Here is a 280,468-nt window from a genome sequence, read left to right as displayed (position 1 = left end):
TAAATTGCCCCCAGGTGTGATTGTGAGTGCGGCTGTTTGTCTCGATGTGCCTTGCGATTGGCTGGCAACCAGTTCAAAGTGTACCCCCCCTCCTGTCCATTGACAGCTGGGATGGACTCCAGCACTCCGTGTGACCCTTGTAAGGAGAAGCAGCTAAGAAAATGGATGGATGTTTCTTTCAGCTCTTGATGGTTTATTGTCATTGTCACATGTGATTGTCACCGATAGAGAAACACAGTGGTATCTCGAGTTATGTCTTGTTTCCAGTTTTAAGTTTACTCAAGTGGTTTTTTTTTTGTCTCTTTGCCTTGCCTTCAACGCCTTCAAAAACCTCAACCTGAGAGCAAGCGCAAATCCACCACATGGTGTAACTTTGCAAAGGCTGACTTAAACCGCATTGTCATAAACTCACAAATGCACGCAGCAAGCGAATTTCACAAAAGGTGCTGTCTGCCCCAGTGGACGTGAACACAGCCGACTTTCTTTCCCTCCAATCAAAGCGGCTTTTTTCTTTCCTTCCCTTTAATTGTGGTGCGATGGAAGCCTCACGTGCACGGAGAAAGCGATTCACATGTGACTCCATTGTCATTTGGCTATAGGACAACACGGTGATTAGATACAGCAAGACTAGATGACAACCACAGGCGACATCAGTATGCTTGCGGATTTCATGAACCTATCAACACTCATGCACTACCATTGGTGCACATTTGTTTTCAAAATCTACAGCGTCATGACTTTGAGAAGCCAGCTTTCCCTGCACACATGAAGGTTTGGATGTGAATACTAAACGTGTTCATTATTTAAGATTCTTGGCCATGGCTTGCTTCAGATCCTAAAATCGGGACAAATCCTCTCTTAAGAAACCTCATGCCGCAGGATATGCTTACAAGATAAGATTTTCTGACATTTTACATCTATGTTTGGCAAGGGGCAAAATTCAGGACGAAAACGGTCCGATTGTCTTTATCTACCAGGTGTCAGCAGGTATTAAGTTGAGACCGACTCTCTGGCACCAAATTGTCCCTGCACTCAAAGGGGACACCTTTGCTGCTGCAAAACACCCAACTTGTCACGGGCTGGTCCACCAAATTCGCAAACGTGTAGTAGCCTTGTGCTTGTTTGAAAGTCAAGATACATCAGTTTTTGCGTTCTGCTGCAGATGCGCCATCAATGAAATTAGGAGCTGGTATCTTTACTTTATCCAAAACCAGCACAAGTGTGAAGGAAAGAGCTTTTGGTTTGTTAACAGCATTATAAAAACACTTTACAGTGGATGAAAAAGGCAAGAACATTTCCTAGAGGCGTCTTCCTATTGTTCTATTTTAAGTCAACATGGTAACACGTACGTATTGAAGTATCTATTACAATCACTATCACTTCCATGTGGAAACTTTGACGCCAAAATATTTGTCTCGAAATGATGTTTTGAAAGTTGAGATGATTCACTCATAATGTGTGACGAATGAGAGGGCAGAGCTCAGACACACTTTGAAGGTGTAGAGCGTGCTGTCATAAAAAATCTCTCACATAGAGAAATGTAAAAAAATACACCAAGATACTAATTCATACCCACATGAAAGTGGTGGTGTTCTAATTTGAAATCCAACCATTAAATATTCATTGTTAGTAATACATCCATACAGAAACTGTCATTGTTTACAGCAATCCATATTTTCTCTTTTTCTGACGCCTGACTTTTTTTGAATCGCCCGACTGGTTTTCTGTTTGATCCACTTCCCAGGGTTAGGCTCCAAGTTGAGGAAACAAACCCGATGAGCTCTTGTTTTTTTTCCCGAGCTGTGCTGAAAGTGAAGCGAACAGATGGCCGACAGTAATCGGTAGCGCTTCAGCTGAGGGTCGCAGGTGCTGACACTTTCCATGTGAAGTGCTTTGTTTCCCCTCCTTCAAGGAGGGGGTGATAATGATACTTTATGGCCAATGTCAGTTACCAAATTTGGAGGGGTGACGGTCTGGTATCAACGTGGAGAAGACATGACTCGGTATGGATGTTCCAGTTTTTGTCTTTAGTGCTTATTGTGACCATGAGTAGCTTCACAATGAGATCGTCCACCGTGCAACTTCAGTCCTTCGGAAGACGAAACATTTAGCACAAGACAGTTCTCCAATACACTAATGAATACACTACGAAATACAGATAGAAATACGACTGGATTAAGTTTTCATCCATTTATTATTTTAGACAGTAAGAGTCCTTTTGGCAACCTTCTGATCAGCTAATGCAGTAAATTGCGACATTCAGCTTCCATCAACATCTGTTGTTACTTCTCACTGTGCCTGGCTGTGTTCTAAGAAATAACCCCAGGGTACAAATTCAATGAGAGGCGAATAATTTCAGGTCATTTTCCATGACTAAGGAAACCGGTGTGGAGTAAATTGGAGTTGAAGTACAGTGTCATGGTTTTCCAAAATGTGTTGAAAGCAAACGGTGACGCAAACCTTGGTAGCATTCCTGGAATAAAGTCAGTGAGTCAAACTGTCTAGCAAGCAGAACAGTGTCTTTGAAACGCAGGTAATTGTTGTGTCTTATTGCATAATCCCTGCCACTGAATTATCTTTCTCAAGACGTGTATCACTCGACAAGACTGTGTAGTAAATCTGCAGGATGAGGTGAATCACCGTGAAACAGACGGGAGGGAAGGTTTGCGGATGCCAGAATTACACAGGGAAAGATCATGTTGTACTATCTTTGGTCGGCATGAATGTGGGACTTTGGATTTTGGGAAGCAATGGAAATGAAAATATTCTTTTGGGCTTTCTATGATTCCAACAAAGGTGTTTGGATCAATGTCCATTATCCAATGATCCAAGGTCAGTCACCGATAAGCTCACATGCGAAGAAGGATTTCCGCTCCATTTTTTGGAAGGGCCAACTTCATATTTACTTCTACAGTATTTTCCTTTCCTGGAAATGAAAGAGTCGAGCCCCCCAATCACATTACCCATTTCTAGCAGTTTTTATTCCCTGACGGGGAAACACATTTTCTCACGTCACGCTTGAAGGCAGGTTACACATATTGCAAACCCTGTTTTCGTTGTTACATGAAAGTTAATGCATTTTCTTTCCAAAATTCATTGTTTTGAATTCTATAAAAGCATTGTGCTGTGCCACATGAACCCCAGATCATGTATACTGTAACTTACTTGTAGTAGAACTGTAACATGGTGACGGTGCGTTTGGCTTATTTTGCTCATGGCGGTCAAAATATTACAAACGGCATTGCTGTTTCACATCCTTTTATATACATAGGCCATTATAAACACATTCCTAAATCAACAGTAACAATTAAAAATGAGGTATGGTGTTGTAATGGTTGTCAGTTGGTGCATGTGTCCCTAATGAAATGGTCATTAAATATATTTCATTTTCATCTACTAAATGTGACGTTCCCCAAACCCATCTAATAAATCATTTTTTTCAGTAATTGTGTTTCTCTCTTTTTTAAAAAAATATTAAATACAATACAGTGGCGACCTGAGGTACAAGCTTTTTCTCATGCTCCTATATCGGTGGACAAAGACAAATATGGCGCTACACATGTACTGTAGTACAGTGTTGTTCACAGTTCAACTATAGTGGATACTTTGTCAATATTGAAGATAACGCATCTCAAAAAATCAGCGTAATATATTTTCATAATTGACAGCTGTCAAAAATACCTGTTTAACTTGTGAGAGCAACTGTAGAGTGAAGTAAATCATGCATTGTGGTGTGGAGGACAACCGGTTAGCACATCTGATTAACAGTTCTGATGGCCCGGGTTCAAATCCGCCCTCACCTGTATGAGTTTGCATGTTCTTCTTGTGCCTTCGTGGGTTTTCTGCGGGTACTCTGGTTCCTCACACATTCTAAAAACATGCACGGTAGGTTCATTGAAGACTATAAATAACCCGTAGGAGTGCATGGGAATGTGAACGATTGTTTATTTATATGTGCCCTGTGATTGCCTGGCGACCAGTTCAGGATGTACCCCGCCTCTTTTCCAGAGTCAATTGGGATAGGCGTCAGCACGCTAGTGAGGATAAGTGGTTCAGAAAAGGGATGGATGGATAAAACATGCAAAGGATTCGATTCCGTAGCAAGCACACCAACGTCTTTATCACAACTCGAAATGCCTTTTTTTTTCGCTTTTACATTTGGTTTCATTTAAAAATCACTGGCTGATATACATTGTGTGCATTCATGAAAGTTGTGCAGCTTGTGCTCACATTCACAAGTTCATCCCTTCAAATTAGAGCACCACAATGAACTCTGTGACGGATGGATGCGTGGGTGATGAACTCTTCCAGGAATTGGAGTCAAATCTTGATATCCACTCGAGCTCAACAGTTATCTGATGCAACAGTCTCTTAATAGTTACCTCAAAGAGATCATTTATGGCTCTCGCACAGCCGTTGCACATTCTCCCCTCCCTTGCAGGATCTTTTCGTGAGAAGACACATGCAATGCAGCTATGCGGCACAGCAGCCCCATGCAACCGCCGTGATGTAGCAATAGTTTGCCAACAGCTCATCTTGCCGCCTAACAATTACCTGCGTCATCGACTGCAGCCGAGGTTGAGTCCTGCTATTTATAAATCATACACACAATCCAAAAACATTTGCAAAACAGAAGGTTTCTCAAAATTGTAACCAAACAAACAAACAAAAAAAAGCAGGTGGGTTTGCGTGCAAAGACTGAAATTGTTCAAGCATTTCGTGCATCTTCTCCTGCAACCTGGTCATTCCAGTTTGGTGTCTTTGAGCGCAATCCATTACCTGCTTACTGCAATGTAAACTACAAAGAACGTAGCTCATGCACAAAAGACAGTCAAGCATGCTAAGAAGAACAACCGAGAATTTTATGAATGGAAATGTTTTGCTTCATTCATAAATCCGCCTCAATGTAAAGATTTTGGAAGGTGAACAAAAACATACAGTAAATGGAACCCTTCTTTTTTTACCCCCTTTTTCTATGCACACAGAAAGCCTATTTGTAATAAACATTGGCCACACAATCTGTCTAAATGTGTGATAGTGAGCATTTCTCCATTGCCGAGATAATGCATCTACTAAACAGGTGTGGTGTATAGAAATGCTGAACAGACTGCATGATTATTCCACAGGTGTGTCTTTGGGCTGCCCACAATAAAATACGTACTTTTCTTATACTGGCGTTGTTGGAAACCACCATTTGGCTTGTGCACTGCAACACATTCCTCGTCCTTTGTAAAGAGTTGATCAGGTTTTTGTTTTGAATGTTGTCCACTCCTCTTCAATGGCTCGATGTTGTCAGGAACTGGAAACTGCTGTGGCATATACAGATGTAAAAAAAAAATAATCCCAAACAAGCTCAACGGGTCACATGTTCTGCAAGTATGCTGGTCACGGAAGAAGCAAATGTATCCACTTTCCAGGAATTGTGTACAGATCCTTCTGACGTCGATTGAGCGTCCTGCCAAATCCTCTGAAATAACTTTTGGAAGAGAAATGAGCAATCATTCGACAGGCAACATCTTTGGTGAACATCGCTCCAGTCAGCACGCCGACTGCACCCTTCCTCAAAAATCAAAACATCTGTTGCATTGCACTTTGTGACAAAACTGCCCATTTTTTGATTAGCCTTTTATTGTGGGCACCCAAAGGCACACCTGTGCAATAATCATGCCATCAGCTAATTAGCTTATTGGCATGTTGATATGCCACACCTGTACAGTGGCTGTACTGTCGGCAAAGGAGAAACGTTCACTAAGACTTTGACAGATTTGCAAATAATATTTGAAAGAAATAGTTGTGTCAGTAGAAAAAGGTTTATGTACATATTTAGGGTTTACCTCATCAGAAATGGGAGCAAAAACAAGTGTTCCAATTAAGTTTTTGTTGGGTATGCAGTATGTGGAACAACAAATTTGATGTGCCTGCACTAAGAATGCACATCATAAAAGTAAGCTGCGGAGTGGAGTGAGAAAAACAAAACAAAACAAAACAAAACATAAGAAGCGTTTGTCGACAAATCTCGGACCAAAAACAGAGCACATGCTGACAATCGACTGATGTCAAAAGTAATAAAATGCACTGGCCCAATTCTAATCAAAGGCAGAAAAAGGAAATGTACAATATGTTCCTCCGTTTTGTAAAAGCTATATGGGTTGTCAGCACTTATCAAAGCCCTGCTGAGACAAAAGTAATCCGGATTGACAGGTCAGATCTCACTTCTCAAGATGCGTACTGGAGACATGACTTTCTTTTTTTTCTTTTTTTGTACCTCAAACTTCAATCATTGAAACAAAACAACACAAAAGCCCAGCGCACACAGCCAACACAAAGACATAAGGCAAAGACTGTCGCTGAGTTTTTGGTGCATGTACCGTGTTATACCATCAGACAACTCGAACAGGCTCTCATTGTAGAAACAGCCGGCACTTCGAGGTCATGCTGTCAATCCTGCGACGAGGGAGCGACACTAGGGTGTAATTAGAACTCACTCTGGGTTATTAGAGCATGTCTGCCTTTGTGCCTTCAAACGCACGCAAACACAGAGAACCAGAGTGGGAACCTCCATGCATTTCAGCTCAATTAGACTGGTCAACGTTGGTATGGAAGGCTAAACTTAAACAAACTGACGGACGGAGTCGGCAGTATTGGCCAGACTTGCGAGAAAAATGCTTCAATGCGGTCAACATTGCACCTGAACTCGCACACGGGCGTGATGAGGGGATGCTTTATCCACTTGGAAGAAGGCACGTTTGAAGTCATGGAATGTGATAAATGTTTCAAATGATTTACGTGTGGAATAAATACAGAAAAATGAAAAATAAATGTAAGAACAGAATTTTTCTCTGATCATGTTAATTATTAAATATAAGAAAGGTACCTTGATAATATTTTTCACATCTTTCAATGTATTTTTATTGACACTATCACCTTTAATCGATTCATCAGGACAAATTAGAAATGAGAAATTTGTCAAAACGGTTAACGCCTTTTAATCACATTTTGCATTCAAAACAATGCGGAACCTTTTTTTTAGTGGACGATTTCCTCGTGTGGGCGGCATGTTGGATCAGCTGATAAAGCATTGACCTCACAGTTCAGAGTTCAGAGTTCGATCCCAGTCCCGCCTGTGTGGAGTTTGCATGTTCTCCCCGTGCCTGCGTGGGTTCTCTCCGGGCACTCCGGTTTCCTCCCACATCCCAAAAACACTCTAAATTGCCCCTAGGTGTGATTGTGAGTGCGGCTGTTTGTCTCCATGTGCCCTGCGATTGGCTGGCAACCAGTTCAGAGTGTACCCTGCCTCCTGCCCATTGACAGCTGGGATAGGCTCCAGCACTCCTCGTGACCCTCGTGAGGATAAGTGGAAAAGAAAATGGATGGATGTACGGATGGATGGGCGGATTTCCTCGTGCATCGACTTCAATAACACACATGACAGAACTCATGGAAGCCTCGATAAACGTGTAGTTTTGTGCTAATTGTGTAAATATGAATTTGCAGCATTCTCTTGAGCTGCAGTAATTTAAGCCATTTTATGTTAAGATACCTTTCGAAGGGAAAGAAGGAGCCCCCCAAAATAGAAAGCGGAAAAGTAATCCACCTATCAGGTAACAGACTTTGACTTGTATTTTAGACATACATCACAATTAAGATTTACTTTCCCATTCGGCCAGTATATGCATGATGATATAGAAATCAGCAACGTACATATATTGTATGGGGGTTGGCTTCAAAAGTGATCTTTGTTGAACAACAACGTCCATCTGCTGGTGTCCTGCTCACTCTCCCATGTCGCTGGGGTGATTTTGCTGCTTTGCCATTGATGGTCTACCGGTGCCATGACGAACCCCCCCCCCGCGGTGTCACCATTATCTGCTATAAGCATGTTGAAGAGCGCTGACAATCACACAATGTTGTGGCAACACAATTTCAATGTCAGTCTCGCAGTCCGTTAGCAGCCTCGAACCCCTCAGATCACACCTGCCGGATCGAGATGCCACAGGCCAACCTCAATTACTTCCTTTCCACATCCCAGGACGTTGCAAGAAGAAAAAACAAAAAAAACAACTTGACTTCCCCGACAGTTTTGGGACTGACACTCAGGCCGGCAGGTGGAAATATTTCACAACTCTGTTATCAACATTTTTTTAATCGTCTTTTAAAAATGTCATAAATGTGCTCTGTTATCGCATCTAAAAAAATATTTAACAGCAGATCATAATCTCTCATGAGTCATTTTCATTTTGTGCAAGTTTAAATATTCAACCACACATAGACGACGTTTACTGTGTAACTTTACATTACAGTAAAGGAAAATAGCTTTTTTTTTCCAGGCTTGAAAATAACACTTGAATACAAATAAAGTATGGATACAAAAGATTTTTTTTTTTTTTTAATTTTCATCTAGTAGTGGCCAAGATGGATGATATACAATGTATTATTAAGAGTGATGTCTACATTTGTACATTACATGAAAATCGGATGATCACTATTTGATGTTGTCAGTAAACAATTTTAAGAATCAAACAAAAGGTTCACTGAGTGTCTTTTATTTTATACGCGATTATCTTTACACAGTGTTACATCTTTTTGGGCGTCATGCAATAACTGAACATACATGGCAAAGTCAATAGGGGACATGTCACCCTTTAATCCCGAGTAACAGTGGACTCTTATGTACTACGAATTATCGTCCTTTGCATGAATCTGTTGTGTATCTTAGGTTTTGCTTAAAAAAAAAAAATCTGTACAAGTTCATTTGACCTGAAACACCACAAAATACATACATAATAATAAATCATCATCATCATTATAATAATCTAATGAGTACCACAAGAAGCAAATATTGTAGGATTTAGCATGTAGCAATCTAGATACAACATCGTCAGTTAGTGACCAACATTATTGCCAAATAATGACTGCTTAATAGCTAGCTAGCTAGTTGGCACTTGCTATGCAAATGCTCAGGTAGAAAAGAACATAAACATGTCATTTGACCAAAATATTAATTTGAGGCATATGATATAAATATAATCAGGAATGTGAATGACCCACATATAGCAAATTAGATGAATGTTTGATCACAGACAAACATTTATGGCAAGTTCAATTTGTGTAATTGTATTCATTATCACAACTTTCCTCTGGCATAACTGAAGCCCCTTTAGGGCCACATGACAGAAAAAAAGAGAAAAAACACACACACGCAAATCCAAATAAAAAATTGAAAAAAAAAATTCTGTAAGGCAATTCTTGCATGATGATGGTTGAACTTTTCACACATATTTATAAGTTCCAGTAGAAATCAGAAAGGAATGCCAGAGAGCTGAAGGACTGTGATGATGACAATTGAGCACAAGTAAGTGGCTTGGGTCATGCTGTCCCCCAAAGACGACCTAAATTTATACATGGACGTACCAATCATGGACAAGTTCTGATGACAAAAAGGTGAACAGTATACACTAAAAAATTAAACACAAATTGGAAAAACATGTACCAAATGTTTCTCCATTGGCCATTCCCACTCAAAGGTTTGCAGCATCCATCTAAGGTTGAACACAGTGACTTCCAGCCCCCCCCCCCCCCAAAAAAAAAGACAAATCCGGCACAAACGTGTCATCCGACATCATTGTAAAAAACAAAAACAAATGTTTAATCATATCAATGTGATCCAGGATCAAATCAAAAGTCAAGCAGAGGATCCTCAGCGGGCGGTAAAAAATACGTCGTGAGGAAGTAACATTCATCCCACGTGCAGCTCTTAAGTCATCGTTTAGACTCAAAAAATGTGGATTCTGCTGGAGACCGAGGTCAGGGAACCAATTGACAGAAAAGACACTAACGCCGCTTAAAGAGGAATTCAGTCAGTCATGAAGTTGAAAACAATCTTGTCCAATCCTACGATTATTCTCCTCGTGATACCTGTTATATAACAACGCCACTGCACATATAAGACTAAACCAATGGAGACTCACAATGTCGGTGCGCTGTGCCCGTCAAGATTCAATTCCTTGTGCAGCCAAATCAGCTGATGCCACTGTTGTGGCTGAGCATTTTATACACCCTCTTTGTTTTCACTTGACTGGCAAAATAAGTCACAGTTGAGAGGATAAATGCTGCATTTGTTTGGGTTACTCCAGCCATGAAGACACAAGCTGGACAACAGACTGTAAAGTGATACGAATGGCTGACATCATTTGAGTTATTTATAGTTTGGGACCAGAGTTCACATTTGAATTCATGAGTGACATAAGAAATTATTATAAATCACAATTGCTTACACTTATCAAGGAATCGTAGGATGCGTAACAATAACCCACAGGGATAATTAAAATGTTAATTATATTATGAGCACCATGTTGGCCAACATAAAGTAATGCAGTAAACTTCTCAGTATCATGCAGAGAATAATCTGGATGGTTTTTGCTAGTGGTGGAAGTCAACAACTGTTTAGCTGCTAATGCCAACTGCTCAACAGAAGGTACAGGAAGTGGACGGTTAAAAATAAATAGTACAACTAAAGATGAAGAATAAACATATTTTGTATACTGTATAATGGCTAATGGGAAAGTAGGAATATGATATTTATATGGGTTGTGAAACAGTGACATCCACCATTCTTCGCAATTTGAGCACCATTTCTGAAACATCTCTATCTTTTTGGGTCGTCGCTGAGAGATCTGCTGCTAAAAAAAAAAAAAAAAAAAAAAAAAAAAGCAAGAGAAGCAGTTATGTTATAGTACTACAAAATGAACCCTTTCAAAAAGGGTACTGGTGAGAAGACATTGTGACTTGTACTGGAAGTGCAGCAGTACTGTATTAAATAACCTAAGAAATTTGGATACAAACATTATAATAGTGTAGTGAGCATATTGCCAACACTCTATGAGGTGCACAAATGTAATGAATTATCTGACATCGGGGCTCAAAAGGACTTTTGCCTTGCGTGATGCGGTCAAATCCAGAGATAAGTCCCATCATTTTAGTCTGCCTTTTGCGAGTGTTCCAACTTTATGAAAGTGCAAACCTAAATCACGCAAATGCCTTTTAAGTTAAATGACGTAATGGATTGCAATTTATTATTAACCATTAGGCTTTTGAAATGCTTGGCTTAATCCTAATAAAACAGGCTCCCTTGATGTTTTAACCCATTGTTTCAACTTTACTCGGTTTCTTTGTCTCCATTACAACAGATCCATGCTGTGCCTCGGACAAGAAACGGCACCTCGCGTGACTTGCACCTCTGCGGGCTGCCGCCCATTTAGCTTGACTATCTATCGTCATGACATTCCAGTAAAACCCCTAAAGACAGTGAACGGGAGCGTGTTTCTGAAAGGAAAGTGGTTTCCTTTGGAGGGCTGTCTCACCTCTGACCTTTCACAGAGGGAAGGAGGTAAACAATTGGGAGAAGATCGTCACTGAGCTTCAGTGACTTTTAATGGCAGACCTGGTTTGGGTTAGAATAACAACATCGTCACCATGCAGGGATGAGATCAGATTAGACTTCAATCAGACTCGGGAAGGAGCAGTGGCAGTTTTTTCTGCTGCGTATCTTCAACCACAGCCATAGAGAAGATTTGGTGCATGGGGCTCATTGAACATTACCGTAACCAGTGGCAGCCCGTTAGGCTCGGTAAGGCCGTCAGAAGCACTTTACTACGAAAATCCTAATATTTACATACAGATTCTAGTCTTTTTGTGTTGCGATGTCAACCAAATCTGCCCGGGGCCATCAGATTCAGTAGTGTTGGCACATGTAATTTAAACTACTTAAAGGGCCACTGACACCTAGAACATAAAGTTTAGTATGTTTTTAACCAAAAATAATCATCCGGAATGGACCCATCTGCTTTTTCACAGCAAGTCAGAATGTTGCCGTATATTGTTTTTTTTCATCTCCCGCCAGAGAAAGTCTCTGTACAATTTTGTGTTGAGGAAAAACCAGGAAGTGACGTTTTTTGCAGTAGTGGGGTCTGTCATGAACGGGGCACGAGGACGGACCCAAATGCACGACTCCAGAGACACGCAGACGTTGCAGAGGAAACCTTTATTCAGTCCAAGGTCAGTGTTCAGGTAGGCAGTCGAAACCAGGCAGAAGTAATAGTACGGCAGGCTTACGAGGGTGGTCAGTGGACAGGCGTGGGTTGGTACACGGAGAGCAGAAGTCAGGAAAACAGGAGTGCGGGAATGAGGTATCAAGGACGACGATCTAGCGAAGGACAAGTCGTCCCCCAAGTCCTATATATACTGGGAGGCATCAGCTGGAACAAGGTGCAGGTGTGCTCTGACTAATCGGCTGGGCACGCCCAGCCTGGGCAAGAAGCCAGGAGCATGACAGGGTCGAGTGTTTATATTGGTTTATACCTATTGTGCTGGCAAGAAATTGATTTTTTTTTTTTTATTTGATTTTTTTCAGCATCTTAGCCAAAATGCCAGCTCATTGTCTTGCTGGATTTTTTTTGCTTGAACATTCGGGAGGATGTATTCACTCTTCACACTTTTCCAAAACACCCAGTTCGTCGTGAAAAATGGATTGCACAGGTGCAAAGGACGAGAGCTTTGTGGGTTCTAAATGACTGGTAGGTGTGTATAGAGCTATTAAAAATATAGTTGGGGGAGGACTATTGTGTCTCATAGTTTATGGCATATGTTACGTGATACTTTTGAATAAATCCCCTTGGTCAAACCGGCAACAAAGCACTTGTATTAGGTTTAAGACAATTTAATCACACACAATACAATACAAAACAAAACAATAAAATAGAAGTACAAAGATAGTTTAGTAGCGTGTAACACAGGCTAACTAGCAAACCATGTATTGTCACCAAACTCGAACAACTTGTCTGAAAGCAGCAATAATCAAAAGCGCCGTCTGCGTCCGACAATGCAAACCTTCTCTCAGAACGTAACAAAGAACAGCATACTAATAACTTCATAAAGTATGTAAGTCAGGGGTACTAAATGTGTGCCCAGCGTTGTTGTCGCTCACTGGTGCCCTGGCGCTGGTGTCGCTCTCCAGCTGCCTGCGTTAGCCTCGACACAAAGGTGGATCGGGTGGGAAAGTGGTTTGGCCACGTGCGGGGAGGAGAAAGGAGCTCTCCCCACACACCGGCCACCAGTGTCTGGGCACCCCTGAAGTAATTACTTCGCCCGGTATGGGTCCTCCTGAGTGCGCTACATACAGAAGACTTGTAAAAGAGATAGGAAATTGAACAATTATAGGCCTGTCATTTTGAATATTTCATCGACCTTGTCTGTCTGTCGGGGAGTCTGTTGTCAGTTAGAAGTGATCCGCATATCGTCTAATATGGGTCAAAACGATAAGGTAAAACGGCCCCGGTCACTTCATTTGCTTCTGAGATGCTCTCTTCTTCAAAAAAAAAAAAAAAGCATCAATCTTAGAAGGGGCATCAGAAAAATCTGAAAATCTCTCTTTTCATCTGCCATAAAAGGTGGCACAGCGAGTTTTCTCTGGTGACTGTCCCTGTGTGACATCTGCAAATGACATTTCACGTAATATGGCAGCCACTGGGATGTTGAGTGAGACTTCAGCAACTTTGCACAATAATGACACGCTCTCCACTCCTTTTTTTTTCGTATAGACATTGAAGTGAATAATATTATATGCAGTTTTCATAACAGTATCTATTTTAAAATGTATATTTGGCTATCAATAGCACTTTAAGCAAAGGCAGTATGCAATGTGACCAAACACATTTCATCCTCACAGGGCCATAGTGCTGCATTTTGTTTTTGTTGAGAATTCATGGTTTCTTTTTTTTTTTTTTTTTTTTTTTTGCAACAGGATAGTGATGGTATCAAAAGGATAAATTTGGACTAAGTGGAGTAAGTCCCCACTAAAGGCCCAGGCACCAAACACACCACCAGCCACTAACATTTTGCAAACACTACACTAGTGTATTTGAGGTGTTTCTCACTGCTGTGGCCCCTCAGAAAAGCCAACATGTACAGCACAGTTGTAAACCTAATAAACCTCAATCTAAAACTGCACGTTTCCTCATCCAACCAATGCCCTGATTAAGCAATCAACTTTCATTGGAACATAAATTCCTGTGGCACCGTAACCTATGACAGCAAAACACCTCGGCGGTCATTAAACTTCCGTCACACACTGGTTATTTTCCATGTAGCCCCTTCAATTAGGCCAATAAAAAACAATGATGGATGACAGCAGTTGTCTGACAGCAGCAGAGAAGATGCAAGCAAAGCCTTTTTAGCCGGCATAGATTCGAAATGCGCAGTCATGCGACTAAACTCGTATTAAGCCCCCCATTCTTTGCAAAGAAGTAGCAAGAGTTCAACTGGATTGAAAAGGTTTTCTTCCAGTATGGCCCAAAAAAAAAAGCTGGCCTGCACTTCCATTCGGAATTCAAGGGGGAAAATGCCCTTTTAGTGTGAGAATGGAGGGGAGATGCCTTCACGGGCTGGTGGTTACGCTTTGGCAAGGGCCTCAGTAGCACTTGGCCCAGACAAAAACAAAACCAAAAAAAAAAAAAAAAAAACCCTAAAGAGCCATCTCAATGAATACTTAGTTCATCTGAAAGGTCATCCAGATTCTCATTAGTACCCATCTGAAGAACCTGGAGAGGCAGCCATATTTTCTGCAAAGAATTTTAAAATAAATGTGCAGTGTTGTGGGAGTGAGTGTGTATTGATCCTTCCCTCTTTGTCATTCAGACGTCACGAGGTGCCTGCAATCGGACCAAAAGTGAAAATGAAGCTTTAGCCGCAAGCGCAACCTCTTGAGTGCTCGCCAACGCTTTGCTTGTGCTGGTAGTGACAAGCGTCCACACCACAGCGTGTTAATTCATCTTCTTTTATAGCGTGCCATTAACGAGATGGCACGGTGCACAAAAACAGAGAACAACAATCTTTGACCATTATGTGAAAGTTCTTTTCTGTATTTTGTCATTCTTGAAGTTATATAATTAAGTTTGGTGCAGTGACAAAATGTTGCAATTATTCACAAACTGTGTGGATTTCTTCATATTTATTTTTTATTATAGCAAAATAACATATACAATACATTTTGGGAGTTAATTGCAGGAATATTGTTGAAATTATCACTTTTTATTTTTTACTTCCAATAAGCTCTACACGTTTGGATTTTGAAATAAAGAATGCACGCACATACGGAGCTGGAAACAATTATGATGGCTTAGGAAGATGGATTATCGATCCAGAAGGAAATTTGAGTTTGCAGCAACAGCCATAACAGAAACAAAAAGAATTCACAATGATATGACATATTATGGAAAGTAGACAAATGTGTATTGTGCACAGGTAAACTACTACTACAACTATGCGATCATAATCAAAACAGGAAAAAAGCAAAATAAACAGCATTTGTTAAAGATGTAAAAGCTTTAATGCGTTAAGAACAATTTCGTTGAGTGACCTAAACATGAAAAAAAAATTATGTTTTTTTTGTGCCTTTCTGCAGTTGATGCAGTACAAATAATTGTCATCAGCAGAATTTGCAGTTTGAATTCTAATAAACGTCCAGGGTATATTCCTGTCTGCTATTCATTTTTCTTTTTCACCAGTGTATTTTTGGTTTTGTGTTGAATAAAGACATTTCATTGAAAGCTATGTGATTATTATTCAAAATGTGACCAACTTGTGAGAAAGCATCCAATAAATGAAGAGCCCTCGAATTAGATTCTTGCATCCAATCATTTACCACATCTTACAAACATTAATTTTATCTTGTTACCAAAAAAAAGTGATTGGATGACATGTTCAACAAAAGAATACAGATTGAAAAACACAGTGAATGGCACACTAAATTCATCCATCCATCCATCCATCCATCCATCTATTGTCTTCTGCTTATCCATGGTTCGGTCACGGGAACAGCAGCAACTTTCCAGGGACACCCAGACTTCCCTCTCCTCAGCCACTTCATCCAGCACTTTCGGAGAGTTCCCGATGCGTTCCCGGGCCAGTCAAGAGATGTCATCTCTCCAGCATGCCCTATGACGTCCCCGCAATCTTCTTCCGGTAGAACACGCCCAGAACATCTCACCAGGGAGGTGTCCGGGAGAGACCCAGATCAGATGCCCCAGCCACCTCATCTGGCTCCTCTCATTGCTCTAGTCTGAGCCCATCCCAGATGACTGAGCTTCTCAACCTATCTCTAATAGAGAGCCCAGACAACCTGCAGAGGAAACTTATTTTGGCCTCTTGTATCTGGGATCTTGTTCTTTCAGTCACAACCGTGACCACAGGTAAGTGTAGGAACGTAGATCAAACAGGAAAACAGCGAGCTTCGCGTTTCAGCTTAGCTCCTTCTTCACTACAACAGACTGATACAATCTCAGTGATCTCTAACCCCAGAGACCCCAGACTCTGCTTCCTCATGGGAAGGCATGTCAGTAGAACTCATGTGGTAAGTATTCTCCCCACAAGTTCACAAAGTCCCAGGTCCACCAGATTTCCCACAAAGTCGTCCGGAAGTCTTTCTCCATAACCTCACAAAACTCGTCCCATACATGAGCTTATGCTTCAGTGCCCACCAAAGCTAGATTCCGCTTGGCCAACCGGTACCCATTGGCTGCCTCAGGAGTCCCACAGGGAGGGACGTTGGCGTTGGCTGCCACTCAACCACGCCCTTTCAGGTCATGAGCATTGAAGTCTCCCAGCACAACGATGGCGTCCCCAGCGGGGCCCCAGATGACTTAGCTCTTAAGATCATTGTTGACAAACGAACCCCTGCACCACAATAAAGTGACGGCTCAAAGAGGGCCCCGAAATTCACTGCTATATAAAGACGGCTTGTATGTTTGGCTTGTTTTGGGGGGTGAAAGCAAAATCTTATTTTACAAAGCATATGCCGCCATTCGTCCAAAATAGAGCTTTGTCATCAAAACCTGTTCATGGGTTGTCCCCAGAGGTGTAGCCCTGTTTGGTGAAGTCGTCACTGTTGGCACATAGATGATGAAGTACCTGTGCGTGACAACTTCACGTTTCCCAAATCCTTCCAATAGGAGGCCCCTCTACTTCCCTACAGGCTCACAGCATAGATGTGGGGGCGTGAGATAAGATGAGTACGTTTGCTGAGGTCATGTGGGCTGTATCCTTCCACTCAAAGGCTGACATACCCACAAATCATGCTAATTGATGGATTCATTCACAATACTTCCGGTGAAAACTCCCTTTATTCAGCTCCCCCGTGTGAAAAAGCGCTAAAAGCAAGGAGAAAGACGCAACCTGGTCAGGCCGGAAACACGTTTCAGTGTAACTGTACCTTTGCTGCAGGTGCAAATCATCACCTGTACACACCTTCCTGCAAACCCCTCCCTGACCTCCATTCTCACTCACACGCGATCAGCAATTGAACTGTCAGTCACACAAGAAGACAAACTGCTGCTCACACTGATCTTTTTAGCACTGAGGTGTTTTCTTTTGTGGCCAAGTGGCAGAGGCTACTCTACAATGCTGCCAGCACCTACTGTAGCAATAGATTAACCAAAAAAAAAAAAAAACATTTCAGCATCCAAACACAAAGAAATGTGAGGTTGAAGGGCTCACAAACAGAAGGGTTGCTTTAAAGGAAATAAAAACCCTTTATAATGTACATTATTTTTAATTAAAGCTCCAAGGGAGATATAATATGTTTATTATCTCACTGCACTTGCTGAATTCCATCAAAATGAAAAAAAAAAAAAAAAAAAAAAAAAAAACAAGTCACACCAAGACAGACAAGCAGAGTAGAGCAGACTTGAATTATGGCAGTTGTGCACAATGGTAACATAGATAGACTAGAATTCAAAAAAGGTGCTTGGGGAGTCAAAACTAAATCTAAAGTGGAAAATAAGGTTATTGTTATGGATTAAACAGGCTTTAGCGTGTGTGGTATTTTAAACTAAAGCAGTTCTAAAAAAAACAAAAGTTAGTCACATGATCGTGGGATGTTCTGGATCACGAGTTCCCTTCTCAACAACACACGTAAATACGTGCACACGTTTTATCGTATGTCCTTCTGTGTTGAACAAATATCAAACTTAATGCTAACTATGTCTGTCTTTCTTAACGTCGGACGTAGTCTTACTTTTAAATGTGGATGCAGATAAAAACTTCCAAGTAGACAACTGGATTGAACAAATAAGCAAGCAGAATGAAGGAAGAGCAACACAAGCTGGCATGTGTGTGCTGTTTTGCACTGAGCCAGTGATATAAATTGACATGAGCAAGATGCTCAGGAAGGCTGTTGACGAGGAGGCCCGACCCGGTAGGCGGGATTGATGAGACAGACAAAAGTGACAGGAAGCAGGTGAAACTGACAGTGTAAACACAGAGTACTGTTCAAACAGAACAGAAAATAACAGGTGCGACAAGATGTGGGGAAAAAAAGGAATCGGAAGCTGAGGTCAAGTAATGGGGAGGGTTTTTGGGTCAAGTTGGGCTTCTGATCTGGGCTGCCTGGTTCAGAAAGGATACTTTCCTCACTGAACTCTGAGATTCCTTGAATCTTATTTCACACTTACAATATTTACAGTTTAGAGAATACATTTAGGTTAAACTGTGAATTAAAGACAAAAGGGGAATCAATGAATTACTAACAAATTAATAAAGAATGACTGAAAAAATACGAATCGGTACATACGTACCAGAGTCATTTCTGAGCTTGTTTAGTTGAACACAAATGATTTGAATAATCCTCCACCTTTTCCTAGTGATTCCTCAGATAGCTACAGTATTTAACCATCCTTTTTCGCATCGGCTTATCCTCACGAGTGTCGCGGGGAGTGCTGGAGCCTATCCCAGCTGTCAACGGGCAGGAAGCGGGGTACACCCTGGTTGCCAGCCACTCGCAGGGCACATTGAGACAAACAGCCGCACTCACAATCACACCTGGGGGCAATTTCGAGTGTCCGATTAATAATGCATGTCTTTGGGATGTGTGAGGAAACCGGAGTGCCCGGAGAAAACCCACGCAGGCACGGGGAGAACATGTAACTCTACACAGGCGGGTCCGGGATTGAACCCGGGACCTCAGAACTGTGAGGCCAACACTTTCCAGCTGAACCACTGTACCACCCTCCAGTATTTATTTACACTTCATTCCACTTAATTCAGCAGGCGACATGTCATTGCTGCCAAATCTTGTGACAATCACGGAGAAAGAAAGAGAGGGCAGGGATCAAGTGAAATGATGTGTAATTCAGGTTTCCAACTAACCAAACAGAAGGGGAAGAGGCAGCATCATTTTGTTCACAAATATCACGAGAAACTCAAAGGCAATGCTGACATTCTGTGGTTTGGTTCAGGAACAAGGTTCTGCAAGTAAAAGAGGCTGGATTCAGGCCACACGTCGCCTTGTCTCCACCCTCTTGGACCCGTTTCCGACTACAAATGCACCACCACACCAACATCTCGACTTGTGTGACATTCATCAAGGGAAGAAAACTGGACACTCTGTAAGTTCACTTTGCCTTTACCTCGAAATGTTCAACAAGGGCTACTTTTGCAGATGCATGCAGTATTTTAGGGATATTAAAAAAGGTCAACGCTATCCAAAAAATGCTTTACTTTGATTAATAAAAAATGTAAACATGCATAAAAGAATCATTGGATTAGTGTTGTTATTATTATTACGTTTTAATTTCTGTTCAGTGTTTTCATAAACTATTAACAACAAACTAAAAGGAACATCATCCTGGAGAGTTGCTCGGATTTAATATCAGATGCAACATAGATTCCTAGAAGTGGATGAAGTGAAATTCATCACTGTAGATAAATATGCTTTGTATACATTCATTAACACTGTTACTATACACTTTTCATGGAGGATGCAATATAATAAAAGAAGAAAAATGTAATGTTAAATGTAAAAGAGGAATGTATTGAGGAAAAAGATCATCACACAATATTCATTTCAACATAATTAGTCCACTACTGCTAAGAATCATACTATTGTAATTGTGCAGCAATAATAATAATAATAATAATAATTAAGGGGCAGATCTGCCTGTCACTTGTGAGGTCGAAATCTTGGCTGGGGCCTTCTTGTATGGAGTTTGCATGTTTTCCCTGTGCTTGCTGGTGTTTTCTCCACGACGTCCCGCCTTACATGCACTTTAGCCACTGAAGACGCTAAATCACTGGTGTCAAACTCAAGACTCGGGGAACCAAACCTGGCCTGCCACATAATTTTATGTGTCCCGCAAAAACAAATTGAGAGTCCACTTACTTGCTAAAATTGGTACCAAAAGTTCAAGTTGTCATCCGATATAATTACATTGAGATATTGCACACATTTTTTTTTTGGTTCAAAACCCCCCTTTTTAAAGTAACTTGAAAAAAGTTGTACAATTATCCTTGACTTTTTATTTCAAAACTAGTTATTCATCAATCTTTTTGGGTCAATGTAAATATGATGAGATGGTAAAACGACTTCACAGCCATAACAACCCTCTAAGGGAAACCTTAATTACAATGTGGCCTGTGAAAAAAATGAGTTCAACATCCCCGTGCCCTGCAATTGGCTGGCGACCATACCACAATGGCCTCGGCGGCACTAGGCTCCAGTTCACCCGTGACCTCAATCAGGACGAGCGCTGTAGAAAATGGAAGGATGGATAATGGGGTTCATTGGCTGCATCAGTGTAATGTAAGCTGCTGTCCGCGGTGCTGAAGCGGGTCCCCAAATCCCACTGGGCAAAAAGACGAGACCAGGAGGCCAGTAGTGGAGAAGCGACAGTGCAGATCCAGAGAGACACACGTGATCGGCAACAAATGTACAATCACATTATCGTATAGTGGATTGTGTACTTATTGCTAATTAGCTTTTTATGCTTAACAGCGTGGCGATCGCCTCCTTCTGGTGGCTTGATTGGAAAGCACACCCAAAATTCCATAGAATTGCACCTTGTCATCCAAATGTACAGAGTTGAATATTGAATTGCTCCTACATGCACCATGTCGCCGTCGTGTGAAACAATATTTGGCAACCCACATTGCAGTGGAGCCACCCGGCTTTGGGTTCCTGTGGCCTCTATCTGAGTGTCCGGTTTTTAGGGGTGTCCAGTTTCTTCCGTCCACTGGGCCACTCTCTGGTGGCCTCCTGGTTTTAACGCCGCCTTTGGCTGGTTGGCGTGAGGTCCTGAGGTGCAGCAGTTGCAGGTCACTTCTTAACGTTATTGTGAATGCAAGATGGTGTCAATTCACTTGCACGTGTCCACAGACACTCACTTCTGGAACTTATTCGCTTGCTGTGGTGCCATTAACTCATTGGGATAAATAACTCATAACTATGCAAAGTTAATAATCATGAAGAACAGCACAATCAACATACTAAGGAAAACAAAAAAAATGCATGTAAGATATAAGATGAGGGGATTCTTAGAAAGCAATGCCTTTGCGATCGTAATTTCATTTGATAAAATGGAATGTACTACTACTATTACTTTAGTGGGAACAAAAATATAGTTGCACATGACTCAAATGTAATAAACTGACATTATCTTCGCCTCTTTCCCTGGAAAATAATCTTTCACAACCAAATGGCTTGTGTTTTAAGTGCCGTGCGCCAGTGACACCTTACCTGCGTATCCAGCAGGGAGGGAGGGGATGCTGCTCAGAGGAGGGGATGTTTGCAGGCTGGAGTGACACCCTCTTTCACAACACCTAAAAAGAAAAAGTAACAATAAATAAAGCAACCTGCCCACCCTCTCAGACGCAGACGGGCTGCGATGTCGGGACGGAAATTTGGGCTACAAGTGCGAGAAATGTGGAAAATGCTCAAATGCGCGCGCAAAGAGCAGACAGGCTGCAGCGCAACTGGCTCCGCACTCTGAGATTTGAGCGAACAGAGAGAAAGTTTTTTTGTTTGTTTTCTTTTTTTATATTGTCAAGATAATATTGACTTGGAATTGAAAGCTACATTGGCGTGAGTCACAGCGCGACTTTAAGACGGATGCCGTTGCCGCTTGCAGGATCGTCAAGATGGCTTTGAGGCGGGATGCGAGCGGCGGAGAGACCCCGACGAGCCTGTTGCTGACTTGTGCCACCCTTCTGCTCTCCTTCCAAGTGTGCCGCTGGCTCCTGCGACGCTCAGCTGGGTGCCCGCCGGGCCCGTTCGCATGGCCAGTCATCGGCAACGCGGCGCAACTCGGCAAAGCGCCGCACCTGTATTTCATGCGCATGGCGGAAAAATACGGCAACATTTTCCAGATTAAATTGGGCTGGCGGAGGGTGGTGGTGCTGAACGGGGACGCCATCAAGCAGGCGCTGATCAAACAGGGCCCGGAGTTTGCCGGCAGACCCGATTTCACTTCGTTCCAGCTCATCTCCAACGGCGACGGGCTTGCCTTCGCCACCGTGTCGGACTGGTGGAAGGTGCACCGCAGGGTGGCCCATTCCACGGTAAGGATGTTCTCCACGGGGAACCGCATGACCAAGAAGACATTTGAGCGGCACATCATTTGCGAATTCAAAGAGCTCCTGCAGCTTTTCGTGGCCAAGACTGCCCAGCAGCAGTTCTTTGTGCCCCTGGAGGACCTGGTGGTGTCCACGGCCAACACCATGAGCGCGGTGTGCTTTGGTAAGAGGTACACGTACGAGGACGAGGAGTTCCGTCAGGTGGTGGGTCGGAACTACCAGTTCACGGAGACTGTGGGCGCAGGGAGCATAGTGGATGTCATGCCCTGGCTCCAATACTTCCCCAACTCCATCAAAACCATGTTTGACAACTTCAAGGCGCTCAACCGGGAATTTAACACCTTTATTCTGGACAAGGTGACCTCGCATAGGAAAACTTTTCAGTCGAGCGCCATCAGAGACATGACCGACGCTTTGATTGCGGCCTTGGACAAAATCGGTCAGAAAGCTGGCTACCCGTTGGTGAAGGACTACGTGCCCGCCACGGTTTCAGATATCTTTGGAGCAAGTCAAGACACCTTGTCGACAATGCTGCAGTGGCTCATTCTCATCCTAGTCAAGTAAGTCTGTTGACTCGGGACCAGCTAGCTAAAATCGGTGCAGAATTGTTAGCAATGAAAAAAAAAAAATGTTGAAAAAGCGGGGATAACCTTCCAATTGTACTTTTATGGGTTGATGGCTCCTAAACAGGATATATGATGCTAATGTTTCACCAAGTCGACTCAATCCACACCTTGCTGGTGTTTTTGTCCAATTTGAAGCTTTAATTTAATGGACAGCATCCACTTTGTCTTCCTTAGGGTTAATTCTAGCCAAACACTGACACAAAATAGACTCACCGGTCGGTAATCACATGAACTGATAGTGGGCGGATGTTATGAATTATTAAGAATTATTATTCTTCCAAAACCTTTTTTTTGTTTTGTTTGTGAGCTTCTCTTACTAGAATAGCGAGGAGGGGGGGGGGGGTAATCTCCTCCTGAAGGCACCAAACAAATTTGATATTCTTAATTGTTGGGTGGAAAAGTGGAGCACGCCAAAATAAAGTATGATTTTTTTTTAAAGAGTGATGGTTTAAAATTATTATTAAACAATACCAAAGAAACAAAAATAATTGATTAAGAATAGTAAAAGAAGAAAAAATATTTTTCAAAAAGCTAACACAAACTATTGCTTAATCTGATTATCTAATGAATAGAATATCTCTCTATATCCAATGAAAAATATTCAATCATCTCAATTAAGTGTTTCTACGACATGAGGCTGGGGTGGACAAAAGGGACACATGGTCTGGTATTTGCCCATTTCTGTTTACAATCTCTGATGAAGTTCGCCCCAAAAGTTTCGGGTCATGGCCAGTCAGGTTCTTCCCGACGAAATTCCTCCAATCGCGGCTTCCCAATGCACTTTCCCCAAACATGTAAAGACTTGTTCGAGGAGTCTTGGATTCAAATTGGAACTTGATTGTGATTTGAATCAGTTTTGAAGTAAGTCACCTAGAGTAGGAAGGCAAGCAAACACTTTAGAAAAATTGTACTTGTCAGAGTAGTTTTAATGAACTGTAGCTTTGACATTTACTCAAGTATTTATGTTAAGAAGAAGCATTACTCTGTTACAGTGATCTACATGGTACTTGCCACTTACATTTATCAATAATAGTGTTGACGATCGATTTTTACACTTTGGTTTTCGACTTCTACATCGGGCACTGTTGCTCCAATCCTGCGCGATTTATGGCTAAAGTTCACCAAGTGAACGACAAAATAAAGTCGTGTGTGTGAATTCAGCCCTATGGGGGCACAAACCAGTGCAATCTGTAGGCCAGTCCCAAGCCCGGATAAATCCAGAGGGTTGTGTCAGGAAGGGCATCCGGCTTAAAAACTGTGCCAAACAAATATGAACGTTCATCTAATGAATCCCATATCGGATCGGTCGTGGCCCAGGTTAACAACACCAACCCCCCCCCCCCCCCCGGCACTGCTAACCTGCAGGGCGTCGGTGGAAATTCCGTTACTGTGGGTCGAAGACAAAGAAGAGGAGGAAACCGGATCCATCGTCAGAAGAAAAAGAGGAATGCACAGAGCCTACAACTGAGTGTAGGGACTTTGAATGTTGGGACTATGACATGAAAACCTCAGGAGTTGATTGACATGATGATTAGGAGAAAGGTTGATATTCTGTGCATCCAAGAGGGACGGTGGAAAGGTAGTAAGGCTAAAAGTTTAGGAGCAGGGTTTAAATTATTCTACCACGGAGTAGATGGGAAGAGGAATGGAGTATGGGTTATTTGAAAGGAAGAGCTAGCTAAGAATGTCTTGGAGGTGAAAAGAGTATCAGATCGAGTGATGAGACCCACAGGTAGGATGTGACCTAGAGTTGAAAGAGAAATTCTGGAAGGAACTAGATGAAGTAGTTCTGTGCATCCAAGACAGCGAGAGAGTTGTGATTGGTGCAGATTGTAATGGACATATTGGTAAAGGAAACAGGGGCGATGAAGAAGTGATGGGTAAATATGGCATCCAGGAAAGGAACTTTGAGGGACAGATGGTGGTGGACTTTGCAAAAAGGATGGAGATGGCTGTAGTGAACACTTATTTCCAGAAGAGGGAGGAACATGTAGTGACCTACAAGAGTGGAGGTAGAAGCACGCAGGGGGATAATATTTTGTGCAGACGATGTCATTTGAAGGAGATTACTGACTGTAAAGTAGTGGTAGGGGAGAGTGTAGCTCGACAGCATAGGATGGTGGTACATAGGATGACTCTGGTGGTGGGTAGGAAGATTAAGAAGACAAAGGTAGAGCAGAGAACCATGTGGTGGAAGCTGAGAAAGGAAGAATGTTGTGCTGGCTTTCAGAAAGAGGTGAGACAGGCTCTTGATGGACAGAAGCTCCTGGAAGACTGGACTACGACAGCCAAGGTAATCAGAGAGACAGGCAGGAGAGTACTTGGTGTGTCTTTTGGTAGGAAAGGGGAGAAGGAGACTTGGCGGTGGAACCCCAAAATACAGGGACTCATACAAGGAAAGAGATTAGCGAAGAAGAAGTGGGACTGAGGAGAAGCGAAAGGAGTACATTGAGATGCGACGTAGGGCAAAGGTAGAGGTGGCAAAGGCTAAAGAAGAGGCATAAGAAGACATCTACACCAGGTTGGACATGAAAGAAGGAGAAAAGGATCTCCACAGTTTGGCCAGACAGAGGGATAGAGATGGAAGGATGTCCAGCAGGTAAGGGTAATCAAGGATAGAGATGGAAATGTGTTGATTTGTGCCAGTAATGTGCTAAATAGATGGAAAAAATACTTGGAGAAGTTGATGAATGAAGAAAATGAGAAAGAAGGAAGAGTTGAAGAGACAAGTGTGAAGGACCAGGAAGTGGAAATGATTACTAAGGGGGAAGTCAGAAAGGCACTACAAAGGATGAAAAATGGAAAGGCAGTTGGTCCTGATGACATACCGGTGAAGGTATGGAAGCAATTTGAAGAGATGGCTGTGGAGTTTTTGACCAACTTATTCAACAGAATACTAACGGGCGAAAAGATGCCTGAAGAATGGAGGAAAATTGTTCTAGTTCCAATTTTTAAGAACAAAGGGGATGTTCAGAGCTGTGGGAATTATAGAGGAATAAAGTTGATGAGCCACACAATGCAGTTATGGAAAGAGTAATGGAGGCTAGACTCAGGACAGAAGTAAGTATCTGCGAGCAACAGTATGGTTTCATGCCTAGAAGGAGTACCACAGATGCATTATTTGCCTTGAGGATGCTAGTGGAAAAGTACAGAGAAGGTCAGAAGGAGCTACATTGTGTCTTTGTGGATCTAGAGAAAGCCTATGACAGAGTACCAAGAGAGGAACTGTGGTACTGCATGTGTAAGTCTGGTGTGGCAGAGAAGTATGTTAAAATGAGGTTAAACTGGAATCCCCTTGGACCATGATGTTCGCAGATGATATTGTGAGATCCAGCGAAAGCAGGGAGCATGCAGAGGAACAATTAGAAAGATGGAGACATGCACTGGAAAGGAGAGGAATGAAGATTAGCCGAAGTAAAACAGAATATATGTGCGTGAATGAGAGGGGTGGAGGAGGAAGTGTGAAGCTCCAGGGAGAAGAGGTAGCGAGGGTGGAGGACTTCAAATATTTAGGGTCAACAATCCAGAGCAATGGTGAGTGTGGTAAGGAAGTGAAGAAACTGGTCCAAGCAGGTTGGAACAGCTGGCGAAAGGTGTCTGGTGCGTTATGTGACAGAAGAGTGTCTGCTAGGATGAAGGGCAAAGTTTACAAAACAGTGGTGAGGCCGGCCATGATGTACGGATTAGAGACGGTGGCACTGAAGAAACAACAGGAAGCAGAACTGGAGGTAGCAAAAATGAAGATGTTGAGGTTCTCGCTCGGAGTGAGCAAGTTGGATAGGATTAGAAATGAGCTCATTAGAGGGACAGCCAAAGTTGGAATGTTTTGGAGACAAGATTCGAGAGAGCAGACTTCGATGTTTTGGACATGTTCAGAGGCGAGAGAGTCAGTACATCGGTGGAAGGGTGCTCAGGATGGAGCTGCCAGGCAAAAGAGCGAGAGGAAGACCAAAGAGAAGGTTTAAGGATGTGGTGAGGGAAGACATGGGGGCAGTTAGAGAGGAAGATGCAGAAGATCGGCTAAGATGGCAAAAGATGACACACTGTGGTGACCCCTAACGGGACAAGCCGAAAGGAAAAGAAGAAGTGTGTGTGAGACGGCCTCCACGGGCAAATTAAAGTAAGTCATGACAGCTGTGCGCGACTCATGTTTGCATCACAGACAATGACAAGCAAAACCTTCAACATGGTGTGCCGGTTTGTCTCTGCCCAATCTGGAATAGTTCAACCCACTTGTAACCTGAAAACACCTTTTGGGAAGCTGCAGATGTTTTTTGGCTGTGCAGATGGCAACATTAGCTTTCTTTCTCTTGCTCTCCAACACACACACACACACACACACACACACACACACACACACACACACACACACACACGCACGCACGCACGCACGCACGCACGCACACACACACACACACACACACACACACACACTTGATTAATAAGCTTCTTCATTTCGTCATTTTAGTGGCAAAAGCAGATTTTGTTTTTGTTTCTCATTCACTCTCAAAGATGTAAAAAGAAATTAGTTGAGTTGTACAGATTCTAGGTCATATTAATGGTGGAATAAAAGTTTTAAAATGATGTGCTTTTCAAAAAAAAAACTTTTGCGAGACAAAAACCTGGCATTGGAACAGGGGTGTGTACTTTTTATATCCACTGCAGCCTTGTGCCAGGTTTTGTAAGCTTTACCTGGTGAGGCTATTTTGCTGTTTAAAAAGTAAAACCAATAGAGTGTAGTACAATTTCTTGGATCTGAATTTGTTACTTTATGAAGATTTTATTGAATAAACACATTTATGTTTTTGCATTATTCTTCAGCAGTCTGAATTGACACATTCATATATTTTGGAGTTTTTTTTCCGATTTTGTTTGATGCTCATGTTCTCTAAACAAAAACAAATCAGTTACTCACTTGTTTTTAGTATTTTGTTGACTGAGTACTTACTCTCCCTCAAGTAATTATTTGGAGGACTATTTTTTACTTTGAGTTGAGTCATATTATTGTAAAGTAACAGTACTCTTACTTGAGTACAATATCTGGTTACTGTACTCAGGTCTGAAGTCCTCTAACATGCTGGTCTCACTCTGTGAACGAAGGTACCCGGACATGCAGACGCGCCTCCAAGAAGAAGTGGACAAAGCGGTGGGCCGCAGTCGCCTCCCGAGCGTGGAGGACGTGCCCGTCCTGCCTTACGTCACGGCCTTCATCTACGAGGTCATGCGCTTCACCAGCTTCGTGCCACTCACCATCCCTCACTACACTACTGTAGACACCTCCATCGGTGGTTACGCCATCCCAAAAGACACGGTCGTTTTTGTAAACCAGTGGTCGTCCAATTACGACCCCGCACTTTGGACGCAGCCTGAGAAATTTGACCCACAGCGTTTCCTGCACCCCGGTGGTGAGCTGAACAAGGACCTGTGCAGTTCTGTGCTCATCTTCTCTCTGGGTAAGCGGCGCTGCATTGGAGAGGAGCTGGCCAAGATTCAGATTTTCCTCTTCACGTGTCTTCTGGCTCACCAGTGCCACATAAGCACAGACCCCGCCAGGCCGCCCGACTTCGGCTACACCTACGGTCTGACTCTCAAACCAAACACTTTCTCGATAGCCGTGTCTCTGCGGGACAACATGAGCCTGCTCGAAGAGGTGACCAGTCAGGTTTTACCTGAGGACATCCAAGCAGAGCCCTCAGACTCTGAATGAAAAACAAATGAAGTAAGACCAAAAAAAAAAAAAAAAAAGCGACACAAGGGAACTGAACGTATTTATGAGATGAAATGTCAAGTTCAGCAAAACAGGTCGGCCGTGTGTTCACTTTTAGGCTTCGAGTTGTTTTATAATGACGTGGCAAAGCTATCATGAATGTATGCGTTGTAGTGCCAGTTAGAGACAGAAGACGGCACGCATGAAAAGCCCCGTTCGTCATTCATCTCAGCATCTTTAATCCTAAACAGATTTCAGATTGCGCTACATTGAGGCTGAAGTAACGAAGTGTGGACATCACGGTGGAGTCTTGCTGTCAGGATTCAAACAATGACTTGGTGCACAACCGGGCAGGTAAGCTCATGGAGCAGTTCAACCCGTAAAGGACATGCCAGTGTACAACTTTTGACTTTCAACATAGTTATTCAGGAGTAAGGCAGATGGAATACCATCCATTCATCAATCCATCCATTTTCTTAGCAGCTTATCCTCAGAAGGGTCGAGGGCGTGCTGGAGCCTACCTCAGCTATCATTGGGCAGGAGGCGGGGTGCACCCTGAACTGATTTCCAGTCAATCGCAGGGCACATCGAGACAAACAGTCGCACTCACAATCACACCTATGGGCAATTTAGAGTGTCCAATTAATGGTGCATATTTTTGGGATGTGGGAGTAAACCGGAGTGCACGGAGAAAACCCACGGAGGCATGGGCAGAACATGCAAACTCCAGACAGGGATGGCTGGGACTGAACCCGGGTCCTCAGAACTGTGAGTCCACCGTGGAATACCAGATAATGCAAACAATACATAGTGAGAATAAGTGGAATGGGAGAAGAATGAATACGTAGAGAACGCTAAAGTACATGTAGGAGCTACTTATGAGCTGTTGTATCCATGCACCAACAAATAGACCTACATTAGGTCATGACAGCTTTTGTTGAATTCTTTACTAAAGTATAACAATATGGCAAATGTGGGTGTTTTTTTAAATTTGCTCCAGTGTTCCAACTACAATTATGGTGTGGGATTTAAAGCCAGACTGATAGTAGTAACATGCAAAGATTTACACGCTGAACATTGTCTACACAAATAATGTCTTGCAAAATTTATGGCACCCGCTGTAGAATATACAGTGGGTATGGAAAATTTTCAGACCCCTTTGCACTGTATGCTACTTTTATTTCTTTTTTTTTTTGGCCACCTTCATTTTTTTTACCCATTTTAAATGTTTTATTTCTTTGTATTCAAATGTTTTTAAATCACAGAAAGCACACTGAGACCCTTTGTGTATGAAATGTGCGATACAAAATAAATTTGCTTTGCTGAAATATTGCAGCCATTTGTTAAAATTATTTTTTTCCTCATTATGTACACACAGCAACACATATTGACAGTAAACAATGGCGCTGCTAACATAAAATAAAAATAAATACTGAAATATCACACAGCTACAGTATAATTTTTAGACCCTTTGCTGTGACACTCATATGTAAATGAGGAGCTGTCTATTTTCTTCTGGAAGAAAAGAAGAGCCTTGGTGAGAGAATTAAAAACCCCAAGATAACTGGCCGAGCTCAAGATAGCAGCCAGGAGATGGGAGAAAAAAGTTCTAGAAATTCAACTATCACTGCAACCTTCCACCAAACGGGGCTCGATGGCAAGAGTGGCCTGACGGAAGCCTCTAATCAGTGCAAGTCACATTGAAGCCCGCATGAAGTTTGCTGAAAATAAATAAACAAACAAACAAACAAATAAATGGGAGGCACAGTGATTTAGCTGGAAAGCCATGGCCTCTAAGTTCTGAGGTCCCGGGTTCAATCCCGGATCATCCTGTGTGGAGTTTGCATGTTCTCTCCGTGCCTGCGTGAGTTTCCTCTGGGCACTCCAGTTTCCTCCCACATCCCCCAAAACATGCAACATTACTCTAAATTGCCCCTACAGTGCTTTGTGAAAGTATCTTCCCCCCCCCCACCCCTCCTGAACATTTCAACCTTTCGCTACATTTCAGGTTTCAGACATAGAGATATACAATTACATTTTTTTGTCAAGAATCAACAATAAGTGGGACACAATCGTGAAGTGGAACGAAGTTTATTGGATATTTTAAACTTTTTTAACAAATAAAAACTTGAAAAGTGGGGCGTGCAATATTTTTCGGCCCCCTTGTATTAATACTTTGTAGCGCCACCTTTTGCTTCAATTACAGCTGCAAGTTTTACACATCGAGAGACTGAAATTCTTGCCCATTGTTCCTTGCAAAACGGCTCGAGCTCAGTGAGGTTGGATGGAGAACGTTTGTGAACAACAGTCTTCAACTCTGCCCACAGATTCTCGATTGTATTCAGATCTGGACTTTGACTTGGCCATTCTAAGACCTGGATATGTTTATTTGTGAACCATTCCATTGTACAATTGGCTTTATGTTTTGTATCATTGTCCTGTTGGAAGATAAATCTCCATCCCAGTCTCAGGTCTTTTGCAGACTCCAACAGGTTTTCTTCCCGAATGGTCCTGTATTTGGCTGCATTCATCTTCCCATCAATTTTAACCATTTTCCCTGTCCCTGCTGAAGAAAAAGAGGCCCAAACCACGAGGCTGCCACCACCATCTTTTACAGAGGGGATGGTGTGTTCAGGGTGATGAGCTGTGTTGCTTTTACGCCAAACTTGTCGTTTTGCATTGTGGCCAAAAAGTCCAATTTTGGTTTCATCTGACCAGAGCACCTTCTTCCACATATTTGGTGTGTCTCCCGGGTGCCTTGTGGCAAACTTTAATGAGACTTTTTATGGATATCTTTGGAAAATGGCTTTCTTCTAGCCACTCTTCCATAAAGGACGGATTTGTGCCGGGTACGACTGATTGTTGTCCTATGGACAGACTCTCCCACCTCAGCTGTAGATCTCTGCAGTCCATCCAGAGTGATCACGGGCCTCTTGGCTGCATCTCTGATCAGTCTTCTCCTTGTTCGAGGTGAATGTCTAGAGGGTCGGCCGGGTCTCGGTAGATTTGCAGTGGTCTGATACTCCTTCCATTTCAATACGATTGGTTCCACATTGCTCCTTGAGACGTTCAAATCTTGGGATATCGTTTTGTATCCAAATCCAGCTTTAAACCTCTCCACAACAGTATCTCGAGTCTGCCTGCTGTATTCCTTGGTCTTCATGATGCTGTCTGCACTTTCAACAGAACCGTGAGATTATCACAGAGCAGGTGAGTTTATACGGAGATTTGATTACACACAGGTGGATTCTATTTATCATCATCAGGCAACATTGGATCATTCAGAGATCCTCACTGAACTTCTGGAGTGAGTTTGCTGCACTGAAAGTAAAGTGGCCAAATAATATTGCACACCCCACTTTTCAGATTTTCATTTGTTAAAAAAGTATAAAATATTGTGTCCCACTTGTTGCTGATTCTTGACAAAAAAAATATTTTATATCTTTATGTTTGAAGCCTGAAATGTGGCAAAAGATTGAAAAGTTCAAGTGCTTGCGCTTGTGTAACTTTAACGTGTGCTTCAGGACACAGATCCTAATAACTTTTTTAGGTGTATAGCATTAGTAGCACTGCAGTAGTAGTAGCAGTACAAGTTGCAGGAATTTGGACCGAAGGAGCAAAACGTTCACTAACACGTGCATCCATCATTTGATATCTTTTGATATCAGAACGGTCCTTGACAAAACCACTGAAAATGTTGAAGCAAAACCTGCCATTGAATTCATATTTGAAGGTCAAACTGTCATCGTGCATCTTCCTCTTGTCAACATCAAATGGGTGCTCACGCAAGTGGGTCTTCTAAATGGAGTCAACCAATTCAGAGGAAAGGGGGCGGTCTTCGCTGAGTAGTGACAATGGAGGTCAAAAAGAAGTATTCATTATATTCTGTTTTCATTTGTGTTTAACACAAAGCCCCGACTTCATTGGAATTGGGGTTGTAGTATCCGTTTACATGTCATTTTATAGCATTTAGGAGGTAAATGCTGTTCAAACATGAACAGAAATGCTGAAACATTAACAGACCAACGGATTCTTTGCTCAAATCAGACGTGGAAAAATGGCCTTTTCCTGCCACAAAAAGTATATGCCATGTAAAGTTAGTTGATGACAAAATGAAAAGTCAAATAAATCACACAAAAGCATGAAGTACTGAGATCTGTTTTGCAGATTTAATATTGATTTTAGTACCATCCATGAGTCCATGCACACAAGTCAAAGAGTGGGTACAGTATATCTTCCATACAACTATCACAATTGCTTCAAGAGTTCAGCAGAGCAAAATCACGTACATGCCAGATCACCTTGCCAGTAAACAGTCCCCTCCAAAACTATTGGAACAGCAAGATCTATTCATTTCCGTTCATAACTCATAACTCCAACTTTTATTTCATTGTATTTACATGTTCAGGTGTAAAACAACTCAGGACCGGACAACTTTTGTTTGAAGTCGCCCACTTTCGGAATGAGCAAATGTATTGGAACAGTCATCGTTAAATCGACTTAAAGAGAATAACGTTTAATATTTAGTGGCTTGCAATAACTGCATTAAAAGCCTGCAACCCATGAACTTAACCAGACTATTGAATTCTTTTTTTTTAGCTTTTCCAGGCCGTTACTGGAGCCTCTTTCAGATTCTTGTTTCTGGGGGGGTTATCCCTTCAGCATCCTATTCAGGAGATAAAATGCATGTTCCATTGGGTTAAGGTCCAGTGATTGATTTGGCCTGTCTAAGACCTTTCACTTTTTCCCCCCCGAAGAAGTCCTTTGTTGTGTTGGCAGGATGTTTTGGGTCATTGTCTTGTTGCACGATGAAGCTTCTCCTGGTTAGTTTGGATGCGTTTTTGTAAAATGCCCGATGAAATGGTTTTGTTGACTTCAGAATTTATTCTGCTGGTAGCATCATGAGTTACATCATAAATTAGACTGGTGAGCACGTTCCAGAAGCAGCCATGGAAGCTGAAGCCATGAAATTACCTCCACCATGGTTTTGGATCATAAGCAGATCATTTCTTTTTTCATACTTTGGGTTTTCCTTTACTTTGGTAGACGTTAGTCTCCGTTTCATCAGTCGATAAAACTTTGGTGGCAAATCTCCGTACTTTGCAAAATCCAGTCAAGTTTTCCAATTATTTTTGCTGCTGAGTGGTTTGCATGGTGTATGGCATGCATTTCTTCCCTCCAAGTCTTCTTCCAATAGTGGACTGTGGGTGACTTCAAACAAAAGTTTAACAAAACTAGATATGAAGAGGCTAAGACAAAAAAGCTGGAATTCTGAACTTTTGTCTCATCTTCATCTTTTGATTAAGAAAAACCCAAATGTCTTCATTATACAAGAAAAACAGGAATTGACCTTGCCATTCTCTTCTTTTTGGAGGGGACTGTACTTGTGGAAAATAGAATATATATATTTTACATAAAATCACATGTAAAATGATTCAAAAGACGTAAAAAGAATGAAAAATACTTGCCAAACCTACATCGGGTCTACATCTCGCATGGTCTTTAAAGCAAAGGAGAATGTATACAACAGTGGTAAAATCAAATCCCCAACCATTATATATTAATGTTCTTCATCCAAAATTACATTCAGTATTTTATGAGTCACATATTCAAAGTTTCTGCTACATGCACAAAATATTACAAAACCTGCTCTTAAATGGCTCTATTTAACAGCACACCCAATAAAAATACACTATGAAACCACTTTCTGAATGAATGTTTAGGTCTGCATTAAATAAATACATGAAAAAAAAGAGCTTTTAATTGAGGCACTGTTGTGGTTTATTGAGTGCTTGAGTTTTTTTTCTTGTCACTATTATTTGTTGATGTATTTGTTGAAAATTTAACCAATTCCAAATTAAAAATATAAATTAAAAATGTGAAGTCTTAATCCATGTCTGTGATTAAATATACAGTGGATGTTAAAAAAAATCTACACACCACTGTTGTAGCGTTGAGAGATTTAAGATTTTTCATACTCAACTATAATGTGATGAAAATAGAATCAAAGTTTAGTAATTGATGGCATCATTGATATTTTTCGGCACAGTAAAGCAGTTTGGTGGACAGCTTGGCATAGAAATAAATAAAAAACAAATAAATACAAATAGAGCTCACCATGAATGTACAATACTGTGAAAAATTATATTTTTCCATTAGACACCCACGTGGCCTCATGGTTGAGGACCGGGATTCAAATGCTGTCACCGCGTGTGTGGAGTTTGCTTGCTTTTACCTGTGTCTGTGTGGGTTTTTGCCTGCTTTTCCGGTTTGCTCCCACATCCCAAAAACATCCATGGCAGATTAAGTGAAGACTATAAAATTGTCCATAGGTGTGAATGTGAGTGCAAATCGTTTCTTTACATGTGCCCTGCTGTCAATGAGTTCAGGGTCTATCCTGCCTCTCGCCTGAAGGTGGCTGGGTTAGGCTCCAGCACTCCCGCGGCCCTTGTGAGGATAAGCGGCTCTTGAAATGGATGAATGGATGAGTTTCCCCAATTTGTTAAAGATCATCAAACAAACGTAAATAAATATAATCCAAGTAATCTTAAAATGCAGTATTTCAAGGATTTCATTGATTGATATTAATGAAAAACAACAAAAGAAAAAGCTATCCAGTTACCTGTTCATGTGTAAAAGAGTACAGTAATTACTTAACCCTCCCCCCCGTTGTATCATGACTTAATTGTTGGCAACCAGTTCACCCCGCCTCCTCCCCGATGACTGCTGGGATATGCTCCAGGAATCCAGCGACCCTGTGAGGATAAGGGGCTCAGAAAATGGATGGATGTGTTAAATTTGATATTTACATTTGTTTGATGATTTTTAACATTAACTGGAGAAACAATGCAAATATATATATGAATTTGAAAAGGGGGGCCAATACCTTTTTCGTGGCACTGCAGTTGTAATTAGTGGGAGCCCCTTTTCTCTTCAACCACCTTATCTTTTATTTATTTCCAGTGCCTGATGCTGTCACCACGCTTGACTGTAGGTATGCTGTTCTTAAAAAAGGTGAGGAAATCTAAACATTTGAAATTTAATTGAGGTTGATTGGGGGCAATTGAAATGGTGTAAGGTTTGTTCTGATCCCCATTTTACATTGAGTTTGAATGTGAATGAAAACAGCCACTTTTTCGGTTATAAGAGGGCGTGTAAACTTGTGCAACCACATTTGTCTCACTATATTTTTACTTCCTTTTTCCAAAAAGATATATCCATCCATCAATTTTATAAAATGGTGCTGTACAGGTTATTGGAAAAAGTTTTGAAACATATTTTTCATTGTCTCATTTTTTTAACCACAACCAGACCAACCCTGATTTGAGGGCGTTCTGTGTCAAATCTGGCCCTTCGCACATTCTACTGAGGACTTAAGCACATTTCTTCTTACACACTTGAGATTGTTGGAGGTCTAGTGGCCCGTGAATGTGCAAAATCAATTTGCACATTTTTGATTCAATGAAGTACGGTGACTACCACCATACTGAGTTGTGACTTGTGCTGACGGTATAAGACACATCTGGCCTATATACACTCACCGAGTGCCCTGTGGCTGTTACGTGTCCCTACCAGGTTAGGCAGATGACTTAAGGTCGACATACTACATAAGTTGGTGTAAGATTTTGCCACCATGCGTGGAACTTTCATCACCAGCAAGGAACTTTTCAGTTTCTACTGCTGCGGCTTGGAGTTGGAGAAGTGCCGCTCACATCAACTACAGTTACTGTAATGGGACGATAATGAGTTACATTTTGAAACTATTCGGTCATAAAATTCGCTTCAGTGATGGTCTGTGGCACAACCTGGTTGCAGGGCACTGCTGATAAACAACAGCTGACTCACCCAAGTTCCTATATTGGACCTCCAATGTCCAGTTAGAAAACAGCTTCAACTTTTGGGAAGCCTTTCAAAAAGGTTTGGGAATGAGTTGATGGGAATTTTTGCCCATTTTACCAGGAATATATTCATGAGGACACGCACTGATGTTGGACAAGAAGGCCTGGCTCATTGTCTGTTCAAAATCAACCCAAAGGTGTTTAATCAGTTTGAGGGGAGGACTCAGTGCATGCTAGTCAAATTCATTAATTAAAAAAAAAAATAAAAAATAAACTTTCTTTTGGCTTGTCCCGTTCAGGGTCACCACAGCACATCATCTCAGATGAACACTCATAATTGTTTGGCACAGTTTTTACACCAGATGCCCTTGCAAACCCTGATGGGGAGTGGGGGCCCCAGTGAGAAATGAACTCACAACCCCTGGTTTACCAAACCAATGCTCTTACCACTGAGCTATGGGACTCCTAACGCTAGTCACATTCATCCAAACCAAATATTCTCATCCATGCCTTTATGGCCCTTGCTTTGTTCACTGGTGTGCAGACAATTTTTTTCCCATTTAAAATGCAACCACTGCTACACATGAAAAGTGCATTTGCAGCAACACCCAGAACTTAATTGGCCAGCCAACGGGAGGGCGAACGTATGGTCAATGCTTTATAGAGCGGCAACACCGCACTCCAGGATCAACTTCAGAATAAAAGCCGAAAATGACATTGATGTCAAATGTTGTAATATATGACACATTTATTTTGAAGTTGCCCTTTTGAGTATGTTGGCAGAGAGGCAATGGAAGAAAAGAATAATGCGTGGCGAAAGTAAGTAGAAAGGGGAATCACAACTGACACAACTGTCCTTGAAAACTCAGTCTATTGACGACAGGGTTTTTCAATTTGAGATTGCACTTTGTAACAGCACATTTATCACCTCTTGGTAAAGTAGGACATTTAGTGGTGCATTTTTTTACATCATTTACTCTTATTTACAGATTAATATTGCATTGAAAAATGTTACATATTCTTTGTTGAAAAGTAGTGTAATAAAAATAACTTTCCCTAACAATCATGATTAATAATTGTGACGACAATGTGGATCAAAATTATCATGACTATTGTTTTGGCGATAATCGCGCAGCCCTAATGATTACGTTTGCCAACACTCTCAAGACAATATGATATATAATATATATGATCTTTTCCAAATGTCTCCTCGCTCCAGGATTTACAGCTGGGCTCTGACTTAAATGAGTCACACCTCTTTAGTGGTTGTGTACACACGTGCCACTTACTCACGGTGGGTGGGCCAGAAGTCATTACAGTAGAATGTGTGTACCTGGAAAGTGTGGAACTCAGGTGCTAAAATAATATTAGTAATCATAAAAAGACAGATGATGAGGAGAATATGTCCCTTAGTCAGATACGCCCAAAATGATGGGAGCCTTATCAAAAAGGACAGGAGAACAAGTAGTCACTGACTGTTTTGGTTATGTAATTGAGCCTTTTGTTGTTGATGTTGTTCACAAACAGGACGGAACAGTTAATAGCAACAAGTTCCACAACAAGGCTCACTTTCCTACGGAAAGTGAATAATTCACACATACTGTGAAGGAGTGAATTATTATTTGAAATATAGGGGTGACTCCACGTATGCAGCAAGGGCCCAGCCACATCAACCATAACAATAAAGCAATATTCCTCTCGATCATCATGTTCCTCTTCACATGAACCAGTAGTGACTCTGTCACTCAATTTGCTCCCAGTGATGTTGCAATTCCACAAACTTGCCTCTCACTGAGAGAACTCTTGTGGTCTCAGTGCACTCATTGCACACACATGTTGCCTGTAGCAGTTGAAGCTACAGATCCAATTGATCTTCAGGTTCTAACACACCAAGTTCTGGGCAAAGAAGGTCCAGCTCCTTCTGTGCTTCTTCATCCTATTAAGAGACCCTTTATATTAGTGCACTGCAGTTTAATACAGTAATGATTAATGAGTGGAACATACAGTAGGGCAAAAAAAGTATTTAGTTAGCCACCAATTGTGCAAGTTTTCCACTTAAAAATATGAGAGAAGCCTGTAATTTTCATCATCAGTATAGCTCACCTAGGAGAGCCAAAATGAGAAAACGAAATCTGAGAAATCAGATCTGATTTTTAAAGTATTTATTAGCAAATTATAATGATAAGTATGTAAACATTAATAAAAATTCATTTCAAGATTTTATTTACCCTTTGTTGGCATTAACTGAGGTCATACGTTTTCTGTAAGTCTTCACAAGGTTTTCATTTCACAAACTGTTGCTGGTATTTTGTCCCATTCCTCCTTGCAGATCTCTTCTAGAGCAAAGATGTTTTGGGGCTGTCGCTGGGGAACACAGACTTTCAATTCCTATCGAGTTGAGACCCGGAGACAAGCTGGGCCACTCCAGGATCTTGAAATTGTTCTTACGAAACCACTTCTATGTTGCCCTGGCGGTGTGTTTGGTATCAATGTCGTGGCGAGAGCCCCATTTCATCTTCATCCCTTGGTGATGTGAAGGTTTTCACAATACATGACCCCATTCATTCTTTACACACACCAGTCATCTTGGTCCCTTTGCAGAGCTCCTACGCATGATACTCCCCCGTGTCCCCATGCTTTGTGGTAGCTATGGTGTTCTTTGGATGCAACTCAGCATTACTTCGCCTCCAAACACGACAAGATGATGTTTTTACCAAACCATTCACTTTTGGTTTCATCTGACCATATGACAACCTCCCAATCCAAAAGTGCTCTATCAAACTTCAGATGGGCCTGGACATATACTGTATTAAGCTGGGAGACACAGTGCAAGATTTAAGTCCCTGTGGCGGCGTGGTGTGTTACTTTGGTCCCAGCTCTCTGCAGGTCATTCAGTAGGTCCCCCCCTGCGTGGTTCTAGGATTTTTGCTCACCGTTCATGTGATCATTTTTACTCCAATATGCGAGTTCTGCGTGGAGCCCCACCTCGAGGGAGATTATCAGTGATCTCGTATATATTAAATTTTCCAATAATTGCTCCCACAGTTGATTTCTTCACACCGAGCTACTTCCCTTTTTTAGATTCAGTCCTCCCGGTGCATGGCTACAATTTTGTTTCTGGTGTCCTTTGACAGCTCTTTGGTCTTGGCCATGGCGAAGTTTGGAGTGCGACTGTTTGAAGTTGTGGTCACTTGTCTTTCATACTAGTAATATTAATTATCAGTATTAATACAATACTTTAAATACAAGTAATGGAGAGGAAAGAGGAGGAAAAAAAAGTTACAGGCCTATGGTAGCCAGAAATCATGCTTGTTTTATAGGTGACGAAATACCAATTTTCCACCATAATTTGGTAATATTTTTGACAAAAAAAGGAAACAGATTTTCTGTATTTTTTCCCCTCATTTTGTCTCTCAAAAGAGCAGTACAGCCATGCTGAAAATTACAGGCATCTCCCATCTTTGTAAGTGCGAGAACTTGCTCAATTGTTGACTGACTAAATACTTTTGGCCCCACTGTAACTTGCTTTAAACATAAAGAAAGCAAAACATGCCAAACGCCCTTTCACAAAGCTAAAGCACAACAAAAACTAAGACTAATATCAGCAGATGTATTTATTTTTGTAACATAAAATGCAAATACTTTAGTATACACTTGTGAAAATTTGGCCTGGTACATTTAGCTTCCTGGACTTGAGCAAGTCACAGAAATATTATTTCATAGCACAAAATACCAGTTAGTAAAGTATGTACCTTTGCAAAGTGTTAAGAGCACAAGAGGTACGATGCATGGGCAAAGAGTCAAATAAGTAGAATTTTTTGATTTATTTTTTTTCTATGTGACAATTCCTACCTCTTTTGAAACCGACTGGATTGACGCTGCCATTTCACACATCTCCCTCGCCTTCTTCCTGTACCCTACGTCTCTGTAACACTGGCACAAAGAAGAAGAATGTCCTTATGGAGATACAAAAAATACATTCTGGAAATACGAACATGATTTAAAACAGCACTCTAATAAGATCAGTACTTGTATTCAAAATGCTGTCTTTACAGAAATAATAATGCTCAGTTATGATTGAGACTGTTAAAGATATCAATTTACGTTTGTTAAAGTGTCTATAGTTTGCAGTAGTGCATACAGAGAGATCTTTCTAATTTTTTGTCCTTTTCAAGTAGCTAAATAAGGTAACCAACATTTTTGCACCTCTCAGAAGAGCATAATTTTTTGTGAAGATTGAGCAATTTCACTTGGCAGTTTCAGTCCCAATTGTGTAAGTGCAACAATTTTTTCATTAATCTGGAACTTATATTGGCATCAACTAAGAAGTACCCAGTTCAACTAACAACCAAACAAATAAGCAAATCAAAGTTCAGCAGCTGTACAGTGTTGGCCTCACAGTTCTGAGGACCGGAGTTCAAATCCCGGCCTTTGCATGTTCTCTCCGTGCCTACGTGGTTTTTTTTTTTTAGGCACTCAGGTTCCCTCACACGTTCCAAAAACATACAACATCAATTGGACACTAAATTTCCCCTAGGTGTGATTGTAAGTGCAGCTGTTTGTATCTATGTGCCCTGTGATTGACTGGCAACTAGTTCAGGGTGTACCCTGCCTCCTCCCCATTGACAGCTGGGATAGGCTCCAGCACTCCCGTGACCCTCGTGAAGATAGGTGGCTAAGAAAATGGATGGATGTAATGGTTTGAATCGGTCAAGAAATTAAGTCTGAGGGAATAATGTACTATCCGCTTTCATGTGGAAAAAATGATTTGGGCATTTTAATGTCGTATAATGTGAAATGTGGGTGGGAAAAAAAGTGGAATTTGGATCATGTGACAATGTCGGAATGTGAAAAATACATTGTAGTTGGAAGGGTTTGAATAAGTAAATAAATGCTTAAAGAGGAGGGAATAATGTAGAACGTGTCTTAATGTGGGTTAATGTGAAATGTGACTGAAAACTGGAATTTGTGGCATGGAAAGATTTGGGGAATGTGAAATTTTTTTGTACTTAGAATTGTATGATTCAGTCAAGAAATGTTGGAGGAAGGAAAAATGTCAAACGTGTGAAGATGGGAAAAATGTGGAATTTGGATAAGGTGGAAAATATTTTGAAGTTTGAATCGGTCAAGAGACATAGAGGCAGGAGATAGAGTAAAATAGAGTGGAACGTGAGAAAATGTGAAACGTGGCCGAAAAGTTCCGAGTGAGCTGAATGTTTTGAATGAATTATGTTGAAATATTTTGTTTAATATCTCAAAGGAAATGCCTGGGAACCTCTTAGGTGTAAAATGTGGAATTGTGGGAAATGTGTGTAATTTTTGAATGAGGAAAATCGTTCCCTTGAATTTTTGGAATATGTTGGAGCTGGAATAGAATCAGATGAAACATGTCGAAGGAGCAAAAAATGACAAATAATAGTGAATTTAGGGGCAGCACAGTGGCAGACTGGTTAGCACATCGGTCTCATAGTTCTGAGGACTGGAGTTCAAATTACTGCCTTGCCTGTGTAGAATTTGCACATTTTCCCCCATGCTTGTGTGGGTTTTCTCTGGACAGTCCGTTTTACTCCTACATCCCAAAAATATGCATGGTAGGTTGAATGAAGACTCAAAATTGCCTTTATTGTGGATGTGGGTGTGAATCCTTGGTTGTTTGTATGTATGTGCCCTGTGGTTGGCTACAGAAATGTTCAGGGTGCCAAGCTTGAGCATACCCGCAACGAAGGAAGGATAAGAGGTAGAGAAAATAGACGGATCGCTGATTTTTGGTGTGGAATATCATCCCTGCCATTTTGCAGTGTCATTTTAAGAAAAATCATTTCAATATTCAAAACGAGTGTAAGGTTACAGACCTTAGCAAGAAAAACATAATTGAGTTTGGAATATCCTGGATGGATGTCTTCAACCTGAAAGAGAGAAATGTTAAGGTCAACTTTTAGAGAAAAATGTGTTGATTTCTGGAGGCCTGATATTATCTCTGCCCTCACAGTATGAATTTGAAAAAGTACAAATGCGTGTTCTGGCAGCTTTGCTTCCATGTTGTGGGCTGCAAGTTATAACAAGGATCATAAATGGATGGGTAAAGATACACAAGACGCGAGGAAGAGGCACGCACAGGAATATTAGCCGGGAGCAAAATTTGTGTCTCTATATAAACAATCAAAATGTGAGAACACACATTAAGCCTCTCTAAACACCAAGGGTTTGGCCTCTGAGAACTTGGCAAAGGAGAAATTTGGGAGGAACATGAAATAGAGCGTTTATCAAATGGGACAGAGGAACGTCTTCATTTATTCGGCTAAGCATTGAGTCAGCTGTTTCATTTTTTTTTCATGAGGCCTGCAGCTATTCAGTTGAGGTCAGCTATTGCAGCCGGCTCGAAATTGGGGTTGGTAAGTCAAGGGTTTGCATCCCTTGGGATCGGAGGGTGAGGTACACATAGAAGATGTGGTGTGCAGTCTGGTTGGCAGGGCCACACGTGCAGTCTGATGATGAGCGCAGCTCCCAAAAGTATATGTTGTGTTTAAGCTGGGTGACTTCCTGTACTCAATCAGTTCAGGGTGACCCATGTTTGTGGGGTAGCTTTCCACCTGGTGGGACTTTCATGTTCGAGGGTGAAGGCAATCTCCTGCCAGCAGGCTCGCCATGTGTCGAAGATGATGAAATAAGATCCACGAAGGGTTAGCTGCAATGCAGGAGAAAGGGCCACTAGAAAGGAAGCATTGGTGACACAGTTGGGAATTCTGGTAGGGTTGGGTGATTATGAATTAAGACAAAAAACTGTTGGGTGTTCTGGTAAGGCTGGGCGATTATGAAAAAAAATATCACAATAATTTTGATGATTGAAATCATTTTGATAAACAATTATTGACTTCAAAACTGTATTTATTTAACTCCCCAAATTAAAGGAAGACTTTTTCGAAAGTAATAGGAACGCAGCGCACATTAAAAGTTAGTAGATGAGGGTTCAGTGTTTCTTTTAATGCCAGAGTTATCCACAGATTTCACCAAGAAACATTTCTAAATTGGAAAAGTATTATCAAAATTCCTCTCTCGCTCAGACATTCCAATGAGCCCGGCTGAAAAACTGACAGCCAATCAGCGTTTGCCACGCCAGCAGTGCTTCCTGTTCTGAGCCCCCATTGCTCATGGATACGTTTCACCTTTAGTGGCATTTTGTGGCCGATTTTTGTGAAAAAAAAAAAAAAAAAAAAAGTAGCATGAGGTACAATGTTGAAGCCTGGGCGCTTGAGCCAGAATACACACAGCCGGAAGCTGACTTGTTGGAGAGGGGGCGTGGCACTAACGACGAACAGTAACAGTCTTATTATATGGACCGTGGAGATTTGATGCTTTTCTGAGAAGTTTGTTTCGATGTAGAGATTATACAGAAAGCGTGGCCAGAGTTTTGTTTGCCCCAAATTGTACTTTTTAGCAGTCAGCCCCTTGCGAACGACCGGCAGCGGGGGAGGCTTGCACGTGCGGGTCGCCGTAAATAATAACCGTGAAGTGTTGTGTGCTCAGAGCCAACAAAGCGATTATAACAACGACTCGATACTCTGTGCTATTACTACTCCTGCCATTGAGCAAATTAAAAAAAAAAAAAAATAACAATGTGCAATGTTCAAGCGTTTGAGCCAGAATACACACAGGTGGAAGTCGACGTGTTGGCTGGGACGTGGTGCTGACGACGAACAATAACAGTCCCATGAAATGGACCGCGGAGATTTGATGCTTTTCTGAGCAGTTGGTCTCGATGTAGAGAATATACAACAGGCGTGGCCAGACTTCTTTTTTTCTTCCCAAGTTGTACTTTTCAAGCACCCAGCTTCTCACGTTCGACCGCGGCGGGAATGGCGTGGGGGGGGGGGGGGTGTTTGCTTGTGTGCATCGCTGTAAGTAATAACCGGGAAGTGTTGTGTGCTTACACGTATATATCCATCCGTTCATTTACTTAGCTGCACGATAGTCGAATGGAATGCTAGAGGCTATCCCAGCTGTCAACGGGCAGGAGGCACGTTTATACACACGAAGACATGGGGAGAACATGCAAACTCCACACACGGAAGTCCGGGATTGAACAGTTGCGCCACTGTGTCGCCTCATAAAATATGTTGTTGCTTATACAGTATTAGCACGAGAGGCTATAACTAAGCAGCTAATAACCAGTAATGATTAGATGCGTGCAAATTTCCCCTGCTGGTGAATGAGCCTCAAGTGTGACAGCCACAGCTTTATACTGTCAGGTTAACTCCATGGGAGGTTAAGAAGGAGACATTTGGGTGCGTTTTCTCAGTTTTGTTGCACAACACGTCAGCATCTTGGCTTCGCTAGAACCAATAGTCTGTAATGCTAAGCACCGGGGACATCAGGGGCAGAGTCAAGGATGTTTCTTCCGCGTTTGGCTGTGAAAGCTGGCACCGATTTTGCTTGGATTTAAAAAAATGTATTTTAAATGATTTTTTTCAATTAATGTCCAAAACATATGTAATAATAATATTACTTCACATTGGATGGTTTAGTGTACATATGAATTTTGGGGAGTCTTCCTTTAAATTTTGAGTCTAACTATCTACTGTCTATTATACTGTATAGTAGTTTACGACCCGTGGCTCTTGAGTTGCATGAGGCTATTTACCTCCTTTCGTGCGGCTCTCGTGAAGGCACGAAAGCATATCTGTTATGATTATGTGCGTACACAAACGCGTGTGCTTTACTGAAGTTCATTATGGTAGTTGCCAGCGAGCGGTCCTTGCGTTTGTGATGGGATTTCCATGCACACTTTTCTTGAGTTTATTACAGTATTTATGGGTAATGTGACAAGCTCAGTATGTGTGCGTTGTGTGTCGCCGTGTGAGTGAGATGAGACTGCACTCAGGGAGGGTGAAAAGGGAAAAAAAAAGTGATGGCGACCAGATAAGAGTGGCGTGACTGTTCCCGCCACCCAGCTCAGCTGTGTAAAGAGAGAAGGAAGAGTTAACCTCGCAGGACGACCTCGGTGACATGATTGCAGCGGGAAATGTGAATATGGTATTTTCACAAAACTATCTTTCGCAATGAATAAAAATTGCTCAAAGTTTCCCAGTCAGATGGTGAAATAATTTGATTTCGCTCTCAAAATGCCTGGGAAAAATGCAGTTAAACAAAAATATGTGGATGAACACAGGATGTTTATACCGGAGCAGGAGAACTCGTTTTATTTATTTATTTTGGGGGGGAGTGCAACAGCAAATTTGGCCCTGCCTGTGTGGCGTTTGGATGTTCTCCCCATGCTTGTGTGGGTTTCTCCAGGCACTCCGGTTTCCTCCGACATCCCAAAATCATGCATTCATCGGGGACTCGAAATTGTTTCTAGGTGTTATTGTGAGTGAGACTGTTGTCTGTCTCCACGTGTCTTGCGATTGGCTGGCGACCAGTTCGGGGTATACCCCGCCTCCTGCCCAATAACAGCTGAGACAGGCTCCACACTTGTGAGGATAATAGGCTCAGAAAATGGATGAATGGATGGATTAAAAAACAAAATTTGTGCTGATAGTGTGTTTTGTGCTGTTTAATATTTAAATTTGTTTGAAGATGGGAAACATCTAACGGTGACAAACATGCAAAAATGGGGACAAACACTTTTCAACAACACTATTTTTGTCTAAAAAAAAAAACCTTTTCTCAATATCCTGACATTTGGCGAATACAAATAATGTTGGTAATCCTAATAGACCTAAAACAGGAAAACTTTTGTCACATTTTATGTCAGACAGTCAGGGGAAAAAGCATTTGTGTCTTTCTGTACAAAGACATGACCGTATCAGCTGTTCCTGCTGTACGCACCTCGGCCTCGTATGGGCAGTGTGGTGTAATGCATGGATGGAGGTGCATATTTACAACTAGATAAAAAAAAAAAGAGTAGACAAAAAAACATCACAATAAAACTGTATTAAACTCATTTTTGAAAAATTAGGAAGAAAACAGTATTCTGTACAGGACTGTAATATTGTCTGTCTGTTACGACGGCATTTGTGTGTGAATACTCATTATTATAAGGTAAATTCCTCTTGTGATCTAATACTAATGTTAGATAGCCCATCAATAAGGTTTTTCATTGACTGTTAGCATAAGATGGCAATTTCTAAAACAATGTCTCTTATTTGAATATACAATGTGTGTAATTATTTTTGTTGTGTGTATAGTTTTAGAGTGAACCTCAACTGGGATGTCAATAAAAAGCTTAAAAGACACTCAGGGAGTGCAGAAAAAAATTCCATCATACAATTGCTGCAAGCAACACAGTGCGTTCAGAGTGCATTTGCCCGATATAGCATTTTTACATTTTTCATAGATTTACATAGATTTTTCTTAGATTATAGTATCTTTATGTCTGTGAGAAGCCAAAATCAAAACCTTGATTAAATTTCGATTAATCGCCACACCCTACGTTCTGGACGAGTGTCTGTTGTCAAAAGAATACTGTCAGATAGTCAATGTTTTTATTCGGGTTGTTGTTCAGTTTTTGACGAGAGTTCCCTTGAAATAATACTGATTGATCCTGGTTGACTGACAAACTCGGCAAGTTCTGAGAGGCCAGTGTACTTAGAAGAGGTTTTTGTTTTGTTCTTTTTTTATCTTTTCGTCAAATGTGAAAATAAATACATAAATAAATACCATTTTTAACAACATTAAATAATAAAATTAAACAACTGAAACATTAAAAATAGTGGCAGAGCCCTTAGTGGAAAGGTGGATGAACATTTTCTTTGTGTCACTGTTTTACCAAATGGATATGACCTAGTAATTAGTTTGAAAGGGGGACAAAACAGCACCTTGAGAAAATTCTTTAGTGCATCTTCAACCGTGGCAGTGGGGGGTTCTCCAAACAATGCAGTAGCAACTTTCCTCTCAAGCCAAGACAACTGGGCCACCTGCAAAAAGGGACACCAGATAGTAGTACAATCTCATGCATTAAGAAAAAGAAATCTGCTAAGCTAAAAGCTAGATGACTGATCAGTTTTCAATGCACAGCACCAAGTCTGCTCGGAGTCCTCTTTTTATGCAGTTTCAGCCTCAAACTCTATAAACAACGTCCATAAAGACGCACTTTTATAGCCCAAATATGTATGTGATGTTTTTTTAGTTTATATATTGTAGGTAATGGAAGGATGAATATAAACTTACTTTCAACTGTGATCGATCACTGCCGCAACTGACCAAATGTTTAGAAATAGAAAAGAACTTGCTCATTGTACGACACGTAAGGAGCTAGCGAACACTTGCTCTTTCCACTTGAACACTGCATAACTAACAACAGCCGATGGGATTTGAATTTAGATGTTTCTTAAGTATCTTGAGCAAATCTCTCAAGGAAACCATGAGTAAAATCAAAGACATAAAAAGCTAAGGGTAAAACAGGCATCAAGAGTATTTTGGATTTTCATGAATATTTGTGGTCATGCACTGGTACCTAGGCACCAGCATTTCTTTGCATTTATTTCATTCATTGTTTGTTAGACAAAATGTCTGCTCCACACCATTTGTCTGTGGACTGCCTAATTACAGGTGCAGTATTGCAATAGCATCACAGCGGAAGCGTTCAAACGTCTAGTCCAAAGAATAGATCATTGTGCGACATGCAAACACAACAGATAGCCTATAAAATTTACACTATGAACAGATCAGGTGTGAGCAAACCGCTCCTGACTCCTAAAATTATTATTAAATTTGCACGTTGTTGACTTCAATGACAGTAATCTCCCAAAAACTCATTGCCTTTATGACAGCTAGTCTGACATTTTGACTGCACCAACTCTGAAAAAATAACTAGTAAAATAAATGAGTCATCTAAATGCTCCAAATAAACTGCTAGTAGTAGAATGACAGGTTGACCCGACATTGTGAAAACAATCTGCCGCAGCATCAACATAAAGAACAGAAGCTGAGTGAAAATATGTTCGCGCTTGCAATGTGATTTAATGGTCACACACTGTATTCCACCAAACTAATTTTTTTTTTTTTTACTATGAGAGATACAATAATGTTTCCGTGATGCCTCAGTAAGCATGAAATATAAATGAAAATCGTCCAGGAATTCACGAGTTCCACACGTAATTCTGCCGAGGGGCCTGAAATTAGGTCATTCGAATTTCGCCAACTTATCTATGTCACTAACAAAGATCTTCCCTTTCAGCTCTTGAGCAAACACTGCCAAAATAACAAACACAAGTGGGTCTTCTATACGGAGGTAGCCAATGAAAGGAAAGGGGGGGCTCTTGGTCAAGTATCGACAAAGCAGATACACCCATCCATTTTCTTTGCCGCTTATACTCACGAGGATTGTGGGGTGTGCTGGAGCCTATCCCAGCTGTCAACGGGCAGGAGGCGGAGTACACCCTGAACTGGTTGCCAGCCAATCACAGGGCACCTAGAGACAAACAGTCGCACTCACAATCACACCTAGGGGCACACACAGGCGGGTCTGGGATTGAACCCGAGTCCTCAGAACTGTGAGGCCAATGCTTTACCAGCTGATCCACCGTGCCGCCAAAGCAGAAATAAGACTACGTTAAAAAAAATAAGTAGTTGTCCAGGGGGCCTTTCCTGGACACTCATACATCAAAACCAAAGTGTTTTTTTAAAAATGAAATTGACACATTTATACTCAGCCCATGTTAGAAAGTCACTAAGGAGGTCTAAATAGCCAAAACACAAGGCCTTTAAATCTAATAAGGGCTGCTATCCTGTATCCCTTTCCAGGAATAACAAACCTCGAGGAAACCCAAAACACAGGCAGTGATTATGGGAAAACAGGGTGGGTGTTTCAAAGGGAGATGAGAGGTCAGGACAGCTTTCAGTGCCTATGGATGAGTGAGAGATGTGAGAGATAGCGGTATCACACACAGCATAGCACCAGCGTCCAAGCAGGTAGTAGGACAGGGGGTCTTGAGGCTTCAGTTCGATGGCCTTATCCAGATGATCCTGAAGCAGGAGGACACCAGACACACAAGGGGAAATTTTTCATTTTCATATTCATGACACAGGTGCTATTTTCATCACATTCTGTTTTGACCTGATCTGTCCTGCTTCACTAACCCACAGATATTTCACAAACATGTCACACACACGCAATCGCAAGCAGACACACACTTGAGTAAGACAGACACCCCTCCTGCTTTTCCATTCGCCCTCTGTGCCATTTTTTACACTCGCCAATTTTGCTCCTTTTGCTCACCGGTCAAATACCTTTTCAGGTAAATTGTGTTTTGGGGAGGACGCCAACAGATGATAAAAGCCTATACGCCATTATTAAATATACACACATGCTTATGTGACAAAGCATAAAGGATGTGGGAGTGGTTCATTGACTTAAGTGAGTAGTTCCTATTATTACGCTACTATATATAAATACATATATATATATATGTATATACTATATACTTACTAACTACAGCATGCTTGGTGGCCGTAAATAGCATTTAAAGTGCATGTTTTGTGTCAATTATTTTTTGAGTCCTTCTTTTTTGTTTTATTATTTGCTAGTTATGCTATTCTGTTTGCTGGGGTGTGATCATTTTAGTTTCGATGTGACATCGTGAGTGCGTACAACATCGTCAGTAACAACCTGCTTACACAGGCACTGTGTGGGGCACTGTACGTTTTTGCTTACAGATGTGGAATGCAATTCTTCCTCTCTGCCTCGTTAGCACTATCATATGGTAGCTTATGTATACACCAAAACATGCGCTAGCATGCATGCTAACAGTGTAACCAGTGTGTTTTAGTGTACTTTATTGGACAAGTCACACAACAACATTTGCAAATGTTGGAACTCAGCATTGTAAGGCGCCATGTCTAACATGGTGACTTGTCTATTTTGAGGAGAATTTAAGACCTCTCTGATTGTGAAAATACAGAACATTAAAAAAATAACTAAATATGAGGGGCCACGTTCGGTGAACAGCGAACGGGCAAGGGGTCATTATACTATTCCAAAGACGAGACTTCATACCATACACACACACACAAAAACTAAAATGTATACGCTTAACATACAAACATTTGACTGTATTTAGCAACATGGTAACGACGACAACTTACCTTAAAGATGTAGCCATTCTTGATTTTGTTCTGCACTGTGTCATATTCGGCCATAATTCCACACATGATGGCATACCTGCAAAACCATTCTGAAAGTTATTCTAACTAGCTAATTACATTTTATTCCTTAAGCACTGTTCAGTTGTGGCCATAGGGTGTGCTAATAACAACATTTTGGTGTTTCATCAATGTCAGAAAAATGGAAATGCAACCTTGAGCATTTTCTAAACAAGGAAATCCTTTTTCCGAGACTTTATTCAATGGTATTAGCAAAGATAAGCTGATCACTTTTTTCCCTCATTCCTGCTAATGAACACACTGACTTTGACAGCAGGACAGGTGGGGGCGTCAAACAAAGAAGTGTTTGGATTTTGGGATTTTATGCCAGAATGAAACTGAGGGTCTCAGGGATGAGAATGACCAATTTGGAAAAACACTGAAAATGTCTGTCGATGAGGTCTGAAAAAGTCGGAAATCCGCCGATCGGCGGAAAATTCTCATCCCTGGGGTCTGAAGAAGAGTGGAGGGAGCTGATAAAGGTATTTTCACTGCGAGGCTGATTTCACGATGCTGTTACTAGGCCAAACACTACAGAGCAATATAAGCACCTTTTGCTGATTTAACAGTGGATGTTTTGGCAGTGTATGTTTCTACCCTGTGGGTATTCCGAAAGAACCAAATTGTGGATGTAACCAGCCGAAATAAGTTTCGCCCACAAGGTGTCTGTCCGGGTTCTCCCTTAGAGATAGGGTAAGAAGCTCGGTCATCAGGGAGAGGCTAAGAGTCGAGGTACTACTACTCCCTATTGTGAGGAGCCGGATGAGGTGGTTAGACCATCTGGTTAGGATGCCCCCCAGAAACCTGTCTGTGTTCCAGGCACATCCCACCAGGAGGAGGCTACAGGCAAAAGCCACTTCTGCCATGGTGACAATAGTGAGGCAACAGACAGATACTTGAAATAAAACTTCACAGAGATCAAAGCCATCCTCTCAGTGTCCGTTTCTGATTGCCCACAGGAGCCCCTGCTAATCCAATCACTTTTATACCATAATAGAGGCTTCAAAAGCATATCTATCGATCCTTTTTTCGTGCCACTTTATCCTCACTAGGTGTGCGGGAGCCTATCCCAGCTAATTGGGCAAGAGGCACGGCTAATTTGAATGGTAAGATCAATAACTTACCCTGACAAGATGGCTTAAGAATGGAAATGCATCTCCATCTCCCAGTGGAGTGAGAACAGAATGTGTACATTTTATTCCTGACTTGGCCCCTTGAAACCACAATGGATATTGGTTTTTGTCTTCTATTTTCATTATTTGAATACTATATGGCCCCGGTTTAAGTCCTGTGCACAATTCTTTTGAGGTCGCAGATTGAATGACAATGTAAAGAAAGTGGGCGCATTTCCTTTCCAGAAAAAAAAATGTTGCCAAAATACCTCTTGTTAGTCTTACTTTAATTATGATCTCTTGCCACGGCGAAGGTCTGTTTAAAAAGTGTCTGTGCCAAAAAATTCCTACACTACGTTGCCTGGCAACATCCTGCAACGAAGCATTACTGTGTGCTCAACTGTCATTTTATAGATTGTTAGGGTTGTAAATCAAGCATTACCTGGTCATTAGCATAAACACAGCTGAAAATTTGTGTCACATGTTGTGACCATAGATATGAGGACTACAAGGAGGTGCACTGTAGCAGCCCGGTTAACCCAAGTGCCTATTTTCTCAACTTATTTTCAGAAGGTGATTTTTTTGTCAATGCCAAAGCTTTGTGCAATAACCACAGAACATTTTTTTCTAAAAACATAAAAATTTAATTTAAAAAAAAGTTTTTTTACAATTGTTTTGAGGACAGTAGGCTAAGATACATCTTGGGTGGCATTAAACCCACCCAAAATAGAGCTGGCCTGACCACTGCCGCCCACACGTTAGACAACTAACAATGGAGAACTGTTGGTTCTTTAATCAAGCTATTACCATTTTATTAAGATTTTCCCTAGATACATATTGTGTACCCTTTTGTACTGTATATTTAAACTTATTCATGTCCCTCAAGGGAGAATGCAACTCCCACTCAGATGTATACTTAATTTTCCATGCGACAGAAAAATAAATCACACACATGTAGGAAGCGATTGAGAATGAAGGGGCACACAAAGAGCGCAGCACTACTTGAGCTGCGGTGGTGGATCTTAATCAGTAGCCAGCAAACAGACTAGTAACTTTCCAACAAGAGTTGTCTTTTTGTTTTTGTCCAAACTGAGGCTTCTTGAACCAGTCTCTTTCAGCTCCAAAGTACACACACTTACGGACAGAACTCCACATTGTTACAAGACTGAATGTTTTGCTAGAGTATCATCTTGTAATTCTAAGTAATTGACTTTCAAATGCTGTGCTATTACTTAAATTGAGAGCAGCCCAGTGATCAAAATTTGGGTGTATAAAGGTTAATTCAAGTAAGACTGAAAAACGTCTTGTATATGGCTGTCAATCATTAAAAAAAAGTGTTACATTGCAATGGTTGGTGCTATATTAAGAGTCATAGTTCTTGCAAACGATTAGATGACTGTCATTTATAACAAACACAGCTATTGTTTTGATGTAATAGGTGTAATAAAATACAAAGGTGCATCTCAATGCATGCAGATGTTGAAATTCTATTTGAAATCAGGTCCAAGAATGAGCCCCACAACATGGTGCTACAGGCCAATATCTCAACCCATGCGCCAAAATAAGCGAATAAATAAAGTCATTTTAGTGAATGGGTAATTTTTTGAATGGAAAAATTTAGCTGGAGATATTTACAGATCACAGACAGTAATTGGACACATAAAAAAAGAGAGGTGTACAACTGGTTTGACTTAACAGGATTGGTGTTGTAACCCAACTGGATTTACTGAATGACATTTCAAACTCAACATTTGGATGATATCCAGGTGAAGAAGAATTGCTTTGTAATGTACCTTGGACATGAAGGAAGTAAGCCTTTGTTTTTTGTTTTGATTGAAGCTAACAAAACTTATTTGAGGAAGTAGTGTGTTGACAAGTTTGAAATTAGGCGGGAAAACTAGAAGTGTCATGGCCTCCCCCCTCCCTACCCTGTTATAAAGACAACAACATTTAGAGATCTATTTGGTTTGGCAAGGGGATAGGTTCCTCCATTCAGCAGAGGAAAGAATGTTTTGTAGTAATTTCAGTGGCAAAGCAGAAACTGAAAGGCAACACTTCTAAACAACATCTGCCAAATCGTGACAGGCTGGGCGGCACACAAGAAAACGAGTGCTGAGTTTTCTCACGGAATCAGTACACTTTGTAAACAATTACCTCAGACATAAACTTGCACTGCCAGGTACATTTCCCAGTCCCTGTCATACTTTACAATGTACTTTGCAATTATTTGTCTTAGATGTTTTGGAAAGTGTTGTAGCTAATGAGTGACCTAATGCTAATTATAGACAAATCGAAAAACTAACTGGGGGAACATAATGAAAACCACACACTTCATATACTGTGGGCACTATTAGTAAAAAACTATTGCAAATAGAATGGGAACATGTATGATTTCTTGAAGTTGTATGTCCAGTGTAATATTTCTTTTTGATCGTCTCGATTACTGTAGATTCCGTCTATGATCAGCAGTCAAGTTTTAACATGAGCATCCTTTCAGATGAGGAATGCACCAATGTGGCCTGCCCAAATACCAACACAATTTCTGATGCCATCAGGCCCATTCTGCCACACATATTAAAAACAAGAGGATTTCACAAGCAACCAGTTAGGCATTCCAAGAAAAAAATTGTCTCTTCTTTTTGTCAGTATCCAAGTTAACAGTGAGTGCCATGTATGTCAAGTGTACTAAATTAAATAATATCCCATCTGTTCAAATAATGAATAAAATATAATAACGAGCGGATTTGAAATCAATGTAACGGCTCCATATGCGGATTTGTCATACTTACAATGGGTTCTAGCAACAAATATACATAGAGTTGAATATGTAAGGTTTAAATAAAGTAGGCCCAAACGCAGACGTGCAGGAGCAAGAAAAGACAGCGGTTTATCACTTCATTAAGATAGTTGCATAAATGTCAGTTTATTTGAGCAAATTCAAGATGTGTTTGAATTTGTCAAATCAAATGTACTCTCAAATCTGTGATTGGGTAATCTGCAAGTTAATGGATGGTAAAAAAAAAATTGCTTGCATTCCTTAAATGTAGCCACTTTTTAATGTTTTGAGCATTTGTTTGGTTATTTTCATTTTTTGGACCGTGGGTCAGTGCTTCTTCCTGACGTGCACTCAAAAAGCAATCCCACTCTGACAATGCTGTCAAAGGAAAAATACCTGTGCTGTTATCATTCATGTTTTCTTAGAAAACCCTACCTTGTTTTGTTTAACACATGCTATCAAACTGTCTCATGTGTGATTTTAAGTTTTTAAATCGTTTGTTGTGTTGTCGGTCTATGTTTTATGGAGAAGGTTTAACACCTTTGAGAACAGATAATGGAACAACATGAATAAACAGACAATTTATCTTACCACTGGTGACTTTCAGCACATGTAGGATTCAGTGCCACTGCATCCTCACCAACCTTTTTTCCTAAGAGAGAAATGTTTAACAAAAATGATTTAAAAAATTCATATAATGTATCCATCCATCCTCTCTTCCACTTTGGTGTGGTGGAGGCTAGGCCAACTGGTTGGGGAAAGAGTTCGGACAAGTGTCTTTCTTTCTTTTTTCACTTTACATATGTTGAAATGCCTCCAAAAACTGGAGCTTCAGTTAATCTTGTTGAAGATATTGCAAACATGATGGAAATTTGTTGAACATACCCAAAAGTGAATTTCAAATTTCAGTTTCAATTTGTGTTTTGTTTGTTTACAAGATTCCGTGAGTAGTTCATTTTGCTGGCTGTATTTAATCATTAATGTAACTACTATTTAGGTTAAATGAGGGGTGTCTGCGTAATAAGATGGCTTTATTTCTATTTGGAAGACTGCATTTGGATTTGCTACCAGGGAAAGATTGCCAGGGCAGAGAGAGCATATGAGAATTTTCTGAATGAGTTGTAAATGTTTTAATTGGATGCGTTATAATTTGAAAATAATTATTTTCAATGCCAAATACATCAGTATGCTGATAGAATGTTAAGAAGGTGTCATGTCATATCATCATCCAAGCCGCTTATCCTCACTAGGGTTGCGGGAAGGCTGGAGCCTATCCCAGCTAGCTTCGGCGAAAGGCGGACTCCAACCTGAACTGGTCGCCAGTCAGTCGCAGGGGTGAAGACGGTGTAGAGTAGGATTTTCTTTCCATTTAGTGGCAATTAGAGGAATTGTAGTCAAATCAGGATTGGGCCATTTGAATGTTTTTCTCTCAACAGTGTTAAAGCAATGACCATCGAAGTATTTGTGTCACTAAGGATGAATACTTGAGTATTTTACACATAACAGCCAAACGTAGCAACACATTACCCCAAAACAGATTGTTCTGTAAATACTTCAATGCCAAATATCCAGCGAGAAGAACACAATACAGAAGAAAGGATGGTACATAAAGTATACAATGAAACAATATAAGACTACCAGTTTCTGCATGATTCTTCTTTTCTTCAAGCGTGGTGCTGATGTCATGAACGTCACAATAAGCTCTGATTAGACGCCAAAGAAATGTTGAGTTCTGCCCAAACTAGAAACATGAATATTAACTACTGGTAAGTGAAAATATCCAAAAATGGACCTGAAGGTAATTTGGGTGATTTAACAAACCTCCTCTCGTAGTGCTGTTAAGATGTGTAGACTTTCTCTTTTGTCAGAGTCTGTGCCCTGATGCAAAGAGTCTATCCTCTCAAGTAAGCAAGGTAACTTGTCTCTTGTCTTCTGCCTTTCATCCCACTGTTCATCATCGCTTTGCTCCTCTTCATCTGAGTCAGTCAGTGCAGTTATATACCTGTAATAACAAATGTAGAAAACAAATAGCTACAATTTGCTGCCACTGACTGCAAATACTGTGTGTAACTAGGACGAGCACTGTACCAAATACAGAATATGACGAGCATTTTGTTCTTGGAAAAAGAAAGTACATTATATACAGCAGTCATTCCTTTCCATTCAATGGGTTGCGGGAGTACTGGAGCCTATCCTAGTATACCTCCGTTGAAGCAATACACTACCTTCTAAATGTAAAGAAACAATTTCTTTACGTTCATTGTTGAACCAAAACATTTGAGTGTGACATCAAAACACAAATACAGGTATGAGACAATACAGCATATCATCTTTTATTTCCTGACATTTACCTCAGGATCAGATGCATAAGTGTAAGAAACATTTTTTGTAATGAAACATTTTTGTGGCGAGTTAAAGAGTCGGAAAAGATCCATGTTAATATAGATGAAAGTTAATGAGACACTTTTGCATGTTACTCCCTTCAGTGTCCTATGAACTCCATTTTTAATAGGGTTTAACTCTGGAAATACATAGAGATACAATATTTTACTTCTTGTCCCGGATGAACTCCTTAGTTGTTTTGGGAGTGTATTTTTGGTCATGATGACTGATTTCCCTATTAATTTGGTGATATTTCTTTCAATTGGCATTACTGTAGATTTCTGAGTTTTTCTTCGCCTCTGTCGCCTTATAGATGTTAATCAATTTAGATTAGTGAGCCCATCCCTAAGAATCTATGGTATTGACAAAGAGTAGATAATTCCTCTCTTAAAACTTCAGCCCTTTCATCATTTTGGTAATGGACAACCTTTTCTCATCAGGACATAAAACGTTACGACGCTCGTCATCTGTACTTTTTGGAAAATTCCAGTCTGGCCTTCTTGCCAATGAGTGGTTTACAGCTTCTATTTTAAGCATCCTTGGGTCCCATTCCTGCATGGGTTTTCTCCCACATTTCTAAAAGATGCATGGTGGGTAATCAAGACTTTCAATTGCACGTAGGTGTAAATGTGAGTGCGAGTTCAGTGTGTACCTCGCCTTTCGCCTACAGTTAGCTAGGATAGGCTACAGGAAGCCCGTGGCTCTAGTGAAGATAAGGGGTACAGAAAATGGGTGGATTCCTTGAACGGTGGTAAACAAATCTTTCTTATAGTGGTAGTAATAGTGGGGTCACGTCTGTGTTTATGAACTTCATTCCTGCCCTCTGTACGTTGTTGCTGATATTGCCAAGAGTTATATGGGTTATATTATTTATTTTATAATCTCAATAGCTGTTGCTTTTCTTCATCTTAAGTATTTTGTTGGTCAATTCCTCAGAGAATGGAAAGAAGAATGTCCCATTTGTTTTGTATATTATTTTTTTGGTGGATAAGACATTCGTGATGTTTTACATTTACACCTGAGCGCTTTTGTATAAACACAGAGCGGCGTGTTTGTCAGGGTGAGGCACGCAACTCTCACATTAGATATTTTATAGAAGCCTTTCAACTTGTGTGAGTATGTACTAACATGTTAAGATGAGACCTAGAAAGCAGTAGTAAAGTGTAATTCTATATCAATAGCAGATCTAGACATGAAAGACAGACAAGTTGAGAAAAAAAAGCAAAGCTCTAATAAGCTCCATGTGCGTCAGTGGTGGTTAAGGGAATATTTTGGGCTGTAGGCCACGGTTGTAGAGCAGCATGTTGCTGCAGACACAAGTATCAGTGACCCAACAGATGCCTCGAGCTGCAGGCTCCATCATGACTCCACCCCAACTCCACCCACAAACACCTTCCACCCAGTGTGCTATGATTACAGGCGTTATATGAAGACATTTGAGTAAGAAAGATGTGCACCATAATTAAATAAGTCAACATCAATGGAGGCACAATGGTATGCTGACAACAGCACATTTAGATGCTAAATATATGAAAATATAGGTATAAACTCATGAATGACAGAAAAATGTACTTTTTAAGACTCTGAAGTTACTAGTTAAAACTAAGGTATTATCAACTAGCATAGAAAAGAAACTTCTGAACTAGCTGCCACAACATGATTACATGTTTGTCTATTGTTGTTGCATATTAAGTAAAAGTCAAGGTGGAAATGTTAGTAGCAGAGTGGAAAAGTTTAGGCAATAATTTTATTTGATTACATGAAATGAGTGCGGTGGTGTAGCGTTACATGGGAACCGGTGCAGGTAAGGCAAAATGCAGGTCCCTATCTCATTCCTCCAGCAGCTCGTAGCCATGCCGGGCCCACCAAGGAGCCCCTTGTGTCAGCTAACCAAGCACGACGAACTGCTTTCTTCTTGGTTGTTTTTGTTGAGTGCGCTGCGGGCACTTCTTTGGGCAGACACGCAAGGCGGTGGGAGTGGTGACATGAAATGAAGATAGGTTAAAATCATTCTAGCATTAAAAGTCTTTAAGTTAAGACTCATTTGAAAACCAACTCACCACTGTCAATGACATTTTACGTTGAGGGAGAATGTCTCTATTTGGACTTTATTATGTTTATTCCATTATATAAAACACAGCCCCTGATGACTGCCTGTTGAGCAGATTTCACATACACACAGTTCTAATGACCTGGGTCCAAATCCGACCTCGCCTGTATGGAATTTGAATAATCTCCGTGTCCAGGTTTTCTGCGGCTCTTCAGTTTCCTCCCACAGCCTAAAAACATGAATGGTAAGTCTATTGAAGACTAAATTGTCCGTGGGTGCCTGCATAAGTGTGTGTGTGTGTGTGTGTGTGTGTGTGTGTGTGTGTGTGTGCGTGTGCGTGCGCATTTGTGTGGCTATGTGTGTCATGCAATTCATTGACATCCAGTTCATGGTGTACCCCACCTCTAGCCTGGTATAGATTTCAGCATACCTGTGACCCTGGTGAGGATAAGCGGTGTGGAAAATAGATGGATGGATGGACAATTGTGGCAATTCTATTGATATTCCACATGTTATTGTAGCTAGAAACACAGTGTACAGCGCTGAATAAACGTCAAACTTAGCTTACGTCAATGCTGTCCAAACTTAGTGAGAGCTTCGACATTTGTTTATCCACAGGATATGTGCTCATTAGAAAAGGTACAGCGGCACAGAGAACCCAAATGTCATGGAGAGCTGTCAATTGAGCTAAACAAATCTCCTTGGTTACTTCTTACAAAAACAAACCTGAGTTGCCATGCCAACATCAGCGGGCCTTTGAGCATGCAGACTAGCTTATTCAGCATGCAGCCACTGACAGGGGCAAAAAGAACCTTCCATCGGTAACAGTCGTTGGCAGGTTCGACAGGATCTACTTTCAGACAGATCAGCTGCTGTGTTACATAGTTCATAACGTCATTGGGATTTTTGTGAACCTCCACATGAGGAAACATTGTTGAGCGGAAAAAAAACATCACGTCACGGTGTAGAATGACAGTAATTGGGCATGATGCGCGTTTGCACAATCAATATACTGTAACTTAATTTGCACTTGCATGTGTGTAGTCGTTGTAATCCTTTGTTCCTAAAACAAGAGGAGGCAAGAGCTCATTTTGATAGTCACCCATACTTGCTAAAAAGAAAAAGGGCAGAATTAAATATTTTTAAACAGTGACTGTGTCAAGGGGAATTGGAATTAGCCACATTTGGAGATCTGTCTATTTCATGTGCTGCATGCACACAATTTAATACTCAAAACAGCTTCACTCATGATTTTCATGGTTATACAAAGCCATTTTTTTAACTTCAGTACACTGAGCAATAAAGCAGGCCAAGGAAGAGGCAGTGGTTCATTTGCATTTGAGACTGAACTCTTCTCCCAAAACCAATTGATTTCAACAAGGCTGTAAAAAGGGAACTTGGAAACTGTTCTTTCTCCATTCTGTTCATTCTTTATTCTAGGGCACTTTTAACTCAAGTGTCACATATTGCTATGAATAAGACAAGTGGAAATAATTTATGAAAATATACAGTCCTCAACCATCAACACAGTGTAGTGCCCCCCTCTGGACTTTAGGGCAAATAGAAGGTTGAAAAAATGAACACCCTGAGACTACACACCAGTTTAGAGATCAGTAAGCAAGACACCTATGCACTCTTACATAAGTCAATCCATTATTTCATATATTTGAATATCAAAAAAAATCAAACATTAACATGAGTGAAGTTCGACAAAATACACAACTAATTCAATTTGCTCTATCTAAAAAAACTACCCATCAGACATACCCATCACAAAAAATCATTTTATGCTTGAATCAAAGTGTTTTCCAATGACATGTATGCACTGAAAAAAGTGAAGAAAAAAAGAGCTGTAATGACCTTAAGCTACAGCAGTCTGATGGATACTGTTCTGAAAGTTTCCACATAAGTTTAAATGAAGCCTTTGACAGCTTGGAACATTGACAGGTGGACTGATATTTTACTTTTATTTATCAAGAGAGGGAGCTAACACTCAAGAAGCTGTTGTCAGACACACTCACACGCAAAACCCCTAACTAAAAAAGTAGCTTTAAAAAAAACCTACTCAAACTGGCCTTGAGAATTATGGTATAACTTTACAACGATTACAATCATGCTCTGACTTTTGTAAAAATGTTAGTTCTGTGAAAGCCATTCCCACTCATCCCCATACACTTGTATTACAAGGAAAAATAAAAACAAAAATCCGGCTGGACAAACTCTTTAATTCAAGGTGGTACAAGGTGATGAAAAAGTATTGGCATTCTTCTAATTCTTTCATTTTTGCATATTTTTCCAATGACATGAATTTTTCAGTATAAGGACTTCTATTACAGATAGAAGATTACTTACTTTTTTTTTTAACATTGCCACACAGTTTTCCCATCTGTGCACAAACTTCCATATTCCCTCATCTTAAAAATCTTTGGATTGATGTCCCAGCCAGTCGCACACAAGACTTTTGACTTTGTCACTTTTGAAATTTGTGCTTCTTGTGAACGCTTTCAAGGGACCAAACAGGTGAAAGACTGAAGAGGCAATGTCTGGGCTGTAAGGGGGATGAGGAAGCAATTGCCAGCCCAGCTTGTTGATGGGGTGCACCGTTTGGGCTGCTGTGTGAGGCTTTGCGTTTTCATGATGCAAGATGACTCCTTTTGACTGATGACTCCTGTGTTTGTTTTTCATGTCTTTCTTGACCTGCTTCAGCAGTTCACAGTAGTTGGCACTGTTCACAGTGCTTCCTTTCTCAAGTAATGAAATGATGATTTGGCTTTGCATATGCCAAACAACAGTGAGCATCACCTTCCTTGTGGACCGCTGGGACTTGAACCTCTTCACGGGAGAGCCTGTGTGCTTCCACTCCTTGGACTGCCGTTTGGCCTCAGCCTCATAGTGCCAAACACCCATGTCTCGTCACATGTGACAACTTTCTTCAGAAACTAATCACCATCTTTCTCATCTCGAGAGAGACACTGCTGGGACAACTCGACCCTCTGCTGTTTGCGCTGTGGAGTAAGCATCTTTGGCACCGACCGGCAGTTGACCTTCGAGTAACCAAGGTCATCATTGACAATCTTGTGTGCTGTCCCAACAGATAAACTCTAAGTCCTTGCAATGTCATCCACTGCCACCCTTCTGTCAGATTGATTGAGGTCATTGACTGATTCAATCTGATTTTATTATATATCATATAAATATATATTACATAAATAAAATAACCTATAGAAACAACAAAAGTCCATATATCCCGTTTTCACATTTGAACTCTTCATATCCACATGATAAAAACAATAAATTGATTAAAATATATACCAAGTGAACATAAAATGCTGTTTTTAAATGCTGTCATTTATTAGGGAAAAAAAATATTCAAATTGGCCATGTGCAAAAGTAGTTTCTCCCCTTATTAAATCATGAAGTAATTGTGGCTGATCCCAATTTTTTATTCATTTTCATTGATCACACCCAAGCTCCAGACCTCTTCAATCAAGAAATCCCTAGAACAGAATCTGTCCCAACAAAATCAGGTCAGGCAAAACAAGATCTACAAAAAAGCTGCAAGGAAACAACACGATCCAAAGAAATTCCAGAACTGTCAAGAAATAAGGTAATTGACACCTATCATCTCCAGAAGAACTCCAATGACGAATCCAAGAGGCCACAAACGCCTCTATTGCCTCAGTTAAGTTCATTGATTGAACAACAATTCCACCATTTAACACATAATCCTGAAGGAGAATGTTCAGCCATTTATGACATCAAGCTCAAGCGTGCTTGGGTTCTGTAGCAGAATAGTGATCCAAAACTGACTAGCAAGTCAACATTTGAATGATGTAAAAAAAATTACCAAATTAAGATTTTGGAGTGGCCTCAGGTGGCATGGTGGATCAGCTGGAAAGCATTGGCCTCGAGTTCTGAGGTGCCAGGTTCGATCCCGGACCCGCCTGTCTGGAATTTGTATGTTCTCCCCATGTCTGCATGGGTTTCCTCCCACATCCCACAAACATGCAACATTAATTGGATACTAAATTGCCCCAATGTGTGATTGTGAGTGCGGCTGTTTGTCTCGATGTGCCCAGCGATTGGCTGGCAACCAGTTCAGGGTGTAACTCGCATCCTGCCCGTTGACAGCTGGGATAGGTTCCAGCATGCCCCACGACGCTTGTAAGGATAAGCAGGAAAGAAAATGGATGGATTGGCCTTGTCAAAGTCCAACCCAATTGAAATGCAGTAGCATGACCTTAAAAAGGCCATTCATGTTAAAAAAAAAATGAAAAAAACAATTTTTTTCTGAATTCAAGCAATTCTGCAAGGAGGAGTGGACCAAAATAAGTCCATGGAGATGTGAAAGACTCATTTCCAGTTTACAGAAAAGGCTTTATTTCCGTTGTTGAACGACCTCACAACCACTTAATAGTAGTCACTTATTAGTGATCGAAACGGCATTATCTTGATGGGAAAGTGACCTAACATTCACTGATATCAAATCAATCAGAAAAACTGCCTTCTACCATAACATATCAAGACCGAAGGCTTGTATGTGTCAAGCAGACCAGGAAAAGCTGATCGAAGCTTTTATCTCAAGTAGACTTGACTAATGTAATGGTCTTCTGACTGGGCTCCCCCAAAAGAGCATTAAACAGCTGCAGCTCATTGAGAATGCTGGAGCTCAGGTTCTGACCAGAACAAAGCAGTCAGAACAAATAGCTCCAATTTTAAAGTCCTTGCACTGACTTCCAGTCAGCTTTAGAATAGATTTTAAAGTTCTGCTACTGGTCTATAAATCAGTTTAGGTCCTGAATACATGAAAGAAATGCTTACTGAATACAAACCCAGTAAGATTCTGAGATCGAATGACTCAGGTCAAATAGTGGAGCACAGCATCCAAAGGAAACATGGTGAAGCATAATTTAGCTCTTATGCTGCACACAAATGGAATAAGTTGCCAACAGAGGGGACGTCAGCCCCAAGTGTGAATGTTTTTAAGTCCAGGTTGAAAACTCTTCTTTTTTTGTCATGCTTTTTAGAGTATTTCTAATTTTAATGCTATTTCTTCCACTGTATGCTGTTTTAATTGTACTTTTATTTTACTTCTTCTTTTATTTTAAGATTTATATTTTATTTTATTATTTTTCCCCATTTTAAATGTTTTATCTCTTTGTATTCAAATACTTTTAATCACATAAAGCACATTGAGTTACCTTGTGTATGAAATGCACTATACAAATAAATTTGCCCTGCCTTCGCCTTGCCTAAACAAGCTTTTCAATTTCTTTGTGTTGTCTTAGTACAAAAGTACTGCAAAATGACAAACAAATCATACTCTGAGCCTGAGGACAGTAACAAGTGGGCAGGAGCAATACAACTGTGTTTTAAGATTCAGCGACACCTACAGCTATGTTCTGATGTCATGGGACTGCTTTATGGTAAGGAACACCCACACCCCCCACCATCACCCCAAAAATAAATAAAGTCTTCCAGGCTGCAAAAGACTAAACCATGACTAAATAACAACCATTTAAATGGTGAGGTGTGTTTTCAAAAGAATATATTCAAATGGTGGTCTGTTACAGACGCCAGGATAAGTTCAAGGTATTTGGCTATTGATAAAGGTCAACTGGGCATGTTGTCCTTCATTAGGCTGCTGTTTACACAAGAATCTGAAACAAATACAGATGACTATGTTAGAACACCCAATCCAGAAGTGGGCAAACTAGATCTTTTTTTTCTACATATTTATTAACAGAAAACACGCTGTTGGCCATTGAGGACAGTGATAGTATTCTGATACTGGTTAAGAAATGGTTGTTGTCAGAGAGTTGAAATTAAGCTACTTAGGAGACAGAGTCTAGTTTACCGATGGATTTGTTATTAGCCATTAGTCCAGAGTTCTCAGCCTTGGCTCGCTAGATCCAACTTTGCAAAAAAAAAATAAGTGGGTAGGATTGTGTGTGTTTGGGTGAGATTGAGGAATGCACTATATCTACCATGAGTCCTGTGAAACTTGAATAATGTAATACAACTTCTGAAATTGGACAAAATCTGCTATCAAATGTTGGACAGCCTCCGATTTGATATTATCCATCTTTTAGAATGAATTGTTCATTTTAGATTATTGTTACAATAAATCACAGCTAAATTATGAATGCAAAAAAGGGGGGGTTGTGGGGGGGACATTGCCCAAGATACACTCTCTTGCTCAGACAGAAAATACAAGTAAACTAAAGCGCAATATTTATTACTGCCTTATTAAGAAAAAAGAAAAATAGCTTCTGAAGCCAAAAGAAAATGAATTTTAATATGAGAAAATTTTTTTTACTCTGATTTAGAACCTTGATTTAACTTGTTAGGGCCTTTTTAAATTTCTTCGAGCAACATAATTTCAGATCACTACTGAGGCTATTGCATAATTTACCTTAATTTTTGGTGTATAATACATACCTACCAAAAAAAATCTTCAAATGTCAATCGTGTATATTCTACAGAGTATCCTAAAGTTAGAAATGCATTCAAAGTGAATTGTTTATATATATTTATACTCTGATGCATCCTAGTGTTCAGTTTAAAAACTGCAGCTTTCTGGAGGTATTTTCGAACACCCCAAGTACTAGTAATGAAAACTTGAGTGTCGTGTGCCTGAATATCGAATTCATTCCTGGTGCAAGATAAAAAAAAAATAATAATGGTTAACACACAACAAAACCTGCAGATGGGGGTTCAACACAGATATGCTCTATTAGTATTCACATTATAAAAACACTTTATGGTATGAGGGAACTGAGAACTCTACAATGGCACAAGGTACACAGGGACATCCTCTGATAGCGAGCCATGGTGGCAACTCACTATCAAAGGATTGTTAAAAAGCTGTTTGAAGTTGGTTAGTCCCCTACTTACAGAAGTATCCATCCATTTTCTGAGCCGCTCATTGTCACGAGGGTCACGGGAATGCTGGAGCCTATCCCAGCTATGATTGCACAGGAGGCGGGGTACACCTTGAACTGGTTGCCAGCCAATCACAGGGCATATAGAGACAGACAACCCCATTCACAACCTAGGCACAATTTTGAGTCTCTAATTAGTGGAAGTTTTTGGGTGTGAAGAAACCGGACCAGAACCTCCGGCAGAAAAGCCACGCAAGTACAGGGAGAACATGCAAACTCCACTTAGGCGGGGCCGGAATTCAAACCCCGATCCTCAGAACTGTGAGACAAACCCTCTAACCAGTTACGTCACCATGCTGCCACTTCCAGAAATAGTTGTAATAATATGTTAATCGATCTTATGTGTTGATTATCACTGTGAAGCTTTTGTTGTGTCTGCGCTTTTTAAAATTATGAATTATAATTATTTTACTTACACCAGGTTTCAACATGTTATCTGGTCACATGACCTCTCTAGCTTTCATTCAGTATGTAGTGCAAACTGGCTGAAGTGGCAATACATGCATAAGAAAGGTTTTCTTGATTTTGGGAGAGAATTTTAGAAACAAATATATGCTATGTTTGTTGTCACTTTGCATGGTACTGTAAATTTGTCTTGTACTGTATATATTTCTCCAAGTCCCAACATACTATTACATACAGTTGAAGCCAGTTCATGTATACTGTGCAAAAACACATTTATTTTTTGTCTCACTGTCTGAACTCAATTCAGACTAAACTTTTCCTGTTTCAGGTCAGTCAGGAAAACGCATTTTTTTCCATTAAATGCGACAATAATGAGAGAGAAAACTTCTGATAGAATTCTATATTATTTTCCTCAATGTCAAAAGTTTACACACAAAAAACACAGGGAAACCCAGATGATGAGGTTATGGCTTTGGAAGCTCCTTTTGGGTTAACTGACATGTGAATTGACAGCACACCTGTGGATGCATTTAAAGCCACACATCAAATGATCTGTGTCCTTGTTTTAGAGATGAAAGTGGACTTTGGTGAAAATTCCTGACAATACAAATACGAGCACTTGGGGTGTTCGGGCGCTAAGCACGGGACTGCCGTAAATAGGAGCCGGGCTTGCTAGAACGCGCCTTTATGTGCATGCACTCGATTTATTGGTCACACCTGAATCAAGCGACGAGGTGGATGATAGTCTGTTTTTTTTTTTTTTTTTTACGCCATCACACTGCCTCGCGATGGACACAATGAGCACCCGTGGTGTAACTGAATTTCCTTTGAAATGGCTCATGATGTTGATGACTTTTGACGTAAATGCGCTAGCATTACGTGAAGCAGTTCTGAACATGCGCTTTCGTACATGCTCTGTACATGCTCAGTTTGGTTAACTTCCATTTCCTGTTTCCGGGTGAATACAGGTTGTTTTGGACTAGGCTTGTTTAGTTAACAAGGTTTATGAAAGAAAAACGCAATTTAATGTCAAGACCACACAAAGTAAGCGACGTCTTGAGAGAATGCGAGGGAAGGGGCGTTACTGTTACTAGTGTTAGTGCCTCAATATGGCTACGCTCGTGAAAGCAAAACAACATACTCAAACGCATGTTCGTTCAATGTTGTCAACTTATATCCGAATTAATTTTAGGCAATTTTTCCGGAGCAATTTTCATGAAAATTTAAAAATGCGGAATGCTGGGAAAATCCGCAGGAAAATCAATAAAAATCAGCCAGGAAATCAGAGAACGAATCATGGAGATCCACAAGTCTGACTCATCATTAGGTCCAATTTCCAGATGCTTGAAGGTGCCACGTTTATCTGTTAAAACAATTCTACACAAGTATAAACATGGGTATGTATGTCAGAAAGGAGTCTGTGTCCCAGATAAATGACCATCTGGAGGAAAAAGGGGGAAGCTTGTAGATCTGAGCAACTGTTAAGCATGGAGGTGGCAGCATCAAATTGTAGGCCTGTTTTACTACAGCAGGAACTAGAGCTGTTCATACAATATACGGCATCATGAAGAAAGAATATTAGGTGGCGATATTAAGGCAACATCTCGAGACATCAGGCAGAAAGTGCAAATGGTTCTTCTAAATGGACAATGACCCTGAGCATACTGCCAAAATGGTCCAAAAGTGGCTTGAGGATAACAAAGTCAATGTCTTGGAGTGGCCATCACAAAGCCCTGACCTGAATCCCATCGAAAATTTGTGGGCAAATCTGAAAAGGTTTGTCCAAGCAATGCAACCAACAAACCTGACTCAGTTACACCAGTTCTGTCAGGAGGAATGGACCAAGATTCCAGCAGAATACTGTCAGAAGCTTGTGGAAGGTTATCCAAAACGTTTAACTCAAATCATGCAGTCCAAAGGAAATGCTACTCGGTACCAAGGAAATGCATGTAAACTTTTGACCTAGAAGAAATTAGTGTAGAATTCTCTAAGAAATTTTCTCCATCATTATTGTGGCATTTTCAAAATTATAACGTGTTGGTGCTCCTGACTGACATGAAACAGGAGAGGTTTACACCGATTTTAACTTCAGTGAAACAAAAAATGTAAGTATTTAATCAGCCACCGATTGTACAAGTTTGCCCACTTAAAAAGATGAGAGAGGCCTCTAATTGTCATCATAGATAAAAGCCAGAAAAGAAATAAAAAGAGAAAAAAATGAGAAAAAAATTGAATAAATATACAATTAAAACAGCGTACAGTGCAAGAAATTTCAATATATAGCTGCAAGACACATAAGCATCAAAACCAAAAACCAAAATTGAATGCTCGTGACCTTCGATCCCTCAGGCGCCACTGCATCAAAAACCAACATCAATGTGTAAAGGATATCAACATATGGGCTGAGGAACACTTCAAAAAACTTCTGTCAGTGAATACAGTTTGGCGATACGTCTGTGAGTGTAACTTAAAACTCTTCTATAAAAAGCAAAAGCCATTTATCAACAATACCCAGAAACACTGCCATCCAGGCAACAACTTTTTCATGGAGGCTCCTGCTTACTTCAGCCGGACAATGCCAAAGCAGATTCTACACATTACAACAGCATGGCTTTATACTAAAAGAGTGTGGGTACTAGACTGCCTGCCTGCACACCAGACACCAGTCTGCCATTTCGACAGCACCACCAGTAGTCTGCCTCACAGTTCTGAGGACTGGGGCTCAAATCCCGACCCCACCTGTGTGGAGTTTGCATGCTCTTCCTGTGCCTGTGTGGGTTTCATCCAGGTGCTACCGTTTCCTCCCACATCCCAAAAACATGCATGATAGGTTAAAGGGCTACTGTCGTGAAATGGAGGATTTTTAGTATGTTATTGAAGAACCCAGCCAAGAATGCCTCACTAAGCAGCGTGCGGGCAGTAAAGGGCCCCGGCTCGACGGTGTGCATCACGTCCTGCGGCAGCTATGAACAACTCTCTAAAAGCAGCACGGCTCAGCTCTATTATATGCCACCACAGCGGCGAAAATCAGCCACACCGGCTGAGGCGCCGCGTTTGGCGGTCACTGCTTCTGCGAAGGCTGCGCGTTGGGCTTTGCGGACGGGGGCGGCTCTGAAAAACCCAGCCGAGAATGCCTCACTCAGCCGCGTGCACGCAGTAAAGCGCCCCGGCTCGACTGTGTTGTTCATCGCATACTGCAGCGGCCAATAACAACCCCCTAAAGCAGCACGGCTCGGCTCCGTCATAAGCCACACCGGCCGGCTGCGATGAGCCGTGATGGTTCATCTCCGCCACGGAAGTGGATCGGACGGGCATGCGGTTTGGCCGTGATCGTATATCATCTGAATATGGCTCGAAACAATAGTGTAGTATTGCCACGAGGGCTCGAAACAATCGTGTAATACTGCCCCGGTAACTTCACTCGGTTGTGTGGTCTCCTTTTCGAAAAGAGCTTCCGTGTCAGAAGGGACGTGTTCGTCTCCCATTGTTAGGCTGCACCGCATGTTTTCATTGGCGAATGTCCGGGTAACGTCATGGACAGAGTATGCAGCCAATATGGCGACCACTTGGATATTGTAGAATGACACTTGTGCAATTTTGCACATGGATGACGCGCTCAACCCTCACATTTATTTTTTCGTATAGACATTGAAGTGAATAATGTTATATGTATTTTTCATTACAATATCTATTTTAGAATGTTTACAGGGATGACACTTGGGCTTTAATTGAAGCCTCTAATTTGCCCATAGGTCTGAATATGAGTGTTTGTTTGTTTGTATGTGCCCTGATTAACTGGCAACAAGTTCGGGGTGTACCCCGCCTCATGCCCAAAGTTAGCTGGGATAGGCTCCAGCTCTCCCGTGACCCTTGCGGGTATAAGCAGCTCAGAAAATGGATGGATGCAAAATAGCTCACAATGCTCACAGAAAATGAATCAAAAATATTAATCTATGCCCTTTCACCCAAAGGAAAAACAGTTCAATTTACTTTTTACTTACATTAATCTGCCAACGCATAAAGATGAGAAGGAATTGCATTTGTATTAAACATGTTACCATACCAACAAATTAACTTGCATGTTTTCTTTTATACTGTATTAATAATCTACGATTGGCTGGCAACCAGTTCAAAGTGTTTGTTTGTTTGTATGTGCCCTGATTAACTGGCAACAAGTTCGGGGTGTACCCTGCCTCCTGCCCGATGACAGCCGGGATAGGCTCCAGCACTCCCGTGACCCTTGTGAGGATAAGCGGCTCAGAAAATGTATGGATGGGTGGATGTATTAATAATAACAATACATTACACTTACATAGCACTCTTCTAGGCACTCATAGAGCCTTTACAATTGTACACATTATTCATTCACGCCACACTCACACCTGCTGATGTGCTACTTGTGTAGCAACAGCTGCCCTAGTGCAGTTTCCGAGCACCAGAAAACATCCCACCACATCCGTTCATGGGTAATGGTTGTTATGTGCCTTTTCTAGGGAACACAACGACGACATCCAATTGGATTTGACTATAAACTGGCTACCCTCCTGTTCCAGATAGTGTCAAAGTGATGTACTGTATAAAACCCTCTGTCATCGTAGACAAGAAGCAGCAATAACTGCCTCGCACCATTTCCCTCAAGAAAATTGCATCCAAACACAATTGCTCCTCGAAACGACGGGAAGGAAGATGCAAGTAACTTCTCTAGTTCGCGGTCATCATTTTCATCATCATTCAACAGTGTGTACCGGCAATTCGTCATCATTGATCACAATTGAATTTTAAACTTCCCCATCCAGTACTATAATACATTTGACAGGATTGTAACCAAGTACATATGCTTTATTGGACACATTTAGCTTCAAGACATTTATATTTAAGAGTTCAGCAATTTGATGGGGTGTTTGCAAATTTTGAAATGAAAAAGTGTTTTGGTATTGTAGTTTGTTGTATATTTATGGTCTAAACTCTTCATAGGGCTAAATCCCTATATCCATTCATGGGTTATTACAGTGTGTCCTTGCCCATCCGCGGCCCTGCATATTTGCGGATTTTGCTTTCCAAGTTTTTTTTTTTTTAATGTACCGTACTTTCACGATCATAGAGGTCTTCAATTCTCTTCTAAATAGATGAGGTGGCACATTAGACAGGGCGCCCTACAATGTAGTGAATCTTATGTCCACAATGAGTTCCAACATTTGCAAACGTTGTTGAGTGACTTGTCCAACAAAGTACAGTACACGTAAACACACTGATTTTACTATTATCATGCATCCTGGCACGCGTTTTAGCATGTATGTGACCTACCATATGATGGTGCTCACAAGGCAGTGAGGAAGAACTGCATTTCGCATGTGTAAAGCAAAGCACATTTATTCGTATAGCGCATTTCGCACGTGAGGTAACTCAATGTGGTTTACATGATTAAAAGGATTTGAATATAAAGAGATAAAACATTTACAACAGGATTTAAGAAAAGTACAGTGGAAGTAATATGATTAAAAAGTGGAAATACTCAAAAAAGCACGAGAAAAAAGAAGCGTTTTCAACCTGGATTTAAAAAGATTCCCTCCTGGGGCTGACCTTACCTCTGTTGGCAATGTATTCCATTTGTGTGCCAAAAAATATTGGTCTCAGTTTCAGTTTTGTTGTGGTTTAGATGAAGAAAGAAAAAGTCAAATAAGATGATATTGCCCCACACGCTGCCTGTGTAGGCAGGTCATTAATGACGACGATGTACACATTCACATGTTCTGCGCTCCCAGCAGGCTTTGCGGGACAAAGGATCTCCTTAATGTAAAGAGCATTTAAAGTCCATGTTTTGTGTCAATTATTTTTGGAGTCATTCTTTTGTTTTATTATTTAGTTATGCTCTTCTGTTTGCCGTGGTGTGATAGGGTTAGGTTATTTTAGTTTTGAAAAGACACCTTGAGTGTGTACAACATCATTAGTAATGACCTGCCTGCACCGGTACTGTGTGGGGCAATTTACGCTTCTTCTGCTTACAGATGTAAAAACCAATTATTCCTCTCTGCCTTGTGAGCACTATCATCATATAATAACAGTGTATCTTTCATGCACACTAAAACATGTGCGAGCATACATGTTATCGATGTAACCATTCAAGTGTTCTTCATTGGACATGTTGCACAACAATTGTACACTTAAGGTATGCTTTCCATTTTGGGGAAAATTTAAGATGCTTAAGTGCATCTTGTTGCAAAAATATGGTACATATCATACATGGGTACATTAATACAGGATCCATTATTCGCATATTATCGTTATTCGTGGTGGTGTTAGGAACGTAACCTCCGCAAATAATGGGGGAACACTGTACTGTAATTCTCTTGTTACTGCTAAAACCTCAAGTTGTATGGACAAAAGTGTAAGGACACACCAACAACACGGCTTTTTTGGACAATTTGATGCTTTAAGACTTACACAAAATGAACATGGGGTAATGATCAGGTCCCGATTCATTAATACTCACCCTCCCTCACTCTCTGCTTCTTCAGAGCTTCGCCCCCCCGCTATGGCCCCAGCGACGCTTACTCCAGCCCTTTTCCTTCGTGTTGGTGTGGTCCTATGAAGAGAAGCAGGTCGATGCGCCTCCGTCCTATCACATCCGTCAAGCTCTTCGCCAACTTGACCATGCCGCATCGGCAAGGCATTCTTCAATGCCTTCATCTCATCCTTCAACTCTGATACACACTGAAGTAGGGCCTCAAGGCGGTCCAACACCTCTATCTGATCCCCAGGTAGACCGGGACTCATTAACATCATTCTCGGACTAAGTTCATTATTAGTGCATAGGTAGCGCGCTGGCAATGAGGCTCGCCGTCTCATCCTATAGCCCTGGTAACATGCCACAGCCAAACCAATGCCAGCCACTCCAGCCAAGGCGCCCAGAATCAGGACTTTGCTGTCTGTTTGGGTCATCCTTGAAGGCCTGCACAGACAGGATATTTACAGGTTATTTGGGTGTAGGATGTAGTCAAGTGACATCAAAAACAATGAGTGGCAAGTACAATTTTTGTAATGTGGATCTAAATCTCTGTAGAAATCATCTTAGTTAGCCCCACATCTGTTACAAACATACACTGCAATACAACTGCAGCATTCAAAATCTATAACAGTGGCCAAATACAGTTGACATTGAAAGCGAAATGCCATGCCGAAATACCAGGTTTTTCAGATCCATCATAAATTCTTATCCCATCCACCCCCTTTTTTTTTCATTATATAAGCATCTATAACAGCTCTGACAGAAAAAAATACAGTGCGTTAGAAGGAAAAGAACAATAATGAGCATGCATCCGTTTAATATTTTGTTGAAAAACCTGGAACGTACCAATAAGTCAACATTTTTATAAAAACAGAAAGCAAGTGTGGTTACCATATCAGTACAAGTTAGGATGCCAAAAGCAAAACCTAAACTGTGGACATAGTAAGGTTTCAGGAAGAGATGAATGTTGAACGTCTAACATCGCTTGGCAGACTCATCTAAGTATTGTAGCTATAATAGTGAAACATCACAAATGAAGTAAATTCAAATATGTCAACTAGTGATTGACAAAGGGGGAGACGTACTACACACACTTCTTGCATAATATCAGCGTTACTCATGAAAATCTGAATGCAAACACTGGACACTCTAGGAAGCCTGTTTGCTAGCAGACAGCACCTTAGCGAAGCCTGAACAACCCGCCGGTCTGTCTGTCAGCGACGTTATTATTGCTTTGTAGTCATAATAACAATAATAATCATAAACAGAATTTACCTACAGTTGCAATCAGTCGTTTTGGTGTCAGCTTGTTCCCAGTGAACGACCTAAACAAAGTTGCTGTTACACAATAATACCGTGCCACTGTGTTGAACACTTAGCATGATTAAAACTCTATTTCAATGCATAGCGGCTGAAGATAAAGCCTCAACTGCCCACGTTATTGTGGACCTTATTTTTGATGAAGATTAAAGACACGCACAGCTGGAGGTGGTTCTAACAGCTCTCTCGTGTATCGAACAAAACAGTCCGTGCGGTTTCGACCGCAGTAATGCAAAGTTCCTCCTTCCGAACAGAGTGAAATATTTGATTATTATTATTATTATTATTGTTGTTGTTAGTTTAGTTTTTGGGGGAGGGGTTTTGGAGGAGGTTGTCGTTAGTGTGTTTGAGAGGATGTGTTTGTGTGTGAGTGTTTGAGTGAGTGAGTGAGTGAGTGTTTGAGGGGGGGTGTTGAAGTCACATTTCATAAATAAATAAATGTATAAATTCATTCATGAAAGTATCTATTTGACACCGGTTGATCTAAATCCCTCGAGTAGTCTCTCTGAGTTTGTTGTTGTTGTGTGGAAGAATCAGAATAATATGTCTCGAGTTCGCAACTACGGTGGCTGTAACGTGCAACTTCGTTTTTGTGTTTGCACGTTACAGCCACCGTACACAACCCTTTTGTACAAACTTATCGATCTATATTTCAGAACAACAACAGTTTGCACATGAAATCATCACGTAATTACGTTTGGAAAAAAATAATTAGAAATGTTTTCTTTTAAGTTACAGTTTTATACCTCTAGCTACATGTCATTTTAACCTAAAATTTTGACTCTATAAAGCATTAAACACTGGAACTTACCTCTGGAATTTGATCCTCGCACCTTCTCTTCAGACACTGTTCTGACTAAAAACTCATCACATCAACCTTGGACCTGTGGTCAATGCTATCCTCAATGAGGTTTATTTAAGAGTTATAAATAGCCTCCACTTCACAGACAGGTTGGCTAAAAATTAATTTTCCTGTTTAGGAGCTTTTCCATGATTAAAAAAACACACACAAGATGTCTAACTTAACTTGGTAAAGGTTTATGCACTATACTGTATATTTTACATGCCGAAAGCATTTAATGATTTAAATAGAAATATTTGGGATGGCAATACTGATTGCAAAGAAGCACAAAGTTCCTTGATGTCATAATGATGTACAGTACTGTGTGAGTCATTTCTCCCAAGCATTTTGAACACTATCTTCTTCGTTTGCCCACAACTTGCATTTGCCAGGAGGAAACAGTGGGCCTACACTTTTTTTAACATAAGTCTTTCCCAGTCAATAGATATAGAATCAAGAAATATATCAATCAAGATATTGATCGAGAAATATTTAAAGATGCAAATAATGTAAAGTGCATGAGAAAAAATAAGTTTTTAAACTGCATTCACACTTGGGGCTGACGTCACTTTTATTGCCAACTTATTCGATTTGTGTGCAGCATAATATCTAAATGCTGCTTCACCACATTTACTTTGGAGTCTACGGTCAACCATTTGACCTGAGTCAGTTGATCTCGGACCCCTACTGGGTTTATTATATTCCATTACAATTTCTTTCATGTATTCATTTTCTGAGCCTGTTATCCTCACACGGGTAATATATACATATATGTATTGTGTATGTATATATGTATACCGTGAGGGTGAAACAGTGATGCAGCTGAAAAAGCGTTGGCCTCACAGTTTGGAGGACCCGGGTTCAATCCCAGCCCTCCCTGTGTGGGGTTTGCATGTTCTCCCGTCCCTGCATGCGTTTTCTCCGGGCATTCCAGTTTCCTCCCACATACCAAAAAAGCATGCATTAATTAGACACTCTAAATTGCCCCTAGGTGTGATTGAAAGTGCAGCTGTTGACAGATGGATGTGGATGTTTGTCTCGATGTCCCCTGCGATTGGCTGGCCACCAGTTCAGGGTGTACCCTGCCTCATGCTTGTTGACAGCTTGGATAGGCTACAGCACTATCATGCGACACCTGTGAGGATAAGCGGCTAAGAAAATTGATGGATTGATGCATGGATGGATGGATGGATGGATGGATGGATGGATATGTATATGTATTAGAATCAGTCTTCATTAAGATCGTGACTGATGGTGCCAAACACCCGCCACATGGTAACTTGACCAACAGAGGGCACCCAAATTATACATTTTAAATTCTTCCTGCTTTTCACCATGTTCACAAAAAAGTCATTTTGATCCTGATTTTAAAATTGAATTCTTAGTGTTTTAGTGGTTAGTTGAATAATTCAAATTGAAAATAATTTTGAAAACTATACATGATTTTTGTGTGTTGTCTCTGCAATCATTGTAAATTTCAAGGCATCACCAAACTAAGAACAAATCAATAAATCTGAAATAATTCATGCACACTATGAACAGCAGGTCTGAGCCCCAAGATGTTTGCTGATTTTTAAAAAGTATAACTCATAATCCGAGGAATATTAGAACAAGAATTTGTTACTCACCATCCATCCATTTTCTTTGCCACTTTTTCCTCACGAGGGTCGCGAGGAGGCGGGGCACACCCTGAACTGGTTGCTAGCCAATGGCAGGCCAAATTGAGACAAACAGGTGCCCTCACAACCACACCTTGAAGCAATTTAGAGTCTCCAATTAATGTGACATATTTTGGGGATGTGGGAGGAAACCACAGTCTTCTTCTTCTTTTCCTTTCGGCTTGTCCCGTTAGGGGTCGCCACAGCGTGTCATCTTTTGCCATCTTAGCCTATCTCCTGCATCTTCCTCTCTAACCCCAACTGCCCTCATGTCTTCCCTCACCACATCCATAAACCTTCTCTTTGGTCTTCCTCTCGCTCTTTTGCCTGGGAGCTCCATCCTCAGCATCCTTCTACCAATATACTCACTCTCTCGCCTCTGAACATGTCCAAACCATCGAAGTCTGCTCTCTCGAATCTTGTCTCCAAAACATCCAGCTTTGGCTGTCCCTCGAATGAGCTCATTTCTAATCCTATCCAACCTGCTCACTCCGAGCGAGAACCTCAACATCTTCATTCTGCCACCTCCAGTTCAGCTTCCTGTTGTTTCTTCAGTGCCACCGTCTCTAATCCGTACATCATGGCCGGCCTCACCACTGTTTTGTAAACTTTGCCCTTCATCCTAGCAGACACTCTTCTGTCACATAACACACCAGACACCTTTCGCCAGCTGTTCCAACCTGCTTGGACCCGTTTCTTCACTACCTGACCACACTCTCCATTGCTCTGTATTGTTGACCCCAAGTATTTGAAGTCCTCCACCCTCGCTACCTCTTCTCCCTGGAGCTTCACACTTCCTCCTCCACCCCTCTCATTCACGCACATATATTCTGTTTTACTTCGGCTAATCTTCATCCCTCTCCTTTCCAGTGCATGTCTCCATCTTTCTAATTGTTCCTCTGCATGCTCCCTGCTTTCACTGCATATCACAATATCATCTGCGAACATCATGGTCCAAGGGGATTCCAGTCTAACCTCATCTGTCAGCCTATCCATTACCACTGCAAACAGGAAGGGGCTCAGAGCCGATCCCTGATGCAGTCCCACCTCTACCTTAAATTCCTCTGTCACACCTAAGGCACACCTCACCATTGTTCTGCTGCCATCATACATGTCCTGTACTATTTTAACATACTTCTCTGCCACACCAGACTTACGCATGCAGTACCACAGTTCCTCTCTTGGTACTCTGTCATAGGCTTTCTCTAGATCCACAAAGACACAATGTAGCTCCTTCTGACCTTCTCTGTACTTTTCCACGAGCATCCTCAAGGCAAATAATGCATCTGTGGTACTCTTTCTAGGCATGAAACCATACTGTTGCTCGCAGATACTTACTTCTGTCCTGAGTCTAGCCTCCACGACTCTTTCCCATAACTTCATTGTGTGGCTCATCAACTTTATTCCTCTGGAGTTCCCACAGCTCTGAACATCCCCTTTGTTCTTAAAAATGGGAACTAGAACACTTTTCCTCCATTCTTCAGGCATCTTTTCGCCCGCTAGTATTCTGTTGAATAAGTTGGTCAAAAACTCCACAGCCATCTCTCCAAATTGCTTCCATACCTCTACCGGTATGTCATCAGGACCAACTGCCTTTCCAGTTTTCATCCTTTGTAGTGCCTTTCTGACTTCCCCCTTAGTAATCATTTCCACTTCCTGGTCCTTCACTCTTGCCTCTTCAACTCTTCCTTCTCTCTCATTTTCTTCATTCATCAACTTCTCAAAGTATTCTTTCCATCTATTTAGTACACTACCGGCACCAGTCAACACATTTCCATCTCTATCCTTAATCACCCTGACCTGCTGCACATCCTTCCCATCTCTATCCCTCTGTCTGGCCAACCTGTAGAGATCCTTTTCTCCTTCTTTCGTGTCCAACCTGGTGTACATGTCTTCATATGCCTCTTGTTTAGCCTTTGCCACCTCTACCTTTGCCCTACGTCGCATCTCGATGTACTCCTTTCGCCTCTCCTCAGTCCTCTCAGTATCCCACTTCTTCTTCGCTAATCTCTTTCCTTGTATGACTCCCTGTATTATGGGGTTCCACCACCAAGTCTCCTTCTCCCCTTTCCTACCAGATGACACACCAAGTACTCTCCTGCCTGTCTCTCTGATCACCTTGGCTGTCGTCGTCCAGTCTTCCGGGAGCTTCGGTTGTCCATCGAGAGCCTGTCTCACCTCTTTCCGGAAGGCCGCACAACATTCTTCCTTTCTCAGCTTCCACCACATGGTTCTCTGCTCTACCTTTGTCTTCTTAATCTTCCTACCCCCACCAGAATCATCCTACATACTACCATCCTATGCTGTCGAGCTACACTCTCCCCTACCACTACTTTACAGTCAGTAACCTCCTTCAGATTACATCGTCTGCACAAAATATAATCTACCTGCGTGGTTCTACCTCCGCTCTTGTAGGTCACTATATGTTCCTCCCTCTTCTGGAAATAAGTGTTCACTACAGCCATCTCCATCCTTTTTACAAAGTCCACCACCATCTGCCCTTCAAAGTTCCTTTCCTGGATGCCGTACTTACCCATCACTTCTTCATCGCCCCTGTTTCCTTTACCAATATGTCCATTACAATCTGCACCAATCACAACTCTCTCGCTGTCTGGGATGCTCAGAACTACTTCATCTAGTTCCTTCCAGAATTTCTCTTTCAACTCTAGGTCACATCCTACCTGTGGTGCATAGCCGCTAACCACATTATACATAACACCCTCAATTTCAAATTTTAGTCTCATCACTCGATCTGATACTCTTTTCACCTCCAAGACATTCTTAGCCAGCTCTTCCTTTAAAATAACCCCTACTCCATTTCTCTTCCCATCTACTCCGTGGTAGAATAATTTAAACCCTGCTCCCAAACTTCTAGCCTTACTACCTTTCCACCTGCTCTCTTGGATGCACAGAATATCAACCTTTCTCCTAATCATCATGTCACCCAACTCCTGAGCTTTTCCTGTCATAGTCCCAACATTCAAAGTCCCTACACTCAGTTGTAGGCTCTGTGCATTCCTCTTTTTCTTCTGACGCTGGATCCGGTTTCCTCCTCTTCTTTGTCTTCGACCCACAGTATCTGAATTTCCACCGATGCCCTGCAGGTTAGCAGTCCCGGGGGCGGGCGTTGTTAACCCGGGCCACGACCGATCCGGTATGGGGTATGGGAGGAAACCACAGTGCCCGGAGAAAACCCACGCAGGCATGCAGACTCCACACAGACGGGGCCGGGATTGAACCCCGGGTCCTCAGAACTGTGAGGCCAACGCTTTACCAGCTGATCCACTGTGCCACCTGCTGTAATACCTATAAATAAATACATTGTATTTGACGGCATAACTAACAACTGCTTAGCATATCTGCCTCACAGTTCTGAGAACCTGCATTCAAATAGGCCCTTGCCTGTGTGGAGTTTGCGTGGTATCCCCGTGCTGGCGTAGGTTTTCTCTGGGTACTCCATTTTCTTCTCACATCCCAAAAACAGTAGGTGGTAGGTGGACCGAAAACTAATTGCCTATAAGCATGAAAGTGAGTGTGACTGGTTGTTTGTCTGTTTAGTATGTGTCCTGCGATGTGCTGGTGACCAGTTCAGTGCAAAGATAGCTGGGAGAGGCTCTGGTACACCCGCAACCCTAATGCGGATAAGCGGTTTCGAAAATGACTGGATGAAAATAAATTATATTCTCACTTGGACAATTGGACAAGACTAAGATTATATCTGTAATTAATATTTATTTAAGAAAGAAAAAAAAGTTAAAAGTGGGTCATAATTGTGGAAATATTTCAGCCAGTGCAAAAACAACAACAGTGTAGAACCAAACATAACATGAGTGGTCAGTATTGGTGGCTCATACGTTAGTTAAATTACAGTGATGAAACAGTTAGGCCACATATTTTCCCCAAACAACTTTTTGCAGGTATTTGTTAGGTTTTATTGGCTGTATGGTGTCACAGTAAATGTGAAATATGAATTAAAATTATCCAAGCATTTCTGAGTCAGAGCTGAGTTTTCTGCAAAGAGACTGAAATCAGGTCATTCGAATTTCTTATGCTTATCTATGTCACTAGTGAAGCTCACCACCTACCTGTTCGCCACGAGCCAGCACTGTCTACACAACACGCCTGTTCTCACAAGTAGTAAGGGTTGGCTTCTAAACGGAGGCAACCAATCAGAGGAAATGGGGCGGTCTTAGCCAAACATGGACAATGTAGATACAAAACTAGGTCAAGCAGAAGTATCTGTGAGAGGGGAATTTTGTAGACACTAGTATAACAAAACCATCCATCCATTTTCTATGCCGCTTATCCCCACTAGGGTTGCGGACATGCTGTAGCTAATCCTATCTGGCTCTTGGCCTTGTACATGGTGAAAAGGAAAGAAGGTACAGGTAGAACATGCAAACTCCACACAGGCAAGGCATGAATTGAACCCAGGATCTCAGAACTTTATAACACCTATCTGCACGCTCGTTGAGGAGTTAAATTCATGGCTTGGTGATTAAGTCTGACCAGTATGTCTCAATATCCCAATTACAGTGCAGGACAGAATAATGATGTGACACTTTCAGAGCAGTATCAACTTTTTTTCAAATATTGTAGATGTACTCCAATTTCCTCCCACATCCCCAAAACATGCATTGATTGGAGACTCTAAATTGCCCCCAGGGTGTGATTGTGAGTGCGACTGTCTCTATGTGCCCTGCGATTGACTGGAAACCAGTCCAGGTTGTACCCCTCCTCCTGCCTGATGATAGCTGGGCTAGGCTCCAGCACTCCCATGACTCTCGTAAGGATAAGCAACTAAGAAAATGGATGTAGGGAAGTCATAATTGCAATACTGTCACCTGTATGCATTGTTTTGCATTATTTTGTCAAGTCAGTCTGATATAGTGGATGAAAGCTTTAAACGCATACTCCACACAGTTCTGAATATTGTTTTATCAGACATTTATTTTTTTTCCAGGATGGGCTCTGTTCCTTGGTAGAAGCTTTTCTTAGAGAAATGTCAGCTTGCTCGAGCACAACCAAAATACAACAGCGAAAAACCTTTGATCGGCACCTTTATCTGAATCTGGATATAATTTTAGTGTACAGTATTGTAATCCTCATGTGCTACCCTTCTTCAAAATACAGTGAATTGTATGTAGTTTTGACATAATTCTATATAATACACTCATCACCAAAATGTGATGAAAACACAAAAATCTAAATTTCAAAAAGTCATCCGAGAAAAACAACACCCAACAATGCAGCTCTCCCCTCGTCTGCAAAAGCTGCAATTTCTCCTGTTGCTCCATCACAGGCCCTTTGCATGTGGCTGCTAGCTGAAAGCCAGTACAGAGCCGAGAATAGCTGAGGGTGGGGAGGGCTAGTAGACGTGCATTTGGCCTGCTGATCGTGGCGTTGAGGAGTGTCTTTCAACCGTCCGTTGGTCTGTGGAGTGCAGGCTGCTTCCTTATATGCATGCCGGTGGTCAGCGCCATGCCTACACACCCTCAACTATTTCTGTCTTCTTTCATTTTCTCTCACTCCCTTTGTTTAACACACAAACAGCCATCTATAGGGATTATAAAATATTTATTAAAAGGATCCACACCTATGGAAGAAAGTTTTATTGTGTTCCTTTCATCACTGAAAAATTGAATAATTTTAGGCAAGATGGTGGAGTGTCAATTAATTGTCATCAAAGTAAAAGATGAGTAATGCTGTAGCTATTCTTGTACAAAATTTAAATTGCACACGAAGCATCAGTCATCAGAGAGAAATGGACTTTTAAGGATAACACTGACATTCCTGTGGTTTTGCTCTTGCTTATCATGAGATTATGTGGACCTGATTAAGAATAAAGCCATAATGAGTGTTTTTTTGCACAAATATATAAATCATTGGTCAAGTTTAACATCTAAATGTTTCAGACACCCCCTCGACCCTAGGGGTAAATACAAATTCAAAATAATTTAATAATAATCATGGGCATTCCTCAGCAACATAAACTGAAATCGCTTAGCACAAGCCCAATTTAACCTTTCTTCAGTTTTTCTGCATTGAATAGATCTGCAGCGTTCATCAAAGAGGTCTATAAAAGTATGGCCATATTGTGGCTTTTTCACCCAGATATTTTACAACCATAAAAAACACTTGGTGGCAAAGAATATATCAGTTTGAACCTAAACGCTTTCCTTATCTCTGACTCGCATGCCTTCACCCCGTTTACCTCCCTCTTTCTCTTTCACAGCCACTAGACACAAAGACAACCGTGCAAACTACAAGGCTCACTTCCTATAATGAAGTGAGAAACACATGAGGTTTCATTCCAAAATGTAAAAATTGCAGTTACATTCATCATGGTCCCGGGTGTCTTCTCCTTCCGTGACACTTGATCCAGTATTGGTAACTGACGGCTCTGATTGACAGTCGTGGCTCCCAAAAAAGAAAGATCAGGAGCCGGCTGCGTCGGGCCACAAGATTAACCCTTGATGTGGAACAAGGGATCAAATCCCCCCAAGTTCTTTACACATCATGTAGACTCACATATATATGCACCACATGAGAGAGTAAATCTTTTTTATCTACCTCCTGAGTCAATCAGAATACCCAGAGCAATGTTTTGTGTGTACTGGACTTTTCACTCACTGAGTTGGTGTATATTAACTTATAAAGTTGACACAAATACCTGCCAGGGAGACGTAGGGATTTTCCTAAAAGGCTTTCAAAAGGGTTAAGAGAAAGTAAATAAAATGCAGGACTGTATGTAGAGTACCAGACAAGTCAGTTAGTCCATATTTAGCGCTCTGGCCAGATTTAACCCTTGTGTTTTTTATTTTTTATTTTTTGCTCCCTGAGAAAAAAAGAAAATTGGGATCAGTCTGTGGTTTCAAACTGCTGTGAAACAAATTCCAGGATAAGCAGTAGAAAATGGATGGATGGTAGACGATTTGTTGATGAAATTAATCCCACAGCTGACCACTGGCTGAACTCCTACTCACTACCATTTTATTAATGTTTCTTTTTCTCCTCATAGGTATTTTAAAAATAAATATTTGACCTCACTCAAGTCAAAACAAAGCTTTGTGCTTCGCAATGTGGATAAAAACACATGAAATTACATTACAAGTCAATGTTAGACAATCAGAAAGATAGAGAAAGTCATTTCTGGGAAAGGAACAACAATCATGATGATAAAGAATTTAGAAAATTCTTAAAGCACTCTAAATATTAAGTACTGGTACAACAAAACCTGACCACATGTTGACATCAGGCAAAGCAAGCAACCTAAAACATGTGTTAGCAAGGCTCAGAATCTGGCATAAACAAATAAAAATGGATCCCACTTTTCTTCGCTGTGTAGATTTTCAACCCAATACTTCCTGTTTTGGCAACCAATAGCTTCAGACCAAAAATTTAAATGGGAATAAAATAAAACGATACCTCCTGTACAATTTTTATTCAAACAAATTGCAACTTAATCAAACGTTATTGTTGCATTGTCAGGCATGTGTGCCACTACACCATCAGTGACTCTTACATTACAAGGTCTCACATGGAAATCAAATATCACATGATTCTATTAAAGGCTTAATGCCTTTAATAGAATCATGTGTGCTTTTTAATAAAGCTGCCAACTTGGACTAACTCTGATTTGCAAGCCCAAACTTGACATGCGATTGCTCTATGGCGGCAAGCGGCTCCAGTCACGGTTTGAGTGATCCATCCATTCATGCATTTTCTTTTCTCCTTTTCCTTACAAGGGTTGCAGGAATGCTGAAGCCAATCCCAGCTGTCAATGGGCAGGAGGCATGGTACACCCTAACTGGTTGCCAGCCAATTGCGGGGCGCATGGAGGCAGACAACAGACGCACTCACAATCACACCAAGGGGCAATTTAAAGTGTCCAGTTAATGTTGCATGTCTTTGGAATGTGGAGGAAACCAGAGTGCCCGGGGAAAACAGACACAGAGAGAACATGCAAACTACACACAGTGAGGGCCGGGACTGAACCCTGGGCCGCCAGAACTGTGAGACCAACGCTTTGTAGCTGCTCCACTGTGCCACCCAGTTTCAGTGATACAATTTGGAAATATTCTTCAAAAAAAGAGGCTTCAAGCTATTAATTATCACAGTCGGTTAGCATTTACCGTTTAAGTAAGTTTCTTTCGGCTTGTCCCGTTTGGGGTCGCCACAGCGTGACACCTCAGATGAACGCACATATTTGTTTGGCACAGTTTTTACGCTGGATGCCCTTCCTGACTCAATCCCTCTCAGGGAGTGGAGGCCCCAGTGGGATACCAACTCCCAACCCCTGGTTTACCAAACCAAAGATCTAACCACCGAGCTATGGGGCCTCACCGCGTTTACCGTTAAACTAACCATTAAAAAAGATAATTCCGCATTTTTTATTAAAAAAAAAACACACATAGTCTCCATCAAACATTTAATACAAAACACGGGGGATTGCTTGATTGCTACAGAGTGCTTCTCTTGGCTGGTGAGAAGGTGTGTAATGTGCATTGCTAGGAATTCTCCTCTCTCATCTTAAAGGTCTAATCCAGAGGACCTGTATTTTATTTGTCTATCATACAAATGTAGCTAAAATTTTAAAAACAAATATTTTAAACATTTTCAACACAACAGAAATGAAATAAATTAGTGTCAAAGTCAGTCTCAAGATTTTGTTCGAAATGTCACTTAGATTCGGTAAGTTTCGTATCGCCCCAGAATGTGACGTCACGTCACGACAAAATTTAGCCAGAGTGAAAAAGCTAGCAAAGATGGCGAGGAAGTGTGTTGTATACGGCCGTTCTGCGTCAAACGCTGATGGAGTCATCTTACATGAATGGGCAGGACAGATGGGCGGGTTATGGACCAGGTTTGTGAAGACAATGCGGCTGCATTGGACTAACAAATCAAAGTGGACAGTAATATATTCCAAGCATTTCACAGAGGACTGCTTTGAAACCTGGTACAGCATTCACTTGGCTTCGGTAGCAAGTAAGTACATGCGTGTTCAAGTGTTTAGTATTGACAAGTATCTACCTCGATTTAAATGTAAGTACAATAGCAATACAGATATATCTGTCAGCTAATATCCATATCCATGTGATGTTTAGGTGGTGACAAAATTTGGACACTGTATAAAGTTAGTGTACTGTTGACGCTGAGGTCTTGCTGAAATTCGACTAGGACAGTGTGCGCTCTCAAGTGTTAGGTGCATTATTTAAAATACAGGCTAAATGTATGTAAATAACGCAAAGAATGGGCTATAAACATGTGATCTTTAAACGCAGAATGATACCGAAGGTTTTAATTTTTGTTTTACACCGACTCAGTCTCAAGTACAACAACAAACAACTCACTGTTGTGTGCAAAAAGCATCAGACGTTTAAATGTGTTTGAATCAGATTATTTGGTCAACAAGGTGGACATGGATTTCTTGAGGCACCTACCAGTCTGTGTTTTAGGTGCAAAGTTCCATATTAACTTCGTCAGGTCTCGCCGAATCCTGTCCTTGTGATGCATTCGACAACTCAGAACATAAATTGTTGAATTACACCTGCATGGGGTGTTTTTTGAACCTGGGAAAAATAAGAAAATGCCTCCTCTTCAGTTGCTATCTCTTCCCCAGAGAATTCCATAAAAAGTTCTTCATCAATCTCCTCGAGATCCCACTCCCAGCGTGTATGATTTATCCATTGTGTTTACTGGGGTTGTCTAGATGTGACGTCACAAGTCAGCACCTTCTACAGAGCCTTGGGTTGAAACAGCCATTCAGATTACAGAAAAAATGTGGACTTTGGCGCTAATTTATTTCTTAGCTGTTGTCTTGAGAATTTTTTAAATATTTTTTTATGAAACAGAAACTATGTTTGTGTGATACAAAAATAAAATATAGGTCCTTTGGATTAGACCTTTAGAGGGCTAATGACACATAAAGCATGATTTTTAGTATGTTTTAAATTAAAAAAAAAGGCAGCTGGAATGGACCCATCCATTTTTTCATGATGTTGTTGTATATGGATTTTTGTATCTCCTGCCATGAAAATCCTCTTGAGGCATTTGTGTTGGAGAAGAAGCAGGAAGTGATGTTTTTTTCAAGAAGTGCACACTGGCGATTTCGTGTGTTTGTACCTATGTTACCGGCGCGAAAGAAGCTGTTTTTTCCTACGTGTTAGCCAAAATGCCACCTCGTTGTATTGCTGGATATTGCTCGAACACTCGGGAGGATGGATTCACTCTTCACACTTTTCGGTTCATCATGAAAAATGGTTCGAAGCACGAGAGCTTTGTGGCTTCCAAATGACAGGTAGATGTATATAGAGTTATTAAAAAATAATAGTTGGGGTGGGGGGGGACGTAATCCTTCTTTCAGCGAGCGATCGGTGGCCAGCCGAGAGCATTGTCATCGCTCACGGCTGAGTATGCTACATACTGTCATACAAACTGTTGGGGATTTTGTTGTTAGTTAGAAGTGATCCGCATATCATTTAAATATGGCTCGAAACAATAGGGTAATATTGCCCTGGGGGCACAAACCAGTGCATAAATGATAAATGCACAGGGTTGCATCAGAAAGGGCATCCGGTATAAAAATTGTGCCAAACAAATATGAGCGTTCATCTAAAGAATCCCATACCGGATCGGTCGTGGCCCAGGTTAACAACGCCCACCCCCGGCACTGCTAACCTGCAGGGCGTCGGTGGAAATTCGGCTACTGTGGGCCGAAGACAAAGAAGAGGGGGAAACCGGATCCGTCGTCGGAAGAAAAAGAGGAATGCACAGAGCCTACAACTGAGTGTAGGGACTTGGAATGTTGGGACTATGACAGGGAACGCTTAGGAGTTGGGTGACATGATGATTAGGAGAAAGGTTGATATACTGTGCATCCAAGAGAGCGGGTGGAAAGGTAGTAAGGCTAGAAGTTTAGGAGCAGGGTTTAAATTATTCTACCATGGAGTAGATGGGAAGAGAAATTGAGTAGGGGTTATTTTAAAGGAAGAGCTGGTTAAGAATGTTTTGGAGGTGAAAACAGTATCAGATCGAATGATGAGACTAAAATTTGAAATTGCGGGTTTTATGTATAATGTGATTAGGGGCTATGCCCCACAGGTAGGATGTGACCTAGAATTGAAAGAGAAATTCTGGAAGGAACTAGATGAAGTAGTTCTGTGCATCCCAGACAGCGAGAGAGTTGTGATTGGTGCCGATTGTAATGGACATATTGGTAAAGGAAACAGGGGGATGAAGAAGTGATGGGTAAATATGGCATCCAGGAAAGGAACTTTGAGGGACATATGGTGGTGGACTTTGCAAAAAGGATGGAGATGGCTGTAGTGAACACTTATTTCCAGAAGAGGGAGGAACATGTAGTGACCTACAAGAGTGGAGGTAGAAGCACGCAGGTGGATAATATTATGTGCAGACGATGTCATCTGAAGGAGATTACTGACTGTAAAGTAGTGGTAGGGGAGAGTGTAGCTCGACAGCATAGGATGGTAGTATGTAGGATGATTCTGGTGGTGGGTAGGAAGATTAAGAAGACAAAGGTAGAGCAGAGAACCATGTGGTGGAAGCTGAGAAAGGAAGAATGTTGTGCGGCCTTCCGGAAAGAGGTGAGACAGGCTCTCGATGGACAACCGAAGCTCCCAGAAGACTGGACGACGACAGCCAAGGTCATCAGAGAGACAGGCAGGAGAGTACTTGGTGTGTCATCTGGTAGGAAAGGGGAGAAGGAGACTTGGTGGTGGAACCCCAAAATACAGGGACTCATACAAGGAAAGAGATTAGCGAAGAAGAAGTGGGACACTGAGAGGACTGAGGAGAAGCGAAAGGAGTACATCGAGATGCGACGTAGGGCAAAGGTAGAGGTGGCAAAAGCTAAACAAGAGGCATATGAACACCAGGTTGGACATGAAAGAAGGAGAAAAGGATCTCCACAGTTTGGCCAGACAGAGGGATAGAGATGGGAAGGATGTCCAGCAGGTAAGGGTAATTAAGTATAGAGATGGAAATGTGTTGACTGGTGCCAGTAATGTGCTAAATAGATGGAAAGAATACTTTGAAAAGTTGATGAATGAAGAAAATGAGAGAGAACAAAGAGTTGAAGAGGTATGTGTGAAGGACCAGGAAGTGGTAATGATTAGTAAGGGGGAAGTCAGAAAGGCACTACAAAGGATGAAAAATGGAGATGGCTATGGAGTTTTTGACCAACTTATTCAACAGAATACTAGCGGGCGAAAAGATGCCTGAAGAATGGAGGAATAGTATTCTAGTTCCCATTTTTAAGAACAAAGGCAAGGTTCAGAGCTGTGGGAATTATAGAGGAATAAAGTTGATGGGCCACACAATGCAGTTATGGAAAGAGTAATGGAGGCTAGACTCAGGACAGAAGTAAGTATCTGCGAGCAACAGCATGGTTTCATGCCTAGAAAGAGTACCACAGATGCATTATTTGCCTTGAGGATGCTAGTTGAAAAGTACAGAGAAGGTCAGAAGGAGCTACATTGTGTCTTTGTGGATCTAGAGAAAGCCTATGACAGAGTACCAAGAGAGGAACTGTGGTACTGCTTGCGTAAGTCTGGTGTGGCAGAGAAGTATGTTAAAATACAGGACATGTTTGATGGCAGCAGAACAATGGTGAGGTGTGCCTTAGGTATGACAGAAGAATTTAAGGTGGAGGTGGGACTGCATCAGGGATCAGCTCTGAGCTCCTTCTTGTTTGCAGTGGTAATGGATAGGCTGACAAGTGAGGTTAGACTGGAATCCCCTTGGACCATGATGTTCGCAGATGATATTGTGATCTGCAGTGAAAGCAGGGAGCATGCAGATGAACAATTAGAACGATGGAGACATGCACTGGAAAGGAGAGAAATAAAGATTAGCCGAAGTAAAACAAAATATGTGTGATGAGAAAGGTGGAGGGGGAAGAGTGAGGCTTCAGGCAGAAGAGATAGTGAAGGTGGAGAACTTCACATATTTCGGGTCAACAATCCAGAGCAATGGTGAGTGTGGTAAGGAAGTGAAGAAACAGGTCCAAGCAGGTTGGAACACCTGGCGGATGGTGTCTGATGTGTTATGTGACAGAAGAGTCTCTGCTAGGATGAAGGGCATAGTTTACAAAACAGTGGTGAGGCCGGCCATGATGTACGGATGAGAGACGGTGGCACTGAAGAAACAACAGGAAGCAGAACTGAAGGTAGCAGAAATGAAGATGTTGAGATTCTCGCTCAGAGTGAGCAGATTGGATAGGATTAGAAATGAGCTCATTAGAGGGATAGTTAAAGTTGGATGTTTTGGAGACAAGATTCGAGAGAGCAGACTTCGATGGTTTGGACATGTTCAGAGGTGAGAGAGTGAGTACATTGGTGGAAGGGTGCTCAGGATGGAGCTGCCAGGCAAAAGAGCGAGAGGAAGACCATGAGGACAGTGGCTGTTAGAGAGGAAGATACAAGATAGGCTCGGATGGAAAAAGATGACACGCTGTGGCGACGCCTAACGGGACAAGCCGAAAGGAAAAGAAGAAGATTTTTCAGTCTACTGTATTTACAGTGGCGGCACGGTGGATCAGCTGGAAAGCGATGGCCCAACAGTTCTGGGGTCCCGGGTTCAATCTCAGACGCGTCTGTGCAGAGTTTGTGCAACTGCAACTGCAAATGCTTGTCTCTATGTGCCCTGGGATTGGCTTGCAACCAGTTCAGGGTGTACTGCCTATTGAAAGCTGGACAGCACTCCCGCGAGCCTTGTAAGGATAAATGGCTAAGAAAATGGATGGATGGATGTACTTCAGCTCAAACCTTAAATACAGGGTGGATTGTATTGTATGTATTTGTTTCCCGCCATCCCCACAAGGGCTTTGTATTCATGTTTCTCAATGAGTTACAGAAATGTTTTTACTTGTTTTGTTTTGTTTTTTTTTTTTAACAGCGTTTGTTACAAAAGGTTGTGCAATAAAATCTTTTACCAAAAGTCAGCATTACACTATTTTTTCCAGGCTGGCTACATTGTTTTGTTTTGGGGTTGTTTTTTTGCTTTTTTTTTTTTTTTTTAAAAGACATTTCCGCCAGACAACTATTTAAACATAATGCTTGATTTTTTTTCATTTTTTTTAGCACATTAGATGTATTATTGCTTCATTCCTTTTCAAGTTAATCTATTATCATTGTTGCCTTTTCTGTCCTTTACATCAATTTTGTCCACCTTTGACTGTAGCAACAAGTAAAGTAAAACTGTAGTCATGCACTCACATAAAGGATCTCCATCCAGAACCTCTTCCACCACAGCAAAGCAGGTATATTGAAGTAAGGAGAAGACTGCTGAGAGAGCAAAGAGGAGGCCGTACAACTTGCCAAAGTGACATGGTAGGAAACTACACATGTACACAAACAAAGAAAGGTGAGTAAATACACAAAAATAATTTGCTCTTGTTATTTCTTCTATATTGTGGTGCCTTCAGATATGAGTTTCATTCATACGTCTGCATGTTCGTCATTTAAAATGTATTGGAACCACCCTGCCCAATTGAAATGAATGGAAATTTCATTCATCTGTTTCATTGCCGGCGCAGCAGTAAAGTGTTGCCATCAAAGTTCTGAGGACCAGGGTTCAAATCCTGCCTGTGTGGAGTTTGCATGTTCTCCCCGTGCCTCCTTGGGTTTTTCCCAGGCACTTCAGTTTCCTCCCACATTCCAAAAACATACCAAAGAGAAGGTTTATGGATGTGGTGAGGGAAGACATGACGGCAGTTGGGGTTAGAGAGGAAGATGCAGGAGATGGGCTAAGATGGAAAAAGATGACACGCTGTGGCAACCCCTAACGGGACAAGCCGAAAGGAAAAAAAGAAGAAGGGTTTTACAGAGCTTTCAGCAACACCCCCCAGAGTCTGAAAGTTGAAAGAACATCTCAAAGTCTTAAAGCCATTGAATTCGTCTTCAATTTTGAAGTCTCATTTGACTTTGTGTGTTTTTTTTTTTTTTTATTAATTCAAATATGTCTGGTTTGTTAACAATACTCTTCTCTATAGTCTGTCACGTTTATGTAGAGGGTTCAGAAACCGGCTCTGGTTAAAAGTTTGTTATAAACACACACACCCTGTTGTTTTAAGATGAGAACTACTTTCTGACAATGACTGATACGTACTTCTCATTGAGATTTTACTTATTTGGCCAAGTAGTCAGTAGATGGCACTCTTGCGCAGACCCCTGTGAATTGAAGTATGAGGAAAGAAGAGCCTCTGTCCACGCATGCGCAGTTAATAAAACGCTACCGCCAGGGAAAGATGTACCGGCTAATTTTTCTGTTCGTCATTATCACAGGTATGAATAACTTATTGCTTTAAACATTTCTATAAAATGTGAACATAATTGTTGATTAAACAGTTAGTTACATGTTTTAGTTATTTTGTGTGATCGCGATGTGATTTAGATAAGTAGTTTTGTTTTGGTCAGTTGAGTAATAGCGGACACGAAAGTTGAGTAATGGCTGACACGAACTAATCGCTCTAAACATTTCTATGAAATGTTAAAATGATTGTTGATTGAACTGTTAGTTACATGTTTGACATTTTGTGTGATCGCGATGTTTTTTAGATCGTTGTTTTGCTCAGTTGAGTAACGGCGGATACTAACTAATAGCTCTAAACGTTTTTATAAAATGTTGAAAAAAATATTGAGATTATTGTTGATTTAACTGTTAGTTACATGTTTGAGATTTCGTGTGATCGCGATGTGATTCTGATAAGTCGTTTTGTTGTTTTGGGGAGTTGCGTAATGGCGGACACTAACTAATAAGGCTAAACATTTCTATAAAACATTACAACGATTGTTGATTGAACTGTTGGTTACATGTTTGACATTTTGCGTGATCGCGATGTGAGTTTAGATAGGTATTTTGTTGTTTCTTTTGCGTCACAGTAAAGAGCACACGTGACAATGTGAGCACGTTGGCGTGCATTTGCGAATTATAGCGTAGTTTCATTCATTGTGTCGGAGCTGATGACGAATGATACAAATGTACTCTGGTTTAGATTCGGCAAATGTGTTAATGTTTTTTGAAGAAAGACACATACTTTGTATTAAGTATTAATATTGTACACTCGCACAGACATCTACACAAGGGTTATTTGGCACTTTATTGTCATGTCATTATCCAAGGCGTTTATCCTTACAAGAGTTGTGGGAAAGCTGGAGCCTATCCCAGCTAGCTTCGGGCGAAGGCGACCTTCACCCTGAGCTGGTCGGCAGTCAGTCGCAGGGCAGATATCGACACCATCACTGGGCGGGAATCGATTCCACGCTGCCCGCACTAAAGACAGGCTTGTGTACTACTACACCATCAGTGACTCCCATACTTTATTGTATTTTCGTTTTACTAAGTATTTTTGGATGATTTTGAGTTAAATAATGTATGTATTTTTGAGCCATCTAAACCAAATGTCTATTGGGCTGTGTAATGTTGTTTTGTTGATATGTTGGATATGTGAATATTTTTAATAAAAGACACACGAGCTGTTCCTCATTGTTAACAGATCCACAATTCCTAGCGCTTGTGTATCGCTTGTGCCGACAGATTCCTCTAGGTCTTTGGCCGATAACGTTTACGTTTTTATGTCACTTTTGTGGGGCTTTAACCAGTTTTGTAAGGTTTTTTTTTTTTAAGTTTTTACCAAGGTTTGTGGCAGAGGGGCTTTAATCTCATCCCTCCTGAGTTGAAATTTTTTGAGTAAAACATCAATTGACCCATTTGTTTTCATACCGCTTATTCTCACCAGGGTCACGGGTGTGATGGAACATATCCCAGCTATCTTTGGCTGAGAGTGATAGGTGAGTAAAAATTGCATGATATCATTAGCTGAAGATGGGGAGCTTCTGAAAATAATGTGACATAAGCAGATCCAGTTAGCATGGCAAATGTATCAAACATGTATTGAGGAGTTATTCACATTAAGTATTCTGGAGAAATAATTATTTTAGCTGAAATGCTAGCTACAAACCATCACCCCCAAGCCTAAACTAAGTTAGTTAAGCTCTTCACTCTTGTACTCCACTTCTAGCATTCATAGTTTCTCCTTCATTCCTTTTAAAACTGAAAGTTTTGTGAGACTTGCATTTTTTTTAAAATTATATCCAAACATTGACACCTAAGCTCTCTCCCACATCAAAAGTGCATTATTTAATTTATATTGTAAACATTACCCAAATTCCATCATGGTAGATTACGGTCCAGGCAGTGGCTCAGCTGGAAAGCATTGGCCTTACAGTTCTGAGGACTTGCCTGTGTGGAGTTTGCATGTTCTCCCCATACCTACGTGGGTTTTCTCTGAGCACTCCGGTTTCCTCCTACATTCCCAAAACATGCAACATTAATTGGAGAATCTAAATTGCCCCTAGGTGTGATTGGGATTGTGGATGTTCCCTTCGATTGGCTGGAAACCAGTTCAAGGTGTACCCCGCCTCTTGCCCGTGGACAGGTTGGATAGGTTCCAACATTCCCCGCAACCCTTCTGAGGATAAGCGGCTAAGAAAATGGATGGATGGATGGATGGATTACAGTCCAAGAGACTGGGATACTACAGTAAGGAATAACAAGAGATGTAAAAATAATGATAAAATGCTGAAAGTTAACATGGAAAAATTCAGTTGTGTGCCTCCAGGTGGTCAGGGCAAGCCTAGATGGCTTTCAACTGTGGTCAGCCCTTCTGTGATATTGGCGAGCAAGGCGGTCTGCTAATTCTTATGGACATAGTAACACTTTGGTTGGGGATTGGGCAGGATGTAGGCTGTTGAAAATGCCCACAACCACATGTTGATTGCTGTGCAGATGCCTGAAGCACATGGACCATAATTCTAGTGGGAAAACTACCAGGTTACGTGATACTTGACTCTCATTTCTCTTTTTAAGGATGCTTGACAGGCATTGATGGCCCAAATGTGGTTGGGTATCTTAATTTGAGACAAGTGAGGGATTTTTTTTTCCCGAGCAGATTTTTTTTTTTTTCGGGGTGGGTGTTGTCTTACACTATCATCAAACTGTGATGTGTCATGCCTGCAAGTATTCATCTATTGAATTTGTGTTGTTGCATAATGTCCAACAACCAACTCTCATTACATAATGAAGACTGAATGAATACATATATTTACTAATTGAGGGGGGAACAAATAGTGCTTGTATTTTGTCATTTGATAAAGCCCAAGTGTCATCGCTCTAAATATTCTAAAATAGATATTGAAAAATACATATAACATTATTCACTTCAACGTCTATACAAACAAAAAGGGAGCGGAGAGCGCGTCATCCATGTGCAAAGTTGCAAAAGTCTCATTCTACAATATCCAAGTGGTCGCCATATTGGCTGCATCCTCCGTCTGTGATGTCACCCGGACATTCGCCAATGAAAACACGCGGTGCACTCTAACTATGGGAGACAAACAAACCCCTTTTGACACGGAAGCTCTTTTCGAAAAGAGAACACCACACAACCGAGCGAAGTTACAGGGTAAATATTACACTATTGTTTTTAGCCCTCGGGGCAATATTACACTATTGTTTTGAGCCATATTCAGATGATATGCGATCACGGCCAAACCTCATCCCCGTCCGATCCACTTTCGTGGCAGAGAAGAGCCGTCGCGGCTCATCGCAGCCTGCCGGTGTGGCTTATGACAGCCGAGCGGTGCTGCTTTTGGGGGTTGTTCATAAACGCCGGAGTAGCGATGAACAACACAATCAAGCCGAGGCACTTTACTGCGTGCACGCGGCTGAGTGAGTCATTCTCGCAAAGCCCGACGCGCGTGACCTCCGAATGCTGCGCCTCGGCCGGTGTGGCTGATTTTCGGTGCCGTGGTGGCATATAATGGAGCCGAGCCGTCCTGCTTTAGGGGGGTGTTCATAGACGCCGCAGTACGCGCAGCAGCTCCACGCCGCCCGACACGCACATCGACATTTCGTACACGGATCTTTTGTTAATGTTATGAGAGACCGATTACGTGGTCCACCCCAAACTATTATTTTTTTTTTTTAGTAGCCGTATACACACCTACCTGTCATTCGGAACCCACGAAGTTCTCATCCTCTGCACCCATGCAATCCATTTTTCACAAAGAACCGGGTCTCTTGTAAACTTATGAAGGGTATTTCCATTCTCCCAAGTGTTCAAGCAATGTCCAGCAATGCAATGAGCCGGCATTTTGGCTAACACAAAGGAACAACGAGCTACCTTCCCGGAGGTAAAACTAATGGAAAAAACCAAGTCCACTTGGGGGCGCCGCTGTCCTTCACGTCACTTCCTGCTTCTTCTCGAAAACAAATCCCTCGAGAAGATTTTCATGCTGGGAGTTACAAAAAGGTGTATACGTCAAAATCATGTTTTGTGGTGAAAAAACACATGGGCACATATTGGGTAATGTTTTTTCATTTATAACATACTAAAAATAATAAATTTCATGACAGTAGCCCTTTAAATTGTCAGTTGTCTTCTTGGACAAGCTCCTGGAAAAAAACAGATGTCCACACATGGGTGATCTACCAAAGCATACCCATGCTACCCTACAGCAGAAATAAACATTACAATGGGCAATAGAGAAAGATGTAATGAAATAGCTCTGCAATAAAATAAATTGGAATGGGATTTTTATGTACAGGAATGTACATAAAACCAAGATTAATAGAACATTTCACAAAATTTGATTGCGTTTCTGTGGGCCTGAATAAAATATGCACTATTAAAAATAGTTGGATGGATTTGTTGAATTTGTCAAAAGTGTGTCATGCTGATAAATGTCTGTACTTCAACAACAACAAAAAAGAAAAGTTACAACCAACCATCTAGCTTAGCAATTTTGCCTGGAAAATAATTACTACGAATGAAATTGTTCTTCCCATTGAACTCCACCTTTTCACCTTTGACCAATTTCCTAGTTTCTAAAATAGACTCTCAAATAGAAGCATTAACTTTGGTGCGTGTGGTCTACTGTAATGACTCCCATGAACACACACACCACACATATATACATATTTAGGATATAGCCTCAGAGAAATTCAGTGTTTAGACATTCCACAGTGCTATCCCCTTCACACTTTAACTCATCTACTGAGGCTCTGTCCAATGCTCTCCGAATCACAATTCTCCCAGCGTGCTGACGTAAATGAGAAACGGGGAATGTCTTGAGAACATAAATGGAGCAATTATAGACAGGAGCAATTACAGACAAAACTGCCGGCGTGTGACGTCAAGTTGTACAATAGCATACAGTATGTATGTTGACCTTCCCATTCATGAAGCAGTATGGCTTTTAAAGTAACTCCTTTTGGAAAATAACCCTTAAACATTATAATTTATGAGATATTATGGTATCCAGATTTGGCCTAGAAAATAGCTCCATCCAAAGCACCAAAACTGGCTAAGATCTAACTTTCCTTCTGTCAGTAATTCATGTAATTAATGACTTAGCCTAACTAACAAAAGACCGGGCATACGTCGGCAACAACAGCCTTGTTTCCCACTTCCAATATGTGAAAATTCCACACCTCACCCATATGGCCTCCCTCACACAGGAAGCGAAACTGATGATGCCTGCTCCGTAATGGGCGTGATCAAATATGGGAGTAACTGGAGGCGGAAGGGTGTAGTCAGCAGATGTGTCATTTGAGTCAGGCATTACCATAATTCAAATTAAATCTATTACCGTGTCATCAAGCAATTTTTTTTGCCATACCTTTTCAGCTCATCTTAATTACTGAAAAAAATTATTTTACTTACTTCAATAGACAGACCAAAGTCAGTTTGTCGTTTGGAGAAATGATGTCAGTGGAACAATTTACACAAAGCCTCACAGAGACCTTCATTGTTCAATTCTCTTGAATTAGAGGGAGATGTGAGTCAGATGCTTTCCAAAAACACATAATTATGTTTCTTTAGCATGGTTGCTTAGCATGCTAGTTGCTAGTAGCCAACGCAACATAACGTGTATGTACTTGCTGATGTGGTACTCAATGGAGTCTGAACTGACTTACTGATTAGTAATCATCCATTAATAGTATGATTTGTATATATTTGTGATATAGGTTTTGCTTTTAATGCACCTGCAGTGGACACTTACAGTATTTGTCACAACAAATTTAGCTAAACACTAAGAGAGGAAGATGAACCCCATTGATCTTTTCCATCCATCCATTTTCCGTACCGCTTATCCTCAGTAAGGTGTTGGTGCCTTATTTCAGCTAACTCTTGGTGAGAGGCAAGGGACGCCCTAAACTATGTAACTATCGTCGGGAATGTACAGACAAATGAACCTACATCTACACCTACAAGCAAATTGAAGTCTAAAATTAACCTACCATGCAGGTTTTTTGGGATGTGGGAGGAAACCGCAGTAGCTGGAGAAAACCTGCGCAGGTATGCAAACTCCACACAGGTGAGGCCAGATTCTAACCAGTTTTCCAATCAGCTTTCTACTATGAACTCAATTTTGAACTGTCTTGCTGTTAGACCTGAGAAACAAAAATAAACATTTGAAAAGAGAGTGATAGAGAACTAACAGTTTTGAGAGTCCCGTAAAATGGTTTGAATGAGAAGACAGTGTTGAGTGTTCCACCTACAGATCATGTGCTCGCCATTGGTACTACGATGACATCATTTGTATGGGAGGAATAGCAAGTTTGCAGTAAAGAGCTTCATTCACAACTCTTGTCTGTCAAAGGGCCTGCAAAAGTTACAGTGGGTGTCTCACTGTCATTCATATTAGACTTTGCAAAGTGTAATATCGAAGATAGAGTGGGGAGGAAAAGGGAGCAAATCTTTCACGGGGAGGTTGGGGGAGTGTGTTTTTGTAATGTGGAAGACAATGAAGCATTATTCTTCAAGTGCATGCAAGTACTGGCATGTACATGTATACAACCACTTCTCAGATACATTTGCATCACTGGGCAAATAATGAGGTAAACTTGCACAGGCCAGTGAAAAAAAATCATAGAAAATTGTGCCTTTGCCGTGTAATAAATAAATACAGCTCAGTTTTAACTAACAGTCAGACTTGAATAGTTTTTTTTAAGCTTATGGTTGTGTACAGACTCAGTAGATCTCCCTTGATACTTATTGTCAAATTTTAACTGCTGCACACGACTTTAAAAAGCAAAGAAAAAAAAAAGACCCATTAGGGTACTCAGCATTAAAGGTTGTGACGTCTGTTAGTTACGCTGGTTACCAAGGTGATTTTATGGTTTAGGGTTAAATTTAGACACAGATTCATGTTATTTATTTCAACTTAAATGCATGTTGCAGGAAAGCAGCAGGGGTATCTTATTTAGCTGAAGTACTGTCCTATGACCTAAATGCCCTCTACAGATACTGCATTGCTGCAGTATTCTGCAGCAATTAGTCCACTCGCAGTGTCGCATCAACTCTCAAGCAGAAGGGTTCTGTGCAAGGCATGTATATAGTATATTCAGCCAAATACTTTATTCTAACTGAAAATGGGAGGTGGTGTTTGTGGAAAGAATGCATGCAGCAGACAGATAAGGATAAAGACGCTAAGATATGTCCGGTCCAGTCAAATGTCTGCAGGCTGCCCGCTAAATTTGCAGAATAGCTCTTATCAGATGTGAGCGGTCTGACAGACAAAATGAGGTAGTCAGACATCCACATACTGTTGGTTGCAAAACTAAAGCTTGTGATTACTGCAGCTCCAATGTGTCACAAGGAAGCAATAAGATAAAACTAAGGATTGGACAGGAGAGAGACGACAGACATGCACAGGTGGGAGAGAGAGAGGGAGAGAGAGAGAGAGAGAGAGAGAGAGACAAAGGGAGGGTGATGAGACAAGTGAGAGAGGAAGAGGAGGGAGGATGGGCTGAGGGAGGTATAGGAGGAGACTTGACTTAGTTCAGAGAGGAATAGGAGCCGGAGAGCAATTCAAAAACAGCTGTCCGGCAAACGTCCCAGTAGAAATAAGTGCAGCCCCGAGGCAGAGACTGGAGGCAAGTCAGTATCAAAAAGACATAAGAAAAGCCACTCAATACGAACACAAACAGAAGAGCCATTAGAGCGCTCTACCAGGGGAGGATCAAGCTTTACTTAGAAGGTGAGTGAGCACAATGGTATTTGCTTTTAATCTCTGATTTGAATTGCTGAACGGCCTAATGTAGTTGCAGTGTGCCGAATATATGCTTATGTAGGTGCCCAGCTTGTTTTTTTTTCTCTATCCTTTCAACAAATCTCTCAACCAGATTGCTGACTTGACAGGTTTGAATGCATGCAAGTAAGCAGTGAAAAGCAGGTTCTTGAAGTCAGACACTTGACTGCCAAGAGCAACATGATATGCTCCCTCAAGAGTAGTCCAGCTACATATACATGTACGTTTCCAATAAAAGTGCTGGGTTTTGGGTTCGGTGCTATTCAACAGGCAAATGGAGACGGAAAAAATATACTTTTAACCAGTGCATGTGGAAATTCTTTTCACGTTTTGTGTGTGCTTTGATTTGGGTTTCCTGCTCATCACACGGCAAGGGTATTGCTGACAAGATGCAGGTGCTAAAAGGGGAGAAATCCAAAACAGAAAAAAATACTCCACCCTGCTATTTACATTGCCACCAGGGACCTCAGAAGTAAAGCTTTTGCCTATAATTGAGCCTTTTTATGAAACAAACACTTCAGACTACGGTACTTCAAAGCTACCAATTTCATCTGAGGGAGAAGGCGCCCTTTCAACCTTTAAAAGGCATCAAAACCACTCATTTAAAGTGGTCTTTTTATATACTGATAATTAACGCGACCCATTTTAAACAAGTCAAATACCGTGTCAGCACCTCAATCCGATCTTCACGAGGAATATTTAGTGGGGGCATAGCTTCTATTTTGGACAAATCAGGAAGTCGCATGCAGGTCACATTTTGAACAGCTGCTCTTCTTGCTCGATGTGGTGCCACCAGGAATATGCAATGTTGTCATAGGGTTACACCACTAATAATATGCTGACCCATTTGTGTTGCACGTGACTTGCCCCCCGAATGCCCACACAAATCACGAGCCACACGTTGCATGCCAGATGCCAAAATCTTTCAACACCTTGCTTCTTATGCTGCCCTGACCGACACTAATAACTAAGCCCCTGTGCAGGGACTAATCAAGCCAAGCTCAGTATTTAAAGAGACTGGAGTGTCTCCAGATGACTCCATGCCCACACAGATAGATGCTGCTGACCCAATGACACTGTGGTTTATCATGCTGGATGAATGCTCAGGCAAGTATATTTAGGAAGGGGGCCATCAGATTCCCACTTCCCTCGAGCTATAAGTGAAAACCGTGACCGCATTCTGTTGTGCCGGTGCTGCTTGGCTCTGACTGGTGGACACCTGCCACGCTAGCCCTGTATGAACAAGTGCTAAAAGCAGGGTGCAAATCTGGGCTTGGTTTTGTGCCTTTTCAGAGAGCTCTTAAAAAACATTTAACGTTTTACACCAAGTACCACAATAAAAATTCTTACGCTTCCCAGGTACTTAAAATGAAATACTGGAGCATAGTGTGAGTGTAAAACATTGGACACATTTTATTCCTCAAAGTATAATATTATTGTAAGTCGCTGTTACGTTAGGCATAATTTTCACTTAAATATAGGAAAATAAAAAAAAGTTTTGAAAAAATTGATTAAAATATTTTGCACATAAAATTTAAATAAAAAAGTAACTTGATAAATCTTTTGAATACAAACTGTTCTTAAATATGAAATGAAATGTTATATACAACTGGACCCTACTTAGGCAGTGATTCTTTTGTATTCCACTAGTGGTACCACACTGAGATTTATATATTGATTTATACTTTAAAATTGTTTGATCTGGAAATGTTTACCTGTTCACTGTACCATGATTTGTTTTCGTTAAGTCAGTTGTTCACCTCTAACGAGCCTGATGAGCATTTCTATGATTCTTGAGATTCCCTGAATGTGTGAATCATCTCCAGGGAGCTGAGTTTCGCCTCCCCATATCTCATGGAGGTCATGGATGTGTGGTGAGTTTTGGCAGCAGTAGCCAAAAGCAGCATGATTGTTTTCCCATTTCTTTGCGTGTGGCCTCTGGAATTCCTCTCATGTTTGCCATATAAGCCAAAGTGAGCTACCAGCAGGATGCGTGATGTGAAGGTCGGAGCCTCTGGCTTTCACCACACAGCACCAGCTGACATCTTACAGGCCACAAATGTTGACCTTGGCTGGGATGCACAAGGGATGCTTACTCTATGAAGAGCACCATGTTAGGTCTATCCAAGTCAAAACATTTTGCCATTTCATGTGGTTAACCAATAATTCATAGGTATGCTGTAAAGTCTAATTTACTGGTACACTTGCTCACTTTACAACAAAAACAGGGAGAACATATGGAGTTGGTCGACCGATGCAAGTACAACAGCTTCTAGTCTTCCAAAAAGACAAAATTTGTGTTAAACATTTGTGAGGTGGGAAGTGTCTGCTGCTGTAAGGGAAATGCCTGGCTTTACTTCCTGCTCTTGTTCATCTCACAGGTGTTTGCTGGGGCTGAGGTCAGGCCTCTTTGCAGGCTTGTTACATTTAATTGCTTAAAGTGAGCTTTTGTGGTTGAAGACTTGCAGAAGGAGAATGGAGAGAGACGCGTGACGAGAGTTAGTCCACAGACAGACATTTTTTGATTGGAGCATTTATTCAGGCTCCTGGGTTTTACCTGCCCTGAACTGTCAAGATTGGGAAAGATTGAGGCGCAGTAGCACTTTGAGATATCAATCAAATTGGAAGGGCACACAATATTAAGCTCGGCTAAACTGTACATCAAGAAGAAACGTCTCAATTATTGTCTGCTTGCTTTTTCTAAGTTCCTGGTTATTTTGGGGAATGTACTACATCATGAATAAGGGTTGAACAACTTGAGATTTTTCGGTCTACTGTGACGCAATGACATTCAAGTTGAAGTCCATTAATTGATGACATAGTTGATGTTTTGTTATTGGTGAAACTTGAAATCAAAGGTTTTATACAAAATGCACTTACTGGTTATTGCCCCACAGCTGAATCTAGAAGAGAGAGAGGCATTTTGGTAGGAGCTAGAGGAAAATGTTCAGACCATACAAGGCAGAGCAAGATGTGATTAGTTCTTAATGGGCATGTTGGTGAGGGTGTTCAAGAAAGGAACCTAGAGGGACACATGGTGGGGAACTTCACCAAAAGAATAGAACTTGCTGTAAGGTACACAATTTTTCCAGAAAGGCAGAACATAGTCACAATCCACAGATTTATGACTCAGGGAAAGCACACACACACACACACACACATATGAAGATTTTTGGTTGTAAATATTGAGCATTTCACTTTTATGAGTGACGGTGCTGACCTGTTTCGGAACAGTGATAACAGTTATGCATTGCTCAAATTTTGAGTAACAAGCAAAGTAATACTTCTTCAATTCATCACTAGTTGCATTTATATCATCAATGTCTCTCACCAAACAGTAATTTCGAGCTGGTGAGTTTAAAAAAAAAAACCACTTGGTTCCAACATATAGAAACGAAGGTGATTTAGCAGTGATTGTTTAGTACATGATGCGCACTGATGACACAGTGCCATAAAAGTCCAAAGAAATGCATAATCTCACGTTCACCACAATATTTGTTATTTTTCATAGTTAAAAAGTGTATTTTATTATGTTTTTGTTTACGCATTAGCAATACAGTTTTATTGCACAATGCATTGTGTGCTCATTATTATTACCGAGTGTGCGAGCACCAAATCGGTCATGGAGAGTAAGGACTGATTTACTGAAGGATTCACAATACTTAAGTAATATTTACAGCGAGAAAAGAGAATGCTCAACTTTTTCTTTGAGCTGGTTGAACATCCTTGCATGGGGCTGTCACGTAGTAAGAAAAAAAAGTTTCGTCTTTGCATCAAACTTGCTGTGGTAGGAGCACGTGTGTGTGTGTGTGTGTGTGTGTGTGTGTGGTGTGTGTGTGTGTGTGTGTGTGTGTGCGTGCGCGTGCGCGTCACTCACTTTGCTTTCATGGGGTAATCGGCAGTGTACTGGGAATGGTGTGCTTGTTTACATTCAGGAACTTATTGTATTGTGTTGGCACGTCAAGTCTGCACGAAGTTGCTGATTTAATGTGGCTTCTACTACACTAATATTTAAGTTATGGCTTCACGTTGACAACATGATTGTGTGAATTGTGTGGTGTAAATTACCAAGTATTGGGTATGGTTAAAACATTGCTTTTTTTGTACAGTGGACAGGTGATATTACTGCCGCTTGGCAGCTGCTGAAAGTAACCAAAACGTTACTTTTTAAATCAACAGGGATGAGAATTTTCCGACTTTTTCAGACCAAAATGACCATTCTCGAGTTAAGCGCAAATCCGTTGAGAAAATTTCAGGGGGGGGTTTAGGTTATCGTACGCCACCCTCTTGGTGGTGGGCTCCGAGCTGCAAGTTCAGCTTAGTGCTAGCACAACCACGACTATCATATGCCGTTCTAGCTTGCTCTGTTGTGTAAATATTTGCATTTTGCGACATAAACATTAAAAAAGTAATGGCGCATGGGACTTAGATAGCGCGAACTGAATGACGGTGTGTTCAAAGTTTTACGATGGCGAAAGTGTTAGAAAAAAAGGATGAAGATCGACCGAGGGCAATTGACAAGGATGCTGGAATCAAAAACTGTTTCAGACGGGCATGGCTTGAAAAAAGTGTAACCGTGCAGATAGGACCGAAAACGGTATCAACATGTCAAACCGAACACATACAAAAAGTGGACATTCCCGGCAAAGTGCTGTGCACTCTGTCTTCCGATAGGAGCAAAAAATATCCAGGAGGAAACTCAAGTTCATTCTCAACACAGCGCAGACCACACAATAATTGTGTAGGGTATCATTGTAAAAACAAATATCTGGCCCTTAATATGGTAGGTCTGGAAGGGACAACAATGAGAAAACAGTGTGATTATCTTCATATGTTTACACAGTAGAGAAAGAAAAAGTAAAGTATTTATCAAACAAGTTATGGATTATGCTCACCTCTTTATTAAACAAGGCCTCTGTGCTCTTGTCCGTCCCTCTTCTTTTTTTCTCTTTGTAACTATGGGACAACAAACACGTTACCTCTCACATATGGCGTACGACACAAGTGCAGTCATGCATGTCACCCAAGCAAAACATTCAAAGAGCAGATTTCGTACCTTGTACAAGATGGGCACGCTTTCAACAATACTTGCAGGAAACACTGGAGGCCAAGACGTTTTGAGTCCCAGCGAGAGACGGTCTCTCTGGCTCCACACTAATGTCTCTACTGAATAAACATAGTCTCCTTAAAGTGGCTTTGATAAGGCTGATGCAGTATGTCTGTGGCGTGCGATGCAGCAGGAATGTGGAAGTTTTTTTTTCATTACCTCGTTTTTTGTTTTGGTTGGACAAGGCCTGTTTTCAGTGATGTACTGTCAGATGCTCACTGCTGACAGACTTCATAGTAAATGTCTATAAATGGGCAAGCGCTCCCTCTTGCCACTCATCACATGCACGAAAAGAGAGCAAGCGCTGAAGATAGAATGTGCCCTTTCCTCTGCTCCAATGTTTCGTCTTAACAACGCCAAACCAAATGTGCTCTCAGCCCTTTGACAGAGTTCTACTTCTGGTGACATTCTCTGGTTTGTTTGTCATGGAAAAGACTCAAAGAGGGCAGAAAACAATCAGTGACTTCATCAACTTTAGTACCACTTAATATTGTTAACTGATTCTGATGTTCTTTGCATCTGCAGACTTCACAATCTGCATCACCTTCTTTCTTAAAATTCAATTGCCCTTATTACATGGCTCTCTTCAATCCCCCTAAATCCCTTTAAGGTTTTTTTTCTCAGCTCTTGCCCATCTTGTGCGTGCATGCGGAGCCGTGTTTTCCCTAAAGCAGGGTGCCCTTCACTGATCCTATTAAAGTCCCCCTTTACCACCCCTCTCCCAACCTGTGAGCCAGCTGTTCCACATTAGCACATCCACAATGGTGTAGACCAAAGGAGGCTTATGTGAAAAGACAAGCGTACTCATCCTCCTCTGTTCTGGTTTTTTTTTTTTTTTTTTTTTTTTTTGAGAGTATGAGATTCAAGTTGAGCAATGACATAATTATTCATTCTTTCAGCATCTAAAGTACATTTCTTTGATTATATGTTTTTATTGTTATCATTATCTCTAATGTGTAATAATGTATGTAATGTATTCACCAAATATAGATCAAGATATTTGTGCTTTTTTAACTTTTCAGGCCCCTGAACAGAGTGTACAAGAAAAGAACATCAGACAGACACATAAAAAGAAAATTGGTACAAAGCAGTACTAGATAGTTTATGTATTCAAATGAGCCAAGTATTTAATGGTTTCTTTCTACTAAATATAACATTGAGAGACTATAAAATCCTCTGCATACAACAGCTTCTGTAAGAAATCTGAAATTATCAGAAATTCGCTCATGGATGAGTCACTTAGGGTGCAGTAATACGCATACTTGGCTGACTTTGGTGCCGGCGGCGTGAGTTCAGTTTCTCACTCAGTGACAGTGTCGATATATGCCCTGCTATTGACTGGCAACCGTTTTCAGGTGTAGTCCACCTTTTGCCCATAAATGGCTCGGATAGGCTCCAGTACTCCCGTGACCCTTGTGAGGATAAGCATCTTGGAAAATGGAGGCAGTGGATGGTTCACAGATGACAAAAAATGCTGACATTCTCTTTCTTGTCTTTGATTTCAGACAACAGTGTTCACTGAAGTCCCCTGAACTGTGCCACACCTGCTGGAGGACGTGTGATACCTGCATGGACAACGTAAAACTGGGAATGTAACTCAAGATTCTCCTTTTGGATCTGTTATCCAGAAATTGTAGAGCAACTACTACTATTGGCTGAGCCCGAACGTCAGAGCCATGCCAGCAAAAGCACCCATATACCTGAAACCCACCAACAGCAAGAAAGGGAAAAAATGTCGCCTGCGCGATATTTTGTCACCAGACATGATCAGTCCGCCACTTGGCGATTTTCGGCACACAATTCATATCGGCCGAGGTGGAGAGAGGGATGCCTTTGGAGATATGTCCTTCCTCCAAGGGAAGTATGAACTCTTACCCGGGAAGGGAGATTTCCAAACCCAGTATGGGGTCCAAGCTGAGTTTCTGCGAGCAAACAGTACAGGCGATGCTTCCTTTGTGGAGACCCCGTCTCCTGTTCTCAAGAATGCCATCTCCCTCCCAACTATTGGTGGCTGTCAGGCACTTACCCTACCACTGATCTCCTCTACTGTATTCTCCATGCCTCCAGAGCCGCTGGGTGACATCATTAGTCCTACATCCTCAGTAAACCCTGACACGATTGAGGATGTAGAGATGCAGCAGGTGGACGCTTTGTTACATTCAATGGACAACTTCAGTAGCAAGCCGTCACCTCCCTTTAGAGACATCCAGTCAAAACCGGATGTACTTCTGGATCTCCTGGAGAACATGAAAAAGCCCAACTCTAAAGCTGCTGTCAAGGCTAACATAGCAAAGACAAAAGAGAGCAGGATTGAGAAGAAATCTACGTATTACATCAATGGTCATAGCAACAACAGCTACAAAGCTAATGGAAGCCTTCACAGCAATACAAGCGATGACAGCTCTGAAAGTTATGCAAAAGAGGAGTACAAGACCCAAAATTACAACGACAGCAGTCGTCTCAATGACAAGAGAAATACTTTGGGACATTTTCGCAACAACATCAACCTGGAATTCAAGCAGGAGGTCTCCAAGTGCAATGGAGAGTGGGTAGACAGAGACAGCGGGGTGGAGGAGGGCCGCATCAGTGATTTTGACTTTGAGTTTTCCAAAGAGATGTGCACATCACAGGAGTCCCTCACCCGAATCACGGGGTCACTGCTCTCCCTTGAACTTGATCTGGGCCCGTCCATCCTGGATGATGTCCTTAACATAATGGATCAACCCGCAGTGAAAAGCAGGCCTTGAGCTGCACTGAGGGAGGCCCCTGGAAGAGAAAGGGAATGATCAAATGAACAACTTCTAGTCAGGAGGAGACAAAGGACTGAGTGAGCTGCGTTGGACAGAGCTGCCTATGTTTTCATTATCAAAACATATAACTATTCTGGCTTCTATGGAGTGTTCTCTTTTTTCTTCTTCTTGTTCTTTTTGGCCATGCCGGCATGTTCATATGCATGTTGTACTGAGATAAAGTATTGTGCCTTTTATTTTCAGGATTTTCTAAATAAGTATTCTATATAATTATCCCTTGCAATTCTCAGTGTTTTTCACAATTGAGTGTTAAACACTTTGTTTTTCGTGGGTTTAACAAAGCACTATTTGATTTTGTCTCTTGATTGATTTGCCTTTTTTATGACAGAGAAATATCCATATTGTGTTTTTGAATTGTAACACAAATAAAATAGTTTTGTCTGACCATGCGTCCTTTATTGATGCATATTTCAGAGTACACCACAACTACCAGACTGACAACTAGAATTTAGAATACAATTAGAAGTTGAAAAACAAGACTCATACTAGGGAAATTGGAAACATACCGAGATGGGAAATAAGTAGAGACTGACAGAAAGGACAGAATGGATTTATTTTCTGTCCTCTAACATTCCTTACATTCTGCCTCCTTGCCCTGCAGTGGGAGCACCGGTGGGTCTTCAGCAAGCGCCTGCACCATTTGTTTGCACATGGAGGGGACATGCAGAGGAGGGGTCTTTGACATTCTCTGCATTCCAGCCACAGAGCACGAGTGCCCTTGGACCAGACATAAATCAGCTGTTTCAAGTGAGGGAGGAAGTCTAGTCACCCTATCAGTCAGCAACATGTAGAGCCATGGTGGTGGTAAAGACAATTACAACTTAAAAAGCAAACTTTGTTTAGTGCTGTGCGATAAATGCGGCTTTTCCTTTGCTCCGGTCACAAGAAAGACATGTTTACCCCAACAGTGTTAGATTAACTGTGTGGAAGGGCAGAGCAGCTACAGAAGTGTCTGGAAGCAAACTAGCACCTCAGTGGCAGCCCTCAAATGTTCTCTCATTTTTTCTTGCATGCTTGTGGAGAAGAAACTAGATCCTCTGTGCTTGTGTTTCGAAGCATATTTCACATGCAACTAATCAACAAAACTCAGACCTACTAATTAAATTCCTCTTTATATAGTGACCGGGCCTTTGTGGCAAACCCAAATACCCATGGTTCATTCAAGTATCCAGAACAACCACAATCAGCTCAGTAAAGGTATCTGAATCAGTCATAAGCGGACAACAGGTGAAGAAATTGGAAAATCCCAACGTTAGCACAAAAATGTTTGATCAGGCAAGCAACCTCCACGGTTGAGGAATGAAAACCTTTTCCGTCAAAATAATTGCTATTTTTACACTGACAATGGGGCATCAGTGACTTGATGACAGCCTTCTCCTGACGGACCCCAAGCAAGCTGCCTTTGGTTTCAAAAGGAGCCGTCACCACAACGCTGTAGCGCGTTGTGTAACATTTCAGAAGAATTTCTGCGGAGATGCCAGAGATCTTTGGACACAAAATTCCAGGAAATACCAGTGTTTTATGAAATCCAGTACAAATATTTGACATATGTTTGACTCTGAACACCAAGTCCCTGTTTTATAGCTGTTTATTCAACATTAATGGGCTATTTTCACATTTCAACAGAGGATAGGAAACTGTGACTAACTGCTTGTACTGCAAATGTAGTGTACGTCAACAAAATAATCCTTGTGCTTCATTTTAGTCAATAAAGACTTCATTTAGACCTTAAATGTGAGTATAATTTTCCCCCTAATTTAACTTAAATCAAGGAATAGACTGCAGCTTTTACAAATGAGTCAAAGATTAAGTCAGGAGAAAAGGACGTCACCATTACCGGTGACCATGGAGTTTTCCAGCAAATGAATTACCTTTCATAAATAGACACATTGTATTTAATGTTTCTTCAGCAAACCAGCAATCCAGTTCTTCAGTTTTCTGGTCTGAGGTGAAGTTGTCACTTCACAGATGAATAAGGTGGAGGCCAAGGGCCACTGCAGCCAAAGAAAGCATACAGCAAATATTTCCACTCAAGTCTTAGAACAGAGGTGTGCACTGTTTTTCACATGGAGGCGTTAGTGAAGGAGCCCCTCATGTAGAGCTGAACTGTGAATGACTGTTGAGAGGGGAACATTTAATAAGATGTTTCCCTGCACAAAGACCATGAATGGAGACAGCAGAGACGCAACATGTGGCAGAAAGTCCCTCGTTTATTCATCTGCACTCAATGGAAGTGCAAACTGTACAGGCACACACGAGGCACACCAGCGTTATGGTTTCCCTCAGAAGGCATATACAGTAGATCCAGTATATGAGCCATTCATATTATTTACATATACACCAAAAATTTCACACAACTACTTTTGTAATCAGAAGCCAGTAAGAAGTTTGTTCCAACTATCATATTGTTTATTTTGAAAAGTGTAGTGGAACTGCGCACAAGTGGTTAGAGTGTCTGCCTCACAGTTCTGAGGACCCGGGTTCAAATCCGGCCTCGCCTGTGTGGAGTTTGCTTGCTCTCCCCATGCCTGGGTGGGTTTTCTCCGGCCACTCCAGTTTGCTCTCACATCCCCAAAACATTCTTGGTAGGTTGATTGGAGGACTTAAATTGCCCATAGGTGTCAATGTCAGTGTGTATGGTTGATTGTTTCTATGTGCCCTGCGATTGGCTAGTACCAGTTCAGCGTGTACCCTACTTCCTGCCCGTTGACAGCTGGGATAGGCTCCAGCAATCCTGCAACCATTGTGAGGATAAGCGGCTAATAAAATATCCCAACCTTGTTAAAAGTGAAGATGATTGAAGATGAAACGTCTCATTAGCCATCCATTTTCTGTACCACCTTTCCCCACTAGGGTCGCAGGCATGCTTTAGCTTATCCCAGCCATCTTTAGGCAAGAAACTGAATACACCCTAAACTGATCACCATCCAATCACAGGGCACATAGAAACAACCATTTGTGCACACGTTCACACCTATGGGAAATTAAGTCTTCAATTAGCCTACCACGCATGTTTTGGGGATGTGGAAGACAACCGTAGTACCTGGAGAAAACCCGCACAGGCATGGGGAGAACATGCAAACCCCACACTGGCAGGGCTGGGATTTGAACCCGGTTCCTGCAGAACTGTGAGGCAGATGTGCTAACAAGTCATCCATATTCCTCATATTCCTGCTGAAATATTGATAGCTAATTTCTTAAGTCCACTGCGACATTTTTCCATTGCTTGCTGGACAGAAAGAGTCATTGTTGATGGATTGCATACTCAACATTTAAATGCAAATACCATGCTACCTGACGACAAGACTTATGCCGGGGAAATTTATTTAAGGATTCCCGGAAAGATAGAAAGACTTAAGTGTTCTAGATATTTGCTGAATGAGCAGAGTCTGTCTGGAGATCCCTTTCAAAAGACAACAAAAGGAGGGATTTTGAAAGTGAGGTCCTTCTCAGGGCTGAATAAAAAGAGGGTGAGTAAGAGTTGAGGCAGTGCAGACGCAAGTAAGCTTATACAGTACGGCGTTTGTCCTGGCTGGGTAGCTTGGGCTTGCTCCACTGTTGACTGCTGTTTGTCTGACAGTAACCATAGAGAGTTTGGTTTGTATCTTCAGCACGTGAGCGCTGTGTAGGGGCGAGGACGACAGCTAAACACAGCACTGTCACCTCTGAAGCATTGAAATACCTTTGTGACAAAACCCAGATGCATTTAGCCAAGGTGCCCTGCAAGTTGAGACAAACACACGATAGTCTAAATACACGGTGGGAGGTCGCATTTTATTGAAATCTGAAGGCAATGGGGAGAGTATTATATTAATATTAAACTCACTGTAAAGATGTTATAGATGTAATTAGCTTTAGTTTGTTATTTTTCATGACTATTGTTTTCTAAACTTTTCCCAATTCAGAATACTATACTATACAGGTCCAGTAAACACTCATCAGCCATTATATGTGGTCCACTTTCACCATCCACTATGATCTGATTGAAATAAATGATCTTTTTCAAGGCATAATTGTGATAATACTTTTGTATTTTGTCATCGGAATGAGCCGGTAAACATGTACACAGAGTATTTGCCTAGTACTGTATTATTAACATCTCTCAATCAGTGACTAGAAACCGTCTTGCCAACAACATGACTAATACTGGATTGATGCTCCGAGACACTGTTGTGTGTGCTAAAGTTTGTCCCATGGACAAGAAAATGTCACAATGCATAAATTATGCATAGCTCTTCATTTTTATTCCAGTACAGGAAGAATGTGACTAAGCTCTAAAGAGTTTCACATCCATCTATGCTTGTTATATGAACGCCTTCTACAGCAGTGTTGTGCAACTTATGGTTGTCTTTCAAAAACAGCATGAATCTAATTAAAAAGGGAAAAAAAGAAATCACAGTTCATATGCCCCCAGTGGAGTGCAGCAACAGCACACCATGTTGCCCTAAGGGGTCTGTAGTCACCAATAGGAGGACCTGAATTCAGACATTTGCTCTTTGCTGCATTCCCTCCAAGCAGCTGTCTCTGAATTCCTTCAATGCCATGCAGAAGGACTGGCGCTGATCTTAGGGACTGTCTCCCCTTATAGATGTTAGGTGACATCATGTGACATCTTTTGATCTGGTGGGTAAACAACAGCATCCCTGTCACTCTAATGAGACGACTTGACTGCTGTCACCTCCTTGAATCCAGTAATGCGGTCAGGTCATTGCGGATGCATGGGAGGGGCATCTATTGACAGATGCATGCCTTTCCTATAATTAGTGTAGCTGGTGCAACAAAAAAAGAACTAAATTTAGATTTACATTCTACTTTGTTGGCAGCAAAATAGTTCTATTGCTTTGAAACTGGGGTGGCAGTAGGTCATCTGGAAGGACTTGAGCTTTGGAGCTGGAGGACAAAATTTTAAAAATGGCAATTATATAGTTGTTGGGGCGGCACGGTGGATCAGCTGGTAAATTGTTCACTCCTGGCCCTGCCAGTGTGGAGTTTGCATGTCCTCCCCATGCTTGCGTGGGTTTCTCCGGGCACTCCAGTTTCCTCCCACATCCAGAAAAAAACATGCAACATTAATTGGACAAATTAAATTACCCCTAGGTGTGATTGTAACTGCGGCTGTTTGTCTCTATGTGCCCTGCGATTGGCTGGCAACCATTTCAGGGTGTACCTCACCTCTGGCCCATTGACAGCTGGGATAGGTTCCAGCACTCGCCGCGGCAAAGAAAATGAATGAATGGACGGATGGATATAGTTATTGTTGAGATGCTAGTCTTGTTCCTGGCAACTGTAGAGGTGCTCTTAAGCATCTTGTCATTATGCGTCCCCCATACCCCACTTCAAGAGGACCTGCATGTTGTTGTAAGTCAGTAAGTAGGTGTAAGCAAGGTAGGAAGGAAAGAAAAAACATAAATCAAAGAAAACAAAAAGGAATACAAATAAATAGACTCACAGCAATCTAGTCCTACTGCCTAAAAACAGCGTGTCTAAAAATATGTTTTCAAGTTGAACCAAACAAAAAAAAAGTCTTGTTAAGTATGACAATTGATGAATGAATGCAAAAATGGCAAAGTATGTGAAATCAGGGTCCACAATGGTCAAGAAATGAGACATTCGTTCATCTTGCAGACGTGGCTATATTGTTGAATTGATTTTCTGAGATAAAATAAACTTCATCTTGAAGGGTTGAAAGCATGTGCAATGAGTGAGAACAATTTAGTACTATATTTTTGAGACCTTTTCTGTGCTCCAAAATGTGCACTCACTCACTACTCCCCACTCCCAATGCAGGTTTCCACTTTATATTCATCCATCCATTTTCTGAGCCACTTATCCTCACCAGGGTTGCAGGAGAACTGGGGCCAATCTCTGTTCTCATCGGGCAGGGGGCAGGGTCCAGCCTGAACTGGTTGCCAGCCAAGCACTGGAGTTTCCTCCCACATTCCAAAAACTTTCAGACTCTAAATTGCCCTGAGGTGTGATTGTGAGTGAGATTGTTGTCTGTCTTCATGTGCCCTGTGGTTGGCTGGCAACCAATTCAGGGTGTACCCCCACCTCCTGCCCGATGACAGCTGGGTTTGGCAGCACTCCCACGACGCTCTTGAGGATAAGCGACTCAGAAAACGGATAGATGGATGGTGGGTAGTGGGGATTAGTGAGTGAGTGCACATTTTGGAGCAGAGAAAAAGTCTCAACAATATAGTACTAAATTATTGTAACACATTGCACATGCTTTCAACCCTTCAAGGTGAAGTTTATTTTATCTGGAAAAAATGAATAGAGTATATTGAATAAACATCTGAAAAATGTACCTTTACCCTTAGTCGCTTACAATCAAACGTATTATGTAAATTCAAAATACGACAATGAGTTCGGTTCAACTCATTTTTTTTTAAGATGTCCACTTAAGAGGAAGCTCTGAGCTCAATAGGAAGTGGATTACACACTTTGGTGACAAGATTCCGTCAACTTTTGTATTAAATTCCGTGTGAGCAAGAGTAAGTGTAAGAGGCAGTCAGCTGACCACAGGGACTTTAAAAAAATAATAAAATAACAACAAATCCACCACGTATGGGCTCTGTGATTGACTGTTCCATTTTACACTGAATCCTATAATTAACAAGGAGACATTGCAAGGTCAACAGAACAGGAATAATGTGCCTGTCCAACATTTTAGACAGCGTAGCTCAGAGTTGGCGCTCACAACCCCTGGTGACATCAAATCAAATAAGTAGTCAATCACAAGGCTGACTCCTGTATTTTTACAATTGTTGTGACGTGGCTTCGGTGATTATTTCTGCTAAAATATTCGGCTGTGGGTGAGGGCTTCATACTCTTGCATGATCTCACTCAGTGAACCAAAAACACTGTACAATATTGGTTATACAGTATTGGTTGGTACCATAAAATACACTTTGCATTGACATACAAAATAACAGCAGGCCTGAACACTCCAATCTCTATGATCAAGTGACAGGAGCACACACCCTAGGGATCATAGGGGTAGACATTTAGTCAAAGTGCCTACTACATAATTAACCATCTCTAATTAACCGAACTAATGATTGTGTGTGAAAATCCCGCATCAACACAACGCTGGTTTTTCCAAGACAGCGAAGACCCCAGACCTTTATTTCTGTATTCTCTAACCTTTAATAGGACACTTATTGAAAAACTAGGAAATGCAAAATCCTTACTAAGTTATTTTACATTACAAAATATTTTTCCTAAACATACTGATTTTCATCCCAGAAATATATAATATATTTCATAAAGACACAGCAAACTAATATAGCACACTTTTCTCTAAACATATTTATACAATTTTCATTAATATTATTCTTATTACCTTCCTTCACTGACTGACTATCATTATTTATTTACTGTGAAGAAAATAAATATTTGTACACCTTGCTATATTGCAATTTCTCTCACTTAGAAATCATGGAGGGGTCAGGAATTTTCATCGTAGGTGCATGTCCACTGTGTGAGAGATAATTTTAAAAGAAAAGTCCAGAAATCACAATGTATGATTTTTTTTTTTCAACAATTTACTTGTGTGATACAGCTACAAATAAGTGATTGAACACCTGAGAAAACCAATGTTAATATTTGGTACAGTAGCCTTTGTTTGCAAATACAGAGATCAAACATTTCCTGTAGTTGTCACCAGGTTTGCATGCACTGCAGGAGGGATTTTGGCCCACTCCTCCACACAGATCTTCTCTAGATCAGGCAGGTTTCTCGGCTGTCGCTGAGAAACATGGAGTTTCAGCTCCCTCCAAAGATTTTCTATTGGGTTTAGGTCTGGTGACTAACTAGGCCACACCAGAACCTTGATATGCTTCTTACGGAGCCACTCCTTGTTTTTTCCTGGCTGTGTGCTTCGGGTCATTTTCATGTTGAAAGACCCAGCCACGACCCATCGTCAATGCTCTGACTGAGGGAAAGAGGTTGTTCCCCAAAATCTCACAATACATGGCCGAGGTCATCCTCAACTTAATGAAGTGCAGTCGTCCTGTCCCATGTGCAGAAAAACACCCCCAAAGCACAATGCTACTACCACCATGCTTCACAGTAGGGATGGAGTTCTTGGGATGGAACTCATAATTCGTCTTCCTCCAAACACGGTGAGTGGAATTATGACCAAAAAGTTCAATTTTGGTCTCATCTGACCACAAAACATTCTCCCATGACTCCTCTGTATCATCCAAATGGTCATTGGCAGACTAAAGACGGGCCTCGACATGTGCTGGTTTATGCAGGGGAACCTTCCGTGCCATACATGATTTCAAACCATGACGTCTTAGTGTATTACCAACAGTCACCTTGGAAACGGTGGTCCCAGCTCTTTTCAGCTCATTGACCAAGTCCTGTCGTGTAGTCCTGGGCTGATTCCTCACCTTTCTTAGGATCATTTAGATGCCACAAGGTGATATCTTGCATGGGGCTCCACTCCGATTGAGATTAACCGTCATGCTTAGCGTCTTCCATTTTCTAATGATTGCTGTGGACCTTTTTTCACTAAGCTGCTTGGCAATTTCTCCATAGACCTTTCCAGCCATGTGGAGTTGTACAATTTTGTCTCTGGTGGATTTGGACAGCTCTTTGGTCTTGGCCATGTTACAAGTTTGAGTTTTACTGATTGTATGAGGTGGACAGGTGTCTTTATGCAGCTCACGACCTCCCACAGGTGACTCTGATTCAGGATAATACATGGAGTAGAGTTGGACCTTTATAGGCGGACTAGGAGGTCATTGATGATCAGAATAGTAGCTGGTAGACAGGTGTTCAAATACATATTTGCAGCTGTATCACACAAATAAATCATTGAAAAATCATACATGATGATTTCTGGATTTTTCTTTTAAGATTATCTCTCACAGTGGACATGCACCTACGATGAAAATTTCAGACCCTTCCATGATTTCTAAGTGGGAGAACTTGCAATATAGCAGGGGTTCAAATACTTATTTTCTTCACTGTAGGTTTAATGTACCAAATATCTACAGATAGTACATGAGGGAAAAATAGTGACAAGTGACACAGTTGGCAAGTAATAATAGAGATGGCAGGTAAGTGACCGTACACTTTCTTTTCATTATTGGACAAGAAATAAAAAAATATATATATGCGAGGAAGTTAACAGTTGCTTGTATGGAAACACTTTTTAGCTAAACTAATTATGGACCCCCAGCATTTTTTTGCTGCATGAATAGGTTGTTGATTATATTTTGCATTGTTTCAACCTCGACGTTTTCCATGATGAATTTCTAACATAATGATCTTTTCTGCTAAATATGTTACAGTTGGGGTGTTTTTACCTGTAATACTGCAGTAAAACATGGAGTTTATGCACATGTCAAGCGTTCAGGTCAGAGGAGTACATTCCTTCCGTTAAGGACAGCAGGCTTCAGGATTCTGCCTTTTAAGGCAAGACCCCACTCTGAATCCCCTTATTCTCCCTGCGTGTGTGATCCCACCGGCTAACTTGGTGCCCCAGACTCGCCGTTAATATTTTGTCACCAACAAGCCATGCAAACAAATCGGGGGGAAGATTCAGAACAGTTTCTTTGTCCAACAATACTCAACAGCTGTGGGTGGGCTTTTACTTTATTGTTGTTTAGAGGGGTTTTTATACAGCCTTGCACAGTTGAGTTGAAACTCAACTTTGAAATGGAATGTTCCAATTTTAACAGTATGAGCACAGACATTTTTGGGGAAAGGTGCTCAACCCAAAAAAAGGGCACATTTCACCAAAATTATACCATCCATCCATCATTTTCTACCACTTCTCCGGGTCAGGTCGCTGGGGAAGGAGCTTCAGCAGACTTCCCTTTTCCCAGCCACTTCTTCCAGCTCTTCCAGAGGGATCCTGAGGCATTCCCAAACCAGCCGAGAGACGTAGTGTCTCGAGCGTGTCCTGTGTCGTCCCCGGGGTCTCTTTCCAGTGGGACATGCCCGGAACACCTCGCCAGGGACGCGTTCGGGAGGCATCCAAATCAGATGCCCCAGCCACCTCATTTGGCTCCTCTCAATGCGGAGGAGCAGCGGCTCGACACTGAGTCCCTCCCGGATGGTCGAGCTTCACACCCTATCTCTAAGGGAGAGCCTGGACACCCTGCGGAGGAAACACATTTCAGCCACTTGTTCTTTCAGTCATGACACATGGTTCATGCCAATAGGTGAGGGTATGCTAATGTGAATGCTAAATTGAGAGCTTTGCCTTTTGACTTATCTCCGTCTTCACCACAACGGACCGATACAAAGTCCGCATTAATGCTGACGCTATGCCGATTCGTCTGTCGATCCCCTGCTCCATTCTTCCCTCACTCGTGAACAAGACCCCAAGATACTTGAACTCCTCCACTTGGGGCAGAATCTCATCCCTGACTGGCCGGAGAGGGCACGCCACCGTTTTCCGACCAAGAACCATGGTCTCAGATTTGGAGGCGGTGATTCTCATCCCAGCCGCTTCACACTCGGCTGCGAACAGCTCCAGTGAGCATTGGAGATCCCAGCTAGATGAAGCCAACAGATCCACATCATCTGCAAAGACAGAGATGCAATACTGAGGCCACCAAACAGGACACCCTCTACGCCTCAGCTGCGCCTAGAGATTATGTCTATAAAAGTTATGAACAAAACCGATGACAAAGGGCGGCCTTGGTGTACAACCGCTCTCAAAATTTGGTCCGCATTCCCGGCAATAAGTCGAATTTGTTTCCGGTCAGAGTTGGACTCCGGCAAGGCTGCCCTTTGCCAATATTATACATGCATTCATTATCGTCAGCATCAGCATCATCATCCAAGCTGCTTATATTAACAAGGGTCACGGGAGAGCCAGAGCCTATCCCAGCTAGCTTTGGGTGAGGGCCGGACTACACCCTGAACTGGTCGCCAGTCAGTTGCAGGGCAGATATCAACACCATCAATGATCAGGTATCGACCCCACGCTGTCTGCATGAAAGACAGGTGTGTGTACCACTACGCCATCAGTGACTCTATTATACATGTAATTAAGAAAAAATATTATATAAATTCAGTAATACAAGTGTTAACAAAAGAGGTGAAGGGAACTACAGTGGATTTAAAAGCACTTGCTAGCTCAAATGCCACGTTTTTGTGATGTGACAAAATGAGACCAACATAAATCTTTAAAAAAATTCCACTATTAGTTAACTGATAACATTTAAAACTCAAATGAAAAAATACAATATTTGTGAGAGGGGAAGTAAAAAAAAGCATCAAAATTCGAATGAGAACCAGCTTTAATGGCCAAGTATGGAACAACACAAGGAAGGAATTTGTCTCCGGCAGTCGGTGCCACTCTGGTATGGCATTCATTTTGAGTACGGAGAAGAAGAACAAACAAACTAACAAGAGCGAAGAACAACAGAACTTCAATTAACAGGGAACTATTTCTTATAAGAGTAACAGTTCTACAGAGGTGCAGAGTCTTCTAGCATTTAGAGCAGTTAGAGTGCGTAACCCCCCCAAATTATGTTAATCTTATAAAGTGTGCCCTTACCCATTCCCGGTTCACCGTTATAGACCAGTGCAGTTTAAAGTGATGAATCGTGCGATAGTCTACAGTACAGATTACTATTACTTATTTATACTGTTTGGACTAGCAGGGTGTGAGCGTGTGTCCCAACAATGGCACAAGGCAGAAAATAGTAACTTTGCTGATCAAGAATTTAATGACTTAATTGCAAGAGGGGAAAAACTGTTTGAATACCTACTAGCTTTGATTCGCATTGATCGGTCGTGCCCAAGGACCTGGAAAAGCTGGTGGCCAGGACCTGGAGGGTCCAAAAGGATCCTGACAACATTTTTCCTAGCTTGGGGGGCGTGGAAGTCAGCAAGAGTGGGTAGGGTGGTGCTGATAATCCGCTCAGCAGTTTTGATTGTCCATTGCAACCGGAGTTGGTCCTTTTTCAGACTGCGATCAAGGTACATAGTATTGATTTGATGACCACTGTGTAGAACTGTCTCAGCAGCTTTCGTGCTAGGCCGTGCTTCCTCAGAAGCCGCAAGAACTACATCCTTTACTGGGCTTTTTTGAGGATGGAGTTGATGTTCATCTCCCACTTCAGGTCCTGTGAGACTCTAATTCCCAAGAACTTGGAGGTCTCGACGGTTGACACAAGACAGTTGGGCAGCTTGAGGGGCAGCTATAGTGAAGGATGCCTCCTGAAGTCTACAATCATCTCCACAGTCTTTAAAGTGTTCAACGCCAGGTTGGCTTGGCTTCGCAGACATGTGGTAGATGTCAGATGTGGGCATCAAACCCTCTGGAACATTGTAAAAATGAATTAATCAAACACATTATTATTATTGTTTTTGCGCTCTCCAAATGCCCATTTCAATGCATTTTGGATCCCCATGTGTCAGTTTCTTTGCTCTTTGTTTGTCTGCGCTCCCCCGTGTCGAGTGCGCAACTCGTGCACCGGATCTAAAGGGTTAAAGAGGCACCGCTTTTATTGGGCATGATTGAATTCAGGTGTCTTCAACTCACACAGCAGCACAAGACTCATTCCACATTCTGACCCGCACTGGTCTGCGAAATGACCAGCACCCGTTTTAATCAGTCTCCATGCAGATCATGAAGATAGGGCCCCTGGTGTGTTTTCTCTCTCATTAAATTTTTTTCTTTTGCAACGGCATGGCATCTCATCAAGTCTTACAGATGCGCCAGCAGTTTGAAGAATAGGATATTTTGAGAGAGGCACCACAAAGCAGGAATAGATAACTGCAAGTTAATGACATCTGAGTGTTCATGGCCTTCAGGGATACCTGTCAGCACAGTTTAAAAACAATAATTAAATTGATTGATAGGTTAACGGATAATGTGTTCTTGCGCAGTGTGGGTAGTAAAGAGATGATAATTTGCAGCACATGAAATTATCGTATGTCGACTTGTGGAGGCTCGGACCTTTACACCGTCATGGGGGACACTTAGTACCCAATAACCTGGGACTATGTTTACAACTCATACCGTGTGTGTGTGTTTCTTTCGGCTTGTCCCTTTCGGGGTCGCCACAGCGTGTCATCTCAGATGAACGCACATATGTTTGGCACCATTTTTACGCCGGATGCCCTTCCTGACGCAACCCTTCTCAGGGAGTGGAGGCCCCAGTGGGATATGAACCCACAACCCCTGGTTTCATACCGTACATAGATTAAAAACAAAATGGTGTAAAACAAGTGTAACGGGAAATAAAGTGACAAAAGTAAAGGTGGTGAAGTTATTGAAAATGGAGTGATAAAAATGGCCACCTGCAAATATTTGACTCAATGGCTCAAATTTATTAAGCCAACTTTTTGTTTTGTTTTGGTGGACTGGACATTGCTGTGGCTTTCTTATAAACTTAACTCTATAAAAGAGAGTACAATATACAGTGAAGAAAATAAGTATTTAAATACCCTGCTATAATGCAAGTTCTCCCACTTAGAAATCATGGAGGGGTCTGAAATTTTCATCTAAGGTGCATGTCCACTGTGAGAGAGATCATTTTAAAAGAAAAATCCAGAAATCACAATATATGATTTTTTTTAAAACAATTTATTTGTGTGGGACAGCTGCAACAAAGTATTTGAACACCTGTCTATCATCTAGAATTCTGACCCTCAAAGACCTGTTACTCCACATTTAAAAGTATTTATAATTCCACTAACTGTGTTTGGAGGAAGCCGAATGATGAGTTCCATCCCAAGAACTCCATCCCTACTGTGATGCATGGAGGTGGTAGAATCATGCTTTGGGGGTGTTGTTCTGCACTTGGGACAGGACGACTGCACTTTATTAAGTTGAGGATGACCGCGGCCATGTATTGTGAGATTTTGGGGAACAACCTGTTTCACTCCGTCAGAGCATTGAAGATGGGTCGTGGCTGGGTCTTTCAACATGACAATGACCCGAAGCACAGCCAGGAAAACCAAGGAGTGGCTCCGTAAGAAGCATATCAAGATTCTGGCGTGGCCTAGCCAGTTTCCAGACCTAAACCCAAACACCCTGACATATTGCAAGTTCTCCCACTTAGAAATCATGGAGGGGTCTGAAATATTCATCATAGGGGCATGTCCACTGTGAGAGAAATAAAAAAAAAAAAAAAAAAAAAAAATCACAATGTAGGATTTTTTAACGATTTATTTGTTTTATTTCTCCCTAAACCCAATAGAAAATCATTGGAGGGAGGTGAAACTCTGTGTTTCTCAGCGACAGCCCAGAAACCTGTCGGATCGAGAGAAGATCTGTGTGGAGGAGTCGACCAAAATCCCTCCTACAGTGTGTGCAAACCTGGTGAACAAGTACAGGATACGTTTGACCTCTGTAATCGCAAACAAAGGCTACTGGACCAAATATTAACAGGGTGTTCAAATACTTATTTTTTTCACTGTACTAAGCATTTCTCTACTTGACCAACAGTAGTTATGTTAGTTGAAGCAGGTGATATGTCAAGAACAGAGCAAATAGAGTTAACCTTTTATTGTTATTATGTATACTTAGTTACAGTATAACAACCTTTGTCTCCACATAGTGAAGGAGTAGGGCATGACCCGATTTTGGCACCTGTTGTTCTATTGGTTGTATTATTCTGACTTTGTCTAGTTACTGCTACGTTCCCCTGGCCTTTCTTTGCCGGGTCTTTCAGCAGAAACCTCTCCCAAAGGCAAAGATTTCAGATTTTATTAGATTAGAATTTGTGCATTTGGTCCTCATAAGAAACAAAAGAAAAATAATCCATGAAGAAACAGAAGCTATGACACAAAATTATTTCATTTTCTTTATTATTTACAATTTTACTATTATTATTTATTTTTTTTACATTCCAAGATATCAAAATAAAAATGCGTTCATTTGTGTTGTATCTGATGTTGTCAGCAAGTTAGGGGGAAAAATATTAAATCCTCTGCAGTGACAAAGAACCTCAACTCCAAATTGAGCTCCTTGGCTCTAACTTGTCTTGACAGCACTTGTTTTCTGGTCTGCTCTGTTTCGATTGTGGCATTTGGAGTCCTTCCAGAAATTGTATTGAGAAGGTTTTTTTTTTTTTTTTTTTTTTTTTTACGACATATTCCCAAACTGCACCGCCTTTTTCTCTGTTGTTCAGTCCAAATACTTAATACTTAATAAATCGTGTCATAGAGAATTAGAACACATTTCCCCCCTGAAAATATGCTAGAAAACTTACACTAAGGTGGGGTGGTGGACGACTGGTTAGCACATTTGCTTCGCAGTTCTGAGGACCGGGGTTCAAATCCAGCGTGGAGTTTGCATGCTCCCTGGTGCCTGGGTGGGTTTTCTCTGGGTACTCCAGTTCTCTCCCACATCCCGAAAAATGTATGTTAAATTAACTGAAGATGGTTGGTTGCTTGTATGCGCCATGTGATTGGCTGGCGACCAGTTCAGTGTGTACCCCGCTTCTCGCGCAAAGATTGCTGAGACAGGCTCAAGCACGCCGAGTGAGGGGAAGTGGTTGAGAAAATGGATAGATTGGTGGTAATAACATTAATTGATTGTGTGTGACTGTCTGTGATATTTTCTCTTCATAAACTTTATGAGGTGGATGACTAATGCAAGGGGTTTATGTCATTGACTTCACCTGCGTTGTTTCTGAATAGTCTCCGTGATGACGGTAAATATTTGTCTTTTTTTGAAGTTGTGTCATTATGGTCCGCAGCGCCCTCTACTGTTAATCTTTTCTGCCCACACCATGGCTATGATGAAAAAAATAATTAAATGATGTGGTTGTTCTTTGTAGTGATGTCGAATAGGATTATAAATGGAATGTATAATATTTCAGAGGTGTGATTAAAATTAGGTAAGGTCACCAAACGATTCCACAATATTGTAAACAATATTTTTTATTTCATTTTTTTTAATGCCTCATGAACTTTACATATTCACTTTTCATGACTCGCATGTTTTTTGTGTGTAACAATGTTGCTGAGTTGAGGCCAAAAAGATGTTTTAAATAATTTAAAAATGTGTTTGACAAATAGAATTTTTACCTCGGTAACGTCGTAATTCAAACTCATGAACGCAGGTTCTCACTCAAACTCATGAAAGCTTGATCGTCTATGCAGGACTTAGTCGATGCGAAAAATCTGTGTGTAGATTTAACACAATATGTGTTCAACCAAATGTCATTGTAAAGCACTTTTGTCTTTCTGGCTTGATCCCAAATGCTTTTGCATGAAATCATCTCATTCCCCCGCTGGTTCGTGACCATGCTTGTGTACTTTATAGTTAATCTCATAGGCCATCCCAAAGACCAAAACCGAATCGGATTTCACAGTCATGTCCCATGTTGACATTTCAAAGGTTCCCAGTCTGGGCCAATGTCTGTGACCTCTGTATAAATGTGCACATAGCAAATGGGTTCGAATGTAAACTGCACTCCGTACGACATATCTGATAGTTATCTCTTTCGTTATTCTAAATAAATAACACAGGTGCATGTGATAGTGAGATGAGATAGCATGTTGATATATGCAACAAGTTCTAACTCCTAGAAGTTACCGTCCACCCACCAAGAGACAATCAGAAGCAAGATATGATCACTGTGCATTGTAATTGTATTGCTACAAGTTAAGACTGCTGCTCATAAAATCTTGACCAGGGTAAATTAGCTGAGACTAACTGTATTACTGTATATGCATAATAATTATGTTTCCATTTTTAAAGGCAATGTTGTATGCATGGTCCCTATCAGATAAACAATTTTATGTTCATTTGAATTTTATTGAAATGAAAACTTACAGACAAAATAAGCATGTAATTGATTTTGTTGTTTTTTTGTTTTTAACGTGATCACCAACCTGAGAGTTCAGTGCTCATGGGTGCACACATTCTCTGTCTTTGTCTTACACTCTAGTTGTATGCAACTCTCGGCCTCCTCACTCTTAGGGTCTTCCACATCCCTCTGGCTCTTTCTCTGTATGATTCTCAACTTTTTTTCTCTTCACTACTTCAAACGGCATCATCCAGGCCTATTACAACGTCTGCCTTATTCTTATTCATCTTTATGTTGCAGGAATAGGACATATTTTTCTTTTTCTCATTTTAAACTATAGAAAAAAAGCAATGGCGAGGAACACCAACATTCCAGCAACCCAGTCTACACTGTAAATAACGTTGATTATAATAGCATACTGTTGCGGGCTTTCTTGGTTTCGTATTGCAATAAAGTTAACCAGTGTGGGCCAGCTTCTAGCGTTGACAATATCTGTCTGACAAAGCCTTTTGGCCATAACCAGGCTCCCTCAGTAAAATTGGTCATGATCTACCACTGCGCTAAGAGTGTTCCCGCGGCTTGACTTCCATTGAGCTGAGAAATTGAATGGAAGCGTGTTGGATGGATGTGGCTATTTAATATGTGCGGTTACTGCGAACCTGCTCTTTTAAGTTCCCTTTCGTTGAATATCTTCACACACATTCCACGTATATGGTATACTGTTCATACAGTGAAGAAAATAAGTATTTGAACACCCTGCTATATTGCAAGTTCTCCCACTTATAAATCATGGAGGGGTCTGAAATTTTCATCGTAGGGGCATGTCCACTGTGAGAGATCTAAAAAGAAAAATCCAGAAATCACAACGTATGATTTTTAAATGATTTAATTGTGTGATACGGCTGCAAATAAGTATTTGAACACCTGAGAAAATCAATGTTAATAATTGGTACATTAGCCTTTGTTTGCAATTACAGAGGTCAAACATTTCCTGGAGTTGTTCACCAGGTTTGCACACACTGCAGGAGGGATTTTGGCCCACTCCTCCATACAGATCTTCTCTACATCAGACAGGTTTCTGGGCTGTCGCTGAGAAACATGGAGTTTCACCTCCCTCCAAAGATTTTCTATTGGGTTTAGGGAGAAATAAAACAAATAAATCATTCAAAAATCATACATTGTGATTTCTATTTTTTTTTTTTTTTGTATCTCTCTCACAGTGGACATGCACCTACGATGAATATTTCAGACCCCTCCATGATTTCTAAGTGGGAGAACTTGCAATATGTCAGGGTGTTCGAATACTTATTTTCTTCACTGTACCTAATGCAACAGATAACAAAAGGCCTTCTTGCTTAGTAATCCTAAAGGATTACGTGACTATACTTCTCGTGAAAGTTAAACCATAGTAATTATATCAACTAACAATGATGAAGTCATGACCCACAATTAGAGTATACAAACAAACTTAAACTACTTTTAGATTCGCGGTCTGCAACATAGGGTACATTTGCACAGTCTAATAAGATCTGATACAAAAGTTGTATCAATAAATATATATTTAAAAAAAAGGTCTGTGACATCAAAATTCCTCAAGAATCATGTTTTGAGGGCGTGGTCCTGTCTTGCGCTAATGATCCAGCCCTGAACCCGCTCCATAAACGTCTGGGCCAATAGAAAGTACGGATCTTGTTAGCTTGACGACTAAAAGTGGAGCTAGTGGCGACGGTGCTCACCAAGCCATTGCTCCCAATTCATGGGCAAAGGAACTCTGTCTGGATTTGGGGAAATGCGGTGATCCAATTTTAATTTTTTTTTTTTTTTTTTTTTTTTTTTTTTAGAAACAGGCAAATCTCAGTATATTACCTGCAGTATTAGGGTTACAAGCCGTAAACAACGACACCAAAGAGGAAAAACTAATAAAATAGCGTCAGGAAAAGCTGAGTCTCAACTGCCGGAGGACAAAAGTCTCTGAGTGCCACTTTTTCCGCTCCCAAGGGTTTTATTTGTGAAAACAAATTGGAAGAGAAAGAAGAAAAAGAATACTCGTTTCATTTCAAAAGAACCAACAAAGGAAAAGGAAAACTCGTCTATTGTGTTCGAAATGTTTTGGTCATAGAAATGCCCATGGAATCTAAGTATAAAGCAACTATTCCTAGTATTTGCCGAACGCCACAGACTTTGGTTCTTATTTTGTGTAAAACCGAAACATGTTTGTGGACAGTAATTACTTTATTATGTGGTTGAGAGCTAAAAAGAAAGTGGAGTGTACTTGCTGACATGTGTGGAACCACTGGGTGGCACTCTGCCCGCACTGAATTCTTTGACCCATCATTACTGGGTCACAATACGCTATTATAGAGCTGCCTTTGGTTGTGACAAAGACCTTCAGGGTTGCCCCGGTTCAGGATTTTCATTTTGTGGGGTCTTGCGATGTTGTCTGTGTCCCCCCGCATGTATTTTAAACAGCGTGAGAAAAGTGGAGAGGTTAAGGATGTGCATTGCAAACATTTCTTCCTTTGCATGTATTCATTTGAAATACATAATTGTTTGATAGTTAATTTGGATAGTGGATTAGAACAGATTTTTTAAGGAATCGTACCATTTTGTAATGAGGAAATTGATGCCAGCCCATATAACCTTTAATTATTGAGTCAGCCCTGACACCTCTCAAATTGTGTTTGCTTTAATGCCAATGTTCAGAGTGGAGGACTTATAATAACTATACCCTACATCATAATAATCAGACAATTATTTGAAGATATGATGACTATGTTGCGTCACATTTCAGGGTCACCTTTTGGGGGGCAGATGAGCGAGATGGCATTGAAGTAGCCTTCCAATTGGGAAAAGAGTTAGAAGTATGAGCTCATTGTGCTGCCTATGAATCATTGATTCGGGATGGACTGCTTGGATTCTATCGACATGCTTCACAAATATATTAAACCACTGCTCAATGTAAGGTTTATGGGACCCAAATGAACAGCAGTGGCATTTAGCAATATAATTTCTTTCTATCATGGTCAATTTGTAATATGTTGAATCTCTTTAAAGAAGGAGCAAACAGACAATGAAAACGTCTTGTAAATTTGATATATCACAGAAAACAGTGTAGTTAACAAGCTAGATGGGGACTCAGTATATAGAAAGATTACAAAGTATGGGAAATCATTCAAAATGGTCAAGAATTGAGACATTGTTTCATAATGCAGACAGTGGTGGTTCTACCTAAAAGACTGAGTGGGTCCGTGGGTACTTTCAGGGGGACTAGACTGTATCCACTAGCTTTGGGGGTTGATCTCCAATGAGTGTCGCCAGGTTTCCAGGTTTGCTTTGGGCATGGCAGAATTTCCAGTGGCGCAGATGGCACACACTCACTGGCTGCAGAGATGAAGCATCCTTGCTGGCATCACGGCCGTAAGCACCACCAGTGGAACAATTTACCCTCCTTTGAAATTCAACTGGACAACGCGGTCCTGTGGCTGCCGAAGGATGCGTCATGAGCAGCCACAACCAAGCGATGCGTACCGGTCTCTGTGGAGGCCTTTTTTTCTCCTTCCTTCTCACGTTGTGTGGTCAGCAACTGTGAGGCTGACGACCATAATGCTGTTGTGCCGAACCTCAGGTGGTTTCTCCAACCACTGTTGGGGTGGCAAGGAGCTCCAGGGCGGCCAATCCCATCCGGTTCACTGCTGCCTTGTAACACACGTAGAGCCAGACAGCTACACACTGGAGCTCAAATAACACAATCGAGTTCAGGGAAGATTTTTTTGTAGTTGTTGTAGGCATGGTTTCATGGCCAGTTGGAGGCTATACTGGTAGTAAAGGGTCAGGTTGTAAAGAATGAGGAAGTGGCCACGCTACACAGTATAACGCCCCAGGGCGCTGATGTCACGGGGGTAGTTTTTAGCCCTGCCCAAAAAAGATGGGGGAAAATGTCTTAAACTACAGGTATATTTCAAAAATTCAGTTCCATATTTTAAAGCCTCATTCACTTAATTTGTAGAAATCTTCTTTGTCTTTACATGCACAATTTCAAGCATATAAGCAAAATCACACTCGGCTTCATGACACGTGTGCCCTGGCCGGTTTTCTTCACACCGCCGTGGGCATGTTAATGAATCAGAATAAATACATATATGGCGTTCTCATTCTGGCTCCATTCTGCATAACCTGTGCCAGTATTTCCCTTCAAAAGGACTCCCATCTGATGGATCTCAGCCAATACGCGCAGGCTGAAAATTGTGAGACAAGGCGTTGACAACTTTCTTAATCTTTATCCTATTTTCAAAGGGTCCATATCATCAAGAAGCTCACTAAACTGACAGCACATCAACCACTTTTAGCACATTCGGGCTCAAATCTGGCCTTGCCTGCGTGGATTTTGCATGTTCTCCCTGTGTCAATGTGGGTTTTCTCTGGTTTGCCCAAAGCAAAGAATGCATTGTAAGTTAATTAAAAAGTTTAAATTGCCCGTAGGTCTGAATGTGAGTGCAAATGGCTGCTTGTTTGTCTTGTGAACAGTTCAGAATTTCCATGCTTCTAGCCCAGTGTCAGTTGGAATAAAACCCAGCACGCAGCCCCACTGTAGTGAGGACACGTTTTGGAAAATGGATGCACACAAAACATGCATTAAAAATGACTCAAGAGCCAAGAATGACAAATATTGCACAAGTTGTCAAAATAGAGACTCAATAGTATTTAGTTGTAAGTAGTTGTTGATCCATCCTGCTCACTCCTAGCGAGAACCTCAATACCTTCATTTCTGCCACCTCCAGCTCTGCTTCCTGTTGCCTCTTCAGCGCTATCGTCTCTAATCCATATGTCATGGCTGGCCTCACCACTGTTATTAAAACGTTGCATTTCATCCTAGCAGAGACTCTCCTGTCACGTTGCACACCTGACAGCTTCCTCTGCCTGTTCCAACCTGCTTGGACCTGTTTCTTCACTTCCTGACCACAGCATTGCTCTGGATTGTTGGCCCCAAGTATTTATAGTCCCCCACCCTTGCTATCTCTTCTCCCTATAGCCTCACTGGTCCCCCATAACCCCGTCTCATATATCCACATATATTCTGTTTTACTCGGGCTGATCTTCATACATCTCGTTTCCAGTGCATACCTCCACCTTTCTAACTGTTCCTCCACGTGTTTCCTGCTTTCACTGCAGATCACAATGCCATCTGCGAACATTATCGCCAATGGGAATTCCAGTCTAACCTCATCCTTCACCCTTTCCGTCAACCCTGCAAACAGGAAGGGGCTCGCAGCTGATCCGTGATGCAGTCCCAACTCTTCCTTGAACTCCTCCTGACCTCATACAGTCCTTATATTTTTTAACATATGGGGGGAGTACCATAGCTGCTCTCTTGGTATTCTGGCTTGGCTTTCTCTGGATTGACAAAGAGACAATGTAGCCGTCCTTTGCACCATCCTATGCTGTCTAGCCAACACTCTCCCAAACCACTGCTTAAAGTCAGTAACCTCTGAAAGATTACATTATTTACACAATATCCACCAGTGTCCTACCACACACTTGTAGGTCACCCTATGTTTCTGCCTCATTTGGGAAAAAAAAAAAAAAAAAAAGAGTCCACAACTGTACAGCCATTTCCATGCTTTTTGCAATGTCTTACACCATCTGCCCCTCTCAGTTCCCTTCTTGGGTGCCAAACTTACCCTTACCGACACCCCTGTTTCTTCACCGTCATGTCCACTACAATCTGCTCCAATCAAGACTCTCTCTCTGTGTCTGGGATGCTGGGAACTACTTTGTGTAGCTCCTTCCAGAATTTCTTTTTGACCTCTACTTCACCGAGCCACCAATCATATATTTCAAGTTTCAGCCTCATCACTCGATCTGATACTCTTTTCACCTCAAAGACATTATTAGCTAACCCTTTCCTGAAAATAATCCTACTCCATTTCTTTTGCCATCTACACCATGGTAATATAATTTGAACTCTGCCCCCAAACTTCCAACTTTACTGCCTTTTTCACCTGCTTTCCTGGACACACTGTATATCAATCTTTCTCCCAATCATCATGAAGGCCAACTCATGAGGTTTTCCTGTCATAGTCCTACCATTGATCATCTGCTGATTCCATTCTATGCCCTGTGTTGCCCTCTTCTCATCTTACCCAAGAACCCACTTTCTAGCCTTCATCCATCTTCGAACGACAGAAACTGGATTAACACTGGCACCCTGTAGGTTCACAGCGCCCTGCAGTGGTGAATGTCGTTAACCCAGGCATAACTGATCCGATATGAAATTATTTGGAGGAACGCTCCTATTTGTCAGTTTTCACACAGGCGCCCTTCCTGGCGCAACTCTCCGTCTTTATCCAGGCTTGTGACAGGTCCACAGTTTGAACTGGCATGTGCTGTCCATTGGGGTGTTTTTGTTATCATTTAGTCTTGAACCTAGTTTTTCAATACTTGTAACTGCTGTTAATTAAATAATCAAAGCACCGACTGCAGACCTGCTGAAAAGTTTATCCCAGGAGGGAAGTAGGCAGGAACACATGTGTGACATACCACACAGAAAATACTTTTTATTTTCTTACACTGTTCTGCTCATCTACATAACAATGAACTCAATGCACTAACATCTCATTGATTACATTTTCTTTTATTTCACTGTGTCAAAGAGGAAATCAAGCATGTCATGCATGCACATTCATGTCCCAGTTCTAAAAGAGATTGTTCAGGGAAAATTAAAAAAAGTATTCATAGTGGTGATGTGTGATTCATATTCATGTTGTGCCCAGCTCTCTCATCTCAGTTAATTAAACCAGTACACTTGTTGACATGCTGCACTCGTCTTGTTCTTGTTGAGGAAATTACTCCAAAATGAATTTCAAACGTGAAACTATAGTTGTTGTATGTTTTTATAACTCAGAGTGAGCAGAAACTTTTAGATTTTTCATTTGACTAAAAAATTTTGGATTTATAATTCTCGATTTAGGTGCATCTTCAGTTTCATTAATCATTGTTGCATTTTTTTTTCTTTGTGCACATTTGCTGCACTCTCTCTGTTCACCACTAGCACATATAGAATAAAAATAATCATCATTTTGAATTGAGGTATTAGATTAATGACCAGTCCATAGTGAAGCCCAACTCTCAACCAACATCAGCTGTGATGATGTAGTCCATTTGCCCAATTCACTTCATTGCAATGACCTTTTTAAAGCTTGTGAGCCACTTAGCTTACCCTCATCTACAGTGAGAATGAGCAAAAACAAACAAACAAACAAAAGAAAAACAAGAAAAATCTGGAACAAAAAGGGGGAAAATAACTATAAAATAACTAAAACAATTGCAAAAAGGAATTTAAGGATACAAAGAGCAGTGATTTAAAATGGCTAAGGGAGGGGGAGAGGACCATTTCATAAATCTTTGCAGGGTATTCAAGGTCACAGGGGCACTAACACTAAAAGCAGTTGAACCAAGATTGGGATAAACTCAGGGAGTTTTTAAAAGAAGCAACAAGGTTTTGATAAGACCCAACATGACAATCAAGCATGCACGTGTTATAATAGGGCTACTTCGCAATTAGACCAGGGGTCGGGAACCAATGGCTCGCGAGCCATACCTTCCTCTTTTGGTGGTTGCATATGGTTCGCGGAGCCCTAATAATAACATACTGTACATGTGATTTCTGTCATGTAGAGAAGGTTTGTCCTTTTGGAGTTGCCATAACTTGGTGTGAGAGGCAACGCAACTGACGCAGAGGCAGTTTGGCTTTGTGGGTTGCCATAGTTTTTGCATGATAGTCAATGTCCAGAGGTGTAGAAGGGTCTAACGCCAATCGTGTCGGAACAACTAACTATTGAAACACTTTTTGAAAAAAGTCGCTCAAAGAAAAGAATATGAGGAGTACTGAAGTTTTCAACAAGAATGGACAGCCTTTGTGGAGATGGGGGGTTCTGCTGTTTGTTTGAATTCACAGATGGGGAGTATGCCAAAGCATTCGTACTCGACGTTGCCAATCAACATTTTGCCAACTTCGCATAAAGACAAGATAATCAAACGAATAAAAGACATGCTTTTGTCGCCAAGAACTGTTCACCATCGTACCCTCATGTTGGTTAATCAATTTAATTACGTTCAAGATGAACGGATGGAAGTCTCTAAACTTGGGTGAAGCTTAATCTGATGATGTATGAAACAGACTATCAAGCCATTAGCAAAACTAGGAAGCACTTGAATTCGCATTAATGGTAAGAAGTACTTTTGCCATCAGTAGTTAGCAACATCATAACAATCTTATTTAAAAGAATTCAGAGACTTTATTGTACTCTAAAAGTGTTAGTTCTACATAAATACGCAAATACACCTGTATTTAGGTTTTTTTTTAAATATTGCATGGCTCTTTTGAAATTACGTTTTAAAATATTTGGCATTTATGGCTCTCTCAGGCGAAAAGGTTCCCGACCCCTGAATTAGACCTTTAAGGATCTAAGGATGTTAGGGTAGTACTACACTCTAGTAACGAGAGCATGGGTGGCGAACCCGCAGCTCTCGAGCTACAGTACATGCAACGGCTCTTTGCCCATGTTCACGTGGCTCTTATGAAGGCATGAAAGCACATCGAAGTTTAGGTTTTTTTAATGTACGTTATCGCTTTTCTGGCGGCATGTCTGTAGATTACAACACAGATAAAAACACAGTTTCAACAAGCATCAGAAAACAACAAAAACAGAAAAGTAGTCCTATTCCGTAACTAAGTGATTTTCTGGTGCAGTCTGCTTTAAAGGGGGGTTGATGTGGAATTGAAAGGTACATTTATCATCAAGCCATACAGTACAGTTAGAGAATTTCACAATGATGCAACCATTAGAGGCAAATATAAAAACATTATATTTAGCCTTGGGGCTTCAGCTTTGGCGAACAACATCCAGTTCATTTTGTTTGGCTCTCACTTGGGACTGGCTGGAAAGGAACAAAAGGCTTCTTGACAGTGATTAAAAGAATATTGTAGGTTTTCTGCCACTTGTCAAAGAGTCAGCTCTACAATATAAAAGTGTCATCAGCATAAAGCTGACAATGTCACCTATGCCGTGACAAGAATTACGGTTGGACAACTGAATTAAGAGGATTTTACTGAAAGACCAAAGACCTTTGGTAAAAAGCTAAAACATGTTTTTCATGATACACAACCAGACGAAGGAAACACATCTTTGGCACATGGGAAATGTTTCCTTAACAGTATACTTTGCGGGCAGTGTTGATTATTCTAATGGGGTTTAGTGTTCAAATAGAGAGGATTCTTGTATTTCAGTGTCCAAATAAAGTGTGTGTGTGTGTGTGTGTGGTGTGTGTGTGTGTGTGTGTGTGTTGTGTGTGTGTGTGTGTGTGTGTGTGGTGTGTGTGTGTGTGTGTGTGGTGTGTGTGTGTGTGTGTGTGTGTGTGCGTGCGTGTTTGTGCGAGAGAGAGAGAGAGAGAGAGAGAGGAGAGAGAGAGAGAGGGAGAGAGAGTCAGAGAGAGAGAGAGAAATAGAGCTGTTCATCATTTGTACTTTATGCTTGCAACTCCTGTCTATCCCTGGTGACTTTTCATGGTCCTTTTCAGTCTGTGATTAAAGTCAAGTGCTTGGAGTCGCTCGGTGTCCTGGATAGAAATTCAGCGTGGATCAGTAACACACAATGAGGGTTCCACGAGCGAGAAAAGTTGAGGGTTGGCAGCCCAAACGGTTGGAAATGTGTTGTGGCTATGTACACTACTATAATGTAGACACTAAATTAATGCAGGTGCATTTTCGTAAACTTGCTGCATGATCAGATAAGGTTAGGGTTAGGGTTAAATCAAATCAGAGCATAAAACCTAAGAACATAATTCACCCAATCTGTGTAATTTAACTTAGGTGATTTTTATCCAAACACAAAACATTTGAAAACAAGGAGAAAAAAACATTTTAAGACAAAGCAAAGGGTATTAAAAAACAGCTTAAAAAAAAACTTTATTTTATACTTCATGGTAAAGTGTAATTTTAGGAAGTCAAGGACAGGTAACAAGTGGTATTTTCTCCACGGTTAAAGGTATTTCCAAATAATATTTTGAATTCCATTTATAGATACACAATCACATAACTATGTGGGACACCTTAATGAAAACAATTTATGGCATATTACGGTTAATTTTATCACTCCTTCATACATTTTATTTCCTGGGGATGCAAATGGCAAATTGCGATTTGGTGGAATGCTCCACATGTTTTATAAGAAAAAAATGATAGCCCCAACTATGAAGGGTCTATCTCTTTGACATTGCTATTGCTTTTTTTTTCTATTACCTGATGCAAAATGTTAAACCCCCGTTGAAAAAAAAAAAAAACCACCCCTCACCTTCTGTGATTGATGATCAACAAAATGAACGAATGAAATTTATACATCTGGATTCAAAGTTTCACAGTATGCCTTGTGGCTTCACACTATGCTTGCTGTGACAGCTATTGTGTCCCTGTTGGAAGTCATCATGTATTCCGTCCTCGAAGAAGACCATTAAATGCATGGCTTTGCTATGGAATGGGAGGTAATTCCATTAACCTTTTGGCTCAACTCACAGAAACGTCTTTAAAGGCTCGCTGAGAATGAGAACAGTCCCTAAAACGCCATCCATCCCACTCATCAAGCAGAGTATCTATAGTAACAATGGGAGGGGCAAAGATTCTCATCCAAGCTACGGGGACTGTGGTGTAATCAATCACTCTCACCAGGTAATGTATAGTTAGTCACCTGTCTCTGAATATCCTTGATTGATGCTTTCAGGCCCCTTTTGCAAAGCAAAATGGTATTTATAAAATGGATAAGTCATGTCATCGTGGCACACAACTCAAATAAAAAACACATTACAAAGGTATCCACTTTTACAAAAGTTGAATATTATACTTCAATGCACTCTACTTTTAGGGATTAAAATTTGGATTTGAGTGGATACTACTTTGGGAATCTCAAAGGTAATTGTTTGATTAAAGTAAATACAAATACCAGCACTGACATGTACCTTAGACCCTAGGAAAAAGGAAAGTGACATAAAGTGCGCAATATTAACTAACTGTAATCCTGTACCACACCTCCTGCCCGATGATAGATGGGATAGGCTCCAGCACTCCCGCGACCCTTGTGAGGATAAGCGGCTCAGTAAATGGATGGATGAATCGTTTACACCAGCATCCTTTTTTCAAATCTTATTTTGTGTTAAAAAAAATAAAAAAAGATGTTTGAGAAGATTGGATTTTGGATTTCTGGATGTGCGCAGAGGCTGCGGTTCAGCCTCAGCCAGACTCGGCTTCCAGCGCCACCACGCCAAATTGAGTTTGATCCAATTTTGTTGTATTTTTCTTGTGGAAAAACTTTACAAAAACACAATTTCCCAACAAATAGTCACATCATAACCACCTGAATGACAGTTGCAGAATATGCAGAACCCCAAATACAAAACCATCCATCCCACATTTGTTTTTTCTTCTATTTTGACATATAACAAATCTTACCACAGATACTTTATGTGAAAAATTTGCAATAATTCACTTGTTTTATTGAGTCACATTCATGTAGCATGAAATTGAGGCAATTGGTTTTCACTTCAAATCTTGTCATGGATGAGAACCTCAGAAAATCTTTATTATGTGGAAATTGATACAACCGCTGCTACGGCAGGAGCAAGGCTAATTAACTCTTGTTACCATTTGCTTGAAGACCGGAAACTTGGACTACAGACCTGTACCTTGATGGTTCCTAGGATTAGGATGCAAGTCCAATCACAGGAAGCATTATTTCATTACAGTTGCCATTATCCCTGAATGAGTTCTTGCCAATGTATTTAAGGCACATAGCTACTAATATTCCACAAATGATACACAACAAAATGGACACGTTATCCATTTTGTACAATGACTGGGATTTTTAGTGCTGCCGAGCAGAGTAGGACTGCCAATGAATTTAAAGTTCTTTGTTCTTACAAGTAATTCTGCCGTTAAATTGTCAAGCTGTCTGCCTCCCTGAATGAAAGAAGAAATCAAAAAGTAATCCCTCCATGTTGGTGCAGGGCCATCTTTCTGCAGAGTGAGTGAAGACCTGCAATATTTCAAGTATTTACTAAGTACAGTGTATGAGTTTCAATGTTTCTGCTACAACTTGAAAGAAATTATCCTGCAATACTATTCAGATCACCCCACTTTAACGATAACTGTCGTGAACAATACTTTGCTGTGACACAACAATGGATGTTCAGAAATATCACATTGTAATTTCATTTTGACCCCTAAGCAATTGCTTTTTTTCACTTTATTTAGTTGTTCTTCCCCACTCTACATCTTTGATGGATAAAGAACAAGACATTGATGGTCTTGAATGTTCCATTCCGTTTTTGTTTTCTTGTGCATTGTGAGACCCACAGTAGAATGTGAAGCTTGCAAGTGTTTTCTCAGTACCTCCTGGACTGCTATTTGAAGATAAAAATGACAAGCAGCACCAGAGGGAATAGCAGAAACACAGACAATCACTTATCTCATATCCTCTTCAAAAACGTTTCGGACAAGCACAGCCGATTCCCAAGGGTCCTCTCTCCATCTGCGGGTAAAATTTTCTTGCCCTCCAAGTTTATTGCAGCAGGAAAAATGGAGAAAGGGGGGCGTGCATGAGGTGATGTTGTGAGATATATTTTTCATTCAACCTTTTATACTCCCCATCACCATTCATCGGTGCTACTGTGCACCTGAGGGATGACCTTTGGGTGAGTTGGGCTTGGGCAACACATCCCAAATGACAGGCGCCTACACTTGATTTCCCCACCTCACCCAAATAGGGCCAAAAACAGGTCGGCTGTCAAAAAGCTGACATCGGCTGTCAGTTGAAAATCCTCTCCAACATAATGGACGGGAGCAAAACGACTGTCAGACACAAATGTTTTTGCGCTCGATAGTACAGAGAAGTCACTTTGAGAAGTGACACGAGTGTCGAGGCTTTTGACATCCCACACAGAAGTGTGGCTCAATGGAGGTCTCGAAGCAAGTCCACTTTTCAGTGATGTTTCTTGCATTAAAAGCTGTTTTAAATGTACTTTTTATTTTTAAATGTATTTTATTTTTGTATTTGAATCCTTGTGATCATGTTAAGTGCATTTCGTTACCTTGTGTATGAAAAGTGCTATAAAAATAATTTCCTTTGCTTTGCTTTGCTTTGCTTTGCTTTGCTTTGCTTTGCTTTGCTTTGCTTTGCTTGGATTCTAATTTAATGCAGTAACCTCGAAACAATCACACAGCTGAATGGGGAAAATATCCATATCCATTGCTGTATTGACATTATTGGACCAGTTTCTTCTAATTATAAATCAACAAACATGTTTGTTTGCTTACTTTGCAGCAAAGTTGAAGTGGATATTAGTTATATCTACTGAATTACGAATACCTTTTCAGTCCATTAATGAAAACCTAAATCCCCAGAGAAGCACAGTGCTGACTCATGCAGTCATCACAGATATTGTACTGTACCTGGCCTGTCTGGACTGCTTTGATTGTCACAGGAATCATTTGCATGCAGCACTCATGCAGCTTGCAGCATCCATGTAAAAATTCACAACTCAACAAATTGAAGATGTGCCTTGAATATTCCATGCCTGAGAGAAAAATATCACTGAAGGCTGTTCCTGTTAACCAACACAATGCTTGAGTACCTGTAAAGTCATTTTCATTTTTCCCCCAAACACATCCACCATCAATTTTCTGTTCTACGTATCCTTACCAGGGTCACGTACTCAAATTCATATCTAGCAGTAATTCAGAGCCTTCACTGAACCAGCAGTACAATGCAATCATACAACAGTACTGTACACTATGTCCATTTTATTTATTCTGTCGTAATTATTTTTTTGTATTATTATCTTTTTTTACTTTTAATGGCTGTAGAGCATTGGCCTCACAATTCTGAGGACCGGGGTTCAAATCCCGGCCCTGCCTGTGTGAAGTTTGCATGTTCTCCCCGTGTATGCGTGGGTTTTCTCCAGGCACTCCAGTTTCTTCCCACATCCCAAAAACACGCAACATTAATTGGATACTCTAAATTGCCCCGAGGTGTGATTGTGAGTCCGGCTGTTTGTCTGTCTTGATGTGCCCTGCAATTGGCTGGCAACCAGTTCGGGGTGTACCCTGCCTCCTGCTGATGATAGCTGGGATAGGCTCCAGCACACCCACGACCCTCACGAGGATAAGTGGCTCAGTAAATGGATGGATGGATTGATGAGTTAGGCAACAAATAATTTATTTTGCCTACTGGCTTGTACATTAGGGGTCATCATGTCATGCATACTTTCCCATGTTTTAAGTTTCCGTTTGTTTGTCATTGCATAGAACATAACAAAATTATACATGCCCCCTTCACATAAAACCACAAAATTCAAACAGTGTGCATCATTAGCAACCATAGGAAACACACAGAATATGACAATTCAGCATTTAAAAGTGCATCAGTAAAAATGTATAAAAGTGCAATCATCTTTGTTTTCAGACAGCAGGCAATAGAAAGGCACATTAAAAAAATAAATGAATATTCTTTTCCCTCAAATATATAATGTGCTGGTGACAATGATGTATGTTGGTGTTTCAGAGAGTGAATAGATTTAGGGAAAAACTGTTGATGAATCCAGTGGTGTGCAATGTAATTGACCTGCATCGCCTTCCTCAGGACAAAATAGCAAAAAGATGAAGACTGGGGTGAGAAGTGTCTGTCCTGAAGCTCCTGGCTCTGCTGTGATAACGAGTGTTGGTAATGTCCTGTAACGGTGGAAGAGGGCAGCCATTGACTTTTTCTCCAGTTCTCACAACTCTCTGTAGTACTTTTCTTGTCCGCAACAGAGCAAACTGCATGCCTTGACGTCATGCAGTATGTTCAAATGCTTTCAACGGCAGAGCAGTAACAGACTACCACCAGTCCGTTACAGAGGTTGTTTCTTGTTAAAGTCCTGAGGAAGTGAATACGTTTCTCTGCGTTCTTGACAATGACTGTGGTATTTGTTGTCCAGGACAGGGTGTCTGTAATGTATATGCTAAGAAATTCATAGCTGTGGACTATTTCGATACAGTCACCATTGATGAAAATGGGGGATGGGTCAGCTCTGCATTTACTTAAAATCTAATATAGGTTATTTGGTTTCCCTTGTGTTTAAAATCACGTTGTTTGTAAACCACCAGAGACAGATTTTGGACCTCAGCACGGTGGGCGGATTCATCTTCCCCTGTGACGAGTCGATGAATCTAAGGACACCTAAGCCACATTCATATGGCCCTTCCCTAGCACAGCAACTCTGGGTAGATTTATTCTGCTCAATAGAGCAATGGAATTGAAAAGGGAGTTTAAAAACGAAAACAATATTGAGAAAAACAACTACAAATAATCAACAGGTTTTTGTGGGGGAGTGCCACATTTTTTTTTTCCACAGGCCAAAGTGCAAACGTGCACCTCTAATTTGTACAATGTATACCTGTGAAATGTCTTTTTTTTCTTTTTGTTCCTTATCAAATTATAGGGTTTTTTTTGTGTGCACAGGTCCATATGTTTCAGAATCGTGTAACGTGACAGTGGTGCAGAGTTGAGGATTTTGGGAGTATTTCAAGGTCAGTGAGGAAGACAAAGCAGAGTGAGTGGGTGAGAGAGTGAGGAGGAGGTGATCACAAGGACCAAAATCAACCAAAATTGATTAAGTGACTCAAAAAAAGAGGAAACTGACTAGCTAACAGCTAACATTTTGAGTTTACATCGCAATAGGCTGGAATTTCTTTTCAAACTGCACAGCTCAACAACAAGTATGTTTAAAGATTTTTCAGCTGATTTAGGGCACTTGGTTTTGCTCAATCTGTCGTGATCCTGCCGCTCCAGCGGTTGGAGGCAGTTGGTCTCCAAATCCAGGTGTGAAAAACTTGCTGCGTCAGTCCCAAAAAGACAGGTGGATATAGTAGCTCAAAAGGGTGCTTCTAGTAAATACTGAGCAAATCATTTACAGACATGGTTAAGCAGGTTTGTTCGTATCACGAAAACCATGCAAGATGGTTAGGTAGGATAATTGGGAGGCACACACCTGCGCCACATGCGGGCTGATTATCCCATGTATATATAGATGACGACTGGTCCTCCGCCAGATCGTTGAGCTTCATGCCCTGTTCGAGCACTCCAGTATCCCTGATCGACAACCCGTGTGTACCGACCTTCGCCTGTTCTCCGACCAAACCCGTAAGCCTGACTCCTTTGACACTTTTGCCTGCTTTGATCGATCTCCTGTTTACCGACTCCTGCCTGCCCGCTGACCTGCTCTCTACGCCCGACATCCCACCTACCGCTGCTGCACCTGACTGCCTGCCCGATCCCCGACCATTGAATAAGCATTTTTCCCCAAACTACCTTGCATCTCCCGAATCCTGCATTTGGGTCCTACCTCCGTTCCGATGAGTCGGGACACAATGAACCTTTTGAACTTTGGCCACATTTTGCAAGCATTAAGGGATGTGTAGAAGATGACATAAACACCTTCATGCTCTTCATTCGAAACAATAATGACCCAACATTCAATTTGCAGGTGCAACCTTTTATCAGTGTCTACTATTCAATTTACAGTAAGCAAAGTTTGTAAGATTTGATGAAGAAACTGTTAACAACTTGGCATAAAAACCTGACCTGAAAAAAATAATGATTTCGATTCAGCAATGCAAAATTGTCCTATATGAATTCTATAAACCTACATAACTTAGAGAAAAAAAATGTTGTAACCTAGTGTGATTGTACATTAAAAGGTAGCAAAAATTTAAGAATGTTTTTAACAGACCCAATCATCTGCATTCGTCACTGCTTGTTTAACGTGTACTCTCTTCACTTTACTTTATGGGTTCTGATTCAGTGAGCTGAGTATCTCGCATTTTAGTAAAGATAGTTATTGACAGAAGGCAGACGTTTGGTTTGAAAGGGAAAAGCTGCATCTGGCTGCGTACCACCTCTAATGAGCCCAGACACACACACACACATAGTCTGGCACAGCTTGACAGAACCTTGAGTTGTTTACAGCTACAGTGCAGTACCTCAGCAAAGACAAAATGTCAAAGTTGTGAGTTGAGCGCTATTAACCACAGAATCCCCATAGAGGGAAGGATTTTAAAATACGCTCAGTACCACCACATCGCACAGACAACGTATTTAATTTGCAAAACATGCTAAAACTAATCCAATATGTTGTGGGCCAATGTATGCCAAGCACTTGATCATGTTTCAGGAAAAACTCTGGTATTGATAACAATCTAAACAAATATTTTGTATGCAGTGTAGTTTGTGGTGTCAAGCAGTTTGGAAGAGCTGGCAGAAGGTGTCTCTAGTGTGTTATGTGACAGAAGGGTCTCTGCTAGGATGAAGGGCAAAGTTTATAAAACAGTGGTGAGGCCGCCCATAATGTACGGATTAGAGATGGTAGCACTGAACAGACAACAGGAAGCTGAACTGGAATATGGCAGGAATGAGGGAATGAGCAGGATGAATAGGATTAGAAATGAGCTCATTAGAGGGACAGCCAAAGTTGGATGTTTTGGAGACAAGGTTAGAGAGAGCAGACTTTGATGGTTTGGTCATGTCCAGAGGTGAGAGATTGACTATATTGGTAGAAGGGTGCTGAGGATGGAGCTGCCAGGCAAAAGAGTGGGAGGAAGACCAAAGAAAAGGTTGATGGATGTTGTGAGGGAGGACATGAGGACAGTGGGTGTTAGAGAGGAAGATGCACCAGATAGGCTTAGATGGAAAAAGCTGTGGCGACCCCTAACAGGACAAGCTAAAAGAAAAAGAAGAAGAGTGTAGTTTGGGGTGGTTAATGGTGTAGTGGCACATTCGTCTGACTGTGTTCAATTCTCACTCACTGACATCGTAAATGTGAGTGTGAATAGTTGTTTCTGTCTAGATGTGCCCCGCGGCTGACTGGCGACCAGTTCAGCGGCGAGTCCACCTTTCAGCCAAAGTCAGCTGGTATACGCTGCAGTCCCCTCACCCCTGACCCTGAATGGAATAAGTGGTATTGAAAATGGATGGAGGACGGTGAGTGGCACATTCGCCTGACTTCAGTGCAGGCGATGTGAGTTCAGTTCCAACTCAGCTAGGGTTTGAATGTGACTGTAAATGATCGTCTAGCTGTATCTTTTCATGTGTCCTGTGACCGATTAGTGACCAGTCCAAGGTGTCATCCACCTTTTGTCCAAAGTCAACAAGGCTCTTCGTGACCCAGAAGACGATAACATTTATACTTTATACTACTATAAATATATGTTTTATTCTCCTGTTGCTGCAAGATTAGCATTGCAAATCAGAATCAGTTCTTAGTTGGCAGGATAAATAAGGCTCTAACACCATATGAGGTCTCTAGAATATCCATAGATGCATTCTGAGACTGATATACTAATAATACTATTCATTGTAAGTACACTTTTAGAATTGTGGAACGTGTCAAATGAAATAAAATAAAAAATCTGATATTAACTTTCAAATAAGCATGGGTTTTATTTAAAACTACAAGTTCAGCACTCATAGAAAATAAATGAATGCTATTTTAATTGTGCACATTGCCTTTTGTTTTTGTTGTTATACTGTGGCATGAGCTGTCTTTGCTCTCAGCAAGTGCTTGTGTGCTTTCTAGATGAATGCCTCACTTTGCATTTTTAAGTGGTTAATTTGTTTTAAATGCATTTATTTGCCCAGTTCCTGGCAACATGTACTTATCTGCCTGATAGTCATTCATTTATTTAGTGACAATTGATCTATTTTTAGGCGGCACAGTGGCGTGACTGGTTCAAGTGTCAGCCTCACAGTTCTGAGGACCGCCTGTGTGGAGTTTGCATGTTCTCCCCATGCCTCCGTGGGTTTTTTTCCAGGCGCTCAAGTTTCCTCCCATACCCCAAAAACATGCATTAATTGGAGACTTTAAATTTCCCTTCGGTCTGATTGTGAGTGCGACTGTTGTCTGTCTCCGTGTGCCCTGCAATTGTCTGGCAACCAGTTCAGGGTGTACCCCACCTCCTACCCGAAGATAGCTGGGATCGGCTCCAGCACTTCTGCGACCTTGTAAGGGTAAGTAGTTCAGAAAATGGATGGTCTATTTAAATATTTTTACCTTTTGGTTATGAACTCTTTCAAACGTATTCCTGCTTGCAAGTTTTTCAAGGTTTTTTTTCTGCCCTTCCTATAAACTGCTCAACTGTGACCAGCGTGCTTCAAGTGACACCTCAAGCGAGTGTGAAAGGCAAGTCAGATAAGGCGGAAAGTCAGAGGCAGATCGACAGAAACAAAGTCAACCCAGCTGTGCAACTATGATTGATCGTATTTACTCTGTCTGTTTCTGTCTGTCAGTTGTCAGGATGAACGTATCTGTGAGTAGAGAAACAAAGTCATGACTCACAAAGTCATGAGCAGTGTATTTTTGTGCATTGTTAATCTTTCAAGACTGCACCTTGAACTGTCCATCAGTCGCATAGTTTTTGCCATCTGATGACCTTTGTTCTTGAACCTTTACTTCCCCCGTGATCTCCGTTTGAGTGAATTCTCTGTGGAGAGAAATCAGCCAAGCGATATCATCTTGTCCTGTTCTTTCTCTGGCAGCCTAGTGACAGGCTACTAATGGAGTCCTCCAAAGGGCAGAGGGATGCCACGATCTTTGTTTTATTACCTTTTCACACTTTACTTTCCTCTCACTGTTACATTTCTTTCTAATTTCTACACATACTAAGAGTGATGAAATACTTGCATGTCAAAATGTTAAACTGCACCACAGCCCAAATACAACTTCAAGCACTTCTAAATCTGGACACATTCATTTTTCAACCTCTCTGACTGATGTATTAAAGTTTGTGAATACAACAATGAGTATACCATTGAAAAGAGCTCCAGACTTAAAGGGAGCATGTTTTGCCAAACCAACTTTTTCTAGTATTTTGGAATGTAATGTTGTCTCTATGGTGCCCCAGTAAACATATGAATTATGAATTGAAATCCTCCATGCATTCCTGAGTTCCAGGCGTTTTTCTGACAAGAGGCCTGAAATCAGGTCATTCAAATTTCTCGAACTTGTTTACGTCACTCAAGAAGATCTACAACTTTCCCTTTCTGCTCCTGGACCAGCACTGTCAACATAACACATATGGGTGCTCTCACAAGTGGGTCTTCTACATAGAGGCAACCAATCAGAGGAAGGTTCAAGAAAGTCAACCATCACTGCCGCCGTCCACCGATCGTTGGTTTATGGCAGAGTACCGTATTTTTCGCACTATAACACGCACCTAAAAGCCTTTAATTTTCTCAAAAGTCGACGGTGCGCCTTATAATGCGGTGCGCCTTATAGTGTAGAAAATACGGGAACTCGGCGAACACCTCTCCTCACTGCAAGACACATAAAAGCCTTCATGGAGGATATTAAAAGAACGAAAACATGTGAAAGACTGCCAAAAAGATCAAACGTTTTGGCCTTAATGCCAAGCCGTATGTGTAAAGAAAAACAGGCGTTGCTCATCACCTGTACAATCCAGTCCGAAGAGTGAAGCATGGTTGTGGCATCTCCGTGCTGTCAGGATGTTTTTCAGGTGTATGAACCGGATGAGTGGATGCAATTGAAGAAAAGATGAATGCAGCCAAATACAGGGATATCCTGGATGAAAACCTTTTCCAAAGGGCTCAGGACGTTGGTATGGGCGGAAGGTTCACCTTCCAACAAGTCAATGACCCTACGCATAACATAACAAAGGGCTGACTTCAGAAAAACTCAGTGAGTGTTCTTAAAAGGCCCAGTCAGAGCTCTGATCTAATCCAATTGAGCATCTTTGGAGAGACATACCTGTGCACCAACGTCCACCATCCAACCTGACAGAACTGGAGAGCATGTCCAAGGAGGCAGTTGGTCTCCAAATCCAGGTGTGAAAAACTTGCTGCGTCAGTCCCAAAAAGACAGGTGGATATAGTAGCTCAAAAGGGTGCTTCTAGTAAATACTGAGCAAATCATTTACAGACATGGTTAAGCAGGTTTGTTCGTATCAAGAAAACCATGCAAGATGGTTAGGTATCCATTCTAAAATTAAACTATAATTAGCTTACTTAGTTACTCGTCATTGTACTGTGCTAATTAATCGAATAAGAAAGTGAAGAAACGTTAAGCTAATCATTTTTACCATGACTCTGTGTGTTCGCGTGTGTGTGTGTGTGTGTGTGTGTGTGTGTGTGTGTGTGTCTATATGTGTCTCTGCGTGTATGTACTTTATATACCTATATTTAAAATTACAGCTTTATTTTTAAGATAAAGTTCTGCAAACATTCACCTTTAGAGTTGCAGCATAATTACAGTACTGTGCAGTACGGTGCATGTGCTTATCATATTCATAAATATACACTTCTGTATACTTTATGTATGTTCATACCAAGCATTTGTCCACCCTTCCGTTTTCTACTGCATATCCTGTTAGGATCATGAGCAGCCTACAGTATGAGCTCATCCTCATATTACATGCGATACCTGTAAGAACAAAGCAGAGAAAACAATAAGAAAAAGAGTCTTATTGGTTATACAGAAGACAGGAGAGATATTTTACTATCATCACGCAATAAACAATCTGGTGTTTTCCCAAATGTCAAATTATTGATTATTAAACATAAGTGGAAGTCACTGCACAGCTGAAGTTGCTTCATAAAAGCTTTAATATTGACAATATATTTAGGTGAATTCTGCATGCTGACTGTCAAATCGAAAATATAACTGTATATATTTAACTAGTGGCTCAGTGTGTTTGTTACTTTGATTGTAATTCAATCTCAAATACTGACTCGCACAACCATCAAGGTGATGCAATTTCAAAGCAACACAAAAAGAGAGTTGCTATTCCACTCAGCCTCTTTTATGAGTATGATTTCTATGCCTGAACTCAAGCCTCATACAACACACTGTGGTGCACCTATCTAATCAAGTCATTGAATAAAATGTAATTTTCATGTTAGATTAGCAATACAGCAACATTGTGGAGTAATACTTTTCTATTCTGTGTTGAGATACATGCATTTGAAAATTTACATGTGACGTAAATTTCAGTTCGACTTGATGTTCTGTTCACAAAACAAAACATTGCAATATGTATGTCTCGCAAGTTGCTTTGCGATTCCCACCCCTATCTAAAACTATATTAGTGAGATAAGGACTTTAATTGAAAAGGCCTGGTTAGGTTGATGTCTCTTGTGAAGATTCAGTAAAATGAGGACTATAAACTGCTTTTTCTGTCATCTCAGACACATCTATCAATCCATCCATTTTCTGAGCTGCTTATCCTCACAAGGGTAGCAGGAGTGTTGGAGCCAATCCCAGCTACAATCAGGCAGGAGGCGGGGTAGACCCTGAACTGGTCACCAGCCAATCGCAGGCCACATGGAGACAGACAACAGCTGCACTCACAATCACACCAAGGGGCAATTTAGAGTCTCCAATTAATGCATATATGAGGGGAGGTGGGAGGAAACCCATGAAGGCACGGGGAGAACATGCAAACTCCACACAGTGGGGGCAGGGAATTGAACCCCGGTCCTCAGAACTGTGAGGCCAACGCTCTAACTAGTTGCTCCACCTTGCCGCACAGTTCAAACCCCTGCGACTTAATCAATGATTTGGCGTATTTGCTGTTCCGTTCTCGTTTATTCTTTGCCTCACTTTCACTCACCAAACTTGTGTTGGTTTTTGCAATGAAGTCTGTTTTAAAGTGTTAACTGTTCATATTTTAAAATGATACATTGAAACATACATCCATTTGAGTGCTGGAGCCTATCCCAGGTGTCAATGGGCAGGAAACAGGGTACACCCTGAACTGGTTGCCAGCCAATTGTAGGGCACATAGAGACAAACAGCCAGACTTAAAATCACACTTAGGGGCAATTTAAAGTGTCCAATTAATGTTACATGTTTTTGGGATGTGGGAGGAAACCGGAGTGCCTGGAGAAAACCCACGTAGGCACGGAGAGAACATGGAAACTCCACACAGGCAGGGCCGGGATCAAACACATTGAAACATTTAGATTGGTACTCAGATCAGCTCTGCTAAAGCACATATCGTGATCAAGGCAACAATTTGTCATAATGCCTCCGATACAATTGGAAAGCAATCGTCCTGGCCATTTAAAAAGACGATTGAGCCGCTTGGAGAATATGAATCAAGCTGACTGTTTCTCTTCATCTTTGATCCTGAAGGCAAAGACATCAATGATTAAGTGAGCAGCAGGAATGGGAATGTGACTATTCTCCACCTTGATTTTTCTGTGCTTCTTTTGTTGTGGCACTAGCAGTATTCTCGCTTCTTTTATATATTGTATTTTCATTACTTGTGTTTACTTCCCACAGTATGGTTGGCAGTTTTTGTTTTTTTCCCCATTTGCATGTGTGACATATGGCTTGTACATTATATTCTTTCTGAGACCAAATTTTAACATAGGGATTTAAGATGGAGACTTTCACTTAGCTTAGAAATGGCCTGAAATGTGTTCTTTTTTCCCCCAATGTTTTCCATGCAAAAATAAATTAAATATTATTCTTTCAGGGATTGGAATTAAACAGGAGCTGTAGGAAAACTTAACAACATCCAGGACTACTCATTATGAATAGTTGGTGTAAACGTTACAATGCAAATGTAATGCCATATCTAAATATTACAATTTTTTTGAGAGTGACTTTGTCATTGCAATTGCTCGGCCACCCTACCCCTAATTAATTGCCACGTGTTAAAAGATGTCAGTCACTAAATGTCAATTGTGAACGGGAGTGGGGAGGCCCCATTGATCGACTCTCGTTTTCTGTGTCAGTTGGTGGTAGAGAAAATGGATGGATCGAGTTGCTATTTGCTTAGCATAATTAGTTGAGGCTTGCTAGCTGTTTGCCTCTCGTGTGGGAGTCGAGCAGAAAGGCTGCTGCCTTAAATAAATCGGATTTGTTCACAGTCAAGAATGAAATGATATTCTACTGTTTTCATTTCTTGTGTAATAAAACATTTTTTCCAGTTGTGGAAAAACTGCTCTGTTTGTATGCTGGTATTTCCTTCTTTGTGGCTCATTTGTGTGGAAGAAGTGTTTTCTTTCCTTGTTTCTTGACTTGCTAAATTAGCTTCTGATAATTTCTGTCATCTGTGTGCTGACCTGTATAGTTAGCGTCTGTTCAGACCTGTCAGTCTTGTCTCTAACTTTTCGTACTTTGTAATTTGTTTAGTCCTCTTTTTTGGTTCCTTTTCTTATATCTGTAGAATTAGAGTTACAGTAGTATTTGTGGACTTTTTGTTAGTCATTCTTGTGTTCTTTTTTTGTTCGTTACTTTTTCCGCTAAGTCTGAGATCCTAGTTTTCTTCTCATATTTTTGTTTCTTTGCTATACAGTTTTGTTTTGTTTTTGGTTGGCAGTTTTTGGTGCCCCTTTTCTCTCCATCAACCCACTTTTTTTTCATTGTTTCATATTTTTGGTTATTCCTTGTCACCATTTTTTGATTGTCGTTGTGTTGTGTTTCCTGGTTGGTTACTGTCACTGTCCAGTGCTCTTTTTGTCAAAGTAAGACCTTATTAAATTTCCAACAGTGTACATACTATTGGCGGGGATGAGTACTCATGCGATACAAACCTCAATTCCAATGCAGTCTATTTGGGATGTTGCGGAAAACATGAATAAAAACAAAATACAAAATGAGCTATTTAATGTTCAAACTTTATTTTTTTGCTGATCTGTTCTCATTTTGAATTTGATGCCTGCATCACGTTCGAGAAAAGCAGTTACATGGGGGAACAAAAGCTGATGGCAGGGGAAGAATCCTCAAGAAACACCTGTTTGGATCATTCCATAGGTGAAAAGGTTCATTTGGAAATAGGTGTCATGATTTGGTAAAAGGAGCATCCCTGAGAGCCTCAGTTGTTCACAACCAAGGATGGGGTGAGGTTCACCACTTTGTGAACAATTGCATTAGCAGATAGTCCAACAGTTGAAGAACAACATTTCTCAACGTACAATTGCATGGAATTTAGGGATTCCATCATCTACTCTCCATAAAGATGATGAGAATCTGGAGAAATCTCTGTCATGGCAGTGAGATTTGATTCCTCAGGTTTCACTGCAGTAGAAACTGGCATCATTATGTAAAGGATATTGTCAGGGGGGCTCATGGACCCTTCAGAAATACATTGTTAGTTAACAGTTTGTCGCTACATCAAAAATACTGTTTAAAACTCTACCATGCAAAGCAAAATCAACAAATCAACAACACCCAGATATGCCTCATGCTTCTTTTTGGGGCCAGAGTTCATCTGAGATGGACCAACGCAGTGGAAAAGTATGCGGTGGTCTGATGAGTCCACTTTATCAAATTGATTTTAGAAATCGTGGATATTGTGTCCTCACATTCCTCCCACAATACACAAAATGAACAGGGTGACAACTTAGCACATTTGACAGAAGCACGCCTGGGACTGCACCATCTTAATAGATCAGCTTCTACATCTATTTGCGTGCACAAGCTTCCCACGCGCAAACATTTTCGTGAATCTTATCAGGCTCTATGTGCATTGAGCCTTAGGCTGCTCAAAGCCGACTGACAGAATATGACAGACAGTGGCATATCGACAGATCTGCTTAACCGCTCAAATTGAGCATTCAAAGTCGATGACATTTGCCATGGTAATTACAGTATTAAATGTAATCTTGCAGAAACTAAAGCTCTCTACATCTTTTGTAAAGAAATTATGTACATGCAGGACGTTGTGAGATGAATATCTACGCATATCTCGTAAATGGGTTACAAAATAGAATATGGGAAATGGTATATTGGTCTGTGGGAACTACAATAATATTCATTGTACCTTCTTTCCTCCTTATTGGTTTCAGTAATTTTAACGTGAGAGAAAGAACTGGGAATGAAACTGTAAATTACATAGAAAAAGCAATGTCTTCTTATGCAGTTGTTAGAACAAATGGGGGTGGGGGGGAATCATGTCTTTAACCACGGGTATCAACCTTAGCCTTTTTTTTTTCAGCACAGACGAGCAAGTTTTTTTCTTTAGGTGTCTCCTGACTTTGCCTGTGAGACAAATGGATTTTTATTCCTCACCCAGCAGTCCTGTATTACCACCAAGAAACTGCATGAACCCCTGTGGTTAGAAATGTTGCTCGGTCCGTTGTGTATTCTATCTCCAAGGGACAAATTGGCCCCTTCACCTGATATGTCTACCCAACAATATGGGAACTGGGTAAATGGCTGCATACAATGTGTGTGTTTGTGCGTGTGCATTTATATCCATATAGGCTGCACAGTGGACAATAATTTTCCTTTATCCCTTCATTTCATAGCATGTCTTTTAGCTGCACTCCTTTCAGCCGGTGGATGTTCAATATTTTCATGTGCTGCCTTGTCAAACTAATCTAAAAATTTAACTACATTCCCAATGAGAGTTTATTTATCCAATCATATTTCAAATTTATCACAGAGGGCCAGCTAGCTGGCTTATAGTAATGTCAGCATTTTTGTATCCACTCCTTTGTTAGTGTGAGAGAACATCGACGATCAGAACACATCTGTTTATGATATACGCACATTACTACTGTTAATACTTTTAATTATCCTTATTTCTAGTGAGTCTCTTATTTTCATGTGTGCACTGGAAGGAATTCCTTTTACATTCCTTATGTGTTTTAATGAATGTAAAATCTCATTAATTGCCATAGCCAGAACTGTTTTTAAGCACACAAAATGAGCCAGTGTTTTTATTAGTGTAGATTCATTTTTGGTATCCAATTATACAAAGAAACAGAAGCAACTGGTCAATAGCAGGCAATTTGGCATTGCTCCACGTTTGATGAAGGTCATCATGTTACTTTCCCTCGACACACCAAAATTTACATAAATGTGAATAATAAAGGTGGCACGGTGGCTCAGCTGGTAAAGCGTTGGCATCACAGTTCTGAGTACCCGGGTTCTCCCCGTGCCTATGTGGGTTTTCTCCAGGCACTCCGGTTTCCTCCCACATCCTAAAAACATGTAACATTAATTGGACACTCTAAATTGCCCCTCGGTGTGATTGTGAGTGTAGCTGTTTGTCTCTATGTGCCCTGCAGTTGGCTGGCAGACAGTTCAGGGTGTACCCCGCCTCCTGCCTGTTGACAGCTGGGATAGGCTCCAGCACACCACGCAACCCTCGTGAGGATAAGTGGCAAAGAAAATGGATGGATGGGTGAATAATAAAATACAAATGTTTTAAAATATATGTATATCTATTTTTGGATGCGTTGGTTAAGTTATGCACTTGATATGTAAAGTTGTTCACCTCATGTGTGTAGTCTGATTAGGCATGAATTTCTGTCCTGGGGGGCACGGGTCAAATATTTAGTCATTGATTTCCTCACCAATTTTCACTATGCACTAACAAGTGTGAATGTGATGTGGGAGATAAATGGTGTCATTAAAAGAGATCTCTTTAAGTATAACATCCATTCACATTACTTTGAAGATTTTAAAGCCTGTATTTGAGGGTAATTTCTGGCCTATAAGCCGCGACTTTTTTCACATGCTTTCAACCCTGCGGCTTATGCGGTGATGTGGCTAATTAGTGCATTTTTTCTAATGGCCGCAATGGTGTACTCGAGCGGAAAGGTAAGAGTGAGACCAGTGAAATATATGCGCTGAGGAAGTGGCTTTTACCGGTATTTTTTTAAAACCAGTCCTGTTAGCGCTGCGCTAGTGTTACTACTGTTCTGCTGTGTCACTGCTAGCGTTAGCACCGCACTAGCGTGTTTCTCCGTGATTTAGGTATGTTTTTTTTAACCGGCTCCGTTAGTGCTGTGCTACCGTGTTGCTACTGTGTAGCTGCCGCTTCTGTTTTTTTTTTTAAACCGTTTTATTTTTCTTTTTTTTTTCACCAGCCCTGTTCGTGCTACTGTATTGTTGCTATGTTAAGATATGCTAAGGTATTAAAACTTTGAAAACTCTTTCTGTGTACAGTCTTTCTTTGTAAATATCACATGTTTCAACGTGGGTTTCAATCTGGGCACTTGCGGATTTTACACAGGTGTATCTTATGTATGTACCAAATGGTATTTCCTTTACAAATGTACTAGGTCAGACTTATGGTACGGTGCGCTGTGGAGGCCGGAAATTACGTTAACTTTCAATTGAAAGCAAAATGCTTCCAATGCATTTAGAGTCCCAATACAACTTGAGCACCACATGTTTCTACTTTGATCAAATTGGTTATGAATCACACAATTAATTATAAACGTCAAAACAGTTATTTCATTAGTAACTGCTGATATTTAACCACACAATGTCCTCCGTTCGACATCCACACACATTAAATCTAAGCAGGAGATCTGTCCCCTCTGTCAGAAGACGTTAACTCAGACAAGATCGGATGGCTTCGCTCTGTCCTGATCCGTTCACAGTATTTTCTGGTTTCAACTTACCAAATGGCTATATTTTCCAACCATGTGGGGGTGGGAAATGAAACCAAAGAATCCCCATCCATCATCGACCTCACCAATGACATATCAAATTGCCTATTTGAGATGGGGGGATGCTTTTCAGCGGCAGTATTATTGTATATACAAAGACTTGCAATATACTCGACTCAGCGCCCAATGAAGTTATTCTGCTGGTTTAATTTTATTTTTGGTTTCTTTTTTTGTCAAATGGGTCACTAACGGTGGAGTGGTCCACTTGCCTGACTTTACTTCAGGCAGTGTGCGCTTAGCTCCCACTCAGTGATGGTGTAAATCGGAGTGTGAATGGTTGTCCATGTCGATGTGTGCCCTGGGACTGACTAGCGACCAGTTTAAAATGTAGTTCATCTTTCGCCTGAAGTCCGCTGGGATAGGCTCCAGCTCCGTGCAACCCCTAACCAAGATAAGCGGTGTTGAAAATGGATGGATGGATGGATGGATGGATGATGGATGGATGGATGGATGGATGGATGGATGGATGGATGGATGGATGGCAAATGTTACAGCACAAGACACAGTGCTCAGAGAGCTACCAGAGCATCAGCGGGATAACATTTTTTCATAGGCATCAGTCAGGAGAATGGTACAAAAGAATTTCTAAGGAATAAAATAAACCATAAAATAGTGAAAAAATGGGTCCTAATTTTGATTACTCAAGATACCTGTGGGAACCATTTTTGTTCTTTTTTGCAAATCTCAAAGGACACGCACGGCCTACTTTTAACGAGGCAGAACATGCTTATGTTACCTTGGCAATGGTGGAAAAAACAGATTTGATTAAAGCAATTGGAGTAGTGGGGGTTGAGGGGAAAATTGCAAGAAAAAAAAAAGAAAAAAATTGGTGAAAGTGTGAGAGCATTTCAGAGTGAAATGGGAGGTGAGCATTGTGACTTCTGGCGGTGCTGGCTAAAATGGCCCCGTGAGAAGAAGAGGAAGAAGAGAACGTTTTCATCACTGTAATCATCCCAAAGCCAATCGGTGGTGGTGTCGTGTGTGTGTGTTCCGTATGCATGAGGGTAAAACTTGACATTGGAAAACCATTCATGTGCACCCACATCAGCACCACCACAAGAACGACGCCTTGGCCGACTGGCTTATCTGCTCACATCAAAAAAGCCTCTGGTGACTAGTAATGGTTTAACATGGACGTTTTATCGACTCTGAAGACACCCGGTATGTGAGCTGCGTTGGACCCGAGACAAGATCAAATGAACATTATCCAGATCACCAAGATTAACATTGATCTAATTTGCAAACACAATGTTAGCCCTTTGGAGCTCAAGGTCGAATTTGTGGCTTATTTGTTACTTTGGTGTGTCATGACAAAGACGTGACTGCATAGTGACTTCCTTACACACACACAGGGTTGAAGGAGAGTAATAAAATAAATAAAAACATGATTAAGTTACATGTGCAGTGAATATCTGGCCACTTGGAGCAATAATGTACTCGCTGACCATATGAGAAGAGCAAACCGCTGATGACGACGTTAACCTTTTGGGTGTAATACTGTGATGTGCTCAAGGGACACAACACAGGTTTTAATTTAAATTTGCGACCTTTTTTCTATGTCGCCATGCTTTTTTTGCAGGTGATATGGTTATTATTACAGTGGGAAGATTGTAATGAATTAGTAAAGCTCCATTCTAAATGTCATTTTGAAATTATGATCACTGTTAAACTTGTAATTTATGTAATTTCTATACATGGTTTGCTCTGCTGTCATAGAATTGGCCCACCGATCTGGGAATCAATGTGATTAGATGTGTAATTCTGCATGCCCTCGTAGTGCCACTTGGCATTTTACTTGTACTAGGTAAAAAAGGAACGGTGTGACATTTTCCAAACGTGCACTGATCTTCTTCTTTTCCTTTCGGCTTGTCCCATTAAGGTTCAGCACAGCGTGTCATCCTTTTCCATGTAAGCCTCCCACCTGCATCCTCATCTTTGCCACCAACTTCCATCATGACTTCCCTAACTATCAAACTTCTCTTCGGTCTTCCTCTCACTCTCTTGCCTGGCAGCTCCATCCTCATCACTGTTGTGTCTCACCTCTTTCTAAAAAGCCACACATCCCTCTTCCTTTCTCAGCTTCCACCACATGATTCGCTGCTCTGCTTTAATCGTCTTAATCTTCCTCTTCACCACCAGAATCATCTTGCACACCACCATCTTATGCTGTCTAGCTACACTCTGACCTACCACTACCTTACAATCAGTATATAATAACACCCTCAATTTCAAGTTTCAGCCTCATCACTTGATCCAATACTCATTTCCCCTCCAAGACATTCTTAGCCAACTCTTCCTTTAAAATAACCCCTTTCTCTTCTTCATTTCTCTTCCCATCTACTCCATGGTAAAACAATTTAAACCCTACCTCTAGCTTTCTAGCCTTCTAGCCTTACTACCTTTCCATCTGTTCTCTTGGATGCACAATATATCAACCTTTCTCCAAATCATCATGTCAACCAACTCCTGACCTTTTCCTTTCATAGTCCCAACATTCAAAATCCCTGAGAACATTGATCCACTTCAATATCATGAAGGTAGATTACAGTTAATTTGATTGTGCTTAATGTGTTTATAATGAAGGATTCTGTCCATGAAATCATATATTGATTTGTTGATTTCTTTGAAAAGCTCTTTTAAAAGATTGTAATTCTGAATATTATACAACACTAAACCCATTGAAATTATTATATTATTTTTATATATATTGCCTGCAGGCATGCACATAACTCCTGCACCCTGTAAGGAAAAAGGAACACACCAGCAAACACAAAATGAAAGCGAGAGGTATGCGAATGATGTTCAATGGTGTGAGTTCTGCGCACCGGCTTTGTCAACTTTTTCACGTTTTTTTTTTTCTTTTTTGTCGTTGTAAAGGTACAGGAGAATTGTCAAAAGTGTCTCGCGGTGTATTTCCAATAGAGGTGGGGATGTGAATGCTTGTGTTTTGGAAAGCAAAGATTTATTTCTCAAGAGAGTTTGCAGCATCTGCTGAGACATGAGACTAAATGACAGTTCGCTCAGTCTGGAGCTACAATTTCCTTTGCCTGGTTTTAATCACAGAAATGTGGGGAGGGGGGGTTCATTACAAAAAAAGAACAAGATTAACAGATGTTACATTTCGCGCACTAATTAATATATAAAACTAAATAATAATTTATCTTCATATGAAGACCTTGTCAATAACAAATAGGCACTTTCTCAATTTGCATTACAATATATTCAACTACATATTAACTCATGTGGGTGGCCACTTAGTAAAGTGCAGACACCGTCCTCCAGTGGATCAGCACCATATTTGACACTTTCAGAACCACTCCAAATTTTGCCGCAAAACTTCATGTGTTACTTGCTATAAATAAACCGTTAAAATAAACGGGAATATTCACATTTCCAATAAATTCTAATGCCACTTTTTATCTGTATCCATTTTGTGATTTCAGTATATATATTTTGGGGGGTAATCCTGCTTATTAATTGACAAGGAACCTGCTTAAAAACATGGCCTTTGTGGTGGACATAATAATACACAGAAATTAGTATTAGCTATGTAAGAAATATTCCCAGACTGTTGTGTTCATGTCCATGTCCATTTTCCAAGCCGCTTATCCTCACAAGGGTCACAGGAGTGCCGGAGCCTATCCCAGCTAACACCGTGAATTGGCCGCCAGTCGATCACAGAGCAGACCAGACTATCGTGATAAACTACAAACTGAGTTTTCCTTCTGCCACATCTATAAAGAGATCCAGGAGTGTTTTGCTTCATTCAGTGCGCAAGAAGAGGCGAGAGTTGTGGCAAAACAACTCAGGGCTGCTTCACCATGACAACGCACCTGTTCACAATGCGTTAAGCATCTGACAATTTCTGATTGAGTAGAATATCGCTGTGATGGAGCAACCGTCCTTCTGACCTGGCTCCATGTGATTTTGTTGTCCTTTTTCCCAACCTCAAGGGGTTATCCAGGGCACCCATCTTGAAGACGGAAAATGTCAAGATGGCTGTGATGACAGAGCTGCAGAAGACACAGGAAAAATCTTTCCAGGAGTGCATAAAGGCATAAGAGAGAATGCCATGAATGTGTGTTAGACTCCAGAGAAATGACTGTACTTCAAAGGGAAAAAACAGTAAATTGGAGTTCTTCGAACTTTTCTGACACACCTCCGACTTGGTCATCGCTATGCTAATGCTCTCCTACACCGAGCACATTTTAATTGAAAGACAACAAAGAGTAAAAACAGGATAAACAATGGCTGACCTTTGTAGTGCTTGCCTTTCTTCATTTAATTCAAAGATTCTTTGTATCTCACTTGGAGACCACTCTATTGCGCGTTATTCCAGAGGGATCTTCTATTTTGAATCGACCTGAAAAATCCGGAAAATAAAGTAAAGCGTAGACAACGTCACACAGCAGGCTTGCAATCTTTCACCACAGTGGCCTTTCTGTGTTGAGATCTCCGCAAAAGGTCACCGGAATTATAGATATGAGACATGTCACCAGAGGTGCTTGTGGTGATTATTTGAAACCCTATGAATGTGAATCATTGCCTCCGGAATCTGGAAAGGTGAATTTTTCCATGTAACTCAAAAAAAAAAAAAAAAAAGCACACCTTCCTTTGGGTGTCATCTCTTTGAATAGTCAGCCACTCGTTATTCTGAAAGATTTACCACTGAAATGAAAATTTCCATGAATCAAAAGAGTGCTATTTCATATAGGTGGCAAGGTGACACCAGTTTCTCAATGAGTCTGGGCATAAAACTGGTGCTTTGTGTTGTCTCACCTACACTGCACGAGAGAAAATATGTTTGGAGAAATGTGAAAAGGAGACTCGCACACAGATTACACTATTTATTCATGGAAGCCCAGATATCCTTGATGCTTGCTGTCAGTTCTTCTTTGTTTTTGGTCTGGTCCCCCATTTCCTCTTGATTATACCCCATAGATTCTCAATGGGGTTTTGATCTGGCGAGTTGGTTGGCTAGTCCAGCACTGTGATGGCATCGGCATCAAACTAGGTTTTGGTGCTGGAAGATGCATCCAAATCTTCATATATATTTTCACCAGAAGAAATCGTAAAGTCCACTAAAACATTAAGGTAGACCGTTGCGGTGACCTTGAATTTAAGAAAGCAGAGATCGTCAACAGCTGCATTGGACAATGTACCCCAAATCATGACAAATTGAATATTTCATACTGGACCTCAAGCTGCTTGGGTTCTGTTCCTTACATGACTTCCTCCAAACCCTTGGACCTTGATTCTCAAATGAGTGGCAGACTTCACTTTCATTGGAAAAGAAGACTTTGGTCCGCTGGCCAACAGTCCAATCCTTCTTCTCCTCTTTCATCGCCAAAATTGACAACCCACCCACCCACCACCATGTCTTGGTGTGACCGCATAGCCAGTGTGAAAAATGATAAGTATTTTAGTATAAAGTGAAAAAAGGACTTTTCAGGAGATTTAGAAAGAAAAAAAGGGAGCTTGCTTGGTTTTTGTTATACAGTACTTTATATTGCTGTCATATCATTGCACTCTCATCGGACCCACAGCATTCTCACATGAACAATGTACAATGGAGACTTTTATATGCTGGAAATTTGCAAATTTATTTTAGTGTCATCAATTCAAATGATAAAAAGACAACAGCAAGTGAAACGCATCCTTGCAAGCCTCATAAACCCAAGCAGTCGCATACCATTGCTCTGCACTCTGACATGAAAACAACAGCTATAGTACCCTAAAATTATGTGCAAATGGTAATTTAGTATGCTGAAAAATTGCTACTTATTGGGGTCTCACTGATAAAAATGGTAAACAAAGCGGCCGGACACTCTACATCACTTACTGTAAGCTTACTGTTGGTTAAATGTGAGAAAACTAGTGTAAATCATCACCAAAAATGTGTCTCCCATCCACCCCTGTAAATATCACAATGATAACCAAAGTATTATGGGTTTTATGGATGTAAAGTGTGTTCTTATTCATATAGTGAGAGGAAAATGCTCAAACCTCCACAACATAAAGAATATCAGGCTGAGTGTTCTGATATTTTCAGCGATGTCTGTGGGGCTAAATACTGACGTGTACATACACGTGGTGGTGATCCATAGTTTTCTGACATCAATCAATGTTGCGCTTTTGGCCAGGAGATTGTCGTCAGGTGTCTGCTGATATGACAGATGCCCATGCCCATTAAAGTCTGAAGTCAGCTGATCTCCGTGACCTTACAAAAAGCCTTTTTAAAGACATAAAATCTGTTTCACATTGTCGTCCAAAATTATTTGCGAGGCCATGCTAATGCACCCCCAGAGAAACGGCTTGGTGGAACAGTTCAACTGCACCCTGACCACCTAGCTCGCCATCCTAACCAGCCACCAGCAACACGACAGGGACCTCAAGTTTGGGTCTACAGCCCGGAGAGAGGGAGGGGCTTGCCTCTCAAACTCATGAACCACTGGGTGGGAATGTGCACCATCCGAGAGAAACTGTCTGATGTGGTGTTTCAAATAAAGCTGTTAAGCAGTAGTCCCCTGCTAAGACCAGCTCTTCCTATATCAATCACGGGCATCACCAGAGAGGGAGGCCATGTTGGAGGAACAGACAGAGGGAGATCAGTTCCCTCCAACAGTAGCTTGGGGGGACTCGAGCAGACACGGCGACACCACCGACCCCATAATTATTTGTGGGACTACATCTTGGATGGTACGGTTGCTGAGGACTGCTAACCGGCTAGGTGGGGGGCTGTGTGGCATTGCTGGGAGGCTGGAAGAACTCCCAGATTGCTTTGCAGCACTAAGGATATGACACCGTGATTGTGAATGACATGTAATGACTTGCCTGCAACTGTCATTATATGAGCTAAGATGGCCCTTCAACTTATAATAAAAAAGTGCAAATATTCCTCACTGCCTTGTGAGTACTACAATGTTATGCCATGTTGTAAAGATTCCGTCCATTCTTTTGCATGATAGTTAACAAAAGGTGGAAAGTACTTGTACTTCATTCCTCTAAATAAGTAGATTCGCATGGGCGTCTGTGCTTGACTTGAATAGGCCTATTTATTTTGTCTGGTGACTTTTCATGACCTCACATTTGAAAAACAAATATCTTGAGAAATTGACGTAAAAAGCAGAACGTCACAAAAAAAAAAAGAAAAGGAAACTGACAGTCAAGGTCAGCACATTGGTCATAGACAGCGGAGATCGCTCCACATGCCTACGGCAACACTAAACTACTGGGGACAAAGTATCGCTCGCGGGGGCAAAATGTTCCCTGATTCCACGTTTGTGCACGGCAGGTCGGACGCCAAAATAACAAGGATGAGTGCATGTTTGTGTGACGCGGGGTTGCGCGCACGTCGTACAGTCACTCCGACGGGGAATAAAATAAGGCATGATTTTTCAAACGCGTTTCTATTGAATAAACCATGTACGTTTTGACTCAGTCACTCGAATACTGACATGATTTAAATTATGTGATCACACCAACACATTTATTTGCCTAGTGTCAAAACAAACCACTCACCGAAAATAGTCACGATTTGCTCATTTTTGTCTTGTTTTACCCAATTCCTCTTATGGGGACACACTCTTCTTCTTGTTTGAGTCTATCCCAATTTTTCTCCCGTCGTCAGTGGGATGCGTACGTGTGCGTCATGTGACAGTGGTACAGTGACCTAGTTCGCGAGTCGGACTCGGCGTGCGGTCTTGCGGGTTTGTTTGAATGAGCAGCGCGGCGGCAACGCGCGCTGTGCTGCAGGTGCGCTCCAACCCTACACAGGGTCCACCACAATGCACGTCGGGACGTTTTTATCCCCGCAATGAATCCTGACAATGAAACCAGAGCCGAGAGAAGCGTCGAACCTTACCTTTTTGCTTTTGGCACCTACAAACTTCTCGCCTTCGCCATCGGAACCATTGGAGTGTTCGGCTTCTGCAACAATGTTCTTGTCATTCTACTTTACTGCAAATTCAAGAGGCTCCGGACACCGACCAATTTGTTACTCCTCAACATAAGTTTGAGTGATTTGCTGGTTTCTGTCGTCGGGATAAACTTCACATTTGTTTCGTGCGTCAAAGGTGGGTGGATTTGGAGCCAAGCAACATGCGTGTGGGACGGCTTCAGTAACAGCTTATTCGGTAAGACCAATCCATCATTGTTTTTTCCCTTTATTACTTTTCCTAATAGTTAAGGCATTTGCACCTTTTTTATCCGGCCCGATTGCCTCTCTCTGTAAATAATAACCAACATCTCCTCTTTTGGATTATTATTCTGAAATATTCTGGTCGATGTCCGTATTAGCTAATAAAGATCACGTTTATAATTGTTGCATATAATACAAGCAGGAGGTAACGAATAATCCATCCAGATGGATTCAACAAAACAACAATGTTTTTTACTTCATGTCAATTGTATTCTGTTTGATCACCACACAAATTAATGATGGAGCAACCTAATGTTGTTGTCTTAAACTAACAAACTACTGCTGTGTCAAAGAACCGAACTGGGAAAAATAAATAAACAAATAAATGAATCTACATATATTGAGGGTTTTTTCAGCCACGTTTTGTTGTGTGGATATAAAAGAATTGAAGGTCAAAGCCAGTCATTCTCAATCATCGTCACTTATCTTTCCTCCACATCTTCTCCTCCATAGAAATTTGTGATTTGAATACGGTTTTTGTCCATCAATATTGAACCACGCTGAAAACAACCTTCAACATATCTTATAAATAACAAGGTGTACAGGCTAGAGAATGTTCCAAATGCTATAATAAGTTCTTATCATAGTTTTTATGCGGCCGACATTCAATACTTACTTTTGCTTTATGCATGGAAATGCTTTGGACGCACTCATTGTGCCTCCCGTGTGTTGGTAAAGTATGAATCAATATGCAAAGGTCATTCTGATACATCCACCCAGGCTGTTTAGGAATTATAGTTTAGGAGCAGAATGTTTTTTTTTTTTCAATTATTTGTAGAGTATTCTTGTGGCATGCTGGTTGCTTCAATTTACATGATCCACTAATCAGAGGGAACCAGTTGTCTACTTGATTTCCTGGCTGGAAACACAGCCTCGTGTGATTTGTACTATAAACATGGATGCAGATGGGAAGTGGTTGCTTGCAAAGCTGGTTGGAACTGGATGACTGATTTACATTTTTCATCTAATCAATTGAATTGCGCGTTTCATCACTGGAGTGACATTGAGATGTCCTGTAGATTTGGCCCACATTCAGACGAGAGGACGAGTCTGGATTTTAATGGAGGCTTCAATAAGAGAAATGTTAGGACCGGAGAATATGTGCCCCTCCCGCACTTCAGATGTTGCTCTATGTATGAACAGGGCGACAATTAAAAGCTACACTCGGTTCCGAAATATGTCTTCACAATACAAACACCCTTAAGTGTAATCTAATGAAATCCAGTACTTCTCCAGCTTTCAAAATGCTTGTAAATAATATGATGAAATTACTTTCACAACTAATAACATTTCACTTCCAGGTCAAAATTCTGCCTTGACACAACAACATTTTGATTTGACTGATGCTTTCCGAGATGTAGGGATTTAACATCTATAATTGCAGCTGTAGTTTGTCTCATATTAAAGCGCTTTCATAATATTTAATAAATTTAAATGGCTTTATTCGAAAGGCATGTTGTTATGATTAAGTGCACTCAAAACTACATATTGCATATGACATTCAGGCAAATTGGAGCAGTATTATTTTAGTAAGGGCTTGGATTTTGATACAGTTTTCATTTCATTCTGCAAATAAAAAAATGAAGTCTTCATTCAGTGTATAAATCCTTGCTGACAGAGGTTGGCACTGAACCAAGAAAAATAAAACATAGCTCACATCCTTGTTCTGTGTCCTCCACCTTCAGGGAAAAAATATCCTCTGTTGACAAATATGTCATATCATCCTTGCACCTCCTCCAAAGTATTGCTCAGTGGAGGTTGTTGAAAGGTAAGCCGGGAAGGCTGCAGCAATAATGGGTGTCAGTTCTGGCTAAACACGTCCATCCTGCTGAAATTGGATGTGGGAAGATGAACCCGGACCGCTCCCCTGCGAAGCTTGTCCGTCTGTTTATTGAAGTCGCCTCGGCATTTATCCGCTAACGAGGAGATTAATGAAATATGACAGCTTTGATAAGGGTATTACCCTATGCAATTGGAGGGTTGCATCGATCATATACTGTGTGTGTTCATGTGCGCCTACATGTGTGTGTTTTGACCGAAAACTAACCAAATCAATAGATGGATGGATTTCCGAAACCATGCCAGACAGATAATGATGCCACTGACAGAATGTAGCCGCTGTACAAAGCAGATGTCGTTTTCAAATGTGCGTGTGGGAGACTACAATGTTTGAAGCATTTACAACAAGATTCTATGTACAAAGATGAAACGCTGAGTAGCCTCTGACCCAGATCCTTCGTTCTGGCCTGTCTCTTTTCCGTCACCAGGCATCGTATCGATCATGACGCTGGCGGCACTGGCCTATGAGCGCTACATTCGGGTGGTGCATGCCCAGGTGGTGGACTTTCCCTGGGCGTGGCGGGCCATTGCCCACATCTGGATTTACTCCCTGGCTTGGACTGGGGCTCCGCTCCTGGGCTGGAACCGCTACACGCTGGAGATCCACCGGCTGGGATGCTCTTTGGACTGGGCGTCCAAGGACCCAAACGATGCTTCATTCATCCTTCTCTTCCTTTTTGCTTGTTTCTTCGTACCTGTTGGCATCATGATCTACTGCTACGGGAACATCCTCTACACAGTCCAAATGGTTAGACAATCACTTCTGCTTTTTAATCTGATTCAAAACTTTCATGTACATTATGAATGACTCAGAATAATCAAGTATAAATGGGAAGGGCTCTTAAAAATTCTTGTAAAGGGAACACAAAAAATGGATTGTCCCCAGTAATTAGATGACTGGAACACCATATGGCCACATTCACTATAATCGCATATCTCATGAGTGTTCTGTATTATCATTAACCATCCAATTATTTTTTTTTTACCCACATTTTTCTAAATTGGTCTTACGCATGGGCTGTCACAACTTAAAATTGCATTATTAAATCCCCTAGCGTTTTTGTTTGTTTGTTTTAATTGTTTTACAGCAGTAACGCCGCACTTTTAAAATGGATACAGTTCACAGGATGAAACAAAATAAAAATCTCACAAACTCTTTGCAGAGGAGTGGTTAAAGAAGAACCCCTGTGCAGCCCCAGTTTTTTTCTTTTCTGTTGCTTAGAATTTAGTTTGCAACTACTGTATACTGCGATTTTCTACTCCAATGTTTCCGCTGCATCGCAAACTTGTACTTGGTGATATAAAAGCTCTTGGCGGGGCTAATTTTCAAGACAGTTTAAAAAAATGTAAATTCCCTTCAAAACATGGACTTAATAATTGACTAACTGATTCAATGATTGTTAAGAATTCTTAAATGTATAAAATTAATTATTGAGTAACTGTGTCTTGAAGCAATTGAGGCAACCAATGGGCTCTAGTTGGGTACAGGCAGGGGAGTATTGATTCAATTAACTGTTGTTGTTTTTTTTTTTTCTATAATTGATCTAGGAAACCTGCCCCAATGGCTATTACAAATAAATTATTGTATTATTATTGAGTAGTTGCACCATCATGAGCTAATTAACTGCACTCCTGATGAAATGTACTTTCATGCCAGATATGTTGGCGGAATGGATGTTACTTGGCATTTTCATGCAAATTTTGCACTGGCTGTAGAGCACACACATTACAGACTTTTCATTTCATAAAAAGGAGTTGCGACCTTCACTGACTGACAGACTGCTGCCATTTCCAGCAGCTCTATTATCATCTAATATGCGTTTGTTCCTTCTAGGAGGTTTTTCCATTCTGTCACCTGGTAGTAAAAGAACAAGCGTGTGTACTATAAGTAAATACTACAGTACTTGTGTTAAGCCTGATTATTCCTCCAAAGGTACTCGGCAGGTATGACTCCTGTTTTGTGCGGGTATGTAGCAAATTTGTGAATTCTCTTGATTTGGGCAGGTCACGTACAGAAGTAGTGAAGCGTACCATCTGCAGCATCACGGAGCTGTAGGCTATTAGTTCTCCACGTCTCACTACCGCAAGCATGTGTATTTGCAATCATGAGCTGCAACACCTCACAGCTGCAAGCTCCCAGCCCGTCAGTTCAGTTCCCGAAGCGCTCAGAGGCATGAATGGAGTTCATTACACAGCACAACGTTTGGGAGGGGCTATGAAAATCTTCAAAAGCGAGTGCAGTACTCTGAACCCAACAGAGGATTTATGGTCTCAGGAAAATTGCTCTAAGGACAGAGAAGATTGTACAAACAAAAAACAGAACCATAAAAAAGAAATCCAACTTTCTGACATGGTGTTTTGTGTAGCTCGTTTCTCATTTTTAACCAGTGAATTATTTGAAATCCACCCTCTGTTCTGTTTTCATTAGCTGCGCTCCATACAGGATCTCCAGACGGTCCAGATAATCAAGATCCTAAGATACGAGAAGAAGGTAGCTGCAATGTTTCTTCTCATGATCTTCTGCTTCTTGGTGTGCTGGACGCCGTACGCCGTCGTGTCTATGATGGTGGCTTTCGGCAGGAAGAGCATGGTCTCGCCCACTGTGGCCATCATCCCCTCATTCTTTGCTAAGTCCAGCACAGCCTACAACCCCCTCATCTATGTATTCATGAGCATAAAGGTTAGTAGTCACATATTCATCAAATTGCCTCTGCGTGGGAACAAATACGTATTCTGGAATGTGAGCCCCCAACTGGGACAGCATCAAGCTAATATAACACATTGTTAGGGGTGTTTTGCAAGAGTTGGGCTTGCACTTCCCGATTCTTTCCCCTTTACAGGGACTCTTGAATTTAAACATGTAATGCAAGTCAATGTCGTTTCACTAAAAAGGGGTGTTAATTTTGTTCTCTGATTGTCATTGAAAAAAAAAAAACAGATCACAGCACATGTTTTAAGTGAACAGGCACAATAGCATGTGGGTGGAAAATTGTCACTTTCATTTGTTATCCTTAGCGGGATGTCTGGTGTGCTTGGCATACAAATGAGGGCGTGAATGTCATTGTCACATTAAGCAGCAGACTTTCATCTCTTTCGTCTTTGCTCGCCTCACAGTTCCGACGCTGTTTGGTGCAGTTGTTGTGCTCAAGGTTGTCTTGGCTGCAGCACAGCTTCAAAGAGCGCCCCCTGGCTCCGGTGGAACGCCCCATCAGGCCCATTGTCGTTTCAAGTTCATGCGGCGGCAGAAAGAGACCCAAAAAGAGGGTGACCTTCAGCTCCTCCTCCATTGTCTTCATCATTACCAGTGATGATTTCCACCGCTTCGATGTGACTTCCAATTCAGAGTCATCTGCTAATGTAATTCAAGTGAGGCCATTGTGATCCCCGGACTACAGCCTTCTCATTCTGTACTCGATAGGAATATGCCTTTGGACCTGGCATACAATTCCAAGCGAAAATCACTTTCTCCTGCAGGACTTTTTTAAAGGTCCCATGCCGTCTTTTAAATTTTTTTTAGTTCATAATCTTTGATGTCTTTTTGATCAGGTTTGCAAAATAATTTTGGGTTGGAAATCCTCTGGATGCCCTTTTTCAAGCTATTGTAGTTGGTATTTTAGTCCTGGCACTTGAGACGCTTGGATGTCTCATGTATATTCAATATGTAAATAAGCTTTGCTCTGATAGGATCATAGTTCTTCATTAATTAAATATGGAAAACAGCTCTGATTCGTCCTTGTCAGTATTATTTTGTGGCGGCCAAGCGTTCATAGCGATGTTGCGTTTCGATCTTTCGATGAGGTCCTACTACCACTGTGAAGAGAACTTCACCAAGCATTTGTTGGATTGTTTGCTCGCTAATTGTGAATCTTAGCCAAACGGAGATGTGGGTGAAAAAAAGATATTTTGAAGGTGGGTTCATTCTCCACTCCCATTCACTTGAACATAACTGGTGCACGATGATCTTCGCTCATGCACATTTTGGTGAGAGTGTTCTCAGGCTTTGTTATTTCTACTAGTTACATTGTAAATTCCAAGTAGTGTTAAGTATTGTTTTAAACTAAAATACATGTGTATTTCAAAGACTATGTGTGTGGTTTGGCAGCAATTGATACACATTCACCTAAAAGAAAGAAATTACTTGTTGCCATTTAACTGAGTTCAATGGGTGCGTACAAATCCCAAAGAGGGTGGGTACTTGAATAATTAGTAACGACTGTACATCACAAAACTACAGAAATCTGATAAAATATTAGAAAAAAATCAATTTTGATGGCATGGGACACTTTTAAATAAATCTTTGAATGTGGATGTAAAGGATACAATTCAGCATATCTAAATCACTTACACCTGACAAATTTTAATAAAGAAAATATCACATTTGATATAACATTACATGTGCTGTTAAAATTTACATCTACATTTTTATGCCGTATTTGTGCTAAGTGTAGGATTTTGTCAAGTGGTTGTTGATTTGAACAATGGAATTACATAAGATAAATTATTAGGTTCGTATCCAAAGGCAAATGGGTAAAAATGAGACACTTTATGGTCATACATGCTGGGATTGTACTATTATTGTGTATAGTGATTCAATAAAGATCTCCTATTTTTGACTTTATGACTTTTATATTATCAATTAAAATCTCTCCAGTGCGAAAAGGGATGTCACTGTTGAGAATTATATGGATAAATGAGGAGGACTCTAATTTAAATGAGAGGAGACGAGGACCTCAAAGTCTTGTCAGAGATTCTTTTCGTAACCTCCTGGGCTGAACGCTCTAAATAGAAGGTTGATTAATTGATTTCCAAAGCTGTTTGAAAGCAGGCACAAGGTTTGTTTTTATCTATCTGATGTGTGTGAGAAAGGTTCGAGGAGCAGTGTCACAAAAGATATATTCACAAAATATGATTTGGTTTTCCACCTGTAATGTAATCACCCCCTAGTACACTGTATAACTGTGACCTCAGCGTTCAGCAGCCATTGAACTTTTTGCCACATTCTTTTGCATGCATATCCGCTCAACATACAGTATCTGCAAAAAAGGTTTTGTGCTGTTAGCTTCAAGGGGAGGAGGGCGCTATGGCAGGACAAGTTGTAGTTATTTCACCATAACAGTGCGTCTGCCTGCAATGCCCTGAGCATCTAACAGTTCCTACTCAAGAGGAACATCCAACAGTCTCCCTACTCACCTGATCTGGCTCTATGTGATTTATTTCCTCTTTCACAACTTGAAAGGGATTGCTAAGGGGACCTGTTTAAATCCAGTGGCTAATAGAGAGGAAATCATCCATCCATTTTCTTCGGCGCTTATCCTCACAGGGGTGGTGGGGAGTGCTGAAGCCTATCCCAGCTGTCAATGGGCAGGAAGCGGGGTACACCCTGAACTGGTTGGCAGCCAATTGCAGGGCACATAGAGACAGACAACAGTTGCACTCACAATCACACCTATGGGATAATTAATGTTGCATGTTTTTGGGATGTGGGAGGAAACCGGAGTGCCCGAAGAAAACCCACGCAGGCACTGGGAGACCATGACAACCTCCCACAGGCGGGTCGGGGATTGAACCCGGGACCTCAGGACTGTGAGGTGAACGCTTTCCAGCTGAGACACCGTGCTACCGGATTCATGCAAGTACAAAGGGAACAGGCAAACTCCGTAAAAGGCCTAAGCTCGAATTCAAACCCTAATGTCCTAATAACTTAATCACCATGTTGCCATATTTAATTCAAATGTTATCACTTTTGAGTCAAACTTTATGCAAAACGTGAAACCAAGTTTCGTCTCAATAGGATTGCACATTTGGTAGCTGTATATTTTTATGTATTTTCAGCACATCTGTTTCTATACAAGTACATCTCAATAAATTAGAATCATGTCAAAACCCCAATTTAAATTAGTTAAACACATTACATAGATGCTCTGCCGACAGTGAATATTTCATATTGTATTTATTAGAGAGAATTTATATTGATTATACCTTAGAGCAAACAAAAACACAAAATTCACCATCTGTTGAGACAAAGATATTATGTAACAATCAAAAATGATTTCAATGCAGAAATTAGGCAGGAGTTTGGCCTCTGAAATGTATTTTCCCAAATGTTTCATGAATCTATATGATACATGAGCACAGAAATAAAACTACTTATCTATTGTATTGTAATTCATTGATTTGTAACTGAACAGTTGTAATTTGTTTTGCCTTTGTGGGTTGTCACCATTGAGTCCCTCCTCTAGAACATGAGTGCTTGTATTTCATATCTATATTTAGCAGAGGAGTGGATTTATTTGATATCTATATTTACTATTTATATATAAATATTTGTATCCTGCCTTTGTTGAATAAAATGAATGTTTTACATTTTCAATTGCAAATAGGTTGTATTGCATAAAAGCCCTCAAATCCTCCAACAGGCACTTGTGAGCTCTAATCAGTGCCATTTTCACAGAATGAATCACAATAATGAGTTTGATTGAAAATGATTGATGACATTTTGTCCCGCTGAACAAGGTTTAATTCAATAAATGTAATCACTGCAAGTGAGGGTGTAATTGCTGCAGTCAGTTGTGAGAGATGTTGGCAAGTATTTAGGATGTCCCAAATGCTGTAAGCTTGTTCCACATTTTCTCAGTGGGGATGCTGAGCTTGTTGATGTCTGGGGGATATTTAATGAGCAGGAATGTCCCTCCCAAAATTGCTCCTGCAGCAGCTACTAACAGGCCACGATTTATCACCTGTGAACAAAATGAAATATTAGCAGTTAAAAATATAGACATTTTGAATCGCCTTATGTCAGTTTAATGAAAATATGACATGTGTGATGCTTATGCCTTCAGGCTCTGTGCCTATGGCTGAATTTTAAAGTCCCAATGTGTTATCTAAGATATTGTTTGTCGTGGTTGAAAGTGTTCCTGCTTCACGAGACTACCGTATTTTCTGCACTATAAGGAGCACCGCATTATAAGGCGCGCATTCAATGACTGACCTATTTTAAAACTTTTTTCATATATGAGGCGCACCAGATTATAAGGCCCATAGAAAAGACGCTACAGTAGAGTCTAGGGTTACGTTATGCATCCATTAGATGCTCTGCGCTAAAGGCTCAATATTGATCCAGATATAAGGCGCACCCGATTATAAGGCGCATTGTCCACTTTTGATGAAATTAAAGGCTCTTAGGTGAACCTTATAGTGCGGAAAATACGGTATATATGTGCTGTATGTGAATGAGATAAAAGGGCTGTCATCAAAGTACATTGAAGAACAATTATATATGCTATATCTGCAACTGCACAAGTGTATTCTATAACTGCAACAATATTTTTCAAGCAGCCTGTCAGGTCTGGGATTAAAAAAATATGTTTTTAATTAATTAATTTGACGTTCTAATGAGAACAAGACCAAGAACTTATCTGTGATCACAGCATGAGCCGATAAATGAACCACACATTAAAAAAAAAAAGTCTGACAAATGACCCTCATTTGTTGATGAAGCAGTGGAGTTAAACATCACCACAAACAGTAAAGAAAACAATCAACCATTTTTATGTGAATAATACTTTCAGTCCAAAAACTGATTATTGTTTTCACTGTAAAAACATTTTTCATTGACTTGTGTTGAATACTGCATATTTCACTCCTTCACAAAGCTTAAAATTCATTCAGTCCTTTGGCCACATTCCTATGACAATTTACAAAAGGATAGAAATATCCCTGCTCCATCCATTAGCGCATAATCCATCAGTTCAAACAGTTCACTTGTGTGACGTTAGCTGCACCCAGAAATGTGACTGCCATGATGTTTGAGGAAAAAAAATTAAAAATATTTGCCCTTCGATTGGCTGGGAACCAGTTCAGGGTGTACCCTGCCTCCTGCCCGATGATAGCTGGGATAAGGTCCAGCACTCCTGCGACTCTCATGAGGATAAGCGGCTCAGAAAATTGATGGATGGATGAACATGAAAAAATTAATTAATGCACATTCTGTTTACTAAAAATGTACCTGTTATGAGAGTGTATTGAACGACATGTTTGCCGCGGAACTGTATTTTGTCTCTGACCTTGTACAGGACCCATATTTTTAACCGAGGAAACCAAAAGCAACGGCAGAGATGCTGCTTGTCTTTCTTGTTTACAGACATCTCCATACACAACACTGCACTGTGCCACAATTTTGTTCATTGTTGGATTTACTGGCGAGAGAGCTCATGCAGCTTTCACACGCTAACCAGAGCGCAGTGTAGTAGGCAGCTCAACTCGAAAATACTGCATGGCACAAAAAAGGTGACAATAAATGTAATTAAAGCTACCTAGAGGAAGCATCTTTTTTGTTTTTGAATTCCATTTGATGTAAAGCACTTCTTTAAGTGTCATAGAGCACGCAGGGTTTAATTGAGGCATGGCCGTAACTAGAGGATGGAAGGGATTTGGGGACTTACTTTGTCTTGCCAGTGCCAGCGTTTCACAGCTTCATGGTACCGTGTTCTTGTGAACGTCACCTGAACAGCGCAAAGGTAAATAAATGATACTGGTTATCTGGTTTTGGAATAACTATTGACTAATTCAGTGATTATGTGCATATAAAATTCCTCCTGAGACTGTATATTTTGTACTTACCATTGTGTAAAGTGGGATTATAGTTTTTGGCATGAAAAAGTGGAGGATATTATCCACATGCTTTCGGAAAATGAACCATTTAGAGTTGACATGTGCTCGCATCTGCAAAAGAAATAGCAAGTGGGTTTTTAAATACATCACACAACCAAACAGAAATGTTATTTAAATGAGTGAGGAATGAATATGTGAGTCCAATTATGTGTATTAAGGCACCGCTTATTGTCATTTTTAAGATCTGCAAAAAGAACGGAGGCTGAGGCCTGCTATTTACATTATGAGTGCAATAATTTGAATGTGCAGATTGATGATGAAATACAAAATGAGATGAGGCTTATTTCCCTTTTAAAGTATTATTGGTCTCTGAGCTCCTTTGTAATGCATTATGTGTCAATCATTTTCAGGTTTTTGAATCAGTTATGATTTACATTCCTTATTTGAATTTTGGATCATTTGTAGGCTGGTTAGATAGGCATTGCATTCATTAGCATAAAGAGCCATTAGATTCATCACATCCACTTTGACAACATCTGCTGTTTACTCTGATGACAGAATACTATTATATGCAATATATTTAAAACATGAAGTTGCAATGGATTCAATCAATGTATTTTGGGTAGGTCATTTCACTCAGAGAGCTGATTCGTGTGTTGCACTTCCATCAAGCTTGAAATCACAATACAGAGACCCCAAGACAATATGGCAAATATTGAGAGCTTATTAAAGAGCAACAAAATACATCTCAGCTATTTTAAGTTGGCTTCATGAGTCCAGTTTTTGTTTTGGAAAGCTGCAGGGGTTTTATCCTGTAATGCACTGTGATGTTGATTGCTTTAATATTAAATAGTGCAAGTTGGGATATACTCCACAGGCTGCCTGGGATCCTTCACAGTATAAGTGCTGTGAATAAATGTCTCAAAATTCTCCCACCCCATCCACCCTATGTCCTTTGTCCGTTTGACACCATTTGTTGCATTTTCAAGTATGAGGCCCTGCTGTACATGTGAAATAAATATAAATTACTTCGATGTAATTGTACATGGCCAGGTCTGCGATCGCGTGGTCATCTGGAACTCGCACTCTGGTGTACTCGGGCAGTACAGCACCTGTGTAAAAAGCAGCGGGAAAACACTTTCATGAGACTGATCGCACACAAGTTTCAATACCACAAGCACTTACTTAAATCTTCATTGAACTGCTCCATTATTTCATCGAAGACAATGCAATCCTCAAATCCCTACAAAATATAAACAGATGAACAAATTTATATTTGAGACGCTTTATTATATCCCCTTGGTCTTACTTACAGCATTCATTCCCTGTCCATAGAAAGGCACAACTGCATGTGCCGCGTCGCCCATTAGGACACATTTGTCTCCAATGTGATATGGCGAGCACTTGACAGACACCATGGCCTGGGCAGGTAATCGAAAGTAATCCCTTTTGAGAGCATCACTGGGAGACGTAAATGGGGGAAAAATATTATTGGACACATTTGGCGATTTATTTGGACAGCTACATTCTTGTAAACAGTGAACACATCACGTGAGTTTTATAGGCTTTTTACTGCATTGTTATCCCATCTGAGTAAACGAAAGCAAATGTATGAGCCAGAGAGAGGAAACTGAAGCACACATTTAGTGGTTTGTTCCTCCGCGCTCCAAATGAAGTTAGCGCTGAGAGAAAGGCTGGAGCATTGGTAGAGCTTACGCTCTGTCTGTCAGCCACAACACACTCGTCACCTTCAATTAAAACCCAGTAGCGCAAACACATGTAAGAGTCAGACTTCAATTTCACATTTCACAGACTGAGCTTGTCTGGAAAGAACTAATGAGATGGGAAATATTCTGAGGACAGCATTGCTTGGTGGGATGGGAAAACAAAAGTAAAGAAGGAACAAATGTCAATCTAAAGCAGGGAAAGTGTGAGAGAAGTGGAAGTGAGGAAGATGCTTACGCTCCTATTAATGGTATGGCATCAGGAAAATATTTTTCAAAAAACTCTATAACTTGAGCTCCTGTGGTGATCTTCTCAAAATCTTCAAAGGGCATGAAGAGAGTGCAGGTAAAAGTCTTGTCCTATAAAGAGTAAGAGATTCATGGGGATTTCAATCTTTTCATTCAGGATGAGGTTTGTGAAATGCTTGGCAGTAGTAATAAGCTGTTGCTTACTGTTTGGACATTTTGATTCTCTTTCAAGCTCGATTTATACAGGATCCCCAATTATGATGAAATGCTCGTATAGTACATGACCCAGAAATCTCAAAAAGTGATATGTGGTTAAAAAAGAAAAACGTCATAGTCCAACAACTAATTAAAAAAAACACAAAGAAAATCTAAATTTTCAACCAGACATAATTGACAACTTTTACAGGATAGGGAAAATTGTATGGGCACAGACAGACTGGGAAAAAAAAAATAACACTGATATGCACAAAGAATGGACTGACGAGAACTGAAAGAAACTAGGGAGTTAAATACACAGAGACTGACGAGACTGTGGGGAACACTTGGAAAAGACACAAATGGCTGGAGGGAGCTGATTGGTCAATACAAAAGAAAAGGTTAAACATGAACAGGTAGACACAGCTAATAAAATGAGCACATGAGATATGGAAAACATCGGACACAGGAAAACGTGAAACAATCCAACCAAAATGTAGACCAGGACACAATATGTCACTCCTGATTTGCAAAATTAATTATACATTTGGAGTACGACAATCACAGAACTTCACCTAGTGTAAGTAATAACTGGCATTATCATAGCAGGTGTTGCTATCAACAAAGTTATGTATGAAAGAACTGGTGTGAGGTTTCTGTTCCCATGGTATCCACAGCAGCAATGCTGTATCTTGGATTTTTTTTTTTTTTTTTTGTACTTGAAAGACATTCTGAGTGCTAAGGACAGTGAGTGACAGCATTGATGCACTTTTAAATCCACTGCTTTAACCTTGTCTTACTTGAGACAGTAAAGGAGCAGTTGCTGAGTCAGCCACGCAGAAAATCATTTCAGCATTGTAAAGGACAGACAGGAGACACAGAGTCAGGTTTTAATGGGAAAAAGTCAGAATACGGCGCCGCAAGGTGCCAAGATATTTTGCAGTGTAAGATTCCCTTTAAGTTAAGTCTGGAATTGCAAATGAGGCCAGTTAAATAACCGAGAGGATAGCTGTGGGTCAAGCATCACTTGAAAGTTTATGAACTGATTATGCCACTTATGTCAAGTTTATGCAAATAACGTGAGGTGATGACATATCGCATCATCATTACTGAGAAGAAAAATATGAATTCCACATACCAAGTTGGGCAGGGCAATCATCATGAACGTGTTCCTCGGCCAAATGTGGAGATAATTGGGCTTCATGACAAACTGAGGATGGACATGAAGCTTAGTTGAAAACATTTAGAACTGTAAAATGACTGAAAAATATTTGCAATAGCCGCAGGACTGACTTCTCCATTGACGGGTGGCATGGTGAGCTCCATGTAGCCATGAGGGATATAAGTCTGACTGTAGTTAAAGCGGCTTTGACGAAGGAATTGCTTGCGGACGGCTGAAAAGGCTCCATCACAACCCACAATCAGGTCTGCTTCGATCTGCTTTCTGGATCCATCTGGCCTGAAATGCACACAGAACCATAGAAACCATCACACTCACATTAGTAACTCTATAATGCACACCTGTATGTTTTCATGATTTAACAAAATATACGACCGCCAAATAGATAACTGCTAAATATAAATTGACATGCCTCTTAGTATAACACTAATAACACGTGTACAGCCCTGCAAACCTACAAACTATAATTGGATTGTACAGAACAAAGAAAAAGTATTTTCCCCCTTTTCGAATTTCATTTTTAATTTTTAGGGGTCGGGGGACTATTAATCATACTTATTAAATGGGTTGGAATAGATCATAAAACCAATTTTCACCAAATGCCATTTCTAAATGAGGATTGTATTTATCATGGGGGGGGGGGGGAATCCAAACCTATCTGGCCCTACGTGAACAAGTAATTATCTCATTCAACCTAAAATACTTGGAAGTAATAATTGAAATCAGTTTACTCTTCTTTAGAGAATTGTTTCAACTTGTTGTTCCAAATTGCTTTGTTTAAATTGGAGGGTTTTCGAATACGAACTATTTAAGGTCATACAAAAGCATCGGAATTACATTTAAGGGCGTTGATGTAGCAACTCCAAATGCTTCTTTTTTTTTTTTTTTTTAGACATTTTGAGGTAGATTCTTCCCCTTAATATTTTTGCTCTGCAGCAGAGCTTCAATTAAAGAGACTGCGAGATAATGTATATCGGATGAAGCGTTGGGACTAAACAATGGTTCTCTCAGTCCTCTTCTGGATCATCCAAATACTCCCTAGCATACTTCAGATGGGCCTAGACATGTACTGTCTTAAGCAGGGGGACACGTCTGGCACTGCAGGATTTGAGTCCCTGGCGCTGTAGTAGGTTACTGATATTTGGCTTTGTTACTAAAGTCCCAGTTCTCGGGATTAATGTTCGTCGGTTTTGTGATCAGTTCGATTCCACGTGGTGAGATCTTGCGTCGAAACCCAGATAACATCCCCCTGATATATATATAATGTTATGGGCATGTTGAAGCCTATACCAACCAATCACAGGTGACATATAAACAAATTACCATTTGCGTTCACAGTCACACCTCAGGGCAATTTGGAGTTTTCTATGAAACGATCATTCTATCTTGTTCTTTTCACAAATCACAGTGTTATGCACATAATCGCTTTACAAAATTAGCCACAAAGTCAGCAAATCGGACTCTCAAAATACTCTTAATGACCAAATACAACTGTTAGAATACAATTGTTCAGTTTTAATCTCATGAGATCGAGTGCTGGGTGAAAAACAGATGCTACATCTCCAAGCAGCCAATGAGCCCTCTTCACAGATTGCTCCACTTTGATACATTCAATACAGCAATGACATTTAGGTACGATTCCGTGCAAAGGTGAAAAATCCTTTTCTTTTTTATGTTGTTGCAGTGTTGTGGTACAGTAATTTTGGCTGTCTGACAAATATGTCTTTCCAGTTTTCTCCATTTGCTCTGAAATTGGGTCAGTGGAATTCCAGACTTCAAAATGGCTTTGTCAAATATCTCTTTAAAAATCTTGTAGCCTATTTCCCTCTCTCTTGAAGAAATTTCTTGATTCCACAAATGTAGTGGTGATTGTGTGTAGTGGCAGTTTTCATAGAGGGACAGAATGGTTTGGATTTTTACCCCTGATAATAAGTAAAGGAATAACACTAATGGACTAAATGAATAAAATCGCAATTTATAAACAGCCTTTTGTTTTTATTTGGTTTGTCTTCGTGGGTTATTAAAACTGGCTTGATGATCTGGAACATTATGTGTGATAAATGTGCAACAAAAAAACCCACCAGAAATGAGGAAGGGGGGAATACTTTTTCACTGCAAAGTTGTGAGTGTATGTTGGCATCCAAATGGAAATTTACTTCCAGATTGCAAAAAAGATTGCAACAAACATCTGAGTGGAAGTTACAGTATCTACTTTTTTCCTATCTGCCCATCAAGCTGCCTGCCATATTTGCATTTACTAAAGCAGTCATTCTTGAAATGTAGTATGACACTCACTAGTGGTATGCAAAAGAATAAAAAATGTGGATAATGCTACGGAGGATCCATCCATCCATTTTCTTAACTGCTTATCCTCACAAGGGTCACGGGGAGTGCTGGAGCCTATCCCAGCTGTCAACAGGCAGGAGACAGGGTACACCCTGAACTAGTTGTCAGCCAATCACAGGGTGCATAGAGAAAAACGGCCGCACTCACAATCACACCTAGGGGCAATTTAGAGTGTCCAATTAATGTTGCATGTTTTTGGGATGTGGGAAGAAACCGGAGTGCCTGGAGAAGACTCACGCAGGCACGGGAATAACATGCAAGCTCCACACAGGCGGGCCCGTAATTGAACCCGGGACCTCAGAACTGGATGGATGGATGGATGGATGTGACGTAAGGTAGAGGTATCGGTGGGTAAGGCTAAACAAGAGGCATATGACGACATGTACACCAGGTTGGACATAAAAGAAGGAGAAGAGGATCTCTACAAAGGGACAGCTGGTTAGATGTTTTAAGTTAGAGTGAGCAGACTTTGTTGATTTGACCACATCCAGAGGAGAGTGAGGATAATGGTAGAAGGGTGATGAGGATGGAGCTCCCAGGCAAAAGAGCGAGAGGAAGACCCAAGAGAAGGTTGATGGATGTCGTGAGGGAAGACGTTAGGGCTGTTTGTGTTTGACAGGAAGATGCCTGGGATAGGTTTCATGGAAAAAGATGACGCGCTGTGGCGACTCCTAACGAGAATATATATACTGTATGTGTGTGTTTGTATACTCATACATTCTCTCCTCTACTTCCATGATCTACTATCATATTCCATCATCCCATTACGGAGAAAAAGAGGCTCTTGTACATGTAATTAAATAAGGTGGAGACTACAAATGACCTGTCACTGTTGTTGATATGAAAATGAGAAAAAGTATGGATTCTGTCTCATTTGTGAGAGGTGCTTGTGTCCAAGTGCTCAGGAATTTTTAAGTGCAGTCTATACATTTGTCTTGATGCACTGTAGAGCCTGATAGAAATGCACGGACGCATGACTCATTCTGCATTATTGGCCACCAGACATTAAATGAACACTACAGGATGGAAAAGGAAAGGATGCAGTCAATATTAAAAAACATATAATGCAATTAGACGTGTGCTGTCTTCAATGCAGTTCCATTGAATAAAATAGCCATGAGATGTTTTACTGTTGATTAGGTTTACTGTCTCTTTCATTTATCTCGGAAGACAACCAACTACAAGGCAATTCAAAATTATACATGCTTCAAAGACTATTGAATGATTAAAATGCTCGAGGCAGTAAACATGTTCAAGGCCTCATTCTCTTGTATACAGGTAGGCCTACACAACATCGGATCAATAACAAGAGAGTTAAAAGAAAGAATTGAAATTAACGTCATACTCTTCCACACTACCCTTAATATACTATGCATCTAAATGTATCAGCATCTGGTCATCTGTTTCGACGCAAACATCTTCTGGAATACAAAGAATTACCTGATAAAGGTCATTAACCCCGATTCAGCACTCCAGTCCTGTAGTTTGTGGTCAAAGTTCAGCGTTGTGTTTGCATATGTCTCGGCCTCTGTTGGAGCAAAAGTGTTTTGTTTTTTAAGAAAATAGATAGTTATACTGTATCAAAAGACAAAATACACGCAAAAAAAATAAATCATTCAATTATCAAGTCTGAAGTTTTTGGACATTCTCCAGCAAAAATGGAATCTCCCCACTGATGATTAACTTGAGGCTTATAAAAAAATGTGTAGCGCTTTCAATGGGTATGCTTGTGTGCAAAGTAATGATTGAGGATTGTCTTTTGTCTGTTTTTATTGCAGGAGTCTAATTCGTCCTGATAAGATCAAATTTAATTAAAAGAGAGACCCATGCTGTCACATGTCACAGCAGAAACCGAAGCACTTTATCAAATAAATTAAATCAGTTTTTCCACTGGACAGCATGGTGGGCAAATGGTTAGAGCATAACAGTTATGAGGACTGAGGTTTGAATCCCGGCCCCACCTGTGTGGAGTTTGCATGTTCTTCTTGTGAGTGCGTGGGTTTTCTCCGGGCACTCCGGTTTCCTCCCACATCCCAAAAACATGAATGGCAGGTTAATTGAAGACTCTAAATTGCGTGTGGGTGTGACTCTGAATGCAAATGGTTGTTTGTTTGTGTGTGCCCTGTGATTGGCTGGCAACCAGTTCAAGGTGTACCCAACCTTCTACCCAAAGATTGCTGTTATAGGCTCTAGCACTTCTGTGACACTTGTGAGGATAAGGGGCTCAGAAAATGAATGGATGTTTTTCACTGATTAAAAAGACTTTAGTTGAATCCCAAGAGCTATAAAACGAATAGTCCAGTGCACTCAAGGATTTTGCTGTTAAAGCTTGTACTGCATCTTTTCAGATATTGCTGGCCTTATTTATCCTTCAAGGTGCAAGATCTCGAATGACTTTTCATTCGTTCTTCTATTCTGCTTTGCCTGCTCAGGATCATGGGCAGGTTAAACCTATCCTGGCTGACCTTGGGCCGGTCACCGGTGAATCACCGGCCAAAGATAGAAAAACCCTCACATTCGCCACAATAGATATTTCCCAAGTGTTTAAACGCTTTAGCTTAATGTTATTTTGAATTAAACTGTTATCTTTATTTGGTCATGGTTATGAATGCAGTCTTCCCACATTTTCTGCTCAGTGATAATGCATGGAGTTATTTTTGTAGAACTACGAAAAGCCATAATGTTTTTTACCTGTTAGCAGCTCTTTGTTCAGATTGGCTCGGTCCACTGACAGGATGTACTGAAGTGAAAACAATATCTATTATGATAATGCAATTCATCTGATACAGCTCCACATATAGACAGGACACTGTCCATTGAAAATGGAAAACCACATGTCTTGGGGCTTCATATGTTTATGATGATTTCAATTTATGTGTCTTCAGCAAAATCATTAAACAGACAGACAAATGTGTACACAAACAAATATTATGAATGAAAATACCAATGTCACGAAGCTAAATTTAACAAGCCAACTCTGAGTGTGGATGAATGCAATTACTAATCTATAAACTGGCATGATACATAAAGTATGTTGCAAATAGTGTTTTTGTGATGATGACAACAGTATTCGATGACAAATGAATATGCTAACAACATCCTAATTAAATCATTGTGTTGTGAATACAATAAATAACAACTGTAATGAAGCTGGCCACAGGATTCTTTGAAAAAATAGCTTTTTGCCTAAGCTTCAAAGTGCCCTATATTTGATATTTAGCAGAGATAATCCACAGGAGTGCTCTGACATTTTTGGGAAGAGTAAAACACAGTGACGCTACTCTGGAGGCTCACCTGACCCTTTCTGCCATAAGGAATGGGAGCTTGCCCACCATTTAGAGAATGTATCATCCTTGCATGCATGGGGATTCCCTGGGAGACAATCTAAAAGTGGAAAGCAACACATGATAACACAAAGTCACACCAAATACTACAAAGCATATCAATACTACAATATTGAACTATGAATTTTTCCATTAAAATAGTAAAGACTGATGGGAATTTTACTACAATTCCTTGATCAATCCGAATAAATAAATCATATTTATTTTATGGTATAATCTCTGTTTTAATGTCATGATTCATCTTATATTATTGATGCTGGAAGTGGTTGCGACATTACGGAGGTCTTCAGGTTTATTTTGCAAATTCCTATATCTGATGTTGACTCAACATTGGCTTCCAGACACGAATACCCAACAATTTATTCTACCCAGAATTCTGCAAACTCAAAACCTCTTGCTTTAAGCATTTCTGGTGGAAAGGTCAGATGACGTAACAGTTTCTGCCGTTAATATGTTACAAGCTACCGGGAAGCCATCTGACTGAAAAATAGCATCTATCATGAAATGTGGAGTTATGTAATAATTGGATTTAATAGCCAATCACAGGGCACATAAAGACAGACAACAGTCGCACTCACAATCACACCGAGGGGCAATTTAAATTCTCCAATCAATCCATGTTTTTGGGATGTGGGAGGAAACCGGAGTGCCTGGAGAAAACCCACAAAAGCACAGAGAAGAACATGCAAACACTACACAGGTGGAGCTGGGATTTGAGCCCCGGTTCGAAGAACTGTGAGACCAAGGCTCTCACCAGTTGCCCCCCCTTGCCGCCAGAAATCATGTTCAGCATAAAAAAAAATATTTCTAGGCTGCACAGCAGTGTGGTGGTTTACCACACAGTAACTAGGTTCTGGGTTAAAATCTCAACTCAGGTTATCCTATGTTCTCCAATGCTTCTGGGAGTTTTCCATCCTACATTCAAAAATCCTGCTTCATATCAGGCAAATGCTGTAATTGAAGACTAAACCACAGTTGTCCAAACTTTCTCCTTGAAGAACTGCATACAGAAAAACAGAGTACAAGGACCACTTTGAAGATTTTTGCCTTTTAATTTATTAAACATTAGCTGGGATAGACTCCCAAGAGTAGTCAGACTTTTTTTAGGGTCATTAATTAGAGGAAACATTTTTTTGCTCATTAGCTTTACTCACTGTAATGAAGAGAAATGTTAAAATGTATTTGTAAATAGTTTATGTGCGTCTTTGCAGTAACTTGATAAAATAGCCTGACTCTTTTTTTTATCTTAATGTCATTATATCAACATAAAATACCAATGTGCCAGCCAAAAATAGTGTTTTTTTTCCCTTATCTCTGTGTAGACTCACTCATCCAGGTCATCGTAATCTGCAAATGTTGAATTGAGGCAACTAAACTCTGTTTTTTTTTTTTTTTTTTGCTTCCCAAAAGCATTTTTAAAATGACATACGTAATTGTGCAATTAAGCTACCAATATCTGGAGAAGCTCGATACGAATCCATTTCTTTAGCTGTAGTTAATTGTAATAGTTTTACACGGAGGTGGGTGCCGCTCCCCCCAATCCCGCCCACATTGAAAAGTAGTGATGCAGGCTGTGTCGAATGTTATTTTGAGTCTGTCCCATGGGCAGCGAGGAAAATGGCCCCTAGGCTTTAATTTGGACACCCCTGCTCTAAACTGTCCATATGTGCGAACGTGAGTGTGAATGGTTTGTCTGCGTGTACAGTGACATGACAAATTATAATTCAATTCCCATAAAAACATCCACTGATTTTCTTAGCCGCTTAATATCACAAGGGTCGCAGGGAGTGCTGGAGCCTATCGCAGCTGTCAACGGCCAGGAGGCGGGATACACCGTGAACTGGTTGCCAGCCAGTCACAGGGCACACTCACAATCACACCTAGGGGCAATTTAGTCTCCAATTAATGTTGCATGTTTTTTGGGATGTGGGAGGAAACCTGAGTGCCCGGAGAAAACCCACACACGCACAGGGAGAACATGCAAACTCCAGACAAGCGGGTCCGGGATTGAACCTGGGACCTCAGAACTGTGAGGCCATCGCTTTCCATCTGATCCACCGTGCGGCCCAATAAAAACAAATAAATATCATTAAATACAAATACACACTGTAGCTTTCCAGCTCGATATTAACAACTTGTGTCAACAAACCTTCTCCTCCATTCCCAGATGCTTGAGTGACTGACGGCCTCTGTGGGATAAAGCCAGGTTGATGCTTCTCCCCTTCACAGTTTCTGCTTGGCGGATATCTAGTCAGGGGGTCAGAATGCAACTATGTGATCGGCAATTTTTCACATTATTGGATGAAATCGATTTATGGATCAAGAGTGATTCCCATACGAGCGTACCATCTCGGGCTTCAAACACATGCACATCAAAACCTCTTTTGGCAAAGAAGCAGGCATTCAGCGCACCAACCTAAAACAAAGAATGAATGGACTCATCATTAACGGGCTGCCAAAAAGAAAATTGAGATGGACAATATTTCTCAGCTTTTTATTCCCCGTTATATATAACTCTTATTCAGACCTCCTGTTACATTTGCTTCTCAGGGACAGCAATAATTTTCCTTGGTCAATTTGACCCAGGTCCCGTTTAATTATCCAAAAAGTGTCACAAAAAAAGGAGAGGGGGGTTATCAATTGCCATTATGCGTTTATTACACATTTAAAATTCCTACTACATAACGTTTAACTTTAGACTGGGTAAATATGACTCAAAACAGAACAGGAGTGTTAAAGCACCGCGTGGTTTTAAAAGGTGGTGCTGTTAATTTCGTGATGTAGCTAAAGAGAAACAACAGGTTTTTACACAGTCACTTTGTCTTACCAGTCCACCTCCCACCACTGCTACAACTTTTATCTTCCTCTGCGTGTCAGTTGAGTTCTCCATTCCTGCTCAGGAGGCCTCTCACTCAGTCAGGTGGTCTCATTCACTGGCTCTCTTCTTCAGAGTGCGGATCTGATCATTGGGTCGATTTTTAAAAGAGGAGGAGCAAAGTGAATGCTCTTGATGCGAGTCTTTTCGAAGTACCGTAAACACACAAGTCAACTCAACTTGTCCTACATTATTTTGCTCTTTGTACTTTAACCTAATTGATACTTCGAGGGTTGAGTAGGGACAGAGCTTGGTTGATTTGAAGCCAAAAACAAAGAGGTCTGGTTAATGGATGTGTGTAATATATCTTAAGTATTATAATTATTCTCACTAAAATAAATTTGAATTTGTCAGAGATTTATTCATGTCAGCCTAACTTCAGTAGTTTGCATGAAGAACAGCAATCGACCTTGGTTTGTGCGAGTAAACAAATGTCTCCATCTAGCGGTGGCTTGTGTTGAGTTTATGAACGTCTGCTCCAACAAACCCTCACCCGTTTAGAGGCTTGCAGAGGTACAAATAAAGCACAGCCTGTAATCTATTTTGATTTATTGTGAGAATTACATACAGGAGGTATTATCGTTAAGGAAAATAAATAAATTCATTCAATTAAATTAAATCCAATAAATTCAGAGTTATTATTAATAGACAACAAATACATGTAGCGCCGAAGAATAGATTTTCTCTCTATGCGAGCAACATGTAAAGAAAATTAAAGAAAGTCAAGGTTTTTAACACATTTATCGTCTATTTGCACTAAGATCGTTTTATTCCAGCTGTATAGCGACATATTACTTGAGAAATTATCGATGACGTTATTTTAAAACAGCACGTTGCATATTCAACAAGAACGTGACAATTTGTCTGCTGACAGCTGCAAAAATGCCGGTAAAGACAAAGCTTTGAAACCATATCTGTTCATTACACGGACTCGACGTACAGGCCTTGTAATCGATTGAAATCGATACGAGTCCATGACAACATTTTAACTGGCACGTATTATTTTGTGCGTGTGGTTTTACCAACCTTAAAAGTTATAACTAGGTTTTACAAAGGCAAACGTCGGGCAAATAAACACATTTACAAATTTCTCTGCGACATAATGCGGATTCTGAGAACTACTGCTTTCGCCTGGATTAAGATGGCGGTCTGAAAGGCAAGGTTTGTTGTCGATGGGTGCAAAGTATGTTTAAGTGCATCAACCGGACGGCGCAGTGCACGAGATATTGCCAAGCAACTGGACGCAGCTTCCACCTCAACAAAGAAATGAAGTAGGTGTTAAATGTCCATTTGCGCACTTAGAGGAACTAAATATGTTGTTATCGCGGCAAGTCAGGATTGCTAGGTATAGCTAGCTACTGACCTAATGCTAGGCACCGGCCGGGGCCGTTTAGCCGGGTGGTTGACCTCAGCTTTCTTGTTTAAACACTGCTTTTGAAATTGTATGGCTGGTGCCGGTGTTGGACTAAAGACTCTAAATTAAAAATGTGTTTTAGATATGTTTGAGAGACGTGTATAGTACAATTCGACTGCCATTTAGTCTGTATGATTTTGCGCTTTATGGTCAGAATTCTTTGTTGATGAGTGAGGTCACAGCACAGTCCACAGTGGGTGGTTCCCCCGTCCCTGGTGACGGAACTCTGGCTTGCAAAATGCTTCATTTAAATTTACATACTGTAGTTGGTGAAGCAGGTGATATTGTAGTGTCTATAAACTTACTAACGTGGCAGGTGCTTTGTCCTCTGAGTTGCACCAGTGACTGGGGGGTTAAATAGGTGTTGTAATCAAGAGAAATGTCCATGGACCTTAATTGTGATTTTAAAAAAAGAAATTCAAGTATCAGATAGGTCCCTATCATATTACTGCTACCAATAACACAAAATTTGTCACGTTTATTCCTGCATATAAAATTAGGAGTTGACCACCTCTGGCTTTAAAAGCTCTGACATTAAAACTATTATCTGACCAGATAACAATATAAATGCAATTATATGGGCCAAGTGAAAATGTAAAATTTTTTTTTTCCTTAATAGGTCATATGGTCATTATGTAAAGTTTTGTTTTTTTTTAATCAAAATAATCTATAAATATCAGCATTGTTCAGCTCTCAAAACTCGAGCGTAAAAACTCAGCACACTACAAAGTATAATCTTACAAACAACATTCAGAGTTGAGAATTTTCCGCCGATCAGCGGATTTCCGATTTTTTTTTTTTTTTTTTTTTTTTTTTTTTTTTTTTTCCCCCCCAGACCAAAATGACCGTTCTCGAGATAAGCGCAAATCCGTTGAGAAAATTTCGGGGGGAAAGGGTATCGCGCGCTTGCCTCTCAGTGGTGGGCTCCGAGCTGCAAATTCAGCTTAGTGCTAGCACAAGCACGACTATCATATGCCGTTCTAACTTGCTCGGTAGTGTAAATATTTGCATTTTGCGACATAAACATTAAAACTTGTTTGCGGCAGATTACTTGATTGGACAACAGAGTTATACAGTATAACGATCCAATCGTGTTAGTGGTTAATCGAGTTTCACCATTGCCATGTACATGTGTTCTCGGTTCTCAGAAATCGCAGTGTAACTTGTTAGTTAGCCAAGTAATGGCGCTTGGGACTTAGTGCGAACTGAGCAACGGTGTGTTCAAAGTTTTGTGATGGCGAAAGTGTTAGAGAAAAAGGATGAAGATCGAGCGAGGGCAATTGACAAGGATGCTGGAATCAAAAACTGTTTTAGACGGGCATGGCTTGAAAAAAGTGTAACCGTGCAGATAAGACCGAAAACGGTATCGCCTACCCGAACACATACAAAAAGTGGGCATTCCCGGCAAAGTGCTGTGCAGTCTGTGTTCCGATAGGAGCAAAAAATATCCATGATGAAACTCAACAACCACCCCCCCCACCCGACAGATATTTTCAGTGTTTTTCCAAATTAGTCATTCTCATCCTTGAACATTGCTAACTGTTTATTTGAATATACATGTCAACTTAAATTGATTAAATCCAATTAATTGGGAACTATTTTAATGATCTCTTAATCATTTTGAGATCTTCTTTAACAATTATCAATATCGTTGGAATTTATTCCTTTCAACACTAAATAATCAAATTTTTTTGTAGGTCTCCATGAAAGCAGACTGATTGGCTTTTTCTGGAATCAAAATAAAACATTTGCAAATCTGCATTAAGGTTGAAAAACTGAATAGCAATTTTGCCCATTTTCTGACAATTTACTGACCAGACCATTATTAAAATCATAATCAGGTTAGGTGTATGCATTTTCTTCATGACCTGCTTTTGTATAAAAGGATGTACATTGATATCCATCCATTTTCCATACCACATATCCTCACTAGGTTCACGGGCAATCATAGTGAACATAGAAACAAACTACCGCTCATGCTGACAGTCTACGGATAATTTAGAGTTTTCAGTTAACATACGATGGATGTTTTGGGGATGTGGGAGGAAACTGGAGAACCTAGAGAAATCCCACACAGGCAAGCCCTGGTTTGATCCTGGGTCTTCAGAACTGTGAGCCAGATATGCTAACCAGTCGTCTACTATACCGCCCATTGAAACACATATTATATATGTAAATCCAAACAAAGCCTAAAGAGCGACTATTGTAATCTTGGGTGGCTCTGAGCTGGCACCTTGTTTTATAAGTACATTGTAGACATTTAAACGTCTCGTGTCAGCCCTATAAACATTCTAAAATAGATATTGAAATGAAAAATACATATAACATTACTCACTTCAATGTCTATATGAAAAAATAAATATGAGCAGAGAGCGCGTCATCCATGCGCAAAGTTGTGGAAGTGTCATTCGATGACATCCAAGTGGTTGCCATATTGGCTGCATCCCATGTCCGTAAAGTCACCCAGACATTCGCCAATGAAAACACGCGGTGGACCCTACTATGGGAGACGAACACGCCCCTTCTAACATGGAAGATCTTTTCGAAGAAGAGAACATCACACAACCGAGTGAAGTTACCAGGGCAGTATTACCCTATTGTTTCGAGCCATATTTAAATGACATGCGATCACGGCCAAACCACGTCCCCGCCCTATCCACCTCCGTGTGGCTAAGGCTAAGCCTAGGCCTTGTCGACAAGGCCGGTAGCAATCCACAAAGCCTGCGGAGGCCGTCCTTCAGTGGCTGCTGCACGGAAACCTTGCGATGCGCACATTGACACATTTAGCAACCCTGATTTATGGATTACGCCCCCCCTCCCCCAACTATTGTTTTGTTTGTTTTTTTTTAGTAGCTGTATACATACTTACCTGTCATTTGGAACTCACAAAGCTCTCGTCCATTGCACCCGTGCAATCTATTTTTCACGACGAATCGGGTCTCTTGAAAACTTATGAAGGGTAAATCCATCCTCCTGAGTGTTCAAGCAATGTCCAGCAATTGAATGAGCCAGTATTTTGGCTAACACGAAGGAACAACAAGCTTCCTTCCCTGAGGTAAAACTAATAGAACCAAACGAGTCCACTTCAGGGCGGTCCTCCCGTGTTGCGTCACTTTCTGCGTCTTCTGGAAAACAAATCCCTCGAGAGGATTTTCATGGTGGGAGTTACAAAAAGCTGTATACATCAAAATCATGTTTTGTGGTGAAAAAAACTGCTGTTTTTTCATTAATAACATACTAAAAATTATGCATTTCATGACAATGGCCCTTTAAAGTTTGTTCAACAAATGTCATCTCAAGAGAAATGGCCATGGACCTGTTCAGGGTTTACCCCGCCTCTTGCTCAAAGATAGCTGGGATAGCCCGACCCCGACCTTTGTGAGGATAAGTGATACGGAAAATGGAAATCTCTCTTTTGCATCGTATGTAAGAAACTGAGTGTATATGTGCTATTAGTTTTGTGCTTCTGGTTGTTTCTATTTTTGGTTGGTCCCATCTTCTCCATTCAGAATGACAGACTCAGCCCTAAAGAGCGTGGTCGCAGACATAATTCGATCTCCTGAAGACAAGCGAGTTTACAGAGGTCTGGAGTTTAACAATGGATTGAAGGCCATGCTCATCAGTGACCCAACGACAGACAAATCATCTGCTGCTTTGGATGTCCACATCGGTAAGAATTGAAGAATATTGCTTTATAGAGTAAGTACCCTTTATAATGGTCAATTGACTCTAAAGACTTTTCAGTTCGCAGTAGTCTTTCATCGGCATTTGTTTGGATGTATACTTCTCAGAAGGTTTTGGAATGGAAAAGGCTTATTCACAGAATTTGGTTTCGGTGTAGTGATGCATTGTAGCATATTAGTTGAGTGCATCAGAAATGGTTGGCTGAAAAACAAAAAACATTACTTAACTACTCTTTCAATTTACAGTACTATATATTAAAAAAGAAAATTGTAACCAATGCTACTTTAAATGCATCTCAGCGTGATGATTTCCCTTTTGTTTTCAGGTTCTTTATCCGACCCGGCAAATATCGCAGGCTTGGCGCACTTTTGTGAACACATGCTGTTCCTGGGGACAAAGAAGTACCCCAAAGAGAATGAATACAGCCAGTTCTTGAGTGAGCATGCTGGCAGCTCAAATGCCTTTACCAGTGGAGAGCACACTAACTATTATTTTGATGTGTCTCATGAGCACTTACAAGGAGCTCTGGATAGGTAGGTCATGGACTCTGTGTTTGATCATATTTCATCTTTCCAAAACAATTCAGTCTCCATAAACAATACTGTGCAAATGTCATCTCTATCTTATGGCTCCAGTTAGCAGGTTTTACATAAAAACAAAACTTTGTTTAGGGGTGGTGCATGGGTAAAAGCCGGTTACATTTTGGTAGGGTTCTGGATAAAGTTAGGGAGACAGGAGATTTAAGTCACCAGACCACATTGGAAGCTTTCACCTCCCACAATTATATTGGTATTGTCTGTTGTTCACCCAGCATGACCCAAGAAATGGCCAAATAACTAACAAAAACAAATACCGGTTATTATCGTGTGTGTGTGTGTGTCTGTCTGTCTCTGTCTGTCTCTGTCTTTCTTTCTTTCTTGTCTAACCATGGCTGTTGTTTCCACCCCAATGGACACCAACCATTTTAGACTTAGGCTAAAGCTGATGTTCTTTGCGTTGCTGGGGGCTCTGCTCACATATCATATGTGATGATTTGGAAAAGGCACTCAGTCATCTGGGGGATATTGAATTACCTTCTTTATAAATGAGGCATATTCTAGGTGGCACCTGTTTGTGGAATAGGCGATTGTTTTCCACAAGTGTTATATTGTGTGGCCCATCTGGTACCACGGAAATAGAAAAGTATAGGCTACTGTGGTGATGATGAAATATTAATGATGTGCACAACATATGTGTCAAGTTAACTGACTCTTCAAACCTTTTTTTCCTTTACCTGTCATTTCCTTAATTATTTTTTTGTCCTTTGGGCCTGTAAGTAGAACTTGACTAAAAATATCTTCTAACACAGGATTTGTCTTCTATTTAAAAAAAAATTGTTCACTTCAATGGTTGAAAATGGCAAATTATTCCCTATTTATTTTGATTGCCATCAAGCATCTTCTGTGTAATGATCACATCAATAGACATGTTGTAATCTCGATTGATTCTAGATTTGCCCAGTTCTTCTTGTGCCCACTGTTTGATGAAAGCTGTAAGGACCGTGAGGTAAATGCTGTGGACTCTGAGCACGACAAGAACCTGATGAATGATGCTTGGAGGCTCTTTCAACTAGAGAAGGCCACCGGGAACCCAAATCACCCCTTCAGTAAATTTGGAACAGGTAGCACGACTAAAATTGACTTGACTTTACACAAAGGCATGTAGGCTATTGTTGCTTGAAAAAACTTTCCCCAGTGTCGCTATCTGTCATAGCAATGCCACTTTTAATGTGACAAGAGAAGCATGTAAGTTTTACAAACGGATTTCCACACAATACATTTTCCGTGTAACATGTATCCCACTTTCATACATTATATTTATGTAAGGAGTTTAGGCTTTGGAATGTTTCTGTACAGAACCCTTTAATACATTAATTACATTATTGTTAACATATAGATTTATTTTTTTTAATGTTGTAATGACTTTCTCACCAGTAAATGTGACTGCACTTTAATTGTACTTCCATACATAAACAGTACATATTGAAATGCATGTGACCTGATGGCTGTCAGTGATTATTTATTATGAAACCAAAAATATAGTACTCAGATAATGTGAAACCCTTTGCTCATACAGATTTATTGTAAATCTTACACACCAACATGATAGCAAAAATGTAATTGTAAAAAATAAAAATGAAAGACAAACTACCAGTTCAACCAAGTCCACAAGCAAAAATATATATATTTTTTCTTTTACGCTGACTTTAGAGTTTCTGACATTCCTTGCCTTGAACTGCTTCAAATCTGGCTTGTATTCCGTTGTTGCCACTTGAACTAGTTCTTTCACGTAGGTGTCAGTCAGAACAGATCGATGATTTTTCAAAGTGACCAGCAAGTTCAGTGCCTTTCAGAAATTCCAGGTTGATATTAATGTGGAGTGAGCTGAAGTGTTGCTGAACATTAGTAGCTTTAAATTTTGTGATAAAGACATCTGACACAAAAGGCGGAGTTGCTTCACATTGCGCTCAAAAAGAAAAAAAAAGAGCTCTCCCACTCTGGTTAAAAACATCCTCTGATCATTCACATAATTTTGTTTAACTCTACATTTTTCCTTTCCATTTTGAGGGCAAATTTGACATTTTCTTTAAATATGGCAATGTGACTGGGAGCTATTTTCATGCAATGTGAATGGCAGTTTTGCGAAAATACTATAATGAACTTAAGCAAAGCCGGCATGCACATAAAACCTAAACTTCAATATGCTTTCATGCCACTGCTGGACGAGAGGAACTATGCGTCCATCCATCCATCCATCCATCCATCCATCCATCCATCCATCCATCCATTTTCTTTGCGCTTAACCTCGCGAGGGTCGCGGGGAGTGTAGCAGCAACCTATTCCAGCTGTCAACGGGCAGGAGGGGGGGTTCACCCTGAACTGGTTTCCACCCAATCGCACGGCACATTGAGACAAAAAGCCACATTCACAATCACACCTAGGGGCAATTTAAAGTGTCCAATTAATGTTGCATGTTTTTGGGATGTGGGTGGAAACCGGAGTAGAAAACCCACACAGGCACAGGAAGAACATGCAAACTTCACAGAGTTGGGGCCGAGATCAAACCTGGGTCCTCAGACTTGTGAGGCCAACGCTTTACCAGCTGAACCACCTTGAGAGGAAGTAATGTTTCATTAATAAGTTAACATACATTTGAAAATGAACAACCGGATGCCAGCCTTTTATATTAACATAAGAGAGCCTGAGAAGTTGTTCGTACAGACCACACTGAGGAAAGTTAATACCCAACTTTGTCTTGTAGATGGGTTTTGTCCTTTTCTTATATTTGTACCATCTACACAATTTCATATTCATTTTATCCATGGATTTTAGGAGTGTCAAAACTTGCAAAATTTTGTTTAACATAATGAGTAACAAAACATTCAAAATTGTTTAGTCTAACAATGTAAATATAAAAAAATGCAATTAAGAAACACATTTAAAAACATAACTACATTCGAGAAATAAAAAGGATGTGCTCTGTATTTTGTTGTAGGTAACAAGTTGACCCTTGAGACAAGGCCATCTAATGAAGGCATTGATGTTCGCCAGGAGCTCCTTGCGTTTCACTCTACCTATTACTCCTCCAATCTAATGGGCCTCTGTGTTTTGGGAAGAGGTAAGAACATGGAGAAGGAGTGAATAGTTCAGTTGTGGCAGATGTGTTAAAATGAATGAGAGCACAATATCACTGCCATTGAGTGCTGTTGAGTTCACATATCCATATTAACATGAAAGCTAGGCATTAGTTTTAAATCGCAACTAGCCTTTCACCAATTTGTTAGAGGTCATGAGCTATTAATTGCATTGGCTTTCCCGTTGTTGCTGTATTGTTTATTGGTCTTTGATTCCTACAGTTTGAAGTTACATAATGTCATGCATTGACTATTTGGATGAATGACGAAAGAATGATACATTAATATAGTGTTAACAGTAACAAACAGGGAGGTTTTTATTTGCAAAAGCATTTGTCATAAGGCTTGTCTCTTCAATATCTAAATGACTTCTCCTCAACCCACATGTTGACGGAATGCGAACCTATAAACATCCTAAAATCAAGTATCTAGCCATTAAGTTAGTTTGTTTCATTAAATATTATAACCTCATGATCATTTTGTAAGAAAATGCATGTTTGTAGTCAATAAATAAATATGTTTATCACCAAAGTCTTGATATAAGTTTTACGTCACATATTGTCAGATATTCATCCACCCCACACACACACACACACCACACACACACACACACACACACACAAAGTTTATGTGCTCAGAACTAAAGTGTTAAAGCATGTTCTTCCCCAAAGAATCCCTCGATGAGCTAACCTCTATGGTGGTCAAGTTATTTGGAGAAGTAGAGAACAAGAATGTGCCTATCCCGGAATTTCCTGATCACCCCTTTCAAGATCAATATCTAAAAGTGAGCATCTGTTCTTTGTCTTTGCTGCTGCTGCTGTTTTTTTTTTTTTTTTTTTCAGATATTTTAAGAAAATGTATTTTCCTGTTTGTTGTGCCAGCAATTCTACAAAGTGGTGCCCATAAAAGACATAAGGAATCTCTATGTGACGTTCCCCATCCCAGACCTGCAGAAATACTATAAGTCGAACCCGGGACATTATCTGGGACATCTGATTGGTCATGAAGGACCTGGAAGTTTATTATCGGAACTAAAATGTAAAGGTAAGGCACATAGAATGTTCACATGGTGATTTGAGAAAAGCAGCATTCAAAATGTACATCAAAAGAAAACCGAAATTGTCATTCTAGGTTGGGTGAATACACTTGTTGGAGGTCAAAAAGAAGGAGCTAAAGGATTCATGTTCTTTATCATCAATGTGGACTTGACAGAAGAAGGCCTTTGTAAGTAGTGGTTGATGTTTACTTGATTTCTGCAATTTGGGGAAGAAGTTGAAATGGAAGTAACCTTTTCATCTGGGTGTCACCAACAGTGCACGTTGAGGACATTATCTTTCACATGTTCCAATATATCCAGAAACTGCGCACAGAGGGACCTCAGGAGTGGGTGTTTCAGGAGTGCAAGGTAACTACAGTATTACACACAGCCCAGTTTGAACTAGAGACTGTGAGCCCCAGGATGCACACGATTGGAAACACTGAGAACCAGCCCTGTAACAGTGAGTCCCTACATCTTATCATTGGCAAATACAGACAAACTAATTCTCCTCTCTGTAATTGTTGTTGCTTCGTGGTCTGCCTCTAGATTATTAGTTGTTACTCTATTTTTATGTTTGTTTGTTTGTTTTTAAATACACAATATTTTTGCATCATATATTCCTCTTGTGCTCTCTTAATATTAAATGTGTCGGCCTGCCAAAGTAGCAGTTTTTTTTAGGATGATATATTTTCTACAAATTATGACAATAAACAATGGTATTTTTTTCTGGCACGGATATAATGATTCCAGAGCATAAGTCAAATATATCCTTTTAACAACAATTTACTATGTAGAAAAAAAATGTTTATTAAATGAAATATAATGTAAAACAGACACAGGCTCTCCTCACAAAAGTTGCACTTAAATATTAGACATTTGTCACAGGGGTATGGAGTCCCCAAGATACCCATTTTAATTGCTGTAATTTTTTTCATTTAATACGCTCTTGAGTATAATGCACACACCAAACATTGATTCCAAAAATCATGAAAATCATTCTTGCTATGTATATATGCTCACCTTTGACTTTCCATTCATTTCTATATTTATATGCAATAAATTTTAGTGGCGATCCCCTCTTAATCTGCTTGTCTATTATGTTTGGTCAGTATTATTATAAATACTAAGGGTTGCCTGTTCTTTAGTAACACATCTATTACTATGGGATACCCTAGTGTTAATATTTAACACTGCAGCTCTATAGAGGTATTTTCCACTTTCCACATAATCACTAGCATGTCACCTCTCTTCCACAAGGTACTGAAAGTGAGCGAGGTCATGTGCTCAGATAACACGTACACTCTTAGTGCAAGATAATAAAAGATAGAGATAAGATACAACATAACATCCAGACTTTGTCTGTCATTGAAAGGAGCTGGACCCAAGAGCAGGCGGAGGCAGATGTAATATGATGAACAGTTTATTTAGGAAAGGTTATGGAACGGGTGCGCAGGAGGAGACTGGCTTGAGCAATGAGAGGTGGAAGCTGGGGTGGATCATAAGGGACTCAGGAAGCTTCCACTGGATGGTAGTTGGATTAATTATTTTGGTAATTGGGAATGGGCCAATGAACCGGGGCATGGGTTTACAGGATTCTATCGTGAGAAGAGAGTCTGACTGTTTAGCCCACCTTGTATGTGGGTGTCAGCCACTCGGACATCTTTCAAAACGGCCTGTTTTCCAAATAATCAGGCTTGGTGATCATAGCAAGCCATGAAGTGGGCCATACCAGTTGTGGAACTGATAAGGGAATTGTAGGTGTACTCGATCCATGGAAGGAAGGAACTCTGCGAAGTTGGTGGTGGGTAGCAACACAGCGCGGAGACTATTCAAGTCTGGTTTGCCCGCTTCATCTGGTTGTTGGTTTGTGGGTGATAATTCAATGAAAAACGGGCTGCTGCGCCCACCACCTTGCACTTTCCACAATTGCAATGATAATTGGGAACTTTGGTCAAAGACAATATGAACGGGAATACCATGGAGTTTGAACACACGTAATACACTGCCTTTGCTCACAGGTTAGCACATGGAACTTTCCTATAGGTGGTCCAGTAGTGTGTATCTAAGGAGAAAAGCTTTCTGGTAGAGGTCAGCTGGGTTGGGAGTGCTGCGGTAGGTGGCACATCAAAAATGAAAAAAAACTCCCATGTCCATTATATTTCTTGAATGATAATCCACCCTCCTCTGCCTTTGGGTGGCTAGTGGCAAGACAGGACTCATACATTTAGTGTATTCCTCCTTTGATTCTCTGCGTGCGGACACTCTTCACCAATGCACCCACGTGCAGAAACACGTGTAGGGTATAGTATTTTAGACATTTTTTACAGATGCTAATTGAAATTATGTCATGGTTCCCTGCTAACCTTCATGAGTCACAAATGGAGGACCATATCAAATTCCTGCACATGTATGTACATGAAAACATCACATTGTAAGTAAATGTGTTTTAATCTTGCTATAAAACTTAAGTATCAATCTATATGAATTCTGTGTTTCTTTGTAGGATTTAAACAAAGTAGCCTTCCGTTTCAAAGACAAGGAGCGACCGCGTGGCTATACCTCCAAAGTGTCTGGTTTACTGCACGTAGGTGTTCTCTCCACATATACAGTGGCACAAAACAGTATTTGGATTGCCAACAATTGCGGACGTTCTTCCACTTAAGATGAGAGAGGCCTGGAATTTTCATCATGAGTATAACTTAATTAAGAGAGACAAAAAAAAAAACAACAGAAAATCAGTCTTGATTTTTAAAGAATTTTTGAGAAAATTATGGTGGAAAATAATTTGGTCAATCCCAAAAATTAATCTCATACTTTGTTATACATTCTTTGTTGGCAATGACAGAGGTCAAACATTTTCTCTCAATCTTCACGAGGTTTTTATACACCGTTGCTGGTATTTTGGCCCATTCCTCCATGCAGATCTCTAGAACACCGATGTTTTGCAGCTGTCGCTGTGCAAAACATATACTTGAAACTATGTTTGAAGATTTTCTAAGGGGTTGAACTCTGCAGACTGGCTAGGCTACACTAGGACCTTCAAATCCTTCTTACCAAGCCACTCCTTCGTTGCCAGGACGGTGTGTTTGGGATCATTGTTAAGCTGAAAGACCTATCCATGTTTCACCTTCAAAGCCCTTGCTGATGGAAGATTTTCACTCAAAATCTCACGATACATGGCCCAATTCATTCTCACCATTCACCCAGTCTGCCATGTGGTTCTGGGATTTTTGCTCACCGTTCTTGTGATCATTTTGACTTTACAGTGTGAGGTCTCGCGTGGAACCCAATCTTGAGGGAGATTCTCAGTGTTGTTGTATGTTTTCTATTTTCTAATAAGTGATCCCAAAGTTGATTTCTTCACACCAATCTGCGTATTTATTGGAGATTCAGTCTTCCCAGCCTGGTAGAGGTTTACAATTTTTATTTCGGGTGTTCTTTGAAATCTCTTTCATCTTGGTCATAGTGTACTTTGGAGTGTGACTGTTTGAAGTTGTGTTAAAAATCGGTAACGAGTAGCCTCGTAAAGAAGAAATTACAGGTCTGTCAGAGATCCTGCTTGTGTGGAGGTGATCAAATACTTAATTTTGGCTGTAATTCACGAATAAATTCTTTAAAAATCCGACAATATGATTTTATGGATTTTTTTTCTCGTTTTTTTCTCTCATAGTTGATGTATATATACTATGATGAAAATTCCAGGCCTCTCACATGGCAGAAGAACAAATGCACTAATGGTGACTAACTACTTTTTGGCTCCTCGTTGTAAGGTTGTTTTCACCGAGTAATATTGCAGCTTGTGGGTCCTATCCCAATTGTCACCAGGCACTCTGTTGCAGTTCTTCACTTATTGGCTCTGTGACACAAATGTATGACATTAATATGCCGTTTGTTTTTCAGTATTATCCGCTTGAAGAAGTTCTGGCAGCAGAGTATCTTTTGGAAGACTTTAGACCAGACTTAATTGAGATGGTGCTGGACAAGCTGAGACCAGAATTTGTCCGGTTAGTGCAAGGACCTTTGTAATCTTGTAAATTTAATAAAGCAACTTCTGTTTGCCACAACTTGAAACCTGGCTCCAGGTGCTCGTGACCCAACAGGATAAGTGGTGTAGAAAATGGATGGATGGATGGATCCAGTTCTGCTTCCTGTTGTTTCTTCAGAGCCACCGTTTCTAATCCCTACATCATGCCCGACCTCACCACTGTTTTATAAACTTTACCCCTTATTATGGCGGATACTCTTCTGTCACGTAGAACACCAGACACCTTCCACAAACTGTTTCATAGGGTTCACTACAGTATTATATTTCAAATCGGGTGGTATTATGAGTGAAACTTGGGTGAGGGGATCTGTTTTCGTTTCTAGCCAAGTGTAATTGTTATTCAACATTTCAGTTGTGGCAACAAAAAGAGACAAACTTACCTATTAAAGCGTACATATACGTCTGTGTGTGTGTGTGTGTGTGTGTGTGTGGTGTGTGTGTGTGTGTGTGTGTGTGTATGAAAACACGTGGTACACCCTAACTATGGGAGAAGAACACGTTGCTTCTGACACGGAAGCTCTTTTCGAAAAGGACAACACCACACAACCGAGTGAAGTTACCGGGGCAATATTACACTATTGTTTCAAGCCCTCAGGGCAATATTACACTATTGTTTGAAGCCATATTTAGATGATATGCATTCACGGCCAAACCGCATCCCCGTCTGATCCACTTCCACGGCGGAGATGAGCCATCGCGGCTCATCGCAGCCTGGCGGTGTGGCTTATGACGGAGTTGAGCCGTACTGCTTTAGGGTGGTGTTGATAGACGCCGCAGTACGATGAACAACACAGTCAGCCGGGGCACTTTACTGCACGCACGCGGCTGAGTGACACATTTTCGGCTGGGTTCTTCAGAGCCCGCCCCCCCGTCCGCACTCCCCGACGCGCAGCCTTCACAGAAGCTATGACCATCGAATGCGGTGCCTCAGCCAGTGTGGCTGATTTTCCGTGCCATGGTGGCATATAATGGAGTCGAGGCGTGCTGCTTTTAGAGGGTTGTTCACAGCCACCGCAGTACGCGATGAACCCTATCGAGCCGGGGCGCATTACTGCGCGCACGAGGCTGAGTGAGACATTGTTGGCTGGGTTCTTCAAATTCGCCGCCATCCGCGTAGCAGCCCGACGCCGTCCGACACGCACATCGACATATTTCATATGCGGATCTTTTGTTATGTTATGAGAGACCGATTACGTGGTCTGCCAAAACTTATTTTTTTTAGTTGTTGAACACACACCTACCTGTGATTTGGAACCCACGAACCTCTCGTCCTCTGCACCCGTGCAATCCGTTTTTCACAACGAACCGGGTCTCTTTCAAACTTATGAAGGGTAATTCCATTCTCCCGAGTGTTGAAGCAATGTCCAGCAATGCAATGGGCCGGCATTTTGGCTAATACAAAGGAACAACGAGCTACCTTCCCAGAGGTAAAACTAATGGAAACAAACGAGTCCACTTGGGGGTGCCGCTTTCCTTTACGTCGCTTCCTGCTTCTCGAGAGGATTTCATGGCGGGAATTAGAAAAAGCTGTATACATCAAAATCATGTTTTGTGGTGAAAAAACGCATTGGCCCATATTAGCTGACGTTTTTTCATTAATATATAAAAATCTTCCATTTCATGACACTTGACCTTTACGAATGACCCACTTGATTAATGCTAACATGGAAATAAAAACGCTATGAGCATGCTAATATTTGTCATTGTTGGTCAGTTTTAGAACTCTTTAAGCAACGGATATTTGAACACAAACAGTAGCGCAACATATGTAGACATAAAGCACAGTCATAACAATATGCTGGCATTCTTTGATCGCTAAGAAAAAATGACTGTGACTGCAACAAGTGATTCACTTGCAGTTGTAGTAGTAGAAGTCCTATTCTTCGTTTCTGTCTGGATCCATGGCCAATAAGCAACGGGTGCACACTAGAACTGTAGCACAATGACTTATTGTAGAACTAAAGTTAAGGTGTAATTCTTAGCATTTTATTTAATTGTGTGATCACACTTGTTTTTAAGTTAAATATTGTAAAAAGTGCTCATTTTCCTTGTTAAAACAAATCTTTGGATTTTTTTTTGGGGGGGTAAGGGGGGTGGAACGGATTATTAATGTTTTTGTTTTTTCAAATGGGCAAAGTTGATTTGCGTAATGCGTGTTTTTGATGATGAGCGTGGTCACAGAATATATTAAACGTATCCCGGTTACAACGGGACAGCTAATTTGGCTGCAACAACAAAGTGCTTGTGTCTGAACAATAAATTCCTGCAATGTCAAATTTCTTATCAATAATGAAAATATTCTCCTCTCGCAGAGTTGTTTTGGTCTCAAAGTCATTTGACGGTCAAACAGATAAGTCAGAAGAATGGTATGGTACACAGTACAAACAGGAGGCTATCTCTGAGGAGATCATCAAGGTGAAGCACTGCAAATACTGTACCAATCTAATCATTCTGTTGGCAGTTGAATTAGTCATTGTGAGAGAAATGCTTTTTGATGAACGGCAAGAGGCTAAAATCATGAATTTGTTTCAGAAATGGGCTGGTGCGGATCTCAACGGAAAGTTCAAGTTGCCAATGAAAAATGAGTTCATCCCTACCAACTTTGAAATTTATCCCCTTGAGAAAGACTCTCCTGCTGTCCCTACTTTAATTAAGGCAAGTGTGTGTGCTGCCATTTGACATCAAAGTAGTGTCTCCTCCAGTTACGTACTCAAGAAGCCTGAGTGTAACTTAAAGAAAAAAGATAAATCTGATGGTGATTCTGTTTGCTAAAAAACATATGGTGTATTATTATGATTATTATTATTATTAGTTTTATTATTATTTTTAAAAAGTAATTTCACACATCAAAACAAGATTGTGTGCGGTCTTCTTTTAGGACACTGCAATGAGCAAGGTGTGGTTCAAGCAGGATGACAAATTCTTCCTCCCCAAAGCGTGTCTGAACTTTGAATTCTTCAGGTATGTAATTATTCATTTGTCACTACCCAGTGTAATTAATTACATTTTGAAGCACGTGAACTGTCATGATTACAGATTAGTTGTCCATAACATCCGCAAAGGAAGTGCTTTCATTCCTTCCCTCTATTTCCATAACATTAATGAGACAGAACTTTTGAGGCCGATATCTCAGACCATTGCATCATGGACGTTAAGAAAAAAAACACTAGTTAGCTTCACTATGCAGCACATTTTTTTTTGTCTTCTACAATCACAAATTAACTTGTTTTCTTAATCCAAAACTGACAGTATGTTTGAAATGTTAGAAAAGTGGCAATAAGTATAATAATTCCAAAAGAAAACAAATAATCCCCGCCCCCCCCAACAAAAAAACGTTCCAAGGAAACGTACAGCATGCAAAATGTAGCTTTTAGAACAACGGATGACCTATTATTTCTGCATTTAACATGTGATGAGTTTAAAATCATTTATCCTTTTTTTCTGTCACTTTGTAATTGGTTTATTGCATGCAAAAGTTGAATATGAAACCAAAAGCTCTATGCTAAAATTTGAGTATTCATCATGTGTATAAGCTTTTCTTTGCTAGTTTTTGTTTCCTAGGCCAAAAAAAAACCATCATTCTGATTTGTACTCAGTGCACTTTTTCTTTAAACACTGCTATTTTTCTACAGCCCATTTGCGTATGTGGACCCATTACATTGTAACATGGCTTATTTATACCTGGAGCTCCTAAAGGACTCCCTCAACGAGTATGCATATGCAGCCGAGCTAGCTGGTTTGAACTATGACCTTCAAAATACCGTCTATGGGATGTATGTAAGTATTCTGATTTCCCTCGCCTTAACATTCATGCTGCATCCCAAACCTAAAGTACCTCCTACACTTTTGTCAGACTGGGCTACAGTGGCTCAGCCAGGGCTCAATAGGATTGATTGGGAAAAAATAAAGTACTTTTTCTACCACCTAACTATGTTTTTACCAAAGTCATATGGTAATAAAAATATGATTTATATGCACAAACTAGACCTGGCTGGTGTCATTTTAGCTTTTCTTTATCCACATCTTCTCATCCTTCATCAATCTTTGTTCCCCTCTTCAATCGTTCACCTTCCCTAAAGCGATCATTCCTATAAATCCTTTTTTCATGTGCCTCACATAATCAGGCACAGAAATTGTATTGCTGTTCCTGTCATGTAAAACTAACATTATGAGGCTTTCTCAAAATGTTTACGCGATACACAAAGCCAGTCGTGAGGCAGCATATACATACTCTTCCTGTCATTCTTCACATACTTGTGCTGTCTGTCATTCCCACCAAATATCCATTGTTTTTTTTTTTTTTGTTCTTCCCCCCCACCCCCTCCTCCTGTAGTCGCTACTTATATGCAGATCCACTGCACTGCAATATGACCTACCTGTTGCTCAGGTTACTGAAGGATGATTTAAGAGAGTATACATATGCAGCCCGCCTGGCAGGGTTGGTGTATGGCATAGCCTCAGGGATGAATGCCATCCTAGTAAGTAAGACGTTTGAATCCTGCAGGAAGTGGAGCTAGTTTTTAACTGTCTTCTTTGAGGCATTTCAAGTGTGGAAATAAAACCATTTCCTTATCCCTGCTCACTTTGCTTGTTGTTTTCAAAGCAGAGAGTTTTGCTGTGCTGTTTTGAATTTGAGGTGTTGCATTTCAGTGTGTTTAAGTTGACATAGTCTATTGGTTGTTCTGTTATTTCAGGTCAATGAAAATTTCTTTTTCTATAGTTTGAAGATAGAGGAAATGTTAAAAATCATAAATGGCATTACCAATAAATATTTATCTCTCTCATGCCAAAAATGATCATTGTTTCTGTTAAATTTAGTTATAATTTGTTCACATCAAAACAGGTTTTCTATATTTTTCAATTGAGGGACGTTATTATAGCAATACATTTTACACACGCACAAAGTGAAATAGTTGATTTTTTTTTTTTTTTAAATTACATTTACTATAACTATAATTTTGAAGGTTATAGTTTACAGCAGGCTGGTAAAGCATTAGCCTCATAGTTCTGAGGACCCGGGTTTGATCCCGGCCCTGCCTGTTTGGAGTTTGCATGTTCTCCCCGTGCCTCCGTGGGTTTTCTCCGGGCACTCCAGTTTCCTCCCACATCCCAAAAAACATGCAACATTAATTGGACACTCTAAATTGCCCCTAGGTTTGATTGTGAGTGTGGCTGTTTGTCTCGACGAGCCCTGCGATTGATTGGCAAACAGTTCAGGGTGTCCCCCCTCCTCCTGTCCGTTGACAGCCGGGATAGGCTCCAGCACTTCCCACTACCCTCGTGAGGATAAGCGGCAAAAAAAATGGCTGGATGGATAGTTTACAGCAAATTATAACCCCACATTCACCATCTTTAGAAACTATTACATAAAAGCTAATGTTATCAACCAGGAATTTGCCCAGTGAAAATTATTTTTCTCAGTGAAATGTATGAGTACTGAAATAAATTAACTTTTCTTCCATATTCTACTGAATTGAGATGTACCTGTATTGTAGATGGAAATATTTGAAATGTTAGTCAAACTCCATCCATTTTCCATGGTGCTTATCCTCAATGGAATCAAAAATCTTTAATTGTAAAAGGCATTGTTTTTTTCCCCATTTCATCACAGCATTCTTTACTATCATTCAAGTTTCCAAGTATGTTAACTATTGTAACATTGGTAATGTTCAACCACGATTTAAACATTGAATTTTGACAAATTCCACTACTCAGTTAGTCAAGTGCTACAATAGTTTCTTTTTTTTTTAAGGATTCTTAAATTATGTTAACCGTCAATGTGCTGTAATGTAAAACTTTTGAACAAAATGTTTTTACCTAACTTCTACAGCCTTTTCCACTCTTGCTAAAATTTTGCATTGTTTGGAATAACACACTAATCTCTGTTTTCTGGTTTTGCTTATTAACAACACCTCATTGAGGAAAACACTTTTGTTTGTCCATGAGCGGTACCTAATTAGTTGGAGTGAGCATTATCAATGTGGTCAGATTTCCATTTACCATGGTTAAGGATTTTAGGAGAACAAACTTTGTGATGTGGGTAGGAATTGGTGTAATTGCTGTATTGTGAAGGGTCTTGAAGGTGTAGAAAAATCTGCACAGTATAAATTTCCTGACGGATATTGCTCTCTCCCTTTCCAATACAGCACTACTTTAAAAGTGATATATTTGACCAAAACGTGATTATGAACAGATGGACAAATTCAATCAGATCATGGAAGAAAGAATTTTCTTATAAACAGACTTTGTCTTTAGCTGTTTAGAGATAATTTTGTTCATTCCGTGGCGGGCAATATCAGCTCTGTCCAGACCCAATAGTCCCACATACTGTGTAGCACAAGAGACAAAAATTAAATAGATAAATAAATAAGACGAGCATTTGACCAACACTGATAATGCCGTTAAACCATCTGTTCTTTGTCACTGCCCCAGCTGTCTGTTAAAGGTTACAATGACAAGCAAGACATCCTGTTGAAGAAGATCATTGAGAAGATGGCCACATTTGAGATTGATGAGAAACGTTTTGACATAATCAAGGAAGCGGTAATATCTATAGTGAATTTTTTGGGGTGTATTTAAAATTGCCTTCCATTGGAGATTTAACAGTATTTTGCTTTGCCTGCATTTTTTCTTTTCTGCAGTACATGAGGTCTTTAAATAACTTCAGAGCAGAGCAGCCGCACCAGCACGCCATGTACTACCTCCGTCTGCTAATGACTGAGGTGGCTTGGACCAAAGATGAGCTCAGAGATGCTCTAGAGGGTGAGATGCTTATATGTAATTTTATTGATTAATATTACACGTCTGGGGAAACTGGTAATCTCTTCAAAACAATGCTCATGCATTTTCATTTTTGGCTAAAGTCCTCAACAATTGCTCAAATAAAAGGTATGATTCTTGTCATGTATGACAAGATGGATAATGTATTCCCAGATCCCCGCGTGAATATTTCATATTTTCTGACTGAACGAATTGTACATGCTCCTTTTCCTCCTTTTTTCTCTCTTACCCGTCCGTTCTTGTACTCATTTAAAAACAGCTGGGAAGTAGAAAATACATTATATTCCACAGAGAGGGACTTGAAAGCGTTCCTATTGTAATTTTTTAAAAAATAGACAGTTGATAAGGTTGATTTTTTTTTTTTTTTTTTTTTTTTTTTTTTTTTTTTTTGGGACGTTTTACAACCCCATTCCAATGAAGTTGGGATGTTGTGTTAAACAAAAACGGAATACAATGTTTTTCAAATAATTTCCAAACCATACACTACAATAACAAGATATTTAATGTTCGAATTGATAAACTTCCTCCTGTACTTTGTGATGATGATATGGACCATAGATGATGATCCTTGCAAATGTACCCTGAGGAACACTGTCCTTAAACTGTAATTAAGAAAAGTAAAAGAAAGTAAGTAAGAAAAGAAGTAATTTCTCACACACTTGTTCTCAAAGGGGTGAATCTCGCCCCATCTGACTGACCAATTCAGGGAAGTTCCTTTTATACCCAATCATGGCACTCACCTGTTCTAGTTACCCTGTTCACCTGTGGGATGGTCCAAACAAGTGTTTGATGAGCATTCCTCAAGTTTCTCAGTCTTTTTTGCCACCCTTCCCAGCTTTTTGGAATGTGTTGCAGCCATAAAATTTGAAGTTAATAAGTATTTGCTAAAAACAAAGTTTATCAGTTTGAAATTTAATTATATTGTCTTTGTAGTGTATTAAATTTAATATAGGTTGAACATGATTCGCAAATCCTTGTATTTTGTTTTTATTTAACACAATTTCCCGACTTGATTGCAATTGGTGTTGTAGTTTGACAGCATCTTAGTGAAGTTAGTTTGAGCAAAGGTTTCAGTTTTCTGTAAGGGAGTTTACTACCGCAAAATGGAGTGTACTGCTGTAAATCTCACTTACATACATAGATTTACAAACTTCAATCACACAGTCACATGCATGATCTTTTTCCAATCAACAGTGTTATGTGATGGTAGTTGAGATTGCAACATGAGCCAAATCTTGTTTACTTCCTCTCATAGATTTCATGTGATTGTACTATGATGAACACTCCCAGCTGCACCATGCCTCCTGGCCAAAGTCAGCTGGATTAGGCTCCAGTTTACCTTCTCGGTAATGATAAATAGGCTTTACACAATCAGGATTTTTAGGGGCCATTGGCGAGTTAAAAAAAAAAAAACAATCACCGATCCAATCACAAGATGAAGACTATGAGTCTGTTTAAATGACTTAAAATGAATTTACTGTATATACTTGTGTACTTAATTGTTAAAAACATTATATATATATATATAAACACACACACACAATAAATGATGTGTCTTTGTGAATCTATTTGGATGGGCACATGGACATGAAAACGCAACTACATTGTCACGGAAAAGGCAGAAAGGAAGCGAAGCTTGGTTCCTGGGGTGGAAAGGGCACATTTTAATTGACAGGACAAATAAATGCAAAAAGGAATGAGTGAAAATGAAAAAACGTAGCAATATTTCATAGTGAATTATAAGGCAACGACCCGCAACGTGAAAGGTTGTAACACAGACCTTTCCGCCAAAGACGCCGAGTATGATTGTTCAGTCTTCGTTTATCATAAGGACTGTGTTTGGCAACAGATTTAGTGTGGCTGCCACCCTTCATGTTAGCATCTTGGGCTGTCGGTGCATTCACGAACACTGCGTAAGTGGGAGTGGATGTGATCTTTTGTAATACAGTACATAATTGTAAAAATAGATTCCTGGCAAAATTACTTACTGTAGTAAATAAAACACTGTATGATAACATAATCAACATGGAATTTATTTATTTTTTTAATATAAGAATACATCAGATCAAATCCTATGTTAATATAGTCAACCAGAGCTGCAAGGAATGGTTAGTATGTTACCAATGTCCCTGTCCCACCATCATTTCTGGGATATTGTATTATGGACTGAATATGTGGCACTAATGGGGAATTGAACTTCCAGTATTTTGAGGCTGTAACCTATCAGCAACGTACTGAACTAAATTAATTTCTTCGTTAATTTTTGGAACCGTGTACTTGATTCAAAATTTTGTTCATTGTTGAAACGGTAAACAATTTTTTTTTGTTTTAACTAGTTACCATAGAAAAATTACTTTCCCAAGACAGTTGCTTACCTACAAGATGCTTCAAAGTTTTGCTTAATGTACTCATTTTGTGACCTATGGCCAGTATACTACCATCTGTACATGGCAAATGTGGTTAGAGAAGAATAACGTGTGAAATGCATTATTTACCCTAAGTGAAGAGGCTTTCGGAGGATGTGCGAGTGCTAAAATATTTTATAGCTGCAGTTCTACATTCCATTCCCCATTATACTGTCATATTTGTATTGTTTAATAAAACCACAGCTTCCTGTCCCAATTCAAAAAATGGCACAACATTTCCCCTGAAAATCAGAAAGGTGGTCCTCAAATGAAGAATTAACAAAACTGCTCCTCAAAGAAAAAATAAAGTTATTGATTCTTGACTGTTTAGAGACTCATCTTCAAACACTAGCTGATCTCATATTTTTTTTTACTGTTCATTGACATCCAAGAGTCTCATTTCATTGTGATGTTGCTCTTCGATTGATAGCTGTTATCTGTTTTCCAGATGTAACTCTCCTACGCCTCAAGGCTTTCATACCTCAGCTGTTGTCACGGTTACATATTGAAGCCCTTCTCCATGGCAACATCACCAAGGAGGTTTGTTGTTTGACTAAGAAAAATTGTATTTAGTTTCTGGTGTTTACAGTCACCTAGCAATATTCACAAAAATGTATTGTTGGCAAAAGTCTTGGAAATCTATTTAATAGTAATCAAACACTTTTTCTGAATAGACAGACTTAAAAAGCAAATATTTAATATTAAGACTCATCAAACGTAGAAATGATCATATGAACACAACTATGGTGCATCGAATTACTATCCAAACCGACCGCCTGCTGGCTTTCTCATTTTGGTTGTCAGTATTCCATTTTCACGCAGTCCACCACCATCCATATAGCAGTGATGAAAGTCCTCCGGATTTTCCCGGAATTTTGGATTTTTAAATTTTCAGAAAAATTGCTCTGTAAAATTGAGGAAAAATTGCCTAAAATTAATCCGGATATTAGTTGACAACATTGAACGAACATGCGTTTGAGTTCGTTCGTTTTGCTTTCACGTGCGTAGCCATGTTGAGGCACTAACACTAGTAACAGTAACGCCCCTCGCCTCGCATTCTCTCAAGACGTCGCTTATTTTGTGTGGTCTTGACATTAATTTATGTGTTTATTTCATAAACGTTAACTAAACAAGTCTGCTCCAAAACAACCGGTATTCACCCGGAAACAGGAAATGCAAGTAAACCGCACAGAGCAAGTATGAAAGCGCATGTTCAGAACTGCTTTATGTAATGCGAGCACATTTACATTGACAGTCATCAACATCATGAGGCATGTGAAAGGAAATTCAGTTACACCAGGGGTGCTCATTACGTCCATCGCGAGGCAGCGTGATGGCATAAAAACAAAAAAAACAGACTATCATCCACCTCGTCGCTTGATTCAGGTGTGGCCAATATGTCAAGCGCATGCACATAAAGGCGCGTTCTAGCAAGCCGGCCTCCTATTTACGTGGTGCGTGTGCCGCCCCCCCAACAATACGTCACGATTGCCGACAGGAATGTTTGTTCCAATGTATCGCTAGCTTGTTGCCACGAACGCCGATTATAACTAACTAAACTAAACTTTCAGCATTTTCAAAACATTGCGATTGTGGACCGTTCGTGTTTATTCCCTGACAAGCCAGTGCATTTAACTTTTCTTCAGATAGTTTGTCAGATCAAGAATTTTTATTGATGAAAAATTTTAAATACAATTTTAAATCATGTGCTACTAATATCAGTTGAAATTGGAAATTATCTTTTGTAAGTTTCATATTTTAATTTTCTAGTTTAGTTATGTATTTATTTTGTTTTTAATTTACTGTTAGGTTTTATTAATCCAGTAAGTTATTTTAAGGCAATCCCTAATCACACCCGCAACTGTATCTGCGAGCATGACTGACCACACCATACATTTTTCAAATTTGAGTGTGTGTGTGTGTTGTGTGTGTGTGTGTGTGTGTGTGTGTGTGTGTGTGTGTGTGTGTGTGTGGTGTGTGTGTGTGTGTGTGTGTGTGTGTGTGTGTGTATAATCAAAATATTAAAGGCAGCTGATTATACTATTAGTATTACTAGATCTATATCTAACATAGTGAGCAATGTGGTCAAGTGTATCAGTACAAGGCGACGTCGCAAGTTTGAGACTTAAACGTTAATAGTAATTACTACAAATCAACTTCTTTAACATGTTTTGCTGTACGGTGTAGAAATTCTAGGATATATTTTCGGGTATATTCTATATCTATACTATAATCTGTATAATGTGGGGAAAAGGACAATTTTAGATGTCTTTTTACTGAATAGTTCACTTAATTCATTTGTCTTGAGATAAGATGGCATATTTTAAGCATATTTTAATGACAAATGGGATTTTGTCCGATGGAGTGACAGGGGGATGGGAGACAAAAAAATCTGGTCTTGGCCCTTGGGGAACTTCTGCACTATTTTTTTTTTTTTTTTTTTTGGGTCAGGACTTAGAAATTTTACTTTCAATTTTTGTCTGAATTTTGTTCACAGGTATCGCCAGAATGCTCCACAGCCATCCATTTTTAAAAAATTTTCCCCGCACCCCCCTAGTACTCGCATATGTATTTTCTGGAATTTTCACAAAAGTCTACTTTCATCTCTAATATAATAATTGTAAGTAATGGGTGTTAGAGAGGAACATGTACGAGATAGGCTTAGATGGAAAAAGATGACACGCTGTGGCAACCTAAAGGGACAAGCAAAAAAAGAAAAGAAGACACAAACAATGGGACAAGTGCAGACGTGTACCCTAATTTCTCATATATAGCACACATCATTTTACCCCCCATATTGTCAGGTCATTTTTGCACATTATATGTAGGTATTAGGGAAAATGGGTGGAAAAAAATCTTCCACGTTAGACATTTATACCATCATTTAGAGGTGATGATAAAGGTGTACATTCTAATATGCCACTGTCACCAGAAGGTTACGAAATGTGTACACTTTCATTCCAATATGGAAGCGGTGCATATGACAGCATATTTGTAGTTGTGTTCTTGAGTTTACAGACCCTTTCCAAAAAATTTTAATATATAATGGAAAAAAATATTTCCATAATTACATTTAAAGAAGTTAAACTTTCATAGTCTTTATACTCAGAGCCCACAATTCAAACAATCCATCCATCTTCTACCGCTTCTCCGGGTTGGGTCGCGGGGGCAGGAGCTTTTGCAGGGATACCCAGACTTCCCATTCCCCAGCCACTTAATCTACTTCATCCTTGTTCTTTCAGTCATGACCCACAGCTCATGACCCTAGGTAATGGTAGGAAAGAAGATCAACTGGTAAATTGAGAGCTTTTCCTTTCAATTTAGCTCAATCTTTACTACAATGAACCGATAAAGTCCGCATCACTGCAGACGCTGCACCAATCCACCTGTCGATCTCCTGTTGCATTCTTCCCTCACTTGTGAACAAGACTCCAAGATACTTGAACTCCTCTACTTGGGGCAGGAGCTACTCCCCGACCCGGAGAGGGCACGCCACCCTTTTATGACTCTGGACCATTGTCTCAGATTTGGAGGTGCTGAGTATCATCCCAACTGTTTCACAATCTGCTACGAACCGTTCCAATGAGCATTAGAGATCACGGCTTGATGAAGCCAACAGAACCACATCCTCTGCAGAGAGCAGATGAGCTGGGCAATAGGACTACAGAAACTAGCTCAAACAATTCAAAGCATGTTGCAAAGCAATGTGATTTATTGTAAAAATGCATTGTGCATAGGTAGAAAGGTTTTCCAGAATTTTGGTCAACTTTGGGGGTGCTTATTATACGTAGATGCGCATTACACGAGAAATTACTACTATATTTTGGGCAGGGCTGAAGTGTTAAAGGAGAATAGCGGCTATGCCAAGATCAACATTTGTTACCCTGAATATAAATGTAAATTCCTTTGTCTTTTATTTGAAACAAATTAAAGCAAGGACATTTTCTGCTCTGAGACCATCTAAAGTAGCACTCAGCCAATGTGTTCAGTATTTAAATGTTCCCCCATGGATCCAGTCTTTTCAAATACAACAAAGTGGAAGTACATACAATAGGGCCCAACCAGAAGAATATGTACCAGTTCTCACTTTATTTTTCATTATTTCTTTTGTAAACCCAACTAGCTTCCTCATATACCCAGTACTATGTATCAGTACCACTGGAGGTCAAACCACAAAGATGCCTTTTGAGAGGACCCAACAACTTCGCTCATTCTGAAGAATTTTTAGAATCTCATTAAACACATTCAAAAACATAACAGGTGCAGGTAAAGAGCAACATAGAACACAAAAAGGTTGTTTTTCTTGTTGGGCAAACTTCCATGTTTAACGTTTATTGGCTAAAATTTCTTCTTGCCTTCTTTCCATCATGCTATAGTCTGCCCTTGGGATGATGCAAATGGTGGAGGACACTCTCATTGAGCACGCTCGCACAAAGCCTCTCCTACCGAGCCAACTGATCCGCTACAGAGAGGTGCAGGTTCCGGACGGTAGGTTCTTACTCCATACCCTAGTAGAGCACTCATAATCAACACCCAGCAAGACTGGCCAGTCTCCACAGCAACCGCACAGAAGGGCCCTCACCCTTCCTTCATGTTCACGTCATCACTGACGCATCCTTAACACTGGAAAAGGCTACAATTAAATTTAAAAATTTCTAAATTCCACCCAAGGAGACAGGTGGTCATCGAGTGTGAATTGGCATCATTCAGGCAAAACAAGTATACACGTCCCCCGAACACACACCTGCTCACATACACACCCGCACTTGAAAAAATATCACGTGTGCTGCCGCCCAGATTATGTGAAGCACATCGAGTGGTTTGCAGAGGGAAACTAGGTTTGTGGAGGGCCAGCAGGAGACATCCTGTCTCCCACCGAAGGATGGAGAGAGCTTTCTGGGCTTGGTTCCAGACAGCAGGAGTACAGCATGTAAACACAAAGATGCTTTGCCAAGGCACAGCCTGGCAATGCAGAGGGGGGGAAACAAGAGTAAGAGTTGATATACACTCGCTGGCCTCAACACTGGGTATGTCTGCACAATTTAGTAAGATCCAAAACAAGTAATGCATTAAAAACAACATAGTCAAACATCGCAGCTTTCGAGACGACTCATTTAGTTGTTTTTTTTCCCCTGCTGAACATCACTAAAGCACACACTAAAATGCATATTTCCTGATTTCCCAAAATAGTCTCCCAATATGTTTTTCGTGTGACCATTGAAAAGTTCTTGAAATTAGCAAAACTGCTCACATAGTTCATAGAAATCATGCACCCCAAGTGTGCAGAAGCTCACATAGCTTTTTTGCAACCTGAAAAAAATACTGATTACTGCTTTTCTTTGCTATTTTATTACATTTTTGACACAGTCATGCATAATATTATTTTCTTCATACTACATAAAGTACATCACAAACCCACTATGACTGGTTCAGCTCTTACTGCAGAGTGTTTAGAAGAGAATGGGGAGAATGATGTGTCCTGAACCTGCAGCGATGAGGTGGTGGTTTGTGGATATTGATGACAGTTTTTAGTGCTCCAGTGGGGTCTGAAGCCAAATTGAGAGCGTTTAAAGATCTTATTAAAGTGGTTCCTTGATCTCAGTGCATATACTAACCATCTGGCCAAAATACAGTTAGATAAAGGTCTTCATTAAACTAATTTCATCCCGCCAAAAATCTATAATATATTCTTTCGCCGCAGTAGATTTTGGACTGAAGATGCTTAGGTGTGTGATGCCTAAGTGCATAAGCGAAACTCTGTCATGGTAGCCAGCTTGATCACAGTCCCCCTCACAAACTGAAGTTGAGCTCAAAAGGAGCTCAGTTACCCAGCACGTCGCCACACTTCACTCTCGAGAAAATATTGATGTCAGATCAAAAGCTTTAATAGTCCACTTTTGACCCATCAGCAGAAAAGCAAGTCTTTGGAGTTTAGAGTTAACCACACTCTTGTCACGACTGTCCCCTGTTTGAAACATTAGATCATATTGGGCCTGCCTTCAGCAGCATGCTGTATATGTGAATCTGATACGGGGTATTGTTGCTTTGCAGTAAAAGCTCTGCGAGAGAGAATACAAGAAAGCTGTGGACCCTGGTATCGAAGCGTATTGGAGATGAAGCCTTTACGCAAAAATGAACCAAACAATTGGAATCATGTCATAGCATGATGAGATTAACATTAAAAAATTTCTAAACTTATTTAGCAAGATCCAGAAGTATTTGTACAGTGGCAGTTTATATGATGTTGCCGCTATACTCTACAATTGATTTAAAATAAAACGGTCAATGTGTGTATTAATTGTAGATTTTCATCCTTATTAAAGATAATTCACAAAGCTATTGAATTGGCTGTTTGGAAATTACTGCCAACTGTATTATAATTCTTAATATTGAATGTTGTACGTAATATACATTGCTTATACAGTATTGTCAGCGGTCGGGGTGTAAAAAAAGTGAATATTGTTGTGGTTCTGGCAGGTGGATGGTACGTTTATCAGCAGAGGAATGAGGTGCATAACAACTGCGGTATCGAGATCTACTACCAGACCGACATGCAGACCACCAACGAGAACATGCTGCTGGAGCTCTTCTGTCAAATCATCTCCGAGCCGTGTTTCAACACGCTGAGAACTAAAGAGCAGCTTGGTGAGTATGCCATCAGTTGCTTGAATGGCTTGTTGATATTTGAAAATGTACAGTTGATTCTTGGGAGTGATCTTTCAGCCAATGTCAGTGCAGGACCTGTTTCATTATGGATAATGACAGTTTTTCCCAGCTTCATCCAGCATCTTCACAAGGTCTTCATTTTTGTTCTGGGGTTGATTCACAGATTTCGGACCAAAACACGTTCCTGTCTTGGACACAAACCCTGTTTCTTTCCTTAGCGATGTAATAGCTGGACATTCCCATATTTATAGTTGCATATAATAGTTTGACCAGATGAACATCGCACCTTCAAGTATCTGGAAATTGAACCCAAGGATGAGCCAGACGTGGAGCTCCACAATTTTTTTCTCTTCAAGTTCCTTGCTGATTTCTTTTTATTTTCAGGAGCTTCCAAAGCCATGACCTCATCATCTGGGCTCCCCCATCTTCTTCAAAGACATAGTACTTTTTGTGTATGTAAATGTTTGCCTTGAAAAAAAAATGAAATTCTCTAAAAAATTCTCATATTACAGGGACTTTCAACAAATTTAAATCATTTTGGTGCTCCTGACTGATCTGAAACAGGTTTAGTCTGATTTGACTTCGGACAGTGAGACAAAAAATTAAATTAAAATTCTGGCTTCACCTGTATTTCAGAGATGGAGACAGACATTTCTCTTCCAAACTGGGTGTGCATTATGGCATCCAAACAGGGCAATTTTTCTCTCATCCAATCACGCTATATTCTCCCATTATTTAACGGCCTTGTTCAGCAAACTTTCACTGACCTTTGACAGGCTTTTTTTTTTTCAGCAATGGAGTCTTTGTGTGGTGAGCGTGCATACAGGCCATGGTGGAGTATATTACTCACTATTTTCCTTGTGACAACAGTACCTGTAAATTGCAGGTCTTTTTGAAGCTCTCCACAGCTGGTCCTTTTCCACTCCTTTCTAAGAAATATTACGAGAGGCACCTTTTTTTCCCATGTTTTTTTGTTTTTTTTTCGTTGATAGAATTTTTTTTTTCCATGTACTGATTTTTTTTTTTTTTTTTTTTTTTTATTATTATAAATGTCTCAAGGCTGTTAAACTCCTAACCGCACACTTTTTATAAACTTTTCTCAGACAGGCCTTAACATTTTCTCAGATTTCTGTCATTTAAACACTCTGAAAGGTCAAACCTCCGTAAATTAAAAAAAAAAAAAAAAAAGTAAAAGTATACAACTATATTCTAGAATGAAACCAAAGATCAAAACTTTTTTGAGGCCAAAAGATCTATTTGGGAAATAAATATATAAACATCCCTCTATCCGTTTTTTCCACTTTATCCAGCACCGGGTTTTCTTATAAAAAGAAAAATATTGTCATTAGTCGAGCTCAGTGCAGTTCGCTGAAGGTCAATCAATCTCCTCCATGCTGTACAGAACAGAAAGTGTTCCGCTTGCCTAATTTACGTAATTGTTGGATGCTCGCAGTGTGGCTCTTTGGTGCTGAAGAGGAAGAAGAGGTCACAAAGTGTTAAGACGACGTGATGTACTAACACGTGATCCCTTCACAACATGACCAATGAACTTCGGTGAACTGCACTGAGCTTGGATGCGCTCATCTGGCAGCGGGTTTCATGGGCCGCTGCGCCATAACGGGGGCACAACACATTGCGGCTAGCCCAACCGTCCCAGTACCTATGGCGGTTGACAATTGTCTACAGTCCCTTAGCCAATCGGGACACAAAATATGATGCGGGGTTTTCCTAAAATAAATAAGGAATACGGAACACAATGTGCATTGATACGCTGTAAATTAAAAAAGAAAGCCTGCTTCATGGTAAAAAAATGACACACAAAAAACATCTATTACACATTGGCCACATAAAGTGAACCATGTTGTAGCAAGGGAACACTGTGTGTGTTTACATATAATAATCTGTAAATAGGTGTGTCTGCATGTGCCTATTATTCCATTTTGTATAAGTAAGCATTAAATGTATGGTTTAACCAACACAATCGAATCAAAATCAAGTGTTTTTAAACCAAAATTACATGCCAGACCTACAGGTTTTTTTGACTAAAATTAGTCATTTCAAATCCTTTATTACCTTTAATGTGCCTGCTGTACAACTCAGTTATAACAGCAGTTGAGCAAAAAAGCTGTAACCTTAGAAGGGGGGGTATTAATTAATACACAATAACCTGGTTTTATAAATATATAGACCCACAAACTAGTGCACCACTTCGTTGCAGCACCTTTGGCTTTTTAGGTTGGAGTCATTCAGTCTAGCACATCGTGATGTTGCAATATTTGCCCACTCTTTGCAAGACTCCTCCAACTGTCAGTTTGCACAGGCATCTATATCCTGTGCACAGCCCTCCTGTGATGACCCCGCAGGCACTTGGCGGAATTCAGGTCTACGCCAAAACAAAACCTTAACCTTCTCCTGTTGAAACTGTTCTATCGTTCATTTGGATGTGTGCTTGGAAGATTTGGTTCTCTGTACCTTCAGCTGATTACTCTTTGGACTGTTCGTAATTCCATCCACCTTGACAAAGGCCCCATTTCCAGCTGAAGCAAAACCGCTCCAACGCATTATTGCCCCCACCAACATGATTCGTTGCAGCTTTGGTTGGTGACGACAGTCTTGTGTTTGTACCAAGAATACCTTTAGGAATAATGACCAAACATTCAACATTGGTTTCATCAGACCATTTTGGAAATTTGAAGTTTGTTTTTCCAAAATGTAACCAGTCTTAAATGTTTTTCTTTGTGAGATGAGGCTTTTCTGCCTTTCCAGTCTGCAGCATAGTCCAGACATAAGAAGATAATGGTGAATATTGTCGCATGTACTAAGGAACCAGTACTTGCTGTAACATCCTGTAACTCTTCGCAGCCTCTGCTATAGCACCACCGTTGCGCCATATTTACTCCACTCGACGATAACGGTGTTCCAGTTCCACTTTTTTACATTTCTCCCGAGTTATACCTTTGAACAGCGAGTGCCGTCAGATGCTGTGAAAAGGCTGTCTGTGGACTGTCGCTTTGCTATAGGATGTAGACCTGTAGTAAAGCGTCGCGTGCCATTTCCGGTACTGTTGTACGACTGCGTGTCCCTTTTTTAAATTGTTACGGAATGGTACTCCCAAGATATGAACAAAGTGAATCTTTGTGCACTTTGCACAAAACGAAAGTTCGCTCCATGGAGAAATTCACAACCAGAGGCACTTGATTGACCGGAATCTCTTTTATCAGTGCCCTGAACAAAAATCTTGTGAATCTCAGTGTACCAGTTAGTAGGTCCTAAAGAGAAATATTCAGATCACGCTTTTTTACAAAAAAAATAAATAAATAACTTTGAAGTCCCCTCTCTCCTGCTAGAAATAACATATTTTCTGTTTTTCGGTGGCTAATTTTATATTCATGGCCAAGAAGTGTTTTTCCCTCAAATATTTGCAGTAATGATGACTTTACTATCGTGTTTATGTAGGTAAGTGGTAGACTACGGCGTGTTCCGGCTTGTGTACAAATTCTGTCTCCTTCATAGAAATGGAACAAAAGTATGCTGCACCCTCTGTATTTGTGATAAAAGACCAGGTGGAAAAATGGAAGCCAGATGAGGGTTTGCTTTCCTAAAGCATCTTGTTTGACGGTAACCTTGCTTTAATCTGAGGTCTAACCAAGGCTCTGCTTTGCACCCCAAAGGCTACATCGTGTTCAGCGGTCCTAGGCGGGCCAACGGGGTCCAAGGCCTTCGCTTCATCATCCAATCAGAAAAGGCGCCGCACTACCTGGAGAGCCGCATCGAGGCATTCCTTTGCTCCATGGAGAGATCAGTGGAGGAGATGAGCGAGGAAGCTTTTCAGAAACACATCCAAGCTCTTGCCATTCGCCGCCTGGACAAACCCAAAAAGCTGTCGGCGGAGTGTGCCAAGCACTGGGGAGAGATCATCTCCCAACAGTATAATTTTGATCGAGGTGAGCTTATTCAAATGGTCCTCCCCACCTTACTGCTACATTAAAAACCCATTTGAGTCAAATATATTTAGAGCCACTTTTGATATCTCACATGGTTGCTCGTGTTAGCCGGAGTACATTTCTCGGCCGTTTCAATAGGGCGGAGAGAAATCTAATCCCCCTCACCTCCTTCCGCCCTCTAGCTGCGCTGGCGTGGCTTGTCGAGGCTCCTGATTCACTGCAAATCTGTCTAATGGCCAGAATGTTGAGAAGCGATGGTGATAAATTACTCATACCAGCAGCTATAGGAGGGAGCACAAGTGTAAAGTGGACAAAACATGAGCCATTTTGGGAGTGATGTCACTGTTGGACGCCGATCAGAAGCAGAGAGCTGTGATTCAGTTTCTTGCATAGGAAGAGAAACCATGACTAAACATTTTCAAAAGGTTGCAAAATCTCTATTGGTACTTCAGTAGCCTACAACTCGGTCAAAGAGTGGTTGTCCAGGAAGCAACAACAGGGTTAACGTCTAAAAATGGTGTCACTCCTTTGCCTCGGACAGAGGTCACTCAAAGCAGGCTCTCGTTCTTCATCCCTGATCCTGGCCACCCCCTTTTTGACTGTGGTGGAGCGATTACCCATTGTAAACTTTGACCCAATGTTTGGCAAAATGACTGCAGGACCACCAACACTGTGCTTGAATGACACTCCTGCCCTTGTCTTGTGTGGCAGATAATATTGAGGTGGCCCACCTGAAGACGCTAACTAAAGACGACATTATGCAATTCTACCGTGTAAGTAGATCAACTATTTTTTTTTTCCACCTGCCATCGGTTTCCCCTGTTTAAAATTAAGAGACCTTTTATGAAATTCTAAACCAGATCCGTTTGTGCAAAATCCCCCTCGACAAGACAGTCAAGCGCTAACATGGTTTTATTGTCATCTTCACGTTTTGTGTGCCTCCTCCCCAAAAGGAGCGCCTGACCCTGGACGCCCCCAAAAGACACAAGATGTCAGTGCACGTGCTATCCAGAGAGATGGACACCTGTGAGTATTTACCGTCACGTGATCGACGGGAAGGCCACCGCTGGAGCCGGTCTGGGCTCACCTCAATGTGTATTTCCCAGGTCCCCTCGTTGGAGAATTTCCTGCTCAGAATGATGTCACCTTGACTCCTGCGCCCTCTCTGCCCCAGGTAACGTCCTAACAGCGCTATACAATACAAATATTTGCTCTCAAAAAACGTTTTGACAGTGCAGATACATGACCACTCTGTTTGCTATTGCGGTGTAAAACTGTTTGCCTAAAACTGAATGTTGTTCATAAACTTTTATTTGACTTTTTGATTTTGTAGGGCAACAGTTTCCTACCATTTGTGTGCCACGGATGGGTTTTACATGAAGACACAATTTTATGAACCAGCACAGAAACAAATGATTCAATATACGAGTCACCGTTATGCTGACGTAAATTGTGGGAGGTTTGCCCTTGTTTCTCTTTATCCAGATGATGAAATCTTGGGGTAATCTTTTTCCGAGTGGCAAAGGTTTTTGACGGCTTCTTTGCCTCATTGCTAGCCTGTTGTGACATATTACACAGGGAATTATTGCGTGCAAGAGTAGTAGTAGTCGTCGTCGTACTAGTAGTAAATCCCTAATATTCCTCACTTTTTTTTTTTTTTTTAATTAGTGTCGGAACTGATGTCTATTCTATTTTGTTAGGCCCAGTATAAACAAACCTACACCCCCACACACAGGTTCAATGAACCGAGTCGACTGATGACCCAAATTGATCAGACTGCAAATGAATTCTTGTCGTCTATTTTCATCACCACCTGAGTTGGTCATGGGAACATTTGTGTGGACGTTCAGCTTGATTGAATAGATTTGTGTTACCATGACAACAACGCCGCTCTGTCTGAAAGAGATTCTACAAAAGCGGAACTGTTGCTTTGTTTCTACAGCCGTCGCTGGTCCGGGACATGACTGAGTTCAAGAGGAGTCTGCCCCTTTTCCCTCTGGTCAGGCCTCACATCAACTTCATGGCAGCCAAACTGTAAGCGGGCAAGCCGGACCGCAAACGCATCCACACGAAGGATCCACGTATGCCGTCACGGAACATCGGGAGGATGAGGATTTGACTGTGCCTGCATGAGAGTGTGTGTTTGTTTGGTCGAGTACATATGAACGTGTGCGCCGCAGGCTGGATCCACAAGGAGGAGAACCTTGGGAAGGGTGGGGGGGGGGGGTGTAATAGATACACAGATCACCGTAGCTGTGATTAACGGTAGAGCCTCATGTTGGAGTTCAACAGGAGATGCAACACTTCAAAATGATGTCACAGTCCTGTATCCACTTTTTGTAGAGGACGACCACCCGACAAAGACTGACTCACTCATGTCCCTCCCATATCTGCCTCGGCGCGATGCTTTTAAACCTCGTATGGTTGTCTTTTTAACCTGGTAAAATGGTGGGACCCTTTTGATGAGGTATTTTTAATCAGCTTACCTTGAAGAACCTCACCCATAGAAAAATTTATTTATTTTTAATTTCCACTTTAAATACTACAAAAAATATCTCAGGGGGACTGATGATCTGATTTTTTTTTTTTTTTAAAACCTTCAGTTTTAGATTCAAATAAAGTTTTATCGGATTGCCATCTCCATTATTTTGTTCATTTTAATAAATGTGAGCTAAAATTCTAATTTTTTTTTTTAGGTTTGTTGAGTGAAGAATTGTTTATTGGAGATTCCCTTGGGGCTAGGACTGTGGATTATGTCAGCGCAACTTTGAGCTGTGGAAAATCTTCCCCAGATGCCTGACACTTTATACCTTAATTGTGATGATCATTTCCAGATGGAAACCCTTCAGTCAATTTAGCATCAATTGCATTGAACGAGAACTCAGCACCGAGTTGAAGTTTGTAACTTTTCTGGAAAAATTTATATGTATTCCATTGGTTGTTCTCCAACTGAATGTTAAGATTTAAATGTGATAAATTCCCCAATTCACTTCCTTTTTTGTAAATCCCAGGAGGGGAAGCTAATACAGCTAGCTACAGCTATGTGAGATGCTCTACGTGCCCAGTGAGTAGTACCGTATAGTCCCTGTTGTACATGATGCTGCTGTCTTCAAAAGTAAATTTTACAACACAACCATTTGTAATTGGAAAAATACATTTATTCACAGAACAGATAGAATGAACTCAAAAAACTGCACGGAAAGCCAGCCAAGCTTACGCATGCAAGTTAAATATTCCAAAGTGTCTTCACCAAGTTATATGAATGGACCATCTCTGAGGGGAAAACAGCAACTTACAGCTTTTATTGTGGCCACAGCTCCACTCATGATTTTGTAAAAAAAAAAAAAATATATCAAGCCTCTGTCAATTCTTTCACACTTTACTCAGTTGACATTCCTAAATGTGCAACATTTCAGTCAGTGGGGTTGGATGGAGGCTGAGTAAATGCATAAATGAGCCTTTTCAATTTTTCACAAGTCTTGAAGACGCGTGACCAAGTACAACATTCTGGTGGGCCGACAGTGACAACCATCTTGTAATAGTTGATCATGTAACAAAAATGTTTCTCATCAAAATTGTATCCTCACTTAAGTTCCCCTGGGACCGGCGTGTCCACGTTTACGTCCCTTTGGGTGCAAATTCTTAATTTTAGAAGATGTGATTGTTTTTACGAGACTTGCAGACAATCACGGTGAACGGTGCCAAGGCCTGAAAACAAAATGTCTGTTCAGATTGTTCTCTTGGGAGCAGCATGAGGAGGAAAAGCACAAAGTTAGATTCCTGGCAAATAAGTCACATCACGCTTCCTGGTTGTGTTTGAACTCCAATTGTTAACATTTTATCTTTCAAACATCCCAAACGCTAGTGACTCCAAATAGAAACACCCCAAACACTGGTCAAGGGGACTTTTCCAGTAAATGTTTTAAAACAATTTATTATTATAAAACCTACTTAGACATGCCTTACATTTCTTCTCCTTAAAATACAATTGAAGTATTAGAGTCCTTGCCGCTGTAGGTATGCTTGCACACATTCTCTGGAGTGGATGTTTGTGTTGTCCATTTTCAGCAGTGAAGTATCGGAGGTTTAAAACCAAATGGCGGGATTCCAACGCTGTGACTGCCATGTCGGCCACCGTTGGTCTACATTTGCTTAAGTCCTCAGACTTCCTCCTGCTCAGGGAAATTGAGGATCTTGCGGTGGGCTTGCCTCATGTACTGCTGCTGTTTGAAGTACACTTTGAACGCCCCCTTGATGGCCACAAAGGCAATTCCCCCCTGTGAAGAAAATGGAAATTGATGAGATTTGATAATTTTTTAAAAAAATGTATAAACCAACTGTACAGTACACTTCACTCTACTTCTGTGTGTGTGTGTGTGTGTGTGTGTGTGTGTGTGTGTGTGTGTGGCTCCACACACCAGGATGGTCCTCTGCAGGTTGGAGTTAACGCTGCTGAACATAAGCTTGCCCACGATGGTGGCAATTGTGGGGAACACAAGCGCGCCGCACAGGATCCGAGTGGCGGAGACGTGATCGGCCAAGGGGCTGGCCTCGGCCGGGATGCGAGGGACTGGGCAGCCAATCCCTGTGGAGACGCACGCAATGGAAAACTTAGCTTGACGGTGGATGAAATTAGAGAATAACCAGTGGGCGGTTAGAAGGTGAAAATCTGATTTCGACACATCATCAGGAATCATTTTTTCAAATGGACTCCTCCCAATCCCAGATTCTTTAAACACATTTAAACCTATTACAACACACTTTAATGTATTACTTCTTAAGGAAACAAGACTCCTTCAAATAAGAGGCACCGCATACTTGCTTCGAGCTGTTTGCCATTTCTGGTCAGTTTACTGTAAAACTGATGGGCTTTAAACCCATAAATGATCAACAAAACCATATATTCCTCTGCTATCTCAATGCTGGGGAATGGACACTATTTATCCCATGAGGCAAATTTAATGTTAACCACCATAGCGATGTGCGAGGCCTGCCTGTTGTGTGCCCCCCTCCAGGTGGATGTCCGGGGCCCCCGCAACAAGGAGAATAGAGCCCTGTGTTGATTCCTCCTGATGCACAGCAAAGATGATTGGCTTTTGGCTTCTTTGGGATAGCATGGCGGGAATTAGTGGTGAGCGCATTTGCTAACGCATGATACTGAGGTTCTGAGATCCACTTTCAGCTCAGAGCCTCCAGTGTAAACCTGTTCTGTCCATGCTCGTCAGTCGGCTTAACAGGTCAAATTTACGTACGAATTTGCGGCCGACAGGCCTGCCCACTCTTGCTGTAAATTGTCTAGAGGCGGGAATGTGAGTGTAAAATGTTATTTGAATTTGGCTTCCAGTCCAGGGTGTAACCCACTTCTGGCCCAAAATTCAGTTTGGAGAGGCTCCAGCTGTGCCGTCATCATAACCAGGACAAGCACTAGAGAAAACAAATGCATTTTTTTTTTTTTTTATATATTCCACCCACAACGTGAACAAAGACAGTGTAGCTTGCCAAGTTGCTTGCCAACAGAGTTACAGTAATTCCCTGGAATGCTCCCCAAATCCTGATCTATATATGCCAATACAGACAGGGGTGTGACTTTCCTAATCAAGTCCAACCAGCATCATCAAACACGGCTGGACTCCAATCAAGGCGTCAGAACCATCTCAACGACGATCAAAAGAAATAGACAGTACCTGACTTCAAATACCAGTGTCACAGCAAAGGGTCTGAATCCTTACGGGTAGGGGATATTTCAGTTTTGCCCCTTTTTGTAAATCTTCCAAAAATGTCAGCTATTCCATTTTCTCCTTTCAATATGGGGTGCTCGGTGTACATAGAGGGAAGAAAATGAACTTGAATGATTTTGACAAATTGCTGCAATATAACGGAAAGATTGATGGGGTTAGGAATCCTTTCTGAAATCGCTGTATTATTTTTGTCCCCTTGGTGTTGCTATCCTGATATTCTACACTGTAGTAGTTGTGACTTAATGTGCGCGGTTCTAAAAAGCAGGACCTGTTGAGTGACGTGTGACTCGGCAAATGAGTGTAATATTATGTTAAGTATTTCTTGTGGCCGTTGCATGAATGTGCCAGTTATGCTTCTTTGGTTTCCTATTTGTTCACGTGGGGAAATGACTGCAAAAGTCCCACGGTAAAATGTGATGCATCCAATTTAAAAGTCTGCGATAAAGGGTACCCTGATAGGACAAGGGAGGACAGTGCATGCTGACCGGGAAATATATTGTTGAGGATCTGCAGCTTGTTTGAGTACTTCCTCCACAGGCGCAGGACGTAATCCTCCCAGCGGATCATCTTGCCGAGGATCAACATGACGGGGATGGTGGGCAGGCCGATGAGAAGGAAAAGAGGGTCAGCCCTCTCCATAACATCTAGGCCCTCCTTGTGGCCCACCACCTGCAGATGGGACAAAGTAAACAACCACATTGTATTCCACTGGGCATTTTACTCCATTTTCATGATTGCACCGTGATTCTTTGAGATCTATTGAACAATTTAATTGACAAGCGATTAGGTCTCCAACTGTCTGAAATGACAAAAGCGGTGCAATACCAGCTAGAGTAAGAACCAAGAGAGAAGCGCAAAAGGGTTTTCATGGTTTAAACAGCCAACTTGCACTTGAGTCCATTATTCAGACCTGCATGACTGTGACGGCACCGTACGTGACAGCAGTCCAATATATGGACCCCACCATGATGCCAGCCGCAGCGAAGGGTCCGGCTTTCGAGATGAGTCGATCGGCCAGGTCCAAAATGTAGACCACAGGGCCTGATTGAGAAAAACATAAGAACTCAATGAGGAGTATCACAACATTATGACTACTTGGACAATACATCAAACGCAAGCGCTATAAAATTATTCTGCCTTTGCAAGGAGAATGTCCAGCTTTGATGGAAACACATTCAGGATTTAGGGGGAAAAATGAGCCCCCCATAAGCAAATCTATTTTAATCTTGCAATTTGAGCATGACTATGAAAACATCCATCCGTCCTTCCAAAATCTAATGACCTGTGTAAGTTGGACAATAACTGGGCCATTTTGAAGATGTTTTTCTAAAAGGTTATTTAGTTTCCCATTTCAGCTAAAAGATTTCATGATTCAACCACATCCAGGAAAGAACACAGAATGAACACCACTGGGTGTTCTTAATGTTATGGCCAAATGACTATTCTGATGTGGAACCTGAAATGCTACAACAAGTGTAAAATCAACAGCCCCAACATTTACATTTGCTGGCAGATCAAGTGTGGGAAGGGAGGTGCCACAGGAAATACATGAAAACATTTACAGGTGCTGAGAGAGGGCTATTCTGAATTTATGGGATTATTTTTGGCCATGAGACAGACTTTGTGTTTACAGAAACAGACCAAGTGTTACCCATAAAGTACTGGCCACAGTTGCCACTCTCCCCGCAACTGCTGCAGAAGGACCTCAAACATTGGACTCTTGTAAAACGGTGACAATGCACTTTAACATGCGGCTTTATTGCAAAATCATCTCCTGACAGTCATTTGCAACTTCCCAGATTCACTACACCTCTCTTTAAATGTAGTTCCGGAATGATCTCGTGATGCTTGAGCGCATTTATGCAGCTTATTTTGATGAAAGCGTAGGAATGCCTTCCGCTCTCTCCCCGCCACGGCTAGAGGAAATTGGGTCGCCCGTTCATGATCCGGACGAACGAACAGGACAAAGAGCCAAGAATTTCATTAAATCCACTGACAGCTGATTTCGTAATTAAGATAATTAAAAGGGGGGGGGGGTAGTAACTGCAGTGCTTCTGTGTTATCTGTGTCTGCATGTGCATATTTGTTAGACTGTTGGCGCTGAATTCCCGCTGCGTGATCAATAAAGTCGCCTCCTTCTATTCAGCTGTGCTGTTGTTGCCATGTGCGGAGTGACTGCAAAGGCGGAGCAAGCGAGGACACGCTGTCCTCTGAGCAGTGTTGATCGGCTCGCTTTGGCTCTGCAGCAGGTGCTGATGGGGAGTGCTGCCACACGGCAAAATGGCTACTCAGCGACCCACTTCCATCGCTCCTTCCGCCGCACTTCTATTACAACAAACAAAAGCTGGGTAAATAGAAGAGCTGATATGTGGCTGTGGGGTTTCACAGTGGGGCGCCTGTGGAAAATGAGACGAGCTTGGCAGTAACCCTGACAGGAGAAAGACTCCCACCCGCCTCTTGAGTTCTATCCCCTAAATTGAAAGCTGTCATCAGTATCAGCATGCTGTGAACTTGCTATTACACTGACAACTGATTAAGGCATACCATGCGGAGTCAAACAAGGACAATTTTATCATTTGGACTTATAGTCACTCAACAACAGGCTGTGTATCCATCAGCAAGGTAAAATGTACAACAGTGCAGTAGTGATGCGGCTGAACTGTTACAAGTCTTACAATATCTCAATTCTCTCAAAAGGAGTTGCTTTACGGCATCTTCTCCAGCATGAATTGCCACCAAGACATAAAAAATAACTTGAAATAATTGGCCCTCGTCAGCACTCTGACAGGTGAAATTTCAAATTAATAATCAAATGTAGGCCGCCAGCTGGCACTATGATAAACCATTATGGAAGGTACTTGCTTTTCCTCACTGGTCATGAGGTATCGTTTCACTAGCCATGTGAAAGTTTACTTCTCTTCTAAAGAAAATGCCATACATCCTGTCACAATTCAATTTACGAGAAGCAGCATCACAGCCCTCTCAGCTCAGCTTTTGATGAGCTGCTTTATCAGCTCCTACTTGACCCAGTTTACTTCCAACTCACCAAACTCAGTACTTCATCACTCATTGCTCTTCCTTGTCAATCAGCCGAGCACTCAAATGCACACCACTTCAAGAATATCTATATCTCCAGTCTTTGTTCACAAAAGGGTGAAACCCAAATCCAGCAAGAATAGGAAAAAGAAAAACAGGAAGGAGAAATCTACCAAAATAAACAACTGGCATGGTACTGAAATACAATTTAACACTGGATTCACAAGGACAGGAGTCCTGACTGGTCCGAATGAGCTTGCTCATGTAAAATTCTGTCTGTATCCTTCTCCGATCATGTTTTTTTTCTTAGCGCCATCTTTTTTAAGAAAACTGGTGTCAAAAGAACAAAGGGAAAAAACAATTAAATTAATCCGTTGATGCTGGCTGAAATGAGGTCAAGTGAGGTGCACTGATCGCCAAGGTAATACGATATCAAGTGTTTATGGGCAGGGTAATTATCAATCAAGAAATTTTAGAATATTTCTTTATACAATAATCCATCCAAGAGCTCATATTCACTAAAAATGAAATGGAATTCAGATTTTGAACATCATCACTTACCTCAAATAAGAGCTTTAAATTTTGTTTGTCAATGTTAACATTGGGAGAGCAGTAATTATGAGTTCCTCGGGGTCCTTCGCACCAAATAATCTGGTTGATGATAAACACTTTCATCTTAAAATAGCAAGCTTCCAGCCAAGTGCTAAATATCACATGCACCAGGTTATTTACTGGGGCGAAGGAAGCGAGCTGAACCTTCTGCTTATAGCACCTGACTGAGTGACAGCACAGCCTTGGTCCCTATAAATATAAATGAACCTTTCAGGCTTCGTGCCGACAACATTGTCTTGAGGCCAGTTCTCGTCTCACATTGCAGCATCTTGCTCTTTGAAGAGAAAATTTGAGTGGCCCTGTGGCTGACAAATAATTCAGTGACAAGTGTGGACTATTAGGCTTAAATGTGTTTCAAGACATTATTGTTACCACAACCCTGTACCCATGATCAACACGTGACTGGCGGAAATTAAGGTCCCCCAAAAAAAAAAAAAAAAAAATCGCTTTTAAGGAGATTCGCTTAAGTTACGCAGGCTTGGGCCTCCTCCTCCGAAAATCATAGCTGGTGTTTTGGGGGAAAAAAAAAAAAAGGGGAAAAAAAAAAAAAATCACATGATAATATTGATAGATCGATCGCATCTACAATCAACGACTTATGGCTCAGAGACGCTTAACATAACGCTACCACACAAAAAGAAAAGCTAGTGCTTATGCATTTTTTTTTTTAAAACCTGCAGCTACTTCCACCAGCCCCTTGGATTGTTGCCAATGTGCCACTTACCCAGTTTAGGAAAGACAATGAGATATTCCGCATTGCACTGTGGACAGGCTACGCGGGCCGTGCTGTTGCCACGCTGCTTCTCATCCACCCAGCGCTGAAGGCAGGCCTGGTGGACCCATTTAGTTGAGCCCCGGCAGCGACATGGACGCACCCACTCTGCTGTGCGGTCATCCTCGTCTGTAGCGAAGCATACCCAGCAGCTCCTAAAACAAATACACAATGACACGTCTGATGAAGATGAAGCATCGGATGGAATCCACATCAAAAGAGTATTCAAACATCCATAAAACTGACATAAAGGTCAAGCTGACAAACATATGCATGCCAAGATCAACAGATCAAGGTAGTTAGACTTTATTTGTGATTGTTAAATACTGAAGACATTTGATTTAGTAACTAAGGATGAATATAAGAAATTTTCAGAGCTCTAGCGTTTATTTCATGGTATTTATATTTAGATGTGTTGAATAACTGAGGACAGAGCACCTTTTGTGTAAAGCCACCCACTTTTTAAGTAAGTAAAAGAATAGGAAAAGACTAACTTAAAGTGCATAACGTTTAATACTTGGTGGCATAACCCTTACTTGCAGTAACTGCATCAAGCTGGCGACCCAATGACTTCACCAGACTGTTGCATCATTTGAAACGGTTTTCTAGGGCTTTACTGCAGCCTGTTTTAGTTCTTGTTTGTTTCTGGGGTTTCTTGCTTCAGCCTCCTCTTCGGGAGAGAAAATGCAGCTCTATTTGGTTGAGGTCCAGTGATTGACTAGGCCAGTCCAAAACCTTCCACTTTTTCCCCTTGATGAAGTCCATTGTTAAGTTGTTAGTGTATTTTGGGTCATTGTCTTGTTCCATGATAGTCAAAATGACATGGGGGGACGTCTGGGCGCATCCCACCGGGAGAAGACCCTGGGGATGACCCAGGACACACTAAACTATATCTCCCAGGTGGCGTCTGAGTGCCTCGTGATCCTGCAGGAATAGCTGCATGAAGTGGCTGGGGTGAGGGAAGTCTGGGAGTCCCTGCTAAAAACACTGCCCCTGCGATCCGACACTGGATGTGGGGGGGGGGGGGGGGGGGATGAATGCTCAAATCAGTTTTAGAATAAGTCTTGTAATGTAGCAAAATGTAGAAAAAGTGGTGTGAATATTTTCTGGTGGGACTGTATGCTGCCATCCAAGCAAGCTCTTTTCCAGGGACGTCCCTGCTAAATTTTAGCAGGACCACTGCAAGTCACTTTCTGCACGTGTTACAACTGTGGTTTTGTAGAGTGCGAGTGCTAGACTAACCTACCAGCAGTCCAAAAATCTCCCAAATGTAGCGCATTATGAAGTTCAACATATAAAAACATCGAACCAGAATAGCAAAGCAACTTCAGATGCACATCAGGCATGAACACAAAAGAATTCCACCTACAAAGCTTCAACAATTAATGGACTTCATCTGCCCTGCTCAATTCAGCAAATTCAAGATTCTGAGTGGCAAAATTGTTTGTTAAATTCTAATGCCACGTATCCTGTAGCTTCCAAATTGTTGACTGAAGCAATCATGCAGAAGAATATGATTTTATGCACCAAGTGGCACACCTAGCTAACTACCACATGTACATCTAAGTCCAAAGTAAACTTTAGCTCTTTATTCATCCATTGAACTATCTTAGCGCCTCAACATCACCCTTTTTGGGCTGTCACTTAATATAGTAAATAGTAACAGACAGAAGTACTTTTGTAATTCTCAGTGGGGTTACAATAGGTCTAAAGGAGATTTAGTCTCTCACCTAGTATCATTGAGTTTTTAGATCACCTGAGGCAAGCCAACCTCATCAGAAAAATATTGGAACAGAAAATCTGTGACTCCAAAGCTAAAAAGCTGTCAAGAGTGAAAACAGCAGAGTTGGGCACAGAGGGGGGATACAAAACAGTGCTCTCACCGATTCATTAGCTCCTATTCAAGTAACCTAGCACCACAGCAGGACAGGATTTAATAAACCACCAGTGAAATGCAGTCCTGCATGCGAAACCTGAACCTATAGCTCACCTTTTCGGTCTACATAAGTTAGGCTCGAAAAAGGATGCATCGGTCCAACAAAAATAAGGTGAAAACATTTAGCCTGTCAGATCAAACAATTGAGAAATTATAGCTTCATTCATTATAGCTGTATGTAACAAAAAAAAATGTTAGTGCATTTACTGTTTTGATGTCCAGACCTACCAGTGTCCATGACAAAGGGCAGCATTCACAACACAGTGTGCCTGTTGCTTGGCCAAAATTTAATGCTGTAATAAAGCTGCAACTTAAGATGTATGATATTGCATCACACACTTGCATCCTGTGAGACCATTTAGCATTTTAATACTTTGAAAACAACAGACTGTGCTGAAAATGCCACAATGTTTGGCAGGGTTGTCTTTCATTTAGCTGAGATCAAGAGAAATTAAGCTGAAGACAAGTAACAGGACAACAGATGAACCAGAAATAAAACTGCAGCAAAATTTTAGAGGATAGAGTATCACATGTTGTTAAACATCATTTTCTCCCTCTGTCAACCATTTCTTTCTCCGGCCTGTGATATCTTTAACCAAGCTTTCGTCAACCACTGGTCTTCAAAATGGTACCATTCAGTTGGACATCTGCTAGCTATTGGGCCAAAGACTATAAGAAATATATTTACTTGATCAGTGTCTGAAATAATTTACTTTGAAAATCGGGTGAATCCATATGTGCAATTGTTGAAAAAAAAATGGACTGGAAACTTACTTGCCAGTGGCCATTACCATGTTCTAAAATCTATCACATTGTAGAATTTTTTTTTTTTTTTTTTTTATTCACCACCGCCGTTTAACATTGCTTCAATCTGATTTAAATAAAGTAATGTAGAAGTATGTGTAGAGGCGCATTGCGGAAGAAATTGATATGGCATTGACAAAGAGAGGGGAGAATAATTTAGCTCTACGTCACCATAAGTTAAATACAGGAGTACCCTAATTTCCGCCCAATAAGACGCGACTTTTTTCCACATGCTTTCAACCCTGCAGTTTATGCGGTGATGCAGCTAGTTTGTGCATTTTTTTCTAACAGCCGCAATGAGGCACTCGAGCTGAATAGGTAAGAGTGAGACCGGTGGAATATATGTGCCGAGGAAGGGACTTTTATCGGTCCGCACTCTTAGCTTGCTAGCGTTAGTGCGGCGGTGCTAGCATTAAATTCTCAGTGTACCGTCTTTCTTTGTAAATATCTCGTGTTTCAATGTGGGCTTCAATGTGGGCACGTGCAGCTTTAACACAGCTGTGGGGTATGTATGTACCAAATGGTATTTCCTTTCCAAATGTATTGGCTGAGGCTTATAACCAGGTGCGCTCTATAAGCCGGGAATTATGGTAAATGAAAAAGATTGTGAAAGGCTCAACAAAATACTCCTGACCATCTAGTTATTAAAAACTCAATTGCAGAACTAACTTGACTGCCTGAGGAAGATAAGAGCTGGTGGCGTGTTGTTTATAAGTGATAGTGGCTAAGCGCACAACTCTCTAAAAGAAGGAGAACGTGATGTAATGTAGCCTCCAAAAGTATTGGAATGGCAAGGTCAATTCACGCATGAGGATTTCGGCAAGTATGGTAAACGATCTTTCGGTTCCATTCATTTTTGTCCTGGGAAACGTTGGGAAACGATTTTTTGGTTCCCATTGATAATGCTCATGGGAACCGGTTTTTATATGTACTTCAGAATAAAGCCTTTACAGGCATGAGCATTTTGTTTTTTTCGCTTAGCAACCGACATGTTTGACTAGCGTTTGAGTGACCCGGATATGAATAACTCGACCTTGCGCATGCGTAGCGCAGAAGCGGAAACCGGCGCTGTTTATTAACCACACTGACAAAGCTGGGCGTTTTAATCATTAAAAATAAAGGGGTTCATGTAGGTTTGTTTTATACAGATTGTTGTATTTCCTTGAGAACTTGTTTTACATTCCACACATGGGTGAATTTTATTAAAAGTAAGCCCTGAGATCTGGGAAACGGACTTTCGGTTCCGTGTTTTCTCAGGCTGGGTAACGACACGGTAACGGAACGATCGTTTCCGTGAAATGCTCATGCCTGCAATTCCTTTTTTAGTCTACTGAACAGATTTGGTTTTCAGATGAAAAGATGAATAAGAGACCAAAGTTCAGAATTCAGGCTTTTATTTCATGGTATCTAATGTGTGACAACTCTGGACAAGCCATCCACCTTTCAAGTGAACAAATGATTAAATTGACGTATCGAATAACATTTAATATTTGGTTGCACTATCCTTACTTGCAAATTTGCATCAAGTCAAGATACAGGATGTGTACGTTGGGTGGTTGCGAATCCAGCACCTATTTTTTCATTTATTATCATGAATTTTCCTTTGTAAGTAGAGAAAAATTTTCAGAGGCGGCATTTCGTAAACAATCTAGTTACAAGAGACGTTCGTAAGTAGAGGTATCACCGTATTCTGCTGGAATCCTGTTCCATTCCACCTGACTTAACTGGTGTTACCAAGTCTGGTTTATTGGTCATCTTGCTGGCACAGGCCTCTTAATGTCCGCCCACAAATTTCTGATGGGATTCAGATCAGGACTTGTAATGCCCAAGCCAAGAAACTTTGTTATCATCAAGCCGTTTTTAACAATTTTGGCAGTATGCCTAGGGTCATTTTCCATTTGGAAGACCCTTTCGCACTCAAGTTTTAGCTTCCTGGCTGATGTCTTGAAATGTTGCCTTAATATTTCGACATAATGTTCTTTCATGATGCTGTCTATTTTATGAAGGGCTCCAGTTCCTGCTCCAACAAAAATAGCCCCACAACATGATGCTGCCACCTCCATGCTTCACAGTTGGTATGGTGTTCTGAAGTCTACAAGCTTCCCCCCTTTTCCTCTATATGTAACATTGGTCATTATGGCTAAACAGCTCCATTTTAGTCTCATCTCAGGACATGTTTCTAGAAGTTAAGATATTTGTCTTTGTGTCCTTTTGCAAACTGTAATCTGTCTTTTGTATGTTTCTTTGGGAGTAATGTCTTCATTCTCAGTGAATGGCCTTTCAGCCCATTTCAGAGCAGGACTCATTTCATTGTGGATAATGACACATTCTTACCAGCTTCATCACAAAGTCTTTTGCTTTTGTTCTGGGGTTAACATTTCGGACCAAAACAGGTTCATCTTTGTGACACAGAGTCCGTCTTCTTCCTGAGCTTGGTGATGTCTGGACATTCCCATGCTGCTTATACTTGTACATAATTGTTTGAACAGATAATCTTTGCACCTTGAAGCATCTAGAAATTGCACCCAAGGATCAGCCAGAATTGTGGCGCTCTATGATTCTATGATTTCCTGGCTGATTTTTTCCTATGATTTCAAACAACGAAGCAGAGTGTTTGAGGTGTGGCCTTTAATACCTCCCCAGATGTGCTATCAATTACCTCAAATGTCAGTTAACCTATCAGGAGCTTCCAAAACCATGACATCTTCAAGCTTCGCCAAGTTCTTTAAAGACATTATACTTTTGTATTTGTAAACTTTTGACTTTTTCCTAAGAAATTATAAATCTCATTTTTGTGACATTTAGTATAACTAAATAATTTTAGTGATGCTGACTGACCAGAAACAGGAGAGTATGATTTGACTTCAGACAGTGCGACAAAAAAAAAAAAAAAAAGAAATTTTTTTCCCACAGCATATGAAAACTTCTGGCTTCAACTGTCTAGCCATTGCTCAAGAGAAAAAGGATGACTCCAGTTACATGTCCAAACTTAACAACATATATATATATATAATATATATATATATATATATATATAAACAAAGCAGTGAAATATTAAATCAAAAGTTTGTGTTTCAATACAAACGTAACATTCGTAACAGACTTGTTAGCTATCAATTGATGACAACCGTTGTGATTTTACAGTTTTGATACTAGCCTCCATTAGCACGCTAGCGGTACACTCACCTGTCCAGATTCTGCTGCAAGACCACCGCATCTTCGTCCGCCATTATCGAGAATAGGATGATATCGTTTAGAGGCCGTGTTGCTACAACTGATTATTTTTATTTACAGCTATACATAAAAAAATGAAAATCACGAGCAGCAGGAACGGCCGCTAGCTAAGCAAGCTACAAAGGCCTTCGTGTTGACGCCGCGTCGCCAGCTACTAACTAACCTATTCTATCGCGTTCATTGTGGCCTGCCTATCTATCACTTGGCAACAACCGGTGCACTGGGGAACACAACAAACATGTTTATTCTTGCTATGGCCAAGTAAGCTGTCACTCATATATTACCACATCGGTGCGACCGCTCCACTCGGATTTGATGACAGCAGGCGACTGTGAGGGAGCTCACAGAAGCACGGCCATGCGTCTGACGTCACCAAAACGACCACGTGTGCATTGGCCTTCCTGTCCCCGATATGGGAAATGTAGTTTCACCACTCCTCTGTCACGCTGTAGTACAGTCGTACCTTTTATGAGAAGTGCATGTCAATTATCATATGTCAGCTGCTTTGTCGCATTTTTATAATAATGAGTCATAATCACAACATACATACCTATGTGCAAGAAATAAATGGACGAATTAAGCAATGATTATATTATTAGGAATGTGTTTTGCCTTTCACGTGTTTTGATGGAAAAAACAGACAACAACATGTGTTTTATTCATCCTTCTGTTTGCCTGTTGTACATTCAACATTTTTTACCCATTCGGTGTCGTCACGTCAGTTGTTTTCCTAAACTACAACTCCCACCAGCCACCGCGGCATCATCCATGCGCCGCAGTCAATCAGCTGTTGAAGCAACTGCTGACTTCCTCGGAACAACGAGGGTTGCTCGTTTGTCATTTCTAAACCCAGACGAGGCAAAACGAAATATATTCACCCTCCAAATCCCAAAAGGGTGACCGATAAAGGTAACTTGGCGATTGCTTGAGAAATGGCTGTGGTGCATGCTGCTTGTGTAGGGGGACACATATGGATTTAACACGAGAAAAAAAAAAAAAAAGGGAGGGGGGATTTCAAGGCAAGGCAGGTCAGTGCAATGTATCGCACGTCGTTAGTGTGCGAAAGCGTTCTTTGCAAAAATCCTGTGGTGGTAGAAGACGACAGTTGGGCTGTTCTGGTGACCTTGGAAATGTACTGTAGCACCTCTTGGGGAGAAAATCCCGATCAACTGCTGGGGTGTGTGCAATGAGAGGCTGCTGCGAGGACCTGAAACTTCTTATCAAACAGCTCAAATTATGTGCGCATTTGGTTTTGGGGTTGCTTTCATTGTCCGTTCAATCGTAAACTTTACATTTACTTTTGTCTGTCCTGTACTGTTGTTTCTTGGCATTTTTGAAACAGTTGAATGTATTTTGATGCGTTTGGATTTAAATGCCCGTCGATGCAAGTGCAAATTGCCGTTAATTGTAGGCTATCCTGCGGAAATTTGCCAAGTGTCGTCCGTTTTTCTCGTGACTGCTTAAGTCGAACTGATGATTAAGGATGACATTTCAAACGCACCATTTCCAGAGCTTCATCCGTGTCACTGCGGACTTCGAGCAGTGCGCTGTAGCTGAACAAAAAATCCTTACAGACGGGACGGGGCGTCTATGGACTGGGACTGGACTATTTGTGTCCATCCATCATATTCCGATCACACACCCGGATGCATGCGCGTGCATAAAACATTGTCGGTGCGTCACTGCGCAGCATGCACCAAGTTGTGCCAATTCATGGATCGTAACTGGCTGTGTGGGTCAAGGTGCCTTTTTTCTTTACGGAAGGGCAGCTGTATTTACTGACGTATTCAAATAAGCACAGGGGAGGTCCAATGCCTGCGCGCCGTTCAATTTCACGTCGCAGTTTAGAGTTTCCTGCGTGGAAGGGGGAAACGCAACGTGGCGAAACCTCCACGTATATACAGCACTCCGCGTAATTCGTGGCGTCTGTGAGTTCTTCAGATATAGTCTTGGAGTATGTTTGCTTTCGATTAAATGGCTGATCTTGGAATGGGTTTGTTGCACTTGTGTGGTGCCGTTAGCGTCAGTTCCTCAACGGAGTTGCTCCACTTGCAACACTGCAAATGTCCAGTGTGAACGATAATAATTCCATGTTCTGTTTTGCAGCTCCTCAAACCATGCAGGATGATTTACTGATGGACAAAAACACAGCCCAGGCTCATCATCAGCAAGATCCAACGCAAATAGACCCTCCTCCCTCCTCCTCCACCCCGACCCCGTCACTGGAGCCCTTTTCCTCATCGTCGGGGTCGGAGAGTCCGTCGACCGGGAGCAGCACTACGGACAAAGTGTCGATGGAGTCACTGATTCCGCCAGGGTTGAACTTCCAGCAGCAGCCACAGGAGCCTGAAGGTCCCGTATCGCCCCCGTCCTCCTCTTTCAGGAGCACTTGGACCACGGGAAACGTCAACGTCGCGGACGAAAGCTTTTTCCAGGGAATACCTTCCGTGAACGGGACGATGCTTTTCCAGAACGTCCCACACCACGTCAATGCGGTCTTCGGGGGTAATTTCCCCCCGCAGATGGGAGTCGCACCCCAGCAGCAGCCCCAGCAGAGATCCCCGCTCAGCCCCAACCGTGGCCCCTACCCCCAAAGAACCGCTTATCAGACCGCCATGAACACCGCGAAAGGCTCGTCGTCACCGGCTTGGAATAATCACCAAAACGCCGGCTGGAGCACGGGGTCCAACCACCCTTGGAGCGGCTTGCAGGCAGGCAGGGACCCACGCAGAGCGGTGGGCGTCGGTGGTGGAGTTTCCTCTCCCATGAGTCCGATGTCCCCCATGAAAAAACCTTACGGCAGCAATGTCATTGCACCCCCGAAATTCCCAAGACCCGGTCCTCTCACCCCGAAGGCCTGGAATGAGGACGCTGCCTTCAGGACTGACAGTGGTTTGCTACCTTTCCAGGTAAACGCACTTTAATTTAATTCTAATTGTTCATAGATGTGCAAATCATATACAGGAGAATAGTAGATGACTGTTCAGATTTAAAGTTTCATAAATATTGCTTTGTTATTCATGCCATCAATTTGCTGTTACTGTTAAACAATTGCAACTACTGCCTTTTGTATTTTGTTGCAGTTTTTCCTTGTTTTAATAACAATGCCTATTCACTGTTTATGTCATTCATATAAACTACAGTGCAGAAGCATTTCTACAAAATTGAATTATTGGCATGTTATATAATTTAATGGATTATTTAATCACAAATTTAATTTAGCGGTTCAGCATTTCAGAATAAAACACTGTAGTTGGAGCTGTTTGAATAGTTCAGATTCACAGGTTACGACGAGGACTGAACTGTCACTTGTAATACTGCCATTGATTAAGTGACCCAAAAACGCTGAACAAAAATCCATCTTTAACAACCTCCCTAATGGTTCAGTATATGCTCTTTTGGATTTCACACTGCAACGTTTAAATGACACAAGGTGCATTCAACCATGTGCTGTGTGTCGAGAATGAGCAAGCCATAATAACAACCTGCAGTTACGCAGCAAAATTATGCAAATTAGAGTGAGAGGCTGAGGAAATTCGTGACATCATGCAGTTTTGTGTAAATGATTGCATCATAGCAGGAACGCAACAAACTTTATTTTAAATGACAAATGATCAGTAAAGACTGACAATCAACTCATTTTAGGTTTTGAATATAAACCTCGTTGTCACGCAAGCCCACATGGTCTCTGTCTGGAAGGCATTTGATTGGCTCGCAGTGAGGCAAGGGTGGGGGTTTATCCCAAACAAAAAGGAATTGCCTTACCAACCTGGATGTTGGCGACCAGTCCACTTACCCAAAGTCACCAAGGATAGGCTTCACCTCACCTGCCTCCCTAATGAGGACAAGCGGTATCTGAAATGGATGTTAAATTAATGTATATATTTCAAATGGAAATATTCTTTCTTGCATTTCAATGTTTTTCACATGTCCTTGAAATGTATTTGTGATTAATGATTAAATTACTTTTGGATGTGAAAACAAGTCCACGTAGGATAAGAGGATGGTTGCCATACAATATTTTACAGTTTATAAGGTGTTAACGGAGCTCATTATCAGCACGGTATCTTTGCAGTCACCTTCACCCACGAACAATATCGATGACACATTATTTTCCTCGAGGGCCTTTGTGGGAGCCTCAGTGATGTGATCTCGGCCACAGCTCACAGCTAACTGCTTCACTACTGCAGCCATAATGGTCAAGAAGTTATCACCAGGATGCAAGGTCAGGGTGCCACATGTCATCTGGCTTGTTTACTGAAGTGAAACTAGAGCAAATTGCTGAGCCAAGCAGCAGGCAGGGGCACAGCAGTCACACAACGTCACACGGATAGCTCATGACAGGTGTGCCCGTTAAGGTTCTGAAAGCTCAAGAAGGGCCAGTCACGCCATTTGCAAGGGCCTGGACTTGGGTGCTTTTCAATCACTTGGATCCTCCCATTTAGATTTCTTCCTCACCCGCCGTGGGTAAGTTGTAAATGAAAGCCTCCACAGTATAGAGGTGTGATTGGCTGTCTGGAAATGATGGTCCAAACTTTGAGTAATCTCTTTGGGGTGGCGTCAAAAAAGGTCCAAAGGCTTATTTTTAATTTTTTTTTTATTTCTGAGTGGATGTGCCTAAGCAGTTTTTGATGGCTTTATTACGTTGTTTATGAACATTTTCTGTAGAGCTGCTTTGGTCACACAAGGAACCCATTCCTTGAGTAGGACTGCCTTCTTGGAAGTTGTATACTCTTATTCTGTATTGCTTTTTTTTTAAGACAAAACTATCCTTTTTTTTTTTTAAACACATTATTGCTAGTTTGTGCGGCACGGTGGCTCAGCTGGTAAAGCATGGGTCTCTCAGTTCTGAGGAGTCCAATCCAGTTTGATCCCGGCCCCGCCTGTGTGGAGTTTGCTTCTTCTCCCCATGCCTGCGTGGGTTTTCTCCAGGCACTCCGGTTTCCTCCCACATCCCCAAAACATGCAAAATTAATTGGACACTCGAAATTGCCCCTAGGTTTAATTGTGAGTGCCACTGTTGTCTGTCTCCATGTGCCCTGCAATTGGCTGGCAAGCGGTTCAGGGTGTACCCCGCCTCCTGCCCGATGACAGCTGGGATAGGCTCCAGCACTCCCCGCAACCCTCGTGAGGATAAGCGGCAAAGAAAATGGAGGATGGATGGATATATTGCTAGCTTGTGGCCTTACTTTTTTCCCCATATCATGTGACTGGGTGTTTTGACAAAAGCACATGTGGATGCACCTGATTTTCAAAGTAACACTTCTTTCAGACTGATTGATGATCAATAAAATATTTGATGTTCAAATTGATTTCCAACTTGTGACCTGCCATCAGAAGGCTCCCACCAGCTACCTAGCCTAACGCCAGTGTTCGGGGGGGAAGGTGCCTTCTATTCGTTGGTGGGCTGCTTGTGGGCGTGCTGCGCATGATCTGCAGCAAAAGATTGTCTCGCGCAAAACTGAACACATACTTGATCGCTCATGAAACATATGTGTGAGCTGTTCACCTATCAGGGGCACCTTCCATCGTGTCTGCCAAACACGCAAAATTGTCGCACATTTCGTTTTACACGTTCTTAGAGGAGTCCAGTATATGCAAATACCATAATTTAATTCAGCACTCACAATGTGACTTATCACACTGAAGTCAATTTGCGTGTTGATTGCGTGTCTTAAAATAGCATGTCTGGAGGGCAGGTGCAAACCAGTACACAAGAACATAGCACAGGCAAAATGTGTGGCAACATGGGCAACTTTTCCCTTCTTGTTAACATTTTCAAAATGTCATAAACTTTATGGTGACATATTGCCTATTTAGTGATGCATAATAGGATGTTTTGAATGATCCAAGGGCAAGAAGGAGTCATGCACCAATGAAATAAACTCATTTCACCTCGGCATTTATATGACTCATATCCATATAAACTGTATGCGTTTATTATTTATGTGCATGCAAATGTGTGCAGGCTTAATGCTTCTTATACTATCATACCCTTAGGTCACTAATTCTGACGGTCCACTTTTTTTTTTTTTTTTGCAAAACACCCGGTGTGATCTACAAGTTTTAAATGTAATGTTAACCAAGAGGGGAAAATAAATTGAATTAGCATGCACTGAGGACAGGTTAAATCATACAAAGCACGACTTTAACGTGGTGTGTGGCTTCCCATAAATTATCGGCGCTGTCGGTTTATTTTCTGTCACTCAGTAACATGTTTGTTTGCCCCTTCCACCAGCATTTCCATTTCTATCACTTCAAACTTCATTTTGGGCTTTCGGTGCTCTCCCAAATGTTCCATGTTGAAAACCAACAGCGCTACCTTAATACCTTAAGCGTAAAAACATTTTAAAAAAGATCACATGAAGTGTTGCCAGCAGGTGTAAAAATGATGGAAACCACCATGTCGAAAATGGTGTTTGTGTTTATGTAGTGCTTATGATTTGTACCATGGAAACATTAGCAGAGTTCCGCAAATGAAAAATAAAGTGATGGAATTGGAAGTGTTTGTGGAAGAGACAAAAAAAAATGTTTCTGTCTTGGAGAGAATAAATAGATCGCACTGAAATTTTTGGGGAAGCCAGCATCCGCATGAAAGGTGGGAATTGTTTAAATCAAACTTGTCCCGAGTGCGTAGCAATTGGATGGATGTGCCAGGCGTGCACCACTATGTGGTCAAAAATTGAAACACTTCACCAGGAAAAATTGCTCTAGGAGGGATGAGCACCAATTAACGCAATGCGCTGAAATCTCTCACTCTCAGGAAATGTGGAATTGAAAGGCATTTTGTTATAGGTGATATGACATGACTCCTTTTTGTGATTGGGTCCAAGCCACCCCTTGGATTGTTCAAAAGCTCCCAAATGGAATTGCTGAAAAGGTTGTATGTTGTGGTCAATTTTATTTGTGGGATGTTAAAAATATACATAAGCTAAGGTGTCCTCCCTACCGTTTCTCGTTTTGCCTTCACAACCCTAACTCCACTCGACCTTCTGGTTTGCACCTGTATTTCCACAAACTCAGCCATCTCAATTCGTCTCTGGTTTTCCAAATCACAAATTGGAAAACTTTTTGCCTCAACTCCTCCCTGAATTCGCAAAATGACCTCCGTAGCCATTTTGCCCGTTTGGCAGATGCAATCCTGCAACAGGTGAGTAGCTCAGCTTCCACATCTACAGTGTATATTTGCATGAGCAATCCATTTTTTTGCTATTACTAAATCGGACCATCATTGTTTTTCAAATGCCGCAGTTGAACTCTTACATCTTCTATTCTCGGATGTGTACTGAGTGGCCTGTTGGTTGCCGCAAGACAGGTGGGGAATGTATGGAATCCTTTTCAGCATATCAGTGTGTGGATGAAGTCACAAAGTCACATGAATATCTCTGAAGATACCCTGATATGAAGAGATGGAATTTGGTATTTGCAACTGTCATCACTTCAGGTCTCATCTCACCTTCAAACACGGATTCAAATGATCTCTGGTGGTCATGCAAAACATTAGGAGTTTTAATTCATCGGAAGGGCGCCTGTAAAAGTTGTGTGACTTGTTTTCCAGCATCTTATTTTGCATTATATTAGTTCTATAGAGTAAGTGTCAGTTTAACCTTGGCCTTTATGAAGGTTTTTATTACCATTAGACTTGAGATGTTCCAGTTTTAATTTTGTGACAAAATGAATACTGCACGTCATGTGATGCAGACACACTAGCAACTCTTCTGGGAACATTCTAGAAAACCGGTTCCCTCCCCGGAGTGGGGTTAGGATACTGAGCAGAGCTTAAATGTCTCCGCTTAAACAAATCCAAAACGCCTAGTGACCATTTGCCAGATTCTTGAAAATGGAAATTGACTGTTTTATTTTTCAGGGAAATTGTGTTATTTGAAACAGTATAAAGATTCATGTCATATACAATCTTAATATGTGGTTGAAAATACATTCACTATTTATTTGATAGTTTTGCCCCCCGTGGTTATTATAACTATGACTTGTTGTTGCTTGTCACAGTTGTGGTTGGCTTCACAATAACTGATTGTCATTTGCTCGCTCAATCTTGTCAGTGTACATTTTGATGACAGCAGAAAGTTATGTTGGGCGCAGTGTTTTCAGACAAAGTAAGGAGTACAACTTGCTCTCTTCGGTGTTATTTAAATTATAGTTAGAAGTACTACATCACCGATGTCAAACTCAAGGCCCAAGGGCCAGATCCGGCCTGCCACATGATTTTATGTGGCCCGCAAAGGTGAATCATGTGTGCCAACTTCTATGATTCTTGTTAAAATCTGTACAAAAAATTTTAAATTGTAATATCATAAATAACATTGAGATATTGCAAGCATTTTTGGCTTACCAAAACATTAACAATAGTTGGAAAACCCCATTATCCTTGATTTCTGATTCCAAAACTAGTTCATAAATTTCATGTGTAAATATGATGGGGCGATAAAAGGTTTATGTTTTCAGTCATAACGGCCTTCTGAAGGAAACCGTAACTACAATATGGCTCACGACAAAAATAAGTTTGACACCCCTGTACTAAATTATGGACGACACAATACTTTGGTTTAGGTTAGGGTTAGCCTAACCTCATGTATTTCATTGTTGAGGAAAGACCAGCTAATTTTGACCTCTTGGGTTCTTATGTCGCATTAAATAAAATAAATATCTGTGTGGGGAGCAATTTGTGTTTATGTCATTTGACCAGCTTCAGCTCAATGAACTCACACATACACACTGATAACTAAGGAAGAGAGGGCAAAAAAACTAAAAGCTCAGCATTTTAAGTATTTAGCGTTTGTACCATGTGGGCAGATTTTTATCTGCATGGGGCTGTCGGGTCCAGAGTGCGGGTGAATAACACTTTTGAATGCTCAGCCGAAAGCGCAACAATAGTGTTGGTGTGCAAACAATGCAGCTTGGACTCTCTCAGCCCTCACCTTTGGCACACATGTCGCTGTCATCATTCATTCACAGACAGTAGGCGTATGATCAGCTGTTAGCGCTTGGTTTGACTTCAAGCCATTCAACATAGGATCGATTGTTGTTCTGGTTTCCAAGGGGGAGGAGTTAATGTGCCTCACAAGATTGGAAATCTCTATAAAAGTTTTGTTCATCACCAGGACAGAATATGCAGCACATGATTAGTCATCTGTGCCAACCAAAGACCACACTGAATCAGTGTGTGACCCATGAAAACTAGACCACCTTCGCACTGATGGCAGATTCAGAACCTTCTCTTTTGCATAAAACCAGTCAGATGGACTCAGGATAGCCCTTTTGATTGTTTTCATCTTTGAAGGTCTTCCCTTTGAACAATGGTCACCAGCCAAGTTAGCCAGTCCTCTCAGAACACCTGGGTATTCTGACAAAAATGGAACATACTGGTTCATCTGATCCTCAGCAACCTCACTTTAGCAGCTAGGTTCATCAGTGAGTTAGAGAGAGAGAGAGAAAGAAAGAGAGAGAGACTTTGCTTCTTCTTTGATTAAATCAGAAAACAGTGGTTATGAAAACGATTTAGACCATTCAAAATTTCACTGTTATAATGTAACCATGTGCCGGAATTATTTGTTCACTTTTTCCTCGTTAAAGTACATACACACATATTTTCCCCACCCCAAGAAAACTGAATTGGGAAAGAAAAGGAAATATCACAAAGACATAAGTATTCAGACCCTTTACTTAGTATTTAGTAGAAAACACCCTTTTGAGCTAATACAGCCATGAGTCTTTTTGGGGAATGATACAATGAGTTTTTCACACCTGGATTTGGGGCTCCTTTGCCATTCCTCCTTGCAGATCCTCTGCCGTTCTCTCAGGTTGGATGATGAACGGGGGTGGGCACCCCTTTTCAGGTCTTTCTAGAGATGCTCAATGGGGTTTAAGTCAGGCCTCTGACTGGACTATTCAAAAACAGTCACGGATTTCTCATGAAGCCACTCCTTTGTTATTTTAGTGTCATTGTGCTTAGGGTCATTGTCTTGTTTGATGGTGAACCTTTGGCCCAGTCTGAGATCCTGAGCACTTTGTAGAAGGTTTTCATGCAGGATATCCCTGTACTTTCATTTCATTTCAACCAGTTGTCCTGTCCCTCCAGCTAAAAATCATACCCACGACATAAAGCTGCCCCACCATGCGTCACTGTTGGGACTGTATTGGACAGCTGATGGAAAGTGCCTATTTTTCCACACATACCTCTTAGAATTAAGGCCAAAAAGTTTGTCTCATCAAACCAGAGAATCCTATTTATCACCATCTTGGAGTCTCTCAGGTGTTTTTTGTTTTCCACTGAGGAGAGGCATCCATCGCGCCACTCTGCCAAATAACTTCCGACTGGTGGAGGGTTGCAGTGATGACTGACTTTCTAGATGTTTCTAACATGTCCCGACAGCATCTCTGGAGCTCAGCTACAATGACTTGGCGAAGCATTCAGTTTAATGGTCTATGTACAATCCTACCCTCACATATGGTTACGAGTTGTGGGTCAGGACCAAAAGAACAACCGACCGAAATTAGTTTCCTGTGGATGGTGTCTGGACTCTCTCTCTCTCAGAGATAGAGTGAGAAGTTCATTCTTCCGGGAGAAGCTCAGAGTAGAGCCTCTGCTCCTCCGCATTAAGAGGAGCTAGATGAGGTGGCTGGAGCATCTGTTTAGGATGCTTCCAGGGCACCTCCCTTGTGAGGTGTTCCGGGTATGTCGCACCAGGAGAAGAACCCAGGTATAATCTAGGAGACGCTGGAGAGACTATGTCTACTGTCTCGCCTGGGAACGCCTCATGATCCCCCTAGAAAAGTTGGATAAAGTGCTTTGGGAGAGGGAAAGCTGACCCTGCCTGCTGAAGGTGCTGCCCCCCACGACCCAACCTCAGATAAGCGGAAGAAAACAAATTGTTACACACACACACACACCGAGTATGTAGATGGATAACATAGCATAGATAGTGAATATATATATGTGTGTATGTATATATATATATATATATATATATATATATATATACTTTTGTTTCATTTTCTTCAGTGCGATTATAATGGCCCTGAATCATTTGTGGAGTTTCGCTTTTCGAGGTCTGGCCCCGGTCCCTGTCCCCGGCAAATTGGTGGTGTTCACTACTTTTTGTCCATAATTGATGATGAGGTTCTGGATGTTTATTTTAATGTACGTATTTTGTTCAGTCCTGTATTCATTTTTTTTTCTATGGAGTGTGCCAGCAGAGGTTGTGACACATGTTCTCTTTTGTTTTTGTTGTAGGACCGGAATAGGCCCTTTGATGCATTTAGCCTACACTCTTTGGAGAATTCCTTAATGGAATTGATAAGGACCGACCACGACAAAGGTAAAGCTCACCCTACTGATGGCCTACCACTTGCTATTATGCTGTTATTTGGAGGAATCATTTTGCATGTGAGGAATATTCTTGCATCATTGGTTATACATACAGATTGTGGGTTTTGTTTTGCCTCAATTTCTTTCGCTCTCTTGTATGGATCTTAAAGGTGCCGTATTTTACCAAATTATTTTTTTCTAGTATTTGGCATGTAATATTGACTTTATGGGGCCTCAGTAAACGTGAAATATGGAACAAAATTGTCCATGTTTTCCTAAGTTCGTTTTTAAGTTCAAATTTCTCAAGCTTATCTACATCACTAAGCGAAGATCACTGCCTTCCCTTCCATTCCTGAACTAGCGCTGTCAACATAACGAGTGTGTCTTTTAAATGGAAGCAACCAATCAGAGGAAAGGAGCCGGTCTTAGCCAAATGTGGTCAAAGCGGACACAAAACTGGGTCAGATCTAGTTTTCAGAGATCCCTTTTCCGGGCACCTGTAAGGCAAAAGCTAGGTATGTTTTATTTTTTTCTTTTTCTTTTTTTTTTTGTTTATTTTAATGAAATCAACTAAAGCAATCACACTCCTCAGGCTCCCTGGTAAGGTCTATTCAGAGGTGCTGAAGAGGCGGGTCCGTCGGGAACTCCAATCTCAGATTCAGGAGGAGCAATGTAGTTTTGGTCCTGACTGTGGAACATTGGACAAGCTCGACACCCTCGATATGATCCTTGAGGGTGCATGGGAGTTCGCCCGATCAGTCTACATGTGTTTTGTGGACTTGGAGAAGGCGTTTGACTGCATCCCTCTGGCAGTCTTGTCGGGGGTCCTTCAGGAGTATGGGGTACTGAACCCCCTGATACGGGCACTTCAGTCCCTGTACAATCGGTGTCAGAGTTTGGTCCACATTGCCCCCCGTAAGTCCGACTCGTTTCCGGTGAGAGTTGGACTTTGCCAAGGCTGCCTTTTGTCACCGATATTGTTCAGAACTTTTATGAACACAATCCCTAGGTGCAGCTGAAGCGTAACGGGGTCCAGTTTGGTGGCCTCAGTATTGCATTTCTGCTCTTTGCAAACGATGTGGTTCTGTTGGCTTCATCAAGCCGTGATCTCTAACTCTCACTGGAGCGGTTCTCAACCGATTGTGAAGCAGCTGCGATGAGAATTAGCACCTTCAAATCTGAGACCATGGTCCTCAGTCAAAAAAGGGTGTTGTGCCCTCTCTGGGTTGGGGATCAGATACTTCCCCAAGTGGAGCAGTTCAAGTATCCGGGGGTCTTCTTCAGGAGTGAGGGAAGAATGGAGTGGGAGATCGACAGCGGGATCAGGACAGCGTCTGCATTGATGCGGGCTTTGTACCAGTCTGTTGTGGTAATGAAGGAGCTAAGTTGAAAGTCGAAGCTCTCAACTTACCAGTCAATCTGCGTTCCTAAATTCACCTATGGTCACGAGCTGTAGGTCATGACCAAAAGAACAAGATCTCAGATACAAGCGGGCGAAATGAGTTTCCTCCGCGGGGCGTCCGGAGTCTCCCTTAGAGATTGAGTGAAAAGCTCGGTCATCCGGGAAGGCTCAGTGTCGAGCCACTGCTCCTCTGTATTGAGAGGACCCAGAAGCATCTGATTTGGATGCATCCTTGATGCATGGACCTTTTTATACTAAATCCAAATTATAGAGCCACTCAATGGCAGTCTAAACAGCCTGTATTTTGGCACTTTAATGATTTAAATTTATATAACTGATAAACAGTTTGATCTTCAAATTTCTGCATCATAATTAAGAGCAACCATATAATTATGAGACACTTCCCTTCTGTACTTAATTCATATACATGTTTACATTTCCATGCATTTATTTTGCATTTGTTTGGGCATTATGACACAACAATGGCTGTTTATTAGATAAAGTTTTTAAAAAGCAAAGGAATTAAGATCTGGCATTCTAAATGCAACTTTTATAATTGTATGATCTTCCGCATTCAAGGACTTTTGTCATACCAACTCACATTTACATATGATGTGGCATCAAATTTAGTACCCAAAGTTCCAGATAAGACCAGTAAGTCTCAAAACTTGTAAAATATAAAGTATACACTATATGTGAAATGTACAGCGTACAGTACAGTATGTGTCGTTAGACTCTCTTAGTCTCTTTTGACACATTTGTGATTGTAAGATGACCACTCTGTGTGTACTGAGCTGTACCTCTTGTCATATTTCCAGAATCTTTAAATATAGTTTACAAAACAAAGAGTCACAAAAATATTCAAATGTAAAGTTTACAAAACATGGGAGCACTTTAAATTTGCTGTTCCATCAATATCCAACTAGTTCCACAGTTTTTGCATAATGTAGGTGAAAATGAGTCTGTTGACATGGTTTGAATTTGAGATCTCTGCAGTCTGTCAGTTGACTGCAAAAGGCAATAAACAAGCACAAGTCTTGCAAATGACCAGATCTGATTTCTGTAAAATGTTAGTATTCAAGTCCCTATCCACCTTGTGGTTGGTGCCCATCGCCTCTACTCAGCTGAAAAGCAACACGGCATTTACAGATTTTAAGCAAGGGGATCTCAGCTGCCTCCAAGCCATTCAAATTTGATATCTTTTACAGTATTGCTTAACTACATTCATCATTTATCATGTAACAATCAATGAATGTGTACAAGCAATGAACGTAATGTTTGGTGAATGGCACCAGAGGATGAGCCTAATCTTAAAATATTCCACCCTTTTCACCCACGTCCCCTGTAAAATCATGTTCCTTATTAGTGGGCCAACAATTCTTCGCTTGGTCAATTGTGTTTCATAATGATAGTAAGGGATCCCAGGATCCTACCCCAACATTACTATGAACACTTGGCCATCTCAAGCCACTAGATGCTGTGATATCGCCAAGAACTAACCAGATCAAAGCTGTTTTCCATATTGAAATTAAAATCACCCAATCCAAACTAACAAATTATTTCCAGATAAAAGGAAATTTAAAAATAAAATTGAAATAATAATGGAAGGGGACCTGGTTTCCTAACTGACGTTCAACTTGACTGCAAAAGTTACAGTGCATTTTGTCTGCATGTGTATTTGCAGGAAGAGAAACACATAGCCGCATTTGGAGTAAAGTGACACACTGACGCTGCATTCATGACTTGTCAAATTTTTCAAGAATTTATTACCAAGTTCGGGTGGAAAATTAGTATTTGGTCACCTAAACACAAGCGAAATGTCTGGCTCTCACAGACGTATACCTTTTTCTTTGACGCTCCTCTGTATTAAGGGCCCCTTTTTGAGCTTATTATCAGAATCAGAATCAGCTTTAATGGCCAAGTGTGTAAAAACATACAAGGAATTTTTCTCCGGCAGTCAGTGCTGCCCTGGTATGACATTCAGAATGAAAAACAAGGAACAACATAGCAACAAGAACAAGAGACATTTCTGTTTATAGGAACTACCTTTAAACAACCTCAAACAATCACATTCCAAGCTCCACTACGGTCAACTCCAAAGAGCTGTCAAAGGACATCGGAAGCAAAATTGTGGGCCTGCACCATATTGGGAAGGCTGAATCTCCAATAGGTAGGATGCTTGATGTGAAGAAATCAACTGTGGGATCAATTAGAAAAAGGAAGACATACAAGTCCATTCATAATGTCTCTCGATCTAATGATCCACGCAAGATCTCACCCTGTGTGGTCAAAATGATCACAAGAATGGAGAGCAAAAATCCCAGAACCACAATTGCGGGGGACCTAGTGAATGACCTGCGGAGAGCTGGGACCAAAGTAACAAAGTCTACCATCAGTAACACACTTCGCCACCAGGGACTGAAATCCTGCAGTGTCAGATATGTCCCCTGCTTAAGCCAGTACATGTCCAGGCCTGTATGAAGTTTGTGAGAGAGAATTTTGATGATTCAGATGAGGATTAGCAGAATGTCTTATGGTCAGATGAAACCAAAATAGAACTTTTTGCTAAAAACTCAACTTGTCATGTTTGGAGGAGAAAGAATTCTGAGTTGCATCCAAAAATAAAACCCACCATAACTACTTTGAAGCATTGGGGGCATGCTGGACATAACCTCGTAACCTTTTAGCTTCGTGCTTTGTAAGAGTGTTTTTCTGCAAAGCCACCAGGACGACTCATTAGTGTAAAAGGAATGAATGAATATCGTGAGAATTTGAGTGAAAACCGAAAACCTCCTTCCAGCAGCAAGGTTACTGAGAATGAATCGTGGCTCGGTCTTTCAGCATGACAGCGATTCCAAACACATCACCCGAGCAATGAACAAGTGGCTTCGTAAAAAGCATTTCAAGGTCCTGGAGTGTCCTAGCCAGTCTCCAGATCTCAATCCCATAGAAAATCTTTGGAGGGAGTTGGAAGTCTGTTGCCCAGCAACAGCCCCAAAACATCATTGCTCTCGAGATGTGCATGGAGGAATGGGGCAAGATACTACCAAGTGGCTGAAAACCTTGTGAAGCCTCACAGAAAACATTTTGGGTATATTAACAAGGTATTGAGATGAACTTTTGTTCTTCATCAAATACTAATGTTCCACGATAATTTGGTAATAAATTCTATAAAAATCAGACTGTGATTTTCTGGATTTTCTCTCATTTTGCCTCTGATAGGTTAGGTATAGAAATTAGAGGTCTTATCTTTTAAAGTGGGAGAACAATTGATGGCTGACTTTTTTTTTTTGCCCAACTCTAACTGGTGTAATCATTGTTGACCAATGAATATAGCTAGAATAGTTATTTAAATATGTCCCCAGTGATGTGACTGTCTACGAATAAACAAATGTGGCTAATATCTACCATTTATGTCTTTTGGTGTCTTGATGTTTAAGATACTGTAGCACATCTCAATAGCCGGTTATTCCCTCCACAACCATGTACTTGCTTCATTATTCTTACAGCACTTATCAATTCAATCAGAGGGAGGGTGGTACATAGACATGGGTGTGCATCCTTATTTGCATGTTTACCATTCTGGTTGTCTGGGAGGTATATAACTGCTGGTAGCTCCCCTGCCAACCGCAGAGCAGCTCCACCCTGTTCATGTAGCCCTCCTAAACTAAAACTCCCTTGTCCTTATTACTGCTCTGAAATCACACTTTCTGTATATAGCCCACCAACTTATCCCACCAAACAAATTGAATGATCAGAGCCAGTTTTGGCATTCCCAACACATGGGTCCAACTCGGGTCTATCCTATCATAAACATTCATACCTCTCACTGGGATTGAAATATATTTTTTGTATTAATTTTGTTGAGTTCTTGTGCATTTTGAAGAGCAACACTCAGCTACTATGATGCAAAATCATAGTCTTTTCAAGAATATGAGATGACCCCTGCCCACGCTGCCGTTTTTCCTTTTTGGATGAGGCTCTTCCCCCCTTCCCCCCAATGAGCACTCATTTGCACTTCTAGTTCACTTGCATTTCACACATGCACTCGGAGACACTTTGCTTTTAAGCGATAGATCACGAAATTAATGCTCTCTTGTGTGAGGGCCCACATGGATGTTTCAACATTCGTGTACATCAGCATTGCATCTTCAGACACGTGCTAGTTATGGTTGAAATGAACTAGCTAACATAAACCCCCACACACTTGCACGGGAGTGATTCGCTTTGGCAAGCCACGATGGGTCAGGCTCAACGTCACGAATATTGCTTGTGGTGTAGAACTTCACTGCATCAAACGGTTTTGAATAGTTTGTCCTACTTGTAGCTAAGCAAGTGGCTATTCATTTGTGCTAGTATTCTCTCTCTCTCACACGCATAATTTACCTTATCAAGCCAGATATTCAAAATGTTTGTCCAGCTCTTCTGGAAGTATCCCAATGCCTTCACAACCCAGCTGAGAGAAGTAGTCTCTCGAGCACGTCCCGTGTCTTCCCCAGGGCCTCCTCCTGGTGGGATGTGTCCAGAACATGTCACCAGGGAGGCTTTCAGGGTAATCCTAACCAGATGCCCAAGTCATCTTGTCTGGCTTCTCTCGATGCGGCTCGAGTCTGAGCACCTCCTGGATGACCAAGCTTGTCATCCTATCCCTAAGTAAGAGCCCTGCACCCTGCAGAGGAAACTTATATCTGGTGCTTTTGTTCTTATGATCACGACCTACTGCTCGTAACCATAGTTGAGAGTAGTATTGAACCTCAACCAGTAACTTTAGAGTTTTGCCTTTCAGCTTAGCTCTTTCACCATGAGAGACCGATAGAGAATACGCATTTCTACAGATGGTGCAGTGATCCGTCTGCACATACACTCACACACTCAACTTGCTTCGCTCACAATGTTTTCCATGCATTACTTACTATTCGCATTGATAGTGTAAGAGTACATCAAATTTACATAGATTTGAAGTTTAGGAACCCAAAACAGAGCTATATTTTATGCTTGTTCAATTAGGTTTTTTATGTGTTTTAATTCCATCTCATAAATTGGTTATTGTATTTTCTTGAATTAGTAAAGACTATTAATACCACTTATTAAAACCATCTAAGGGAACCATTGTACAATAGTTAACATTCTGTTGTGGACCTTTAACCAGCTGATTTGAAAATGCTTTGAAGACGTGAACCCTCTTTCATTGGTTAATTGGCTATTTTGAGATTTCATGTGTGAAGTATTGATTCCAATCTTTGATCATGTTAAAATTACCAAAATGGAAGTTGCTACAAGTTATATGTCATCAGAAGTAGAAGGAGACCAAATACTGCTGCTGTTTGACTTTCTACCTTGTGGACAAAAACATTTCTTTGTACAGTAGATATGAGTTGACACAGTCTGAGTCTCAGGAGTTTTAGAAGGCCCAACACAAGTCAAATCAGTCGTAGCCACCAGAAGCCTGTTTACATACTGTCACACCTTGAATGTAATACCACCACTGTTATGCCTCGTTGCGCCATTTGGGTCAAGTGTGAGAGCATGAAAGCACCGTATCAGATTGACTTTGCAATGAGGCCACTCTGTACAATCCAAAATGGTCAACACATGGAGAAAGATGGGGTCAAAGGTCAAAATTAACTTGCCTGACATGCTGGACTTGACCTCATGACCTATTAGCACATCACACCGTGATTATCATAACAGAAGAGGGAAGACCTTCAACTCAAAACATTAATGACTACTTAAAGATAAGATGATGGGTTTGGCTGTAAAAAAAAAAAAAAAAAAAAAAAAAAATAGATTGGAACCAATGTCCAATAAATCCTACTGTCGTAGTGATTATGTTACTTTATGGTGGAAAAGTCATGCCTGGTGCAATCATGACTTGATTAGTCTCACCTAGGAGACAAAACAAGTTTACTTGGCTTGTTTTGACAGAAAAAAAAAAGGTTTTGTCCAGATATCATTTAAATCCCCCCCCCCTCTTGAATAACTATGCAGCAGGCTCAACTGGATTCTCGTACTAGCTGACTAAAGGGAGCTATGGACGACATCCATACAATTATTTTTGTTACCTTTGACTCAAATGGTTACATACATTTTTATTTACCATGGACACAAGCTTTCCTTACTCAGTTGTTTAGCTCAATTACTTTTAATTACATGGATGTTCAAATCCAGGTTGTTGGTGCAAGTATGCATGGGAGGAAGTAGGTCATGCTGACAAATGTGGAAAATACCGCTTAATCTTTCCAGCCATGTCAGGTGCCTCTTAGTAAGTATTGTTCTCCTTTTTTCACAGTATTGCTTCAATAATGAATGCTCTGGTCCTACTCAATACGATGGATGCATCTTATAGGGGCAATGCAGCCATTTTTTTCCAGTGTCACAGCTAAACTCTTTTTCCATCAAAAACATAACGCAAGACTGTCATTTTGCTACTACTTTTCATGAGCTAAACTCAAATATCTAAGGCTATTTCTATGCACACAAAAACAATTTCCTTGTGGCACCTCATTTCCCAAACATTGCAGTTTTTCTGTTGCAGCGAATTGGTTGTGTGCAATAGTCTATCGCTTGCTCTGTGGGTGTGAATCGCTGACCCCAATCGCTTTCATTTTATGTATTTATTCATTCATCCATCCATCCTTGAAATTTTCAAGTTCTGTCACATTTGGCCATCTTGATCGGTGTACAGTGGGCCTAAAAGCATCTCATCATTTCAAGACATAATCTGTGGAATTCGAGTACCATTACTGCTGTCATATGTATCATACCTATTTAAAGTTAGAATATGATGAGATTTTTTTTTTCCACAGAAAAAAGAACTCCACTCAATATGTCACAAGACAGTGGTTGCCGTAATGTTTTTCCATAAAGAATCCAAATCAGGAAGTTACTGAAACCCAAGAACGCCCCTGTTAAGGCTTGCCATACAACACCGAAGTGTGGCTACCGTCATTTCAACCTGGCAAAACTTGTTCACTGATGACCAAAAACAACCTGGTCCAACCCCTTCCGTTGTTGAGCCTTTGTCCCACACCAGTGCCCCCTGTTCAGTGCTTCTGATTTGGCTAAAATGGTTTGATTCTTAAGGATTCTCGTTGCCCCCTTCCACTGGCAAGAGCATGATCGCTTTCAAATGCACTTTCATGTTGGCGACTGCCATCAGTATGAGTTGAGATTTACTCAACAGATTCCTTCATTCTAACAGTACTCGATTGATGACTATTTGTTACAACCATTTGGTAATGCATCAAAATCAGCCACAGAAAGGTTAAGTTTGGACCTAGAGGGAAGTAACAGAGGAAAGGAAAGAGAGTGGTGTTGTATACTGAATGGCAACACTGAATTGCTATCCTGGTTAACAAATGTTTATTTCATCTGACTGCAAGGATGCCTAACAAGAGGAGGGGGGGGGGGGGGTTCTGGCTTTCCTACTCAACTTCCTCGGGGAGCAGATGGGAGATGCCCGCAGCTATTTTAAGGTTAAGGAAATCAACGGCTGAGATTTGGGGAGGAGGAGGTACCCACCCTTGACTGCTCACCAGTAAATACAAATACACTGGTTCCTCTACTTACGACATCTCCAGTAAGGAAAAATTCAGGTAATGAAACGCCTCCTCTGAAAAATATTGTCTCTAGTTACCGAGGAAAATTCAGGATACGAAAGGAAAAAATAGGTGCCGGATTCACAGCCCCTAAATTCCACCGAAGGTAAACATTGTATCTTGATTTCTGTGGCGTGATTGAGTAACTCTCCCTTTAGCTATTGCTGTAGTATGTTCCTGGCATTCCATTGGCTAGGAGGAATGTCACTCTTTACTCATGATGCACATCCTGTATCTTGGTTTGTGTGGCGCCGTAGAACTCCTCTCCCATTGGCTGTCATTATACCATCTTCCTGGCATCCCATTGGCTAGGAGGCACGTCACTCTTTTCCCATGATGCTTTGCGTTTCCCTTGGATACTCGACTGTCACCAATTTACGCTAACACACTTTGGAAAAGTACAACTTTTTTGCCAGTTTTTTGTTCGTTTTTTTGTACATTTATTCATTTTTCTTCACCATGGGTCCCAAGAAACCTTAGCGGAATGAAGTGGTGTGCGTGCATTCGTAGATTTTGTACGTATGCTTTCTCTCAGCTGTCAAACGTTTGCCTCCTTCTCCGTCCCCCACAATGCCTTTTGCTTGTCACTCACCCTTCTCTTTGTATAGTCTCCCAACGCCAAAGGTAAATGAACATAATTTTTATTATTCTTTACATTATGAATGCTTATTTTTGGTGTGTTGGGGGGGCTTGGAATGGAACTACGCTATTTACATGTATGACTTGCTTCTACTTACGAAAAAGTCACATTACGAAATTACTTCCGGAATGGATTAATGTTGTCAGTAGAGGTACCACTGTTTAGAGAAATAACCATTCACACTCAAATTCATCCCTATGGACAAAAATCTTCATTTTGGTTCTTTGATTTGGATACAACTCTCGCAAGCAAGCACAGTGAGAATTTGCAAACTCTATACAGAAAGTCCTAAACCCAGGTTTAAACCCCAAATCACAGAAATGTGTGGCAAACATACTAACCATGAGGCTTTGCCCATAAGTAGCTAAAAAAGAAACACCCTATATGATGACCAAAGCATTTGATTCTGCAGATCTGACCATTGGAGGTGGTGAGCATCAAATCATCATGAAATTTGGTTGTGGAAATAAAATGACAACGTAGAGCATGAACCGTTACCCAACGCCATTCATTTCCATATGCCAGAGGCAATATGCATGTCACAATTTCAGTGTGCTTGCACATATGGCCCCAAACCAAATACTATCATGTTGTTTTGAGTGTGACTTGCAGCTAGCACCCATTGCCCTCCCCTCTGTACTGTCATATTGATTTTCAAACGGTTCTAACTACTGGTATTTGGAAGAGTTGCCTGCTAGCCACGAAGACACCATCTTCTTTATTCAACTGTTAGTCCTGCAGCCAAATCCAGTAACTTTGACATGCCGTCTTGTTGACATGTCATCAACATGCAGCGGGTCCGGCTCTAAAAAAAACAAATAATAATCCATGTCACACGAGGGTTAAATCCACAACATCTTATCAGCCCTTTGCACAAGTGATCTTACTGGTTTACAAAGAATAACTCAACGAATCACTGTGCAAATTGCATTCTAATAGTACTACATGTATATTCTTACTTATATTGATGCAGATATTTAGTTAGAGGATAATACTCCTACTTACCTGTAGTTTAAAAGTCTTTGTGTACTGCAAACTGTATTTTGACAGTGTTTTTAGTCAAATGAGACGTATTCTAATATAGTATGTAACGCTAATGTTCAGAAGAGACGGTGAGAAAATATGCAGCCATGAGAAATAATTGGTTCTCTAGCTGGCATAGTTCGATGTTTCTTGTCGTATTAGAGCGACTCCAACCACCGGAGACAAATTTCTTGTGTTTTTTACTTATTTGACAAAATAAGGATGATTCTGATTCTGAGAATGACTAAAATAAAATAACCACAGTGACGCCCCCCCACACCCCCCCAGGAAAGCACCAAGAAATGCGGCTGCCTTTTTCACCATAGTAGAATGAAGGCTCTGTTAATATCCCAGTATTTTAGAACTGTTTGCCCATATTTCCCCGTGTTTTCTGTGTATGCATATCAAAGATGTGGAAATAAACGTTTTCTAATATTCATGAATGTGTATTTGTTTCGTGTATGATGTTTCATCATTTCCTTTTCTCCCATTGTCAGTAGTAGTACAACAGATAGAACTTAATGGCCGTAAAGGTGTTTTCCCTTTTTGTTCACTCCATTTTTTTTTTTCCTCTTTGCCAGGACGTATGGGCATTAATTTCCACCATCCTGGAGCTGAACACATAATGCCACTGAACAGTAAGCAGCGCTTCATTGTGATGTTATCCTGTTGGGGTTTATTTATCTCAAAAGGGTTACATTTTAATATTCCTTGACTGCAAGGTATTTTGTGATGTATGCATTGCACAATTACTGCATTTCCTCATACAGGTGTGGGTGTTTCTTCACTCAGTTGCAAAGAGCAGCAGTCGTCTAGTTGAGGGAGGGTATCTATTTGGCATCGGGACGTACTGTATAATTACTACAAATGGAGCAAGACACTGACGTTCATTGACTGGTTGACAGACAATTACAGCGGGTATGGAATGGTTCACATTAGCAGTGTCTGGGTGTCTTTTTATTCTTGGTTCAGGTAAATAATCCAATGCAGTTGGAGGCAGAAGTGGTTTACTTTTTAAGTTTCCACACATCTGGCACAGGCACATCAGCCTGAACAACACGGCAGAAGCAGACAAGCATAAATGATCTGGTAAAGTAACGTCAATTCTAATTTGCCCCCGTTTCTTTGCTTTATAACAATGTTGTATCAAGACTCCGTGGCTTTGTGTTTTCGATATGGAGGAAAACAAAAGTGATTGGAGAAGAAACGCTGCAATAACATTCTCACAAGACATTTGTGTTTCGCAAATACACTACCACCCACTGTGGAAAATTCTTACCAGTGTGTTGTGTACAAAACTGCACTATACTACTTGCAAAAACATGCAATAATAATTAGTAAATCCCTACAGCAGGGGTCAGGAACGTTTGCCTCGCGAGCCACGTGGCTCTTTTGAGGACTGCGTTTGGCTTGCTGATAAATCTTTAGCTGACAAGTCTTAATAAATGGTGAATAACTGCTGACATTTTTAAAAGATTACAGAAATCACAGTGTTAAAATAATGTTCAAAAGATAAAAACATTCTGAGGCCTTTGAATCCATCTGCAATGCGGGTGGCTGGAGCCAACATGAGCATTTCCTCCGGGTCTAGTAGGGTCAGTCTCAGTTTTTATTTCACAGTGCGGTAACCTGGCCACGTTGTTGTGAGGTCACTAAGTAAATTTCCATCTTTTTAATCAAATTTTCAGATAGCTTTTGATGAAGAAGATGGTGAAAATAAAGAAGAATCAGGAGTACTTTAGATTTCAGCACGAATGGACAAAGGAGTTCACCTTAGTGGAGACAACGTATTCTGCGCTGAGTTGCGGGTTCTTGAGCAATACTTAAGGACTGAAATCCCCTCACAAACAGCATTTGCCAAAGTATTGATGAAGCCAATGAACTTTTGAAATCTTCAGATAAAGATAAGATGATCAAATGAATTAAAGACATGATCCTGTGAGCAATTCATGAGCCGTTCATGACAAGTTGGAAGAAGTCTGAACTTTATTTCAATGCCACCTTTTGAATGGAGATGGCAAATTAAGTGAGAAAAACACAAGTGAAGGGCATAAATGGAGTGCCATGCTTTTCCCTCGCTTTGGATGCGTCGACACATGTAAGCCATTTATGGCAATTCAATGTGATTGCAAGGTATGCTGCTGGCACTACACTGCGTGAGGAAAGTCTTGCTTTTTTTGCCCATGTGGGTCTTATTTCTGTCACATGCCACACACTGCAGTGTGTGAGTACAGTATTACTGTATGTATCATGATTTGGTTGACGTATCCATGCCACTAAACACTGCCCACCCTTGACTTGGACCTGGGTTCCCTGACACCCGAAGTATTCCTGTGTGTATGACTAAAATATGTTCATCCTTTTCTTTGTTTACCAGCAAGTAGATGACCAGCCAGATAAAAAATTCGGGTTTCCATTCCGAATGCATTATTATCTGAGCCCATTATATTTTTTGAGAAAGGCTTTTCGGTCCCTGTGTGACTGGTGTCAAAGTTTGGTCCGCATTGTCGGAAGTCAATCAGATTTTTTTTCTTGAAAGTTGAATTCTGCCAATGGTGCGCTTTGTCAGTGATTTTGTTCATTAGAGCAGTTAACCGCCAAGTGTGAACTGGCTTGGATGAAAAGCAACACCTCATATCGAGGCTGTGGTCCTCAGTCTGAGAACAGATCCTGCCCCAAGTGGAGGAGTTCAAGTATTTTGGGGTTTTGCTTATAAGTTAGGGAAGAATGGAGTGGGATATTAACAGACGGATCACTGCACCATCTGTAGAAATGTGTATTCTCTATCGGTCTCTCATGGTGAAAGAGCTAAGCTGAAAGGCAAAACTCTAAAGTTACTGGTTGAGGTTCAATCCTACTCTCAACTATGGTCACGAGCAGTAGGTCGTGATCATAAGAACAAAAGCACCAGATATAAGTTTCCTCTGCAGGGTGCAGGGCTCTTACTTAGGGATAGGATGACAAGCTTGGTCATCCAGGAGGTGCTCAGACTCGAGCTGCATCGAGAGAAGCCAGACAAGATGACTTGGGCATCTGGTTAGGATTACCCTGGAAGCCTCCCTGCTGACATGTTCTGGACACATCCCACCAGGAGGAGGCCCTGGGGAAGACCCGGGACGTGCTCGAGAGACTACTTCTCTCAGCTGGGTTGTGAAGGCATTGGGATACTTCCAGAAGAGCTGGACAAAGTGGCTGAAAAGACGGAAGTTTTTGAGCTTACCTCCTTATGCTGCTGCCCCTACGACCTGACCTTGGCTAAGCAGAAGCAAATGAATTGATGCATGGAAGTTTTCATAGAGGAGATCCCCTTCTAAGAAACTCATTACTTATTGTTTTGAGCGGTACGATACACCGCAGTTTTAACTTTGTCAACACTTCTCATGTAAAGAATAACTGCTGATTAAAATCCCAATTTCCTATAGTCAGTATTCTGCAGTGCTATGGGACATGGGACAAGAAGTCTAACATGGCTTTCTTGACAACACTGCATCTTCCTTGTGTTTTTGTTTTTATAGTCACATCCACAGAGAATGTGTCTGGAATTGATGTTTAACTGTTGTGTCATGGGATTACACAGGGGCAAGCACAGATCTGCCCTGATCTTCCAAAGATGTCAGACCAGAACTAGCTTTCACCTCTGAAATGTGCAGCTGGGAAGTTTGGTTTAAAATTTTATAGTTTTACCAACAGTTTCTTATTCTTGTCATTCTATCAGCTTTGAAGCTTCAAGCTGTGAGACGTCGTAAGAGAACAAACTTTATCTGATAGCCCTTGAACTCAGAATAAAGTATCAGTCCGTGACCTAATTAATGGTGTGGCACGCTTGACAGAGTAATAAATGCATCTGCGGCCCCCTCTATTTTGTCACCTCGAAGCTGTGCAAGTCAGGAAACGTCAGAAACATTGCATCCAAAGAAATCATCCAACTTCGTTTCATCCCTGCCCAATTTCTGAACTCTGAGATCTAGGTTTACAACTCATTATCTATTGCCATCCCCCTTCATAGGATTGCGCACTACTCCTTGTTGCAGTATCTTTCTGTTTCCCTGGTTGCTAGGTGACTTTGTTATGGCCAAAGCTAGCGGGAGAAAGGGCAATTCTACAATACAGACAGCCTGCCCAGGTTTTGGGGGATTGGATAGTCAGATCTTTTTTAATGAAAACACTGTGAAGAAGAGGAGCCTCATAGACAATATATTTTCTGAGAATAATCCTACAAAGGCCTCGTTGTAATGCAAAAGCCTATATTTGTTTTTGAGGTAGGGAGCCAAACGGACTCTTTCCTCTCCTGCTGTTAACATTTAGTGAGACATGTTGAGCCTTTTTTTGGGTATAGACAAGGTTAATTTGAATGAATTCTATGTATCCCATGAGAAATATTCTACCACTGCCAGTGCTATGTTATAAATCATTGTCCACTTAGTACCTCTTTTAGCAGTGGGTAATTTATTCCCTGCCCTCGCTTTTAGATTTGGATTTAAAGAATGATAAAAATGTCAATGTTCTCGTATGTTCTAAAGTTGTCTTTTTTGTTTTATGAGGGAGGAAATTTTGTATTTTTAAATGTTTTTCCCCACTTCCACTCTGATGAGCCGTTTTAACATACAAGTGTTCTCTGTGCACATAGCAACCTTCCAGTGAACTTTACTGTACTACTCCTCTCTGAACCCTAGCAAAGGTGCCGATATCTGGGTCCAATGTTAACAGGTACACGATACTATAGACCAGGGGGGTCACCACCATGGTGCTTGCATGCACCAGGTAATTGCCAAGGATCCCATAAGTGCCCCGCAAGCCTGGGCTACAAATACCATTGAGCTGTTTCTAATTCTTTGCGTTACCATTCTTTAAAAAATATATATATACAGCACCACTTACCAGTGAGCTGAATCTAACTTAATTTGTTAAATCGGTATACATTTGGAAATGACAATATAGCTTAAAAAATAAAGTAAAGTTTAAAGGTCATTAATGTAGCACCTCACCAAACCATAGCATTTGTGATGACAAGCTAGCAGGTGCACCAATAATTATTTATCCCCAAATAATTAGAGTAAAACTTATTTGCGAATTGTGTATCAAACTGGTAGACTTTCACATTCATCAGTACCCAAGAAGTGACTGTTTAAAAAAAAAAAAAAAAAAAAAAAAAAGGTTGGCGATCACTGTCTCCCTTTTGTTCTTCAGTCTCCATTCTGCATTTTTGCTCTCACTTGCACTCCTCCCCTCCTTCCTTCACCTGTGGGAAGTTTCCACTCATCCACAGTCTCTCACTCCTGAGCAGAGAGCAAATCATAATAATTCACCATGGTCATGATAATGACTAACCAGCTCTACCTTAAGTCCTGTTTATACTCTGCTTGATTGTCCCATTTGCGAATAAACACAGAAGATTAGCATACACGTAAGCCGCTGTAGGTTCATTAAGCTTAGATGACAATTTCCGGTAACGTGTTACGCTACTAAATATGTCAACGATTTCCATGACTAAACCGAACCTATAAGACTGTTGCCAAGGTAAGTGGTGCAGTTTGCAACCAGCTGTAGCGTAATAGTCGTCATTTAGTTGAACAAGCTTAGGTGTGGCTATCTGTGTTTTTCCAGTTGCCATAGAGATGTTCCTGGATTGGTGTTCTTTCTACAAAATGTCTTTATCTCTTCCCTATAACCTGTGTTAATGCCCTGACATATCTGCCTCTCCTCTGTCTTTCTTTCGCCCACTTTGCTGGCAAGAAGGCCGGAGCTTTGGCCGCAGAAGAGGTAATACGTGGCTCTTTCTCTGGCCTCTTGCTTGCTTTGCCCATGACTGTATATCACTTGGAAGATGAGGGCCTCCCCATCTGTGCTGTGATTGATTATATCAGTCAAATAAATGCACTTTTATTTCACCAAAACGGGGTAAGAAAATGTGTTACTTAGTTTCACTAAGCAAAATCATGCTGAAAAATACTGTAGTAATATTTAGCCGCAGAGATGCAGCTCAGCAATTGGCACCAACCTTTGGATTTGACTTCTTCCAAAAAGGAGGTCGATGCTAACTTTTAAAGGTCAGGTAATTCATTTGAAATTGTTGATCTTAATTTTACTTACTTCTTCCATTCACCTGCAAGATGAAACATCAATGTCCTCTGGGATTGGTGTCAAGTCACCAACCCATGCATCTTTACCTTGCTAACCAAATAAGTGCTAAATGTAATTAATTCTTCTGTACATGCATAGCACATCCACTCAAGGTAATCGTTCAACTTTGTATCATATGGCAATGATATAGATATGCTGCTTTTTCACTGCATAGGACCAGTTTGCCGTGTTGTCAACTGCTCGATAAGCAAAGCAACCATTAGCTGTCCCAAGTTGCTTGAAGGCACTATACGACAAATAAAAAACGCACGCACACACTACAGTGGTAAAGTGAGTAATTTTCATAATGGGAAATCAGCATACAGTTTTTTTTCCCTCGATTGACGTATGAGAAAAGGACAAATGTACGAAATATTTTGCCCTGCCCTGTGATTGGCTGGCAACTAGTCCGAGGTGTACCCCATCTCTTGCCCAAGGAAGATGGGATAGGATCCAGCTCAAACAGGGCAAGCACTTTAGAAAATGGAAGGACATTTTGATTTGCCAAGTAAGGGTTTAGTTTTTTGTGTCAGGGGAGAAACAATTACATTTTCATCCTGCTCCTGAAGCCAGTTTTGGCACATATTGTAAGAATCAGAATAATAATTTTTGGCCAAGTATATTCATATTTGAATAACACACAAGGAATTTGTATCTGGTAATTTGAGTAATTCCTCCTCCTTTTTATTACTATATGCAACATCCAACCACACATTATCCTTAAACCATTTTTTTCCAGAGGGAATCGTATGATATACAAGTATATCTCAATAAATTAGATGATACTAGAAAGGTCCTATCATACATTACTCCTCATACGTTATATCCTGTAGAGTCATTAAACACTTTCGAAAATACTTTTCAGAGGGCCAATTCTTGCCTAATTTCTATCTTTAAAAATGATTTTCCTTGTTCCTTGATTGTTATGCAATATTCTATTTTCTAGTCATGGTGAATTTTGGCTCTTCATTTGCTTTAACCTCTTTAGTAAGAGTTTAATTCTTTTAAATATAACTACCAAATTATTACTATTTACTTTGGCATTCTTCTAATGGAATGAGCTGTACCAGTAAAGTATAAGCAGCGATAAAGGGCTCTGGATAATAAGTTGATCTGTAAGCTTTCAGAGGCAGCGCATTCTTATTGTGGAGGCAATATTACTATAAAATATTGACATTTGAATGAGGTGGATTCACTGCAGATGGGCATTGTAAAAGTCGAGATCCGGTGGTACCGAAGTTGTGGAGGATGTGGAATATTTGCCTTTGCGTAGGTCTGTGACATTCCCGCATTGTTTCCTAGCTCTTCACTCAATCTTGTAGGCTGCTATCCTCCCCCTCACCTTTCCTCTCCTCCTTCTCTAGGTCGTTCTTACCTTTTTCCCTTTGAAGATGGCTTCCTTGACGATGGCCATGGTGACCTTTCCTTGCCCCCTGGCCTGAACTCTCCAACCCACTGTCAGAACGGAGAACGAATGGAGCGCTACTCCCGCAAGGTCTTTGTCGGAGGCCTACCGCCAGATATAGATGAAGGTAAATTATTTATTTTCAGTTGGTTTACCTTTTCTTTGGAGGATTTCATGTCGCTCTAGCTCGATAATGGGGTTGAGAGTGAAACAAAGAAGAGATTGTGGATCTGGATCAGATTATGATCTCCTATTGGAAACAGTGCACTGTTTTCATTAAAAAAAAAAAAAAAATACTGCTACTTCTCTCAGACCGATTAGTGAAGGCAGATGTCTGTCTCAAATTGAGCGAGCCATCGTTGTGTTCAAGGTTTTTTTTTCCGCAGATCTAGATTGGCATGATTTTGTAGTCCTTATTTCGATTGTAATGTATATCTGTGATTGTAAATGAATATATTTATGAGTTTTCTCTCTCTCTCAACACCCGGCCTCATTATTTAACAGATGAGATCACCAACAGTTTCCGTCGCTTTGGACACCTGTTAGTGGACTGGCCCCACAAAGCTGAGAGCAAATCCTACTTCCCGCCAAAAGGTAATATTAGTTTCGGCAAACAAAAGCTGTATTATTCCCATGGTACATCCAAGACCACATCAATAAACATCACCCTGGGTGTTTCTTTGCCATCATAGCATCAAAGCATTAATATTACCCAGAAATCATGGTTCATCCTAGGAGAGCATCACAATGGGTAGCCCAGCCACAGTAATCCATACAGCATGGGATTTCACCCTAATGGTTGCTTGTTGGAACGGTTACACGAGGCAGGTCAACGTTTTCCTCAGTAGAGTTATGGCTAGGTTGTGGAGAAAAGGCTGATCAGATTAGCAACAGTCTCTTCATCAAGCCCTCTGGCCCAGGAGCTGCCCGGTCTCATATTAGGGAAGCAATTAAGATGCTCCGGAAATAACTGGCATTCCATTTACACATGTTGATCCACTGAATCTGGAGCATCTCTCTCTCTCTCTCGCTCTCTCTCACTCATTTCTTGATGTTATTATTTTCGTGGATTGGGAGGGTTCCTTGGAGTGGGCTCAACTCTACTAAAGCCACACCTAGAAAAAAAATATGACAACATTTTAGGGGAATAAGCTTGCAGCAGATGGAGGAGACTGCCAATAGTATGGAGGTGGGGTCTAGTGGTGTGTCATGTCGCTTAAATTAAACAAACAAAAATAAAACACTTCCTTTTTTTCATGTCCCTGCAGAAACTGCCAAAAGATGATATTTAGTCAAGGGACCCAAACACAGAATGAAACACTCCTGTGTTGTGAGCTTGTAGACATGTATGGAAGTGGGTTGGGTTGTATGGGTTCTTAAGTGTATTTTAGGTGACGAGGTGACTCATATTATTGCCCAGTCCAGTTTCTGGGCTAACCAATGACTTGTACATACCTAAGAGAGGATTGGTACTTTTGCACAGTTAAAAAAAAAAACAAAGAAAGCCGTTCAAGGAAAAACTAACTTTACTCTCTGGTTTTCTTACTACATCATGTTTGTTTTCTTTTTTTTCTGCATCATACCATGAAAACGTCACCCTGCTGCCTAGTGCCAAATACTGTTAATTAAAATATAAAGTCAGATTTTTTTCCCTGGATTGAACAGCACTCCATTTTCATCTTTTTTAAAAGTGCTGTATTAGTAAAGTTGAGTTGAGTCATGAATAACCTTTCGATATTCTCGGGCATTTTAGTATGCATATGACTGAAAGCTCGTTTAGAGTGGAGCTGCGCTACATCAAGATAAATGAGTTTTATGAAGCCTTCAACACCATGAAAAGATGGTTGTGTGTTTGAATCCGTGCTCCAGTCCTCCTGTATGGAGCCCGCCCTGTGCTTGTGTGTCTTCTCCGGATAATCCATCTTCTTCCAACATTGCCAAAGCATGCACGTGCACAAATTAGGAGTGAATCTGAGTGTGAACAGTTGTCAGCCTATATGAGCGCGAGCGACTAATGTTTAGTCAGGGGTCTACCTTGCCTGGGGCCCAAAGTTAGCTGGGATAGGCTCTTTCTCGCCAGCAACCCGAATAAGGACACACGGATTGGAAAATGGAGAGCTTTAACAAGCAAACTGTGACCTTTGGTTTTTTCTTCCATCTTTCAATTTCAGTGTATTTAGACGGAATTCCATACCATCTTGTAACAATGAACACTTATGGAGAATATGAAAGATGCTGATCGCTTCATTATCACTGGTCATAATCCCTTTGTTTTGCTTTCACAAGTGTTTGTCTGCCAGACAATCAAATAGAGGAAAAAATATTTTTGAGCTCAAACACTAGTGGTGGGCAGTTGCAAATTAAATGTTGCTGCTTGCCTGGTGATTGTGTCAACAGGTTAAAAAAAAAAAAAAAAAAAGATGACATAACAAATTGATTCATTGTGTGAATCCTTAAAAAAAGGCCAGCCTTCAGTTCTCAGATGTCTGTGAGGTCACGGCAACGACAATGAAGTCTGGTTGCTATGGTGATGTCAGGTACATCCGCCCTATATCACCGTCATCACGGTTGCGGCTGCAAATATTAAGGAGCTATTTTGGTCTGTGACTGGGGAGCGGCTGAGGGGGCAAAACTGTCTGAACACTACAAAACTGCTCCCTGTGTGTAAGATGACAATCGTACTTCTCTAAATTCCACTAGTTTCCCCCCAAAAAATAAATGTATATTAAGACGACCACATGCACAAGCTAAACCGGTACAGAGCTGTATTAAAATGTCTTTCGAAAGAAAAAGAAAATAGGAGGAGGACTTGCTTTGGTTTTCCCATTGTCAGAGCAATTAGCTCGACAATGTCAGTTCTGCACTCACACAGCTCACTTTTCTTTTTCTCTTGATAGCTAGAAAAGTTTTAGGAAGAGGAACAGAACAGTAATTTCGAGTTACATTACTTGAAGGTAGAAAGGCACTGTCAAAGTTTTAGCATCCCTTGAGTAGCATTTCTACTTTTCCCTGTTGTACAACTTTGATCATCTGCATTACCTGCAATTTGACTAATGACCATCAGGCTTCTGTTCCTACAACAGTTGTTTTCCCTGTTTTGTCAAACTGGCTGCCTTTATTTCGGGAAGGGTATTGTTCGAGCTGCAATAAGGCAGGAGTGACTTTGACTGTAAACAATCATCTGTTGGGAGGAAAATGACCCCCCTGAGACTTTTTTGGCATATACCGTAAATCTTGAGCACTACAGATGTGCACTCTCCTCTTCTGACTTCAGTCCCTCTGCTTTGGACAGAACAAAATATCTTTGTACAAGCAATTACCAGCAAACTAAATATCAGACCATTTGGGTGGCGCTGAGCCCTAAAAAGTATTTCAGATAAATGAAGGTGGTGAAACACTTTCATGCAATGCTATATTGTCTCCAACGTGTCCAAGTCCAAGTTGTTCAATCTATCAGTCACTGGGACAATTATCAAAAAAATAAAAATGGTTTGTTGTTTGACTTGACGTCTGCATAGTAAGGGGGGGGGGGGGGTTTACCTGAATGGCGATGAAACTCCTTCACTGATTAAGTTCGGGACCACAACCATCTCCAAATGCAACTTCAGACATCAGACTGCAGAGGTAATATTTTATCAGTTGCCATAAAAGATAATACACACACACACACACACACACAAAAGATAACTTGCCTTCAATTTTTGAAGATTGACTGACACACTTGGAGGTGAGTTTGACTTTTGGATTTGAGTGGTTCCACAGTACATCACGCCATCTTTCATTGGCAACACAAGGATTTTGCGTGAATGCTTGTGCTTTCTCTACCTTTTCTCATTCAGCCACCCCCCACCCCCAATGACTCACCCATCTACCCTCCGTTCTTGGCTCTTTTGCTTCTGGTCACAGAACACTTTGTTCCCTCCTTTGGAGCAAAGATTGTGTGCTGCTGGCTAGCTCTGCCATTTCATGCCCTGCTTTTTTTTTTTTTTTTTTAATGGGGCAAGACTGCAGTTCTTTTGTTTTGCTTGGATTGGACTTCCAACAGCTCCCCTTACAACAATCACTCTTTATATAACCTTGCAGAGACTAATGAGAAATTTTGATGAAGACGACAAACCACAAATCATCTTTACATTTTGTAGTCCTTAAGATTATTTTTGTACACCCTGGATCTAGTTGTGACTGGACCAAAGATGAGTCTGGCGTTCCTTTAAATTTAATAGCACATTTCTGTAATCACCAAGATACAGTACATATTTTTTTCAAGTTGATTCAGTCTGATTATTAGTTGATTCAGAAATTTGCAAAATTGCAATTACAGCAGCACGTGATAATAAACGTGTAGGTGGCCCTCAAGGTCAAGGTATATGCTGCTTATCCTCTCCAACGTCACAGAGAAACTGGAATTGATCACAGCTGGCTTCGGGCAAGATGGGGGTCTTCCAGCCCTGGATTGTTTTTTTGTGCTACTAGTGTGTGTTGTTTTTGTTTCATTTTGTAACCCTCTGAATAAAGTTTGCTCAAAATTGTCGTATTCAAAAGTAGTTATTTACTGTACTTTCCTTTTGAAATAATATTACTCATGGGAAATGGTAGACAAAAATCATGTTTCATTTTCTATTGAATGTGAAAGAATGTCGAAGCATGTTTGCCTAAGTCTTCCACATGTAGCTGTCGGAAATTTTGTGCACAAAGCTGGATCCTGATTTCAATGTGACAACAACGGTCATCACTGCTTGGATTGTAAGACTGTGATGAAAAACATGTCAGGCACAACCTGACATGCAAAATAATGAAATTGCCTCTTTTGCTAGAGCAGCTGTCTGAGTTGAGGAAGCACAGTTGATTTTCCAATCCACATTTAACTGCGACTGCCACGTTTCCCCCCTTCTCGCATTGCCAGCAGCATGTGCTCACACCTGTGTACACGCTGTACTACATACACTTCATTGAATTGACTGCCTAGACCAGGGGTGTCAAAACATTTTGGTCATGGAGCACATTGTAGTTACGGTTTCCCCCAGACGGCCGTTATGACTGAAACCTTAAAAATCTTTAATTGCCTCATCATAATTACACATCAAATTTGTGAACAAATTTGGGAATCAGGAATCAAGGGGAATGGATTATAGAACTATTGTTGATGTTTGGTAACACAAAAATGCTTGCGATATCCTAATGTTTGAATTTATGATATGACAATTTGAAATTTTTGACAAGAATCATAGAATTTGACACACATGACTTGCTTTCGCGGGCGACATAAAATCATGTGATGGGCCGGATCTGGCCTCTGGGCATTGAGTCTGACACCTGTGGCCTAGACTGTGTTGTTCTCCATACATCCTGTGTGTGTGTGTGTGTGTGTGTGTGTGTGTGTGTGTGTGTTTGTTGTCGGGTATCTGAGAGTTTTTTTTTTTTTTTTTTTTTTTTTAATATATCGGAACCTCTAAAGTCAAAAACATCATCCTGGGACACGGGTTGGCCTATTTGGATCTGATAGAGAATAATTGTAATAGAAACTACCTGTATTCATTCCAGGGTCAAATTGTCAAGATATATTTTAACTTTCGTAAATGAGATGTTGATGTAAAAGCAAAGGGAGAAATGTTAATCAGAAAAATTGATACAAAATCTTTACATAAGAAGATGATGGGCATTGCAGATGCACCTCGCAGATCTCACTTCAATATTGTCACATAAAAAAGAAATTCAGCACTGTTGACATAAGCATAAAAACATCATAATAACTACCTCTGAACAAGTGAGAGGTGGAATCTTCTGAGATTTCCAGATGTCTCGCGCCAACTCATGCGTTTGTGACGGACGGATGTACTGAAAGTTGAGACCCTGAGGGGTGTCAACTCATATTACCGTATTAGGCTTTCGTTTTAAAAGTCACATCATGATATTTAGCAAAATATCTCACCATACTAGGGCTATAAACCCGAGCCTGAGTACTCCTGGTGCTAAATAATTCAACATTATTGTCAGGTTATGTCTTTCTGTTTGCCCCAAAGGCATCACTGAACTCAACCTGGTTCTCTCAGAAAGCTCCACTGTGTGTTTTGACATGATCAGTTTTTTGGTTTCCGGCACTGAGCCAGCAGTGTGACCAATATGGAAAACCTGCGATCAATAAAACGTGTGACCTATGCCAATTAGAATCGGGGCCTAAACCGATTTTGCAATGATGGAGGCCAACAGCCTTCGCAATGGAATGATCACACATGTTTTATTCCTTTTCCAGGTTATGCCTTCCTACTGTTCCAAGATGAGACCTCTGTTCAGGCCTTGATTGACGCCTGCATCGAAGAGGACAGCAAGCTCTACCTTTGTGTGTCCAGCCCCACCATCAAAGACAAGCCGGTGAGTACAGCCCCAAAGTGCTGTTGATAACTTTCACGGGGCAGCCAAAATAAAAATTTACTAAGATTAAAAAAAATGGTCACAGAATACAAGATGACCTGACGTCCCTTAATACGTGCATCACTGTGTTGTCCAAATACGTATGATATTGTTCATGTATGTTGTATAAGTGAATCTATAATACTGTCAACAGAAAAATTCTGATCCCATCTTGTAGTTATTCAAGTGTATTCCTTTAAGTTAACAGAAGTATTTGGAAACAGCTGTTAGTTCTACAGTACGTCACTGCAAACTACAACAACTGCAACAATCAATAGTTTTGGTCCATTTGTGGACACTTGAGCTGGCGAATTTCAAAATTGATGAGTGGAAGCTCTCCCTTCAGGAGATTCCATTTTTAAAATTGAAAAGTATTTTTAAATTTATGTATATGTAACTTTGACCAAGTTATGTCACTTGGCCAAAAAAAAACAACGGAAATATCACAGTAGTATGGAGCCCCTAAAGGGACATGGAGGAAAAAAAAAAGAGGGAAACTTTCTCGTTGGAATGAGTAACTAGTTACATGTTGCATGTGTGCATGTATAAAAGACCCTTATTCATTTCAGTTTGCATTTCTACACAACAATGACAATGTAGGAGTTAGTATGGTTCTATTTTCATCTGGGACTCTATTATGAAGACATTGCTGCTTTACTAGCAAGTCGTCACCATTATGTTGTATCTGAGAGACATTAAAAATCATTTTGAAGTCTTTTAGTCTGGTTCAGCACAAAGAATACACCATTTTGGATTGTGTAATACTTAATATAAAGGGTCTTTTATACTTACACACATGCAATGGACTAGTTTCTCATTACAATGACGAACAAGTTTTTTTTTTTTGGTTTTTTTTCAAATGTCCCTTTAGGGGCTCCGTACAGTAGTGTTCATTTCAATGATGGGGGGAAAAAAACCTGTAATAGCAGATGGATGAGGAAAATTTGCTCTACACAACGTGATCATCCCATTTTTATAGACTGGAGAGGCCTCTCGCGGACCACCGTGAGCTGGTTTTTATCCTATCTATCAAAATGAGGTTTTTCTGTGGTTGTTGGCCCCCATAAGTTGGAGTGTAGCCCTTTAACTGCAGTGTTCTTCAAGGGTCAGTCTTTGGGCCCTTACGTTTTTGTGCTGCACAGGCTTCCTCTCTGAGATGTCATCAGAAAATGTGAGGGTATCTCATACCAGTTGTCTGCAGACGATCTCCAGATTTATTTTTCATTTAACCTGATGAGTGCACCGCAAGATTGCGCAACTGCGACAAAGGGCTGGATGGCTCACAGCTCCCTTAATTCAGTTCAATGAGGCCAAAAATAAGATGTAGGAACACATTAAAACTAATCTGTTCCTCCTTTTCCCACCTCAAAAATATTTCCAAACGTAGGTCTATGTTAGCTTTTTCTGATTACGGGAATCATCACTTCGCCTGTTGAAAACAAAACTCAGTCAGACAATTTCCAATTAGTTTTGACACCGCTATTTTTTTAGGTCCACACCTCATAGTTTCAGCCTCATCACTCCTGTTCTGTTGCCCTTGCACTGGCTCTCTGTTTATTTTAGGATTCAATACAACATTTTTTTACAGAGCCCTCAATGCTCAAGCTCCTCCATACTTGGTGGATTTGGTGTAATTTCAATGTCCTGTTATGTCACTGCGGTCTGGTGACTGCCTTGTACTTACTGTCCCTCACACGAGATTAAAAAAAATAAAGGTGAGAGAGCCTCGTAGTCCTGTCCTGCTAAATTATGGAATGCACTTCTATTTAATAAAGGGGAAATCCAATATGTACCCTATTTTGACAATGTGATGTTAAATCCTCTCTCATTTAAGTGTTTTAAGAACATTTTTATCGGCAATTACCACTTTTCAGGGGCGCTGCCATTTTCACGAGTCATATGACCTACATGCGCCGATATGATGTGTTACGTGCCGCAACAAAAGCTCGATTACATGGGACACCATTTATGCCCAGCGCCGATTTCTCAGATTTATCCTCATCTGATGAAGAAATAGCAGTATTGGTTGATCGGGAAGACAGAGGAATACTTTCATACAGATTTGAACCCCTGGCTGTAATGTTGAATATTCAGACGGTTCTTCGGGCGGAATGACGCAGAGTCTGACTACTCGGAGGCCTACGCGTGACATAAGTGTATAAACAAAGGCCCCCGGTAGCTCCGGGCAGTAGCCGCAGATGGTTCTTCGGACGGAAATGACGTGGAATCTGACGAGCGAGCTCCGGCGGCGGGCCGCGTGCCGAGTTTCCAGGCAGTGGAGGCCGTTAGCCCCGGACGACGAAGCTCGGCTAAAGGCCTCCGCCGCCACCGAAGCTCAGCTAAAGGCCTCCACCGCCACTGAAGCTCAGCTAAAGGCCTCCACCGCCAAAGCTCGCTCGTCAGACTCCGCGTCATTCCCATCCAAAGAACCATCCGCTGTTGCCGGAGCTCGCAGCCCGCCTTTGGCGGCGGTGGAGGTCTTTAGCCGAGCTTCAAAACACGTTTATTTAAGCAGGAATTCCAGTCAGATGTCAGTTTTTATCATTATTTTAACCATGTGTAGCAATTTGGAGTATGGGAGAAGTGCTGTACAGTGTAAATAAAATGTAGTTTACACAGGATAATTGCTTGGGATTATTGTTTTTTTTTTTTTTGGTGACACAAATAATTGTGTTTTTGCAGACTCATTGAAAGAGGGTGAAAAGGAGTTAAAATTTGCCTGGATGATAAGCATCTTTTTTTTTTTTTTTTTTTTTTTTAAACCCCACAGGTTCAGATCCGTCCATGGAATCTGAGTGACAGTGACTTCGTCATGGATGGCTCCCAGCCTTTGGACCCCCGCAAGACTATCTTTGTAGGGGGGGTTCCCCGGCCTCTGCGTGCAGGTATAGTAACTGTTGCAATTACTGGTAGTACATTTCTTGTCCCTGAAGCTTCTAATACAGACTGGTACTGTATGGAGGTTTGTAATTGCCATGAAAATGTTCTGGATGAATTGTAAGTATTAGTACTAAGTATTAAGTATTAAGTACAGGGACGGAAGATTGTTTTTGGTTTGAACGTTGCAGTGTACTAGTACACAGACCATAAATTGGATGTCAAGCATATTGTTTAAATTATGAAAGCGTTTTCCACCCACAGGCTAAAACGCAAATAATGTGTCTGTGTCCCCCCCCCCCCCCCATCCAGTGGAGTTGGCAATGATCATGGATCGGCTGTACGGAGGTGTTTGCTACGCAGGCATCGACACCGACCCGGAGCTCAAATACCCGAAAGGGGCCGGGCGCGTGGCCTTCTCCAATCAGCAGAGCTACATCGCCGCCATCAGCGCTCGCTTCGTTCAGCTACAGCACAATGACATCGACAAAAGGGTGAGTAAGTCCACGTTCTCAGTCTCGGAGGAAGGGTGTCGACCACAGCCGAGCGTTCATTATGGTCTACGTCTCCGCTTGCAATGATGGAAGGCTCGCCCAGGCTGTCTCATCACTGTGGCCCAACACGTGTTTCAGGACTGGTTTAATTATAGTTCTTCCCTATACATTTAGAGCCACCCGTGCTCGACTGCAGCCTGCTTTTTTTTAAGCCAAACCAGCCAATAGCAGACGCATAGATTGTGACCGAGCGAGACTGGTTGTCAGCCAGAACATTGGGCCTCTTCAGGGCAGGACCCTTCATTGTAGTAGTAACAGTATTGAAACACAACTCTAACCCTTCATTCCCACTGAATCTTAATCCTTTCACATATCATGATAGTTTAGATAATTCTATGGTTCAAACTTAGTGGGATGTTTTGAAGAAGGACCTTTTCTCTTTCGGCCTGTGCGGTGCATCTGAGCAAAATCGGGTCATCTGGATGGGAAGCTTGAGGCCTCTGTTGTGTGCAACCAGCGCCACGGCGCCTCTTGCAGCAGTTTGCAGCAACGACTTCAGCATTGAAAGCAATGCCAGCTCAGACTTGCCCTCGAAAACTCCATTGCCGATTTGTATTAACAGGAACCAGTGACTTCCGAGTCAGAATTGAATTGTTACGCCTTGAAATATTGCAAAATAAGATGTAATTTTCCGACAAAATGAAAAATCTAATTTGACTATTTGAAAGTTAACCAATCTCTTGAAACTGGAAGCTTTTGGATGACGCGTCTCCCTCCGGAAAAGCTTTTAACCGGGATCTCTCGCCATACCTTGGCCAAAGGTAGAAGCCCGGTATGTTTTGTGCCCGTTCAGCAGAAAGTCCTTGCTGCCTTGGACCAAGCTGCTGCCACTCTAGCTAGCCTGCTAGTCTCTTATGCTTTATTGGATAAAACACAAAAAACCTTACTTTTTTTTATATTAATTTTTTTTTGCATGACCTTTTTTTCCTGACACCTTTTTCGTCCATGTGAGATTCAAAAAAGAAAGTTTAAAAAAAAAAGAAGTGTAAATGGAAGCCATCTGGGCGGCACGGTGGAGCAGCTTTAAAGTGTTGGCCTCACAGTTCTGAGGTCGGTGCTTCGATCCTGGCCCTGCCCCTGTGGAGTTTGCATCTTCTCCCCGTGCCTGCGTGGGTTTTCTCCGGGCACTCCGGTTTCCTCCCACATCCCAAAAACATCCAACATTAATTGCACTCTCTAAATTGCCCCCAAGTTTAGTTGTGAGTGCGGCTGTTTGTCTCTATGTGCCCTGCAATTGGCTGGCAATCTGTTCAGGTTGTACCCTGCCTCCTGCCCGTTGACCGCTGGGATAGGCACCAGCACTCCCCGCGACCCTTGTGAGGATAAGTGGCTAAGAAAATGGATAGTTGGATGGCTGGAAGCAATCTCCTATATCGATTCCTGATGGTCTGTACCGTGAAATAAGACCCTCCCTCAGTTGGTGTTATTGTCCATCTGGTTCCCAGATTAACTGTCTGAGGTCAAAGTTATTTTTGGCCTGTACTACACCTCATATGGTGCGCCTCTCAATCTCTCTGGCTCACTTTGACAAATATTGGTGTTTTTGGTCTTTTCCACCGCCCGCCTTGCAACAATCCTAAAACGAATCAAATGTTAAAGTAAACCATGAAGGTGGGGTCAGTACTTTATTTGAAATGAATTAAGAGTCCCCCAGCCCAAAAAAAAATGATGATTTTGATGATTTCGGATTACGTCTGCTGTTGTTTCTCACAGGTGGAGGTGAAGCCGTACGTGCTTGACGATCAGATGTGCGATGAATGCCAGGGGGCACGCTGCGGGGGGAAGTTTGCGCCGTTCTTCTGTGCCAACGTCACGTGTCTGCAGTACTACTGCGAGTACTGCTGGGCCAACATTCACTCGCGAGCGGGTCGCGAGTTCCACAAGCCCCTGGTGAAGGAGGGGGGCGACCGCCCTCGACATGTGTCCTTTCGCTGGAGCTGAGTAGTGTGGTTGCTTGACTAACCTTTCCCCAGATTAAAAAAAAAAAAGAAAAATAGGCCCCTCCATCTTATCAATTCACGCAAAACGTCTCATCTTCACACCTTCTGGTCCAACTCGTCTCCTCCCCGCTAACAAAGCAGTATGAAAAGTTAAAGCGTAGAATTCGCACTTTGCTCTGCTATGTCAATCAAACATCCAAATACACGCACAGAAGATCCAACCAGACACTTGACTACTTTCAGCTCACTCTTCTTTTTGACTGGGCGGCCTGGTCCTGCTGAAACTCCCCCGCCCCCTTCCATAGCCACACGGAGGTGGGGCCATATAAATATTATGGGGGGGAAAAAAGTATTTTAGTTTTGTACCTATATTCACACATATATGAATTATTTTAATTTAATATCAAGGGAGAATGCACTTATTTTCAAAAGATATCGGCCCCAAGAGAGCGAAAAAGTGTCACTAAAGGTGCAAAAAGACATTCAGACATTTGGGCTCTGAAATGATTAAAAAAAAAAAAAAAAAACAGCTTATCAATCACTCTATAATTTTAAAAAATTTGAATACCTCATACACGCAACCAGATGAGTTCACTGTTGATTTCTAGGTCTTTATTTTTTTTACGACATTATTTTTTTAGCGTTCTGTAAATGTAATGCTGCGATGGCTTTGCTGCTAAATTGACGGTATGATCAGATACCAGAAGTACACACGCATGCCTCGCGTGTAAAAACAACACAGGGGGCGCTCTTGACACAAAGATGGCTGCCCTTGAAGTTCGCATTTGTTTAAGGTCGCCGCACGCACAGAGTCAACATTCAAAGCGTCGTGTGGGTAGCTGCAACCTTAATTAACACAAATCCAATTTGGTGTAAAATAACCATGAGAAACTGTCTATGACAAGTGAAGTACTTTTTTTTTCTTTTCTCGCAGTGCTTGTTATAATTGTGCAATTTTTTGATACCATATTGAGTCAGGTCAGAGTATGCCTAGAACTGTGATTCGTTTGAGTTGTCGTTTCACGGGACTTCTATCATTGGCACACGAGTAGTTGTGCTCATTATATATACACACATATATATATATAGGATAATTTGTAATGCAATGCAAACAGTAGTTACTTGAAACTGACAAAAGAAATAATTTACTGAAAATTCACTATTTTTGTGGTCCAACACAATTATTTTTGGGAAAAAAAAGACAAACACAGCTGACTTGGCAACAAACACAACGGTGTCCTCAGCTTTTTGACACGATTATGAACCAAATGATTTTACACCAGACCTCTGCACCTGTCGAACCTTTATTGTGTCCCCCTCTGTGTATGCAAACTGCTCCTGCTGTGTCAAGATTGGCGGGAGCCTGTTTTAGCTCCTTCCGCTCATGTTCAATAGGTTTTAGATCAGGCCACACACACCGAAGACAACTTCCAAATAGTTTAATGGCTTCTTCTGAGATATTCTTGGATGTACTGTAAGTACAGTATTACATACTTTGTATGTCACTTCGAAGTCAAGTGAAAACGGCATAGGACGCTTTGCATCTGTGCAGAGAAAAATGAATCGTGAGATTCTGGTGTAAAATGTGCTGCCCAGCGTCAAAGCATTTGGTCTCATCCGCAGGGCGGGGCTCCTTTCAAGAGGTTTACCCAAGAACAAAACATCAGACTATTCTGAAGTGGCCCTCTTTGAGCCCTGATCTTAATCCCATGAATCAGACAATCACCTTTCAAACATGACCTATGGAAAGATGCATTTCTTCAATATTCGATATCCTTCATAAAAATATAACCAGTACACTTTGTCCTGACTCGTAAGACAAAAGTGCCACTTTTGACCGACTGTTGCTCAAAGTGCTTTTCATGTGAGCCAATAGGTGCAGTTTGTGTTACTGAGAATTCTGAAAATTGCGAAGCGGTTCCCTCAAAAAGTAGTGCAACAAAATATTATGCCAGGCCAGAGTTCGTTTTTTTGTACATATTTGTTCATTTTTAAGTTTGTCAATGACAGTTTGAAGAGTACCAAAAATCTAGCCTTCGTGCGTTTGAATACACCCATAACAGCTGTCTTTCCAACGCACACAAGACAAGACAACTTTAGATACATAAAACGACGAGTGTCGGATCTTTTTGTAAACGTCTCAGAAGCCAGCCAAAGAGCTAGTGAGCGTTGACAAGCAGCCGAAAACGCGGCGCTGATGTTGTCCCTCCCACAAGGAGGCGCTGCTGCTGCTCTTTAGGCGAAGGCATCGATGAAGAACGTAATTGAAGCTACTAGTTGAAAAAAATGGCGCGTTCTTTACATACTGATTGAAATATATACAGATGGACCATTTTAAGCCCCTCCCCTTTTATTTTGTCCTACAAAGCTTGAAGTAACCGACCTGCTAACAATCTGTGTTATTTATGAAAAGATTATAGAATTATAGAGTGCAGTGATGTCAAATGAAACTTTTTTTTTTTTTTTTTTGTAGTTCTGTGGATAATCCATAAAGGATATTTGCAAGGTCGCCCGTGTTGTCAATTTTTATTTTTGTAGGGAGGTAGCCTGTGCCATGCCCTGAAGCGCTTTTCTTTTTAGTCACAAACTGTTTTGTGTTCTTTGCTTTAGTGTGTTTTTTTTCCATTTAAAAAAAAAAAAAAAATGAAATATATTTTTTACTGATGGAAAGAAAGCTAAAAGAAACTCAAGGCTGAGCATATATAATATGTATCCCTATGAAAAGTGAATTCTGGGTGTTTTTTGTGACATTTCCTTTCCCACCCAGATAGGTTTTGTTTGTTTTCTTCTCTGCAGGATAGTTGTCTGTTATGCACTACCCTTTGTATCCAATTTTCGAGAATCCCCACTTGTTTTTGTTAAAAGACAAAAAAAAAAAAAAAATAGGTAAAGCTTGCTCTCTCACTGACAAGATCTTTTGCAATACCTCAATATTGAAATATAATGGGAGGAAAAACTTCTATTTTCTAAGTTTATTCTGAAGAAAAAGTATATTAATTTAATTCAAGAGAAATTATTTAACAGTTGATTTATTGTTTTTTGTTTTTACTTGTTTGCTTTTATTTTAAGAGTTTATTTTGGGAGACGACGATAGCAGGCATTAGAAGTTTAGAACTAATGTGTAGTTCTCGTGAGAGTACAGCCTAGTTTGTTGGGAAAGAGGGGAAAAGAAAAACAACTTTGTCCCCAGTTTGTATCTTTATAATCACTTTACTATCTTCTCAAGCCTTTTTATTTTTTTCTATTTTTTTCGAAAAAAAAAAAAAATTTATATATATATATATATATATATATATATATATACACACACACACACACGTGTGCTCCAGTAATTTTTGTGTTTTAAAAACCCTAATCTGTTAGCTCTGCTTCATTTCAAAAGCGAGTGAAGGTTGTAAGAAAAGAATGTTATTTAACCATAAATGAGAGACAACTTGAGTGAAAGCCCCAAAGGTGCATCGAGCAAGACTGGTGGCCTTTTTCTCATGCAACACTTGAATTTGTCACATTTTGTTTGCTCTCAAGCTAAGAACCTCTTTGTTGTTATGTGCAATACTGTTTGTACTATTTGTAAAAAAAAAAAAAAAGAGAGAAAAAAGTGGCATAAGTCTTTATTGCAGAATTATTTTCATTGTGATTCACAAAAATAATTTTCTACTGTGTATTTACCAACTCGTACCTTCCAGTAGTATGTAGCCTTTGTACTGAGAGTTTATTAGTTTCATTTTTCATTTCATATTAAATTGATGATTTTGCGAAAGAAAGAGTGAGAGAGAGAAACTAACATATTTTTATATTTTTTTGTATTTGCTTTTGCTGATTCATTTCTCAACCATTAAGATTTATTGGGGGGATTCTTTCATATCTGCTCAATATAATATATGATTTTGTATTTTTACATGAAATAAATTAATTTTGTGATGCTAATTTGTTTTTTATTTTCACTTTTTTTTTTTGGAGCTGGAGTTTAAAATAATGTCACATGTGGACACTTTAAAATGTTTAGCTTTGTGTGTCAATAATGTGAAAAATATCTAAAGGGATGACGATGATTAAAAAAAATAATCACCATGTAAAACGAAGGGCCACACATAAGAAAAAAACATAATTGAGAGTAAATAATACTTTTATTTCCTAGCGGCATGGCCCATTTAAAAGGGTAACTGAAGTTGTGGTAAAGTCGCGTATTGTGAACCAGTCACCAATGACATCACTTCCCCTTTGTTACTCATCAGCGCATACTACACAGCATTTGTAAGACTTGTGGAAATGTTTTGATCGCTGCCAGGCTTTGATTCCCAACAAGTCCGCCGTCACACATCACCGGGGCTGCCCTATTTCATTGAATTGGTCCCAGTGACAAGTAGAAAAATTAAATGCTCTTCCATTAGGTAGCAGTACAATGAATTTGTGTACAGTATCTGTGTGTTGCCATCTATACGACAAAATGCTGGAGTTTATTGGCTTTGTGTAGAAGTATACACATCCAGATTTAACACTGAGGAAGTATATTTATTAATAAATTGAGATGTCAGTCTTCATATTTTTTTGGGGTGAGATTTTTGTATGGTGTCTTGAGCTTTTTAGAATGTAAAATGGGTGCCTTGGCTCAATAAAGCTTGGGAAACACTGATCTCCACAATGCTTTCTTTTATGTCCAGCATAAATACACAGGAGAAAAAAAATGTTTTGGTTGCACATGATTAAACCGTGATAGACTTGATAGAATGTTCCCAATTGTTCCCAAAACACATTTTGATCAGCTATAACTGATGTACGTTCATATTCAGTGCAATGGGTATCGAAAGTTTTCAGACCCCCTTACGTTTTTCACTTATTTTGTAGCCATTTACTAAAATTATCTTTTTCATCATTATTGTACACACAGCACCCCATATTGACAGAAAATAACAGAAATGTTGACATTTTCGAGTATTCAGACCCTTTTGTCAGTATTTACTAGAAGCACCCTTGTGAGTCTTTTTTGATATGATGCAGCAAGTTTTTCACAGCTGGATTTGGGTATCCTTTCCAGTTCTGACAGTTTGGATGGCAAACGTTGGTGGGGAGCAATTTTCAGGTCTTTCTAGAGATGCTCAATTGGGTTTAAGTCAAGGCTCCGGTTGGGCCATTCAAGAACAGTCACAGAGCTGTTCCGTCTGAAGCCACTCCTTTATTTCAAGTGTTTGTTTTGTCAGAAAGTGAACTTTGAACCCAGTCCGAGGTTCTGAGCTCTCTGGAGAAGGTTTTTGTCCAGAATAACCCTCTACTTGGGTGGATTCATCTTTCCTTCGATTGCAACCAATGGTCCTGTCCCCACAGGATGAAGCTGCCACCACCATGCTTCACCCTCGAGACTGTAATAGGTGATGAACAGTCCCTGGTTTTCTCCACACAAGAATGAAAGCCATAAAAGTTCTATCTTCGTCTCATCAGACCAGAGGATCTTAATTGTCACCATTTTGGAGCTCTTCACATGTTTGGTTTTTTTAAAGCAAACTCCATGCGACGGTGGAGGGTTGCAGTGACCTTTGACTTTCTACCATCTCCTGACTGGATCTGTGGCTCTCAGCTGGAGCTCAGCTTCTTCTTTCTCACCAAGGCTTTTCTTCTCCAAATTCTGTTTGGCCAGATGGCCAGCTCTAGGAAGGATTGTGGTCATCCCAAACGTCTTCCATTTAAGGGTTATGGAGGCCACTGCTCTTGGGAACCTTAAGAGCAGCATTTTTTATTATTTATTTGTAACCTTGGCCAGATCTGTGCCTTGCCACAATTCTGTCTCTGAGCTATTCAGGCAATTCCTTTGACCTCATTATTCTCATTCGCTGACATGCACTGTGAGGTCT

At 40.9% G+C, this 280,468-nt stretch overlaps 8 protein-coding genes across 17 annotated transcripts; 5 read left to right on the top strand and 3 right to left on the bottom strand.

Moving 5' to 3' along the window:
• The first annotated feature begins 21,963 nt into the window (after positions 1-21,963).
• On the top strand, positions 21,964-30,007 carry LOC133509672 (cytochrome P450 1B1). The gene is made up of 2 exons (XM_061836938.1): positions 21,964-22,958; positions 28,125-30,007. The coding sequence occupies exons 1-2, from the start codon at positions 21,964-21,966 to the stop codon at positions 28,729-28,731; spliced, it is 1,602 nt and encodes a 533-aa protein (XP_061692922.1). The 3' UTR covers positions 28,732-30,007.
• A 2,871-nt stretch (positions 30,008-32,878) lies between these two features.
• Positions 32,879-74,532, bottom strand: LOC133509869 (regulator of microtubule dynamics protein 2). 2 transcript variants are annotated; one of them, XM_061837289.1, is made up of 11 exons: positions 74,158-74,532; positions 72,868-73,326; positions 56,418-56,598; positions 56,235-56,337; positions 55,188-55,248; positions 50,652-50,727; positions 49,455-49,532; positions 47,384-47,482; positions 42,422-42,475; positions 40,422-40,502; positions 32,879-38,505 (listed from the first exon to the last, which is right to left on the bottom strand). In XM_061837289.1, exons 2-11 carry the CDS (start codon positions 73,314-73,316, stop codon positions 38,425-38,427), a joined length of 1,263 nt encoding a protein of 420 aa, XP_061693273.1. In that variant the 5' UTR covers positions 73,317-73,326; positions 74,158-74,532; the 3' UTR covers positions 32,879-38,424. The 2 variants fall into 2 exon arrangements, with proteins under 2 accessions (XP_061693273.1, XP_061693272.1); XM_061837288.1 differs by having other exon boundaries at positions 74,162-74,530.
• A 17,353-nt stretch (positions 74,533-91,885) lies between these two features.
• On the top strand, positions 91,886-108,120 carry cdc42ep3 (CDC42 effector protein (Rho GTPase binding) 3). 5 transcript variants are annotated; one of them, XM_061837962.1, is made up of 4 exons: positions 91,886-92,006; positions 93,461-93,512; positions 98,033-98,083; positions 106,431-108,120. In XM_061837962.1, the coding sequence occupies exon 4, from the start codon at positions 106,602-106,604 to the stop codon at positions 107,670-107,672; it is 1,071 nt and encodes a 356-aa protein (XP_061693946.1). In that variant the 5' UTR covers positions 91,886-92,006; positions 93,461-93,512; positions 98,033-98,083; positions 106,431-106,601; the 3' UTR covers positions 107,673-108,120. The 5 variants fall into 5 exon arrangements, with proteins under 5 accessions (XP_061693946.1, XP_061693944.1, XP_061693943.1 ...); XM_061837960.1 differs by having other exon boundaries at positions 98,033-98,102; XM_061837959.1 differs by lacking the exon at positions 98,033-98,083.
• A 52,672-nt stretch (positions 108,121-160,792) lies between these two features.
• Positions 160,793-166,492, top strand: opn3 (opsin 3). The gene is made up of 4 exons (XM_061837617.1): positions 160,793-161,120; positions 163,453-163,772; positions 165,453-165,704; positions 166,139-166,492. Exons 1-4 carry the CDS (start codon positions 160,802-160,804, stop codon positions 166,403-166,405), a joined length of 1,158 nt encoding a protein of 385 aa, XP_061693601.1. The 5' UTR covers positions 160,793-160,801; the 3' UTR covers positions 166,406-166,492.
• A 2,937-nt stretch (positions 166,493-169,429) lies between these two features.
• On the bottom strand, positions 169,430-185,275 carry LOC133509549 (kynurenine 3-monooxygenase). 2 transcript variants are annotated; one of them, XM_061836680.1, is made up of 16 exons: positions 184,911-185,275; positions 183,500-183,631; positions 183,019-183,088; positions 182,822-182,919; positions 180,623-180,712; positions 180,020-180,068; positions 178,769-178,856; positions 175,096-175,261; positions 174,941-175,012; positions 173,597-173,718; positions 172,948-173,095; positions 172,820-172,877; positions 172,664-172,746; positions 171,644-171,745; positions 171,466-171,525; positions 169,430-169,761 (listed from the first exon to the last, which is right to left on the bottom strand). In XM_061836680.1, the coding sequence occupies exons 2-16, from the start codon at positions 183,560-183,562 to the stop codon at positions 169,615-169,617; spliced, it is 1,416 nt and encodes a 471-aa protein (XP_061692664.1). In that variant the 5' UTR covers positions 183,563-183,631; positions 184,911-185,275; the 3' UTR covers positions 169,430-169,614. The 2 variants fall into 2 exon arrangements, with proteins under 2 accessions (XP_061692664.1, XP_061692662.1); XM_061836678.1 differs by lacking the exon at positions 184,911-185,275 and having other exon boundaries at positions 183,500-183,892.
• ide (insulin-degrading enzyme) lies at positions 184,679-219,880 on the top strand. 2 transcript variants are annotated; one of them, XM_061836677.1, is made up of 25 exons: positions 184,679-184,818; positions 188,471-188,631; positions 188,971-189,178; positions 190,136-190,305; positions 192,180-192,302; positions 192,990-193,102; positions 193,200-193,362; positions 193,450-193,542; positions 193,632-193,723; positions 195,861-195,941; positions 197,258-197,361; positions 199,715-199,817; positions 199,935-200,057; positions 200,281-200,363; positions 201,736-201,880; positions 203,835-203,945; positions 204,044-204,164; positions 207,036-207,127; positions 210,964-211,075; positions 213,065-213,232; positions 216,925-217,197; positions 217,909-217,970; positions 218,151-218,223; positions 218,304-218,371; positions 219,140-219,880. In XM_061836677.1, exons 1-25 carry the CDS (start codon positions 184,733-184,735, stop codon positions 219,233-219,235), a joined length of 3,024 nt encoding a protein of 1,007 aa, XP_061692661.1. In that variant the 5' UTR covers positions 184,679-184,732; the 3' UTR covers positions 219,236-219,880. The 2 variants fall into 2 exon arrangements, with proteins under 2 accessions (XP_061692661.1, XP_061692660.1); XM_061836676.1 differs by lacking the exon at positions 201,736-201,880 and adding an exon at positions 201,035-201,179.
• Positions 219,881-221,093: 1,213 nt separating this feature from the next.
• On the bottom strand, positions 221,094-233,761 carry marchf5 (membrane-associated ring finger (C3HC4) 5). Its single transcript, XM_061836681.1, has 6 exons — positions 233,282-233,761; positions 227,308-227,510; positions 223,846-223,976; positions 223,421-223,604; positions 221,616-221,782; positions 221,094-221,474 (listed from the first exon to the last, which is right to left on the bottom strand). The coding sequence occupies exons 1-6, from the start codon at positions 233,323-233,325 to the stop codon at positions 221,358-221,360; spliced, it is 846 nt and encodes a 281-aa protein (XP_061692665.1). The 5' UTR covers positions 233,326-233,761; the 3' UTR covers positions 221,094-221,357.
• Positions 233,762-234,099: 338 nt separating this feature from the next.
• cpeb3 (cytoplasmic polyadenylation element binding protein 3) lies at positions 234,100-279,163 on the top strand. Of its 3 annotated transcripts, none has more exons than XM_061836397.1 (10): positions 234,100-234,238; positions 235,436-236,238; positions 244,581-244,665; positions 255,900-255,956; positions 262,803-262,970; positions 263,348-263,437; positions 269,094-269,212; positions 272,022-272,136; positions 272,441-272,622; positions 274,396-279,163. In XM_061836397.1, the coding sequence occupies exons 2-10, from the start codon at positions 235,447-235,449 to the stop codon at positions 274,621-274,623; spliced, it is 1,836 nt and encodes a 611-aa protein (XP_061692381.1). In that variant the 5' UTR covers positions 234,100-234,238; positions 235,436-235,446; the 3' UTR covers positions 274,624-279,163. The 3 variants fall into 3 exon arrangements, with proteins under 3 accessions (XP_061692381.1, XP_061692380.1, XP_061692382.1); XM_061836396.1 differs by lacking the exon at positions 234,100-234,238 and adding an exon at positions 234,246-234,357; XM_061836398.1 differs by lacking the exon at positions 234,100-234,238 and adding an exon at positions 234,393-234,506.
• Positions 279,164-280,468: the final 1,305 nt, after the last annotated feature.

This window comes from Syngnathoides biaculeatus, chromosome 12 (assembly GCF_019802595.1).
Source record: "Syngnathoides biaculeatus isolate LvHL_M chromosome 12, ASM1980259v1, whole genome shotgun sequence".
Lineage (NCBI taxonomy): Eukaryota > Metazoa > Chordata > Actinopteri > Syngnathiformes > Syngnathidae > Syngnathoides > Syngnathoides biaculeatus.
Note: the sequence above shows the minus strand (reverse complement) of the source record. Positions and strands in the feature narration are given on the sequence as shown.

What these genes read in the sequence shown, in the direction of transcription:
- opn3 (XM_061837617.1), top strand. Translation starts at nt 160,802, where the DNA reads ATGAATCCTGACAATGAAACCAGAGCCGAGAGAAGCGTCGAACCTTAC. An exon ending in CTTCAGTAACAGCTTATTCG is followed by an intron (nt 161,121 to 163,452) that starts GTAAGACCAATC and finishes TTCCGTCACCAG; the next exon opens with GCATCGTATCGATCATGACG. An exon ending in ATGTATTCATGAGCATAAAG is followed by an intron (nt 165,705 to 166,138) that starts GTTAGTAGTCAC and finishes CTCGCCTCACAG; the next exon opens with TTCCGACGCTGTTTGGTGCA.
- ide (XM_061836677.1), top strand. Translation starts at nt 184,733, where the DNA reads ATGTTTAAGTGCATCAACCGGACGGCGCAGTGCACGAGATATTGCCAA. An exon ending in GGGTGTTTCAGGAGTGCAAG is followed by an intron (nt 193,724 to 195,860) that starts GTAACTACAGTA and finishes GTTTCTTTGTAG; the next exon opens with GATTTAAACAAAGTAGCCTT. An exon ending in CTGTCCCTACTTTAATTAAG is followed by an intron (nt 200,058 to 200,280) that starts GCAAGTGTGTGT and finishes GTCTTCTTTTAG; the next exon opens with GACACTGCAATGAGCAAGGT.
- LOC133509549 (XM_061836680.1), bottom strand. Translation starts at nt 183,562, where the DNA reads ATGGAGAACTCAACTGACACGCAGAGGAAGATAAAAGTTGTAGCAGTG. An exon ending in CAGTGGTGGGAGGTGGACTG is followed by an intron (nt 183,089 to 183,499) that starts GTAAGACAAAGT and finishes TCTTTGTTTTAG; the next exon opens with GTTGGTGCGCTGAATGCCTG. An exon ending in GCAGTTCAATGAAGATTTAA is followed by an intron (nt 172,747 to 172,819) that starts GTAAGTGCTTGT and finishes CTTTTTACACAG; the next exon opens with GTGCTGTACTGCCCGAGTAC.
- cpeb3 (XM_061836396.1), top strand. Translation starts at nt 234,300, where the DNA reads ATGGATTTAACACGAGAAAAAAAAAAAAAAAGGGAGGGGGGATTTCAA. An exon ending in AAGGACCGACCACGACAAAG is followed by an intron (nt 244,666 to 255,899) that starts GTAAAGCTCACC and finishes CCTCTTTGCCAG; the next exon opens with GACGTATGGGCATTAATTTC. An exon ending in ATCCTACTTCCCGCCAAAAG is followed by an intron (nt 263,438 to 269,093) that starts GTAATATTAGTT and finishes TTCCTTTTCCAG; the next exon opens with GTTATGCCTTCCTACTGTTC.
- marchf5 (XM_061836681.1), bottom strand. Translation starts at nt 233,325, where the DNA reads ATGGCGGACGAAGATGCGGTGGTCTTGCAGCAGAATCTGGACAG. An exon ending in TTGCAGCAGAATCTGGACAG is followed by an intron (nt 227,511 to 233,281) that starts GTGAGTGTACCG and finishes TATTTGTTTTAG; the next exon opens with GAGCTGCTGGGTATGCTTCG. An exon ending in CATTGTCTTTCCTAAACTGG is followed by an intron (nt 223,977 to 227,307) that starts GTAAGTGGCACA and finishes TTTCTCAATCAG; the next exon opens with GCCCTGTGGTCTACATTTTG.
- LOC133509672 (XM_061836938.1), top strand. Translation starts at nt 21,964, where the DNA reads ATGGCTTTGAGGCGGGATGCGAGCGGCGGAGAGACCCCGACGAGCCTG. An exon ending in CTCATTCTCATCCTAGTCAA is followed by an intron (nt 22,959 to 28,124) that starts GTAAGTCTGTTG and finishes CTGTGAACGAAG; the next exon opens with GTACCCGGACATGCAGACGC.
- cdc42ep3 (XM_061837959.1), top strand. Translation starts at nt 106,602, where the DNA reads ATGCCAGCAAAAGCACCCATATACCTGAAACCCACCAACAGCAAGAAA.
- LOC133509869 (XM_061837289.1), bottom strand. Translation starts at nt 73,316, where the DNA reads ATGACCCAAACAGACAGCAAAGTCCTGATTCTGGGCGCCTTGGCTGGA. An exon ending in GAAGAATCATGCAGAAACTG is followed by an intron (nt 55,249 to 56,234) that starts GTAGTCTTATAT and finishes TTTCTCTCTTAG; the next exon opens with GAAAAAAGGTTGGTGAGGAT. An exon ending in TGTGCTGAAAGTCACCAGTG is followed by an intron (nt 50,728 to 55,187) that starts GTAAGATAAATT and finishes ATGGTTTTGCAG; the next exon opens with GTATGCCATCATGTGTGGAA.